Genomic DNA, 288,358 nt, shown 5'->3' with positions numbered 1-288,358 from the left:
AGTAGTAGGTAGCTTCTTCATGTGTCCTTGGGTTTTTGTTCACACTCCTGCCATCATTGTTACGTGAAAGCCAACACTGCATGTCCCATGTTATCCTTGAATTTATTTGTCCATTTGTCTTCAAGACATCTGAAAATTAAGCTATATTGCATGCCAGAAACATAGTATGATTGGTTGTTGTTCAGTAATTTCTATAGAAAGGAGGGTGAAGGATGCTTCTATTGGGTACTGATAACTCTTGAAGTTGAGGTCTTTAAATTATGGCCCATTATAATTCATTCCAATTGATTCTCGATATTACGGAGGGCATCAATGTTATTATTATAAATTATGTGTATTGTGAAATCAATAGCCCTTGGTGTTTGTATTCTTTTGGTATTGTTGTAGATTGGGGTTTCTCAATCATGGCACTACTGACACACCAACACAGATCTTCTGTGTGAAGGGCCTGCTTTGAGCACTGGAGGATGTTTAGCAATACCCCTGGCCTCTACCTACTAGCTGCCAATAGCACCCCATTACCCCAATTTTGACAACCAAAGATTTCTCCAGGCATGGTCAAATACTCCAAGGGCAGAGTCATTCTTAGTTGAGACCCAATGCTGTTGATGATATAAGCACCAAAAATATTTTATTCTCTTAAATTATTGAATCCTCTAAACCAAGGAAAAAAATTTAATTACTTAGAAGCATATTTATCTATTGATTCTTGTACAAGTCATCAGTAGAAATCAATTGAGAACGTATCCCAGGAAAGAGAAAAAACAAAATCTAGTTAATTCAAATATAACCCCTGGGACCAGGTAATTAGAGATGTTCTTAACTGGCTGTCTTACCAAAGTCAATAAAGACTAGAGTTTCATCCATCTTAACTACACAACATGTTTTCTTCTAGTAGTATTCCTTTTAGGGGTCTTGGAACTGGGCACTGAGAAAATAAACCAAGGTCAACATCTTTGATTACATTATAAATGTGTTTGGTACACATCAGCCTGATTACCCTGTACATTTGATTGTCCTACCAATTTTCCTTTGTATCATTTGAAAAGAATCATTTATGAAAGGGAAAAAAAAGGAGGTAAGGCTCTGGGTAGAGAGGTATAAACAGGAAAGGGATAAAGGGGTATGAACAGTTCAACACAAAATGCTTGTTACTTGTCAGTGCTGTCCAGCCCTCAGCTGTGGGGTCGGGGGGGACAGTGTGCCCTCCCTTTTGAGGGAAGTACCCAAGCAGGGTTGAAGTGTGGGAAGCAGGAACAGAACGGGCAAGGCAGATCCGGATTTGAAAGTTGAGTGGCTTGAACTTCAACTCCACTGAGCTTCATCCTATCTGTAAAATGAGAATGCTTAACATAAAAGTTGTTTTGAGAATCAGAGATACCATTTACAGAAACCCAAGACTTAGGCTAAATATCCGGTAAATGGCAGCTTTGTTTCTCACTTCTGTAGAGCCCTGTGTTTCTGCTGGAGAGCTGGGCTCCTTCGCTTGTAGATTCTGTGCATGACTCCATCCTGATAGATTCCCAGGAATTGTGGCTATTTAGAGTCTGCTTCAAAATGGCTTTACCCATTACCATAAAGCAAACATTTTGCAATACCCATCAGATGTGTATTCTTATTAACTTTTCCCTGAAACCATCCTTTGCTGTTTCATGGATTAAGAAAAAGAATGAACAAGAAGAATAATGGTCAGGGGCTCCCCTCACTGAATCCTGGTTTATGGCAGCAATAAAAGCAGTGTGTTAGTCGACCATAGGCACGTCTATTTTTAAGTAAGCTAAGCTTTCGCTTCCGTTGTGCAGACCTGCGTGGAAGTGTATCTTGGGGCTATGTTATGCTGGTTCAGCATCCCCGGCACAGTGGACTGGGTGGGAGAGAGTAAGGAACCACAGACAAGGGCACAATGCCCTTGCCCTCTTGGCTGGGGTGCTTCCCTTCTGTACAACCTTGCAGGGCTGGGAAGGGGTGCCAGATGCCAGAACACACCAACCCAGTGGTGCTGACCACAACCCAGGTCTTACTTAGTCATTCATCAAAAGATTTGCCACTCCAAACTATTTTCATTCCAAAGAGAATACTTCATCAGTAAGGCTCTCTAGCGTGCTGGAGGGGGACGTAGGCTAGTGGTTTTTGATTACTCTCACAGTTAGAGAGCTTTTTCTATACATAGAACTTCCTAGGGAACAATGACCTGTAAGACAAGGGAGAAGGAGGCCCTCATGGTGGAGATTGGGGTGAAGAACAGGAGCTTTGAAGTCTGTGCATCCCCTGCACCGCCTTGCACAGTTCTTCCTAGAGACCTGGAGGCGGGATCCCCTTGAACTTCTATGACTCCTGGAATCCTAGATGGACAACCAGTGGACACAGTACTCTCAAATCCCTTTCCTGTTTCAATAGCTTTTTTGGCACTCATTTGCATGCTGTACCCTTGCAAGCCCTACTGGCACCAGTAGATGATAAGAGATTGGAGGTACTTCCCTGCCAAGTTGAGAGCCACCTGCATACAACAGAGTCCCTGTTCTTAACTCAAAGAATCTTTTAATGACATTTAATAAGGCAGTTTTATCTTATTTTGCTCCTGATGCTCTTCCCTGACTTACCATTAATTTCAAACTAGAAGGCTGTGGAGGAGGTGGTCATATAGTAGTTACCAGCATTTATTGGAAGAACATCCAGAAATAATTGTTCATTGATGCTGCTGTGATTTTAACTGAGCAAGAGCCACCGGAAGTAAGAGTTCTGAGTATGAATAATGCTTCTGCCAACTTCAGGAAGCTGGGGGGCTGCTCTTGTGGACTGTCAGCTGATCCCGCTTAGATTCTGAAATATCTGAAACTGAGGCCTGCACATGGTGGGTGCTCAACATATGTTGGCTGCAAAAGAACAAACCCGGCACCCTAGAAGCACCCTGGCTTGCTCGTATTCTCCAGTGCACTGGCTGCTGAAATGTCATTCCAACTTGGCATCCCTGGATTTTGCTGATGAATTCTTTCCTCCTTCTGGCATCCATCTCCCCCAGAAAACAAGAAAGCATTTGTTTTTATATGTAAAGCAAGAGACATGCTTGGGGAAGAGAATGGACAAGTGTAGATTTAATAGCACCTCTTCTTCTAACCAGCTGTGATCTGCTGAGAGAGGATACATTTGTCTTTTTCATTTTCTTCTAACAGAGCAGCTTTTTTTTTCCCCACACACCGTAGTGGCAGCAACTGGCACAAGTGGATGCCGAAAGCAATTAATAAGATGACACGAAGCAAGACAACCCCCCCACCAAATGCAGATTTAATTAAAGCAAGTTGCAATATAAAATCAAGCTGGAAGGCTTTTAAAGTTGTAACGAACTCTAGGAGGAAGAGGAGGCTCATCCAATCCCTCTCCAGGCATCCTTGGTAGTGTTTGCTCAAGCACTTGTCTCCTTCAGCTCTTCCTTCCTCCAAGGTTCTCCTGGACATCTTCAGATCTGTGGCAAAGTCTCTTCTCTGGATGACAACTTTAGGACTCTGTGGCTGCAGAGAAGTTTTTCCCTCTGGAGGGCATTTTTAGCACTCTCGTTTTGAAGAATGCCACATCATAAATTCTGCCAAAAGACACGAAATGTGACGGGGGACATGATTGGGCTGGTAACTAGCATCCCAGGTCTCTGTGGGGTCAGAAACAATGGCTTTGTTGGAAACGGTGGAAAAACACACTGCCAGCTGGGGAGCCAATGATATCAAGCTTCCAGTCAGGGAAAGCATGAACCTTACCTGTTGATGGGATAGTTGGCATTCAACAGACTCACCACACCGTGAGGAAAATCTGGAGGGGATGGTAAAGATTTGAGCAGAGTCTCAAAATTCTCCCCACAGTCCCCCACATCTCTCCCAACCCAGCCTCCTTGGTGCCTGAAATCTCTCTATTATGCATTCCTACTGCAGCTGATTTCTCCAGGTATCTTTTTAAAAAGGTATAGACTCCAAGAAGGCACCTCTATATCCCAGTGTGAATTCATCAGATACCTTTTCTTGCTGGCAGCAGAGACAGAGGCAAATGGGAGTTTTGAGTGGTAAGACCTTGATCACGCCTTTGTTTGTCCTTTTCATTACGGGCTTCCAGCAAGTGCTAGGTTGTGTGACAATGTTACAGTGTGGCTCTGCTATCCTTTTGGGAAAGCCATTCTCTGGAGACTCTGTTCTTTCTGTACAAGCAGAGAAAGCAGAAACCCAATTTGTGAACTCCTTTCTCATGATCACTGCTCTCAAAAAGCTCTGCATAGTGAAGAATGTCATGTCATATAATCCTGACTATGAAAAGCAAAGAACCTGTATTAACAGGAAACAAAGGAGCTGGGGTGTGCACAAAGATGCCCCCTTGGGGCAATAAATGGATCTTAAGGTTGTGTGCAATTCTGCTTGAACATATTATGGGCATATTAATTTTCATTTCAGAAATGTTATTCCCATTTCTCACCCATCTTTAATGTGCAGTGGCTAATGATTTTAACTTTCATTGTTCTTGCCCTTGAGCTTGTCAATGAGGTAATGATCTTCCATGATCCATGTTCTGCTGCCTGAAGGATTCTTCTGCAATGTAAATTCTGATGCTCTAATTGATCGAGAGTGTAAGTTTTTACTTTAATACAGTGAAATATTTTACTCAGTGAGGAAATAAGGGTGCATAATTTAATGTCATTTTTCTTTTTTTTTTTAGATTTTATTTATTTATTTAGAGAGTGTACATGAGCAGGGGGGAGGGGCAGAGGGAACAAATCCTCAAGCCGACTCCTCACTGAGCATGGAGCCTGATATGGGGCTTGATCCCAGGACCCTGAGATCATGACCTGAGCCAAAACCAAAACTTAGATGCTTAACCACCTGAGCCACCCAGGTATCCCATGTTGTTACCTGCTTACAGGGTCACTTTATGGGTGGGGGCAGCAGCCGACCTGCAGATCCTCCAGCTTCTGCTGGATCTCTTTCAGCTTCTCAGAATCCTGGTCCGGGTGCCTATGCAGCTCCAGGGTAAGTGCGCCAGCGAGCCACTCAGGCATCGGAGTTGGATGCTTAGCAATGTTGAAAGACGAATGCAGTTGGTGTTTGCAGTTTTCCATTCCAGTGGGCCCTCTTTTTTGTCCTAGTTTCTCCCACTTTGTGTCTCCTTCTCATTCCGCACAGAAAGCCCTATGGGCTTCGGTTACTGATGCAATTGCTTTATGTAGACTTTAACCAGCTGCCCCAGGCATGTGAAGTCAAATTCCTATATCCCATTTTCTATGCCCCTCATTGGCTTAGATTCTCTGATTAACCCTCAACCGATAAATTCAGTCTTGCTAAGGGATTATCAATGTTACCAATTTCTTCGAAGAATCTACTACTATCCTTGCTTATTCTATTATTTACCTTCTATTTCTTCTATTTCTTCCATTTCTGCTCTTATCTTTATTTCGTCCTAGGTATTTTTGGCTTACTTCACCCACATTTTTCTAGTTTCATCATGTGGAGACTTACCTTCAAAAAGAAGAAAGATTTCAAATCAGTGATCTGAGTTTTAAAGCTATACATTTCTCTTAAGTCAGTGCTTTAGTGGCGTCTTTGAATTTTTGATGCGCTGTTTTTATTATCATTTTCGGTGCACCTGTTGTCTTATTGCTTAGAGTGCACCTATGACCTGTACATTCAGAAGTGTGCTGTCTAATCCCCAAGCATTTGGAGTTTTTCCAGATGTCCCACTATATTAATATCAAATTTGTTCCAGCTCTATGAAAAATGTCAATGGTATTTTGATAGGGGTTGCACCAAATGTGTAGATTGCTCTAGGTAGCATAGACATTTTAACAATATTTTTCTTCCAATCTGTGAGCATGGGATGTTTTCCAATCTCTTTGTGTCTTCCTCAATTTTTTTCTTATATAAGTGTTTTATAGTTTTTAGAGCACAGATTCTTTACCTCTTTGGTTAGGTTTATTCCCAGGTGTCTCATGGTTTTTGGTGGCAACTATAAATGGAATCGATTCCTTGATTTCTCTTTCTTCAGTCTCATTGTTATTATATAGAAATGCAACCGATTTCTGTGCATTGATTTTGTATCCTGCCTTGTTGTTGAATTCCTATGTGAGTTCTAGTAATTTTGGGGTGGACTCTTTCTGGTTTTCCATTTTTTTAAATAAAAAAATATCAAATTTAACATTGCTGTAATTCGGAATACACCTTTAAAGATTTCACTATTTTGAAATGTATTGAGACATACTTTATGGCATAACATATGGTCCCTATTTGTCAGTGGTCCATGTTTCTCAAAAAGGGAATGTGTCCCCTACCTTGTTCCATAAATTCCAATTAAGTTTGTGGATCATTTTACTCAAATCTTCCATATCCTAACTGATTTTTTTTGGCCCTATTTTTTTCTGTGAGTTATGAGAGAGGGGTGTTCAAATCTCCAACCACATCTTTCCCTCTTTTCAACAGTGATTTTTTTTTCTTTGTGGATCTTGAGTTTCTCTAGATATTCTGTGTTGATTTGGAAGACCAAATAGATCTTGTATTGTTATGTATCCTGGTGAGTTAACCCTCTATCACCATAAAATGCTCCTCTTTATCTCTCTGCTCATGGTTCTTGCCTTGAAATTTAATTTTAACAACTACTAATAAAGGCACTCCAGCTTTCTTATGCTCATGCTTTGCTTTTTATATCTTTCTCCATCCTTTTTCTTTCAACCTATTCAGGTCTTAAGATTTTTTTTTTTAAGATTTTATTTATTTATTTCAGAGAGAGAGCACAAGCAGGGGGAGCAGCAGGCAGGGGGAGAGGGAGAAGCAGGCTCCCCACTGAGCAGGGAGCTCATTGCAGGGCTCCATCCCAGGACCCAGAGATCATGACCTGAGCTGAAGGCAGATGCTTCACCCACTGAGCCACCCAGGTGCCCCCCTAGGTCTTTAGATTCAAAGTGCATCTTTCTTAGATATTTTTTTTTATCATAGTCTAAGAAGAAAAACCATGAAAATTACTAGATGTCTTGTGATGAAGGAGGAGCTTCTGAAAGGTATTATGGCTGGGTAACTATAACCCAAATATTAGCTTTCACGACTTCCGGCAAGTGATTGATTAAAAATATAATTTCCCTGTAATTTGTCGGTTGCTCAGCTCCCCCAGACCCTGTTGACAGCTGTTCCTTAAACAAGAGAAATATGAGACTGTCAGAGACAGTTTGGGTTGCTGGTGTTATATCTTGCAATAATAACACCATTTGAATGAAATGAGATTATAACTGTTTTGCTGCTAACTCTGAACAAACACCATCATCCTGCTGCATCTCGGAGGATCTGCCAAAAGCAGTTTGATGATGTTCACTGAAGCACTTCTCATGAGAACTGAGATGAAAAGACAAAGAATGAGGAGCAAAGCAAGTATTTAACTGTAAACAATAGGCGTCTTGAAATTAAACAATCATTAGCAGTTAAATGACCTTATATACCTACACTCTTTTCTCTTCTATCACCAATGTGTCCAACCTAATCTTTCATACTGAATTAATATTTTCCTGTAAAGGGTCAGAAAAATATGAAAATCCAAATAATAGGCATTATTATAAAGATTATTATACACTGTATTTACTATTATCTGAACTTCAACTTAGTGCTTAAGATTTACGCCTGTTTTTCACAGTGAGCATTGGGGTCAGATCAAAGCCTGGAAGTGTTTTCAAGACTTATTTCTCATATAATCTTCAAATATTTTGCCAAAGTCCTACAGGCTGATGGTATGAGTATCAGAGGTGTTTTGCCTATCTTCTCAAATAAAGGACCCAAAGTGGCCCTCAATCTAAGTTTAAAAACCAGCCAAGCAGAGATCCCTGGGTGGCTCAGCAGTTTAGCACCTACCTTCGGCCCAAGGCATGATTCTGGAGTTCTGGGATCAAATCCCACATCGGACTCCCTGCTTGGAGCCTGCTTCTCCCTCCGCCTGTGTCTCTGCTTCTCTCTCTCTCTCTCTCTGTGTCTCTCATGTATATTAAATAAAATGTTAATATTAATAAATAAAATATGTAAAAAAAAAAAACCAGCCAAGCAACCCAAATGGCCTCCAACTAATAGAATGGGTAGGTAAAATGTAGCTTATCCCTACAGTTATTCAGCTCTGAAAAGGAACAAAGTAAGTAATGATGCTACAACATGTATGAACCTTGAAAACATTGCAATAGGTGAAAGAAGCCATCACAAAAGGCCACAAATTGTACTTCGATTTGTATGAGGAAATCTCCAGAACAGGCCAACCCATTTAGAGACAAAAGACAGATTAGTGTTTGCCAGGGGTGAAAAAGGGGGGATGGGGCAATGACAGCTAATGGGCACCAGATTTCCTTTTGGGGTGATGAACATGTCCATCTAGTTCCGATCATAGTAATGGTTGCAGACCCCTGCAAATGTATCAAGACCCTCCACATGGTCCTTAAGATCATGAATTTTCTGGAATGTGAATTTTATCTCAGTAAAAACAACAACAACAACAACAACAACAACAAACAAGTAGAATTAGCCAGCTACGGGCACTTCGTTTCCCTGTAGGGCTTACTGGGAGGTGGCTTTTCAGCAATGCGCCCCTTCTCTCCAAGGCTTCCCAGAGAAGATGGGCTGCGGGAGACAGAGTATTTCCCTGCTCCTTGATTCTCCATGAAAAGGAGAAGGAGGCTCGCACTTGGCTTGTCTCTGCTCCCCCGAGTGGAAGCACCCTGAGGGAAACACGGGGGGAGCCTGTGGCTGCCCAGAGAAGTGGAAGCTAATGCCATCCCCAGTCGGCCCCTGGGCTGCTGCCCTCCTGCTCTCAGTCCACTGAGGGGTGAGGGGGTGAGGTGGTGCCCTGGGGAGAGATCACAGGATGGACAGCCTGGAGCGGGACCAAGGGCTACCCTCTTGATGTTCTGGTTCCTGAGCGATGGATGTGACTGGCCACCGGCTTGTCCAGGAAGCCCCACCCCCAACACCAGAGGAGAGTGGACATGAGGTCACTGCCTGCAGATCAAGTCATTTAAGGGGCCACCAGAGCCTTGGAGAGCTTCCAGGACCCAGCCCTTCTAGAGGGGCCTAGAAAATGAGGGAAATCAGCAGAGATGACAAGCAGAAGCAGAGAGCAACTACTCCAGGGAGAGTCACTCCAGGATACATTTTTCTCCAGCTGCCCCCTCCCCCTCACCTCCAGTCCAATCCTAGGACAAGGGCATTCCAAGGATTCTGGCCACCTGGAAGCTCCCAGATGTTCCCAGGATTGATGGAGATAAAAAGCTGATATTTCACTTCCCTCCTTCAGCTGAGTTCAATGCCCTTCTCCCAAATCTTCACTTCCTGGACTGGCCTCTTTTTAAAATGACAGCAGGGGCCCCAACCCCACCTGCAGGCACATGGATCAATCCTCTGGCCTCCCCAAGAGGTCCATACAATATTCCTATACTATATATGCTCTATTTTTAAGACACACTGCCTCAAATGATACCTCCAGTGGGACACCTGTTAAGCCAGGTGAGGCGAGCCAAGTTTAACACAATGTCTTTTCAGGCTCTTCTCATTAAGGGTCAAAAGGTCTTGACCTCGATTCTCCACTAAGGTCTCCTTTAAATCAGTAGGTATTGTCATGCCTGTTTTACAGATGAGCGCTTAACAGAGACTCTGAGAAGTTAAAGGACTTGGTCAAGGCCACACCTCAGTAAGTGCCAGAGATCTCTACTGTTTCTACAAATTCGGAATGCCTAAAATACAGTAGCCCCCCCTTACCAATGGAGGATATGTTCTAAGACTCCCCAGTGGATGCCTGAACCCACAGATAGTACTAAACCCCATACATACGCATTTTTTTCTTATACACACATACCTCTGAGAAGTTTAATTTGTAAATTATGCACAGAAAAATATTAATAATCACTAATAATAAAATAGAAGAGCTATAACAATATGCTATAATAAAAGTTATGGGAATATAGTCTCTTTCTCTCTCAAAATATCTTACTGTCCTGAACTCACCCTTCTTGTGATGATGTGAGATGGACGATGCCTACATGATGAGGTGAAGGGAAGTGATGACGTAGCGTGAGGCCACTACTGATCTTCTGATGGTTTCTCGGAAGGAGGCTCATCTGCTTCCAAACCTTGGTGGAGCCTGGGCAAGTGAAACTGGAAAGTGAAACCACAAACAAGGGACCTTCCAGTCAAAGCCATGCTGACCTCCAGCCAGATGGGAGCAGCTGGTGTCTGCCCTCGCCCTGTCTCAGCAGGCCTCTTGTCCCTCGGTGTCTCCGACAGGAGCCCTCACTCTTTCTTCCCAGGGCAGAGGGAAGCCTCAAATACATTTCTAGCCATTTCCTGGGTACCCAGCAGTACAAGTGAATTATATCTAATAGCATTCACCTGCTTTCTAGTGACGTTTCCAAAGCATGGAAATATCCAAGAGATTAATTCCATCCTAATTGGTTCTGAGAAAACACCGCTAAGTAAAAGAACATGCTTCAGAAACAGTTTAGACAGTGCACGAGAGAAAAAAAAAAAGATTAAAATGTTCCCCTGATGAAGGGGGTTGAGGAACAAGAATTAGAGATCGGAAGCACAAGCTGTGCATAATACTGATTTTACACCGCGATGGGATCCCAAATGCGACCATGTCAGAAAACATCCCCCAAACAAAACAGCCACGTCGACATAGCTGTGTTGCCAATGTCCTGCTTTGGATCAGGTGCTGATCAGAAAGTGAAGGGTCGGGGCGCCTAGGTGGCTTGATCAGCTGAGCGTCTGACTCAGTTTCAGCTCCGGTCATGAGATCGAGCCCCATATCAGGCTCCATTCTCTGCAGGGAGTCTGCTTGAGATTCTCTCCCTCTCTCTCTCTTCCTCTCCCCCTCTGCCCCTCCCCCTTTCCCTCTGCTCTCACGCTCTCAAATAAATAAAATCTTAAAAAAAAAAAAAAAGAAAGTGGAGGGTGAGATGGGTCAAGGGGTCTGATTCAGGACAGAAAGAGTGAATGAGATGAGCTCAGGATGGGTGGGGGAGGGGCAGTGTTGTTCAGGTTGTGCACTGGTTTATCCCTTGGCCTGGGGCCGCCTGCCAGGCCCTTGGCTAGCAGGACAAAAGCTCATGCCTATCTTTGATCTGTGTCCTTTATAGTACCGAGTCAGGGCACATAGCAGGGGCACAATGAGGGCTTATCACTTGATTACACTGCAAGCTACGTAAAAGGGTACTTATTTTTCCTTATCAACTGCAACTAATATTTCTACCCTCTTCATGATATAAGCTATAATCAATAAGAGTATTAATAGCAAGCAATGAGCACAGAGTAAATAAACATGAACATGATGGGTTGAGGATACATTAGATTTAATTTTCTTTCTTTAATTATATGTGCCTATGGGATATATAATTCATTCTTTAGAGGTAGAGAAGGGGGAGAAAGAAAGAATACAAATGAGAAACAAAGTGAATCGCTAGGACTGGCCTGTCTTGCAATTTCCCAGGGCATTTTTCAGCAAGGCGGAGCACTACAGAGCACCAGGAGTCGGGGTGTGAGCGGGAGCGGGATGACAGTCTCCACTCTCAGGAAGATCCCAAAACGGCCTTGCCAAACTCCCAGCCCTGTGGGTGGGACGGCGTTAGGCCCGGTTCCATCCACCCAGGGCCGAAAGCAAGTGTAGGTCATGGAGGTGGCACCTACCCAAGGTTAAGTGTGATCCCTGATCCATACCATCACTTCCTTCCCCAAGTGCAGAGACCCAGTCTTTCTTATACGCATCCTCATACTTGGAGCCTGGCACAAGGCAGAAGCCCATGAACATTTGTTGAATGAGCAGATGAGCAAGTGGATAAAAGAAAAAAGAAAGAATGAATAAATATATGAACTTATGGCTATGGTTGGAAGAAACTCCCCTTTTTACTTTGGGAATCACTTTCTTTGTGTTTCTTTGAATCACTTCTTCTGTGTTTTGTGACATTGCATTGCACAACCATCCTCATACCCTATATCCAAACCCAGCCTGAAATCTTTGTGCTATGCACAGACACAAACCCATTTTTAAAATCACACCAACCCTAAGCCAACCAGACACCATCCATCATGGTACGGCTGGAATGTATGTGGGAGGGGATGGGAGTTTATTTATGCTCCTGCGATGTAATATTTAGAACCTGATTTATCCTCAGGTGTTTCTGGCCAAATTCTATCTTTCAAGATATTCTAAGCCACAGAAATTCCCTCTTTGTGTGTGATAAAGTCTACTTTCTGGGTCACAAAACACTATTAATCCCCAAAGCAGGTTTTTTGAAATCCTGCCTTGATGAGCTTCATGAATTTGACAGCAACTACAGCAACTGTAGCTCACGCAGAGACAGCACTTCTAAGGGGTAACCAGAGGGACACAGAGGGTTTTGACCAACCTGGTGTGCAGAGAGAAGCCTGTGATGAAGCCAACCAGAGCCCATAAGGCACTGAGAGATGGCCTGAAGCCCTCTTCAGCCCCCCTCTTTCAAAAAAGATTTTACTTATTTGAAAGAGAGAGAGAGAGAGGCAGCAGCGGCAGAGGGAGAGGGAATCTCAAACAGACTCTGAGCTGAGTGTGGAGCTGACCCAGGGCTTGATTTCATGACCCCAAGATCATGACCTGAGCTGAAACCAAGAGTTGGACGCTCAGCAGACTGAGCCATCCAGGTGCCCTCAGCCCTCTTTTGATAATAACAACTGGTGAGCAGTGAGAAGGGCCACCAGCTAAGTTATGCACCATGAAGCAGCATAAAGGGTCGGCTGACCAGGTTAAACATCTTAAGTAACGAACCTGTCATGAACCATGTGCCAGAAGCTGTTCTAAATACTTTGCACATATTCATGCATTAGCTCATTTAATCCTCAGATCAAATGGACTTGTTCCTATCATCACTCTCATGTTCCTGGGATGAGGTTGGCATCGAGAGCACTTCAATCTGGGTCCCCACTCGATGGCTGGTAGGTGGCAGGGCTGGGAGGGGAACCAAGTGGGGTCATGGCCCGCTGGCAGTGGGTCTTGAGGTATCACCCTCTGATACCCATCACTTCTGCTCAATGGGGGATAATTCGATAATAATACCGACTTCATTAGGTTGTGAAGATAAAATTAATGACATTTAGTGATGCTCAGCCTATAGTATCCATTTGATATCCTTTTTATTAGGCTGGAGATTAGAAATAGGAGAACCATGAACCTCAGCTTACATTAGGTTTAATTAATTTCCTTTGTATATAAATATAGTTTTGACTAAAATGAAAATGTGCTTATATTGGTTTCCTTTAAAATCATTTTTATAAGGTGAAGGTCACAGAACTATTTCCTATGACACATAGTTCCCAGGGCAACTTTGGGCTTACATGGCTGTTAATCAAATGTATCAATGCACCTACCCAGTGGGCATGGAAGGTTAGTACTAAACTTGGTACTCGGGTATCTCTGGGGGGCTCTTTGGATTTTCTGTATGTTGAGGGAAGAAAATCAAATTTCCTTCGTCCTTCCCCAAAATAGGTGATGCCATTTCTTGGTTGTCTAATGTATCCCAGGCAAGCTCCCTCCCTATCCCGAGCAGTGGAGGTGCCCTGATTGGCAGCTTTGGGAGGAAGACATTATTAACCCCACTTCACAGAGGGGAAGCCTGAGTCTCTATTGCAGTTCTGTGACCTGCTGAAGGTCACAGCTAGTGAACGATGGCACCAGGGCCCCTGCTCTCCATCAGCTCCCAAGCCTGTGCTGCCTAAACATACTCTGTGCAGTAGGTCAGGCTTTCTGGATCTTTGGGCTTCAAAAAATTGTAAAATATTTCATGCTTAAACCACTTTTTGGAGGAAACATTAGGAAAATTAAAATTGCACACATTCCTATCTTCTAATAGTAAATAGTAGGGCCCACCTTGAACCATTTCTTCATGATCCAAGATGATCATTACAAACTATAATCATCATGTTTCACCATATAGATGTAGGGAGACGCTTCTTTTCTGTACAAAGCCTCAATTGCTAGGGCTTTGAATATTTTTGACTTTATATTTATTTTTTTTGATGAATTTTTATACAGTGAGTTACAGACAATATGATACATTACCCCTAAATATCTCAGTACGTTTCTGGGACATTTTGCTATACATCACCATGATTACACCTAACAAAATGATTGTCATCTGATTGTCTATATTCAAATCTCCCCTTTTATCCCAGAAATGCCTTCCTTAGCTGGTCAAATTCCGTTTTGAAATTCTTGCCTATAACAGAGGGGGCACTTGGTGGGATGAGCACTGGGTGTTATACTATATGTTGGCAAATTGAACTCCAATAAAAATAAATAAATAAAAAGAAAAGAAAATTCTTGCCCATTGTAGAAAACACCTGATCATGTCCCCAAACCAGCATTTAGGGGCATGTTTCCATGAAGGAAGGCAGAAGTTTAGGTGACCCCAATGAAAGCTCATTCCCAAAGCACAACATGGCCGTAATTGTGACACGCCAATAATCAAGCAGTGCCTTCTGCAGGTCATATGTCCAAGCTAAATATAATATTTAAGACCTAGTGCCAAGTTTTCCCTTGGGCTTGTAACCTACTGCAGCACTGCTGGCATGTCTAACTCCTTCCATGGCTAGGGGCATGGTTCATCTTCCCCATGGGTAGATGCTCAAGGTCACAGTGATCTGTCACTCAGGAGAGTGGACAGCCCCCTTTCCTCTGCCTGCAGGGAGTTCACAGGCTGCCAGTTTTGGACTCAGTGCTCTAGATAGGAGGTCCAGATGCTACAGAAATCTAACCTGTTTCCCAAGGAATGTGACCAACTACCCTGGTTTCCCTGGGGGTTGAAGGGACATGGGACTTTCAGTTTTAAAACCAGGACATGAAAGAGAGAGAGGCAGAGACACAGGCAGAGAGAGAAGCAGGAAAAAAAAAACAAAACAGGACATGTTGCTTATTCTTACTCCTCAGAGGCCTCCATGGGCCCCTCATGACAAGCTCTTCCCTCTTATTTGGCCTGACACATCCATCAACCAGCAGTGTTTACTGAGCCCTGCCTATGCTTCTAGCAGAATCTTAGGGGTCTGTACAAAGAAGGAGGATGGAGACAGAATTACTGACAACCCACTGTGTAGCCAGCTTCACAGAGCCAGCTAATTCACCCCTCAGTGTTCCCTCTCAGGGTGGGGTGGGAGGGGGCAGTGATTCTCTCCTGTTTTCCCACCTGACTCCTGTCTGTATGTTAGACTCAGTTGGGAAGCTTTTAAAGCATGGTGATTCCAATCTAATGCCCCTAGATTTTCTGATTCATTCTGGGGTGAGGATCTAAACACTTTTATTCTCAAAAATTTTCCTTCAATCAGGATACTCTTTTCCATGGATCCCTGACTAGACCTGTAAGCTTCTCGATGCAAAGTTCTAGGCAGCCAATCCCATTGGCCTGTGAGAAAATTGATTTGCCCCACTGACAGGCAAGGTGAGTCCTTTGTATAGAGCAAGTATGACAGAAACCTTGCCCATGAGGTACAAAGCCACTGGTTATGCCCCAGGCAGTCTGGGTTTACATGCCCACCCTTTGCAAACTACCCATCTCCCTTCCCACCACTGGAGAAACAAGGAGCATCTGGTCCAGCAACCCCAGGTGAGCTCTTAGGGTCATTTTCAGATAACCTGGTTTATTGCCCCCACATTGTCTTGTATGGAGAAGGGAGAGCCATAGAGTGTTACCATGTAACATGTACTTTTTTTTAATAAAAATTTTTATTTATTTATTTATTTATTTATTTATTTATTTATTTATTTATTTATGAGAGAGAGAACAAGCAGGGGGAGTGGAAGGCACAGAGAGAGAGAGAGAGAGAGAGAGAGAGAGAAGCAGGCTCCCCACAGAGCAGATAGCCCAACATGTGACTCAATCCCAGGACCCTGGGATCATGACCTGAGCTGAAGACAGATGCTTAGCCAACTGAGCCACCGAGGCACCCACAGTCATGTCTTTTCTTTTTCACTCGTGTCTTGAATAAAGTTGGTAAAATATGACAAATACTCATGACAATATAATCAATAATGTCAGAAAGTTGATACCAAATGCCAAGTGAAGCGTTTCATCAGGAAGTAATGCAGGAGTAAAGAAGCACAATTGAGCCCTTAGAGATGGAGTGGGCTTGGAAGGTTTCCTGGAGGAGGTGGAATGGAGAGGAGAGAGCAGGACCTGCTCAGAAGAGAATGGACTTCTCTGTCATCTTATTCATTTAGAGGAAAAGTAGGAGTGTCATTTCATTTTCATATGCTTGCTTCTTAAGGCATGAACACTATCAGTGGCTTGGAGGTTAAAAGTACAAGCTACTGAGGTGAGATACCTTTGTCCAAGCGTGGCTTCCCGGTTATGTAACCATAGGTAAAGTCCTTACCTGCAAAACTGGAATCATAATAAGATCTGCCTAACACAATTGTGGTGATGGTGATCATATAACACACACAGAGTGTGCAGTACTGAGCCGGGGACATAATGTGCTCCCAATAAATGCTGGTGATGATTGTTGCTTTCATTATTAATCAAAGGTCTGATCAGTAGCTATAGTTCCTGGGATCACATATCATCTCTCCAAATATTAAGGGAAGTTCTAAGGAAAGTGAAGACACTACTCACGGAGGATGGCTCTCCCATACTGGGATGGGAACATAGCTGACATTGATCTTCAAGTGCCTGGAGTCCTTTAAGCACACACAACATATGGAGCCATGGGCCCCAGCGAGGCCATCTAAAGCATACACAGGGGGCGCAAGCCATCAACAGTCTTCAGCATAAACAGAACCATCACTTCCAAAGTGTTTCTGAGAAGTGGAAATGAGTTTTTAAATACCAATCATTTGTTGAACACAGCCTCTAATATATGTGGCCAATATTTCTCACTAATGGATGGGCTAAAAACCAAATTTATAGCCAGTCTCAAGTTATGGGATATGTGTGGTCTTTATAATTACTAGTGATTTAGGGCAGATCATTTCCTCACTTAATAAATGGAGTTTTCACATCTTTTATCTGAGATTAAATAAAATGAAATCATGTGGATGATATTCAACCAAGAGGAAAGGCAAAGTAAGGTACTTTTTAAAAGAAGACTTTAGGGTGCACACATATGTTTTTACCAGACTTTCTCTACTTTTATATTGTGACAACATAGGAAATTTTATAATAAGTTATTGGCTTCTGTGCTGTTCAAATGCAGAAGGGATAGAAATTCTTAGTCAAAGTACTGAGTTACCAAGGTTTATTCTTGGAGGCTCTTTAGAGATTTTATGCTCTTCTTTTGGTAAGTTCTTGGATCTTCAGAATGTTTAATTGACATGGCTCTGTTCTTTGAGTCAGTATAAGAAGGAAATTACATTCATCTTAAAATTTTCTCCCCACTAATAGCCTGGAATATCCACTTTAGCTTCACACACACACACACATACACACACACAACCTCTATGAAGTCTGGAAAGCTAAGTTTGAGTCTAGGGTTATCTTGGAGATCCTCTCATGTTCTTCTGGTTTGAAAAGTCAGCACCCACAAAGACAAAGATGGTGCACGCTAGATCCCTGGTATTTCGTTTTGCTTATTTTTATTTTTCTTAAATATTTTATTTTATTTTATTTGGAGGTAGGGAGGGGGAGAGAGGGGGGGCAGGCACAGAGGGAGAGGGAGAGAGAGAATCTTAAGCAGACTCCCTGCTGAACACAGAGCCTGATGTGGGGCTCTATCCCACAACCCTGAAACCATGACCTGAGTTGACATGAGTCGGACTCTTAATTGACTGAGCCACCCAGGCATCTCTCATTCTACTTATGAAAAGTATTCATCATTGATTATTTTACTCTTGCATTCAATTATTTTTTTCTGGACTTGTATTTGAAGTGTTCTATTAACCACAATCCAATTTTGCTGTAATTTATGGCCAGCCATGAGGATTGGTGTCAGGAAAAAAAAACAGCTTTGTGATATAGACTTAATATACATGGCTTTATTGAATTATAAGCTATAGGTTAGACCTTAAAGCATAAATCTCCCCAATAAGGGGATATCCATAAATAATTGCTGTATTCATAAGAATAGTGATATGCCCTTTCTTCTCATTTATATTCTGTAACTCATTTTATGCTATAACATCACTGAATACACACAGAGTAAAATGTTGTTGGGGTATTTAATTAGGAATGCCCCAGTTTATTTGGCACACATAATTCCAGTCTGATTGTCACTAGAGAAGCAGGAAAGTGGTATGAGCAGCAGTGTGAGTTCTTGGCCTTAGGGCCAAGCCATGCTAGGAGGATGCTGTGACATTGTATCACTTCTGGTGATCTTGCAGGAGCTCCAGCTTCTATGAACTTGTTGAATTTTAATGGGTCTACAGTTGCCTTCACAAGATGCCTGGGAAATAATGGAGTTTATCAATCAGCCACCTTAAAATAAAGGTCACTTGTCAGGAGAAAGACTACACAGGGCCTTCCCTGTGGATGTAGAGGAAGCTAGAGTTTCCCAATGGTGATTCACTGGTAACAGAAAAAATAGGGGTCTCAAACCCAGGCCTTAGAGTCAGACAGATCATTTGTGAGTCCTGGCTTTGCCACTTAACACCGTGAATGGATTAAGAGACTAGTCCAAAGCCACACGGATAGTAGGTATCTACTATTTGGGTGTGAGGATAAATGACACCAATAATTAGTGTCTGGCACATTCAGTAATGTGGCTATTATCATCATTACTGTGATACTCACCTGGGCATAGCTCCGTGGAAATTTAGCTGTGGTTTGATATTAGCAACGTGGATAGACAAATTATTGAAATCAACTGATTCATGATCAGCTTGACCTCTGTTGTCAAACTTCCACTTTATTTTGTGCCGTGTAGATACAGTGAAGCACAAAGAACTGGAGAAACTGTAATTCTTTAAATGCTTGCAAGCTGTTCTGAGCCCTTCAGAAAACATGATTGCCAGTGTGCACAAATTAAGCATCCTGCGCTGATAGTCATGATCTGAAGAGCCTCACTTCTTGACAAAAGTAGCCAGTTGGTGATTTACCTTTACCTCATTGGTGGCCACCTGCTGATGAATGCAGGGGTAAACATCTTTTCTCTGCTGCTTTCCTTCTGAAGCCTAGATTGCATCTTGGTTTTTTACATTTGAGTCAGCTCCAGATTTGGGGCCTTCACTCTGTCTTGGTCTCCCAGTGAGAGAAAGCGATATTCTCTCCACCGTGAGGAATGAACAAAGCAGGGAAACAAGTTCCTTCTCTACTGCACAGATGTCAGGAAGAATCACAAGAGAGGAACGTAGAGAGCTGGGGACATTTGAGCTACAGGGTCCCACTCAGCAGGGCCTTCTCAGTTAGTCCTCCATGGAACCCACTCCAGTGCCTCAGTGGGGCCCTGCAGAGTAGCATTCATTGAGGCAAAGGCTGCAGGCCTGCTTATTTTTCCCTGCCACAGTGCTGGCCCCCTGCAGCCACTTCCACCATCCCTCGACAGCCATCATGAATAGCAATTGCCGATTATCTCTCAGGGTTCTTGCTGAGGTTCAAGGGGCAGCTCTGGTGCCCTACAGATCCTTCAAGGAACTAGGCATAACCTCCGAGGCAGCTTCATAGTGTCACCAGCCCATCTGTCCCTGCCATTTCTTCTTGCTTGCCTTGAAGCCTCACTGACTTGGTCAGGACACCCCTCCCAAACTCCTCCCCTTGGTGAGCTCCAAAGGGGATTTGATTTTGGGCCCTCCTGTACCTTGGCAGGTCACATGGGAGCATGGCATTTTGGGGGAATTGAGAAAAGATCAGCCTTTTATCATTTTTCTTGGCAGTATACTTGTGTGTTCCAGAGATCACATCAGGACAAGGATGAGAAGCAGGAAACCTCAGAGCAAGAGTAGGGAGGTGGCAGGACACCCTTGGAGGATGCTTCTGACTGCAAGGAGCAAAGTATCTGAAAGCAGATTAGAAGTGGTTTAGTGAGTAGGGGTTATATTTCCCCCACATAATAAAAAGTTCAAAAGGAGGTGATTTTTTTAAAGATTTATTTATTTATTTTAAAGAGGGAAAGCATGAGTGGGAGGGGCAGACAGAGAAGGAGAGAGAATCTCAAGCAGACTCCACGCTGAGCACAGAGCTCAATTCCACAACCCTGAGATCACAACCAGAGCCAAAACCAGGAGTTGGATGCCCAACCCACTCCACCACCCAGGCACCCCAAGGAGTTGATTTTTAGAGGCGGATCAACAGCTCAGTGATATCTGGTTGCTGACTTGGTGTCTCTGCTCTTTTATGAGTCTAAAAGACCAAAAGCAAGAGTGGGGCTTCATCTCAACCTCAAGGAGGGAGAGCTTTCCAAGAAGACCCTCAGCATATTTCCTCTGAAGTCTCTAGACCAGACTAGGTTCCACAGCTTCCAGTGGATCAAGAGCAGCTAGGAAGTAAATTTCTGGGGTTTCTAGACTGTATTTATCATTGATGCAGGCTCCACCAGTGGGGAGATATAGGAGGATGGCTGTTAGAGGTAGCAAAGAATGCTAGTGAGGAACACTCTCATTTATGAGGAGTTGAATGCCAGCACCATGCCTTTCTTATCCGCCAATAAACTCTAAAAATTTTTGAAAATGCATCTATTTCCTTTTCCCTATCCCCCTAAGAGAAACAGTATGTATTAAATCACTAAGCACAGCCTTGCATGTTCACATATGAAAATTCTGTGTCAAATGTGGGCTATATATGCATATAAGAATTAGCTTCACTTTCAAAGCAGCAAAAAGATAACAGCCTAAATAACTGGTAGAATAATATAAATGCTTTTATCCCTTTATTGAATCAAAGGATTAGGACCTGGGATCTGCTATTAATTTAAATGCCTTAGCAAATTAGTAATCACAGTGGTAGGAAACCCTAGTGTCTTTTCCTGATTCCTTTGATCCTCAGGCAAGAAGCCTAGCTTAAGATGGAGATTTGTTGCTATCACTTGTACCAGAAAATGTTTAAAAGGAAATATAGAAATATGTGAAATATAAAAAATATCTCAAATACTTTACAGGGCTTACCACCTAATTAAAGATACCTAGCATTGCCCAAAGGAAGAAAAAGAAGCCTATTTCATGCCCATTTTGTAGATGAACTAGCTGACTCTCAGAGGGGGAAAAGTACTTAGCTTAAGAGCTAGCAAGCTGGTCTGTCTGGCTCCAAATACCATATATTTTTTTAAGATTTTATCCATTTATTCATGAGAGACATAGAGAGAGAGGGGGGCAGAGACACAGGCAGAGGGAGAAGCAGGTTCTCTGTGGGGAGCCTGATGCAGGACTCGATCCTAGGACCCCAGGATCATGCCCTCAGCCAAAGATAGATGCTCAACCACTGAGCCACCCAAGCATCCCCCATATTTTCTATCACACCACCCAACAAAGTCTGACCAAGGACCTAACTCCAAGGCTTAATACAGATTTTCTTCAAATTCCTCAAGTATGTAGGGAATGTTCTATTTCATGTAAATTTTATTTTAAAATTAGATGCAGTAACACCTGCCGTTTGTGAATTTATTTTTTTTTAATTTTTCATGCGAGATGTACTTTGATATTTATGAACTATGCAAATTACAAAAGCATGTCAGTGCAAGGAAACTGAATCTTGGTCTACATCATGGCTGCTGGACCATTCACTCAGGCTCAGGCCTTTGCAACTACCTTGGAACAAATAAGCACTCCAGGGGTGTGTTTGATGAACATCAGTAAGCTTTACACATCAGAAAGGGGGTGGACTCCACGGAGACTAACTCATCTGAGAGGTGCAATTTTCACCTGGTAAGCCAGGCGTAAACATGCTGTGTAATAACACTCATCCCCTCATGGCCAGGCACAATTTGATAGCACTTCTATCAGTTAAAGATTTCCAAGACTCCAAACACCTATATAGCACCCTTTCGTTTATTATTTTTGAGGCAGGATGCACACAGTTATTAATGAAATGTGTGATTTTTCTATGGAAAATCATCTGGCTGTGCAGGTGAAAGTTTTTTTGAATGGGTGCCAATCTATTGCCTGTAAGTGAAATTTTCACCTCCCAGAATAAATAGGGTTGTTCTGAGAAAGGCCTTCCTGTAGCACCTGTTTGAATTGCTTGGCTTTGAAGATGAGACTCTGAGGCAGTACGAGGTGAAATAATTGACATCTGAGCCCACATGAAACCAGTAGTTAAATTGTTCTGACTGTGGTCATAACACAATTTTGGTTACTATTAACATGGGAACTTGATTGTAGACAATTTTGATATGAGGAGAGAAGAAAGATAATCTCACCTCTAATTTCCCCAGGCTTAAGTTATTATTTTTGCAATGTTTTTCTTGCAATCTTTTTTTTTTTTTTTTCTATTTTTACTGGTGAGTTTTCAAAGACTCAATTCCTAGGACAGATTCTTACTTCGATACCAAATGCATCAGATACAAGGATACCTAGAGTAGCTACTAAAAGGCACTATAAATGGAATGATTTTGACTCAACAGTGTCGGATGCCTAAACTTCTCTCCACGTGGCGTAGGTAGGCTTTAGAAAATGTTTTCTCCAAATCAATTAAACATAGTTGTGTATTAGCATGTCGGCAGAACTTACTTTCAAACCAGAGCTCTATTAGATCACTTATTTTCATTTTATGTTTCCACACTGGTCCCCTGCCCCATCCCTGAAATGACGGGGTATATGATCAACACACAGACCCCACCCCAGGGCGCTGGGTCATGAGGCAATACTCAGCATCTGCCTTGTCTCTCTGAGCACGTCCACATCCATTGTGTCATCGTAGTCCCTTTACAGACCCAAGGGAGGCATTGTGGTGGCCTTTTTCCCAATGCAGGACCTGAGACTTTGGGAGGAAGAGTTCAGTGATCATAGATGTCTAGGAGCCATGTCCTCTGACACGAGGCTTGAGCTTTAGGATAAGGAGGCTGGCTCTCAACTGGACCTGAGGTTTGCATTATTGAACCCCTCCCAGCAGGAGCTAGGCTAAAGGGCAGTGAAAGTTTCCTGAATTAAGTGGGAGGTTAGACTGGATCATCTCTAATGTGCCTCCATCCTCTGAAAGCCCATAATTCTATGTTCTCACCCCTCTGGTCAGCTCCAGGGCCAAGATGGTAGGTGGACACAGAGCAGTCAACAAACAAGACATTCAACTCATAAAACCAGGACTTGTGTGGTCTCATTCAGAGGAGTTCCACATTCGAAGAACTGCAATCCTTGTGAGGGATTTAATTTTAGTTAGGTGTCTCTCAACCATTCCTGGCGCTCCCAGGGCAAAGTCCACAACAACCCTTTATAAGTTCTTCTGTTTTCTCCCCTTCTCTGACCCCCCAGTGCTGAGGGAGTTCTCGCTCTCCTAAGCCATAGCACCCTTCCCCTCATCCACACTGTCTGTCCCTGCAACTGTCCTCGCTGTCTCCCATCATGACCCATTTGACCAGTTACATCTTCCCCTTCCCCATGAAGCTACCTGTCTGGTCTCTCTTCTCAGGAGGCTTTGCATGGGTTTTGCCATCTCTGCTCTCAGAAATCAGGTAGAGGGGGCGAGGACAGAAAAGCCAACTTGACAATTCTGACATTGTTATTTATACGCAGGAAAGGATGGAGTGTGAAAACGCGTACACGTTTCACAACTCCATATTCTGTGTCGTGCATAAACTGTCCCCATCCATGAGTGCCCATGGTGCCCGCAAGCAGCCAGCATCCACACAGAGGGTGTCCTCCAAATGGGCTGCCTCCGAATCCTACTGGGAGTGGAAAGCAGTGGGGGAAGGAGCCACAGGAGTGGAATGGAAGTAGCCTCATGCCCTTGGGCTGGTGCATGGCCTCCTAGATGGCAAGGGTCTGCCTGTTGTGAAGAAGACGAGGGTCTGCAGAGAAGCTGAGGCTGTGTCCACACCACATGAGGGAGGAGAGACTCTAGCCACTCAACTCCCTTTGGTGCAAGAGGGGCTCTCAAAAACCTTCATTAACCGAGGCATTCAGATAATGGGAAAATAATGACACACACAGGACAACTGCTTTCATTATAATGTAGGAATTAAATCAGAACATCTTTTCCCCACCCTCCTCTGTGTAGTTCAGAGAAGATTCTTTGGCTCTTTCTCTCTCTCTTTCCCAGATGGAGGAAGGTTTACATAAATCCCATGACTTCAGTTCATTATACCAATGCTTGGAACTTTATACACATGATGAGATGGGCTTGCTTTTCTCTCTGCACCTTTTCCATGGACCTCCATCACCCCTAGCAGAGCTCCTGGGAGCCTCTGGCAAGACAGATGAAAAGATGGGAAACTTTTTTGGGGCGAGGGTGGAACAGGTTGCAGGAAAGCTCATTAGCGCTAAATAGGTAGCTTCATTTGTCCTCTAAAAGCTTTAGTTTGAAAATCAAAATGAACCAAGGCTTCCTTCCACTAAGTGCCTGCCCACGTCCTCTGCAGGATGGAGCCTAGAGTAATGCTCAGGCTCTGGGACCCCACATCTGCTTCTGGGATGCAGCCAAGAGCTCCAGAGTAGCGCAGCCCTCAGAGGACTGCGCTATGAGACAAGGGAAGCAGGCTTCAAAGGATGGGATCCCTGGGTGGCGCGGCGATTTGGCGCCTGCCTTTGGCCCAGGGCGCGATCCTGGAGGCCCGGGATCGAATCCCACGTCGGGCTCCCGGTGCATGGAGCCTGCTTCTCCCTCTGCCTGTGTCTCTGCGCCTCTCTCTCTCTCTCTCTGTGACTATCATAAATAAAAAAAAAAAAAAAAAAAATCAAAGGAAAGGGGGGCTCAGGTGTGTAGCAGGGTTGGTGTAACTATCTTTTGAACTCTGAGATGATAGCCAACTCTAGGGCTGAGTTTCAGATAATGCATCATATCCTGTACCCTGAAGGGCATTAACTAAGCATTACCATGGTAACATGTGCTCGGTCATATAAAGTTTTACTCCAACAAAGTGTTAAACTAGAAGAGCAATGGTTTGCCTTAAAAGGGACAGTAGGGAATTTAATTAACATTTGAAAAGTCCCATTGCTGGTGGTGGTCCTTATTTGATTTTGTTGATTGAATCGTGAGTCTCTAATGGGAGCTGTGGCTCTGTTAGTTGACTGTATGCCCTGTCATGGATTGAATTGTATCCTCTCAAAAGATATGTTCATGTCTTGTCTGCTGGTGCCTGTGAATATGACCTTTTGGAAATAACGCCTTTAAGGATATAACCAAGCTAAAATGAAGTTATACTAGATTAGAGTGGGCTCTGAATCCAGTGACTGGTGTCCTTTTCAGGTGAGGGACATTTAGAGAGAGGGACACACACCAGGAAGAAGGCCCGCTGATGATGGAGGCAGAGACTGCGGTGGTAGAGACCCGCAAAGCTAGGAAGAGGCAAGGAAGGATCCTCCCCTGGGGACTTTCTAGGAAGGATGGCCCTACTGACACCTTAACTTCAGACTTCTGGCTTCCTCAACTGGGAAGGAATAAAATTCTGTTGGTTTAAGCCACCCAATGTGTGCCACTTTGTTACAGCCATCCCGACATGACCTTAAGCAAATCGCTTAGCCTTTCCCCCCGTGTGTCGCTTCCAGTGTAAGACCTCATAGTTCCTTGTATGAACTTCCCCTGGAATCACACCCCACAGTCTTGCTGCTCTCATGTGTCCAGTTTCCTTTCCAAAATCAGTCAACAAAGCTGGAATCAGCTTTCCAGCTTTGTGCTGATTTCATTCATTCTCTATCTCTGTATTCCCAATGCCAGGAACAGAGAAGGTGGTTGATAAATATTTGGGGGGGGGAATGAATAAATGTTAATAATGATAAATAAGAGCATGTTGTAATGAGAGTAGCAGAACACACCTGGCTAGGAATTGCTGTATAAGTAAGGCTAAACTAGGCTACTGGGCTCCAGGTGAAGGCTGACACAGGGAGGGGAAAAGGAGATTAGCTGGCAGTGAGTTGATGCGGTATATGCAAAGGCTTGAAGATTCAGGCAAAAGACTCTAGAGGCTGATCCAGAATGTCCACTGGGATCAAAAGGAGCCTGCCCAGTTTCACTTCCACAAGCCACACATTCCTTAAGGGTCTTGACAAAACCATTCACTTCCCCAGGCCTTTAGCTCATCAACCTACTCCCAGATCTTAGGAAAGTTCCCCATGGACATTGCTGATTAGAGGAACTTCTCTCCAAGCATAGATCTTTTCCAACTTGGTCACATGTCACTTTTAGTGAGAAAAGACTGATGAAAAGATACATTTGAGAGAAAATAGGAAGTCATGGGATGAACAGAGGGGTCTGGTCAGGACTCTTGGGTAGTATGAAAAATGTGAGAAGCTATGAAGTAGCTCCTCCTTGAATAGGTTATGCTATCTGTTCATTGCAGGAGGGTCAGAGAGAGAGAAAAGTGTAGACGAAGGTTTTAAGGTGAACATAACACCTACTGGAAATCAATTGTACACTCACTAGTACCATGTCCTAAACTTTCTCTTTCAACTATTGAATCGATAGAAAGAAGTTCCCCTATTTTATCTTACAACAATAGGGAGAGAATTCATGCGTGGACTCCATTCTCACAGCTACCATGTTCACTCAACCTGGTTTCTGACCACAAAGTCTGTTTCGGTTTCTGTGATAACAAGAATACATTTGTTTCTTTTCCATCATTTCTGGCACAGAATTTCTAGAACCCTTGGAATTCCTTGAGTGTTAGGGGTGAGAGGATCGTTTTTTGTTATTCATAAAAACCACGCCTGAGTTTATGTTAGTGAGGGGACTTTTGGTGGGCTCCTAGAAAGTTTTTTTGGGGGGGGGGGCTGCTTGCCAGAGGAACCAACCATGTGATTAGAGGGTGGGAACTTGTAGCCTCATGCCCCCTAATTATGGAGTGAGGAGAGGGGCTAGAGATTGAGTTAATCGCCATGGCCAATGATATAATGAATCATGCCCACACAATGGAACCTTCATGAAACCCTCTAAATGATAGGGTTTGGAGAGCTTTTGGATTGGTAAACACATGGAAATTCTGAGAGGGGGTATGGAAACTCCAAACCTGTCCCTACTTTGACTTATGCATCTCTTCCATTTGGCAGTTCCTATGTGGTTTCCTTTACAATAAACCAGTAATAGTAAGCAAACTATTTTCCTGAGTTCTGTGAGCCATACTAGCAAACTCTGAGCCTAGCAGGGGCCTGTAAGAACCCCTGATTTATAGCCAGTGAGTCAGAAGTACAAAAGACCTGGAGCTTGACACTGGCACATAAGCCAGAGGAGTCTTGTGGGACCAAACCCTTAACTTGTGGGTCATTAGTGCTGCAATTGAATTAGCCTGTAGGACACCCAGCAGGTGTCTGGAGAGTTGAAGAATTGGTTGGGGGGGGGGCGGAACCCACACATTTGGTGTCAGAAGGGTTGGAATAAAAATAGTTCAGGGTTTTATTTTTTTCCCCAATATTTATTTATTTATTTTAGAGAGAAAGTGCATGTACATGAGCAGAGGGGAGGGGCAGAGGGAGAGGGAGAGAGAATCCTCAAGCAGACACCCTGCTGAGCATGGAGCAGGACTCGGAGCTCAATCCAAGACCCTGAGATCATGACCTGAACCAAAATCAAGAATCATATGCTTAATTGACTGCACCACCCCGGTGCCCCGACAGTTCACCTTTTCTGACAACGAAGTGTTAATTTCATCATCATTACGTATCATCATTAATGAATGCACTTGTAGTTTTTATAACTTACAGAGGAGACCTGGGCAAACATTGGATGCTTACAACACTGTGGTTGTGTTATCAGTACCCATTTGTGTTACTGTTCTCATTTCCCTTGTAGAGGCTCAGGATTATAAAGCTAATAAGGGACCTCGTCCAGGGTTTGTGACTCCAAATCTATTATTCTCCTGCTAGTGCCTCTTGAACTACTACCCCAATATCTAACGGCAACCCTCCACCTCCACCGAACTGTGTTAGTTCAGTTCCACCAAAAGCAGCTGCAAGATGGGAGGAGCAGGGCGAGAGGTTTATTAGGGACACACCTGTGAAGAGGGGGAGGTGGGAGAGCCAGCAGCTCCGGAGGTAGGTCTGATACCTGTGAATGAGAGGGGAAAGCAAGAAAGATGGGTGGCAGTCTTTAGTGTAAGCCTGTTGTTCCAAGAGAGTTTCAGTAAGACCAGTGGGAGGTCTCCGGCTGCAGCCATGTGTCGCAGGAGACCTGCATCTTGCAGGAACCGACCTACCTCAGTGTCCCCAACATGCTCATCAGCATATAAAGTGTAGCATCGGGCAGCCCAGGTGGCTCAGAAGTTTAGTGCCACCTTCAGCCCAGGGTGTGATCCTAGAGCCCCAGGATCGAGTCCCACGTCGGGCTCCCTGCATGGAGCCTGCTTCTCCCTCTGCCTGTGTCTCTGCCTCTCTCTCTGTGTCTCTCATGAATAAATAAATAAAATCTTAAAAAAAAATAAAGTATAGCATCAGTAAACTCAAGGCCAGCTTCAGGACCAGCAAGTGGGCCATCAGTTGAGGTGTGTCCCCATAGGAGGAGATCAGAGAGGCCTTCTCTGGGCTGTGTTCTACTGGATATAGAATAAAAAGTGCCCTAATGGTGTTCATCCCCAGGAGAGGCCCTTGAGAAAAGGAACAGCACGAAGGGAAGAGGACCTTTTATGCGGTTCTCAGCCGCGGATACAGCAGGAGGGGAGGCCTCGCAGCTTCCCAGCCCTGCAAGTCTGGGGAGGACTTCAAGCGGCAGGACGGAAGCCTCATCCCCTCACCTGCCCGAGATCCAGGCGGGGCTCATTCCCGTGGCTGGACTCGAGGCTGCAGCGCTTGGAATAAAGTCAGCTGTTCTGCGGCTTTTCCCTCCTTGATGAAAATTTAAAAAGAAGATTCCAACTGAGCCGCCTCCTTTTTTCTCCCTGGTAATAGCCTTGAACAGTGGGAAGGAAGAGCCCGTGGGCTAAGTGAAAGCATCCAGGGCCGCTAATGACACTAATGGGGATGAAATGACTCTCAGAATTCTAAGAAGTTTGGCCACACTTTTGAAAAGAGGAGACCACACCCAGTGCATCTGCTTTTCCGCCACCCCTCACCTCTCCAGTCCCCTTATCCGGTCTTGGATTCCTGCTCCTCCGTGGACTCACCCCCTGGCAGGTCACAGGCTGCATCCTGCCTCTGGGATGCATCCCGCCTTTCCTGGGGTGCCGAGCGCCCACCTCCCTCCCGCCCACAGCCCCCGCATATGCATGCTTTCCTGTCTGCCTTCTGCTTCTGGAGAACCCCCTTCTGTCTCCTGCACCCTTCATCAGCCTCTTCTCCCTGAATTTGGGGGTGCTCAAGGCTGAGGACAGCACCTTGCTAAATGTCAGCTGCCGTGATCATGTGAGAAAGCCCAAGAGGGGGGAACCCTGGGTGGCTCAGCAGTTTGGCACCTGCATTCGGCTCAGGGCATGATCCTGGAGTCCTGGGATCGAGTCCCGCATCAGGCTCCCTGCATGGGGCCTGCTTCTCCCTCTGCCTGTGTCTCTGCCTCTCTCTCTCTCTCTCTCTCTCTCTCTCTCTGTCTCTCATGAATAAATAAATAAAATCTAAAAAAAAGGTCCAAGAGGTTTGGGCTCTTCTTCAAACCTGGGTCCTTGCACGTGGTGGGGTGGGAGGCACACCTGGCTGCCCCTGGCTGGGGCTGACAGGAGGGACAGTCCCTGCAGCGCCTGACATCCCCTTTTTTCCCCAATCCCACCAGCTGCTTTACTGGCCTGCGGTGCTGCCTGGTGCCTGGAGGCATTTCGCTTCTGACCGGCCTTGGGTCTAAGAATTGGGAAGACATCCTTTTCCCTTTTTTCTCTTGAGGTCTCCCGCTGTTGCCTGTTTTTGCAATAGCTGCCTCCACGGAATGACCTAGATGCCCCTTCCCAGCGCGCCTGAGCCACGGGCGGCCGTCGGGGAGCAGGCCGGAAGGGGGACCCATGTGTCCAGCAGGGGCGGGGGCCCTCGGAAGGCAGCCCCTCCTCTTCATCAAGGGCAGTCGCAATCGCCAGCTTCTCTGCTGAGGTTCAGCCTCTCCCTGAAGGTGAAGCTCACAGGCCCTTTTCCTCCGTGGGTCACCTGTGTCAGTGCCTTTCAGACACTTAGCAAGGGGCGCAAGGCTTCCTGGAGGAGGGGTGGGGTGGGATGGGGAAGAGATCTTAAGTGTTCAGTTGCCTTTCTGTGGGTTTAGTTTTAATTAACTAATTCAGGGCAGCCCGGGTGGCTCAGAGGTTTAGCGCCACCTTCAGCCCAGGGCCTGATCCTGGGGACCCGGGATCCAGTCCCACATCGGGTTCCCTGCATGGAGCCTGCTTCTCCCTCTGCCTCTGCCTCTGTCTCTGCCTCTCTCCCTCTCTCTCTCTCTCTGAGTGTGTCTCTCATGAATAAATAAATAAAAATCATCAATCAATCAATCAATCAATCACCCTGTTAGTGAAAAAGGAAAGGAGAGAACTGGGTTAGGATTTGTGATGTTCCCTCCGTGTGCCTTTTCCCCACATGCGATGGGGATCGTGTTGTGCCCCCTCGCAGGGCAGCTGTGCGGACGGGGTGAGTGAATGCCCCTGGATGTCAGAACAGTGCCTGGTGCCTTGCGAGCGCTATCAACAATAACTTACAGCTATTACTCGTACAACTATTATTGTCACTGTGATTTTCTTATGGTTCTTAAGAGGGGAAACAAGTCCTCCTCCTCCTCTTCATCCACCCCCCCCCCCCTCTTTCGCCTCTACAGCTAAAGCATCTTGGACTCCCAGGGTTTCCCCAACCCCCACCCAGAGCTTCCCACCCCTGACTGTTCTGTCTCCCATTTCATGCCCGGCCTCCAGGCCTATGTTATGAGCCTTCTCCCTGTGGACGGGCAAGAATGTTCCTCAGCCAGGAGAAAGCTGCTCCAGGCAGGAAAGAACAAGACCCCCACATCAAGGTACCAGAAACACCATCAGTGACCATCTGACACCCCAGGGTTAAAAGGCACAGTGTGAGCGCCCTGCCAGAGAGGGTGCTGGGGATAAAACCATCACACAGATCAGCAGTAAACAGAGGACCACAACTCAAGGTGGGGCCCCCTCAAGAGGACAAGAGGAGTCCCTGAAGGATATAAAGAATTATTATCATGCCCCTCCAGCCCTCTGGGAATGAGTCTCCTGCCCCAGATTTCAAAGGTCCAGTGGCCATAGGAGGGTGTCTCCGGCTCACCCCAGGCCTGGGCCTCATAGATAGCACCCATGAGCATCCTTCTCTGTCCTGAGCACATCTTTTTGCAAGAGGGAAGGGTGGGGCTGGCAGCCCTCCTCTGCAGGGTCCCCTCAGTTCTGCACCTGTGTCCTGAGACATCCTCCCCAGTGTCTTGCTCTTGGATGGCATGGGCTTTCCTTATCTTTCTTCTTTTGAAGCTTTGTTAGCTCAGTGTTAGAATTTCAGCCCCAGCAGTGGAGGACAGTGAGCATTAAGTACTCTCACACAAAGATTTAAAAAATAAAAAGAGCCAGCAAGGAAGAAAGCAGAGGAAAAGATTCTGGGGCCAACCAAGGAAGTGAATTCAACGAGGGCCTGTGATTCAAGATCAAAGAACCCAGGCTCTTGCTAGAGCCAAGGTTCTTCCCCAACTTCAGGGAAGCAGGGCTCTGGCAGCCAAGGTAAGGCACATAGAGCATTTCTCAGTGAGGAAATGCAGGCCTTCATGTATTGCATATTTTTTTGTGATTTTGCTGGGGATGGTCAGTGTGTGTTTAAATGCATTCAACTCCAAACTCTCTGAGAGGATTGAAAGAGCTCAGCAGGGAGTTGAGCAGACCCAGACTTGAGTTCCCGTCCCAGTCCCACCACTTCCTTCCGGTTGTGCCATCTTTGGACATTCAACTTTATAAATTAGTGTTTCTTTAGTTGCAAAATTGGGGATAATCCTCGCCTCTCAGGGTCTGAGGATGCCTTAATATTATATGATGACATCTGGTACAGTTCTGCAAACACGGGAGGCACCCAACAGCCAAGACCATCATGTCCAGCTGCGCTGGTTGTGTACTGTGCCGTGCTGAGGTGCCATTCACATAGTCTCTGCATAACCAGCCTCCAGATGTCAGTTCCCTTCATCCCCTTTCCTCTAAATGACAGTAAATAAAAAAATATAGAGAACAGCCAGGGCAACTTTGTAACTATATGATCAGCATGCTTCCTTTACCTGACAAAAGGGAGTCCATTCATCCACTCAACATGCAATGAACACTTAATACGTGCTAGGCATACCAGACCCATAATAGGTATTTCTGCCTCATTTCAGTAGAACACACTTCTTTAAACCCTTTTCCCCTGTATCCTCATCCCAAAATGCAGGCAAAAAACTGTTTCCATCCAGGAGCACGTTACTGGGTTCAAGGGTCCCTTCCTAAGCTCTTAGTCCTCTGTGCCTCTTCTCAAGACCTCACACCACTGTCCCTGCTGTGAGGTAGGGGGTTGCATTTTGCACACACTCTTTAAAATCAAATAGATACTGTTTTCCATCTTTGTCTCAAGGGCAGTGGTCTCTTAGGAGACCAACAATTCTTACCATTGATATCAGACATTCAGGTTTTCATTTCCACTTTTTTTTAATGTAACAATGTTTAATGCAATAAGTCACAACACTGATGTACAAAGGTGGTGCCCAAACCCAACTGGTGGTGGGCAAAGTAGTGCCATCATGCTTAGCTCCTAGCTGGTACTTTATCAGACACTGGTACTTTACATAGCCATTAAAAATGAAGAAATGTGTGTGTAGGAATACAGAAACATCTATACAATATGCTATTAACTAAAAAATTGGTTTTAAAACAGTATCTACTATAAAATCCCATTTTAAGCGTATACTATCTCTCTAGGACATATAAAATAACTTATATTTATCGAACATTTCCTAGGTACAGGCACTGATTTAAGACTTTATGCACATTTCCCTTGATCCTTCAAAAACGCTATAAGGAAGGTACTATGTTTATTCCAATTACACGGCAACAAATTGAATCAAGTAAAGTGTAAGGAATTTCTCCAGATCCCAGAGTCAGTAAGTGAAGGAGCTACAACATAAATCCAGTTACTCTGACTCTGGGCCCCTATGTCCTCAGCCACCAATTACACTCCACAAATCTCTGGAAAGTTTAAAGCAAGTAATTAGCAATGGCTATTTCTTAAAATGGGTCATTTTCTTTTTAAACTTATCTGTAATATATAAATTATAAAAATAATATACATGTACAATGTATTTATACAATAACTGCCTCCCATTGGAAAAATACCCATCAGCGGTAATTGGAAAATCTTTGTCTCTGCCAATTGACTTCTCCCATGCATTGCAGAGCCCCTTTGCCACCCTGTTCATCAGCTTGTAATCTTTTTAAATACTCCAAGGTCTAATTGTTTAGTTGCTGAATGAAACCGATCCCTTCAAGAATCACTAACAAGCTTAATAACGCCTTTCAAAAAGAGCTGAATAACCAGTTAAATGGAATTACATAGGCATGATTATTTGCTGCTGTAAGTCAATTTTGATATTCTCGGTCTTGAAAATTGGTTGTGCTTTTTCTGACTGTGGGGCAAATGAACACCTCATACTTCTCAGTCTGTCAGCACAAAAGAAAATCATTGGAAAGCCCTACTTCCTCATATGTATTTCATCGGGAGATGTTAGAAAACACACACTTTGAAATGCTGAACAGCCACTTTTCCAAAAGGCCATGCTGACCACTCGCAAATGAGCTGGGGTATATAACTCCATTCATCTCAGCAGTTCAATTAATCTCAGAGTTTTTGAGTATTTGAAAGGAGGTGGAGGGGAGCAAAATAAATATGATGCCTACAGCACCATCCACACAACAGAATGGGCTTCCTTAGGTTCGGAGGAAGACAGTGAGCTTTGCACGGTGGCTTGATAGAATGTTTTCACTCAGGAGGTCGCTCTGGGGTCGTTAACTAATAACCAGTCATCTCTTTTCATGTTTGAGGCTCATATCTAGGGGTCTGGGCACCATCTTTGGACAGGTTATGGTTGAAAACAGAGACTTCTCATTTCTTGGTCCATGGCTTTAGCTCACCTACCTCTAAAGTTTATTGCTAGAAATAAAGAACTCTTGCATTTCCTTAAACATGATGCTGGGGCACAAAATCTCCATCACAGCAATTACCCTTTTCATGCAGGAGGAGAGCCGGATACCAGTTGGGCTCCCGGAGGGAGAAGCCTGTCCAGGCCTAACACCTGCAACCATGCCTCCCCAGCAGAGCATCCACCACAGCCTGCCTGCTACTGGCCGGGGGTGGGTGGGACCCCAGGTCTAATGGCAGCAATAAGAGTGACCACAACCATTTCCTGCCACGTGCCAGAGGCCAATAAGCTCTTTGCATACGTTACTTCATTAAATCCATCCCATCACCCCACGAGGCAGATTTTTCCCTTATCACCCACATTTGTCCATGTGGATATGGAGGCTCCAAGAGGCAATGTCACGGTCACTTCGAAGCTGCCTATAAATTTTTATTGTCCATGACTCTATGCTACTTCCTGCCTGCCAAAGTAGCAAGTGGAGTGCAAGTGTATTAAAGGCCTCTCTCTGTCTTACTCATTTTTGCCAAAGATGATAGAAGTGCTTAGAATGTTTTTCATATTTATGTTGGCTGCAGAGCAGAAGTCTGAATAGATTCTCCAAAGTAAGTTTTCTTTTTCTGCGTGTTTGCTCCATATGACTGTATGTATTATGAATTGCTTTATAGTAACCATTCTGCTTTTCCATATTTTTTATGTTTGATCCATACACACTTTGGTTTACTGGTTTGAATACACACACACACACACACACACACACACACACACACACACCACTTAAAAGCATAGAGTATATTTTCTAAGACCTGCTCTTTAAAGGCTATCAAATTTTCCAAGAAATCACTTTTTTAGAAGTATTTCAATTTATGATAGTTGCTTGCATAAGTCATCATTTATTTTTTTAATTGCTTTCCTGGAATTTCAACCTGCATTTGTTTTAATTTAATACATCACAAATGAAGAAAAAGCATAAGGAGAGCGTGTTATCATGTTCCTAGGGCTCTCTCACAGTTTTGTTGAGATTCTTTGGGTTGCAAATCTCAGACACCCACTTCAAATTAGCTTAAGCCCAGAGTGGAATTTACCGGAAGACACTGAGGTTGTAGCTCAGTGAAGTTTAGGAAGAGGAGAAAGGTGGTAGGAGCCCATCCAGGCCAAGTCTGTGGTCTTTCCTTCCAGACAAAGCTTTGATGCCTACATCACTCAGCTCTCTTTTCTTATTGGCATCTTCTCTCGATTTCACTTCCAGGGAGAGAGGAGCTGAGTGGTCCAATTTGAGTCAAGTGTCCACATCTTTTCCCCATACCACGTATGGCTGGGAGAGCAGGGTATGATTATAGGACCATGACTGCTGGGGAGGACATGCTGTGTATGTGAATATGTATGTTTGTGTAGATGTTTATGTATGTGTGACAAGGAGTGCAGTGGTGGAAGGGATGACTCAGGTGTCTGTGACTAGACTGACATCCCCAGATGTTTTCTCCATACACACTTTTGTTCCAGAGGGATAGAGGCTTCTGTATTTCTTACATTTTAAAAATATCCTTGCTGATCACTTCCCCTCTTTGGATTTTGGTACCTTAACCAGAAGTTACATAGATGATACCTAAGTGCCCTTTAGAACATGCACAATGCATGCCAATAATACATCATCCAGTACTTGGGGAGTTTGTCTCAGTGGAAAATATAGCTGGCGGGGTGGATGACAGGTTCCACTTAGAAATACCTCCTGCCCTTTGTAATGAGACTGCCAAGAATGACTCATGTTCCAAATATGCTGCCCTCTGACACCAACTTAATGGGTTTTTAACTCTTTGGGAAGTACATTTTCTTTTTCTGCACAGTTTCATTAATGTTTGTGAGCCTAATGCATGTGCTATGATTGCCTGTATGCCTGTGTCATGCCACCTTTGCTAGAGTGAACTGCCTGCAATTAACTAATCGCTTATACACAGCGGGCTAGAAGGAGGTGAGGTTTAGCCTTTGGATGGGATCAGGGGCCAAGGTGTTGCCCTGGATCTTCCTTTAATGCTGATGGAGACTTGGTCGAATAATATTGACTATCAGGACTTTCATCCCCTGATCAGTAAGGTGGCATCAGAATGCCCATCTTACCCAAGAAGCTAGAAGAAAGCAGATGGGTTATAATGTATGTGAACATACCTTAGATGTTGTAGAGCTCTATGTAAATGTTAACTATGTTCTCCATTTTAAAATTTGCCAACCCATATCTCTTAGGTGTGTTAAACCACATGCATCCATGCTTCCAATCAACCAGAGACTGTACTTTCTCTGGGCCATGTGGCAGAGAAACAAAATCTGAATTATGGTGTTTGAACTGTTCTTTCATTTTAGAAACTATGAAGTCTTCAGAGAAAATAAATATTCTGTGATATTCACAGCTGTACCCCTATGGGAGTAATTAGGAGAATCTCAGGCAAAATTATATATAAAATATCTCCCAGGAGATTCATTTTTCTACTGAACCATTCCATAAAAAGGGAAACTGCTCCTTTCCACATCCCATCTCATTCCCTGAAGACATAAAATCCTTGTAGTATTATCAGGGTTACTTAGATTTTTGTGGCAAATATAAATATTACTTAGTTACGTAGGCCCTTAGGATTTATTACTTACACATGTAGCATCACCTCAAATGCTTAGGTACCATTCAAGAAAAGTAAATAATTTGTTTTTGTACAAAAATAGACCTAAACCTATAAAGGATCCTCCCCACTCTAAAGATAATTCATATCCCTTAATCCTCTAAGGAAATTAAAGTTTCTGGCTATGGGCTTGGCATGAATCCATTAGTGGTATGCCCCCCATCTGTTCAGGACTGCCCCATCTCATAGCACATCTGAATGACCACAGAAATCTGCTTCCTCAGCCACATTGGCTGGCATCTGAAATTTCAAAATACAAAATCATTGGCAGTGCCAACAGCTACGGAGAAGTCAAGGAGGAGAATGATAAAGGCCATTTGTTTAGAGAGAAGGTGGCCATTGGTAAAAATGACAGAATGGCAGTGCAGAAACCAGAAATGCAAGGACTTAAGGTAGGTTTGGATGAGCTAGAAAAATAGAAGTACAGACACTACCTGCTTGACAGATCCATTAGCAGTGAAAGAAAGGAAAGGGCTAGAACAATGCCTCAAAGGAGGTCATGCATTTATTTTCGGAGTTACTTACAGCCAAAGACCAAGGGGAAGGAGCTAATGAGATCTTGCTAGCTGTAAGCTGTGCCATCTTGTACAAGTTACTTGACTTTTCTGAGCCTGAAAAATTTTTTCTGTAAAATAGGGATAACATCATATATTTCATTGCTAATTAAGTAATTCATGAAATGCTTAGCTTTACATAGAGTGTGGCACCTACACTAAGTTACTAAGTGACGGATAAATAAAATGCTGATTAGTGAAAAGAAGGAGGGACAAAAAGAGGTGGCCAAAGCAGCAACAGAAGAAGGAAGAGGTGGGGAAGGAGATGATACTGGAAGAGCAAGAAAGGGACACTGCAACCAGATGAAAGAAGGCTGGATGGACCTGAACATAGAGAGAGATGCTTACTGGCAAAGAAGTAGGAGGGGAAGCTACTGAGGGACATTTCCAGTCTCCTCAGCAAAGGACACATGGTTTTCTTGGAAACAATAGCAAGGAGGGGCCATTAGAGAGAAGAGCATCCAGGATTGCCTTTGTGAAATGCTCATTAACAGAGGAACCACGGGGGCGGGGGGTGGGGGGGTGGGGGAGGTGTGGGAGGGGTTTGCACCTGAATGGTTCAGTCAATTGGGTGTCAGACTCTTGATTTCCACTCAGGTCATGATCTTATGGTCCTGGGATGGAGCCCTCTGTCAGGCTCCATGCTCAGCAGGGAGTCTGCTTGAGATTCTTTCTCTGCCTTTCCCCCTGCTTGTGTGTGCTCTCGCTCTCTCTAAATAAAATAAGTAAAATCTTAAAGAGAGAGAAAGAGAGAGATATGAGCAGGGAGATTACAGATAGCTCCAGAGCCCATGAAAAATAAGAGGAAAGTCCAGGCCAGAAGTGCACATTGGGACAGAGCAGAGGTTCAAGAGACAAAGGATAAAGGAGTAGAGGTAAGGACAGTCTTTCTGTTGTCTGTCTTTCCTTTCTCTTCCTCCCTCCCCCTTCCCTCCACCTTCTCTCTCTATTCCTTTCCCCTCGAAGGGGGACTGAACAGTAGATTTCCTAAGTGTTTCTTCTTCAGTATTTTCTACCTTCATGTGAGACTAAAACAATTGATGTTCATTCCAAAGGCTCTTATAAAATATCCTGAGCTCTTCTGAAGAAGTAGCTGTAGAAAGGGAAATAATAGCACTAATGAATGTTGAAAGCCTTATAGTATTAATGTAATGATATGCAGCCTAGAAACGGATCCCAGAACCCAAGAAGCTTGGGGTATGGGAGAGAAAAATGCAAATTTAATTGGAAATCTCTCCCAGCCTTGTATCTGCTATGCACTATTTACTCTGTTTGGGGTCTTTCCTTGTAATTAGGTTATTAAAATGCAATTACTCTCCCTTTTTTAGGCTACCTGAAGCAATATAATTTTTCTCAAGCAAAGCATAAAGATGAGAGTTAAAATAAAAACATGGCTTTGCATATCATGTAAAATACCTTTGAATGAATTTATCCATTTATTGAAGAAATGTTTAGTGAGAACCTACCATGTGCCAGGCATTTTGCATTTAATGGGGATATAAGCCTCATGGTTTCTACAATCATGGACATACATAATCTCGAGAGGAAATTTCAATTCTGGATGAAACGGTAAATTAACATAAGCCTGTTATCTTCCTTCCTCAAACACAACTTTGGAGATTTGAAGAAAAAATGTCAAGGACCTATGGATGTATCCCAGCACTTAACATCAAAACTGTGAATTATCCTTAAGAAGACAGAAGGTGGTTGGGTCTCTGTGTGGAAGGAAAACAACAGCCTGCATCAGGAGAAGCCAAGGGCCATGGGTGGGAGGTATGCTCAGCAGAGTACACTTTTCCTTTCTCCCACCTTGACCTCAGTAGATACTGACCCTTGCTGATTCAGTGGCAAATCACCTCCCCAGCCCAATGCTTACCAGGCAACATTGGGGCGGAGCTGGAGCTTCTCCAGGGTGATACATGGAGGGAGGCTGGTCAGCCCCTGAATATTTCCTCCTCACATTCCCCAATTCCAATAGCAAAGGGGAATCATTTTTGGAAAAGACGAGTTACTGAGTTCTCTGAGGCTAAGAGTCTGGGGAGGTAGGGAATAGGAGGTAGAAGGAAGGGGCAGGAAGCAAATTGGGAGTGGTTGATTTCGAAGTGCAATTTCAGAGGTGGTCCCACTTGAAGTCTGCTCCCCATCTCAGTGGCTAGGGCTTGCCACTCCCTCAGGTACACAGTACTGTCTACAGCAGCTGGAATTCCTGAGGGAGCATGCAGGGTCAAGGGGAAAGGGGCAAGGGAATAAGGAGGCCTCTGTTCCACACATGCATCCTGAAAGACAAGATACTGAGAAACCTCTAGTGGAGAAATTTAAAATAAGCTCAAAAAATATCTTTAAACTTGGAAGGGGGGCCCTTTTAAAACATGAAGTAAGAGTGAGCAGTTATAAATAAGAAACAATGGGAGATACTTGGCATGAAAACTCTAAGTTTAGAAATAAAAAACTCGATGGATGTGTTGATTACCACTTCCAAAGAAGAGAGATGACTTTAGGAAAGAGAGATGATGTGGAGGAAGTGTAGGTGAGTAAAGGAATTAACAAGTTTTATTTTTGTTTTAGATCTTCAATGACCTCCTATTACCTCTCTCTTATGAAAAGCAAAGCACCGCCATGACAACCAAAATGTATACCCTAGATGAGACCACCATGCCCGGGGTGAGGTAATGTGAGAAGGATGAGAATGTGGGAATGCTTTTCCAATGGGAAAAACACCGATGATAATAAAATAAGGAACAACTAAAGCCTAATAAATTATAAAATAAAAATAATGCTTTTTGGTAGGGGAAGGGGATATGGGGTAAAGAGTGTGTGTGGGGGTGTTGTCTTCGTAATCCTTGAAGTCAAAAAATATATCCTCATTCAAGTACATATAGAACATGTAATCACTCAGATTGTGTCCCTTTGGATCCAAGAGCCCCCACTGGGCCTCATTTCTAAAAATCCGTGTTCAATGTAAATCTTATTTCCAATGGCTCTCCCTCAAAATCTGACCATCCCATACTCAAGTCAGAACGTAGGGATAGTCATAACCAAAATATAAACACATTATTGGGATACCGTTTCTACCACTACCCCTCTCCTCCCCAAACCCTCTCCTGGGCCATTAGATTTTGGATTATAAACTATCCATACAAAATTCCACGCCTCCAATGTTTTCTGAGCCCGGCTCATTGAATAAGCAGATGATTCATTAACCAGAATGATAGAACTTCCACTCGGCAGTTACCTGCCTTTTCTCTGCAATGGCTTTTATAGCAGCTTTTCATCTGCATTCAATTCATTGGTCCTCCTCTAATTAGCTCAAGTATTTCATTATCAACCCAGGCCTGGTCAATTATCTGACTACCTGTGGTATCAATCAACGAGACAACTCCTCTGATTTAATCTGTAGGCTCACAGCCCTGGGAGGTCACATGGTCTCTTCTGTCAGAGATTCAGTAAGGGGGGCAGGATTTATTACCCGCTCAGCAGATACTTCTTTCATTGTTAGCAGCTTCTCCTTATGGTTGGTTAAACCGCCATTGTGATGCCTCCCACAGTGTGGACCTCCACGTGGAAAGGTATTTTGTAGTCCGGGGAGACACCCTGATGTCACTAGCCTCGGAGCAGTAACTTCAGAACTCATGTGGGAGGAAGCTTACCTACCAACTGGCCACCAACAGGTCAGCAAGGGCCATGGGAGGTGGGAAGCACCTCCTTTTGCTTTGGGTTAACTGAATTTAATGACAGCTCTTTAGAAGGATCATAGTTAGGCCTTGAAGTAATATTTATTTACAGAAGCGACTTGGTCAAATTCCTTGAGACTTACATTTTTGGTTGGGGCAGGCATGTAAAGGACTGAATCTTTAAGAACAGGGTTTTCCACAAATGGTGTTTCTTTGTTTCGGTCAATTTCTCCTTGGCTCAAGGCTATAAGAACTTCTTTAACTATTTATTCAACTTTTATTGAGCATACATTATATGCCAGGCCTATGCTGGGTCCTGGGGAGACGTGATAGAGTAGAGACAGCTAGTAGGGAAGTGTGGCTGGGCTTGTTTACCTGAGGAAAGAACAGTAATGGAATTCTCTGGAGCTCTCCAGCACATAAGGTCTTTAATTCTGACCATGTTCTGTAAAAAAGGGTCAACACAAAGCTGTAGCTTCTTTTGGAAAAATTCCCTGAACAGATGCAGTGCTGAATTTCTCAGGATATGCTTTTTGCTTCTCTTAACCTATTGCAACTAGAGAGTACCAATACGTATTTAATTCAGACCCTGAATGGAATGTATTATTTGCCCCCGCTTTTCCTCAGCAGAGGTACAGGGAGCAAATTAGCCGTGCCCAAGAAAGAAACTGTAGTACTCTTTTAGGCATTCAGTTTTCTATTTATCTTCTTGTTATGAACATATCTCTGTATTCAGCTTTAGAGGGAAACGTATCTATGTAACAGCTATTAAATTGCCTTTTTCTCTTTCCAAGTTAGACGAATGATATTTGACTAACAAATAATGTGTGAGGCCCTTACATCCTCTGGGGGTGGGGGTTAAGTTCTGATAGCAAGAAATCAAAGGCCACTTTCCAGGAGTTGAGGCAAGCTCCAAGGACTAGCTCCCTTGTTTGTAGGCAATGCAGGTTATCTTGGGGACCCTGCAGTTAGAATTTTAGGGTACCTTTAAATGTTCCAAACCCACCAATGGTGGGACTGAGAATAGATACATTCACTTTGGAAGAGAGTTTGGCGCTCCTACTTAATTTGAGGATACACATACTTGACGACCCGGAACTATACCACCAAGACAAATACCCTAGAAAAACTTCTGCGTAAGTATACCGGAGTATACGAGCAAGAATGAGCCAAGTAGCAAAATGTCAACAGCCTGAATATCCATCAACCCATGGATGGTAGAATGGGTCACTTACGTCGTAGGTACCTAATGTAGTAATACAGCACCATAAGAATAGATGACAACTATACACATCAGCATGGATGAATTTCACAAACAATATTGAGTGAAAGACACATCACAGGAAACCACATGTAGTAGGACTCCATTCATGTGAAATTCTGAAAGAAGAAAATTAAGCATATTGTCTATATATACATAGAGAGGTGTTAAAACTAGGAAGAAGGCCAGAGAAATGATTACTATGAAAATCAACATATTGGCTGTGATTAGAAAAGGCTACAAGAAAAAAAAAAAAAGAAAAGGCTACAAGTTTTTTGGGGTAAGTAGGCAACATTCTGTTTCTTGGTCTGGGTAGTAGTAGCAAAGGTAGCAAAACCATATTTATGAGTATTAAACTGAATTTGGGGGCACCTGGGTGACTCAGTCGGTTAAGCATCCAACTCTTGATTTTAGCTCAGGTAATGATCTCAGGGTCCTGGGATCGAGCCCTGCATCAGGCTCTGCACTTGGCATGGAGTCTGCTTCTCCCTCTCCTTCTGCCCCTCTCCCTGCTCTCTCTAAATAGATAAATAAATAAAATCTTAAAAACATTAAACTGTGCATGTTTGTATGCACTTTTCTGTGTGTCTGTTATATTTCAAATAAAGAAGAAGCGATCTCCCTTTCTCAGAAATATCTTCCAGTGGTTTTTGACTCATGCCTGTTGGGGTCTCTCGATGACAATGCGCTCCTCTCTGCTCCAGATGTTTGGGCATCTCTGCACTGTCTTTCAGGGTCTGACACTGTATTTATCCAAGCCCCAGAAAGTAGAACAATTAGCTGGTGATGCCCTCTCTGCTGTTAGCAGAGCACGTTCTGTCTCCCAGGGTTGGTGCCTGTCAGCTGTGCCTAAACCATCAGCATCTGCTAGTACAGACTGCAGCCACTGACAGGTTCCAGACACTGATGACAAGGGCTAGAGGGGCTTGGGACAGCACTTCTGGGTTGAGGATGGTGGCCATGTTCATATTAAACAATGGACTCTGATTTCAAGACCTTGAGCATAGAGATGCTGTGGTGGGGAGCGGGGGTAGTGAGGTCTGATTAAAGAAGAAGAGAGACTCTATGCCAGAGGAGATACTCTCCCTCAGATCAAGCCTTGCCCCATCTATACAACCCTTACATTCCTAAATACTCTAGGATGAAGAGACACATCAGAACTAACATATTGGTGTGGTTACATTAATTGAATTCCTTTCCTTCACTGAACAAGTATAACTGATTAACTACTGGTGCTCAGAATAGATCCAGCTCTACAGGTGGAGAGATTAAAAACAGACCATACCCTTGGGGAATCAAAGACAAAAATACAAGCCATTGAGTAGGTGCATCTTCTAAAGTGTGTGATGAGAGATACAGGCAGGAGACACCTATAGGGGTGCACAGAGGTGAGGTGCATGTACCATGAAGAAAGGGAACATGGAAGGAGCATGACTATTTGGTTGGCCCACAGACACTTTGAACTCATTGTGGCCAAACTTTGAATCATCATCCTCTCCCTCAAAACCCTCTCCTGCTTCTGTATTCCCATCCCAGGGTAATACCCCCACCCCATTGTTCCTCACAGAAACCCAGGAGTAGGGAAAACCCCCAAGCAGAAACTGGGAGCCATGTGCAGATGTGGCCTCTCACCATCTCCTTCAATCACTCCCCATGTTGGGCTATTCAAAGACTGCCATTCAGTGATAGCACTCTTCTGGACCAGAGGTCTGAACAAATAGAGGTATCAGACAAGGAATAGCAGATGGAACCAAAATGTTACCTTTTCTTCAGGAAGACACTCTCATTGGAAGCCATCGCTTTAGATCTGTGGGCCAAGTAGACTTGAAAATACTGAACCTTACAATTAGGGTCACCCATTTAGTCATAGAGCAGCGGTGCAGGGCATCATATGTCCAGGTGAGATTGAAAGCATGGAGAGAGAGAGGAGAACTGGTGTTCTCGGGGGACAGGCTCACTCCCAAGGGAGGAGGGCTGAGCTGAGCTGAACTGAGCATGCCTAGTTATTCTTTCTGAAGATGCCAATTAAATGTCACTAACTCCCTGAAGAGTTAGAGTAGAGGAGTAGAGTACAAGAGGTATCAAAGTCCTGGAGTGTGCTTCTTTCCAGAGTGTAGAAGAGCCTAGTCCTTCCATTTTGTGAACATCTCATGCTTTGCGGGCTCTTCCTTCTCCAAACCCATTGTTATAATGTTATATCATTGTTCTAGTCCAGACTTTCTCTAATCCCTTGCTTGAATTATCGCTTCCTGCCCAAGCTGATTCCTGAATCCATATTGCAGGCTGAATAATATTTATAAAAACTAATCCAGGCATATCATTTCTGCCTTAAAAATACTTCCATGGAGGTCTCTGTTTTCACACTCAAGCTCAAAGCCATTTGCTGGAGACATGAGGTTTTGTGTTAATTATATTTTGCCAATCTGCCCAGATTCATTCTTGGACTCTTTGCCTACATGTACCCTTCATTCCAGCCAGCCCAAACTACTGGTAGTTCCTTAGATAAACTGCCTTTCATGCCTCCATCCCTCCTCCATCCTTCCACCTGAAATGTCTCCTTTTCTCTTCTCTGCCTGGGTAACTCTTAGCCTCAGAACAGCATCACTCCCCCTGGCTGTCCTCTAGTTCCCTTTATCTGAATACACTTTGTCTACATTCCCACAACACCCTGTGTGTACCCTTAACACAGTACACATCCCTCTGGATTGCATTTTTTTCCTTGTTATTCTTTACTCTGGACTGTGAATTCATGGTGGATATCACTTATTTCTTGTATAAGCAGTGCTGAGTCCTAAGCCTGACAGATGAGATGTGCAGAAAATGAATGATCAGATCATCTCTACAGGTCACTCTTATTTTGATATTCCATGATTTAATGAAACTTTGCCATCCTAGTAAAGGAATAGAACAGCTCATAAAGGTGCCCAGCTGGGAAACAAGAATAGCATCTGTACATCCCTTTAGCGTTTACAGAGTCTTTTATATTTACTCCCTTACCTGTTCCCTCTGGAACAATCTTACTCTTAACCCTAGAGCCATAGAAAAGGCAGAGAGAGCAATGGAGACACAAATGCTAATCCCTTAAGCATGCTGACAAAGGCTCAAAGAGGCTGAGCTCCTTCAGTGCAGTGATGCCAACCAGTAGGAAGGGGGGCAGGTGGTTTCAGGACCATCTGGGTTATCTGTGCTGGATGTCACACAAAGGCAGGAGACTGGACCCTGCCTGAGACACTTCTCATTTGGTCTCAGGATGGCCCTTTAATTGACCATAAGACCCTTCCCCATGTGCTTCCTTTGACCCAAAGCCTGCCGAGTTTCACCCACCTTTTCCTCAACATGGAGCTCTTTCAATTACGTGATGGTCAGGCAATTGTATACCATGTACCTCACTTTCTTTGCGTCTTTTTCTTCTCATAATAACATCAGTAACATAAGAAGACACCTCTGTAAATGAGGGTAACCAGGAATGGGGGCTGGCAAGTCCAGCTTTATTGGAGTCTTCTCCACATGGTTGGCTTCTTCCACCTCTGGACCAATCCCCAATCTCTGTCTCCTCATCCTGTCTGTGTCTCCCCACCTCATGCTGAATGTTACATACACATTTTGTTTCTACCAATAAGACATAAAGTATAAAATATACCCAGCACATTTACCTATAGAAGATCTCCTACCAAACATATTACATATACTTTATTCTCAGCCTTTAAATTTTAGTATTTAATACAACAAAGTCTCTTCTCTTCAACATTAGTCATAATACTGAACACACATGATCACATTTAATCTGCTTCCTAACCCAACTTTGTTGGTCTTACTATTATCTCCATGTACAAATTTTAAAAAACTCAAGCTCTAACAGAGTGATGGCTTTGCTTAAAGTCTCCATGCTGGTAAGAGGTCAACATGAAACTAAAGCAGTAATAACCCAAACTACAATTTATTGAATGCCTCCTATGCACCAAGCCTTGTTCTAGGCATTTGGGTTATATCAGTAACCAAAACAATAATGTAGAATATTGGTAAGAAGAGAATTTATTGTATTAAAATATTAGAATCTATAGGTTAAGAATCAAATATACATAATGCATTTGGTAAGAGATCTTCTAGGTCCCACTCTAGAGGGAGAGATAGACAAGAAACAAAGATATTGGGAGAGATTGAGAAGACCAGAAGTAGAGCAGAATGAAAGGAGTCAGAACTATGGTTGGTGGAAGGCAGATTGCGATTTTAATTAGGGTGATCAGGGTGGGCCTCGTTGAGAAGGTGATACTGGAACAAGGTCTCAGATATCTGAAGGAAGAACATTCCAGGCAGAGGAGATGGTGCATGGAGATTAAGGCAGGAACATGGCCACCATGTTGAATAGAAAGAGGAAGCCATGGGCTGGAGCAGAGTGAGCAAGGGAGCACTACAGGAGATGAAGTTGGAGAGGTGATGTAGGGGTGATGATCACATAAGGCCTTCTTCTGACTCTAAGTCCAGAATTATTTTCACCTATCACTCAGAAGACATCAGAAAGACCTCTGTGTATCAAGAATTAGTTACTACAGTCAAATAAAAAATGGAGCCCACAGTTTATCCTGGGCCATTTATCCATCCACATGAGAAAGTTAGGATGCCATTTCAATTCTAATTTCCACATCCCATTGGGTCCAAGTGATCTATGCACTGTGGATAAAGCACTAGTCAACTTCTGAGTAACTTTTAATGAGCATGACTGAGAGTCAGCCTATATATTTTCCTTATAGTGAAAAATCCATTTAAATCTTAAGAGATGAGTGGGAAATATTTTGAAGTTTCCCCATCAGTCATTCAAACAGCATTATTGAGGACCTTCTGTTTTCTTCCCTGTGCATTACTGATCTGAACCAATTTCCCCCTCCGTTGCAGAAGACAGGGAAGCACAATTTAATGGCGCCAGAAATTACAATTATCTGTGACCTTTGTTTGAATTTCATTTCCCCCAGGGAAAGAGTTTGGAGGCACAAAACTTGCTTTATGATGGTGATAACAAACTGGCAGGAAGATTGTAACTCCTAAATGACAGTTGGAATGGAATGATGTGCATGGTATTTGGAGAGAAACGCCTTTCCGCCCAGGACCTGAAGGGAGAGACCAATGCAGATTCACTGGGAGCTGGTATCTGGGCCAAGAGGCTAGTTGTTTCTAGTTGTTTCACTCTGCTGTCTGGTGGCCCCCTCCCCGCCCCACGCAGGAAGTCTTTAGATAAGCATTTATACACTAGGTACACAGAGTGGTCACCTTCAGAATGGGCTTGGCAAGTTCAAGATGCTCCTAAATGCCAATCGCAGCACCCAGACTCCTAGTCACTCCATTGGAAGGTCAAGTTTATAGGACAGTATCCAGGCATATTTTTGCATGGCATTTGCCATGTGGCAGTGGACAGGTATATTTTTTAAAGCTTGCTCTCAGGTATAATTTACCAACTTTATTCTATGTAGAAGTTGTAATTGTTTCTTTTAGGGGCATGAGCTTTGAAGTTAGAAATCCCAGCTTTGCTTTGGGTACATTTCCTACCTTTTTAGTATATCCATTTCCTCATTTTTACTTTGCACGGCTGTTGTGGACTTAAATGGGATAAAGCATGAAATGTGCCTAGCCAAGCATTTGGTACAGAGAAGGGGATCAGTGGCTGCTATTATTTTAAAAGGCTATTTAAAATCAACCCTATTAAAATAGATATCTTGAATAATTTCTTGGCCCAGAGAGGCCAACTAAAGTATTGGTGATATTTCCCTTTTAAGCTTTCTTTCTCCTACCCATCAAAAGCTAGAAGATGGCATCACAAAGAGTGATAATGAGGTACAGTGTCTTATATCATATCAAAATCCTAATATAAGCTATGAGCCCTTACTGCCCTGAAAAAGAGCAAACTTCTCATTTATAATCCAACAAGAGAATTAAGTATTTGGCAGCAAGAAGCCACATTCAACTTCTGTGCATGCACACTTTATATTTGCAAACATTTTCTGATTTCCAAAAGGAAAGAGAACAAGACATTTCAGCAGCAATTCTTGCATTTCTAAACAATATTTCTGAGTCAATGGGATCTTTTGGTTTTTGTTTTTTACAATATGAAAAAGAATTCTTAGTAATTGATAAGAAAAAGACAAACAACCCAATTAAAAAATGGGCAAAAACTCTAAGCTCCTCCAAAAGATAGATGATAAATAAAAAGGTGCTCAATATCATTACTGTTAGGAAAAACAAAACTCTCAACAAGATAGAACTATACACCCACCAAAATGATTAAAATTAAAAAGACAATACCAGGTGTTGACAAGGACATAGAGCAATTGGAATATTTGCAGACATTGCTGGAGGATTTGGCCCAGGCTCTCTGGAAACTATTTGGCATTTTATGCTAAATCTAAACATAGCTCACCTTATATACTCAGCTACTCCACTTCTAGGTATGTGCCCTAGAGAATGGAGTACGTATGTTGTCAAAAAATACAAAAATATTTGTAATAGCCCCCAACTGGAAACAATTCAAAAGTATTTTGACAGGAGGATGGAAAAATAAATGATGGTACATCTTACTTGAGTAAAGAAGTCAGAATAGTGTTTACCTTTCAGAGGTGATAATGACTAAGAAGGAGCACAGAGCAGTTTTCCTGGGGGAGATGAGAATGTTCTATAACTTGAACCAGCTCATAGCCACATGGCTACATATTTTCAAAGTCATTGAGTTGTACAGGTCAAAATTGTGTGACTTGGGGAGCCTGGGTGGCTGAGTCGGTTAAGCATTCAACTCCTGATTTCAACTCAGGTCATGATCTCAGCATTGTGAGATGGAGCCCTGTGTGGGCTGTGCTGAGTGTGGAGTGTGCTTAAGATTGTCTCTCTCCCTCTCCCTCTGCCCCTCCCCACTCCTGTGCACATGCATATGCTCATGTATGTTCTCTCTCTCTCAAAGAAAATTGTGTAACTTACTTTATGTAAGTTATATCTCAATTAAAAGAAAAAGAGGAGGGTAGGATGTGGAAGTGAAAAGAAGTGCAGGAGCTTTCCAGAGCTGAAAGTGTGCAGAGTATGGATAACTATTGGAATATTCTAAAGATTTCTTTGCTTTAGGGCTTTACAATGAAAAGATCCCCATGCTCAGCTCCTCACCTTGGTACACATATAGAGGTCATTTGGATTACAGCAGTGCTTCCAAAGCCTGGTATAAGGCTGGACGTTCTTTGATGAAGAGCTTTAAAGAAAGACACTGAGCCAGAAAGTTCTATGATGGTCTAGTCTGGGGTATCTTAAATATTTCTTGAAGATAGCAGCTATTTTGAACCAGAAAATTCTTTGTTCTGTGGGGCTCTCTGTCCACTATAGGGTGTTTAACAGCATCCCTGGCCAGCATCACCCCTGCAGTCATAAGTAAATAATGCCTTTAGACATTGCCTGGTGTTACCTCCAACCAGGGCTGGGAGCAAAATTGCCCTTCATTGAGGCTGCTGGTCTAGAAGATCAATGACTACTAATTTACAGGATGCATTTACAGCACACCAGAATCACCAAGAGACCCCTTAAAACCTAAAGATGTGACCCCCTCTGTGCCAAATATAAGGTCAGCCAAAGTAATTCTCGATCCCCTTCTCTTATGGCTGCAGGTAGCATATGACACAGTTGTAATCAATTAGATGTAAATGGTAAGTTTTTTTGTAGTTGCTTTTCTTTTTCTCTGCTGAACTATAAATGTGATGGCTGGAGCCATAGCAACCACCTTGCAACCATGAAATCAAAGCTGAGAGAATTCTAAACACTCTGGCACGGATGTTGTTGAGTGACTGGAACCAGTACCTTCCACTGCCTAGCTTCAGACTTTTCAGTATGTGGAGCAATAAGGAAATTAATTCATGTTTGTTTACATCACCCTGGCCAGGATTTTTGTTACTTGCCATCCGTCAAAAGCACTTATGATCGATACACTTCCCATTGTCGCTTCTGTCCTTTACCACTTTTACCGTGAGGGTCACTGAAGTGAGCCACCATTGCAGATGGGAATGCATCTGATGTTTCAGCAAAAGGAGAAAAGATTGATCTAGTTTGGAAACTCCTAACCCTAGCTGCAATCAGAATCTCCCAGGAAATTTAATAATAATGATAACAACAACAACAATGCCTGGACCCCACCCCAGACAAATTAACTGGGTGGTGAGATTCCATGCTTTCTGTAAACAGCATCTATTAGCTACATCCCACTATCTGGATGTATGGAGGGTACAAGTGGTGCCCATTTCCCATTCCCCCAGCCCCACTAGTCTCACATGATGCTCCACTTTGTGCTTTTGCTGCACTGTTGCATCCTCCTTGGTGGCGGGGTAACTTGTGGACTCTTCCACACTCTGCTCCCTGGGGAGTGTGACTTTGGCCTCACTCACCAGCCCCTTCTGTCATTCAGAACATGGAGAGTTAGTAATCAGGAACCGGGTACCCCTGTCTGCCTCTACCTTCACAACCGCTGCCCTTATCCCCAGAGAAAGGTGCTCACAAAAGGAACCCCTTGGCACCAGTGATGGTCCCGTGAACCATTTCTGTATCCCAATTATGATGGCAGGAGAGTGTGATGTTTATGGCAGGTCATATGGTGATCACAACATGAGCAGGATGTAGTGGTTAAGAGAAGAAGCTGTGAGATTCCTTTTTGTCCTAAAGCAAGCCACTCCACACTTCTGAACCTCACATGACACATGGAAATGATGGTTGAGGTGAAGTACTATGAGTCAGTGCCGAGTATATAGAAAGAGCCGAGGGCACTAGTACTCTCGAGGCATAAAAAGGGGTTCTTGGAAGGCACAAATCTCAGAGATTCCAATGGCTTGTGGCCTTTCAAAGGGCCACAGTATATAAACAGCTCTACAGTACATCCATGGTATTAACATTTTGTGGTGAGAAGCAGGTAGGAAAATGCTATCTTAAAAGGCTTCTTAAGGGGTGGGAGGAATGTTGGGGAAAAGGCCAACCAAAGCTGGATCAGAGCCTTTTGATTAATGAGTGGTTTGGTTTCCCTGTCTTTCGGAGCCCCATGTCCCACTCCCCCTCCCACACAGGCAAGTTCTGGGCAGAGGGGAGGGTACTGAGCTCACTGTGTCTGGCTCCAGACTTCACTCTCGTTTTGTTTCTTGTTTCACAAACCAGTGACCCATGAACCAACAGAAAAGGCCCTCCCTTCAGTCTGATGAATCGTAGCATTTCTAGGATTTATTTCCAGTCCTTCACCCACATCTTTCACTTTGTCTTCTATCAAGTTTTTTAGCTTGCACACTTTTAATAGTTATTTTCTCCTGAACCTTCTTTTGATTGTTCTTAAAATGGCCTTAAAAAAAAAAAAAACCCACAAGTATTTATTCCGGTATTTGGGGAGTGGACCTGGTACTCTGCGACATTGAGATTCTTTAATTCTTACATCTCCAGGATGCTTTGGGAATTGAGGGGTGGGGGTGTGTGTGTGTGGTCTAGTGATTTTAGAGCTATGAGCTTTTTCCAAAGCATGGCCCCTAGAAAAACCACCTGAGTCTGAAAAGTACAAAGAAAACTGATGCCCAGAAGTCATAAAGGGTAGATATCATGTAGGACCACATCTGTGCCCTTTCTTTGGTAGGAATGTGTCGATTTCATACAGAGTTAGAAACTCTCTATCCCCAGCAGGGTCCCTGGAGTGCCTTGCACTTGTCATGCCGTGTGTGGTTTCATTTCTCTGTTTGTTGCCTTCCTTAGTGTTTTTTTTCTGTATACATAATAAATCACATTTATCCAAACAACTTATCATCTCCCACAGTCTGACTCACATCTTTTCAGGAGGATGTTAGCTATCTTCCTATGTTGCAGTTTTAAAATCCAGCATTCATTATAGTAATTCCTTGTCCCCGTGCAAACAGGCACATACAGAAAGAAGTGAAAGGTTTTTTTGTCCTCCACAAAGAGCCTAAAGAAGTTTGTTATTTAACTACCTGAGTAGCCAAGATCGAATATATTTTGGTTTAGTAGATTGCCTCAGTGCAAAAATACCTAGCTGCTGAGTAAAGAGAGTTGGTGAGATAAATGTAGCCTGTCTACATATTCAGAATGAGAGAGGTCTCGTTGTCATCGTTCAAGTCAAAAACCAGAAACAGAGGGGGCATGGTAGCACTATCACCCATGAACTCCATCCTAACCCAGGGGTCAAGCAGCAGAATAAATGTTAAATTCTGGAATGATGCTGTAAGTTCTTTATTCTTTATAGGCCATATATGGACTGTTCTGAGGGATGATCATTCCTCCAGCAAATAATAGCTACTATCAACTTAGCACCAGAAGTGCGCTAGGCTCTCTGCCAAGCTCCTTATGTAAAGGATCACACTGTATCACACGCTGTATGTGGCATAGATCCTGTCACCATCTCTGTCTTCCAGATGAGGAAACGAAGGTTGCAGAGTAAAGGACTGCCTTGCAGGTAGCCAAGGCAGGACTGACTTCTTAACACAAAGCTACCATGTCTCAGAGCCCTGACTGCAGTCAACAGTTATATTTCGACGGGCAGGGCTGATGGTAATGGGAATGTGTTTTCTCCCTCTCTGGTCTCCCACAAACCTTATCCTATTCCCAGCCCTGTGTAGCCAGGGAAAATGGCACAATCCCAATGGACAGACGCCAACATCACTGGGTAATGTTGACCACAAGCAAGACCTTCAGTCCTTGGCCAGGCTTTCACTTCTCAGGTCCCCCTTCTAAGCCACCCCCAAGCTGCACTGCACTCTACTCCCTTCCTCCTCCTCCTCCTTAACAGAATAGAGGTAACCAGGCAGGGCCTCCCAATCTGCTCCTCCCTACCTGCAACAAATTAGGGCGGCTGTCGTGTGCAAGGCACCAGGACATAATGGTAACAGCCCTGTTCTTAGCTCTGCCTCTGGGAGCCACGATCCATGACCCAGTGGTTGTCTCAATCTACAGATTCCATCCATCTCAAAAATCCCTCACTGCATTCCCCATTCCTCCTCATTGTATGTCTGTAATTCAGGCCCCCATCCACTCCTGGCTGGACCACTGTCACACAGAACACACAGGTGTCCTGCCCCCAGCCTCTCCTTGCATGACACCAAGCTGTCTCTCTGCAATTCAGCTCTTTTCCCACCACTTCACTGCTTACATCCACAGCTGGCTCCTCACTCACTGCCAGACCTCAGATCCTGTCAAAGTGACAGCAGTGTCTTTCAGGCACTGTCTTTTACCTCTGGCCAAGGTGTCATCTCTGAAATTCCCTCGGCAGCCCCAGGGGAACACTCCATGAACTAGGTATGGGAGGGTGGTTTCTTCTCTCTCTGGCCCTTGCCCATCCCTGCCCTTTTTGCCCTATCCTACTCTATCTTCTAGTTGGTAAAGTCTGACCCCTCCCTTGAGACCCAGTTTAATTAAATTGGCTTCAGCAAACAGGAATGACTGGCTGGGACAAATGAATTTCTAGAAGGGGATGAGCTTTACAGGGACCCATGGATTTCAAAACAACTTCAAACACATACCACCTGAAAAGGGGAATTGATTGTGTGGGAGAGGAAGTATTTAGGAAGCCAGCTAGGTGAAATAATCCCAGTGCCAAGGACCACGTTGATCATGGGAAAATCTCCACTCTCTCCACTAGATGGCGAAGCTAAATTTACAAGGCAAACATCAGAGTGCACTTCCCTTAATTCAAAGCATGTGTTGTGACTAATTTTCTTTGTAATGATTACAGTATTTGTCCACACACCACTCACTACAATGTAACCAGGCGGGAAAATTTCAGAGAATAAATCCATACATGCAGTCAGGTGCCAAGGATCCACATGGTCATTATAAGATCTGAGTCCAAAGTAGACCCCTCCTCACCTCCCTCACACCCACTCCCATCATCTTTGGTCCTTAGGGGACATATTTCATTGCTTAGTCACCTAAACAAATGGCTCTCAGCATGTGATGCCCAAAGTTCAACCCACTTTCCTAACCAGTTCTAAGCAAGCAAACTGGAATCAGAAATGGCTCTGCTTGACCCAACTGTAGAGGGTGTGACTATGACATCGCTTGGGGCTCCTCCCTGAGCCAGTCTTCCCACTCCCTCCGTCCTATTGAATAGTCCAAATGCTTTGCCTCTATGGAAGTCAGTAAACTCTCAAACTGATGCGAGCACAACTATGTTTACTGCATGGTAAATGACATTTATGGAACAGTATTCACATGTGTTCCAACTCTAAAATCCTTTCAAGCGATAATGAGACTATTTCTTCATAAGCAGAAATTCACACTCATGAATTTGAGTCTGATTTTATCTTATTCCCTTCATTTTGTTTTAGTGCCTATAAGACTTTCATTTGCATTCACTCTTATCTTTGGCTTTAGCATGGACATAAAGGTGAGTACTTATTTGTGGTCATTCTAAGAGGAAAAAAGTGTCCGGTTCCCTTTTGAAAGGCAAACTTGGTCCACTGTAGAAACTTCATGCATGTTAAATAAGCTAGGTTTGCAAATATCTGCTCTAAGACACTGGCAGCAGAAAAGCCCCATGCAAAAAAAAAAAAAAAAAGAAAGACAAGAAAGAAAAGAAAAACCCCATGCAGTCAGTAGGTTGTTGAAGGACGTTTTCCGCTGAGACATTGATTTTCTGCAATCATTTCTTCAACTCTAAGGTCAGGCCATCAAGCAAGTATAAGCCGTAGATTTAGCTACTAATAACTATTTTTTTCGTTAAGACTTAGCTTAGATGTCATTTCTTCCAGGAAGTCTTCTGTTCACTCCCTTCCTAGAAAAGGTTTCCTTAGCACAATTATATAGTACTCCACTTAACACAGTGGGTTCTAATGATCTGTTTATGAAGTTGATTAGCCCCCTGAGGGCAGAGATTGAGCAATATTCATCCTATTACCCAGCATAATGCCTGGAACATGGAAGGGAGTACAATAAGTGAATGGATGGATCATTCAATTATTGGGCTTAAAAAACTGTAGATTTTGTGGGGGAGAGGGATGGGGTACCCATTTTTATTGGTTGAGACATTTTCTAACCTTTGTTTTAAGCCTGATTTGTATGCTGCTAGGTTAAAGAAACCACTGGATTCCACCTACGAGGCCAGAAATAATCAGGTGATTTAGTCAGTTTAATCAAAAACATCAATCAGGGATGCCTGGGTGGCTCAGTGGTTGAGTGTCCACCTTGGGCTCAGGGTGTGATCCCAGGATCCTGGGATCAAGTCCCTCATCGGGCTCCCCACAGGGATCCTGCCTCTCTCTCTCTCTCTCTCTCTCTCTCAGAATAAATAAAATCTTTAAAAAACAAAACAAAAAAAACAAAAAAAACCCCAGCAATCAATAAATAAACTAAGAAATCATTCTGTAAGATCTTAAAAATTAATGATTTTTACATGACATTTGAATTTACAAAATGCTTTCAAATATGAAACTTCTTCCCTTCTCAGAACAATCCTATAAAATGGGTTAGATCAAGGTCATTATACAGAAAGGGAAACTCAAAGAAGTTAAATGACTTGAGTTAGTGAGAACTGGAGTAGGACAAGCTCTAATTCCAAATCCAATGTCCATTCTGTGACACTTCTGAGCTCATTGACTTCCTTCCCTTTCAGGTCATTGGCCTCAGGCTATTTAGATAATTTGGCTAGAGGACTGGCTGATTTGACCAGTTAATGTGATAGTTCTGGGCGAATAAATCAGTTCTCTTGGCTCAGCCATTTACTCACTGCTATACCTTGATCAAGTCATAGGAATTTTGTCTAAGACGTCAGTTTTCTGAACTTGGGAAAAAGGCATAAAGTCACTGTAAATATGTTTCTCAACACTCAGGTGGTTCAAGGGACCAGCATCATTTCTCTCATCGTTACAATGACAACTGCTACCATTCGCTCTGTTCCGACCACGTGCCCTCACTGTTCTCAGCTCTTGACATATGACAACTCATTTTACCCCCCCAACAACAGAGAGTAAAAGAGGAGTATATTGTTCCCAGTTTACAGATGCATAAACTGAGGCATAATAAGGTGATGTAACTCAACCACAGTTTCATATCTAGTCGGTGGAGGAGGAAGGATTAAAACTCAGGTAGTTTAGCTTCAGAGCCTGTGTCCTATCATACGGCAAGCAGTTAGCCCAATGTCTGACACAGCAGTGCTCACTAAATATGGCCATGATCATCATCATTATTGCTAAATGCAAATCTTACCAATTTATTGGGGAAGGGCCTATACTGCTCTCATATTTTATGCAAAGGGGACATAGAGCTCATTTCTTTGGAAAGGTAAAAACTCTGAGGGCTCTCTTGGGGGTTGAGCCCCATCCAAGTATGCCCAAGCCCAAAGCCAAAGTGCACAGTCAATGTAATAATTCCTGCCACTGCTTGTAAAGCTATGCAAGTAATTAGTTCATATCAAGTTGTTATTAAGAAGTTATTTTTGTAACAAAAATACTGTCTTCCTTTAATTTCTATGCAAATGCAAGGAAGCCAACACAAATATAGTGTAAAGATGTTCTTGTAAGAATTTAATTTGTCCTTTTGAAAAAGCTGCTGAGGAAAGGCACAGAGCTGATGAAGACCACTTGGAGGTGGTCTGAGCTCCTGATAAAGAATGGGCAGCTTCTTTCTCTCTTTGAATTCAATACCAAATCCTCCTTTCCCCTTGACCAAGGGCATGCAAGTGGTGGCCAGTGACACACTTAAATAATTTTCCAGGCATTCATCTGCATGATGCAGTTACCATAAAGTAAATCCCAACACATGACTGGTGGCCTCAAAACATTAGAATAGTGGCTGCAAATGACAGTGTGTGCTGGTGTTTTTAGAGTGCCCAGGAGTAGAGTTTCTTAAAACTAACGGGTAAAGAAATACTGAAGCACAATATTTTGAGAAGCAACATAGTATAGAAGAAAGAACATTGTCCTCCAGGGGCAGAAAACCTGAGCCTGAGCCCCACTCTTAGATTGTGTCCCTTGGACGAGTCATTAGCTTTCTCAAGCATCAGTGTCTCTCAGAAAACAGAAATTGCCTTACTATTTCTTCAACTTACTATTCACTTTGGAAAACATGAGACAGAGGTCATGAAAGCACTTGGCAAACTATAAAATGTTATTTGAATTTTAAGACTTTTTTTTTCTCACTCTTCATAGAAAAGGAGAGCTTCCCAGTAAGAAATGTCAAAACACCTGGAGGGACCAGCACATTAATGTTTGTATGAATTCTGCTCTCTTTTGCAAATATCATCTATTTCTTGTTATATTGATTGTACCGTATACTTGAAATTACATTCAGTTTATGTCGGGCAAATTATAGTCAGTGACAAATACGTTGAGCAGAAAATTAAGTGATTTAATATTTACTCTGTAACAGATCTAAATTGGCAGCAAAGACCTGAGGAGCTGATTTGGGCTATCACGAGCTAGTAATGAAAAATGTTTCAATCTCATTGTAGTTCTGGGGGGAAAAATGAACTACAAGCTTCTTAGGGGGGAAGTGGGGGAGTTTCTTAATGGCTTTTAAGGGCAGATCACTGTTGACTAATGCATTAAAAGTCAAGCTATATCATGCGCATCAAATTTACAATAATTTGTTATATGGCATGCTATGCAGAATCAGGATCTCCTTGGCTTCTCCTATGAAAATGCAAGGAGTCCGAATCTATCAAGAGCAGGTGGGCACTGGATATTGTGGATTCCTTCTTGCTCACCAGCACAGTTTTTTGTGGGAGATCAGCTGTGCCCTGGCTGAAATACACATAGATTCTGAAAATAAACACGCATATGGGAAAACATGATCCGTTGTGGATGAAAGATTTATCAGCTTGCCTCTTGTGACCCATCTGGTAGCAAAATTAATGGTTGTTTAGAAGCTATAAATTTAGAAAAACTCTTTGTAGATGGGAATTCGTGTTTACTCATGCTGTATGTTAAGTGGCTTATGAAACAGCTGAGCCATTGAGAAGCATCCTTTCCTGCACTAATTTGTACACAGCAGCACTATTTAGTTGGAAAGCCTCTTTATTTTCTAAAGAACAAACCCATTTCAAATACTCTAATAAACAAACAAACAAAAAATACTACTTAGGTCCTGGAGGATGAACCAATCCCCATAGTACTAGTTCCTGGGAAAAGTTTAGAGAAATGGGATTTATTTCCTATGTAATAGATCAGAAAGGGGAGCCTCAGACTTGTCTCCCTCCTCAAATAAATTCAGAGTGATGGAATTTTTAAAAATCTTAGGCAAAGAGCAAGAAGTTCCAGGACCTTTGTGGAAAGCATTGTCAAACAGGCCAGTCGGGGCATTTCTTGCATTTATCCTCTGCAATAGGGCAAGAGGTTCCTTAAACTCGGGTTCCTTCCACTTCTGACATCCCATAATCCTATGATTCCATAAGATTTAAGCCCACTTGTCCTCAAGTGCACAGCCTCCTAAACCCGTGGGATTTAGGACAAGTTTTGCAAATTTAAACGCCTTAATGGGCCAGGTGAAGAACAGAAATGAATACTTGATCAGATAGCAGTCGTGGGGAACAGAGGAAGGCATGGCCCCTCTAAGGTGGGTGTCAGAGGTTGAATTCTGTCTCCCCAAATACGTATATTGAAGTCTTAACCTTCAGTATCTGAGAATGTGATCTATTTGGAAACAAAGTCAGCTAAGATGGGGTCATACTAGGGTAGGGTGGGCCTCTAGTCCACGTCTTTATGAAAAGAGGACATTTGGACACAGATAAGCACACAGGTAGAATGCCAGGGGAAGATGAAAGTGGAGATCAAGGTGATGGATCCATGTGCCAAGGAATGCCAAAGATTTGTAGCAAACCCCTGGAAATTAGGAGAGGTTGGAACAGATTCTCCCTCCAGCCAAGAGAAGAAACAAGTCCTGCTGATATCTTGATCTCAGACTTCCAGCCTCTAAGAACAGAGACAATAAATTTCTGATCTTTCAGCCAGCCAGTTTGTGGAACTGTGTGATGGCCATCCTAGGAAACAAATACAGGTGACAACATCTATTAAGCTCCGACTCAATATTGTCATGTGTAAAGTGCCAGTACATTTCTCCCAATTGTCTAAGAGAAGTCAGAAATAAGAATTTTGTTCTATATAAAATCTTCCAATTTAAAAATGCTGGCAGCAAATGCAGAAGACTTAAAAATACAACATAAAGGCAAACTATATCTGGTTCACAAGTTACAAGCTGAAAACCTCTGCTTTAAGGGTTGCTGAATCTACTCCAGATTATCTTTTTTTCAACATAATTCCAAGAATCATCTTGACATGCTCATCCCTCTCTACTTTGAATTAAGGCCCAGGAAGGCTCCTAAGAGAGTACTTGTGGGCTATTTGGTGGGCTAACACATAGAACCAAAATAATTTTTCCATTTGGCTCAAGTTAGTTGTTTAGATTTGTTATTTATTTTCAGATTTCTGAGCATAGAAATCTTATTTTCAAAATTAATCTCATGAAACTCAAAACCAAACTGGAGTCCTATTGGTATATAGGATTTCATGTATTCAAACTTATAACATTATTTATTACAAAAGCGTCAATGAGAATAAAAAGACCCTTTGATTAATAAAGTAATCTGAAGTGAGGATTTGTGTCATCCTATAGGAATTTCATCATCCAACTATTTATATTCTGTTTTGGGTTGCAAATCTTTGGTTTGTACAAATGAAATAGTTACAAAAGATAACAAAAGTTTAAATGCTTCCCTTGAAATCTTTGGATTGTCTTCAGTTTAACTGATTAAAAAGCTTAAAGGAAGAATAATAGGAGATTTTACTTGCTCATACAATATCTCATACACAGGAATCAAAAGAGAAGCATCAAACTTCTGCTTCCAGTAATAATAGCTAAAGTAAGCAAGACCAACTCTCTCACTGAGAACAATTTAAAAAGTTGGACAAAATATTTTTTAAATCTACTTGAAGGCTGGGGCACCTGGGTGGCTCAGATGATTAAACATCTACCATCGGCTCAGGCCATGATCTCTGGGTCCTGGGATCTAGCCCCTCATTGGGCTCTCTGCGGGAGCCTGCTTCTCCCTCCCACACTGCTCCTTCCCTCACTCGTGCTCTCTCTTTCTCAAGTGAATAAATAAAATCTTTAAAAATAAATAAGTAATAAATAAATAAATCTACTTGAAGACACTGAGAGCTGACAAGATGGTGAAGTCAAGATCCTCTGGTAAAAAGAAGTTCAGGAAAATAAGTTCAGTGTCAGGGGTAGCTTTTCCTCCTGGGGTCATATGCCAATTCTTGAGGGGGGGCACTCAGATGCTAAGAACATTAGCAGCTCTCTGACAGTCTCACAGAGCCTGAATTGGGAACCAAAGGGCTGCTATACTTTAGGAGCAGAATAGACTGGAAGTAGGCACTTAAAGGACATCTCACTTTTATATCACCTCAATCCATGAAATTGAATTAAGATTACTTGGGAATGATGATACTTTCAGACATACAACTACAACTACAAAAACAATAATGATCCTGGTCCTCAAATTATTTCTACAAACAATTCTGCAAATATAATGACTGGTATACAACTAAAAATAATCAGACACCTAACAAGTGAGACATCCTGAATGACAACTAACAATCAACCATACAAACAGGCCTAGGAAGGCACAGACTTAAATCACTGTAACTGTTTTATACACATAGATAAAGGCTAAGGTTGAGTTTTAGTGGAGGACTGTCAATTATAAAAAATGGAAATTCTAAGCTTGAAAAATATAGTAAACAAAATTCAGTAGGTGAATTTCCAGCAAACTAAACATAGATGAAAAGATAGTAAGAAACTGGATATAGATCAGGAGAAAATATCCATCTGGAAGCACAGAGACACAGGAGGATGGGAAATAAAGATTGGAGTCAAGAAAGATACAGTAAAAATTCTGTCATACATACAATTTTACATTCCTGATGTAGAGGAGAGCAGAGGAGGAGCAGAAGCAATATTTGAAGAAGCAATGGCTGAGAATCTTCCAAAACTAAGGAAAAAAATCAATATGCAAATTTAACAAGCTCTATGAATCCGAAGTAGAATAAATACAAAGAAAATGGCACCCAAGCACATCATAGTAAAATTTCCAGGAGAGATAAAGAGAAAATCATACAAGCAAACAGGGGAAGGGGGGGAAAGGAGTTACCCTCCAATGAAATATTGTTAGAATATAGATGTCAAAATAACAGAAGCCAGATGTATTAGTTTTCTGTTGCTGCATAACAATTTGTCACCAACTTAGTAGCTAAGCAACACCCATTTATTAATTCACATTTCCATAGGCCAGAAGTCCAGGCATGAGTTAGGGGGACTCTCCACTCATCACAACCCAGAAACAAGTTATCCAGCGTTCTAATCTGGAGGCTCTTGGAAAGAATCCACTTCCAAGCTCATTCTGATCATTAGCAGGATTTAATTCCTTGTGGTTGTAGAACTGAAATCCCTGCTTTTTGCTGACTGTCAGCCAGGAGCCATTCTGATATCCTACAGGCCACCCACATTCATTACTATGCAGCCCCCTCCACCTCCAAATCTAGCAACAAAGAATCTTCCTCACATCAAATCCTTCTCACACTTGGGTTTCTTTTTTCAGAAAGAGCCCCAACCTTTTTAATGTTCACCTGAGTATGCCAAGCCCACTGAGGATAATCCCCCTACTTAAGGTCAACTGATCTGGGATCTTAATTAATTAATTACATTTGCAAGATCTCTTCACAAACTATCCAGTATTTTTTTTTTATGGTGAAAAAATTTATATTTAGATTTATAGCAGGCTGGACTCAGTTTAGATGATCCCAATTTTGTTGGCAACATCCAAAGCATCATAGTCAGGAGCCAGTCAAACATATGCTTTCTTCTCTCCATCAGGCCTGATCAAGGTGTTGACCTTGGCCACATCAATGTCATAGAGCTTCTTCACAGCCTGTTTGATCTGGTGCTTGTTGGCCTTGACATCCATAATGAACACAAGTGTGTTGTCTTCTATTTTCTTCATGGCTGACTCAGTAGTTAGGGGGAACTTGATGATGGCATAGTGAGCAAGCTTGTTTCTCCTGGGGGCGCTCTTTCGAGGATATTTGGGCTGCCTTTGGAGACGCAGGGTCTTGGGTGGTCAGAATGTAGGTGACGTGCGGATCTTCTTTTTCTGTGACCGTGCACGCCTTTCAGCACCGCTTTCTTAGCTTTCAAAGCCTTTGCTTTGGCTTCGGCTTTGGGAGGGGCAGGGGCTTCCTTTTTCGCCTTCGGCACCATCTTCGTGAAAAGGCAACTATCCAGTCTTTGACTAACTGGAAGAAGATATGTGTGCACTAGCTGGTGGAATCTTGGGGCCCACCTTAGAATTTTGCATAGGACATTAAAGTATTCAAGAAATATATATTTTTAAAATATATATATATTTATTTAATGCACTGAAAAAATTTTCATCTTAGAATTCTATATGTAGGGAAATTGTATTTCAAGAGTAAAAGTAATATAAAGACATTTTTAGACAAGCAAAACCTGAAAGAATTTGTCAGCAGACCTACACCAAAAAGGACAGTGATCACCAATTGGAAGGTCAAAGAAGCCTAAAGGAAAGAAGTACAAAGGAAGAGGTAAACACATAGGCAAATTTAAATAAATATTAAATGTATAAAGCAAGATAATGGTTTGAAGGATTTGAAGTAAAATTAAAATATGTAACAATGATACAAAAAAACTAAGCAAATCAAAGATTTTAAGTCAAAGGTGTTTGTTGAAATCTCTCAGGCAAGTTTTGACCAAGTTTTTCTATATATAAGCAGCCAGATCGTAAATACTTTATAGACATTGTGAAAGAAACTGTGAGAGCCCAACACATGGCCTCTGTTGCAACTACTCATCTCTACTACTGCAATTGGAAAGAAGGCATAGAAAATACATATATGGGTGAGTATCCCAATACAATTTTATTTATAGACACTAAATGTGAATTTCATTTAATTTTCACATGTCATGTAATATTCTTCTTACTCACAGGCTGTACAAAAACAGGCGATGGGCTGGATTTTGCCCATAGCCTGTAGTTTGAAGCCTGCTTCTCTAGAGAATCCATTAAGAGAATTATTTAAAAGTATATAATTTGCAAGCTTACAGAGGAGAAAATGGAATGGTAAAAAATCCTTATTCAATCCAAAAGGAAGAAAAGAGAATATGAAATAGATGGAACAAATACACTGAATAAGATGGTAGTCTTAAACCCAAAATATTTGTAAGTAATATTAAATAGAAAGGAACTAAATGCCTGATTAAAAAAGAAAGACTGCCAGACTAGAAAAGAAGAAAAGCCCAATGATGAGGAACATGCATAAATTACTAGTTTCCAAAAAGGATGAAAGTAAAAGATGTACCGTTCAAACATTACAGAAAGAAAGCTGTATTCGTTTCAGATAAGGCATACTTGAAAGCAAAAAACATCACAAGGGAGACATTTCATAATCTTCTTCTTTAAGTAATCAGGAAGATATAACTATTAATAATTTGCATTAGTAGGATAAACTCATAAAATATAAAGCAAAATTTGACAGGGCCCAGAGCAAAATACAAATCCACAATTTCTGGGGGAAAAATTAATATACTTCTTTTGGTTACTGATAGAACAAGCAGATAAAAATTCAGTAAAGATTCGCAAGACTTTGTAACATTGTCAGAAAACAAGATGAATATACACATATAGAATATCACATGGAAGAACCTCAGAATGCATATTCTTTGAAGCACACACAAAACATTTACAAAAATTGGTATTAAGCTATGCCATTAATCAAGTATTCACCAATTTCAAATAATTATGATCATATACTATGTTCTCTGGTCATAGTAGGATTAAGATATAAATCTACAAAAAAAATAATAAAAAAATAAGATATAAATCTACAAATCAATTATAAAATAACCATAAAATTGTCATATTTGAGAATTTAAAAATACCCTTCGAAATAATCCATAAGGAAGAAATCCCAATAAAAATGTCAAAATATTTTTTAACTGTATCATAATTAAAAAAGCATATAAGGGATCCCTGGGTGGCGCAGCGGTTTAGCGCCTGCCTTTGGCCCAGGGCGCGATCCTGGAGACCCGGGATCGAATCCCACATCGGGCTCCCGGTGCATGGAGCCTGCTTCTCCCTCTGCCTGTGTCTCTGCCTCTCTCTCTCTCTCTGTGTGACTGTCATAAATAAATTAAAAATATATATATAAAAAAAAAATAAATAAATAAAAAAGCATATAAAATTTGTAAGAGAAGCAAAAGCTATACTCAGGGAATTTTATAGTCCTGAGTGGAGATATTATCAAAAACCAAGAAAATTTGAAAATCAATCATTTATTTTTAAAAAACAAAAATTGAAACTGTGGAAGCATTACATATAGAAGTATTTATAAGTAAGTGTCCATGCATGTGTTACACAAACATGCTTATTTCCTTGCTCTGTCAGCTAAAAGACCTCAGAGGCAACTGCACCCCAGGAGCAGCAAGCACACCTAAATTCCCAGATCTTGGTTTCTAATACCATTGTCTAATAAAAAGAACCAGAACTCCTTAAAGAAATGCTGATTCTAGTGCTGAGGCAAATATACAAGATGAGCCTGGAACATCCTGTAATGCCAAAATGTAAGGAAAGGCAAAAAAAAAAAAAAAAAAAAAAAACAAACCAACCTAAAACCACAGTGATGTCAAAGGGACACAGGAGCCACCTGAAAGAGCCAGGGCTGAACAATTTAAGCAATAAAATAAAGGAATAATTGATTGCAAAAAAGCATAAAATAAATGTCCATCAGTCCATACTGATATAAATGAATAAATAAACAAATGGGAGGGAACAGACACAGTTCCCACGTAGACAAATTTTTGATAATTTATATAGTTACTTGAGGAACATAATTCCTCATAGGGTGTAGAAAGCAAGGAGAGTAACCTCCTGTGGAAGGACCTGATAAACATTTCCTCAGCCAGGCGATCAAGGTCATTGTGAACAGTGATAAGTCACGTTGATAGTTTGTCACTTAACATCGTGTAATGAAAGTGGCCCTTCACCTCTGTGGACTTCATTTTGTGATGCGTCCATCCCTCTGTAGAACCTGTAGAGTGCCCAAAGGAGAGAGGAGTACATGGAGACTTATCCCTGCTCTTCAATGCCTCACATTGGAATGACACCCATTTCCTCCCAGGGCCTATTGGTCAAAACTAGTCACATGATCCTAACCTAACTACATAGGACTTGGGAAATGCCAGGGAGCTCATGGAGAATCTGAAGCTCATGGGGAACCCTGGGGTTCCAGAGCAGAAGTGAATCTTGTATGTGACCATCTTCTAAAACTGGCACATTCAAGCCAAATACAACAAGCTTAAATATTTAGGCCTTCTAGTGTCTCTTGGGCACAGTACTAAATCAGCCTGATAGATTTCTTTAATCCACCAGGCCGCAAAATTTTTGCCTCTTCTTCAGTTCATCGCCTCCTGGCAGTGATAGATTTCTTGCCACCAAGTAATGCTTGCCTGCAGGGGTATATTACTAATGATGTAATTTGAAGCTTAAATTTTTATTCAAATTCTTACATAGCTATGTTCTGACATTTTTCAGAGAGATCCTGAGAATTTTGAAATAGGTTTGGTTTTCTTTAGAACAAAAATCCAATTTTAAAACTGACTAAAGTCCCATCCTAAGATAATGTGTATTGTTAACCAGCAAATAGCAAACATCACTATCATATTTCTGTAAGTTGACTTTTTAAAAATGTTCGAGGGCCACAGATAGCTGAAATTTTAATGTTACAGCCCTTTTAGAAAAATGACTGACCTTCTTCCTTTCCTCCCTGTCTTCATATCTTTCTTCCAGGATAATTTAGTCCAAATGCCATGGGGTTGAGGGCTCACAAAAGGAAGATGTGCCCAGAGCACACAGTGGCTTTCCAGAGAGGTTCTGGGGAGCATGTGAGGAAGGTGAAGTGGCAGGAAGGAGGTGGTCCAGGTAAAGAAGACATATGGCCGAGAACCTCAGCTCTCTTTAATCAGCCGCATGGTCATGAATGAGCAAGACACTTTTTCTGAGCCTCACCTTCTCAGCCAATGAAATGAATGACCAGCCAACCTGAAACTAATACAACATTGCATGTTAACTAACTAGAATTAAAGTTAAAACTTCAAAAAATAAAATAATAACAGCTAAAAAAACACATAAGAGTAATTTGATGACTGTCTGTTGAAGGAAAAAAAAATAAGTGGCCTAGATCTGTAACTTCCACACTTTTTGGCAGCCCTTCAAGAACCACAGAGGGCCTGAGAGGGAAGACCAGGGCAGGTTTTCAGCTCCCTACAAACCGTGTTGCTGCAGAGAAGCTCCATTGCTTTGGGTTCTGTAATTCAGATGGATCTCAACATATGATTTTGTTTGACAGAAGTTTCCTTTGCTAAAAAATAAATAACATAAATAAAATTTGAAAGCCTACACTAAAAAAAAAAAAAAAAAAAAAGCTAGTTGGCAGAGTCATTTTCTCTGGGGCTTTTGCTGCGACCTTTCACTGAAATGTGTCAACAGTAAATGAACACTGCTGAGACCAAGTAGAGTGTTTCTGTCCACACACTGGGAAAATCATAGGTAAGTTCACTATGGGTTTCTGTCCACGCAGGGGGAAAATCATAGATAAATTCACTACAGATCTGCATCAAGAGCATTTACTTCCACACCCACATAAGAAAACACTATTGGCCACCATACAGGAAGGTGCCGAAGAAGAGTAAACCAATTTAGCTGAGGCCAGTGACCAGAAGAAAGAAAATCACACGAGTTGTCCAGAACATCATAGACGCAGCCTGCCTCCTAAGAACATCACGTGGATACCTAGGGGCGCACCTACGCACATGCTCACTACTGCACGCAGAATAGTTAAAAACAGCAATTATTGATATGAGCCTAGTTGAAAGCTTTGGATCAAAAAACACTGTTAGAATTCAAGATTGTAATGGTTGGAAGTCCAGTCAATCACAAAGTTGCAGCCATTAGAACTGAAATAAAAAGGGCGCCTGGTGGCTCAGTTGGTTACACTACTGGCTCTTGATTGTGGCTCAGGTGATGGTCTCAGATAAAGGACAGGCACAGTCAGGTTGCAGAGCCATGGGGGACACTGCCATGGCAGGTAGAGACTGCGGTCAGCATCTGCAAGCCCAAGACCACCAAGGATGGCTGATGGCCACCAGAGGTTAGCAGGGAACTGTGAAACAGCCAGCCCTATAGACCCCTTGCTCCCCGACTTCTCTCCTCCAGAACTATGAGAGAATAAATGTCAAGGCACCCAGTTTGTGGTCTTTTGTTACAGTAGCCACAGGAAACCAAGACCCCTGGTGAAACCTGGGGTTTAGTTGTGTGTCGTCATCGGTTTTCTTTCCCCTGGGTGATATTGATCTCCATTCTCCACATCACTCCTGAGCTGGTGCAAGCACTGGGGTCTCCTGTAAGTGTGCCAGGCTTGTCCCAGACTCTCCTGCCCGACTGGACCACTAGCCTTCTCTCCTAGAGCCCCTTCCACTTTCCGACACTTGTACTTTGTTCCTCCTCTTTCTCCTTGGCTCTTGGATTACATCTCTCCATCTGCTTCTGTGTTCTCTACCAGCCAGCTCTCCCCTTCCCTCATTTCTGTGTGGGTCTGGATCTGCCCCAGCCTGCACTTTTTCTACTTTAGCTACCCTGGGTTGTTATTGTTGCTCTAAGAACTTCGTTCACTGCTTTTAGGGATTAGAGTGTTTATCAGTCTTCCAGAGGGTCTTACCAATTAGGCTGGAAAATACTGGATCTGGGGCAATACGTTGGAATACATTCTCCTTCTATTCTCACCTCCTACGTGCAGGTCTGAGAAAAGGGATCCTTTCTCTCTAGCACTTTCTGCTCTTTGAAGCAGGACTTCAGGAAACACACACTCACACAGAGTAATTCCAAAGTCTTCCTTCCAAGGTGAGCAGCGATTCATTTATTTGAATTCTTTACTTCTCTGCCATATGGGTCATATTTAGAGTTGAGTCAGCTACGACCAGTTTTTAGCTCATTTGTATTCTTTTGTTGGAAGTCAGTTTCTTGTTACCAAGACAACATGTTGTCTGGTCATATGAGAATTGCAGACAGGGCAAATTCACTCTTAAGATTAAGCAACTGAATACGGATTTATCCTAGTGTCTTGTGCTTAAAAATGCTCTTTGATTTGGAGTTTATTGAAAGGTTCACTCCGTCATCTTGCTTCACTGAAAAGTTCCATTTGATCTTGATGAATTGATCCTCTTATCAGAGCAAAATGTCCCTTTATATCTGCTAATACTCTTTTTCTCAAAGTCTGTTTAATCAATATTAACAACCACCCCAGCTTCCTTAGGCTTAATGTTTGCATAGTATATTTTTCCAAAATTTTTTTTATTATTAATTTTTATTTTTCCAAATTTTAAAAGGAATTGAAATGTCTCTTGTAAACAACATATAATTAAGTCTTTTATTTTTTAATCCATTTGGCAATTTCTGTTCTTTAACTAGTGTGTTTAGTCCATTTGCATTTGATGTAATTATTGATACTGTTGGGTTTAAGCCTGCTATCTCAGTATTTGTTTTAATATGTATAATTTATTTGTAGATGAAATTTTTAAAGTATTCAATTTCATTAAGCATCACTGTCAACTTCGTCTTAATCATCAGGCCTTGAGGAACCATAACATCCAAGTTATAAAAGATCTTTAAGGTCATTCAGTGTTATTCTAGTTGGGAGAAGAGATATATGTGGATATATCGAAGCTGACAATTGAAATAAATCATCTCCTGACCAATAGTTCCCAAAAATCATGACAATTCCCCCTCAATCTTTTTATTTTAGGTCTTTTCTGCAAACTTGGAGCCCTCCAAATATAAAAACATACCTTCTCCCATGACCTTTTACTATGGTCCTAATTTGGATGAGATGATTACTTTCTTCACATGCTTCCATCCCTTTCTCTATCATTTCCTATTACTTTAAAAAAACAAAAAACAAAAAACAACAACAACAAAAAAAAACAAAAAACCTCAATGCATTCTGCATCTTCTATGAGATGGGACAAAGGGGAGGAGACTCAAGGATGTTAAAACCCTCACCCTGGCCTTTGGAAATTCCAGACTAAAGAAATTCTTAATTTAATATATCAGACACTTGACAAACTTCTTTCTCTGGGTTGAATTTCCTTTTGAACCAAGTAAAGAGAAGGAAATTCCATGATGTCAGGACACCTAGAGAATTGCCAAAGGATTATTCTGCTGTCCCTTTTCTTTTTCTCAATAAGAACAACATAATACAACCTCTAGAGATATTCACACAGGCTTCAGCCTTCTGATAGGCAAATTTCTTCACGTGTCCCAGCAGAACTAGCCTCACTCATTCTTTTAGGCGACAGACAGAAGGTCATATGGGTGCTACTGGACAGCATAGCACAAATGATAGCTCTATTACTGCATCTGAGACAGTTAAAGGACAGGTCCTGCTCCTTCTTTTCCGGCATAACTTTAGGGTAATTTCTCCTAGGGGCTTTGCAAGCACCATGTGTTCCATTCAGTGTTATGATGAGTAATTCATATTTCAGAGCAAGGTGCATGCAAGTCCTAGGGAGGCTTACTTGAGAACTATACGATAGCCATGGTTTACTATTTTAATTTGTCTCCCGTTGGAACAGAAAACCCATCAGCTTGACGATGAGCATTAGGAGGCCCATAAAGTGCAGTGGCCACAGGTGTCCTGGACCACCTGTGATTCACTTTCATCTTCCCAGAAATGGGAAATTCCAGCCTTGTCCATTGTTCTCTTCTAGCAGACAGTCCTTTCCCTGTTCACTGACTTTGGCTTCCAGAATTTGGAGGCAGTTGGAGGGTACTGGGGCTTTACAGTTCAGAGGTCGCCCTCAAAGTTACAAGTAAGTGCTTTTACTTTGACAGATGAGTGCAGTTGTGGACTGATCACCTGATGCCACGTGGCAATTGCACAGACCTGGTAACTTACGGGAACATTTCACTGATGAGCTCCTGGCGCCGAGACCAGTCTGCAGAGTCCCGGCACATCACTCATACAGCAAGACAGGCCTGTTTATTTGCTTTCTCTTCTCTTAGAGGGATCCTTTCATGCATCCCTGTGCAATTAGAGGCTTCTCCTCTGCTTTTATATACACCATACACTTTAATTAGCATTCATGTGACACAGTGTGTTTCTTATATGAAGAAACGAGATTTATCTGGACCCAAAAAATGTTTTCATGACATGGGTCATTTCACATTCTATTACTGTTGGATTTGGATTGCCATTTCTTGCTCCCTTTTTGAAATCCCAGATTTCCAGTTTCTTAAGGCTTAAAGATCTGGCCAGATGAATGCTAAATTGCCTAGAGTGTTTCCACCATAGAATCATAACTGGAGGGCAGCCCCGGTGGTGCAGCGGTTTAGCGCCTCCTGCAGCCCGGGGTGTGATCCTGGAGATCCTGGTGTGATCCTGGAGACCCGGGATCGAGTCCCACATCAGGCTTCCTGCATGGAGTCTGCTTCTGCCTCTGCCTGTCTCTGCCTCTCTCTCTCTCTGAATAAATAAACAAATCTTTTAAAAAAGAAAAAGAATCATAACTGGAGTTTTACTTCTCTGAGGACTTGTAAGAATGAGAACCTTCTAGATCATGTAGTCTTGAGTCTCATACATGCAGGGATGGGGTCCCGCTTGCTTATGCATCCTTCATGATCTCCTGGAATAAAGTCAATGCTCACAACAAGTGACAATCTCCACCTGATAAGTGAGGATATTGAGGTTCAAAAGATCAACAGGCTCTGTAGATCGGTGATGGGGGAGACACGTCCTCCCTGCTAAGTTCAACTTTTACTCAAGACTCAGTTGCAATTCTGCAGCCCTGGAGAAGTCTCTACAGCTACCCCAAGTCTGCTGCTTTCTCCCTGAGATGAACTTTTCAGCTTCTCCTGAAAGAAATGTTTTCAGCTTCCAAATGCAACATGTACTAACCTACAAGTGGATTTCTTGTCCTTTGAAATCCTTTACTGCTTCCTACCAATTCCGTAAATACTCCATTAAAAGGGAATACCAACTCTTTGTCCCGTTTTGATTTTTTTTTTTTGACCTCTTATCACCTACCTTTTTGTGTCACATACTAATGATCATACTCCCAGGCCAATGAATCCTGTCCCTTCTGGAAGAAAGGGCGGTCTGCCTTCTTGTCAGCAACAGGCCTCTTGTTCAGAAGTGTTCCTCTAGAGCCGACATCTCTCCTAAGCAGTCTTTGTGTCTCCTCATTTCCTGCAGGCTGGCTTGTCACATCTGTCCAGCTAAAGGTTTCTATTCATCTTTATGCTTATTTCCCCGCAACATGGTTCTGTGCCCTGGCTCTGTCACAGCACAACAAGCAGCTGCTCCAAGGGCTTCAATCTCCCTGCCCTGATGCTCTGGAGGCCAGGACTGTTTGGGAAGAAAGGTTCATGTCATTAAGGCAGGAATTCTCCACCATGCCAACTGACGTGTTGGGCCAGATATTCTTGGTTGTGGAGAGCTGTCCTATGCATTGCAGGATGTTGACACACTAGATTCCAGGAGCACCAGTCCCCTCAAGCTGTGACCACCCAAAAAATGTCCCCAGACATTGCCCAATATCTCCTGGGGGCAAATGTGTTCCCAGTTGAAGACTCCTACTTTAAGGGGCCATGTGAGCCCATGAAACCGAACTACAGAAGGCAGTGCTCTGTGATTTTCTACCTGTGGGACAGCCGCTGGGAAGGATTCGCTGGAGTCTGTCAGAAGAATAAGGTTCTGTGTTCAGGATCCCCAAATATAAGCTGGCACTGTGGAAACACCAGTGTGTTTTCTTGATTAAAAAAAAAACCTTCTTGTTAGTTTCTTAGTAGACACAGAAGCACAGTGAAGAAGGCAGCATGATTCTGGAATAATGATCACCTTTTGCATTTATATGCTATTATAGAGTTTAATAAAGCTTTCCACATTTATCAGCTCATTTTGGCATTGATGGTACAAAAGGGAAAGTGAGGATGATGATTATACTGCTTTGTTAAAATCGTCCTTTGGAAACTGAATTCAGCCAGTTTTAAAGACTTCTCCACAGAAATATTTCCTTGCTGGACAAATTAAGGCCAAATACGTATTTTCTTTGGTCATAACCTAAATGCAAAATAGAAATAATTTCATGAAACATTTGCAAACTCTGGTAGTTTATATCCGGGTTGTTTCTCACCCCTCTCCTTTTTCCTAACCCAAATGAAAAAGTTAATTCAATTATCTTTTATAGGAGGAGAAAATCTCCTTAGCAGAGGATGGGCGAGAAACCCCGTCCAGTACTCTCTTATCATTTTCCTAGTTTTCCTGACCTTACAAGTTCATCACTGATGCCTAGGACTGGTTCCATGTTTTCTCTCCCCACTGCCTTAATCGGACTAAGTGATAGGCTTGATTTAATGCTTCTCACCCAGGAGGGGACGGTTACCACCATCATCTGTATTCCCAAATGGCCTTATCTTGGCCTAACAGGCCCATCAGCAAAGTGGAAATGATTGACAAGCCCTTCTCAGATAGCTGTGTGTCATCAAGTTTCCTCTAGTTATAGGGGTATGCGTCTGGGGAAATGGCTTGGTCTGTAGTATGAGTTGGTATGGCCACAAGTAGAATCATAATAGGGCCTGACTAGGCTTAAAACTGTACCTGAACGTATTGTTTTAATTGCCCACGTAATTTTGATGGGCACAGATTGAACGTCTGTAATTTGGAACCTGGCCAGCCAAGTTGGGCTGGCTGGTACTGATTCAAGGACACTCAAGAGAAGATGCTAAATGTATGGTGGTTGGGGAGGGGAGGAATTATATGAAAGATGTGGGAACCGGGAACTGGGAATCTGACACGAATTTGCTCAGGATGGGGAGGGATCACCACAGCCCAAAGCAATAGGACTATAGTGAAAATATGGTTTGTTGACTCTCAATTCATTCCCACAGATTCTAGCTGCCCCCCTCAGAGTCCTGTCAGCAACTTGTGTTGGCAAAACGACACATCCCAACCATCCGATGGAAACACAAACCAAACTGTGGGACAGCCTTGATCATCTAGAGTGAGCTCAGGGTGGCAAGTACAGTGGAGCCCACGACATAACTGTTAGAATTAACTTTTGGAATTTGCAAAAAGTTCTAGCCTTAGGCATTCCAGAAATAATTTTTAAATTCCTTGTCTGACAGGAATCAGTTATGAACCCTCTTCTTTCTTTTTAACGAAACTGAATTCGCAGACACCAGCTGTCCTAACATGGGGTTAATTTTCAGTTCCTTTACTGTATTCTCAACAAAGTGGCTGTTGGGGGACTTGGGATGACTGACAATTCAGGCTGTTGTTGCTGGAGGTGGTTTTAAACTTAGAGTGACACCCAGGCTCCAAGCCATTGCTGATGGATGGTGGCCAATCATCGCACACCTTGTACAGACAGAAATCTACTTGAAATAGACTCATCAGTGTGGCAACAGGGTTTCCAGTGAAAGGAAATCAATACAGAGAGATCACAGAGATGCTAAACTAGGAACACACAGTAAGTGAGCCACTGCTTTCTTTGCACTTCAGTTCAAGACAGAGGGAGGCGGGTTCTGGTGCTTCTGGAGGAAAGGACTTCTCATCAGAGCTTCCCATTAATCATGCTGCCTGCAGTCAGAGGCCTGGCTGCCCCGGAGGAGCATGACGTCCACTCGCTTGGGACCCAGAGAACCTGACAACTTAGGAATGCACTCTCTGAGCTGTGATGCCGGCCACAATCACGTCTCCCATTTACAAAGCCCGGTTTGATTTGCAGAGAGCATTCTGGAACACTCCATCATTTGAAATGTAATCTGGGGAGCTGGGTTTGATGGTGCTGTAGGTAAATGAATGGGCATCCCAAACAGGGACCGTGTGGTGTCTCTCTCTCTCTCTCTCTCTGTCTTTCTCTCTCGGGCGGAGTCACCAAGAGCTAAAGCATCTGGAAGGTAGATGGATTAGACTTATTAGTGGCTTCTGCTCCAAGGCATGGCATAACAATGATTTGCCTATGATTTCCATCACTCTCTTCTGGAGGCCACTTTGTTTTTAGCTGACAAAGAGTTCACAGGACAGGAGCTGGTGCTTCGCTGCCTGGCTTTTCAAGGTCACCAGGTGAGGTTGGGAGCAGCTGCACAGCAGGCCTCCTGATGTAAGCCCCAGCAATCTCACCGCCCGGGCAGTACAGCTGCCCACAGGTGGATATGAAACACTCGTCGAGCCCGATGCCAGCTGCCACATGTGTGTTTACAATCCGGCTGACTCACTGTGAATCCTCACCACTGAAGGAGGCAGGGCCCATTTTCTGCCCACACTCCATCTGGCCGGCACTCTGTGGTGGGCATGAGTCCTTCCTAAAGCAGAACAGGAAGGAGAGTTGGGTATTTTAGACTTAGGTGGCAAGCCAGGCCTGCTGTGGCTGCCTGTGACTCAGTGGGTCCCTTTTTCCACCACCAGAGATGCAGAGTCCTCAAAGCACAGGACACCGATCCACTGGGGATGGCCACCCTGCAGGACCTTTAGCTTAACCTCCTGCATCCTCTCCTAAAAAGATGTGTGGGGGGCACAGAAAAAAAATGAAAGTAGGTATCAAAAGGCTATTTTTCTTTTTCTCTAATATATATGTCCAGCTGTTCTCATCCATTCTGCTCGCTCACACAAAGCAAGTTCACCATGGAAAAGTTTTTAAAAGAACAAGCAGATAAGTCAAAGAGAAAAAGAAGGTGGGCAGCCTGGGTGGCTCAGTGGTTTAGTGCTGCCTTTGGCCCAAGGTGTGATCCTGGAGTCCCAGGATCGAGTCCCATGTCGGGCTCCCTGCATGGAGCCTGCTTCTCCCTCTGCCTGTGTCTCTGCCTCTCTCTATCATGAATAAATAAATAAAATCTTAAAAAAAAAAAAAAAGAAAAAGAAGGTGCTATCCTACTGCCTATAGAAAATACAAGTGGATTTCCTTCCTGTCTTTGGTTTATGCATATATTTATATATTTCAGGAATGCTCTCCTGGACACATGCTCATCTGACCCTGCTCTTTACAGTTTATAAATCTTGACCACTTTCCCATGTCATTAACTTTAGCGACTGGCATTTCATGAGCATAATGTACACAGCTGGGTGATATTTTGAGAGATTAGTTTACATTTCTCCTCCCCCAATTCCCCTCCCTGTTCTTTCTACCCTTATCTTCTCCCCTTTAAAGCAAAGAGTAAGCTCTGTGTTCTCTCGTCCCAGTGAGAGTCTACAGCCAGATAGACACTGCCCACAAAATGTTTCCTGTCCTGGATTTTGTTTCTAAATGTCTGAGCCTGGGGCACCTGGGTGGCTCAGTGGTTGAGCATCTGCCTTCGGCTCAGGTTGTGATCCCGGGATCGAGTCCCACATCAGGATCCCCCACAGGGAGCCTGCTTCTCCCTCTGCCTGTGTCTCTGCCTCTGTGTCTCTCATGAATAAATGAATAAATCTTTAAAAAAAATAAAAGTCTAATTCCAGTGAAGAGGTTGGTTCAGGTAAGTCTGGAAAACATCAGCTGAAAGGGTGGTGTTGGACAGAACCAAGGAGAACAGAAGGGGTGGCTATTAGAGATCTCTGGTAACTGTGGGAGAGGCCCAAGGAAGTGGCTGATGCCAAGAGGGGAATGGACTAATGATGTGTCCAGAAAGACAGACAATGAAAGACAGGGCTTCCAGCTTTAGCAAAGAGGGCTGATTCTGGGGTGGCCCTGGGTCAGCAGAAAGCCGCCCACCTGAAGGAGCCCTGTGATCAGGACGGAGGACACCCACTGGTCACTGCTATGAGAGACAGTTTTAATTACTACACCCCACCCTCCACCCTCTCCCCTAGCCCCATGACAGTGAAAATAGTGTGGGAGTCTCGTCATGACCAGGCGGCATGGTGGGTGGTACCATCCAAAGAACTGAGACCACTTTTCACACCAGCCCAGAAGTTTGGGAGATTAAAATCCAAAATTAGGTGGAGCTAGATTCAATAAAGGAAATGAGAATTCTGGGGGACCTGGGCTTGTGAATGAAGTCAGGCTCATTCCCTGTTTAACCCATCCCATGGTGTCCAATATAAAAAGTGTTTCTAGTTTTTCCACCATTTGATCTTCTCAGTTGTAACTGTTATTTTGTCATTGCATTAATTTCTTTATAAAATTTATCTTTCTGATTTTTTTTGGGGGGGGGTCTAATTTTATGTGTTTACTCTTACCATTTTATATTTGTATCCAGGCTTCCTATGTGACAAGTGGGAAGCCCAGGCATCTGGCAGCAATGGGGAGGTTTGGTGCCCTAAGCAAGTGAGCCGGCTCTTGTTTTCCCTCCAGCTGGTCCTGCAGTGACCATCCCGACCTCCCAGCATCAACTATGCCCTCTGTGGGGAGGAACAGAATGGAAAGCTACCTGAGTCACTACTGAATCTGGCTGGCCCCAGCAGAGCTGAGATCAAAGTTCTCTCCAAAATTAACAAGTCTGGACTTCTCAGAACACACAGAAACTGCCAGAACTGTGGGGTTTTCTCACATTTCGAACTATCTAGGCCACGAACCAGGAACTATATGATCCCAGGTAGCCCTGTCTATTCTCTGAACTTGCACTCGCCCAGACTAGAGGGCTGCAGTCCACTAGCAGCTGGTCTCTGGAAGTCTCAAACAGGGACAAGTGCCCCTCCAGGTCGGGTGGTCACAAGAGCCCACTTTTATTTTATTTTATTTTTTTTATTGGTGTTCAATTTACTAACATACAGAATAACACCCAGTGCCCGTCACCCATTCACTCCCACCCCCCGCCCTCCTCCCCTTCTACCACCCCTAGTTCGTTTCCCAGAGTTAACAGGCCCCTCCCCCAGAACACCAGCAAGAGCCCACTTTTATTGAGAGATGTCCTGATGGGGGTAGAAGTCAGATTGCAGTGAGCTGGGGAGCCCATGGAGACTTAGGAAGCAAAGACTTCTCTTTGGGGAAAATGAAGAGATGGAACAGAACCTCAGCATCCATGGTTCAAGAGAGGGTTTATGTGGCATGTGACAGCCTGATTCTAGGCTGGGAGCAAGCAACACAGAGAGAGAGAGGCTGAAGTTTCAAACAAATGAGACTTCAGAGCAGCAGGGAACACGGGTTGGGAGAGAGTGGGATCCAGAAACTCACTTGTCAGATTCACTCTTACGTCTTCATCTTGGTGGCTGCTGGCCACTCGTGTTGCTTTCTCATACCTACCACATCTTAAGAGCATCATAGTGAAGAGGACAAAATAATACTTAAAGGTTAAAACAGAATTAAGAGCCTACCTCTTCTCTTGTTTTGGATCGTGGCTACACTGATTTGTACAACCATCCAAACTTGTTGAACTGAATACTTACGATTGGTGCATTTTATTGTATCTTGACACAAAAATCAAAAAGAAACCTATAATTCCTAAAAACTCCAAAAAGATTTATGATGGGTTCCATTGCTAAAGACATATGCCGTATTTTAGGGGCAGTCAGAATTACAAGGTTTGAAAGCAAGAGTGAAAAAAGTGCATTTATTTACTTCTTATTTAAGAAGTAGGATTCTGAAAATGCATTTGGAAGCTGGAAAAATCACCATTCATACTGCCCTTATTGGTGCAAATTAGATGGGATCTCTCAGTTCATGCATCAGGCTGGATCAGTAATGATGATTATAATGGGAGCTAACATTATTCACCATTTTCATAAGGGGGTCATTTTAGGAGTATTATCTCCTTTCTTCCCCACTGTGAGCCTCTGAGGTAATCAGGCATCTGACCCACTCTCCTATTTTCCTAATAAGGACCTTGAACCTTGAAACAGCTGTATTATTGGTCTGAGGAAAAGAGCAGACTTGGGGTTCAAGTATATCTTCGGCTGTGTCCAGAGCCTGAGTCTTTTTTTTTTTTCTTAAGATTTTATTTATTTATTCATGGGAGACACAGAGAGAGAGAGAGAGAGAGAGAGAGAGAGAGAGGGAGGGAGGCAGAGACACAGGCAGAGGGAGAAGCAGGCTCCATGCAGGGAGCCCAATGTGGGACTCGATCCCAGGACTCCAGGATCACACCCTGGGCTGAAGGCAGGCACAAAACTGCTGAGCCATCCAGGGATCCCCCAGAGCCTGAGTCTTAAACCACTATATAGCACTAAAATAAAAAGTTTCTGAAATTTTATTTTAAATGTAACTAAGTTAGAAAGGGATCCAGATATTTAAAGAAACCAAGTAAGCAGTATCTGGGCTAATGTGAAACATTCTATGTTGAGATGAATCGGATCTGTTGCCTAAATTAGTATTTTTGCATCTGTCCATTTTCTCATGATGAGGCATGCCTACGTGGCTAGGGCTGGGGATGGTGGAGGGGATCCGTGGTATCTGTCCTTACCTAGAAGACTTTCCTTAAGGAGGTGGGGATACAAATGCTCGAGAGGCAGGCCACTTCTTTTAAGAAATTTTACTAGAAAATCTACCCAACTTCTATGTACATCCCATTGGTTAGAACTCTGGCACTTGATCTGGGAAGTGGGAAATGTCACGTTAGGGGAGGGTATATTGTCACTCTCAATTCAACCAGTTGCTATTGAGGGAGAGGGACACAGAGAACCTAGCTGGAAGTTCCTGCCAGAGAGAAAGAGGCAGCTCGTATGGGAAACTAGACATGGGACTTCGTAGGAATCATCATGACAAGATGGGAGGCAGGAAGTTCTGGGGTGTGAGAAAAGGAGGAAAAATTGCCTCCTGGACCTTCTGCCCTGGGTTCCAGGGCTGGAATGGAGGTCCTTGGCTAGCTCGGACTTTCCTAGCATCATTCACTTGAGATGTAACCTGGAAAGGAATCCAAGTGGCCATATCCAGATGAGGAGGCTGCTCCAGCTTTGATGGACAGCACCTCAATGGGACCACCAAGTAGGACCAGAGAAGGGTGGAAAGGAAACCATCCTTTCTTCAGAAAACACTCCATGGTGCTCTTAGTGAGGAAAAATGATGCTAAGGAGCCAGAAATCACAGTCACACCTGTTGGATACGTATTTCTGCTGGTGTGTCCGGGTTGGAGTGGGTGTGCTTGCCCTCTTGCATGGGTGAGTCTTTTAGGGCAGAATAGAAGGGGCCAGGACCCTATTTTTTTTTTTTTTAAGAGAATAAAAGGGTTGTAGCCCTTGCCCTGTGGAGCTGCTCAAAATGTGAGTTGAGTTGGAGGGTATCAAATTGAATTTAATTGAGGACTGTTGCTTTCAGAAGAGGGCAAGCAAATACTCCGTAGTGTTTATCAAAATGTGGTCAGTGGACAATAACATCAGAATCACATAAATGGCTTGTTTAAAAACATGTCTTCATTCATCGAAATATGTATTGATTCCAAAGACGTGACCGGCATAAAGTAGGAGCCGAGAACAAAACAGTAAATAAGGAACACATCATTCCTGACTCTTAGAACATTGTTGGATGAGGAAAACAGTGAGAATTTGAGAACTATAATAATACAAAAAGTAAATAGAGCAATTACACATGGTGCTGTTGTGAAAGAAGCAAATCCTGGCCAGACCATGAAGAACAGAAGTCTTATGGCTGTTTTCTGGTTTCCAGGCACCCAGCGAAGCCCTTGAGTCCTGGTTAAGTCCCAGGGCCAGAACAAGGCCTCCACACAAACTGACATTAGCTCTCTCTCCTCCGTGGATACCTCAGAGTCAGTGTTCATTTGATTTACAAAACTAGAGGGACTTTCACTTTAACGTGACACGAGCTTTGTTTCTCTCCTCTCGCTCCCTAAATCCCACTAAATTTACTAAAATTGGAGATATGAAGTCACAAGTTCTGAAAGATTGGGAGAGGAGAAAAAATAGCTCTTGCAAAATGTCAGAGTGTTTTCTGGAAGGTAGAACACAGATGAAATCATAAGACCAGAGGGCAAGAAGTTGCGACCTTTGTGTGTATTGCAGGAAAGATGCCCGAGGAGGGCAGGGGAGGAGGAAAGGGGAGGTTGTTGACCATACGAAAGCCAGACCATCCTATAGAACCCTCCAGGAGTGGGGGCTTGATACTGGAGACTGTGGATAGCAGAGGTAAGACTTGGAACCAAACAAGGATGTCAGTGGCCTATGCAGAGTGGTTGTCCCCTTCCCCCCCACCAGCTCCTTCCATCATCCCACACCACCACAGCTATACCTGCTTTCCCCCTACAGAACATAGATTGCCTAGTATTTAAAGAAATGTATCCAGAAATTTCTAAGCTAAGGGACACCAGGAAGGAAGGAGTGAGACACAGGGACAAAAAAAAGATAGAGAGAGTTAAGTCAGAAACAGCATTTCAGCACTAGAATGCCCAGCCCCCTTCCCAAGGTCTGTTCTCATGGACTTAAAACAAGTTACACACTTCCCTAGGCAGAAGATTGGCATATTCACTGAGGAAAACATTTCATGGTCCCAGAGAAAACACTTTAATATACCAACATTCTGCATTCCCTGCATTGCACCTGGCCTATTAACCAGCCCTCCACACTCTGACAGTAAGGCAAACAGAGATCCAAACCAGTTTTTAGAGCTTATCCCTTTAAAAAAGGTGGACAAATGGAAATTTGAGAAAAGCCTCCAATAAGAAAGAAAACAATCTAAGGAAAATAAAGGTGGAAGGAAATAGACAAAGCAGAAGCAAAATAAAGTTTTTAAAAAATAGTTATCATTCTTGATTTTAAAAAACAGTTATTACCATCCCCAAGCAGATGAAGAAGATATTCTATCCATAAAACAAGAACAAAATGCTTTTCAAAAAGAACAAATAGAATGTGAAATAAACCTACTAAAAATAGCAAATACATTAACCTAAAGTATAAAAAAATCTGAGAAGGGTTGGAAGGTAATTTTAAAGAAACCAACCTGAAGTCACCTAGGAAAATAAAACAGAATGTGAATAGCAGAAGGGATGGAAATGCAATTGGAGAATATATCTGTGAGAGTCCAAGCACTAGAACTTCTAAAATGAGAGGTCAGAGAAAGCAGAAAGGAATTATTGAGGAAATAACATGAGAAAATTTCTTAGGACTCAACTTATGTCTTCAGCTTGCAAAGGCCTCGTGAGTATGCAGCCCAATGAATGGCAGGACACAGTACCAAGGTTCATCATGATATGCTAGATACTGAACACTAAAATAAAAGGAAAAAAACCCTAAAAACTTCCAGGAAGGAAAAAATAACAGTTTGCATGCAAAAAGGCTGGAATTAGAATGTTTTCAAACCTTTCAGTAGCAGACAGGATAGTAGACAACTGCAGGAAATTCCTTTTTGAAGCATGAGAGATGATGTTTGGAGATGATTGGAAGATGAATGGACAATAATCAATGGACATTGGATTAAGAACATAGAGAGCTGCGGGAAGATCACCAGGGAAAACTGGGACTGATCATTATTATGGACTGAATGTGTCCCCTAAAAATTTCATAAAAGCTTTCCTAACATTTCTTGAAATCTTAATCCCCAGTGTGAGGTCATTAGGAAGGAGGTGGGGCCTTCGTAAAGTGGTTAGGTCATGAGGGTGGAGCTTTCATGAATGGGATTAGTGCCCCTAAAAAGGGGACCCCAGGAAGTGCTCCCATGGTCTTTCCACCATGTGAAGACATAACAAGAAATCAGCAGTCTATAATCTAGGATATGGGTCTCACCAGCACCTGACCTTGCTGGCACGCTGATCCCAGGCTCCTAGCCTCTAGCTGTGGCTTATAAGCCACCCTGTCTTTGACACCTTGTGAGACCGGCCCAAACTGACTAAGACAATTATCCAGTATTTTCAAAAATTATGACAAATCCTAAGATAAGCTGACAAGAAAATCGACAATAGAACTATAGAAAACCATAGAAATTATCTACTCCCAGAAAGACAAAACTCTACAAGAGAGAAGATGGTCATAGTATTTCACTTGGTGAGGTAAGCACTGTTTATGGTCACAATATAGACATTTTAAATATATGATTATATCAGGAATTATAAATAATTCTTTTGGGGTAACTGGAGGTGGTAAATGGGTAATGATGGTAAAAGAGCTAAATATTCTCAACCACCACACCAAAAAGTAGATATTGCCTAAAACTAGCAAGTGAAGATATAGCACTAGAAACGTTAGAAAAATGCAGATAAATATAAAAGAATATAGCTAGTAGTGTTGACAGTGGTTGCCTCTAGGAGGAGAGCTTTGGAGATGGACAGTAGTAGGGGAGGTGGTGAGATACATCACACATAAATTCTGTGATTTTTAAACTACTATTTAAAAAATTAACAGTAACTTTCAAAAAAAAAAAAAGCAATGTGAAAATTTTTAATGTCTAAGGGCGTAAAAAAATTCCCAAATGTCATCGAAAGGCCTTGTAGGCTTCACAATTTGAGAAGTGACATCACTTGATGAAGACCACAGATAAGTTTGAATTCATTATTTTTAAGTGGTAATTGTAAAACATCAAATTGTACTTCATTATGATCCCAACTTGTAAGAGCCAGAGAATATTGACCACCGCTGACTTCCTGAGTTGAAGTGGCGAAATTTCATTTCGCTAGTGTCACGGACCACTTTACTAAGTGCACGATAACTATGAAATGGTGATTTGATCATGTCCCCTCAAACCAATTTTATTTTGTCCTATTCATACTTCTGGGTACAACGTAAAGATCTTATAAACGGAATCACCCCGTCCTATTTTCAGTCCCTATAATGTTAAGAAACAGGAATATAAACTTGACTTCTTTGATTATTTGTCGTGAGAATGCCACACAATCAGGATGAGGATAGATTGAACATTGAGATTCAGGAGAATCATTTTCATGAGAAAAGGTTATAATAGGCAGAGGAAATAAAATAAAATTTACCCTGAGATGGTGAATGATAGGATGCTAACTCCTTTCTCTGGCTGCTTTGCTTTGGCATCTCGATGCCCTGGCTTGAAGGATCTTTTATGTAATTTAAACACATCCTCTGTTCTCAGAGCTGAGATAACCAATTTCGTATCTTCCATTCGCCAGCAAAGTAGAAGAGGCTCTGGATGGAAATGAGGTGAATGTTTAGGCTGGACAAACACATAATTGCTCTGTTAGAAACACCTTCATCCGGAAAGATAAATTAATGTAACTTATTTTGACAGCATCTTCTTGAGCCGAATATATTTCAAAGTAGGGACAGGATAGGATACAAGCTCCAAAATTAAAATGCAGAGATATATTTGTATCAACATTACTTTTTTTTTTTCGCCCTCCCTCAGAAATAGGAAGCTGGTGCTGAGAACAAACCAGGAAGCCCTAACCCACAGAGGTGATACAAACAGAAAAATTCACCATCCCACATTGGTATTTGCTGCAGACTTCTACACGGGGAGAAAAATCTACATGGCACCCTAGACTCACCTGTCAGAGGCCCCTCCAGGTATCAGTTCACTGTTAGATCTTCTGGACCTTAATTACCTTTTTAAAACCTTTTCTACCACTGGGGTAGAAAGCCACCATTCATTAACTAAATGTCCTAATGAAATAAACTAAAAGTTTTAGCGACACTAAAATAAAACAATTTTTATAGAAGACTATTTATTTAATGCAACTAAAGTAGAACTGAAGACAAACTAAGTCTTCATGAAAACAGCAACTGGAAAACATTTATGGGGGAATACTTCTTAAAAGCAGGTGAAACCCACCAAGAAAAAAATAAATAAATACACCTTTTGGCAAAGTTTGAATGCCTTCCTATGAACTCAGTGAAGAGGGAAATGATAATTTTTTAATTGCCATGATTGTATTCTTAGTTGGGAAAAATGAACCGCTGAATTTGTTTCAGTCAAAAGCTGTTCTCCACCTGACAGGTATTAAGTCTGTAGGCAGAAATCTCCATTTGGCTAAATTTTATTTTGATATTTACTGCTGAAAATATTGACTATAAATTATACTACATCAAAGTTGATTAAAAACATCCATCAGTATTTCAGACAGGCATGTTGTTCATAGCTTTTTTTTTTTTTTTTTTTTTCCCCTTCTGGAAGGAGCTCGCCCCTGAGCTCCAGGAGCAGTGCCGTCTCCCTTCAGTGGTCAAATGGGGGGGGCTGACACCACACTGCTTGTGGTGTCCCACAGACCCCGGTGCCTGAGCACAAAATACCACGTGGCTGTGTCTGCCTGGACTTATAGGGAAAGACGTGCAGCCCAGGCACTGGAGTGCCAGGGTAAGGAGAAGAGTTTCCAAAGGGGTGCCAGGAGGCAAGCCAAGGACCAAGATTCCAGCATATGCCTGATGAGAGGAACTTCCCTCCTGTCTACTGTGTTCCCACTGCTGAACTTGGACTTGAACTGGGGTTAAGGAAGAGATTTCCCCTTCCCACCCAATCCTATGTCCCAGATATTTCCTCTCCACCTTCACTCTCTACAGCCTGCAATCAAGAGCTCTCACTTTGTGCTTCGGGACCTAGGCTCTGCCATCTACAGCTGCTGAGGCCCCAGCAGGTGACTTTGGCTCTCTTGTCCCCTCTTTACCTGTTTGACAGGGAAGATGATTCTAATGCCTACTGCCCAGGGATGATAGGAGAATCCAATGACGGTATGCTTAGCACCAAGCCTAGCAAGCAGTGTGAAAAGTGGTAGTTATTAACTGTTTATATTGTTTCATAGTTGTTGACCTACTAAGTGGTGATGCCACGGGATAGAGATGAATCCGACGTCCCTTCACGGAGTCCACAGTTACCAGGTGGGAGCTACAGCTAATAAGGCCTCTCACTGTCTAGTGCCAAGACTCCAGATGCCATTTTTAGGACATGCAGGGGATTTCTTCCCTCAGGGCTCTGTCCACCCATGTCTTGCACCCATGACACTACAGCTGCTGGTTGTCTCTATAATCGCCAGCCCTTCCAGCTTCAGAGAATCTTTGACCCAAAGGCTTTCTCTCCTCTCAGCATCCTATGGGACAAGGATAGGTAGCCTTTGAAATTGTAGAAACTGAGAAGAAGACAGTCTTACAAAGGGGAGGGATGAGAACGAACCAAGATAGTACAGATAGTTGGTGAAATCCACTTCACCAACTGCTTGGCCAGGGCTAGCTGATTGGACCTAGCAAATGGCTCTCATGGAAGAAGTTTTGTTTCTGACTAAAGACATTCATCTCATGCCAAAAGTGATCAGAAACCAGGGACACAATCAGCAATCAAAGAGCCAGTAGGTACCCAGCCCCATTTACCATCACCTCTACCCTGTGCTGAAGGTATAGGAGATCACTTCCCGAGTATGCCTTTGGCTGAATAGACATGGAAAGCATCCATACCACTTGGGAGTTTTCCTGCCTGGTGACAAATTTACTGAATCAACCACAGCTTTTAGAGCTGGAAGTCCTCAGGGTCCTTATTATTTCATGCTACAAAAATGTAAGTGCCCATGAAGCAAGAAATGAGCAAGGGACAAGATTGGGAGTGAGGAAGACATGGGCTTAGCGGTAAATATGGCTAAGTTGTTAATACCATTGGACTGATGGGAGCCAAATACACTGAGAAACTGGGACACCTGTGTGTCCAGATCTCTTTTCAGGATGCAGGGAGCAGATGTGCATACAGAATGATAGAAGCTTCCTTTAGCCTGTGAGAGGCATTTGGGTCCAAGAGACAACGGAGTGGCTTACCCTACTAATCTTCATCCTCAGTAGCCCCAGTAAGAGCTATCTTACCAAAGGGCATCTTCAAGAGCTCTCAACAAGCCTGCAGGAAGTCAGCTGTCCCTCCTCTCATGCTGAGATTTGCCTGATTGCAATCTCCTTCCTTTCTTTTTTAAAGAAGTATATCCAGCACATTAGTAAGGATATTCTCTCCCAGAGAGAAAATGAGCATATTACGGGCTACAAAAAGTGCAGTAATAAAGAAATCTCCTAACTTTATTAAGTGTTTTCAAACTTATTTGAACATAGAATCGTGTATATGCTGTGTGTGCAAAATACCCATTAAAACCCCATCTCTAGAGCACTAGGATGTTCTGCATAGAATCAACAGCCAGGAGAGGGAGCCATCCATCTTGGTACAAAAGCAGGGCTGGGCTCACTTACTGGTCACTATGAGGCCACCTTTGCCTACTCTCCAGGTATCATCCTGAGCATCACTGAAGCACAGCATCCCATACGATGTACAATTCTAGTCCTAAACTGGTGCTTAGAATCCATCTAACACAACCCAGGATTGTATAGATGAGAAAACATCCATAATGGGAAAGCAAGTTGGTGGCTAAGGTGGACATCAAATCTGGATCTCCTGAATCCTACTCAAGTCTTAATCTGACTGTTCTATTCTTTCTCTGACTTATCACCCACCTCTTGTCCACCTTGTGTGGGAAACCAGAAGTCTTGGTAACACAGCCCACATTTTCTGACCTCACCTGACTCAATCTAATGCATTGCCTGCGATGCACTTCATCATTTCTCCTCCCAAACAGCTCTACTTCCCATTCCACTCTAGGTTCTTCTTCCCAGAGGACAGTTCCACAATTCTGTATCACATTTGGAACCAGGAGTCATCTGAAACCTGCACCACACCTAATTGCCACAAGATCACTTATTTACTGAGAAATATGTATTGAATGTCCCTTATGTAGTAGACCTGTGCCAGGTACTAAGCATGGAAAGGTCACTAGAACAGACGTGGTCCCCACCCTCATGGAGCCATCAGCCTGGTGCAGAGCATGGGCTACTCCTCTGTCCCTCAGCTCCACAAGGCCAACCAATTACTAAGATGTGCCTCTCATGTGGCACATCTCTCCTCTAGACCCTTCATCCCATCACATCAATTAGGGCAGGGCCCTAATTACATGAAGTCAACGGTGGTGGAAGGGACTTCGGTCCTTCCACCTCAGCCCTTCTGCTTCCCCAGCCACCCTGCACACTCTTACTAGAAGAAGCTTCTTAAGCAACATTCTCCCTCCCTGCTTCCTAAATGGAATCCATACTTGTGCCCAGTGAATCTAGTCTTCACTCCCTGGCAAAACCTCCCATTTTCCACGTGTGGAGATGGCTCTGCAAAAGAAGGACCTTGCCTTGATCAAGTCGGAATGACCCAGAATTAGTAGAGAATCTCCCAAAGAGGGGGAGAGGCAGTTCACAATCTGCCAAATACATTATTTGAGTTTTCAAAATCTCTGCTACGAGCATTTAATGTAAATATAGGATGTGGCCAGCAGTCCCTGATGGAGCCTCTCCCAACCTCTTGCTAAAAGACCATTGAAAGCACAGGTGAAAAATGAAAACTTACAAGACACATTAAACAACAACAACAACAACAAAAACTGACAGTCAATCTACCACAAGGATTTGAGAGAATTTCCTGCTATTTACAGGACACAGAGATGAATGGATACCCACAATCTGAGCCAACATGTGCTTTGTGTTGCATTAAATGGAGAAAACTTATCAACCTTAAGAAAAAGTAGAGAGATATTTTCTTCTCTGCTGCAAGTGTAGAATTTTCTGTGAGGATAGGAATGTTCTACAGTCTGTGCTGTCTAGCACATTAGCCACTTGGGACGACTAAGCACTGGAAATGTGCCTAGCACAGGGAGGAATGGAATTCTTCATTTAATTTGAATGTAATTAATTTACATTTGAATTGTATCACCATATGTGGCCACTAGTTGGGCAGCGTAGACCTAGACCCATCAGACATCCCCTTTCTGCCCTCAGCCTCAGCACTCCTTATTTATGATCAAAACATTAATGGAAACAACCATAAGTAAGTAAGTAAATAAATAAATAACAGGGCACAAAGTGGTGGGGGGAGGAAGGGATAGAAAGTGGTGTTTGTGTGCTGCAAATTATTCTTCTCTCTTGAATAAAGCACCAGTTGGCCAGAGACTGGAGCCCCAGTAGCAAGGTGTAATGGGAAAGTCTAGTTTTTCATGCCATCTTGGCAAAGGGAGAGAAAGCCAATTATCAGAAAGGGAGGGATGAATAGCGGAAGCAGAGAGTATTGTTTTTAGGGTAGTGAAACTGTTCTGTAGGATTCTCTCATGGTGGATATACATGTCATGATGCATTTGTCCCAACCCACAGAATGCACACCACCAGGAGTGGACCCCTAAGGTAAACTGTGGCCTTTGGACAAAGATGGTATCAATGTAAGTCCATCAGTGGTAATATATGTACCATCCCGTGGGGGAATGTTGATCATAAGGAAGGCTGTGCATGTGTGCTGGCGGAAAGTATGTAGGAAATCTCTGTATGTTCCTCCCAATTTTTCTGTGAACATAAAACTGCCTAAAAATTAAGGTTGTTGCTGTTAATTCCACAGGAATATAAAACAGGAAAACAGGTAAACAAACCAAACTGTAGATTATCAAGAAAGGATTAAAAACTACACTGGCGTGAGTTTTGTCCTAATGCTCAAAAGTGAAGTAATGACAAAAAAAAGTCTGTTTCCAAGGATTTTCCACACAGGTTGCTGCTGACATGCAAAGCTAAGAGAAAGACCTATCACAAAGTCAAGAGCTGAGAGAAAATACATCTTGGGACACCTGGCTGGCTAGTTGGTAGAGTATGTGGCTCTTGATCTTGGGGTTGTGTAGGTTCGAGCCCCATGTGAGGTGTAGGGATTACTTAAAAGAGAATGAGAGAATGAGAGAGAGAGAGAGAGAGAGCACAAGTGGGGCCAGGGGGAATGGCAGAGGGAGAGGGAGAAGCAGGCTCCTTGCTGAGCAGGGAACCCGACTTGGGGCTCCATCCCAGGACTCTGGGATCATGACCTGAGCTGAATGCAGAACTTAACCGACTGAACTACCCAGGCACCCCCAAAATAAAATCTTTAAAAAGAGAGAGAGAGAAAAAATACATCTTTACTTTTTTGAGAAAAAAAGCACTTAAAGATGGGCCCCAACTTCAAGCAAGAATGAAAGATACTTAAAATCCTTAAAATCCTGGAATAGTACTGTATGCAATGAGTCCTAAAATTGAAAAGTTGAGTCCAACTGCAAATCTGATAACAAATCAAATTTTCAAATGTAATTACTGAAAGGAAAGGTAAAAATTGTATGGAATATAGGTCTACAATCACAACATACATGAATAGAGAACAGGAAGTAAAGAGGAGGGGATGGTGAAAACATGCCAACTTCTCCATCTTATATAGGAGGGAACAAAAAGACAGATTTTAAAAGATTTTTACTTAATCAGAGAGAGAGCGTGCGCATGTGCACCTGCGTGCCTGTGTTCAGAGAGAGGGGGCCGGGCAGAGGAAGAGAGGATCTCATGCAGACTCCCCACTGAGTGCAGAGCCTGAAGTGGGCTTGATCTCATGACCCTGAGATCATGACCTGAGCTGAGATCAAGTTGGACAATTAACCGACTAAGCCACCCAGGTATCCCCAAAAGGCTATTTCATTCTTATCTTTGATGATTAGAGAACCACAACTTAAAAAGGTCTTTTTCAAATATGATGGTAGCTACCAATACAATTAAAATCAAAGGACATACCTTGCAGATGACTACAGCTGAGAAGATCAAGGAAGCATGTCCATTCTCTTTCCCCTACGCTGCTTTCTTTTGTCTGAACTTCTTCATTTTTGCCTGTCTTCCTCTAATAGAATGCAAGATCCTTGAAAAGACTGCACTTATTTTATTCACTGCTTATCCGTGGTACCTATAGAACTAAACAAATACCTATTTGTTTATGTCTTAAGTTGTATGTTTTTATGGAGGCAAATGTATTGTTTTCCTTCTTGATCTCTTCCATTGCTTTCATTCTAAGTCTTTCTAAACCCTGAGAAGTCAGTAAGATTTTATTCCAGTGTTTTTATGATTTCAATTTTTAATGATGTTGTTCGTTAACCTACCAGGAATGTATCTGCTGCTACAGTACGAGGTTAACGTTTTTCAACACCACTTGTGAAATAATCACTCTTTCCCCACTGCTTTGAAATGCATTTTTGTTTTTTTTGTTTTGTTTTTGTTTTTGGTCCTACCACACATTATATATATTAGGGCCTTTTCCTTGGTTGTCCTTTCTATTTCATTGCTCTGTTGGTTGATTTTTATAGCCCAGCCACAGTCTTAATTTTTACATGTTTAAGTATATGTTACTTGTAGGAGGGACAAGACCTAATCTGTCTCATTTTTATTTATAGTGTTAAATAAAACATAGCAATGTTTATTTGCAGTAAAAAATCTGAGGGCATATAAATAACCGATAATAGAGGAATGGTTAACAAAGATGCATTCATACAGCAATGGCTGTGTGTTCAGTCAATCAAGCTGATGACTACAGCTGCATTAACACCCAGGCCTAGAATACACTTAATGTGAATGCCACTTCCCTGATTTGGAAATAACACAGCCTGCTGAGCAACATTCTCATTCCCCATGCCAGCTGCCACCATGGGAGGGTCCTAGGATACATTTAAAAATCATATTTCTGAAGAATTTTTAGTAACTTTGAAGAATGTTCAAGACATGATTAAGAAAAAAAAAGAAAACTGGAAGTGCAATAAGAATCTAGTTTTTTTTTTTTAAAGATTTATTTATTTATTTAATCATGATAGAGAGAGAGAGAGAGAGAGAGAGAGGCAGAGACACAGGCAGAGGGAGAAGCAGGCTCCGTGCCAGGAGCCCGACGTGGGACTCGATTCGGGGACTCCAGGATCACGCCCTGGGCCAAAGGCAGGCACTAAACCGCTGAGCCACCCAGGGATCCCTGAATCTAGTTTTGTTTTAAAATCTCTGAGTATCGGGCAGCCTGGGTGGCTCAGCGGTTTAGCACCTGCCTTCAGCCCAGGCCATGATCCTGGAGACCCAGGATCGAGTCCCACGCCAGGTTCCCTGCATGGAGCCTGCTTCTCCCTCTGCCTGTGTCTCTGCCTCTCTCTCTGTGTGTCTCTCATGAATAAATAAAAATATTTAAAAATAAATAAGTAAATAAAATAAAATAAAATCTCCAAGTATCAATATATTTTAGAGAGGGGGAAGGAAGGAGCAGAGGGAGAGAGAGAGAATCTTAAGCAGACTCCACACCCAACACAGAGCTCAATATGGGGCTCCATCTCACGACCCCAAGATCATGCCCTGAGCCATTAAGGTCATTCAAAAATCAAGAATCAGACCAACCAAGCTACCCAGGTATCCCTCCACATATTTTAAAAGCTAAATGCAGAATAGAACCAAATGGTAAAAGGTTTATGTGGTAATACAAATGACTTTACTTTTGACTTTTCTATAGTTTCCAAATTTTCTTCCATAAAAACTATTTTCATATGAATAATTTTAAAACCACCTTGTTAGTATACTGCATGGAGAAGAGGTCAGAGCTCACTTAATGATATAGGACAAGCTACGCCAGAGCCCAAAAGGCGCAAAAACACTCAGTACGAGACATGGCCACGTTAGCCTGGCTCCAGGTCAGCCCCAGACCAAGTCCTCAGCCCCCGGACTGCACGCACTCTGGCTTGCCAGGTGCTGCCGTCATGGTCCTCTGCAGACAGGCACTCAGCCACACTTACCTCCCAGCCTCATGGTCTTCTGCTTCAGCCCATCATGGGACAGGATGTGCCATGTGGAACTACCCATTGGTGCTCCCGTGAACAGACTCTGAGGACAAGCTTGTGTTGGTGCTCTCATTTGTTGGCCATCCCTGCCTCGGTTGTAAAATGGACCCACAGCTTGCCCGCAATGACTTGATCATGTGCCTTCGCTTACTCAGCCTTCTGATCCATAAATCTCACCATAGATGGGAGAGAGATGGGAAGATGGAGGATACTTCAGATCTTAGGATTTTTTTGAATTGTTTTCTGTGATTTGGGAAAACAGCTTGTGTGAATCATCCCAAACTCATACCTTTTTAGTTCTTGTTTGCCCTAGTATTTCTCTTCATGGATAATTGTTGAAATAATTCTTCTTTTTATTTTAATAGGCATTTGGCTTACCAGTTTCTATCATCTTCACAGAGGCCATACATCACATCTCTGATGTAGTCTATGGGCTCGGTGCTAGATAGAAGAGTGCCACAACTACCTAGGAATCCTCCCATCTCTGAAGATGTGAAGAAAGCAAGGAATTGGTGATATGTGAGAACTGGTCACTCTGTCCCAGGGTTAAGACACCCCCTAGCACATCTAAGGACATAATTTCATCCAACCCTCATACAGACCTTCTGAAGCATCATTCTTTCCATTTTGAAGACATGAAAATCAAGAATTCAAGAATTTCAAATTTGTTGACCATTACAGGACAGGTAAATGGCACAGCCAGGTCTTCCAATTCCCCTTTCCATGATTAAACTGTAATCCAGGCAGTGTGTAGCTATCTCTGGATTAAATTTGTTAGAGGCCATAAGCTTCTAGAATGCATGTTTCCTCAAAGAAATCGGTCCATATTTTTGAGACCCTGGTATCTGAGTTGGCTGTAGAGAAGTTAGAAGCACTGCTCATCAGTGCCTAGGCAGGAAGAAAGGAAATTCCCAATTGGCACTTTGCAAAAAAATCTAAGTCTAAATTCTGAGTTCTTTCCAAAGGTCATTCGCTACAATCAAACATAATTATGGGTCAATTTGATCTACAGAACTGTAAAGATCATTAAGATGAGAGACCACTAAAGATCAAAGCCAAAACAAATAAGAACATGAGACACAATCTGTTATAAAGAATCTTAGAAGAGGAAAGGAAAATAGGTACCTAGCCTATCTCAGGGGCAGATGATAGGGTGATGTTGGCAGGGAAAGGAAAAAAAAATTTTTTTTCATCAAAACAAATTACCTTGCCAGCAGACCTGTAATAGAATACCTTATGCAATTCAAAGTAATATTTTACATTTCTGCCAATCCTGACGTATACATATAAATACATATAAATACAAATAATGCATCCCAGTCCTTTTGAGTTAGTATCCACCGCTACTCATGAACAGTAAAGGCTCTGAGGAATCAAACAGGACTTAATATTACACTGTGTCATGTTATTCAGGCTTATTTAACATCAAACAAATCAAAGCTAATGGCTATAGCAAAATTAACTTGCGTGCACATGAATGTATTTAAAATAAACACCACTTCCCTGGCTTGTAAACAGCACTGCCCACAGAATAATGTGCTCATGCATACCCGGCTGCCATCCCATGGGGCACACAGAGCACAGCTCCGAGGTCAGGTCAGCGAATGGCCAGCCTTGGCTGTGCCCCTCAGTCCCTGTGTTCTCATCAGTAGGAGTGGACCATACGGATCTCACCTTTTGCCTGGGCAAAGGCCCTGTGGGGCCAGGGGCCAAGCCTGTGTGTTCTCCACTGTGCAGCCTTACTGCCTGCACATCAGAATTCAGTAAACAGATGTCAGTGATTTCAGGAGATTGAGTCTGGGAATTATATTGGGGAACAGTAAAGCATGTATTCAGATATTTGGTACAACACTAACTGCTACCATGTATGTGAATGGGACTGCAAGCTGGAAATTAGGTTAAGGGATTTAAGGCTATTATTTCATTTAAGACAACCATCCTCCAAGCTGGGTGTTACATTTTTACAGATGAGGAGACTGCTGATGCCCAGAGCAGGAGGCAGGCAAGCAGCACAGATCCAGCTGGAGCCCAGAAGCGGGCAGCACTCGGGTCTGTGCACCCAGGCCTCCTCCTCTCTGCACCCAGCTTGCCAGGGATTTTTCCAAGGTTTGTATAGCATGTTTTCCAGAACTGGCTGTTCATTCATTCACTTACTCATTTATTCGAGTAACAGTGATGGTCTCTCGCACGGAGAGAGAAAGGTGCTAGGCACTACAGAAAAGCAGAGACTCCTAATATACAGTCTTTCCCCCAAGAAACTTACAGTCCAGATAGAGAAAATAAACAGCAGAGACATAAGGAAGAAACAATAACTCGATGGTTAAAAACTGTGCATGATGATGGATGTCATAGGCTCCATTATAATCACCTCCTCAGGTACAGACAGGTGAAAGACACAGAGGCTAGGAGTGTCCTGTTATGCTGGAAAGACAGATGACCAGGGCGCTAGGGGCAAGTGTGATCTTGGGCAACCTCTAACTCCTCCATCTTCGTCTATAGAATGGAGAAAGTAATTATGCTTCTCTCTTGAGTTGTGGTAGAGATTAAATGAGACAACTAACATGAAAACTCCATAAATGGTAGTGATGCCATTTCCCCCCACACACTTAGAAAGACAGAGAAAGAAAGATTGTTTTTGTGCTGAGCCAAATTTTCCAATGGATAAAGCTTTCAATCTGGGGTTGGAGGGTGGGAGGTTAGGAAATGAAGGGAAAAACCTCCATGTAGCTTCCACTTTCTTGCTAAAAATAAATTATGTTAATTAAGCATGCAAAACAAAAAGGAAAGTTAGAATTTAAAATGCTGACTTTAACTCTTCCCAAGGCCAAGAGTAAAACTTGAAGTGCTTTTTACATCATTTTAAATATCATTTGTTGTAGAAAACAAATGGGGAACTTTTCTTAAATCCAAGCTTTGCTCTTGGCACAGTCTTTTCTCTTAGCATTTTTCCTTACCAATTGAAATGGCTTATCAAAATAGAGAAAGAAACCATTGGGTAATAAAAGAGTAGTCATTTTTAAGAGAATATGTGTAAGTGACAACCTAGACCATATTTAGTGAAGGGATCTAGAACCCATGGCATGCAAAACCGTTCAAGCATCTAGTGTAAAAGAGGTCGCTTTAAGGGACCATAATAATCATTTTCTGTTACTGAAAAGCTATCTCATAGAAGGGGAAGGGGGTTTGTTTTGCCTTGTTCCAATGAGCAGAAATCAGACCAGTTTTTTACGTTCAAAAGAGACAGATTGTCTCTTAATATATATATATATATTTTTTTTAAATAAAAGGAACAAAATGAAAAAAGACAGAGGGAAAAGTACCCCTCCCAACTATCTAACAATTTCAGACAAATTAGCTCCCCTCCTCTGCCCTGCCCATCCATTCTCTAAGAACAGCCAGACTGACCTCTCAAAATGGAAATCAGATGATATATATGCACTTAAAACATTTTAATGCAGTGTTTTGCAGGCTTATCTTCACATTAGAATTACCAGACCACCTTTTAAAATCCCAATTCCGAAGCAGTACCTCAGACCAATTAAAATCAATCTCAGGAGGCAGCATTCAGAACTCAGTATTTTTAGAAGGTGCCAGGTTCCACCAATGTGTACCAAGGTTGAGACTCCGTGGTTTACTCCAAAGGCCCAGATCTTTCCATGGGTCAAGGCCTTCGGAGCATCCCCTACCTGCCTTCCAGCTTCCTCTTCCATCCTACTCTCCTTGCTCCCTACTAGCTTGCTTTCTGTCTCTCAATTACATCTCCCTTCTCCCCACAGGATACTGGCACATGCAGCTCCATCTGCGAGGAGCATCCTCCCTCCCCATTTGGCCAACTCTCAGCCACTGCTCACTCTTCAGACCTCATCTTCAGAAGATATTCCTAGGTCGTCCCCCTCTAGACTGGACCCCCCACCACCACCTTCCCACCTGTTACATGGTCTCAAAGCTCTAAAAGGCTTGACATCAGAGCACAAGTCATGATTTTAATATAAAACTTATTCGTGTGAGTAGGTAATTAATGATTGAATCTCCCATTACCATGGAAGCTTTTGGGAGCAGTGGGGGCAGCCAGACGTGGTTTGTTCACTCTGAGTCTCCAGGACTTTGTGCAGTGCCCGGCATATGGTAGAATGAATGAATTCCTTGGATGCGTACAATGAATGAGTGCTGTCATGTGATTTTTGCATAGTTTAGAAGGACATAACTTTTATTGCACGATTCTACATTTCAGGCATCTTTAGTTCTGAAGGCTCCGCATGGTGCCCAGCGCAATAATTCTCCCGACTGGCTAGTTTGGGCGCTTCCATGGACCCCAAACTGCCAAAGGGTTTACGGGCTCAGGCCTTGGAGTCAGACCAAGCTGATTCTCAGTCAGGACTTCACCACTTCTTAGTAAATAGTGATTATAGACCAGCCACTTTATTTTGTCTGAATTTATTTCCTCATACATAGAAGGAAATGAATATTCATTTCCTAAAGTGGTTGTAAGGTTTAACTGAATTGCTTCGTACAGTGCTTAGCACATGACAGGCGTAAATGTTAATAATGCTGCTGGGAATTACTATTATTCCCATGTTCTCCCTTGCTCAGGACCCTTCAAAGACTCCTCCCTTGAATGTTGGATGATAACTCAGCTGCAGGAGCTTCTCATCCTCGGTCTTTGCTGCACCTCACCTTGCAATTTACATCCAAATATACTGGACCAGCGGAGTAGATGCTGCCCCGCACCTCCAAGCCTTTGTCACCACTGATCCTTCCATCCAGAGCATCTGCCCTCTCACTGCCTTCCTGCCCCCTCAGACTCCTCAGCTCAGAGTCAGCGTCTTAGCAAAGCCTCCTGTTTTCTCCTAGGAGGGACTCTTCTCCTACATTCTTTCTGAACTAAGGCACTAGCCACCCTTAGCAATGATCACATTGTATTGTTCTCATTTGTTTTGTTTTTTTTTAGGGGGGGGGAGTTTCAAAAGATGTATTTATTTTGGGGGGAGGGGAGAGAGAGAGAAAGAGAGAGTGGGGTAAGAGGCAGAGGAGAAACAGACTCCTGCTGAGCAGGGAACCTGACTAGGGGCTTGATCTCCAGACCAAGAGATCATGACCTGAGCAGAACCAAGAGTCAGATGCTTAACCGACTCAGCCACCCAAGCACCCCTGTATTATTGTCATTTTAGTGACCCTGTTTGGGGTCTGGAATGCAAGATCCCTGAGGCCATGGATCATCTCTATCCATCTTTGTATCCATAAGCCTTTGTGAAATCTTATCCTCTAGACACTTGATAAGTATGTGTGGATGTGATGAACGCTCCTGATCTCAGGAACCAGAAAACAAAGACAGTTCTAGAGTGTCATTTTTTTTCCCTGATATGTTTCATGATCCTTTCTGAAATGGCCATCCCAGCACCTGTAGGTGATATGAAGAAGTCACTGGTAGCAGCTGGAACTGAGGAGCCCTGCAGCACAGGTGTGCCCCTGGCTCAGGCTAGGATTAGAACACCTGTGCCTCAGAAAAGTTCTGGAGTTGTGATGGATCAGTACAAATCTCCCAGTCCTTGAGAAATAGCACAAAGCCTGTGCCTTTCTAGTGCATGGTCAACAGAGCATATCCAATCCTTGCTAGTGAATCACAACAGAGAGCCAAGGCAAACCCAAAGGGAATAATTATATTCCTTCCCTGACATGGCTTTTAAAAGATCTCCTGTTGCAAATAATCAAGTGGAATGAAGGTGCTTGGTTTTAGAGCCAGGCCTTCTAAAAGGCATTTTGTGAGAAAAACAACGATTTTCAGACTTTTTCACTGTACATTGCCCAGAGGAAGGTTGCATAAAACCTACCCCAGCATTTACAAATGAGAAAGAAATGGCTATTTGGCCAAGACCCTAAGTCTGCGGGGTGAAGCTTCTACTGTGCTCACCTCCTGATGGGCTCCGAGAAGCCGTGTTCTAGGAACTCGAATGAACACAGGTTCATGGTTTGTTATTGTGTAGTTGTTCTAAGAGGATAATTCCCACATATTAAATCTATGCACAGATTTCAGTGGTGTTACCATTAAGAGTCATTAAAGTTCAGTAATGGAACCAGCTTAGAGACGAAAATATGCCAGCTCTAAAACAATAATCATCATCTCCATGTATTATATTATGAGAGCAGTGAGGACCTATCAGATTGCCATAATTTGAAAAAATAGCCCAAACATGCATTTGTATTCCCTCTGGTACTCACTGTCCTGGAAGGCAGGTCAGAGGGCCTCCCTGGGTCGATGAATTCCATCTAACATCATGGCCACCCACGCACTTTCTGAAACCTCGGCCTTTTCATCCCTGCGCAGCCATGGGTCTTTCACAAATCCAAGAAGGCTCTGTTTGGTGTAGCCCAGAGGTTTCTAAGCTAGCTGACCTCCGAATCACCAGAAAGACTTGTTCAAACAAGCCGGTTACAACCACCACCGGAGTTTCTGATTTAGTGGGTAGGGTCTGAGATTTTGCCTTTCTAGCAAGTTCTTAGGTAAGGACCACACATTCCTCACAATCTTTCCAGGGGATCCTGAAGCTGCTGCTCTAATATTCAGAGAACCAAGGTGTGGCTAGTACTGCTCAACTCCAACTTAGCATTAGAATCACCTGTGGGTCTTTAAGACTAGTAAGTCTGAGCTCCATCCCCATGTCTAATTTAATTGGGACTGAAGTAGAATAAATCTAAATTTAAATAGATACAGGAACTGGTGACCACCATATTTCTCAAGGTCATTCTAAGGAAATCTGAGCATATTTACTTACTGGTCTTTTCTCATTGGGCTCAGTTGCACTTAGGAGAGGTGATATGCATCAAGTAAAATGCCCTGTTCTCTAGAAGCTTATAGTTTTTAGTAGAAATCTGTTGAGTGATAGTAAATCTCTGCATTTCACAAACCAGAGAATAGTTTGGATTTCTTCGAGATGCTGAAGATGCCAGCAACTTCAAGTCAAACCTCAGGTTTTCGTGATATTCAGAGTAACTCTAGAGAAAGGCTTATGGTAACACTTTCAGAGATATTGCTTGGCACATGATTAGTTGTAGCTATCATTTCCCCTAAACTTGAAGATGTCCTTGTTTTCAAGTTTTCCAAATAATTTTCTCTTCCCTAAGTAACATAAGGCAGGTGAGGCATCTATTTGTTCTCCATACACATTTAGATGCTCAAAAAACACTTATTGGCTCAATGAATTAGTCAGAGTCATCAAATCTGTCTTGCTGCCTGTTTTTCACATAGTCCAATGGCAAAGAATGGTTCTTGCATTTTTTAAACTATTGAGGAAAAGCAAAATAGTAATAGTATTTTATGACTTGCAAAAATTACATGAATTTAAATGTTAATATTCATAAATAAAATTTTATTGGAACACAGTCATCCTTAATTGGTTAGGATTGCCTAAGGCTGCCTCCACGCTACCTGGGTAAATTTGATACATTAAAGCAAAACCTGAAATATTTATTATCTAGTCTTTTACAGAAAAAAAGGTCTGCAGACTTCTGAATTAGTCAATACGTACTTATTACTTTCCGAGAAAAAAACTTGTGTTTCACATTTTCAAAGAAATTAAACATTTTAAGAAGCTGCTTCTGAGCTGTGGCCGGAGAAAATTGCAATCCACACCCAAATATACACAGCTGGGTATTGGGGGCGTAGCAAAAGCTTTAATGGAGTTATTAAAGTTGCAGCATAAGAAATAAAATTCTCCACAGAAATTCTTTTAAGCTCATGAAACTTGAGGGAAACAAAGAATTTAAGACCCTGTTTATTATTTGATTTCATAAAAATGCCTGGCGTGAAAGCAATTACCCATTCTAAATGCTTCAGCAGAGAAAATATTCACTTACTCCTCCCAGATTTGGGGAAAGGCAGAAATTAGCTAGTAGTGTCATAAATCTTTGAGAGATCTGAACAAGCATCTTCTCAACATTTTCAGACTTAACGAGAGCTTAACTTCAACCCTGAAGAAATGACTCAGGGAGCAATTTCATCTTTTGTAAATCTCAGTTTCCAGCTGGAGTCTTTCTTGCGGGGGGGAAGTAAACAACATCCTTTTTAAGAGCAGACAAGATCTTAATTGCCTGTTTGACCCTTCACAGCTTTTCCCCAGAAGCAGAATTTAACGTATCCTGTTTGGATATTGCTAGTATATGCATGAATATTCCTTGTAACATAAAATGAGGGGAGATACATTAACACAGCTGAGTATTTGTAGTCTCTCTTTGGAGACAGAGAGGGCGTTGTATTGTCAATCCATGTTCCCAAAATGATACTATAACTTTTAAAGCTATTATCAATAAAGATGATGGCAAATAATCAAATAAAGCCCACTTATCATACAAATCAAAAGAGAAATGGAACCTTTGTCATTTTATTTTATTTTTTTGAAGATGGCAGGGGTGTCTGGGTGGCTCAGTCGGCTAAGGATCCATGTCTGATCTCAGCTCAGATCTTGATCTCAAGGTCATGAGGTCAAGCCCCGCAACTCCCCACCCAGTGTGGAGCCTACTTTTAAAAAAAAAAAGTAAAAGTAGGGATGCCTGAGTGGCTTAGTGGTTGAGCATCTGCCTTTGGCTCAGGTCATGATCCTGGAGTTCCAGAATCGAGTGCCGCATCAGGCTCTCCACGGAGAGCCTGCTTCTCCCTCTGCCTGTGTCTCTGCCTCTCTCTCGAATGAATAAATAAAATATTTTTTAAAAAGTAAAAATAGATTAATTAATTTAAAAAAGATTGCAGCATAGTGAGGACAACATAATCTATTATTCTGAGTTGGTTTGAGATGGAGTCCGCTTGGAATCCATGTGTCTTACCCCAGGTTATTGACAGTGTGTTGGAGAAGAGCTCTGGGTATGTTCTTTTGTTTCTGTTTCTTTGGGGAGGGACTATCATACCATATGCAAAATCTTCCTAGGAGCAGAATGGTGGTCCAGAGATAAACAATGCTTCAGGCAAAGAAGCAAGAACTAGAGAAGTCAGTTGAAGTCATACGTGATACATTTGCTGGGAATCATCATCACAGCCAGGTGGAGAAAGACATTGGGCTTATTTGGATGTCATAGAACCAAATAGGAGTCATCAAAAACTGATGAGAGGTGCCACAGCATGGTGCTTCAAAGCTGGTGCTTTGGAGCTAGATGGACTTGGGGTAGAATTTTTGTTCTGCCTCTTACCCATTGTATAATCTTGGGCAAGCAACTTAGCCTCACTCACAATATTGAGACAATGATGGTAACTATCCCTGAGGGCAAGTGCGAATTACAAAAGATGATGTTTAGCACCGGGCTGATTTCCGATAATTTTTACACGTGACTCCACAAACATGTATGACAACCAGGATAATGTTGGCGACACAGTTGCTACGCTAGGCTAGCTTTGGATGCTGTTTGGTAGTTGAGGTAGTCCTATTTGGAAAGTAGAGATCACTTCAAACCTCTAAAACATTACAAATGAAGAATTGGGGAAGAAATTGAGGAAAGGATTTCCAAATAAAATTAATTTAGGGATCCTTGGGTGGCTCAGCGGTTGAGCGCCTGCCTTTGACCCAGGGTGTGGTCCTGGAGTCCCAGGATCGAGTCCCGCATCGGGCTCCCTGCATGGAGCCTGCTTCTTTCTCTGCCTGTGTCTCTGCCTCTCTCTGTGTGTCTCTCATGAATAAATAAATAAAATCTTTAAAAAATAAATAAATAAATAAAATTAAATTAATTTAGATTTGTAACTTTAAAAGTAAATACTTGCAGTAGACTATTCTCAAAGGCGAGAAAGAGGTCACAACATTAGATCAGGGATAAAGGGTTCTAATTCTAGAAAGCCAATAAACATAGTGCTGTCATAGGCATCCTGGGGGTACAAGAGCTAGAAGAGCATAGCTGGGGAGAGCAGAGGAGCACAAAGCAATATATTGTCAAGAGCTAAACTTCTCGGTACAGAGAAGAGCTGAAGAACGGAAGCTCTCCAGAGAAGTGTTGTAACTGCCCTGCTGCGGAGGCTCGGGGTTTGTTGTGATGAGCCATTTCCAGAATGGCTCTTGGAAACACCCACCATCTTCATCCTTCCTGCAAACATCCCCAACAGACATTCACTTATTTTTATTTTTGGTTCTCTTTTTTTAAGTTTCCATTTGACCACAAGTAGGAAAACATTTTAAAATAATTGTAAAAGAGAGAAATGAAATTTCTGTTTTGACCAAGGAATAACCAACTGTAGCGATTAAAAAGGAAACTATAAAAACCAGCAAAAAGTCAGCTTTCTGCTATATTGCCTTTTCCATTTTTCCTTCCTCTTAGGGAGCTACAGCAAACTCACTTCAGGAGCAAGGTAAGACTGCTTAGATGTTAAGCAGTGTGGGTCCTTTTCTTTCCAACACACAGCACCAACCCATTGTATCCTGCTCCCTTTTATCAGGTCCTACACCATGGGGTGGGGGGAGTAGAACCACTCTGCGGTATAGTAATAGGGGCCTGAGGACAGCTGGCAGGATAAGCCATCTCTGTGTCCCCTCTTTTCCTGAGTTATGACTCAAGTGTTAATTCCTCACTTGTTTTCAACTATCTCTTTGGGCCAGTGATCTTGTCATGTTGTCAATACGACACAATGGCAAGATTTCACCCTGGCCCTTTGTGCTAGCTTTAAAAAAAAGATTCTGCAGGGTGCCTGAGTGGCTTAGTCAGTTGAGTGTCTGACTCTTGATTTCGGCTCAGGCTCATGGGATTGAGCCCCATTTCAGGCTTCGGACTTAGCTCAGAATCTGCTTGTCCTCTCCCCCTCTCTTTCTCTCAAATAAATAAAACCTTTTTAAAAAAAGAAAAAGACTCTGAGCATCCCTTCCTTCAGAAAATTTGACACAAGTAGAGTATAAGGGGCAGGATCGGGGCCAGGAAAGCTCAGTCATTTACTAAACACCCACAAACTTGCTGAGGTGGAAATGGCCCAGGTCAGAGAAATAGGCTTATCCATATCCAGATGGAAATCACTAGACTATATAAGACACATTGAGAGTAGACAAATGTCAACATATTTCTGATTGCCAAGTTCGTCTGAAGACTAAATGCACTGGAAAGATATGAGGGTCGGGGGTATTTTGGGAACTGTATGATAATGAGTGTTACAGAGACAAAGCACCCACATAGCTGAGGTTTGTTCTTCACTGATACAACCTCACCATTCTTTCAGTTTCATCTCAGGGCTCTCACAACCACAATTAAATAATGATTGTGTTTATTAGTCAGCAGGGAAATGCATATTAAAACCACAATGAGCAACCACGATGCACCTATTAGAATAGCTATGATTTTAAAGCTGACTATACCAAGTATGGATAAAAATATAGAGGAACTAATACTCTCACACAGTGCTGGTGGGGTGTAAAACAGTACAACTACTTTGGAAAACAGTTATAAGATTTCTTCAAAAGGTAGCCATATACCTATCATATGATTAAGCCGTTCTACTCCCAGGTGTTAACCCAAGAAAACCGAAAGCATATCTCTATACAAAGATTTGTGTATGAGTGTTCATAGCAGCTTTATTTGGGATGGCCAAAAACTAGGAACAATCTCAATGCCCATCCAAGGGGAAAGAATAAACAAATTGTGGTATATCCATATGATGAAATACTCCTCAGCAACAAAAATAAATTATCGATATATTTAACAGTATTGATGGCATTCGAAACAATCATGCTGAATGAAAGAAGCAAGACAAAAAAAAATAGAGTACACGCTGTCTGATTCCACTGATATAAAGTCCATAAAAGTGCAAACTAATTTATAGTGGCAAAAAAACAAAAACAAAAACAAAAAAACCAAGGTTAGTGGTTGCTTGGGGGTGGGGAGTGGAAGAGGGATTACCAAGGAAGAAGAGGAAGCCTTTGGAGCTGATGGATACATTCAATATCTTGATTGAGGTGATGGTGTCACAAGTGTATACATGTGTAAAATTTTACCAAATTGAACACTTTAAATATGTGCAATTTACTGCATGTCAATTATATGTCAATGATTTCTAAATTTTCTTCATTAAAAATAATTATTATGTAATTATGTTCAGTGTCTGTCTCTCTCAGAAACAAAAGCTTGTGCGTGGGACCTGGGGTGATCTAGCTTACTGCTGTACCTTCAGCATGCTGTACCTCGATCATAGTAGGCATGCAAGAATTATTTGTTGAATAAATTAATGGATGAACTAGTGCCAGCAAGGATTTGATCTTATTACTTTTTTTAAAAAGATTTTATTATTTATTCATGAGAGACAGAGAGAGAGGCAGAGACAGAAGCAGGCTCCATGCAGGGATCCGGGTCTCCAGGATCATGCCCTGGGCTGAAGGCAGCGCTAAACTGCTGAGCCACCCGGGCTGCCCCTCATTACACCTTCTATTGTCAAGTCAAAGTGATTGGTTCTAGTAATCTCTTTTAAGGTTTATGTATTTAATAGAGAGTAAGAGAGAGAGAGTAGGAAGAGAGGGGCAGAGGAGATGGAGAGAGAGAATCTCAAGCAGACTCCCTGCTGAGCTTGGGGCCCAACATGGGGCTCCATCCCACAACCTTGCAATCATGACCCTAGTTGAACAAGAGACAGATGCTTAATTGACTGAACCACCCAGACACCATGATCCTAATGATGTTTAAAGAACCCAGTTGGTTATTCTCACTTGGGCGCTAGAAGATGAGCATTTTTACAGCTCATGGAAAATATCTTATAGGTTTGAAATCAAGGATGTTGATTTAAAAATAATGCTTGTTTCTGATTCTGATTATAACATACCATAAAAAATTTATGAATACAGAATAATAGAGGAGCAGTTTTTGAACTGCCAAGGTACTAAAGAATTTGATGAGGAGAAAAACTGTCTGTTTTTGTTTTACAGTGTCTGAACTTTCACAAAACAAAAACTACACCCTGATATGAGGTTGCACACTTAGAAAAAGCATCCGATTGATGATTGTGTCGATATGAACCCATAAGTCCCCAACACCCCAGACATATTTCACCCTGAGAGGCCAGGGAAATCTGGCCATAGAGTGTGGTTGACTAGTGTCTTACAGAGAGTCAAAGGTTACCTACTTTTGGTTCCTAGAGCTTAGAGGATAGTGGCCTTTGATTAGTCATTAGATAATGCCACTATGTGGGGAATATTTATATTTTACTTTTTCCTTAATTTGATAGCTATTTATTGAACACCTATTTTCAAGGGCTTAACTAGAGAATGTATAGACAACCAGAATATTTATGTGCTCTCAAAGAGCTCACCATTGAGAAAGACACAAAATAAGCAAAAGGTACTATTTGCTAGTGAATAATGGAGTAGAAATTCTCAACCAGGAGGCTTCAGACTTACCTAAGTCTCTTAAAATACACAGATACCTATCCTAGATCTACTAGATCCAAATCTTTGGTTAAAGTCACTGATGGCCTCAGTGAAAAAAATAAATCTAACACAAATTTAATAAGTATTACTACTGAGTATTTGACATCATAAATTCTTTTTTAAAAAATATTTTATTTATTTATTCATGAGAGACACACAAAGAGAGACAGATACATAGGGAGAGGGAGAAGCAGACTCCCTGTGGGGAGCCCAAAGCAGAACTCAATCCCAGTATCCCAGGATCACACCCTGAGCTGAAGGCAGCCACTCAACCACTGAGCCACCCAGGCATCCCTGATGTCAAAAATTTTAATTGGAATAAAACACATACACATAAAATTTACCATCTTAAGCATTTTTAAGTGTGTAGTTGGTAAGATTAAATACATTCACTTTGTTTGTGCCAGCACCACCACCATCCATCTACAGGATTCTTCATCTTGCGAAACTGACTCAGTCCCATTAAATAATAACACCCTATATCCCCCTCTCCCACACCCCTGGTAGCCACCATTCTACTTTCTGTAACTACTCTAGGCACATCACACATCTTGGTAATTTCAGATTGCTATAACAAAATACCATACACTGCGTGGCTTATCAACAATAGAAATTTATTTCTCAAATTTCTAGAGGTAAAAAGTCTGAGATTGGTCAGGTTCTGGTGAGGGCCCTCTTCCTGGTTGCTGGCTGACTTCTCATGTATCCCTGCATGGTGGAAAGAGAGCTTGCTAGCTCTCTGGCCTCTTTTTATAAGGGCACTGATCCCATTTCATGAGGGGTCCACCATCATGACCTAATTAACTCCCAAGGGCCCACCTCCAGATACCATCAGACTAGGATCAAGGTTTCAAGATATGAATTTTGAATGAACACAGACATATACCAATAACATTGTATAAGTTGAGTCACATTGTTTTAAGTGCCACATTTATTGTGATTTAGATTTTTTAAAGTTCCTTTATTTTTTATTTTTTAATAGTCTCCATGTCTAGTGTGGAGCCCAATGTGGTGCTTTCAACTATGACCCTGAGATCAAGACCCAAGCTGAGATCAGGAGTCAGACAATTAACTGACTAAAGCACCCAGGCACCCCTAAATAATCCCCTTAAAAAGCAGGAATTCCCTTTAAAAATTTCCTTAAAAATACCTATCACCCTGAAGGAGATCAAAAACGTACAGCTATAAGATGAACGAGGAAAACAACTATCCAAACATTATGTTACTGAGTTCTTGGGGCTGAGGAATATATTTCTAGGGAAAGCATGGCACCTTGATTCCAAAAGTTCTTAACCTCAAAGACCCTAAATAGAGGCAAAGACAAGTAGCTCAAGTAATTACCAAGACAACCTTTCTCAAAGAACGAAGTGAAGAAATTGAATACAAATATTTTTTTTAAGTAACAGGTCTCATCTCTAAGTTACATAACTAAAACTTGGATGGAGTAAGTAAAATTATACTTAATTTTTCATTTTATATTAGATCAGATCAGAAGGTACAGTTCCACTCTTGACTTTTATAATTACAGAAATTGTAGTTTAAATATTCTTTAAAAGACTAAAAACCAAGAAGGATGACTTTCATTCATACTAAAAAAATAAAGGCAAACCACAGTAAAGATGCTCAAAAACATAAAACCACGGTAATAGCAAGAAGTAGAACTACATAGAACTCCCCATCCAAAAATATCCCCAAAAGTACAGAACTTTTGGCAGAGATAATTTAACTCTAGGCAGAGATCACAGAATTAAGACCAAACATACAAGAATTATATCAGTAATTGTAAATACTTTAACTTCACCATCACCTAAGAAAACAAGAACAAATGATGAGAAAGCTACCTGAGCCCACCTGCAATACCTTCCTCCCTCACTTCTTCCTTCCCAAATGAATTAAGGAAGGACCGTACACTTCCAGTCTGGGGCAGGCTTGCAATGTAGGCAAATGGAGAAGGTTGGAAATTCCCAGAGTCCTCCGTGCTGCTGGGGACCCTGCCTAGGAGCCTTGAGGTTGCAGAGGCATTCTAAATCCTGCAGGGCAATCTTCCCCATGAAGGGCAAAGTCCTTCCAGCGCCCCCTACCTCCTGGAGATCGGAAATGAAGTTTTTGTAAAAAGCCAATAAAAGGATGTGTGGTTTGAAAAAGCAGAAACAGAGGATGCATTTGACTTATCCAGAGGTCTGTGAATTCAGGATGGTGAAGAGGCCTATCTGTAAATTTAAAATCAACTGGAAAATTATAGGTGAACGTGAGCAAGTATGTTTTTTGTGGGTGCGTGTGAGTGACTGCGGCCCATCGTGGTGTAGGAAAGCCCTGGTATCAAGAGCATGTACTTTGTGCTCAGATTCCCTAGATTCCAGGCACATACAAGTTTTGTGGGGCCTGAAACTCACACAGTGTTTAAGAAAAATAGGACCAAAAATACGATCCCAAAGTTTGCTTGGAACGGGAAAAGGAATTACAGCATATTTCAAACTTGACAAATAGCACCGTATCAATATCCAGAAAAATAGCATGAGAGTTTTATTAATGAACTTCTCGTCCTTATTTAACGTACAGTGCTTTTTTTTTTTTTTTTTTTTTGGCTACTTACTCTCTAATATCCTCTTCATGTGATGATGATTTCATAACATTTCTTTTTTTTTATTTTAAAGATTGTATTTATTTATTCATGAGAGACATAAGAGAGGCAGAGACATAGGCAGAGGGAGAAGCAGGCTTCCTGCAGGGAACCCGATGTGAAACTCGATCCCAGGACCCCGGGATCATGACCTGAGCCGAAGGCAGATGCTCAACCACTGAGCCACCAGATGCCCCAATTTCATAACATTTCTATACAGTAAATAGAAAGAAAACTAGACTTTTGGTCTAGCCCAGTTTGTTAACATTTGTTTTTTATTTGCTGATAATAGAAACATTTCTTGTAGCTTTATGACTTAGTGGTAATATCATGCAATTTTAAGGACTGTTGTTAAATTTGAACAAACTCTATCATGGCTTGTTTGTTTGTTCTTTATTTGAGATGTTCCATTTGGAAGAATTTTCCTTCAAACTTTGTTTCTCCACTTCTTACATAATTCTGGTGTGAAATACCAGGTCATGCTTGCAGGTGAATTAACACAATCAATAAGAGCATTCCTAGAAGCATTCTTACATCCAGAAGGCAAACAATAATTTAACTGTAGGCAGAGATGATGGCAAACCACATACACACACACACACACACACACACACAATCCTACTAACTATACCAAACCAAACATTACCTAATTCACCATCCTCATAGCCAGATCCCAACCATGCCCAGAGCTGTTCCAACATCAAACCAATAAGGTGCATGGGAAGTTGGAGTGGAAAGAGACAGCGTTCTTAACTGATTGCAAACAGCGTATTTTACTTTTGCAGATTTTATAAAAAAATTATGAACGCATGCACACATTCCAGGGCTTCAGAAGCAGTGTATGCAAGAGGGGGACCCTGAAGCATAAGCTTCATTAGCTTCATAGTAAATCTACTTCTGTCTACATTTAAGTCCTGTCTTTGCTGTTTACCAGGGCCTTAGACAAATTGCTTACCCACCTGGTCACCTCAACCGTAAAATGGGGGAGAAAACATGGCTGCTTTCACTACAAGCCTGAGCTGAGTGGCTTGCCAGGGATGATGCAGTCTGCAAAGCCTAAAATGTTTACTGTCCAGCCCTTGACAGAAAAAGTTTGCTGACCCCTGCTATTAAATGTCAATAAGAGGTGCTGATTGATTAGCAAGCTTGGACTCTGTGCCTGAGAATATCCTTCATCTCATTTCCTCCCAGGCAAGGCTACCAAGTTCCTACTTGATTGAAAAGCAAACTAAGATCCAGGGAGAGTCAGTGACTTGCCCCAGGTTCCATAGAGAGTGAGTAGGTTCGCCTCAAGTCTACAGGACTCCAGATTCCAGCAACTTCTCCATCAGGCCACTCAGCCACTGGAGTGAGCCATGTAATGCCCAGGGCCATGGTCAGCAGGGGTGGGAAGAAGAAAACCTCTCCCTAGTGGGCAGTAATGGAAACCTCCCCTGGAAATGTTGCCTGCCTCCCCATTAGCAGCCTTGATCGTTGTAAACAAATTGTTTTATTTAAAGTGAGGTTTCAAACTGTGTGCTGGTAGGAATTGAATATTCAAGTATGAAGAGTTTGATTACAAGTGTTTCTCAGATGATTTAAGTATTTAAGCAGTTGTATCGGTTGTAAAAGTTTACATTTTATAAAAAACCCAAGTAATTGGTTTCTTCTGTAAGCCTGGCCTCCTTCGCAGGAGAAGGGGAGGAAAGACCCTATAAAAAAGGGGACACATTCTGATGACCAGATGGCCAGTCACTATGAGCAGCCCTGGAAGGTTGGCTATCAGGATCTGTTCCAGGGAGAAATTCTCAGCTGCCCCTAAGGCAGCAGGACAATCGGAGTTCTTCAGATCTCCAACACCTTCACTGGTTAAGGAATCCCATACCCAGGGAGCACTGTCATTTCCCCTCATTCCCCTTCCTCCAAACTTCTGTGGCCAGTTTAGAATCCAGGATGACCAAAGTAAATTGTGGACTGCATGGCCATGCTCTCATCTCATCTCATCATCTCATCTCATCTCATCTCGTCTCGTCTCATCTCATCATCTCATCAAAGGCCAAGCACCCTTTGCAGTAATCACATCTATTTTTAAGGGGAGTCACTGGGAGGAAGGTCAACCATTGGCAGAAGGCAGGTAGACAGATTCCAAATTGTTTTACTACAGATTTGTCCTGGAACCCACCCATCAGGTGACCCAAGGACAGCAGCCCAGAAGGGCCTTCTCTGGGTCATGAGAGAGGTGGGTGACATTTCATTTTTTTTCTATTGGTGGAGACATTTAAGGCACCATCTGAGGGGCATGGGTGTTGGCTACAGACAGATGATGTCTCTGGGTAAAAATGAACCCATCTGGTCTGGGTATCAGTGTGTGTTCTTTATGGACTCAAAACCTTTAAAGTTTCACGTCGATCGTATTGATTTTTGTGCCGTAAGAAAATGCCTGGTAACCAGTGGTGACAAGTTCCATTCCAGGTGCTCAGGATCTCTAAACTGTCCCCCAGAAGTCTGGTGGCTTGGGGCAGAATGGGCACCTGATTTTACCTGGATGGCGAAATTCCTCCTGCAAGGAAGGTACTGGATCCCCATCAGGCCCCTTGCAAGGTGCAAAGGCCCCTGATTCTTGAGCACAGAAGGACTTGGCCGGGTTTTCTACCCTTGCTCCCTATGTCAAAAAGAGTCCCGGCTGAGCTGGAGCCCTCAGGTGGGACTGGTAGATTCAGGCCAGCCCTGCATCCTCTCCCTCCCTTCCTTAAAGGGCCAGAACAGAGTGGCTGCAGAGACCACACCAGCCCAGGAGAGAAAGAACACATCTCTATTGGGACGGTCAGGGTCACGGTGTGCATGAAGCAACTCTCAGCCTACTGCCTCGCTGACTAGCTTTAAACACAGGTGCCCAGAAAGGCAGTGCTGGGATTCGCGGAAGCAGATGGAAAATGCATTGCAGGAATTTAAGAAAGCTGTGGCTGAAATCATCTTCATTGCCCACTGCTGTTTTGGATGAGGGTTTTACAAAGCCAGCTTCATGACACAGTATTTCACAGTCCGTACTATAATTTGCAACCTGCGTAGGATTCTATAATGCTATGCTCCCCCCTACCCCTTCCCCCCACCGTTTCTTTTTTTCCCTCTCTGGCTCTTTGTCACTATTTGTTCATGAAATGACACTCGACGTAATGAAAGAACCTTCTTGCAATCTTCCATCTGGGCAGACCTGTGAAGTGTAAAGGGCCCTGGATGAGTATCAGGAAACCTGAATTTTAAGCCCTGTGACCTTGCATAATTCAATTAACCTTTCAGGAATCCAGTTAACTTGTGTTAATACAGGAGCAGATTATCTCTAAGATGGCTTGCGGCCCCCAAACTTCTGGTCTTAAGTAGGGGGACAGGAAATATCCACAAACACTAATGGTAGGGAAAAATCACAATGTACTCACGTGCAACACTGAACGGAGAATTGGGCATCCAGGATCACTTAGCAGGAACTATGTGCCCACCAAAGCAGCCATGAGCTAAGTGAATTATTATCTTTTTTTTTTTTTGAAAATTTTTTTGAATTATTATCTTGATAGCCTCCAGGGACAAAGTCACACTGCCATTCACCACCAATACCATTAAACCAACTTAGGAATGTGCAAAACTACAAGGGTAAACTTAATTTTGATAGAGAACAGGAAATTAGATACTACACACCCTCCACCCCGAAAAATGCAACAGATCTGGTTGTGAATTAGCCTATTCTTGCTTATGATGAGGGGGGAAGCCAGAGTCTTGCTTCTCAGATATTACAATGGTGCCTCATTTCCTGACGAGGGTATGCATGGGAAGCTAATTGGTTCAGACTGATTTCTCCAGGGCTGTGTCGTGCTTGGCTTCCTCCTGCCTGGGCTACTTTTCTGGGAGATTGAGATGAGGTTGTCATGTCTGCAGGTTTATGGAGAAGAATGGCCTTAACCCATATGCCCACGGACCATTGGAACAGCAAGACACGCGCTGTTCTCACTGATAAATGGTGGCTGCAGAGGTTTATATAAAGTTTGTGCAATGATTGAGTGTTACACTTGAAGAAGCAAATGTCAAAGAGCTTTTCATCCTGAATTGTAGCATAGAGATGTTAGTCTTTACTTGGGGCCGTCCGGTTCAAACTCCTCATGGGCTCAAAGCCCTTCTCACAGATGAAGAAGCTAAAGGCCAGGGCGGGGACGAGGTAGCTGGAGTCACTAGGAAGAGAGTGGCAGGTCACACCTGGAAGCCGAGGTGGGAGGGGGGTGGCCAGACTCAGCTCTTCCTCTGTGTGAATCATGCGAGGACCAGGACCGTAGAGGGCAATTTGTCTTTTCATCAGCTTAAACATGTTGACGTCAAAGGATCTTAAAGTGCTTTATTTGTGATCCTGGGTGTGTTTTGGGAGAATTAAATTCTAACAATTCAAACAAGTTAGGAAAGTAAAGTACTAATTTGCCAGAAATCCCACGGAATGAGGAGTTCAGTCTAACTGAAGTGTGTGGCAATTTTTATCTTATGCTGAAAAGCTACCACTTTGGAGCATCTCTTTCGTGCCAGAAGCCTTAACTGACACGGCAGACGCAATGCCTTCCCGTGACCCTCGCACAGCAACTCTGGGTGGTTAACAGTCCCATCCCGGCCCTTCAGGATGGCAGCCTCCCTCTGTCCCCCTCCCTCTGTCCCCCAGCTCCCCAGGACGGCCCTGATGTGTGCCCACCACTGCAGCCTCTTCTCTGGATGACCTCAGTGACCAAAGGAGGGACACTTCATTTGAGCCAAGCCACTGGCCCTCTGCCCCAGCTTTGAGGCAAAATGACACAAACAGGAAGCCAGCTGGGGCTGAGTCCTTCTGAGGGCAGGACCCCCAAGACAGCTCCTGACTTCCTGCTCCCAGACCCCCAGAGCTGGGTCAAGGGCTTTGTTCTTCTGGGAGCTGTCTCCCTCTTCCTCCCAATGAATATGGACCCCTACCCCATTCCTGCCTTTCTGTTACTTGTTTTCATTGGTTTCTTTTACTTGTAAGCAAAGAATCCGACCTGTATCTCATGGCTATGTTACACGGGAAGCCTTTGTTTTGCTTTTAAATGCCCACCTTTATAAACATTTTTTTAAAGATTTTATTTATTTATTTATTTATTTATTTAATTTATTTATTTATTTATTCATGAGAGACACACACACACACACAGAGGCAGAGACACAGGCAGAGGGAGAAGCAGGCCCCATGCAGGGAGCCTGACGCGGGACTCGATCCCGGGACTCCAGGATCACACCCTGGGCCAAAGGTAGATGCTTAACCGCTGAGCCACCCGGGTGTCTCTAAATCTATCTTTTTTTTTTTTTTTTTTTTTAATTTTTTATTTATTTATGATAGTCACAGAGAGAGAGAGAGAGAGAGAGAGAGAGAGGCAGAGGGAGAAGCAGGCTCCATGCACCGGGAGCCTGACATGGGATTCGATCCCGGGTCTCCAGGATCGCGCCCTGGGCCAAAGGCAGGCGCTAAACCGCTGCGCCACCCAGGGATCCCTAAATCTATCTTTATAACAACCTTCTGTAATCCATGCCATCCACATCGCTGCCTTCTTATGCATGATAATGAATACATCAAGATAGCGTGTTATTTAATGAGGGCATTTGGGATGCCTCAAAATGAATGCAGAGGGCACAGGAGGTTAGGACGATTCTTTGCTGAGCCCAAGACGCAGCGTGTAGAAGATATTCTGGGAGAGGGGGCCTTTGATTCTGCTTTTCTTTCCTGCTAAATTTCTAACATGAACTTTTCTGCTTTGCCTCAATCCCTTGGATCTCCTGGGGAACCCCCGGACTCCCTACTATGAAGTCCTAGGCAGACCTTCCCTAGTCCCCCGTCCCTCTCCCCCGTCACCCTCTTAGTATTCTCCAGCTAGTGCCCAGAATGATCTGCTTCCTTCCATCCACGTGGCCTCCATGCTATTAGCTTCTCTTCAGGGTCTGTAGCCTCATTTATCTGCAAGTCAGGAGCCTGGCCTGGGGCCGGAGGGGAAAGAAGCCTCCAGCTTAGGCAAGACTATTCTAGTGTTGTGGAGGGTGGCAGGGAGTTTGAGGAATGGATAAGAGGAAAGTTATGGAGGGTCCTTGAGTCTCCTGTACCAACCCTGGTGTCACTGGCCCATGCATGGAGCTCGGTCCTGGTTTACCCAGAGGTCTCTACGGACAGTTAAATCCATTCACTACCCTTGTCCCAGCAGGACTTTAGAAGCTGAGCTAACCCAGAGCTGCGCAGCATCTGATATCCTGCACATGGGTGTACCTTCTCTCTCACGAGTTCCTCCAGGTGGGCTGGAATATAGCTTCTGAATCTGAAAAGAACTGGTTCCTTACTCTCCAGAATTCCTCTGGTGGGTTGGATTGCTTTGTGGTGACTGTGGCTGCCTGCGCACATACCCCTTCCCCATGTGGGGCACCCAAGGGGGCTTGCACCTGCTCCAGACCTTTGGAGAGCCCCTGTGCCTGTGCCAGAGACTGGAGTAAGCAGTGAAGATGCGGGGCTTGATAAATCACAGTCCTCGACCTCAAGAACTCCAGGATCAGGACAGAAGCTTGGCAAGTGAAGAGATCATCGCTTCACTGTGGACCCAGTGTCATCCGAGAGGGTCATGGAGGGATCCCGTCACACAGGCTTCGGAGAGGTAGAGGGGACTCTGGGAGTCACAGACAATCCCTCCTTTTCTACTGCACCTGCCTGGGGCCACCTGTGCTGAAGGGAGAGCTTTAACCCACCATCGATTTCTAGCACTGTTCGGGGTTCATGCAAAATCCGGCCCAGATCTCAGCTCTCTGCCATTATGATTAATTGGTCGATACATATGTATCAGTCACATCAACATCAACATCACTGGCTCTCCCTCCGAGAACCATGTGATGAGAGGCCTCATTTAGCTGATGGGAACATGAGTCTGGCTTTCATTATGAAGCATCCCGGGCTGCTCTGAAGGAATCGTTGGACCCAGTAAGGAATTGATGTGATGAACACCATTAATTGATTCATTTTCCAACTGCTTCGTTGGTTCCCTTTAAGTGCCTGAGGTGAATATTGAGTGCCTGCCATGCGGTGGTATTTTCTGGTCCCTCGTAGGCAGCTCACATAGAGACATTGGTTGCACGGCTTCCTCAGTTAATCCACGGTCTCAAGTTGGAAGAGATTGTATGGCCTCTGCCTAAAAACACAAGCACAACCAGGCAGGGCCTCCCAATGGTCCTGGGCAGATGATACCCAGTTTCACCTTTCTCTGACTCCTCTTCTCTGTGTTTAAGTTCAAGAAGAGTCCTGGTTTCCACAATGCTCTGCTTTATTTATTTATTTATTTATTTATTTATTTATGCCCCTAAAAACTGGAACACTCTGCTTGCTTTCTCTGTCTTTGAGCTTTCCTCCCCCAGATCTTTGTAAAACTGCTGGTATAAGATGAACTCCCCACAGTGAAATGCAAGTCCCTCAAGGAAGGGGTCCTCTCTGCTCTCCCCCTACTCCCAACCCCCCTTGTGTCCCCAGCACTGCAGAGGTGCATGGCCCAGGATAGGTACAGATCAGATTGTTTCATGAAAGAACCTTCTCCACCTTTCTATTTGAGCTGCAGTCTCAAGCTCTCTCCTACACCAACCTCCACATCTCAGCTGCTGGTCTGCATTTTGCTCTGTTGCCTGCTCACACTCAACATGATTGCAATGAAAATCCTTTTCTTTTTCTCCATACCAGCATCCCTGCTGGACCTTCCTATTTCTGGCAGGCATGCCACCATTTGCCCGACCACTCGAGAACAAAACCTCAATGCGGGGCTGCCTCTTCCCCTCTTTCTGTGGACCTATTCTTTCTTTTTGTCACTGAGCCGACTTCCTTGTTCACTGCAGGGTAGCCAGTCACCTTCCTTTACTGGTCCATCCAGATGCCATGGTCTAACTCAGAATCCCATCCCCTTAGCCTCCTACCTGGCTCATCACTTTCCTAATCCACTGGACACTCTTCCTCCAGATTGCATTCCCAAGTACCATGTCCATCTGCTGCTTCTCTAACCTAATCAAAGCTCATCAGCTGCTCCCTACTGCCTACTGCTTTGAACCTCGGCATTCAGGGGCCTTCATGATCACCCCTTAAACATCCTGTCCAGTCTCGTCTCCAGTGATCCTCAAGTAAGCACCTTCCTTCAGTCTAACGTCTCCTGAATGTGTCTTACATTTTCCATTTGGACTCATGTTCTCTCTACTCCTTGCCTTGGGTCTCTCTGCTCAACTCTGTTCAGTGAAATCTCACCCAGACTTCGAGGTCAGCCCAGATCATACTTTCTCCAAGGAGCCTTCCCCTCCCTGACCACAGGTCTCCCCCTCATCTGAGTTCCTATAGTCGTGTCCTCTTTACCTTTGACTTGACCTTAGTGTATAGTGCCTTGGATCATCAGTGATTTTGTCATGTGTCTTATCTCCACAGCCAGCTTGTAAATTTGAACAGATCTCATGGCTCACGTTTTCTTATATTCCCTACAGCAGTTAAGTTCGTTGCTTCCCAAATCTGGGCCTTGCACAGAATAGGAACTCAGTGGATATTGGTTGATTTTAAAGGAAGATAAGACTGAAATAAATGAACATCAGGATAGGAATCAAACTGCATATCTAGGGAATAGCATTTCCTTAGGGTGTTTTTAATGCGTCTTTCCCCAATAAAATTGGAAACTTTAAATAGCACCAACATCTCATATTAGATATGAAATATGCAAGCTTACCTTAGGATGTATTTCACTGTTACTAATTTCTAGAAGAAGAAAATTAGAGAGCCCATTATATTCCAGTAATGAAAGTAGGTTATCTGAAAATTGATCTTAATTTTCCATATTTAAATCACCTCATTTCAGCAATAACATGGTAGATTTAGTAATAACGAAGGGCTCACAACCTAGCTCTTTTGTAGCATTCATGTCTTAAATCAACACAAAGGGGTTATTCATTTTGTTCTGATTCAAGTAGGTTAAACTACATCAGTTTGGCTTTTAGGAATGGGTTCCAATGTGGTTCTTGGTTCTAAAGCCCAGATTTGGTCCTCCCCCACTTCCTCCCTCCTCTTGGCTGAACTTGTGTGTCCCCCCACCTCCACCCCCCCCGCCCAAATTCATATACAGAAGCCTAATCTCCAAGGTTATTGTTTTAGGAGATGGGATTTTGGAGGGGGTTAGGTCATGAGGGTGGAGCCCTCCCCAATGGGATTAGCATCCTTACAAGAAGAGGGATGAGAGAACATGCTTCCTCTCTCCACTCTCCACCACAGGGGGACACGAGCAGACAGCCATCTGCAAACCAGAAAGCAGACTATCATCAGGCACCAGGTCTGCCAGCACCTTGATATCCCAAACTTGGACTTCCCAGCCTCCAGAACTGTGAGAAATAAATATTTGTTTAAAAAAAATAATAAAGCCACTCAATCTCTAGTGTATTTGTTATAGCAGCCTGAACTCACTCTCTCTGTCCCAAGCCTGTCCCCCAGCCTGGCTCATCCTGTGCATCTGTCTTCTGACAAATATAGTTTTCTGAGTCCTATCCCAGACTATGGCTAATAATCTTTTGGAGTAAGGCCCGGGAAAATGTTTGTCAAAAATGTTCCTGTGTTTTATCTTGTTTTTAAAGATTTTATTTATTTATTCATGACAGACACAGAGAAAGATACAGAGACATAGGCAGAGGGAGAAGCAGGCTCCCTGCAGGGAACCTGGTGTGGGACTTCATCCCGGGATTCTGGGACTGAAGTCTCACATCTTGCCCCTGCCTCTTCCCTGAGTAGAAGGCAGACGCTCTACCACTGAGCCACCCAGGTGCCCCAAAAATGTTCCTGTGTTGATTCTGATGAGAAATCAGTGTTGGGACTCTCTGATCTTTAGTCATAAGAAGGCTAGTGGCCTCTAAGAGCCATGAAGTAGCCTACAAGGCTTTGCTGACCTCTGCCTACCAATACAACCTGACTGGACCACTCCTCTTTCTGTCTCTCTCTCTCTCTCTCTCTCTCTCTCTCTCTCTCTCTCTCTCTCACACACACACACACACACACACATCTATGTCTTCTCACATCCCCTGGGCTTCTGCACAGCTGTTTCACCTGCCTGCGTCACCCCTGTCCATTTTGCCCATTCACCTCATCCCTCTTTAGACACTTGATAAACACCACTTCCTCTGTAAAGCCTTCTGGAAAACTCTCTAGCAGACTGGAACCATTGTCCTTCTGCATCACTGCTTCCTTGTGCACTATTCTAGTTGAACATTCTTCATTTATGAGTGTGTTCAATGAACATCAGTGTAGCAGTAGGCTGGGGCACCATCTCTTGGACCAAGGAGCTTGGAGTCTAACTGGAGAGACGAACCAGAAAACCCCAGATGAGATTTACAGCCTTTTTTTTTTAATTTTATTTATGATAGTCACAGAGAGAGAGAGAGAGGCAGAGACACAGGCAGAGGGAGAAGCAGGCTCCATGCACCGGGAGCCCGACGTGGGATTCGATCTCGGGTCTCCAGGATCGCGCCCTGGGCCAAAGGCAGGCACCAAACCGCTGCGCCACCCAGGGATCCCCTTTGTTTTTTTGTTTTTTTTTTTTTGTTTTTTTGTTTTTTTTTTTTTTTTAGATTTACAGCTTTCGATGTTCCTCCCATGAGAGAGCAGCTCTTCAATGTTGGAGTCAGAATTTCCTTTTTGAAAAGCTGACTGACTCTTCAACTGAGGTTTTGTACTATATTGTATTAAATTTTTTGTTTGTTTTCCTCAAGGCAAACACAGTCATACAATGTAAAGGGTCTGTTTTCAATATGTGTTGTGGAAAGCCTTAGATTCCTCTCTTTCTCCACCATTTCTCACTCATCTGAAGGCAGCCACATCTACCCCCTTCAGCTGAGTATTTTCATTTTTACCTCCATGTCTTTAAGTACCATGCTTGAATTGCTATCTTTTGATTTTTCAGCTTCAGGCATTTTTTATTGACTTTGCTCTAGGGAAGATAAGACTTTACAGTTCCACTTCCCAAGTATGCTCCTTACATTCCCCAAGCTCCTAAAGCAGTTTTATTGTACTTTTGATTGGATCATTAAACATTATGATCTTATAACATAGCTAACTCATAACTTTGTGTTTTTCCTGGAGTTGAGTTATCCTTTTCTTTTTATTTTTTTTATTTTTTTATTTTTTTATCCTTTTCTTTTTAAAAAATCTGTATAGCGTGCTCTGTTCTTATCGCTAATTTACAACCAAATTGACAATTGTCTAAACATCCTTCCCAAGAAGTCCAAATGCACTCAGTACATTTTCAAGTTTATTTGCCTAAAGAAGCTCTCTCCCAGAGCCTTCAGCCCTGTTCCAGGCTGACCTGGTGGCCCTGTGTGTCAAGCACCCAGCTATCACCCAGCTATATACATTAGCACCCTCAGGGCTCCCTTCACCTCCCTCCTGCATTGAGCACTGCTTTCTGTATCAAAGGCCTTCCTCTTTTATTGATGTGTGGCCCCATCTTGGTAGAGCACATTCTCCAGTAACTTCCTTAAAAAGGTTCCTAGAGACTTTGCAAATCTGGAAATGCCTTTCTTCTAATGTGACACTTGATTGATTGTTTAGCAGGTGTCTTCATTTGAGTTTCCCTGGAAGCAAATCCGGAGATAAGTTAGTGAGTGAAAGTAATTTATTTGGGAGATGATCCCAGGAGGTGCCACTAGGGAACGGACAACTAAGAAAAGGGAAGGAGGGGTGGCTATACAGGTATTAATGATCAGGTTACCACTGTGGGCAACTGGGCCTCTGTCCTGCGCCTCTGTCCTGCTGGGACCCCAGGAGACTACACAGAACATGCCTAAGAGATGTCCCACCTCAGGAATAAGAAAGCCCATCACCAGTGGAGGGCTGCTACTGGGGTAGAGTAAGTACTGGCCAAGGTCATGGAGACAGTCAACAAGGCATTTTGGGAATGCCAACATTGCTACCCCCACCCCCAGACTCCTCTTTCCTGGTTTGTCTCAGTGTCTGAATGTAACTCACGAAAACTATTTCTTGACCATCACATCTCCAGAAGTCCCCTGTGAGTCTGCAAAGATGTCATCTCCTCCAGGATGACCCACTCAGAAATTGGCCTGTCCCAACATAGCAACACAGCCTCCACCTTGCCAGTACACCAGACCTGCAGGTATATGTGTCTCCTACTAGCCTGTGTTCTCAAAATGTGGTCTCTGGACTAGCAGCAGCAGTGCCATCTGGGGAATGTTAGGAAAGCAAATGAACAGACCCATGCCACATCTACTGAATCAAAAGCTCTGGAAGTGGAGTCCAGCAATCTGTATTTATACCATTCTTCCAGGGGTTTCTGTTGCTCACTTAAGTGTGAGCACCACTAGTCTGGAGTGTCAGTCCCTGGAAGGCACAGTGTGCATGTTATATTTCCTTATGTCCTTCCGCGTGCCTATTGTAGCACGTGTCCTATCATAGCACGATACGTGTTCATATGTTTGTACAATTAAATTTCAAGTGACTTGAAGAGATTAAGTATTAATCAGAGAACTCTGAGAGAGCTCTGAGCCATACATCCCATATGCCTGTAAGCAAAGTAGGGAGGTGAGGCACATCTGTGGGGATGAGGATCTAGAGAGCCAGAGAAGAGGCAAAAATGAGGAGAGGGTGACAATGCTAAGAACAAACTTGGCCTGTTAACAAGCTTGCCCATGATGCCCATGAACTCCTGTATGATTTTGCTTTGACCTTGTTAATAAAGTATGACACAGATGGTGAGAAGAGCAAAAAGGAATTTTGCAAAATGCATTTTCCATTTCCTCTCTGCTATTTGAGGAAGAAAGAACAAGAATATGCCCACATCTGTGCTATAACAAGCCCACAAAGATGAGGCAGCTATGTGCACAACTGGTGTCTGTGGACTTTTCCCCCATACCCCTCCCCAGCGGGAAGCTGACCCTAGTGGCCTGCAGACCCAGCCTTCCACACAGTCCACATGCAGAGGGTGACCAGCACTCTGATCCATCACCATGTGTCCTTAACATCTTCCAGCTGCCTGTGGGGACATATATTATTGATGGCTCTGGGCAGGCAGCAGATGGAGTCAGACGGGAAGGCATGAGAACAGGGCAAAGTTCCCATAAAGGGAAGCAGACTTGCAAAAGGCATACAGAAAATATCAGAACTGACTAATCTGCTGTAGTAGTGGAAGGAACATTTATAACTCGGCCCTTCCCAGTGCATCTCAGCTCCCCCCTAGCAGACACCCCATCTGAAGCTGAGAACACACAACCCATCACTCCTTCACTGTGATACTGCAAAGAGAAAGGAATAATAGTGATAATCACGTTAGCTACAATTCCGTGAGCATATACTAAACACCAGGCATGGTGCTGGGCATTTTACATACCCTGCCTCATTTCACCTTTACAAAGTCACAAGTTTGTTTTTAGCTGAAGACCCTTGTCAAAGTCACAGGAACAGAAAGTGAGAAAATCCCATGGATGTAATGAAAGCACAGCAAGCATTTCCCAAGCACGTGCTATGTGGGGAAGAACATAGGGTGCAGCTAAGGACCTCGGGCTCTGGAGCTTTGCTTCAGATTCTGGCTCTGCCTCTCAGCCCCTCTGCTCCTTGGTTTTCTTATCAGCAGAGCTGGATGCTTCATATGGAAATTGTGAGGATGAAGTGAGTAATATAAGGCACATAGAAAGCCCTCAGTGAAGAGCAACTACAGTTATATGCACTTAAAATCTTGTATTCACGTATATCCTCTTAATCTTAAGGCAACTCTATGAAGTAGGTGACTTATCATCCCCATTTTGCTGATAAAGAAACAGTTTTAGCTAGAGAGCAAGGCCAAATACCTTGTTCAAGACCATAGAGATGGAAGGAGCCAGGGAGGAGCAGTGAGCTCAAGCCTTCAGACCCACAAGCGCATGTTCCTACTTTAAAAAAAAAAAAATGGCAGAGAGAGAGCACTAGTAGGAGCTGCTGCAGGGAGAGGGAGAAACAGTCTCCCCATTGAGCAGAGAGCCTGATGCAGGAGATCCCAGGACCCTGGGATCATGCCCCGAGCTAAAGGCAGATGCTTAACTGATTAAGCCACCCAGGTGCCCCTAAGTCCACAGTCCTAATTAAGTTCTTCCTACCTCACCTTACTATATCCCATATAAAGAGATTTAGGAACAACCAAATACCAAAAAAATAAAAAAGCAAGCAAACAAACAAAAAAACTCTTTCAGAATATATATTACCATGTTAATTCAGATCCCTTGAGAAGCAGATACCACAAAGCGATTAGCTGTGTAGGAGATTTTGTGGGGGGAATTGCCTAGAGAGGAAACAGGCATGGACCCAGAGGAGGCTGGGAGAGCCGTCAGGTCACTATGTGGGTGGGGGGTGTGGAAGAAAAAGGCCCAAGGAAGTAGTGAGGGGAGGGGGAGTCTTAGACCACAGGGCTGTTGGAGGAAAGGTTTGCCAAGGTCCACAGGGAGCCCAAGCCTCCTGCCAGGGAACTCCATATGTCCCAGGAACGGCCTCCCTTACGCCTCCCACCAACCTCAGCCAGTGGCCAAGAGTGCTGTGTGGGAAGCGTAAGGACTACAGGTGAGGATCTTCAGCTGGGACCAAGGCCCATGAAGCTCCCTACAGTTGGTGATCTGAGAGGTGCATTTTCATGGCCAGCATAATTATCGTTTGAAAGCGAGTCTATCTGGCGAAAGATTCCGTGGAAAGGCCTTGAGCTCTGCCCAGGCAATGTTTTGATGCCACACTTTATAAATTAAGAACTCAGTTCCCTCGGAAGAGGAAAGCTCTACACTTCAAATGTCTCTTCCTCCAGGCAGCCTTCCCAGGAAACACAGGCCAAGGCAGGTGCCTCTGAGTCTCCCCGTCCCCCAATGGCCATCAGCTCTGCTCTGTAGCTCACTTCTTCCTGTGTCAACCTTACCTCCTTCTCTGACTTCAAAAACCTGCATATTCCCCCTTCTCTGAATTTCTTTTGTCCTTTATGACTATGCCAGATTTGTTTTAGCTTTTAAGAAAAATATCCTCGTTCTCGAGGTAGCCTATCGAGAAGGAGTGGATAGATTCCTGGGGGTGTGGGGGTGTGAAGTCACTGAAGATTTTATTTCCCAATGTGCAAGCACATTATTTCTATTGGGTCTCTCCGTCCTCCCCTTTCTCATGCCCTCAGGCACTGCGGCTCCTCTCAAGTGTAGTCAGGGAGGGAAGGATGGAAGGCAAATGGATGCATCTGGGTGGGGGATTGATTCTGTTTGTTTTAGCCAATGCTGCTTCCAAAAAACTGTAAAACAGAAGCATAAATTGGTTTCCAGTGCCACAGTCTCTAATAACTCAAGCTCGTTACTTTAAGTTTTACCTAGTGCAGTAAGTTGTTATTTTACGTAGACTTGAACCTGGACCAGGTCTGCACAACAGTATAAAGAGCACTCTATTACCTACTATTTGTCACTCAGGTCATTAAAATTTCTCTTCTCAATCCAGTTCTTGTGTGTTTTGGAATACAAGTTTCATGATTTCATAGAACAAGCCTCTGTTGTCAATCACTTGATGGATATTTGACCTAAGACCCGGTTTCTGCCTCCTAACTTGTAATGACTGCAAGAGGTCTCCTCATTTAGACTGTGCTCCCTTAGGGAAAGATTGTTCCATTTGTGTGGCTTCCAACTTTTAGCATAGTCACTGGCGTATGTTAAGTGTGTTCATCAGTTTTTGTTGGAATGAAACAATACACCTCATCTAGGCACTGAAGCCCACACGGGCTTGCTGTGAGTCACAAACCTGGTCTTCATGGAGGTCAACTGTTTAGATGGAAAAGAGAGACCCATAACCCAATAATTTCAGGTAGGGGTGGTGTGTACAACCAGAGAATTAGCCATGGGTGTTAACAGCATGAAGGGTGGCGGGTGTTGCACAGGGGCTTCCTGGAGTGGACCACCCTCAAACACAAAGGACAAGTGGAAGGAGTGATTGTCCTCTGTCTCAGTAGCCTTGCCTGGGCTTTTTGACACCATCTGGGGCTCCACAAATAATGCTCCTCCCTTCTCATCCACTTTTCCTCATTAATCCATTTAATAAGCCTAGACAGCAATGGTCCGAAATACTCTAGCCCTTGGCAAAATGTGTGTAGGGAGTAGTTCATAGTAACATAGTCACAGAATCTTGGGAAAACCCAATTATCCTCTTAGGACTGTTAAAAAATAATGATAATTATTAAAAAAATAATGATAGATTTCAGGGATGCCTGGGTGGCTCAGTGGTTGAGTGTCTGCCTTTAGCTCAGGTCATGATCCCAGTATCCCAGGATCGAGTCCAGCATCAGGCTCCCCACAGGGAGCCTGCTTCTCCCTCTGCCTATGTCTTTGCCTCTCTTTGTATGTCTCTCATGAATAAATAGAATCTTAAAAATGATAGATTCCTTAATTGATCCATTTAGTCATTCTTCCAGTGGGACACTGAACACCTACCATATGTCAAACCAGGTGCTGAGCACTAGATATACAGCACTGAATGAAACAAGGGTCGTGCTGGCAGGTTGCTTATACTCTCTGGCTTTTTCTCGTTGTGAGGTGTATCTGTCTACATCCTAAGTACGATATGATTCATGAATCTCTTTCAAGTCAAGACCAGTTGGAACAAAACGAGTGAAGAGTGAACTTGGTTTCCATTTTACAATTGAAAGTGGAACTTTCAACATTTTCATTTATGTGGACATGTAATTGCAATAATAAAACACCAACTACTGCTGTTCTTCAGTATCTTTTCAGGGTGGATAACCCTTCAATTACTACGCAAGCTAAAGAATTATTGAAGATTTTTTTAAAAAACCTTTTCCCCTCGTGTTTTTGCACAGAATGAATATGCAAATTGTAGACTCGATTTTAGGTTAACTTATAGTTGAGTTCACAGCAGAAAATCTAAGTATTAACTTTAAAAAGCTTTTGTGATTTTAACCTGCAATTTAGCGAGAGGTTTCTAGAAGTTTAGAAAGATATACAAAGGAAAGAACTGAACAAAATATCCTTGGAGACCTTAAGTCTCCGTCTTTTCTTTGGTTTCCCAAATGAAATGGTAACCTTCTTACCAAAGGTAAAAGCACTGCAGTAGACAGGCATAAAGTTCAAAGACGTACAGAAAGAGACAGCAGTTCAAACACATTGTTCAGAAATACCTATTAAAGTTACTTCTGATTTGAACTTTTGCTGCCACTTCCTGAGTATTCATTTAGTTTATACAATGTCTAATTATTATTAAGGCTAATCTCTTAACCAGGGTTTCTCAACCTCAGCACGATGGATATCCCAGGCCAGATAATTCCTGTCCTGTCCACTGGATGCCAGTAGCACCCCCACCACTCTCTCACCCCACCTTTCCATTGTGACATCAAAAATGTCTCCAGATACTGCCAAGTGTCCCCTGGGAGAGGAGGACCAAATTGCTCCTGATTGAGAACCAATGTTCTGGACAAAGATTATGACTCTTGTCTACTTGTTCTTTGCCACTGCATATCCTGCTGGTATTTGGAAAACATGACCATGTAAGGTTGGACAGGTCATCCCCTACATGAGAGCACCCAGCCAGAGGTGTAGGGAAGAGCTGAAATCCAGTTCTTGCTCTGCTTGCCAAGCCAAAAGCCCTGGAATGAGGCTCTGTCCTGAAGAGAAATGCCTTTAGAACTCCCGTGAAGGTGCCTTGTGGGCTAGCTTCTATTAGCAAAATTTAAAAAATAATAAGCGGACAGTATCATAAAAGATGACAATGTCAGATGCTAAATTCATCTAGTTCAACTCCTTCAGTCATACAGATTGGAGAACTGAGGCCCATGGAATATTCTGGAAGGATCACTGAGAGAAAATCCATCAGCTTCTAATTTAGAATACTTGAGAAAGGAGAAGTTAATGCTCTTCAGGGAGCTTGACCATCAAATGGAAATATATAGCACATATTTAGAGAAGGGCTCTTCCACGGGCGGAGGAAGGAAACACAATCTAAGTTGTAGGTAGGCATAAGACAAAAAAGTGGGATCCTACATATGAAAGGTAGGGACTGGGCAGGAGGAATGGCATGTACTGACCCTGCAGGAAATGTCCCTGGAGAAGATGCTGACATTGGCTGCTAGGCTCAGTTCGAAACCAAAACCAGCGTCTCATTCATCTCTGTGGCCTTTGGGCTGATGCCTGGTCCATGTTGGTACAGGGCACAAGCACAGCAAAGCCCAATTCTGGTCTCTGGGCAGAGACCTCTGGGGCAGAGACAGGAAGCCCTAGTGGAAGGAAGCCTTCCTAGTGGAAGTCCAGGAGATCAGAGAATATTCCAAGAAGCTGCTGTTTCAATCTTCCTGACCTTCAGAGAGTTTTTTTTTTTTTCTCTCTACAAGAAAGCATGGCTAAACATGACCCTCTTCCTCCTCCAGATGATCCACACACCCAGGGTAGCAAGGCAAGTTGTGTTTTGCCACTGTCAGCCCTGGTGGGCCCAGATGCACCTCTCTGGCCACTGGACTCACCAGCTGGAATGCATCCCCTCCCCAGACAAGTGGGGCTCTGGGTCTCTGAGCCCACGGACATCCTGGAGCCTCAGCACCTGGGTATCTGTCCCAAGTACGTGCTGTTCTTCTTGCCTTTGCAAGTCAGCTTGGCTTCGTTCAAGGCTCAGCCCCTCTCACATCCACCACCAAGAATCCTGACCAAGCCCACGATAGGTTTAACAGAAGCTGTAACAAAGCTCAGAAACACAAGCTCAGAAAGCGCCACTGACACATTGCTCCTCCCCGGGCTTTCCGCTGCAACCCCATGGCCCTTTCCCTCCTATCCTCCTGCCTAGGGAACTCAGTTTCCCTGATGCATCTTTCCTGTTCCTCCTGGGCAACATTTAAATATTGAGGAAACAAATACAATGCACCAACTATCACAGCAGGTGCCTGGAGGCCTCCTGCTGGGTCAGGCATTAATTCGCTAGTGGCTGAATTACATGGAGGTGCTGGGTCCTGGGGACTGTCCTCAGGGGTACAGGATATATGTCAGGTTCATAGGCCTAGTGGGGTCTTACCAGTGGATATCAGTCCCAAATCTCCCCCTCCTTCTGGGGAGTGCAGTTTGTCTCTGCCTGTCTCCTGCAAACTCATAGAGGCATCTATAGCTTTCCAAAGGGCCCTTAGGGCACTTTGAGCCCTAGACATCCACCCTCTTTGGGAGGTGATGGGGTCTAGCAATAACCCACAACACGATTCCCTTGCAGTTTTCACTTCCACAGAGCACCAGCTGCGGCACATTTTCGGGAAGAGCCTCATAACATAACCGGAGCTGCTGACTCCCCTGTTCTGCTGCCAAACTTCACAGACGTTTCTGCGGGGTCTGACTCTATAACAATCCATAAGGCACTAACTACAGCTATAATTAAAGGGTAAAAATCAATCCAGCAGTAGCACACAGCTGGGGAGGGATTTATCTCCTGCGCTGCCCCCAGTGGGCCATAACCCTCCCCTGGCTGCCGTGGCATGTGGCAGAAGGCATTATGTCAGCAGCATGAAGCCTAGAGTGCACCTCTGGCTGTGACTTCCACGGCAGGGGTTTGGGACTGCAGTGATACTGCAGTTGTAGGCACTACAGTGACAACGACAGGGAAAAACAGCCCACAGGGTAAGCACTGTGAGGTGAGAGACTCTGAGGCTGGAACTCTGGGAACTCTGTAGTGAGGGTGTAAGATTTGGTGCCAGGAAGGGACCAGCCAGGGGGTAGGGGTGTGATTGAGCAGAACAGGTGGGAGATCTGGGACCAGGAGAATTAAGGAAGGAAGTGATCCAGGCCAAAGGGGAGGTGGAACCCCCAGCTCTTCAGACTAGGGTTTTCATTGGTAGAGACTGCCAACCAGATACATTAATTAAATCTTCTTGGTGTTTAAAAGTGACTACGTTACCTACTGAACGTGTGTGTGTGTGTGTGTATGTGTGTAGATTATTGTACAATGTGAATTTCATCTTCAATGACCCCTGTTATTCTCATAAAATTCTGGAATTAAAAGGAATCTTGGATATCGATAAGGTGAAGTGACACACTGAATCTGCATTGGGCAGAAGTCTCTGCAGCCTGGACTGGAAACAGCTACCACATGCCCTAAGAAGATTTCTCTTTTACGTGGGTTCAATGGTGTCTCACCCAAGGGTATGGAACCTATGATGTGGTCTTATTTGGGAAAAATGTCTTCTCAAGATGACTTCTCAAGATGACTTCTCAGGATGAGACCATCTTGGATAAGGGTGAATCCTAAATCCAATGACAAGTATCCCCATAAGAGAAGAAAGAAAGAGAAAACACACAGAGGAGAAGATGATGTGAAGACAGAAGCAGAGATTAAAGCGTTAAGTCTACAAACCAAGGAGAGCCACAGATTGCAGCAGCCACCAGAAGCCAGGAGAAGGTGTGGAATTAATTCTTCCCCAGACCCAACCTTGCTAACACCTTGATTTCCGACTTCTGGTCTCCAGAATGTGAAAGAAAAACTTTCTGTTGTTTTAAGCCACCCAGCATATGGGACTAGATTTGCCAACAACAGGAAACTACTACACATTTTAACATGGTTGGGGAATGGCATCTGATGCTAGTTTGGGGGTCAGAATAACCTGGATTGGGATTTGAGTCATGGCTCTGCCATTTTCTACTTCCATGAATTTAGACAAATGATTTATTAATGTTCCCTTCTGTGCAACTAGGATAATAAATACTATTTATTTCACAATGTTATAAAAATGAAATGAGATGTACTGTAAGTACTGGATAAATTTTAGGCTATTATCATGACCTATTATTAGAAGTTAGTTGAACACTTAAACTTATGACTAGTTAAGGGAAAGATGGGAAAGGACACGAGTAACTTTGAAGTAGGTATTCCAGAAAGAGACAATGGCTCCTCTTCCGAAAAAAAAGTATGGATAGAGTATTCGGAAGAAGTACTAAAAAGAGTCCATTGGCTTCATTTGAAAAGAGGAGAGGGAAGAAGAGAGGATTAGGCTGGGAAAGACTTGAGGGGAGGACTAGTTTTAAAATAAAATGAGGATTGCTATTTTGGAAGCTGAATGGGGGGTGTTGGGAGGAGAATGGGAAATGGAGAGATGATTATTCTAGAAATAGGGAGAGAGGCTGTAATTATAAAGGGGATGGTACATGTCCTACATGCTGGGTGATTTAATGAACAGGGTTTAGGGAGGCAATGTAAAAGAGAAGCCCAGGAAAGGATAAATTTCCTAATCAGAATGCCTCCAGGTAACAGAATGGGTACCTGCCCATCTCCTGGGCTGGAAGAGATGACAGGTCACAGATTTTTCAGCAATAGACCAGAATAAGCGAAAGAGCATTGACTGGGAGTCATGTTGGACAGTTTAAAATACTCTTTGGGGGTATTTTAAATTAGTCCATGGGGTCTCATTAAGACTGAGCTAGTCTAGGGATGTGGTTTTGACAGCAGAGAGGATGGAGTTTGTTCTGGGAGAAAGGATAGGTTGAGCAAGGTTAATGGGTGCATCATCAATGAAAGTGGTACAGGAAGAGGGGACAGGCATGCAGAGTGTGTACAGGGGAGCAATAGGAGAGAAAGGGAAGGAGAACCGGGCACCTATCACTCCTGAGCAAGGGGTGCTATGAGTAGTGTTCGGGAAGGCTGATTAGGCAACTCTGTGTACAATGACTGGAATCAGTATGTTTATTTAATATTTAATATTTAAGAATCAATATATTTTACATAAAAGCTGGATTACTGGCATCTCTTGACAAATCAGAAGGTCTGGCAGTTCTGGATCCATATTCCGGTGTGTTCACAGCAAGTTTGAGGCAAGGGGTTGGTTATGTTTTAGAAACTCATAGTCTCTTTGCCATGGCCCTACCTTAACTACCACTTCACTCATTTCCATGACCTGCTTGGGCCCTGCAAGCCAAACATAACTAATGTAGATGGTACCAAGCAAAGGGTGAGGTGATATATTCCTGCCCTCTCTCTCTGCAACAGATAGTGCTAAGATTGCATCAGTGATTGAGACAGTTGATTGATAATGTCATTTAAACCTTCTTTATCCTGAAAAAAATTTTTTTTGGTTTTGTCTACTAGTTCTGTTACTTACGGAGACAGGGGTGCTAAAATCTCCATCTACAACTATTGATCAGTCTATTTTTTTATTCAGTTCTATGAGTTTTTGCTTAATGCATTCTTGAAATTTTGTATACATATTAAGATTAAAATATCTTTCAGGAAAATCAACACTTTCATCATTAGTCTAATATGAACACTCCAGGTTTCTTTTAACCATTGTTTATTCTTTACTTTTAACCCATCTGCTTTTATATGTAAAGATAATTTCTTGTAGACAGCATATAACTCTTACTTTTTAAATCCACTCTGACAATCTTTACTTTTTAATTGGGGTATTTATAACATTTACATTTAATGTAAGGATAGGTATGGTTGGGTTTAAATCTGCGTCTTGTTTTGTCTTCTACTTGTCCAGTATGGTCTTTGGTCCTTATTTCTGGTTTTCCTGCCTACTTTTCTATTTGAGCATTTTTAGCATTCATTTTTAAAATCTCTTCTATTAGCTTATCAGCTTTTTTATGTGGTTGCTCAAGGATTTAAAATATTTATTTTTAATTAACCATGGGCTACTCACCCACATAGCATTATAAAACTTCAGATATAACCTAGGAGCTATGTATTTCCATCCCTCTAACCCCTCTTTGTTATATGTGCTATTATTATATCTTATTTTTCTCCTACTTATGTTATAAAGCCCATAATAAATAATAGCTTCGTTTTAAACAAAAGTAATTCAAAGTGGGTCACAGATTTAAATATAAAAATTAAACCCAAAACTTTTAGGAGAAAACATGGGAGAAATAGTCTGCCACCTTAGAGAAGGCAAAGGTTTCTTAGAATACAACAGGTACCTATTATAAAAGACAATAAATGATAAATTTGCTTTACTAAAATTAAAAACATTTATTCTTTGATAGGCACTGTTAAGAAAATGAAAAAGCAAACCACAGACTGGGAGAGAGAAATTGCAACATGTTGATATGAAAAAGGACACATAACCAAAATATATAAAGAACCCCTACAACCTAAGACAAAAAAACATAATTAAAATGGGCAAAATATTGACAACACAAACACATTTCACACATACAAATACATGCACGCACACATAAACACACATACAAGAATGCCCAATAAATACTCAAGAAAGTGTTCAGTGTCATTAGCCATGATACTGAAATACAAATTAACACCGCAACCATATACAAATACAACTGCCACTCACTAGAAAGGCTAAAGTTTTAAAAAGACTGACAATACTAAATGCTGCTGAGGATGTGAATTAGCCCGTAGAACCAGAGAGCAAGAAACTAAATCTTTGAGTGCACTTTTGTCTTTTATCAAAATTTTTCTTCTCATAATTAGCAATTGCTTTTATCCCTGTCAGACTCTTTGAATATGAAACTGCTCCTGTTTATCTACCATCTGATGTGCTTGACATCTAATTAACTAAACATTTACAAAAAAATTTCAGAGGCCAGCTGACAGCCTCTGCCTAGGAAGAGCCAAAGGCTGGGCTTGCTTGAATGAGATAAAGAAAAGCTGCTTAACCACGGCACAGGAGAATAATGAACACTAGATAAATTCCTTCCAGGGAGGTGATGTGCCCATTTCCTTTTCAGTTTCTCTGGCCTTTGTAATATCATCTCCATCCCAACCCCTACAGTGACTTCAAAGCCAGTGAATGAGAATTCATTGCATAAATATTGGCTGCCTCCAGAAGAAGAAAATTGGGAATTGTAGAAATGACTCTCTGTCAGGATGGTATCTTGGTTTCTCTATCATTCCTGGGGAACTATGCCAGGTCTCTTTCCTTTAATGGGCACATTAAAAAGCAACCCAACATTTAATAATGATGATTTACAAATAGCCACTCAGCATAGCCTGCAGAAAGTGGCAGCCATCAGGTCCATAGAATACAGTGAGCCAAGAACAGGTGGGAGAAGGAAATTTTTTCCATCTGGACTTGTAAGTAGTGATCTAGGAACTTAGATTTTGCTTAGCTTCATAGAAAATGGATGAATTGCAGGGCCATGCAATAGCTCCAAATGCTATTATGTCATATGTCCCGGAGCATAAGTGGCTTCTTTCGTGCCTCTTACTCATGTCATTATGTGGGTGGCAGTGTTCTGGCCAACAATGACCATGCACAGTTTGGGACTGAGCGACTTTTATAACCATCTCACTAGGTTCTGAGAGCTCTCCAGAGCGGACGGCACAGGGCTAATTGGGAAGGCAACTCAAGTTACTTGCCAGATAACAAGGGGAAATGCCTGTGATTTAACTTTTACCTACTATTGTTCCCCGTGGAGTTTTTGAAGGGAAGTAATCACCTCCTCATTATTGCAAAGCGTGACTTGGTGTGTGTTTTGTTGTTGCTGCCATAGTTTTCCTCCTCTGAGCTCTCCATGAGCCCAGGAGTTATTGTTCCTGAATGGTTCGAGCTTCTTTTGGGTGTTCCATTAAGATCACCATTAAGATTTCCAAGAGTCAAATGTGAAAACACAGCTCTCAGCAGTTAGCCAGTCTAACGTTTTCCCTAAAGTATGAATTTCCTCGTCAACACACCCTCTATGTGTCTGGTCTCTGCTGTGCACATCTTCAGATACAGAGCTCACTACCTCACTTGGAAGCCCATTTCTCCATGAAGAAAGTTCTCAGAACTGAAATCCCTTGCCTACTTTACCGGTTCTAATTCTTCCTCTGCCATTCAAGAAAACCAGTCTATTCTGATTTCTAGATGATGGCTTCTGTGTCATACTCTGCTCACATCCCTTCAACCACTCCCCAAGCCCCATCAACTGCCAAGTGTCTTCCCTTCCAGGCAAGGATACAATAGAATTGTGACTCTACTTTTCTTTTTCCTTCTTTTTCTGCATTTTGGTTTTTTCTTCATTCTCCCTTCCTTCCTCTCCTCTTTTTCCCTTTCTTCCTTCCTTTGTTTCTTGTTGTCAAAAAACATATGTAATTGAAACAGTGTTCAGAAATGCAGGGACGCCTGGGTGGCTCAGCAGTTAAAGCATCTGCCTTCAGCTCAGGGTATGATCTTGAAGTCCTAGGATCAAGTCCCATATCAGACTTCCTGCATGGAGCCTGCTTCTCCTTCTGCCTGTGTCTCTGCCTCTCTCTCTGTGTGTGTCTCTCGTGAATAAATAAATAAATAAATAAATAAATAAATAAATAAATAAAATCTAAGAAAGAAAGAAAGAAAGAAAGAAAGAAAGAAAGAAAGAAAGAAAGAAAGAAAGAAATGCAATGACATGCCTCCCCCTTCCCCACAGTCCCTGTAGAAGTACTAGACTCAAATCTGCTCGAACAAGGGCAGCTCTCTTATTCCATAGAAACAGAATTTTAGATCCTATTTGCTCACTGAATCATGGTGAAAATTTTTCTTTGACATCTTATTTTTTCCAGAATGTCAATATCTATCAGACTCAGACCTCAACTTAGTACGCTACACATCATCTGAGCACAAATGGGCTGGAGAGTCAATACACTTATTTGGCTCAATTCAGACAACAAACTTTTGGGTCTACAGTAGCAACTGATAGAAGAAAAATATATTTCATGAACATGAGGCTCTCCAGTAAGTGTCCTAAGCCTCCACACGACCATGCAATGTGAAGACACTGCCTCTGCACGCACATCAAGCTCAGGGACTCCCTTGCCCACTACATCGAGGTGCTTCTCCTTTCATAAACATCAGCTGAGATTCTAGAAGCTCCCCGCCTGCCTGCAGAGGGTTATGTCATTCACAAAATGTGGCAATTGTCACAACACTTGTGAAACACAAACACTATTGTAGTAATTGTAAAAGTAATTTACAAATGGTGTTTGTGTTTCACTATTACTTGTGACATTGACTGTGTGTTCTCTGACTTTCTTCTTGTTTCTATGGGAAATAAACCACAAAGACTGCATTTTCTCCTCAGATCACATCAAAGTAAGGGCAGATTTAAATATGTATTTATCTATTTACATCCACATATTTGGAGACACTGGACAGCCAGATCCCTACATTTTCCAAAATGACATAATGGGTATTAGTAACGTGGCGAAATTGTGGCTCTGAGCCATCAGACAGAAATGGCAGTTGCAGCCCAGCTGCATGTACACACTCAGGCTGATGAATGCAGGCGGTGGAATTCAACCCAGCATGCTGCGGGGCTTTGCATTCTGGCTGCATAACCCAAGACAGAAAAACAGTGTGCTAGTGATGGAGAAAGTTGAATAACACAGCGTCCCACTGCACAGGTTCCAAGCATCAGCTGGACAGTGGGGTGCCACGGCCAGCTTCAGGGCTGGAGGAGAGCAAGCCAAGGGAAGCAAATGAAACTCAAAAAAACAAAAAACAAAAAACAAAAAACTCAAGACTCAGACAGACCCCCACTCCAGAGAAGGGACACCAGGAGCACTGCTGGTCTTGTAGGGCTTGGACTTAGTCATTGGCACCTGCTGAAAGTAGTGTCCCCTTTGTTTAGACACATGAAATGCAAAATGAAACTCAACCTGGCTACAGAGGAAAAAGGAATTCACTGGTTCAAGTTCCTGAAAGCCAGGGGCAGGGCTGGTCTTCTGCATAGCTGGTTTCGGTGGCCCAGGTGACATCAGCCATTTCGGTCCCTCCATCTTTTGGCTCTGATTTCCTCTGTGTGGGCTCCACCTACAGGCACATACCCCCCTTTTCTGCTGGTAACATGGCTGCAGCCATTCAAGCTTCCCATCTCATTCTCTCAGCGACCCCAGCAATAGGCAGCTTCCTTTTCCAGGGTTCCCTCCAAAAGTCCTGGATTTGAGGCTCAGCAGCTCTGATTGGTCCATCCTCTTAACCAGTCACTTGGGTCAGAGGGATGTGATATTCTGATTGGCCAGACTAGGTCACATGCTTCACCTCTGCCACTGAGATGGGGGCCCGACCTACTTTTACTGGGAAGAATGGATAGTTCCCCCTCAAAAGTTAAATACTATCCGAAGGAAAGTGTGCAGGACAGAAAACAAAAGTAGATAACCACACCGAGCTAACAAAATTGATTGAAGGGGCTGGAGCAGAGTTTATGGCTGGCAAGGCACTGCTTATATAATACTACATGGTGGCTTCTTTTGTTGTCATCCCAAACAAACCCACACATTTTGGGGATTCTGTACCCTGTTAATGTTCTGCTCCTTCCAGCCATCGTTTTGATCATTGCCATTGTCGATCTCGTAGCTCCCAATCTGGTCTTGTCGGAGGATAAAAGCATGAGATTGTCCAAGACAGAAATGAATTTGTCCTCATCAGTAGTCAGATGTTTTGAGGACTGATGATGTTTAAAACATATAGTGATTGGGGCACCTGGGTGGCTCAGTCCATTAAGCGTCTTTCTCTCTCTCTCTCTCTCAAATAAATAAAATCTTAAAAAAATAAAAATATACAGTGGTTGACTTTATTCTTGGCAGCTTAAGTTTCCATGTTTTCTTTACTTGACTGTTTAATAGTGAAATCACTGTTAATGGCTTATTATTTATGAAGTAAGTTTCCAATGTGAACTTGTAGGTGTTAGATGCTTTACTGTTATTTTCTGTTCTATTAGAAGTGCCAGGGATTATTATTTCTAGGTTTGTTGATTATGTTGATGCATCTCCCAAATGTTCTATTACTCTTAATATTACACAACTGGGAGAGATTGTTCTGAAAGTCACAGAGAGCAGACAGGAGGCTTCTGGCTGGAGAATTCATTTAAGAGGCCAAGAGGCAATGTCTTCTCTCTAGAGTCTGTTAGTCAGTCCTATTGACTCATCGTAGTTCCCACTCTGGGCAGAAGTTCCCTGGAGGCAAGTCCTCACCATATGGCTGTTTCAACTGATGGAAGAATTTAGTGATGTTTATACAGCAAAGAGGTCTTGTGACTCCCAGGCAGCAGATCAGAGGCAAGTAGAAGAGATCAGTCTTGGCTACTGGGCACAGCCCTGGCTGGCACTGCCAAAGGTGTCACGTTAACCTCTGTACTCTTCTTCCTGACAACCCACTCCACTCCTAATCTAGCCATTCATTCCACAAATGCCTGACTACAGATATCAGGGCATGAGTGAGAGAGAGAGCATGCAATCTTCTCTGATCACATTCCTATGCTTTCACTCACTGTCTCACGGGAGCCTGAAGGAAATCAAAATGTCACCCCCAAATGTGACACATGGGCGTAAAAACTATTTGGGGCCGAAGACTATTAAGAAATGAAATTTAACTGAGTAAATGTGAAGATCTAATTGGTTTTATTAATTGAGCCATGATTCAGGCAGCATGCCATCTAGCAAGTAGGGCAGGGTTCTGAGGAGTTGTACAAAATGGAAGGTTTTTATAGGAAGGAGGGTGGGACAAGGAGTTAATAGCAAAAGAGTAGAAAGGATTGTTTCAGGCAAAGTCACCTTCCCTTAGGAAGAGCAAGGGGTCATTAAGTGCATTACCTCACCTTCCTTTGAGAGATAGAGTTTCTGTGACAGATTACCTCATTGGTGCTGACTAGAAAATTCCAGATTGACTGGCTTAAAATTCTACTGATGGAGAGGTTAAAACTGCAAGAAGTCTTGGTTTGCTGTCCTGGGGGCCAAGTGACAAAACCTTGGGCCTGTGGTTTTCTTTTTAGCAAGGCAGTTAAGGCAAAGCAGTTAAAAAAAAAAATCTCTACCCTTCCCTATTTGCCTAAAAGCAGGATATAAATTTACAGTATCCTTCCCCCTTTCTCTGTCGGGAAGAGAGACAACTCTAGACCCTTATCAATGTGGCAATAGCACCAGCGAGAGGAATCTACATTAAAAAACTTGACTAGGGGCGCCTGAGTGGCTCAGTCAGTTATGTGTCTGACTCTTGATTTTGGCTCGGGTCATGACTTTGGGGTTGTGGGATCAAGACCCCCAATTGGGCATTGAGCCTGCTTAAGATTCTCTCTCTCTCTCTCTCTCTCTCTCAAAAAGAAAAAAAGAACTTTACTAGCAAAGTTTTATCTAACCTTAGTTTTCAATATATTGAACTTGCCACAGTTTGCTGCCCTTGGAAGCCTAAAATTGCTTTCCTTCATCCTGTCATCCTGTCATTTCTCTGTAAATTTATGTTCTGTTGAAGGTGCTATGTGTGCTCGGATTCTAAGCCATTTCTTTGAGCTCATCCCTGGGTACTCCCACCTGCTACGTGCACAATACACATATTAATAAACTGGTTTTTCCCTTCTTAGTCTGTGTTCTATTAACAGACTTCAGCTGAGAACCTGGAAGGGTTGAAGGGAAAGATTTCCCCCCCGCCTTACAAGCCTGATAATCACCTTGAGAGTTAAACAGGGCCAGTATCAACGGCATTTTACAGTAAGAAGACAAGGCTCATCCAGTTCACGTCACCGTCTTGGATCCTCTAGTGCCCGAGGACTCCATCTCAGAGAGATTGAAGAGACTGAAGGTCTGCTCTGCAGATACCTGTCAGTCAAAATTGTTTGTATATTAAGGACAGCTTCCACCCCTGCCCTGCTCAGTCTCACACTCTAAGCCTATCTGAAGCCATTGCTCCTCATCCCTCTCAAGGAACCAAACTGTAAGGTAGCCCATGCCAACAGAGAGCTAGAGTTTATGCAGTTGCCCGTGAGTTTATGAGCCATTTTCTTTGTTTCAATGTCTTCCCTTCTCTCTTCTTCTTCTTTTTCATTTCTTTGTCACTCATTCTTGGGGGCAATTGTCATTACTTACTGGAGAGCTCAGTGTTCCAAAGGAGGAAAGACGTGTTTATGAACTGTGTGGAGCAGTGCACACAACCCAACCCTGCCCTATCTTCTCCTGACATGATCGGATTGTTGGTTGGTTGTCTGTGAACCCCAGATCGTTCTCTTTAAGAGTTAAGCCACTGCATTGTTAGTTCAGTTTGCAATCATGGCTTTTACCCACTGTGAATTAAAGGTGGAGAAGAGACTACACCCTACATCCACTGGATTCGGAGAAGGACAGAACGTTGGAAATCATCTGGTTCAAAGCTTCACAGTTGGGGATTCCTGGGTGGCTCAGTGGTTTAGCGCCTGCCTTCGGCCCAGGGCATGATCCTGGAGTCCTGGGATCGAGTCCCACGTCGGGCTCCCTGCATGGAGCCTGCTTCTCCCTCTACCTGTGTCTCTGCCTCTCTCTCTCTCTGTGTGTGTCTCTCATGAATAAATAAATAAAATCTTAAAAAAAAAAAAAACAAAGCTTCACAGTTGATGGTCACCAATAGTTCCTTTCTCGAAGATTAATCGGTAAGAAATAGAAAAAAGAAGAGCCAGTATTTCTCAAGTACTTGTCAGGTGCTAAGCACCTTTTCAACACGCTTTACATGCATTGTTTACTTGCTTCTCAGAGTAACCCTGTCTGGTGAATACTGTCATCACCACCATTTTACAGATGGATTGACTGAGGGGAGGAGAATCTAGTAACTTGCCCAAGGCCACATGGTAGGGCTGGGAAAGAAATCTGTGAGTATCAGTCTGTGTTTGGGCAAAGATCACAATCAATTCTAGAGCTGTCACTCTTACCCACCCACTCAGCTATACTTTCCAAGCAAATGAGGACTGAGCTAGCAAATATGCAGGGAGTAAGGAACAATACTACCTGTACAGTGCCACTGAGCACACCTCTTCCATCGTAGTCTGGGTGAGATTTGGAAATTACAAATTTAAATGGGCAAGACATGCCAACTTACTTTATTTTCTTTAAATCTTTAATTAATTTTGACTCTGAGTGCCCATCCTAATCCCACTGGCATGGCTCAGTGCACTAGGGACCTACACCCATCCAGCATTCTGGAAAGGCTCTGGGGTCTCCCATGGAGAACATTTGAGGGGGTCTCATAGTTGCTCCAGTATCTGCTGATCCACTCACAGCCCAAACCCACTTGATTACTCAGATGCAGAAATTCTGCTGCTTTCTTGCCACTCTTATATGCATCAATCTTTGTTGAGGTTGAGGGCTCCAAGGCATAGGGGTTCCTCCTCTCTAGGAAAACCATCCACTAAGCCTCTACTTCTCTCCCATATTACCCAGAAGGTCCTCCTCCCCTCACTGAGCCCATCACGGTTTGTAGTCACCTACCCAGTATGAGCTCCATGAGCAGAAGAATGTTTTGCACACTGGATGTCTCCTCAATGCCTAAGTCAGAGCGTGGCACACAAACTTGTGCTCCTTCTGCCCCTCCCAGAAGGCCCTTCCTGCCTCTCTAACCCCTAGACTATGTAGCACCATCCCCACAATGACCTCAGGCCATCAAGAAAAGCAGGTTCTCAGGGCCTGTGGGACAGAGGAACCCAGAAAATTGGATAGTAAAGATTCAATCTTTCTAGCTCTTCAGCAGCAAAGACAGAACCTAAACTAATATCTCAATAAATCACCCTACCCCTCCACGGACCAACCAATGAGCATTCAGCACTATTTACCCATCTTCTAGCTATTGGGAAAGAAGATACAAATGTGAAAGTCACTCTACAGATTTCAAAGGTCATTCTTACTGAAACGACAAAGTTTGAGAGGTTCCTCTCTCCCATCCTAGGGTAATGAGAGCATTTGCACACTGAAAGGGATTTTTACTCTCTGCAGTGCTCTTTCGTTCCACACAAGAGCACAGCTTTCAGAGTGGGGGAGGCTGGTGGAGTTCTCCGCAGCCTGCCAGGCTCAGCACCCATCCACACAGGCCGCCAGATAAAGAGAGACACATCAAGAGGCAGAGAGACGCTGGCAGAAGTGGGGGGAGAGATGAGAGAGTGTAGAAGTCACAGACACACAGCGATACAGAGTCCCAGAAAAGCCACTTCTGAAGGACTGAGAGACAGAGAAGGAAGCACTAGAAAGAAAACAGCAAGAGTTAGAACACACCAGTGCTGAACTGCAAATTAGCTCTCTGTCATTCCCCAAAGTTAACTAATTTTGCATTAAAGCAATAGCTTTGCCACTGATGCAGCTTGGAAAAAAATGATTTCATTTAATGGACTGTCTCACTGCAAACCTGCTTCAAGGCTCAGCCACTTAAGGAAGTAACATATTTGCTATCCTCTGCTTACCCTCACTGTCCAGACGCTCAGCCACTCTGCGTAGGACTCGCCTGCTTGCAGCTCTTCAGGCGCCGGACCAAAGCCGGGCTTGGCCTCTCTTGCCTGACCTGTCTAGCCAATGCCTCTTGGTGTGCAGATATGTTTTAATCAACAGGCCTGCAGCTCCGAGTGGGAAAAAGACAGCCTCTTGAAAGGTCTCTGTAAATCAAATTCTAATAAATTAGATGAGGATGGATTGGGGTGTTTGCTTTAAAAATTAGTGTGATGGTCAGTACTTAAAATTAAGAAAAGAAGGCTTTTTGTCATGTGGGCTGGTTTGCTTTGTTTAAGGTAAATAATCTCTTTCTGGGTGTCAGTATTTGGTTTGATATATTGTTGGTGTGGGCACAGCCCAAAAGAGATGGCTTTGAACCCTCTGAAGCACATTCAGAGACTAAGCATTCCAGGGCCTGTAAGAAGAGGCTATTTCATTATTTTATTTTATTTTATTTTATTTTATTTTATTTTATTTTACTTATTTTATATTTATTTTATTTTATTTTTATCTTATTTTATTTTACTTTATTTTATTTATTTTATTTTATTTTATTTTATTTTATTTTATTTTATTTTATTTTACTTATTTTATATTTATTTTATTTTATTTTTATCTTATTTTATTTTACTTTATTTTATTTATTTATTTTATTTTATTTTATTTTATTTTATTTTATTTTATTTTATTTTATTATTATTCAGGAAGGCCCTTAGGGAACTATGGAGTCATTGAAATGACATGGGACCGTGAATCAGGAATTCTCTTGCTTTTAGTTGTGTCACCTTGAGTAGGTAACCAAACCCTGATGAACCAACCTTATAGAGATTACGGTGAGAAAACAAGAAGAAGAGGTGCCCACTCATTAATTCAGCCACATATCAAGTATCCCTTGTGTGCCAGTCTATGCCAGGCCGCAGGGACAGAACTGAGGAGACAGAGGCGATCCCTGCTCTCAGGAGAGCCACACTCTGGTGAGGCAGAAAAGGGGGACACAGTATTAGTTGGCTAGGGCTGTGGTAACCCAGACTAGAATGTGGGGGCCCCAATAACAGATGTGCATTGTCTCACACACAGTTCTGAAGCTAGAAGTCTGAGGTCAGGGTGTCAGCAGAGTTGGTTCCTTCCGAGGGCCGGGAGGGAAGGATGTGTACTAGGCCTCTCTCCTTGGCCTGTAGATGGGCCCTCTCCACCTGGCCTCCCTCCTCTGTAGGTCTGTCTCCAAACTTGTCCTTCTTATAAGGAAGGACACCAGTCCTACCGGATTAGGGCCCACCCTAATGACTCATTTTAACTCAGTTACCTCTGTAAAGACTCTGTCTCCAAACAAGGTCACATTCTAAGGTACTGGGGTTAGAACTTCAAAAAATGCATTTTTGAGAGGCAAAGTTCAACTTATAAGAATATATGAAGAATATAGTTGTGACGTGAAGGAACCAAGTGAGAAAATATGGGAGAAAAATAAGTGTGTGTGTGGTAGAGTGGGGGGACAGCTCGGCGAGGGAGCTCTAAGGAGGGGGCATCTGAGTGGAGCCCTGAAGAGAGAACCGGGCCAGAAGGAGCTGTGGAGCCAAGGGCACATGGGGCAGAGGCAAGAAACTGCCCTGCTGGTCACTGAGCAGAGAGGAAGCACCATCTCAGGCAACGGGCCCGGAGACAGACAACGAGGTGGGTGAGTCTCAAAACTGGAGTCAGAAACAAAAGGCGACATCCTGTGTGATGGGATTTACCTGACATTCTATAAAAGATAAAAGTTTAATGGAACACAGATCTGTGGTCACCTGGCACGAGAGACAGCAGGAGGGCATGGGGAGCAGAGGGGACAAGAAGAAACTTCTGGGATGAGGAAGCTGTTCTAATTTTTTTTTTTTAAGATTTCCTTTAATTATTCATGAGAGACACAGAGAGAGAGGCAGAGACACAGGCAGAGGGAGAAGCAGGCTCCGTGCAGGGAGCCCGTTGTGGGACTCGATCCTGACACTCCAGGATCACGCCCTCGGCCGAAGACAGGTGCTAAACCGTTGAGCTACCCAGGGATCCCCAGCTGTTTTAAATCTTGATTGGGTCAGTCACACAAGTGTCTATGATGATCAAAATTCAACAAGCTGCACACTTAATATGGGTGAAGTTTATTCTATGTAAATAATACCTTAATAAAAAGGAATATCGTGCACACACATGCATGTGGACATGCAGATGCGCGTGCACACATACATGGCAGGTGCACACACACGGGCATGCACACACAGTGTGTGCACGTGGCTCCTGAGTGGAACATGGATTGGGGACAGAAGGGAGCGTGACAATGGGGCATCACAGTTTAGGAGAGCTCAGCTTGTACTCAGGGGACGGCCACACAGGCGGGAGGAGTGGATGTGGGGTGTATTTTGAAGGTAGGTCCAGGAGGAGTGGCTAAGGGATCTGACGAAGGGAATGGGAGAAAAGAAGCCAGTAGGGGCGATGTCTAGGAGTCCGGCTTAGGCAGATGAGCTGAGAGGGGTCCCACAGCACGAGTACACAGCACTGACTGCGAATTATCAACCCCAAATCAAACATCATCGTTTCTGAGACCCCTCCCTCCTGGGGTGGAGGACACCCCAAGAACAGCCCCATACACTAGTCTCCTCTCCACTCTCCCCATCACGGGGAAAGGACACAGAAGCAGGGGCTTCGGCCAGAGGCGCCTGAGGATCCCTCATGGGTGAGTGTCCCCTGCAGGGTGTAATTCAGGAGCTCGGGGGTAACACCTCACCATCGGTCATCAGATGAACAGAGAAGCCAGCCCCACAGCCCCACCCACCTGCACCCCATGTACAGGTAGCCTGAGGGCCTGGAGAAGGGGAACCGCAGCCCCTGTCCCTCTACACCCTACACCACCATCTACAGGTGAACCAGAGATCAGACTCCGGTTCTGCATTCACCCAAAGCTGGGCAAGCTTTGCACCCCCAGTGCCTCTCTGAGTCATTTCCCCAGGCCAGGTGCTAGGCCACCTGCCGAGAGCACACAGGCTACCTGTGGGGGTCACTGCTTCTTCAGGAGATGGGTTTCTCCCCCGAGGGACATCAGCCAGGAGCCCTGAGTGCGAGGCTACAGGGCAGCACCCCAGCCCGAGCCTGTGAGTTAGGCCCCAGGAAATCCAGATGTAAGGCTGGGAGGAAGCAGAGGCTGGAAATGGGGGAACAGAGCCCAGAGAGTGAGGGGCTCCTCAGGGCATCCAAGACAGGATTTCGGCCTCTTCCCTGGATGGAGAACTGGGATGGTCACCCAGGGATTCCTGTTCCCTCCATCAGGGTCTGGAGCCCCGGGCCACCAAGCGGGGAGGCCCGCCGTGCCCAGCTGTGCTCAAGGGGAGAGGTGGTGCCCGCTGGGCTGGGAGGCCCTGGGAAAGCAGCCTGGAAAGCTCTCTCCTGCCCCCCACCCCCACCCCGATCCCAGCTTGGATCCCCAGCTTGGCTGTTTGTCCTCCCAGCCCCCACCTGCTCCCCAAATCTCCATCCCCTAGTGATCCCGCAGCTTCCTCTCCCTCTTGTGTATCTCCGTCCTAGGAGCATGTTCTTCTGCTTCTGGAACAAAAGTCTATTGAGGAGGTTCCAATGGACTGCAGAACACGTAGGAGAGGCAGCGGAGGGAGGCAGCTCGGTTCTGTTTGGCGCTGCTCATTCATTCAGCCACCACCACCTAGGCCTCCGCTCCGTGCCGGGCACGTTCCAGGGCTGGGGACACAGGGAGGGCAGAGGCCGTCGCCCTGGGGGCACACGGTACATGGTGCAGGGACCCCTAATAAAGCTGTTGAAGAAATAAAGCGGCAGTGGCCTGACACCCAGCAGCTGAGCATCCGTGTCCCCCTACCTGCTCCCCCTGAAGCTCCGTGACCGTGACAGCCACGTCCCAGACCAGCCAGCACTGGAAGAAGGTGGGAGAGGAAGAGACAGCGGAAGGGAGGTGGGGCTCAGCGGTGCTTTGGAAGCTACACATTCGGCTGGACCACGTCACCCCCCTCTGCTCGGACAAGCGCCCGCAGGAGAGTAGCTGACAAGGACGCTGGGAGCTCGTGTTGCTGCTACTCCTTACTCCTGCTCAGAGGGTTTGCCAGCAACCTGTTGTCACAAGCCACTCCGGCCGCACCCCTCATCACGTGGCCCCCGGTCACCCGCACGGAGCCCTCCAGGACCACCCCACCCCACCCCACCCGGAGTCGGCTTCCCCCCGGGCCCGGACCGCTGTCCTGCATTGAAGGCTACAAGGAAAGCAGGTGAGGCTTGTCTGAGGAGCAGTAATCACACAAAGGACCATCTCGAGGAGGAAAGCAGGACACCCCAGTCACAGTGGTGCCCAGATGTCAGCAGCTGGATGGCCTTTCCTGAGTACAGATTTTTTTAGCTGGACAAGGCCCCCTACTTCTGTGCTGAGGAATCCTGGCTCAGCTCTTTGGGTAGTGAGACCCCCCCTTCCCCTGAGAACCTGCTTCCCCACCTCTCTCTGGGCATCTGCCCCCGGCCGGCCCCTCTGGAAGCCCATTTGGCAGCCTGGAGGCTCCTGGAGAGGGAAAGCACTTGCTAGCCCAGCCCTCAGGGCCTCCTGCGGCCTCCAGGCCACCTCTGCTTTCTCTGTTCCTCCTGCAATCTGAGGGGTCCCCAGGAGCCTGGTCCTTCCTTCTGACCTTGAGGTGGGAGATGAAAAACCCACACCACGGATGCAACACGGTTCGTGCCTCGGCAGAGCCATAAGACGGGCAGGCTCTGCTGTCACACAGGCCTGGGTGCCAATGTCTTCCTCCTGGAAGCTGTGTGACCTCGGGCAGTTGGTTTGCCTTCTCTGATCCCCACTTTGTTCATCGATAAAGTTGTAGAAAATTGCATGACATACCCAGGGTTACCCACTGTGCAGCACTCAAGTGCTCTTCAAAATCATGGCACTGGGTTCTTCAAGCAAAGGTAACATTCTAGGGAGCAGTGTCTGGGTGAGGAGAGCTCGGGGTGTAGAATTAATTCATCTAAGATTTTAAACAAAAATGGTCACCATGAGAGAAAGACATCAGATGCTATCTTTCAGGAAAATCCACTCGTGTGGAACATCCCATGCTTCGCACCACAGGGCCAGACCACACTGGACAATAGCAACCAACACTTATTGAGCACCTACTATGTACCAGGCCCTGCACTTAGTAAGCACTTTCTGAACATGCTTTCCTCACTTAATCCTCCCCCAAACCCAATCTGGCACATGAGGACTGTGTCTTCCAAGGGGTTTGTGACCTGTTACGGAGGTGTGCGGGCCACACTGGAGCCCAAGCACAGCCCAGAGCCGACTCTTACCTTTCACGTGTGAGGAACTTAACGCAGCGCTCTGCTGGCGCCTGTCCATCGATCAGCTTCAGAAGCAGCCCCCGCTTGGGTTTGAATTTCCCCACTGAGGCATCAGCAGTGAGCCATGAGTTCAGGGTCCTTCTGGGGTTCGGGGTGCAGATGTAGGGAAACATGGCAGGCCGGGGTGACCAGCTGAAGATCAGAATGTTCTGTAAACTCGGCTTCAGGTAGTGGCAGGCCCAGGTGAGGTGTATGAGGAGAGCACATCTTTCAACAATCTCCCGGGGAGAGGGGGGTGCTGGGGGTAGCAGGGGATGGGGGGTATACAAATGCCAGTAACAGTAATGGGGGTCCAACTCTCCTCTTAAAATGAGGCTGGGCTGCCCACTTCACGGAACTCCTCCTCTCTGCAGACACATCGCCCTCGCTGGCTCAGGGTAATCCTTTGCACCTGGCACACAGGTAGGGGCCCTATTTTGCTAGAGTTTTTCCCACATGAACCAGAACATTCGGCCATCCTTAAGAACCTCCAGAACCTTTGAGCCTTTCTGTGGCCTTTTCTAATTCCACCAGCCCCGGGGTCCTGCTGCTTCCTGCTGCTTCCTCTCCCTTGGGTAGAAGGGGGTCCTCCCCACCCCTTGCTGACTCCTCTCCCCTCCCGGGGTGGGGGCCCCACAAGTTCTCCCTCCCCACCACCCACCACCCCATGCTGCCTTTGCTGCGGGTGGGCCCTCCTCTCCCACCGCAATACAGGCCTTAGGGCGAGCACCTCTCTAAGATATGCATTCTATAAAAACCAACAGTGAAAGGTACTGGAATATTGGTCCGGGCTCCCTAAAGGGATCAACCCTACCTCTGGCTCCTGGTGGGTGGGGGGCGGAATCAATGGAGGATCACAGGTCAGGGCTTTACTACCAGAGTGTTTCAGGGCAGCTCGATTAGCATTAGAATGGTCTAGAGTCTTCAGGGAGTTCCAGAACCCCAGAGCTCTTGCTCAGACACCCCAGGATTTCTTTCTTTTTTTACATTTGTTTTTATTGAAGTTCGATTTGCCAACATCTAGTATAACACCCAGTGCTCATCCCATCACGTGCCCCCCCTGAGAGCCCATCACCCAGTCACCCCATCCCCCCCACCCACCTCCCCTTCCGCAACCCTTTGTTCGTTTCCCAGAGTCAGGAGTCTCTCGTGGTTTGTCTCCCTCTCTGATTTTTCCCAATCAGTTCCCGTCCTTGCCTTATAATCCCTTTCACTGTTTCTCATATTCCCCATGTGAGTGAGGCCATATGATGATTGTCCTTCTCCGATTTCACTCAGCATCATACCCTCCAGTTCCACCCCAGAATTTCTGCAGTGGCTACAGCTGTCTTGGCCCCGGGCAACTTACCTTCCTGATTCCCAAGCCACCCTACAAGGTCCTATAAGGTTGCTGTAGTTCCTATAAGGTTGCCCTCGTTCCCACTTTGCAGATGCAGACGGTGAGGCTCACGGGAATGAAGCCCTTTGCTCAAGGGCTGCCTGGCCCCACTCTGAGTGCTTCCTACTCTCCCTGAAGCACCCCGAGGAGCGAGCATCTGTTGACCAGGCACGAGGATGTGGGCAAAAGCAGGTGTCCAGCATCACAGTGTGCAAGGCGCCCAAGGGCATCCACGCCTGTGGTCTGTTGCCCTCTGGGGAACTTTCTAGGGCAGATCAAGCTAAGACACTGTACCAGAGTCGCAGGGCCACCCCTCCTCAGGGGGTCCCCCACCACACCCCGCTCATGGTAAGAAGGCGTCACTCGCGGTGTCCCTGGGAGCACTATTATTGCTGATAATCTGCAGAAATCCACTCGCAGACAGTCATGACCCTATTGCAGCCAGAGTGGGGACCAAAAGGTGTCGCTGAGAGTGAAAATGGTCGGTTTCTTCAGTGCAGGACTTTAAGATGCTATGGACATCTTGGATCTCTAAAGGGGAGTTCAGAACATGTAAACCACCTGTATTGTACTATTTTATACCTCAGGGTATTGTACGGGACTGTACCGTATTATATCCCACTGTCCCATATCATGCTGTAGACTTGGCCATATGACATTATCCTGTATCACACCCTATGAAGCATGTGCCATATTACACCGTCTAGATCGCATGTGCATCACATCGTATTGTATTTTCACGAAACCGGACCAGTTCTGTGAAAGTCCCTTTGGGAAATAATAGTTCTCCCTCTTTCTTCCATCACAAAAGAATTTCCCCTGGAATCCTGGGGCGGCTTGGCCACCGTGCCCCCTGCCTTACCAGCAAGCCCGCCTTAATAACTAACCCCTCCCATCCAGAAGAGTTGGGGGCAGAAAGCAGTGCCTCCATCCACGCCCACTTCGTTAGCACATTATAGTGTTACTTTGCCCTCACGTTACTAGAGCACGAAATTAAAATACATAGATCTACAAAAGCACCTGCCTTCTGTGACCTGACACAGGTAATTACGGCTCCTGGGAATCCTGCCCTAGCTTTCCTGTTACCACGGCCTTTGTAACTTTATAATCTAACGAAACCTTCTATGTGGCGCGTGGTAGGACTTCCCATTCAATTATCAGTATTAATGAACGCTCCGTTCTGTGTTACTTTTCCAAATCCTCCCATTTATCTGTAAATGTATTTATACAAAATTTACATTTCATGCATTTAAGTCCTCAGTAATGAAGAGTAACTCTCGCTTTCACCCTGCTTGCCCAGCAGAGCTCTGGTAAGTACAGAATCAAAGAAGTACATGAACTTCATGGGGATCCCCGGATGGCCCAGCGGTTGACCGCCTGCCTTCAGCCCAGGGTGTGATCCTGGAGCCCCGGGATCGAGTCCCACGTTGGGCTCCCTGCATGGAGCCTGCTTCTCCCTCTGCCTGTGTCTCTGCCTCTCTCATGAATAAATATTTTTTTAAAAAGTACATGCACTTCATCGGGTGTTTGTTTTTTAAACAGCAGCATTTTTATGTCTGCATTTTTATGTCTATTTTTGAAAATTACAAACTTTTAATTGAATCAGAATATTAAACTTTCCGATTTTATAAGAAGGTAAGGTCTTTAAATTGTGTCTAATAAGTGGCTACGATTTAGCTTTGTAAATACATCACATCTGTTTTCGAAGTTGCTTAGCAGTGTAACTGCTGGAATTTTTAGAAATCAGGAGTCTGACTCTGGATGAAAGGCACCACAAGCCTTCTCTTCCCCCACCCCACAGCAGGAGGGTTGCCCCCATGGCTGGGTCAACGCTGACCCGGGTTTGGAAGGACTGCAGCTGGACAGGGCAGTACAGGGGCTTGTTTGTCAAAGGCCTCCCCAAGGTGGTGTGTGCCCTGCAGGGCTGAGCTCACAGTGTAGACAGCTGATCAAAAATATCCTGGCGGTTCTAACTGGCACGCCCAGCCCGGAGCTGCTCAGGTGACAATTTGTACAGCCATTTGACTCCAGAGGCAGTCTGTTACAGCAACAGCTGCGAGGTGACAGTCTTAAGTCATCAAAGACGCAGCCCTTCGCTGCAGGCCCAGGGACCTAGAGAACCGCATGGTGGGACGCTCACTGCCTTGAAAAGAACAAACTGGCCAAGGAGCGGTGTGCTCTGCCCTCCGACCAGCAAGGGTTCTCGACGGGCTGAGCTAAAACAGGGCATTCCGGATTCCGTCCCTGTGATTTGTACAGGAGCCCTGCCATGCTGAAATGCCACCTGCCACACAGGAATGGGAAGGCGCCACTATTTGAAGAAGACTTCTAGCAGAGTCCCGCAAAACTCAGGTCCCAGAGGGGAAAACCCCTCCAGGGGAGCTGCTTCTTCCTGCCAGAGGTCCCCCAGCCATTCCCTGGAGAGATACGGTGCTCCCCCACCACCACCCCCAACCCTTAGACAAAGGGTTGTCTGCAAGGACTGCTCTCCATTCCTGGCCCTCGGGCATCTCTGTTTCCACTGGATTTGGTGAAAGCCTAAGTCATCCATCTCACTTCCTTCTAAATTCAGTGATCCCCAAATCCTGGAAATACTAAGGCAGTAACCTCAAACTTCAGCTCCATTTCAGGGGCATACGCCATGGAGGGCTGACCCTGCAGAAGGCCTCCAAAGCTCCACCAGCTCCAGAATGGTCTATGGCCAGAGCTGGCTTGGGACCCAGCTCCCCACCCCGGCCTCGGCCGTGAAACACACCGCACCTCTGAATGACTCTTGCTGCCCCGCACAGCCAACACCGTGTCTTCCAGGTGGGAGCTTTTATTATGTTTTACAACCATGACAACACAGGACGGTGGCTGTGACAGCAAACATTTCAGATAAAGGAATGGACCAAGTTACACCCGCCCCGTCCTTGCGGCCTCCTTCCGTACGTCTCTCCGAGACAGTTTCTGTGTCCTTCCTTTGCAAATTCGAGAAAGTTGAAAAGACACACTTAAAGTAGCAGGAACACCATCAGCAAAATGAAGCAGAAGGGTAACTCTGAGAAACAACTGATGAGACACACACGACAGAAAGCCTCTTCTACTGTGTTATGATGCCAGGGGGGTGGAAGAGCAGGCCCTGGGCTCAGCGTCCATCGTCCTGAGACCCTCGTCATACGGGGCCTTCGGTGATGCCTTCCAGAGGCATGCTGGGTGCGCTGTCAGCTGTGGGCCGCTCGTCTTTCTTCAGCGACGTCGGGACCCGGAGGCTGACGTAGGGTTTGTGACAAGCTGTGTTGGCCAGAGGGGGGTAGTGCTGTCTGTAGCAAATGTATGCAAAAATGAGGCCAATGACTCCACCAACAAAAGAATCTAGGCAGAAAGAGCACAAAAAGGAGAAATGTGTTATGATTCACTCAAATGCGGCCAGTTACGTTTTCTAGAAAGTACTCTCCTCACCTGCTGCGGTGAGTGGGTTGCTTGCCCGATCTCCTGAGAGACTAAAGGAAAGAGAAATCACGCTGGAGGAACAGATCCTGATGGCCTCTGCAGACCTTTTCGTTTCTAGGACTTAAAGATGCCCTGAAAATGTTTATTTGATTCCCTCTTGTGTCCTTAATATGCCCCTGAGCATTGCATGAACTCAGATTTGCATTCTTGGATATGAAAATCAATTCTAGAATCTGGAAGGAGTCCAACTATCTCCATAGAATCTAGATCCCCTGGATGGGAGGGGGGCTGTGATCTCTTACTCTTTAGCAAGTTCCCCCTGGACTCCTGCAGTATTGCTGGTGAGCTACAGAAACCCATCAAACATGTGGTCTCTGCCTCGCGGTTAAATGATTTCCCAGGGAAGAAATAAACTTCTGAGTCAAAAAGTAAAGAAAACATTTTATGATACACCAGGATTGGCAACTCAACAGATCCGTGCTGTGAGAATCCTGATCCTTCCAACATCTCATCAAGTTGAGGGGCCAAGGGGGGCAGAGGAGGCAGGAGAGGGCATCTGGAGGCAGAACAGACCCTCCACTGGGTGGGAGGGGTCTTGCCCAAGAAGACATTCAGCTGGTTCCCAGTAGATACCCCATGAAAGCAGCCCAACCCTACAGCCCTCATTTTGTGTGTGCGTACTTTGGCACTTTAAACCGTCTATGGATTATTCTTGCCCAAAAGATCCTAACAGAATGGAAAACCTCCCCTAACAAAAGAAATTTTGGACTCTTTTGAAGGTTGCTGCCATGTGAACTGTCATTCTCCATTCGGGGCTTCCTCTTCCACATTTGCTATCTTGTAGGCCTCCTCTTAGAGGCAAACAGCAACCTGAATTCCTGAGTGGGGTCACAAGGTATAATTTTTTTCTTTTATTTAAATTCAATTAATTAACACGGATTTTATTATTACTTTCAGAGGAGGGGTTTTGTGATTCATCAGTTGTATATGACACCCAGCGCTCATTCCATCAAGCGCCCTCCCTCATGCCCATCACCCGGTTACCCCATCCCCCACCTCCTTCCCCTCTAGTGACCCTCAGTTGTTTCCTAGAGTTAAGAGTCTCCCATGGTTTGTCTCCCTCTATGATTTCATAGGATTTCACTCACAGCTGGAAGTTAAGAAACAAACCAGAGGATCATAGGGGAAGGGAGGGAAAGATAAAATAAGGCATAATTAACAGGATTAAATCCAATTCCTCAAAAAGAGAAACCCCTTACATTGCCTATGGCCAGCGGCCTATAAAAATGTGCCAGGACTCAAGGGTTCAAGGTCATAGAATTGCACTGTTGTTCTGTTCTTTCTCTAACCCCAGGGCACAGCTCCCTGGGGCATTATTTTTATAAGAGTCTGAAATGATCCATGACATCTGCATTTGAGCCATTGACTACTGAACAGGGCAAAGAGCAAAACCTACAAATAATGTCATTTGGCATTCAATTTTCTGGGGTACGGCATCTCATTAGGTGCACCACTGACCACAGGACATCGAATCGTTCTGAGCAAATGTTCTCCGGGCTCACTGATGGAGCAGCGTGCGAGGGAGTGGTGCGTCCTGCCCATGCTCTTTTCCCATTTAATGGAGAGAGGGGAAAGTGGTATCGCAGGTCCGCCAGAGTCATCAGAAATATCAAGGGCACCAAAAGGACCAGGCAAGCCGCCTTCTCAGCAAAGTCATGTGGGGCTGGGTTTATTACAAAGGTGGAGAACAGGAATCAAAAAATGCCTTACTTTATGAGGGAGACTGTCATCAAGGGCCTCAAGTGGGCTATTGTCATTTTGATGAAATCACACTCACATCCTGTACAAGTGCTGACAGAAAAGCAGGCAAGCGGACAAGCAGGGTTTTATTAAGAGAAAAACCACTTGGGATTGACTTTACCCTAACTATGGGGGCCTGGGATTAAGGGTTCAGAAGGGGAATGCATGGATCTTGGTGTCCCCACAGCACAAAATACCAGTGTCCCGACTCAGCATCAATGCCATCCCACTGCACACCTGTATGTGCTCCACATGGGTGTAGGTGTCAGGCGTGATGTCTGGCCCTGGGACATGAGGCTGAACAAAAGAGACATGCTCACAGTCCTAAGGGGCCAGAGGGACATGAAATAGTGACAGCTTTATCACTGAGCTGCAGCTGTGATACACACCACGAAGAAGTATGGGACTGTGAGACCGCCCTGCAGAGTAGCCTGGGCTGGGCCGGTCTGTCCAGGCGACTTTCACGGAGGACATACCCCACAGGCCAGCCGTGCAGGATAAGCAGGTGTGAACCAGGGCAAGTAAAGGGAGACAGGGTATGCCTGCAATCTTCCAGGTGGAGCAAAAAAGGAAGGGGCTTGGCAAATTTGGGGAAATGGAAGGAAGGACCATCTTTTACCAGAGGGGTGGTGTCCTTATAATTCTGCAGGACATTAATTGACCATAAGGTCTTCCATGTACTCTCAAGCTGTGTGGAACCCTCAGCACGGACCAGGGTCCCCACTGGCTTTCTGGGAGACTGCGCACACATCTTAACCCAAACCCACCACTCAGTGCTGACTTCCCCTTGATGGCCTTCCTCATCTTCGTTTCCCAGAGCCCCACAGTTATTACTCGGTAAATGTTTGATGACCTGAAATGTGAACAGCAGTGACAAGACACACTAAAGAATCGACATCACCAGCCACCAAGTGCCACACATTGTGTGATCCCGTGTATGTGCAATGCCCAGAATAAGGAAATCCGTGGAGAAAGAAAGAAGATTAGCGGTTGCCCGGGACTGGGATCGGGGGTTTTTGGGGAGGTGAAGAAAAGTTCCTGGAATTAGAGAGTGGTGATGGTTGCACAACTCTGACTATACTAAAAACCACTGGATTATATGCTTTTAAAGGGACGAATTCTAAGTTACAAAACTCTAGAAAGCAGGGCGAGAGAAATACTACTAGATGGGTTCCCATAGTGGTAGAAAGAGGGATAGACTTTGAATCAGGCAATCTAGATTTGAATCTTATAAAATGGGCATGGTCCCCACTCTCTTCTCATGAGGTCAAAGGACAGGAGAGGCTTTCTCCCAGTCTAGCATTCAGAAGTGCCAGTACATACTGGCCATGCTCACCTGCTCTGGCACAGACAGTCAGAAAGGCTTCTGAAGATGTGCTGACAAGTCCCCCAGGGGAACACATCTCTCTCTGTCACCATGGCAACATCCAATATCACTGAGACAGCTTGACTTGGGAACTTGTATGCTTTGGGCTCTATGACCCAGGATACTAGGGTAAAAATCATCTCTGACAAACTCAACAACCACCCCCTCCCCATGACGGTTTCTGTTCCTTTCATTCTACTACTAGTGAAGCTTTCTGGTTTTGTGACTTTGAGTTTCTATAAAAGAACTTTCATGGCACAGAGGATGCACAATCTATTTGGTATAGTGGAAGCTGGAAGGGCAGCCGCCATGCCCATCTTCCTCACCACTATGTATCCAAAGGAGACTATGCCTGGGACACGGGCACAAGAGACATAGTGAGCGAATGGAAAGTTTAAAGTCTAATTTTTCTGTTCATCTTTATTTTTATTTTTTAAAAAGATTTATTTATTTATTTATGATAGAGAGAGAGAGAGAGAGAGAGAGAGGCAGAGACAGGCAGAGGGAGAAGCAGGCTCCATGCACCGGGAGCCCGACGTGGGATTCGATCCCGGGTCTCCAAGATCACTCCCTGGGCCAAAGGCAGGCGCTAAACTGCTGAGCCACCCAGGGATCCCCTTTCTGTTCATTTTTAAAGGAAAAGAACTTGCAGAGGAAAGGTTAATTTTAATAAGTCCCCTCCCCCAAATTTCAATAAAACCAGTGTGAAGGAAAAGATGATGTTAGTATCAAAGGAACATGATTTAGTTAAATTCATTCATTCGTTCAACACATTGCTTGGGCACTGTTATGAGTTGAATTGTGTCCCCTGCCCCACAAAAAAGATAAGTTGAAGTCCTAACCCCAGTACTTCAGAATGTGACCTCATTTGGATGTAGAGTCTAGAGAGGTCATCAAATTCAAATGAGATCATGAGGGTGGGCTCTCATCTAATATGACTGGTGTTCTTATAAAAGTGTGACTTTGGCCACAGAGAAAGACACCCACAGAGGGAAGATGATGTGAAGAAACACAAGGAAAACACTTGTGTAGTAGAGATTGGAATTATGCTGCCATGAGCGAAGGACCATTTGGGGTTACTAGAAGCTGGAAGAGGCACTTGAGGATCTTTCCCCTACAGGTGTCAGAGGAAGGGCGGCCCCACGCACTTGATTTTGGACTTCTGGCCTCCAGAACCGGGAGACAATTACTATTGTTCTAAGCCACTGGGTTTGTGGAACTTTTGTCACAGCAGCCCAAGGAAACTAACACACGTACCTACCATGTGCCATGACAACAAGAGACAAAAATCCCTGCCCACATGGAGATCAGACTCTAGGGCAGGGTTCCATATTGCCCATAGCTGCTTCCACACGACTACAGCCAAATCCAGGAGTTGCAATAGAGACTGTATGGACCACACGAAGCCAAGGATGTTTATTCACTATCTGACCCTTTACAGAAGCAGTCTGCAGACCTCTGTTCCAGCGGATAAGGACAGACAATAATCAATACACAATAAACTACTCAGTTCCTCAGACAGTGATAAATGAGCAAGAGGAGAGAAATAAGGAGTGCAGAAGAAGGGCTGCGGTTTCAAGACTGGTCATCACGAGACGTCCTCATCCAGAGGGTAACACCTGAACCAAGGCTGGAGGGTGAGGGAATAAGGCCCACCTGCAGAGGGTGTCAGATTCTGGAAATATTTTGAACAAAGAGCCCACAAGAGAAACGTGAGAAAATGAGGGAAGGAACAGAGTAGAGTGAAGCAAGGTGGTCAGTGAGCCCTGTGAGCAGCCAACATCCATCTTCCCTGGGAAGTGGGCAACAGGGGAAGGCCAGCTAACCTGGGGGCAGAGAGGGCAGAGGGCCTGACCCACGCTCCCTTTGGCCTGGCCCAAAGCACTGTCCAGTGGCTCTGATGGGAGGGACGGTGACCAGGGGCTGCAGATGGCTCCAGCCCCTCCTGCGGGGACACCTTGGGAAGGAAGGTAGAGGTGGGCAGACTCCTAAGACGTCAAGGCTGAGAGGCTCCCAGACCCCGAGCATCGTTCAGCTTCTGATGCTGAATGAATACAGACCCTGCTATGGAGGGCACTGACAGAGGAGGGAAAGGAGTTGAGATCAGTTCACTCCAGACCGAGAATATCCATGTTTCTGTTCTACACAAGGCTGGTGGGGTTCTGGTAGGAGCAGTAACACAGTTCCAAGGGCTCCTTTTCAATTCACTTTGTTCAGAGAATCTAGAAACTTCTTCTGAAAGCCCAAGGAAACACCTGGTTACCAGTGTGTTCCTCAACTGTGTGTGTGTGTGTGTGTGTGTGTGTGTGAGAGGCAGGGGCAGCAGCCTCTTCCTGGCTTTTCAATGTGGCACATGAACCACCCAGCAAAATGTCCCCCGACCCCCAATCACCTCATCTGGAGGGCTGAAAAGCTCCTGAAGTCCAGTAACTACATGAAAATTCATTTCAAGTCACAGACGCTTCACAGCCCAGTGAGGGAAACACGGCGAAGGCAGCGGCAGCCACCGTGAACAACTCAGCCCAGTCAAACATGGCGTCTGTGACTGCCATGGGTGCCTTCTAACCTCAGGCTGGGTGGGAATGAAGGACCGTTTCCCCCCTTGAGACCCATTTTTCTGTCTTACATTCAGAAGGAGACGCTCTTTCTTAGAGTGAAACACCACACAAGCACCCAGGGCTGCTTAAAATGACATTATGATTACAGAAACCAGTGTTGGTTGAAAGATTACCCCCAAAGATGGAGTCACATGAGGAAAGCCTGGACCCAGATACAGGAATTTGAGAGGCAGAGGGGGCTTGCTATTATGTCCACTCATACAGCAAATAGTACGTTCCTGCCACTCCTGTAATTCTTCACTGACTAGAAATCACAAACGCACAAGCCTATGCGTGGAGATAGAAGCAAGTTCAGTAAGAAGCTCTGCTCCTCCACATTTTTCTCCACATGTTTTTCCTAGCAGGGGAATGCCACAAGTTTTAACTCTTGAAAACGCATGGCTAATCACAAAGGTAAACCTCTTTATGGGGTGCTGGCCTTGGCAGTTAGCATCACCCACGAAACTTCGTTGCTTCCAGTTGACCTGAAAGCGGTCACGTCACAAAGACATGGAGACTCTCAGCCACGTACAGACTCAGTACCCATCCAGCTGGTTTTATTTTGGCAGAAGTCCTGCTAAGTGTTTCGCATGGCCTGTGCCCTCCATTTTCTTCACTTAATAAAACAACGGGCTTGTACATTTGGAGTGGAGCTGGGAAGGCAAGAAAGTCAAGGAGGGTGTTGATAACAGAAAACAACCATGACAATGGAAAGAGTGAGGCATTTGGGATTATGGGCTATTTACTGGATAAGAATATATAATTGAGGGATTGGATGTACTTCTCTATTAGACACAGTTGTGTAAGTCAAAATTGAAACGGAGTCATAAAAATCTCCTAATATTAATGTTGTTAACTAAAGTCTATAATGAGAGGGATTTGCGTTTTGCTGATGCCTCCGGGACTCCACATGGATTCTCATCATGATGGACGGTGCCTGCCCACGGTCACTGGGTAGCTCAGTCTGCAAAGAAAACCAACTTATCTATCTCCATCAGGCATCCTGCCTCAAACACCTGCCACACTGTCCATCCCTTCTCCAAGCTGGAAACCTTGGAGGACTCCCTGACTACTCCCTTAATGAGTGAGTGTTCAATGAATAAAATTTCCCACTCCTGCTTCTTAACATGTAATAAGGGGGGGCGGGGAGATGGCGCTGAGGTTAGCACCATCTACACCTTAGATCAGGGTTCTTCTACCTCAGCAGTAGCCATCTGGGGCTGGATAGGTCTTTGTTGTGGGCGAGGCGCTATCCTGTACATTGTAAGATGTTTACCAGCATCCCTGACCTCTACCCGCTAGGTGCCAGTAGCAACCATCACCCCCAGTTGTACAAACCAAAAAGATATCTGCAGACATTGCCAAATGTCCCCTGGGAGGCAGTCGCCCCCTGTTGAGATGGCTGGTGGAGACAGTGACAGATGGCCTCATAAAAGGGAATTCAAGTACAATGAGCCAGACTCATTTCAGAGCCCATTAAAGAATCCAAGGCACACCCCTCTCCTGGCTGATTCTGGAGGCATAAATTGAACAGATGATGGTACAGGTGAACTGGTACCTGGGCCACATCAATGACCTGTACCAATCCACGCACGTTCAGTTTTGCCTGTGGAAGTCTACCGCAGCTCACATATGGCCCTAAACATCGCTGAACATGAATTCTCTTGCTTTGCCTTCCCATTAATATTCTCCCTCTAATCCTCCAGTTCCTTTCTGTGCCAGCTGGATAAGATGGGTCTGAAGCCCCGTCGCCAGCAGGCTTTCAACACACCAGCTGCATGATGAGTCCACCACTTCCAGAAAGCCTCGGACTGTGATTCTTCATCCTTTCGCGACGTACCAGCCACAGCAAGGTAAGGAGGAAAAGACCAGCCAGGACCAAAGCAATTTAAAAGAGGCCAATCTCATGTCTTAGGGTTTCAGGACAAGATCACTACGCAAAGGCTCTTACTGCCTTCTGAGATGAAGCAACAGTCAATTCAAATATGAAACCCTTCGTCATTTCACAAATCCAACGTGACTGAATAAAAGTGCAAACCGGGGATTCACAGCTTCAAAACAGACCATGTTCCAAAAACATATCTGCCCCTAAATCAGTTTGGGAAACACAACCCATCCTTCTTCAGAAACAATGCACGATGCAACAACAATACCAATTTGCATTTGTGCAATATGTTTTCATGTGCAAAGTACATCCGGATCCATTATTTCATTCAGTCTACAAAATAGCATGTGAAATATTTGGAGGTTATTGTTCTCAAGTTCAGAAAAAGACGCTGCAGTTCACAAGGGATCCATGAAAAGCAGTCCGTAAAACACCAGCCAGCCCATAACATTCTTCACAGGGAAATGCCCTCATCATCCAGGCAACAATGATTCTGTTGGAAAATGATTCTGTCAGTCTCCATCTGACTCACTGATAAAAGTAGACCCCAAGGGTGGGCACAGGGCTCAGCATTATGGCTTCTAGTGACCGCCCCCATCAGCAGGGCCCCTAGATCTTGATCAGCACTTGGTGCATCCACCTGCCCAGACCATGCATCAGTCTCTCTTTCCCCTGCACCCTTTATTCTTGGCTCCAAGCTGCTGCTAGAAGCTTGTGAAGCCCGCAGCATGACCTCCAGGAGGGTGGCAGGTGGAGCTGAGGCCAGGGAAGGAGCAGGAGAAGCCGGGGAAGTAGTGGGAGGAGCAGAAGGCCCCGGAAAAGATGGGAAGAAGATATCCCCAGCCAGGAGCACCCCTCACCTCTGGCCTTATCTGCTGCCTCACCACCCCTGGATTAAACACCTGGGAAGAGGTGAGAAGTGTGCAGGATCACAAGGCACCTGGCTGCAGAGATAGAAAAGGGGGAGAATGGGAATTGCCTGGTGGCAGCCAGAAAGCAGGCAAGGAAGAGGAGGGGCAAGCAATAGAGAGATCGGGGGAAGCCATACGGATGGGGAGCTGGATCTGGGCACATATAATTCAGTCTGTGACTGACGCTGACACACTGGAGCTCTTGCCCGAAGCTAGCTTCTCAGACTTCATTGGAAATAACCAATTTGAAGAAAAAAAAAAAAAGGAAATAACCAATTTGCAGGTTAATGCAGACTCCTGGCCACCACTCCAGAACCACCCCCCACCCGCACCCCAGAGTTGGTTTCCTGTCTCAGGGTGTCCTGATCAAGGGAATCTGAGGATTGCCCCATGGGGAATACGGCCCTTATACCCGGTGCTCCTGGGAGGCCCCCTGTCCTATGGACATCACCTCAGCCTCTGCTCCCTGTTTGCTGTGGCAGGTGCCGCTTGACGTTCAGGCAGGCCGTGAGCTGCAGCTTATCTGCAGGAGGATATGGCACGGTATAGTCTTATTCCAGTCCCTCATTTGTTTTGTGTTATTTTCACTTTGCTCAGATACTCCAGGATTCATACATATAGGTCAGCCTCACCACAGCCTTGCAGCAGCTGCTCGGAACATTGCTGGCATTGATGCCTGGGCCGGACACATCCTCTGGAAGTGCATCTGTGGCGAGAAGTATGTCCTTGTGCGATGGATGTGAGATGCGAAAGGAGCCAAAAACCACTTGGCACCAAGTCTGAAGACTGAGGCAAGTGATCTAGCAAGGAAATCACAGTTGCATCCGAGGCCAAGGGTCTGCCATCCTGCTGGGACTTGAGCACAGAGGAGGAGGAGGGGCTCCAATTCTACACCCAGGAAGGGCAGCATGAAGGTCAGAGCTCACAAGAACAGGCATGTTTTCTTTAAAACTGTATCTGCTGTTATTTCAGCCAACCCTGGCCTGACAGTAGGCACTCGGTTCTCCCTGAATAGGTACCTTTCTGGACCCATCCCTGCAGGAGAGTGTCAGACTCCCATGAGGACTGGGCAGGCCCTGGGCAGGGACTCACCTTGCCAGTGATGCTTGTAGTCACACATACGGGACAGGGCAATCATCATGGCGCAGTAGAGGGGCAAGATGGCAGCACACAGCCGCCAGCTCTTCCCCCGCCCACTCTCGGTGAAGCAGTGCAGCTTGCCAGCCAAGTAGAACGTCGTGAAGCCAAGGCCAGAAAAGGCAACTGCCAAAGAGAAACAGCAGGTGTTACTCTAGCAGGTGGTAAGTGGCAGGGACACAGCACGTCCTGGGCATCCTGTCAGCCATCTTGCACACCCCAGGGCCAACGCACGTTGGCACCAGGCTCCATCTAGGCAATCTGTGCTCTTGCTAGAACCATGCCGGTACGAAACTTTTAACAATGAGAATGACCTTCCAGGCTTGTGTGTGATCAAAATCTATTCTAATTTCTTTCTTTCTCTCTTTCTCTCTTTCTCTCTTTTCTTTCCTTCCTTCCTTCCTTCCTTCCTTCCTTCCTTCCTTCCTTCCTTCCTTCCTTCCTTCTTTCTGTCAGTCAGTCATACATGCATTCATTCAACAGTGATTTAAAGGGTATCTTCTGTGTGCTAGACAGGCACTGCTCTAGGTTGGAGAATAACAAAGTGCTTCAGGTGCTGTCCCTGTGTCAAGGGGCTCAAGGTCTGGTTGAAAGACACAGCCATGTGAAGAGAGGATTTTATTATAATCTGTTGAGTTCTATATGAAAAAGTGTGTAGAGAATGCAAGACTGTGGTGACTGCTTAGATTTGAAGAGTGAGGGAAAGGAAGGGATTCGGGGCTTGCTGGTGTTCAGTAAGGGGGGTCCAGCACAACTATGGAGGAATGAGTTTGATGGAGAGATTGACAGTGATAACTATGGTCTTTAGGAGAAAACAAGGCCGTTATCACTGTCAATCTCTCCATCAAACTCATTCCTCCATAGTTGTGCTGGACCCCCCTTACTGAACACCAGCAAGCCCCGAATCCCTTCCTTTCCCTCACTCTTCAGTTAGTAAATTGAACACCAATAAAAAAAATAATAATAAAAAAAAAAAAAAAAAAAAAAAAAGACTATGGATATTGATTTTTAGAATTGCAAAGACAAGTCATGACTATTCTAGGTCCATTGTCAAAAGTGTGGAAGTTGGGTGTATGTAATCCCTAAAGTTTTCACCCAGTAAGGTTTAAAACACAGGTGGAACTCAGTGAGATTTAAAGTAGGCTTTAAATCTTTCGTGGGCTTAGAAAGGCCCTGCAACCCTGGCTATGCATGGAGTAGGAAGGTGAAAACCTGAAAAACCTAGGAAGCTCTATGAAATCCTGGCAGCCACTGCCAGACATTCTATTGATGCTGGTCTACTGGTCTGGAGCATGTGTGTGAGTGTGAGTGTACGAGAGTGTATGTATGTGGGAGTGGGAGTGAGTGTGTGCATAAATGTATATGAGTATGTGTATGTATGTACAAGTGTGTGTGCATATGTGAATGTGGGTACACGTGTGAGTGTAGGTGTACATGTATGAGTATGTGAGTGTGCATATGTATAAGTGTGTGTGCAAATGAGTATATGTGTGTATGAATGTGTATGTGTGCAAGTGTATGTGATTATAAGCATGTATGTGTGTGAGTATATGTGAGTAGTATGTGTGAGCATGTTATGTGTGAAGTGTGTATATATGAGGGTATGTGAGAGCATGCGAGTGTGCGCATACGTCCATGTGAGCATGTGAGCGTGTGAGTGTGCACGCGCACACTACCTGAATGATTCTAACGCCAATGGGGACTGACCTTTGGACACTTCCACTGAGCCGCAGCCCTTGCCTTTTCAGGACACCAGCCTAATCAAAGCTTTCCTCTTGGTGAGAACATACTGCTGAGGGGCAGACTCCTTGGACTGCACACCAGGACCTGGTAAAACAGTTCTCGCAAACACTCTGGATGCCAGGGACTTTGAGAGACTGCCCGAGCCTGAGCAGCGGCCTCAGCATCCCCTTAGTCACAGATGCAGAACGTCAGGCTTGCCTGGACCTGCTGAGTTAGACTCTGCCTTTCGCAAGGTCCACGTGAGACCTGTGGGCACTCTCCAGTGTGAGAGGGCCTGCCCCAAAATACAATAATACAAAAATATGGAGGGCTCTAGAAGATATTCTGGTCGAATTATTTATAATTATACAACAATAGAAGGTGATGAATGCAGAGGCACAGATAAGCAAACTGCTTTTTCCATTCAGTGGACTATGACGCACTGGCAAAAATCACTGTGCTCATACAGTACTTCGGATGATACTCATGGTGCCACATTAAGTGAAAAGAGCCGTACCTTAAATTGTAGGTTCAAGATAATCATGTCTATAGCACATAAAAATGAATAACCTGCAGCTTTCCCAAATTATTGCTGATAATGTTTTTTTTGTTTTGTTTTTTTTAAGAGAGAGAGAGAGCTCAATTGGGGGTAGAGGCAGAGGGGGGAGAGAGAGAAACTTAAGCAGGCTCCATGCCCAGCTGGAAGCCCAATGCAGGGTTGGATCCCATGCCCCTGAGATCATGACCTGAGCCTAAATCAAGAGTCAGATGCTTAACCAACTAAGCCAGCCAGGCGCCCCAATAATGTGTCTTCTTAAAAGAGATCCCTGAGGTACAAACATAAGTTTATGCCAAAATAGAATGTTTTCAACAACCAAATTAAACAAGGTAAGAGGGTATTTTTTTTCCTTTTTTTCCCTTTTCTGTCCTTTTTGAACAGAATATTAAAACAGGTTTATCTCAGGGATGCCTGGGTGGCTCCCAGTTGAACGTCTGCCTTTGGCTTAGGGTGTGATCCCAGGGTCCCAGGATTGAGTCCCACATCAGGCTCCCTGCATGGAGCCTGCTTCTCCCTCTGCCTATGTCTCTGCCTCTCTCTCTCTCTCTCTCTATCTCTCATGAATAAATACATAAAATCTTAAAAAATAAATAAATAAAACAGGTTTATCTCAGGAATAAAAATGAAGCACTTAAACATTTTTTGAATAATGATTAGCACTTAAGTAAACAGCAAAGCAGTGCCAATATGTATTGAATATTCTGTTTAAAATAAGAATATGTAAGCAGCCTCATTGTCCAGGCCTGTTCTGCATTTTTGCTATGATGGAAGGTTTTTACGTGATTTATGGGCATTCCAAAGTGGCCCCATTTGGCCACCACCCTAGCAAGCACAATGGGTTCTTAATTTCCCGTCCTTACCCACGTTGCTCTGCTTCTCCTATTCATTTACATCCTCCTCTGAGATGGCAGCATGGGAGGGGGAGGCTGGACAGTTGGCTCTGGTGGGTACCGGCCGCCTCCTGAATTCTTACGGGGGAGTAATGGAATTCATTCAAACCAGACAGCTTAGCAGGTCTATCTGGCTAATTATACTGAATGTGGGAGCATACAAGAACTGTCCTGGGGCTGTGTAGGGTTATGGATGAAAGTCTCCATGATTTCAATCAGAGAGGCAGCCCTAAGTGTTGCCAAGTTGACATCTCTTGGGAAAAGAAACAGAAAAAAAGAAGTCAATGAGTACAGGGTGGACAATGAGCAGGAATTTGTATGTGTCCCCCTAAATTGGTTTGGAGACTTTAGGACAATGCCACCTGAGCCTGGAGGCACAAGATGGGTAAGCGAAGAGGCTGCTGAAAACCCCCCATGATTGAGACCTGGGGTGAGCAGCTCACGGCCAGACCCCACACTGCACCAGATCACCTCCTCGTGCCCCCCGGGAACTTGCATTTGGCCGGTTTTGGCAGCAGCAGGCTGGCACTTATATTTTGGAGACTGCAGATAAAAAGTACTCTCCCTCATGCTCTGGGACCCACGCTGCAGCCCTCCAAAGTGTGGGAGCATCTGCTCCTTTGAAAAAGGGAGCAGGGAATCTAAGGCGTTTTTAAAGGGTGGGGTCAACAGCCTGGATCCTGTGGGCATCCGAAGGCAGCTGCACTTCTTTCTCACGTTCTATTGGGCCTTTGGGCAATTTTTAAAGCACACCGTGCATTTACTTTTCTAGGCTCCACGCTAAACCTTATGCTTGTCACTTTCTCAGTGACATTTATACAGCTGTTGAACCAGCAGAACGTCCTTTGGCAAAGGGCTTCTGAGGCTCTGCCTCGTGGCCTGGGAGGCACATCTGAGCCCTGGTGTGACTCCACGGGCATTTTGCATTCCTGCTTTTCCAAAGACTCTCTGAATAAGAACCAGGCTCTGCCAAACAGCACTGAATTCCTATGGTCCCACACTTTGTCCTGCCACCTCCTCCTGTGAGGCTGGGGGCCTGGGACCAGGATGCGACCTCCTGGGAGCCCCTCTGGCTCTCAGATCCAGGGGCTCGCCGAGGCTCAGGTTCTATTTAACTGGGAGAAAAAGAAAACAGAGAAGTTTTTTTAAAAGAAATGCTTTCCGGGATCCCTGGGTGGCGCGGCGGTTTGGCGCCTGCCTTTGGCCCAGGGCGCGATCCTGGAGACCCGGGATCGAGTCCCACGTCGGGCTCCCAGTGCATGGAGCCTGCTTCTCCCTCTGCCTGTGTCTCTGCCTCTCTCTCTCTCTCTCTCTCTCTCTCTCTCTGTGACTATCATAAATAAGTAAAAATTAAAAAAAAAAAAAAAAAAAGAAATGCTTTCCAAGGCTAGCCGAGCCACACCTGATTCTCTTCTTTAAGAAACGTGCTCTTAGGACACTACGGGGCTGTAAAACCTTTTCGGCTCATACAGAACAGGTGAGATCCTGTTCATTCTGCTTGCCTTTCCCCTTTTTTTTTTTTTTTTTAATTTTTTTTATTTTTTTTATGATAGTCACAGAGAGAGAGAGAGGCAGAGACACAGGCAGAGGGAGAAGCAGGCTCCATGCACCGGGAGCCCGATGTGGGACTCGATCCCGGGTCTCCAGGATCGTGCCCTGGGCCAAAGGCAGGCGCTAAACCGCTGTGCCACCCAGGGATCCCTGCTTGCCTTTCCCCTTAAACACAGCCCCGACTTCCAGCATAATTAAGAAATGGAACTGAGAGCAGAGCAGTCGAGGCACTGGACCTCGAGATGGAGATCATAAAGTAGGGGAAATGTGTTCCTATTTTGCTAACGTTAGGAACAATAGACACGTGCTCAGAACACTCCCAAGCCAGTAGGCAAGAGAATGCTGAGACTCTACCTACCTTTCCCTGGGGCTCAGAGCTTGTTTATTTGCTCTCCAAAGTTTGAAACACACACACACACACACACACACACACACACACACACACACACACACGCTCTCACAGCCATCTATGGGGAAGAGCATATGCCCCTTGCTTTCAGAGCCTGTAGCAGGTTTTCAGAGCTAGAAACAGCTGATTGTAAATATTTATGTGTTGATCTGGCTGTGAAAAGCAAAGATGTTCTTGGAGCCTCTAAACTCAGAAGCAGATGAAGGAGAATGATTTCCCCACCCTGTTTCTGGCACTCGCAGTGCTCACTTCTGGCATTGTCACCAATGAGAGGAGAAAAGCAAAGCATCACAATGCAAGTTGCTGGCCCAGGACGGGACATGAGGCACATCCCCTTGCACAGGGCTCTCTGCCTGCCTGGTGACTCAGCAAGGGAATCACTGCTTCTTCTCCCAGGCTACCCAGACGAAATACTATAGATTTACAGCTCTGTCTTTGCAAAGAAAGTTCTATTTATTGAGCTAGCTTAGATGAAACAACGTGGTTAGCCTCCCTACCACCCCCACATACACACCCAGTTGATTTTTAAACCAAATGGAAGACATCTGGACCCCAATGATTGCAATAAATAAAACTGGCGCACACAAATCTTGCAAAATAAACGGGATAAGAATCAGGGGGACAGATCCTGCTTTGCATGTTGTGTTTTTCACTTTCGCTAGTTTAATAAATTTCCCCAGACAAACCAATCATTCCTGGCACCAAAAATGAAATTGTGCCCTGATGAAGTAATCTGTACAAATTTTCCATTGTATGATGCTCACAGAGCGAATATTTTCTTCTCCAAGAGGGAGAAAAGCAATACCAGATGGCTGAATTAATCTTAAACTGAAGGGTGTTTCGAGGGGAGTGTCAGTGCATCATCCCTGCAAGACCATCCAAAACCAGGACGTGGGAACAACAACCCTTGTCTGGTCAGGACAAGCAGGACAGTGCTGCTGGCAGTCGGAGATGCGGGTTCTCACCGTGGCTCTGTCATTAACTGAACACATGACCTGGGGCAAGCCACCTTCCCTCTCTGGGCCTCAGTGTGCTCTGTAAAACGAGACGCTGAACCACAGGGGTCACCACGTCATGCCCTTGGGGGCCAGGCAGATAGGGGCAGGAATAAAATAATTGGGTATTCGAGGCAGCTTCTTGCAGTGAAAACCCTCCTGGTCTATCTTCTATTACCCTACTGTTGCTAGACCTCAGATGGGAAGTATTTCACTTTCTGGAAAAAAAAAAAAAAGGCTACTTTGTGCTGGTAAATGACAACTAACACCCGGGCTTCACTGATGGGCCAAACTGGGAGTGGTGAGGACTGGGGAGCCTCTGCCTGTTTAGAGATGCAGCCATGCCATTGAAGATGCACCTGCCATTTAAAGATGCGGCTGCTTTCCTCCTTTATCGAATATTAGTTGCCCATAAAGTTCAGGGTCCACTTCTGGATTCTCTATTCTGTTCCACTGATCTATGTGTCTGTTTTTGTGCCAGTACCACACTGTCTTGATGACCACAGCTTTGTAGTACAACCTGAAATCTGGCATTGTGATGCCCCCAGATATGGTTTTCTTTTTTAAAATTCCCCTGGCTATTTGGGGTCTTTTCTGATTCCACACAAATCTTAAAATAATTTGTTCTAACTCTCTGAAGAAAGTCCATGGTATTTTGATAGGGATTGCATTAAACGTGTATATTGCCCTGGGTAACATTCACATTTTCACAATATTAATTCTGCCAATCCATGAGCATGGAATATTTTTCCATCTCTTTGTGTCTTCCTCAATTTCTTTCAGAAGTGTTCTATAGTTTTGAGGGTATAGATCCTTTACCTCTTTGGTTAGGTTTATTCCTAGGTATCTTATGCTTTTGGGTGCAATTGTAAATGGGATTGACTCCTTAATTTCTCTTTCTTCAGTCTCATTGTTAGTGTATAGAAATGCCACTGACTTCTGGGCATTGATTTTGTATCCTGCCACACTACCGAATTGCTGTATGAGTTCTAGCAATCTTGGGGTGGAGACTTTTGGGTTTTCTATGTAGAGTATCATGTCATCGGCGAAGAGGGAGAGTTTGACTTCTTCTTTGCCAATTTGAATGCCTTTAATGTCTTTTTGTTGTCTGATTGCTGAGGCTAGGACTTCCAGTACTATGTTGAACAGCAGTGGTGAGAGTGGACATCCCTGTCTTGTTCCTGATCTTAGGGGAAAGGCTCCTAGTGCTTCCCCATTGAGAATGATATTTGCTGTGGGCTTTTCATAGATGGCTTTTAAGATGTCGAGGAATGTTCCCTCTATCCCTACACTCTGAAGAGTTTTGATCAGGAATGGATGCTGTATTTTGTCAAATGCTTTCTCTGCATCCAATGAGAGGATCATATGGTTCTTGGTTTTTCTAATATTCGATAAAGGAGGAAAGACTATCCATTGGAAGAAAGACAGTCTCTTCAATAAATGGTGCTGGGAAAATTGGACATCCACATGCAGAAGAATGAAACTAGACCACTCTCTTGCACCAGACACAAAGATAAACTCAAAATGGATGAAAGATCTAAATGTGAGACAAGATTCCATCAAAATCCTAGAGAAGAACACAGGCAACACCCTTTTTGAACTCGGCCATGGTAACTTCTTGCAAGATACATCCACGAAGGCAAAAGAAACAAAAGCAAAAATGAACTATTGGGACTTCATCAAGATAAGAAGCTTTTGCACAGCAAAGGATACAGTCAACAAAACTCAAAGACAACCTACAGAATGGGAGAAGATATTTGCAAATGACGTATCAGATAAAGGGCTAGTTTCCAATATCTATAAAGAACTTATTAAACTCAACACCAAAGAAACAAACAATCCAATCATGAAATGGGCAAAAGACATGAACAGAAATCTCACAGAGGAAGACATAGACATGGCCAACATGCATATGAGAAAATGCTCTGCATCACTTGCCATCAGGGAAATACAAATCAAAACTACAATGAGATACCACCTCACACCAGTGAGAATGGGGAAAATTAACAAGGCAGGAAACAACAAATGTTGGAGAGGATGTGGAGAAAAGGGAACCCTCTTACACTGTTGGTGGGAATGTGAACTGGTGCAGCCACTCCGGAAAACTGTGTGGAGGTTCCTCAAACAGTTAAAAATATACCTGCCCTACGACCCAGCAATTGCACTGTTGGGGATTTACCCCAAAGATACAAATGCAATGAAACGCCGGGACACCTGCACCCCGATGTTTCTAGCAGCAATGGCCACGATAGCCAAACTGTGGAAGGAGCCTCGGTGTCCAACGAAAGATGAATGGATAAAGAAGATGTGGTTTATGTATACAATGGAATATTACTCAGCTATTAGAAATGACAAATACCCACCATTTGCTTCAACGTGGATGGAACTGGAGGGTATTATGCTGAGTGAAGTAAGTCAGTTGGAGAAGGACAAACATTATATGTTCTCATTCATTTGGGGAATATAAATAATAGTGAAAGGGAATATAAGGGAAGGGAGAAGAAATGTGTGGGAAATATCAGAAAGGGAGACAGAATGTAAAGACTGCTAACTCTGGGAAACGAACTAGGGGTGGTAGAAGGGGAGGAGGGCGGGGGGTGGGAGTGATTGGGTGACGGGCACTGGGTGTTATTCTGTATGTTAGTAAATTGAACACCAATAAAAAATAAATTAAAAAAAATAAAAAATAAAAAATAAAGATGCAGCTGCTGTGTGCTGTGTTAGAAACGTGGGCTCCGTGTTCCTAGAAGTTCGGATCTTCTGGCAAAGGAGGGAAATCCCAATGTTTGTGGTAAATGTCTTCATTTTAAAATATTGACAACTAATCAAAAGTTATTACAGTGCGGACCAAACAAACCTCACCTGTGGGCCAACAGGGCTGGACCCGAGGACTGCCGATTTGACAGCTCACCTGACCCCCACCTTCCAGGGCACACGGTCTCCTGTTAAATCAGCCTCCTCGCCTGAGCTGAAAATTACACACGTCAATTTGTCCCTGCTCTCCACGCTAGAGCAAAGAAGCACTTGAGCTTGGGGTAATTTTGCTTAAACCAACAGCAACAGCAAATTACTTGATGCAGGGGATTTGCAAACTAAGTAATCCTTTCAACAGCAGGGACTACTGACTGTCCCTGACTTACAAGGGTGTGGCTTACTTTTTTTTTTTTTTTTTTTTTACTTTATAATGGTGTGAAAGAAACATGCATTCGGTAGAAAGTGTACTTTGATTTCTGAATTTTGTCCTTTCCCCGTGTATGTGACATGCGATATGATCCTCTCTTGTGATGCTCAGCAGTGCCAGCCACGGCCCCTGGTCAGTCCCAGGATCTCCAGGGCAAACAATGGGCACCGCTTACAGCCATTCTGTTCTTCTCTTCAGTGTTCAATAAGTCACAGGAGATGTTCGATACTTGATTTTAAAATAAGCTTTGTGTTAGATGATTTTGCCCAGCTGTAGGCTAATGTAGGTGTTCTGAACACATTCAAGGGGGGGGGTAGGCAAAGCCATGAGGTGCAGTAGGTTAGGTGTATTACAATTGCAATTTCAACTTATGATATTTTCAACCTACTATGGGTTCATCAGGATGTAACCCCATCATAAGTTGAAGAGAATCTGTATTTTGCATTGTTGGGGAGTGTGGGCTTTTGAGGCAAACCCGTGTGGTCTCAGTTCTGCCGCTTAATTCCCTTATAGGCTTGCCTCTTGGGGTCTCAGTTTCCTTATTTACACAATAGGGATAGTGCACTTGCCTTTCAAAGTTATCTTGCAAATTAGTCAACAAGGAATTGTAAAATGCTTAGCGTAGTGCTTGCCTAATCCATGGCCTTGGTTCTGTAAAGTTTCATTCTGCAAGAAAAGCCTTCACAAAGTCTACTCATGCAATCTGCAGCTCTTTAGTTACATAACTGCATGCTCACTAAGAGAGAATTCCAGAGCTAGGCACTCGGGCTGTAATAATTCTGTGGCCCCCAAGGCTCTCAGTGGATATAAAGTGATCTTAGTAAAATGAACAAACTTGAAGACTCAGTGAGATGAGTCAGTGGATATATCTTTCTGACCCCACTTTGCAGGATGTCTGAAGCTCTCAGATGAGAGGGTCAGAGAGCCCGGAGGCTGTGCCTGTGCTAAGTGACCCATCACATATAGCTTTTCTCCTAGGATTCCCCAGAAATAAGCTTCATTGTGTTAGAACCTACTTTAATGGCCTTGTGACTCCAAATGCCTTAATGTGACTCATTTCTCCTTCAAAGTTTCTCAGTTCACAGTTCAGCCCAGTAAGATGCTTGCTCTGTTTTCTTTTATATGACAGGATAGATTCATTAATATTCTAAGATATTGGTTAAGAGATTTTCCTTAAAAAAAAAAAAAAAGAATGTAGATCACTACAAATCCTAGTGAGAATGTGGATCCACAGTGCACCTCTAGCCTAAAACCCTCAACAGAATTTAAGAAATGACAGCTATTTATTCTGCACAAAACTATCAACGGAAGATCATTAACATCTGATTTAACTATCCAATCTGAGTTACAATTTTAAAGGCCAATTTTGATGAAAACTACAGAACAAACTCAGTACCCACAGTGATTTTTAAAACAGCCTGCCTTCTCCCCAGTTCAGGAGCAGTGAGATTGTTTTGCTCAGAGGTAGGAGGCAAAAAGTCTATCTTTGCTGGAAAAAAAGAGAATTCTCAAAATCCTTGAAATCTTTTGAATCTTACATCAATCAATGATTCTTCTAAAATCTCTTTTAATGACAAGAGTTCATCACAATCAACAACCTCAAAAAGTATCAATTAATTCAACTAGATAATTTAGGGGAAAGGATTTAGGTCCTGATTTATCTTGATAAGCAGCTGTACATAATTCCTTTTCTTTGCTTGTATAATCGAGTCTCTTTTTCCTCCCTCTGCCTTCCTACTCACGCAGGTAGACATAGATCCCACTAGACTATAACCTCCATGAGGGCAGGACTTAAGCTAACTTCTTCACCCTTGAATCTGTACAGTTCTACACACTGATTGACTCCAATAAATATGTGCTGAATGAAGACTTAGCCCAAAGGTGTATTATCATCATACATTCCTTCTCTCACTCTCTCAACACCTATTTATTAATGGCCTCAAAGAACCAGAGACTTTGCTGGACCACAGTGATAGGAAGATACATAAGACCCAGCTCTTGCCCTGGAGGAGTTTTGTTTGGGATAGAAAAACTGGGAAAAACAAGAAAAGCTCCATGGAGGAAATAAAATTGGAGCCTGGAGGACAGACAGAAGGAAGAGGTTGTAAAACCACCTTAGTTATCTGGAATCCAGGGGTTAAAGCCATTCAATCCTGCCGTAGAACTGTCTATGATTCCAGGCATGATCACAGTGGCTATCAGCCTCAGAAAGAATGACTTACTCCAGTACCATTAACCTTAAGATTTAACAAGAATTGGGTGTGCTGGCAAGAAACTGAAAGCCATCTGTTAGACCAAAGGAGATTAGGTAAGCAGCGTGGGGAACGCTGGCTGAGCCAGGGATTGTTGAAGCCAGTACCACCTGACTGCTCCAGAGGGACAGAGAGAACCATCTTGACCCACTGTAGGAGGCCAGGTGGCCAAGCAGACCTGCTGGATACAACTCCGGAGATGTGCCATGAATTGAGAACCTACAGCTAGTCAGAGATAGAGTGAGGATCTAAGTAAAGGTGAGAAGTGCTCTGTAGCACAGCTGGGTGGACCTAGGTATGCATCCTGACCCCACCACCTCCCATCCATGTGACCTAGGGCAAGGTGCTTAACTTCAAAAACTCAGGCTCACCATCTGTAAACCAGACAAGCCAGCAGCTGTCCAACAGCCCAACTGGGAGAACCAATCACAAAGTGTCCATGATATGCTGGACAAAGCGCCTGGCCCGTATTAGGCTCTCGGGGATGGTCTAACCTCTTTTCCCCTCCCTCTGCCTTCCTACTCACGCTCTTTCTCAAAATGACACTGCCTCCCCAAAGGGAATCAAAGTGTGGACGAGGAAATGAAGCAGACACAGGTACCAAGATAACAAGGATGAGAATTTCATGGCACCAGGATGGCTCCATGACCAAGATGGTGTCTGTATCCTCTGCCATTGTAAGTCCCACACCAAGAATAGTGCCCACTCAAGTCACAGGTGCTCAATAAATACAAATGAATGAACAAATTAATGAAAGGAAGGAATGGTAGGATAATACGGAAGCTGAACCAGATGATGTATACTCCTGAGTGCTCTATGGGGGCACAGTGATAAGCATCCCTTCTCTGCCTAACTAACTCCTACTCATTCTTTAGGTCTGTTTGAACATTACCTCAAGGCCTACCCTAGCCACCCCCAGCAGGTATAACGGGCTCTTACTATACCTTATACCTGTCCTTCATAATACTTAACACCACTCTTCTTATTTATGTGATTGCCCAGTATCAACTACTTTTCTACCGGATTCTCAGCTTTACAGACGCAGAGGCTGTGTTCCCCATGCCTGCACTCACTAGGTGCTCAATAAATGTGTATAGTGAATAAATAGCTGTAGATCTGACAAGCAGGGAAGATTTCACAAAAGGAGGAGGAGGCAGGGATGCACCCAATGATGGAGTAGGGGTAGTCAGGCACGGGCTCAGAATAACATATGGGAGGGAGATGAGCTGGAGTGTTCATTCAATTCTTCCCTTACCACAATCCCATCCTCCAGACATATACACAGTCAGCCAATCTCTCTCTCTCTCTCTCTCTCTCTCTCTCTCTCTCTCTCTCACACACACACACACACACACACACACACAACTTCTTCCTACAAGGATGACCCCAGAATCTTCCCAGAGACTTCCAAACAGAAGTCCCTCTGTTCCCTAGGGACTGACAACCCGCTCCCATCCCCCAGATATCTGGGCTAGATTCCAGGGAAGAATGAGAGATGCTCTCAGAGTTCTCAGATGAGGTGAAGCTAAAGAAAGGGAAGGAACTAAAGATTCCAAGGATCTGAAGGACAGGTGCAGTGGCACTTCAATAAAGCAGAAAAGAAGAAAAGAGAAGACTAGACTGACTTAAGCAGGCTGTAGGAATGTAGGAATGACAGCAAGACCGTCAGGTATGGAGTACCTCCAGCTGCCAGGCACTGTACTAGAAGATCTCATTACCTGGTCTTACTTCATCCCCCAGAACAACACAATGACATAGGTATTAGGTACATTTTATGTATGACAAATGGAGGCTCAGATAGGTCAAATTAGTGACCAAAGGTTAATACAGCCCTCTCTCTCTCTCTCTCTCTCATTAATGAATAGATAAAATCTTTTTTAAAATTGGTGAATTTTTTCCTTTTGTAATGGGGGGGTAGGGCAGAGAGAGAGAGAGAGAGAGAGAATCTTGAGCAGGCTCCATGTCTAGTACAGAGCCCGACACAGGGCTTGATTCCACAACCCTTAGGTCATGACCTGAGCCAAAATCAAAAGCTGGATGCTTAACCAATAGACCCACCCAGGTGCCCTATTGGTGAATTATTTCTAAAAAGAGCAAGAAATCACAGATTTTCTTAGCACAGTTGCAGTTATACAACTAACCGCCTATTTGTTTTTATACCCCAGTAGGCATGTGCCTTTCAGGATCACCACTGAAGCCCTAGGATCTCAGCACACTGCCTGGCAAGAAAAGTAACCAATACACAGCAACCAAATGAATATATAAATGGTAGAGTCTATTTATTCATTTCACAAACATAACTGGACTCTATTAAGTACTCTGGGAATAGCCCAAGGTCCTTGGGGACCAGAAAACAGTATGGCTATGAAAGGTCATGTCCTTCATCCCCTGTTTCTAGGCAGGGTGATACTTAAGCTTCCTAAGCCAGACGAGATTTCCATCTCATGATAGAAACGAGAGTACAGCCTTTATTTGAGGATGAGCAATGGGGAAAAGGAAAAGGAACCAAAAAGCTCATAATTAGTCTGAAAGCAAATATCAGAGGCAGGAAACGCAAACAGAAGAGGCAGACTGTAAGCTCCTTGTGTAACCCCAGTCCTGCATCTTCAAATAGGATTCTGTTCTGGAAAAAAAAAAAAAATGAACCAACAACCAACAACCAACTCAGGCACAATGCACAAAAAAGTGCAGGGGGAGTTCCAGTGGCCACGAAGAAATTGACTTTGGGGGAAGAAGAGGTCCTTTTGTCGGTTCCTGGAGGCACGACCTTGGATCGTGGATCTTGGATCCTTGCAGATGCAGAGGAGGATCAAGGATGGTTAAAAGACAGAAGCCACTCTGGCTCACCCCACACATCCGATGCTGCTTGATGGCAAAGTCTTGTTAGGAATCATAAATGTTGCTCCTCACCCTGGAGAGAGCTATGAACAGTCACCATGATGGGAAGTGGTTTTGCATACCAGAGCATTCTGATCTATGGAAGGTCTAAGTCACCAAGATAGCTTTTGCTTTTTTCCCTTGTGATCATATGCCACAATGATCTGCAATATAAATATAAAAAATGCCCTCAAAATGGAGAAATGGCCTTTCACGTCACACCATTCAGGAAGCTGATAAAAGCATGGGCCAGATTCAGGAAAAGATAACATGTTAATGAAAAATAATTTTATTTGTACCTCCCAATGCCTTAGCAGAATATAAATGAGATGGTGAAATTTCAGTAGTAATGTCCATGTTGGAGAAACAACCAAAAAGGCAGTAGCCACTAACACACCCAGCATGTTCATCTGATCAGCCTCTACATGGGGTGCATGAACTTCAGGAGAAACCTTGAAGTCTTAATGAAGGATAGTGCCCAGCTATCTGCCAAGGAAGTGAACTTTTATGAGTTGTTATACTACCTAGAATATGATTTGTTAGGGAAAAACTGCCCTTCTAACCTGCCCCCAGCCTTAGTCCTGATTGGGGATCTCAGCCCACCCGGAAGAACAACATGTGAGATGATAGACAACATATAAATTGGTCTCTGCCCCTGGTTCCTGGCACAAAGCTCCGAAAGCACTTGTAAATTCCTAAGTGATATAGGCACTAGGTGCATCTGTTGTTCTAATGTGGTGACTCCGGGTGGGCCCCTGAATAGGGGCTGGTCACAAGAAAGGCCAAGCCATGACCAGAAGCTTGGGAATTTCTGCCCCACCTGCCATTCTCCAGAGAAGAGAGAGGGGCTGGAAAGAGAGTCCATGATGGATTATGCTTATAAGATAAAGCCTCCAAAAAATTCCCAAACTACAGGGTTCAGAGAACTTCTACAGTGGAGAACGTACCAAGAGGATGGCCCCAACTCCATGGAGATAGTCCCGTGCCTTATCTCTTATCTCAGAAGACCTTACCTTATCTCTTCATCTGGCTGTTCATCTGTATCCTTTATCATATCCTTTAATAAACTGGTAAAAGTAAGTGTTTCCTTGAGTTCTGTGAGATGCTCTAGCAGATTAATCAAAGCTGAGGAGGGGGGTCATGGGAATGTCAGATTTGTAGCCAATCAGCTAGAAGCACAAGTGACAACCTGGATTTGTAATTGTCATCTGAGGTTGGGTAGGGACAGTCTTGTGGGACAATGAGCACAGTATAAGATCCAGAAGAGTGGGGAACACAGGAGGAAAGACCAGGTTTTTGTACACAGAATGGACATTAATGAGCTGTGCATTAAGATCTGCTGTCCCGGAGGTGTTTGGCTCAACTGCTGACCAAGAGGGTGGCCATGATGGGTGCTGACCATGGCCAATCAAATCTTCTCAGCCCTGCAAGAGTGGTGAAGAGAAGGCACACAGACCTCACATGACATCCTGAGCCTGTGAGGCTGTTGTTCTGATTACTGCAGCCCCTCCAGACTCGGGACTGAAGAAGTGACCAGATACCTAAGGAGGTGGCTTCCCAAACTTTCCTCATGTCCTCCTGGTTTCCCTGACAACAAACCTCTATCACCAAAGACCATCCGAGCTCATCTCTCACTTAACACTCCTAAGGAAACCAACCATAGAGAAGGCAAGAGTCACATGTATTTGATGCAAACAAGGGCTGTCTCCCCATTACTTACACCATCCACATTCAGAAAGGATTTGTTTTATGTTCATATAAGAATTGTGGGGTTTTTTTGTTTTGTTTTTGTATTTTTTTTAGAGAGAAAGAGAGTGTGAGCCAGCAGGGAAGGGCAGAGGCACAGGGAGAGAGAGAATCTTAAGCAGGCTCTATGCTCAGGGCAGAACCCAATGTTGGGCCCAACCTCATGACCTTGAGATCACAACCTGAGCCAAAATCAAGAGTCAGACACAACCAACTATGCCATCTAGGCACCCCACAATGGATTTTTTTAAAGTTAAGAGAGCCATTCAAATTTGAGAAAGCAAAAATGCCAATTTTTCATCTCCTGTGACCTTGGCAGACATCACTTTGATCAAGGGCCTCTATCAAGCAGCCAGCCTTAGGCTCAGGATCTTCCTTAAGACAACATCCAAGTAGCAACTTGCCCCAAACAACAAACTGAAATGTACCTGCTGGGCTCTTTCAAATCCTTTAATCCAAGATAGCACAAAACAGAACAAAAATAGAACTCTTCAGGTGTTACAAGATTTGGGTTCCAGGTCAGAGTGTGTCCCCCACCAGTGCTCTTATCTATTGGCCGAATTGGGACAACATCTGCCTCACCTGACTCTCAGAAACACATTTTTTTTTGTGAAAGTACTTTGTAAACAGAAATTCAACGAACAAATGACAGATGGTGTTAGAAACCAATGAGCAAAATTGCAGCCGACCTTAGACCCAGATCCATCTGCTGCTCAGCCCGACTTCAGTCTCCTTTTCTAACACAGCAGACACTTGTCCAACTCAGGATTTCATTTCCAGGGGTGTGGGAGACAGAATATCCTGACCAAAAGAACTAAATATCGAGTGAAACACAAAAGCAAGCAAACAATCTTTTCAACTTATCACTGAGTTGACACAAAGAGAAGAATTAATGAAAGCAAGGTTTCTCAAAATGAAAGGAAAGCACGGGTCTCAGATATAAGGAAACAGCAAAGCCAGACTGTGCCCTGAGTGTGTTCAGAGAAACCCACAGACCTTGAGCCCCTGCTTTGATGTCACCATGAGGCCCAGGGGCAAAGACATGGTCTCAGGTTTATCCGAGGTGGAGAATCTAACAGGAGACCCCTGAATAAACCATAGGTCCCAAAATCTTCAGAATAAATAAGGAGGAGACAATAAGGAGCCTTGCCTATCTCCATCTTTGTGCTGTACGGAGAGACCTCACAACTATCACACGCCTCTCACAGGTTTTTGCTGTCCAATTCCTGCTTCTCCTCTGGTCTCCACAAAACCTTATGTGGAGAATTAATACTGGATGGCCGTGGAGCAAGTAGTGCTCTCTGGAAAAATTCACCTTCAACCCAGACATCAAAATATTCCCCCAAAACAAAGTTCTAGGAAAAAATTAAAAGCCCAGAGTTAATGGAGTTGCCTGGACAGTTAAGCATCCAACTCTTGGTTATTTTGCCCAGGTCCTGATCTTACGGCCATGAGAGTGAGCCCAGCATGGGGCTCCCTGCTCAGTGGAGAGTCGGCTTGAGATTCTCTCTCTCCCCTCCCCATTCTGCTCTCTCTCTCTCTCTCTCTCTCTCTCTCTCTCAAATAAATTTAAAAAAATAAAATCTTCAAAAAAAAAAAACAGAGTAAGAAAGCTCAAAACACAAAAGATTTCAGGGCATAAATAGGAAAAGCTGACTCATAACTTTATATAATATAAGGCACAGAATATAAAATAATTATTTGCAATGCATTTAAGGAAATTACAGGGAAGCATGAAAATAAGGACAAAGAACATGCATTATAAAAAATAATGCAGATTTTTTTAAAGGGCCAAACAGAATTCTATTTATTTTTTAAAAAGTGTAATTGAACTTAAAAACTCAATAGATTAAATAAGCATGTGAGACAATACTGAATAGAGAATGAATAAATTGGAAGACAGATTCAAAATTCTTCCAGAATGCAGTTAGAAGCAGAGGTGCAAAATATACAGGAGAGGTTGTGTGATGTGGCTAAGATGGTGGGAGAGTCTTACTGGAGTTCCAGAGTAGAGGAGATAATAAAGAACCTTGAGGGACAGTGTTTAAACAGATAATGCCTGGAGCATCTCAGAATGTTGACAGACACAAACCTGAGACTTAGGGAGCCCAGTGAATCTCACGCAAGATATGTGAAAGGAAACCCACACCAAGACATGTAATAATAAAACTTCATGACACACAAGAAAAGCAAGATGCTAAGAGCACCAGAAAGGAAAAAACACAGTATTAACAAAGGAGCAGCAGTAAGACTTAACATCTGACTTCAAAAAAGCCAAAAACATTGGAGCAATAAATGTGAAATAGTATCTTCCATGTTTAGAGACAGTCACTGTCAAATTAGGACTCCATAGTTAGTAAAGCTGTCTTCTAAGAATGAGGTCAAACAAAGGAAATTTAGAAAAATAAAAACAGGGCATTCGCCAAAAAAAGAGTATCAAGGAAGGAAATTTAAAGGCTCTATTTGAGGTAGGAGGTGGACGGCCTGAGGCGGCAAAGGGATGGTAAGCAGACGTATCAGGACGCACACAGGTCGCACATGGGTTATATATGGGTCACACACACATTGGCTGGTGCTTCTGTCGAGGGAGAGAGAGAAAGAATCCTAGATTGAAAACACCAGAGATCTACCAGATAAATGAGAATGCATTTATCAGAGGGAAAGCATTCAGTGTCTTCATGTTAAATGTTCAGAAGGGAATAACAAAGATATTAAATAACTTGAGACTTTGTTAACTATGTGTGTTAAACTACAGGATTGATAGAACTTCTAAAAGAAAGGAGGAAAATATGAAATTATAACAGGATTGTACAGGAAGGAAGGGGAAAACATTACGTAATGAATGATATAAATAAACCCCAACATAAATAAAGTTGAGTAATGACAAGAACTGTAATTAAAATTAGCTCCCCAGCTAAAAGTTCAAAAAAATTCATACACAAAACACAGAGCACAGTCATAGCATGGAAAAAGATAAAAGAAGCAAATATTAAGCAAGAAAAGCTGGTTTCAATAGTAAAGCCAGATATTCATTATTGTAATGACAGCATTAGAAATAAAGATGGTCATGACTTAATTATAAAGGTAGAAGGTAGATAGAACAGGAGGTATGACAATTCTAAACTATGTTTACACACCACTTCAAAATATATGAATCAAAAATGAACAAAATTACAAGACCACAGAACTATCACGTCTACTACAAAGGCAGAAGATTTTAAAGCACATTTTTATAATTGATGAATTAAGCATCAACAGAAAAATTAGACACATAAGATTTGGACAGCACAACAAGCTTGGTCTAGTGGACATATGTACATAGGTCCTGCAATTTTAAAATTTACATTCTTTTTTAAGCCATATGAAATGTTTATGGAAATGGACCATATGTTGAGCCACAAAGCTAACCTCAAGATCAAAGGATTGGTAATTTTCAGATCACATAATCTGATTACAACGTAGTTAAACTATAAATCATTTTAAAATTATAATAAGAAAAAATCATATATTTAGGATTTTTTAAAAGCTCTTTTAATTGACTTAGGAGTTGCAGAAAAAATATGAAAATTGGAAAATTTTCAAAAGTAAATTTAAGGAAAACCATGTATCAAAACTTACAGAATGTAGCTCAAGCAACATTTATGGGAAAACTTACAGCCTAAATTGCTCATGTTAGAAAATGAAGAAAGAACAGAATTATTGAGCAACACACTTAGGTTAACTCAATAAGTTAAAAAAGAGAGAGAGAGCAGAATAAATTGAAAGTTGAAAGTGGGAAATACTAAAGATAGCAACAGGGATAATGAAAAGTAAAGCAAACACATAGCTTAGAGGTTCATAGTAAAAGAGGGCATATTGAAAAGAGTAACAGATTAAGCTCTGGCAAGATAAACAAGAAAAAATTCAGGATAGAGGGTGAGAAAAGGCATATATAAGTAATACAAAGATGAGTAATGTAGATACTAATTTGAGAACAAATGGATATCATGAAATTCCTTGTATCAGTACATTTGGAAGTTTATGGGAAGAACTAAGCTCTAAAAATCCTTACAAATTACCAAAAATATCTTAAGAAAAAACAAAACACAAGAGCTTTGTAACTTTAAATTGAATCAGTATTTTAAATTCTAGGACAAAATATTTTAAGGGCCTACTTGCCAGATATCCCAAAAGGAAATAAATCATCTTACACAGACTCTTTGGGTTAATTGCAGGAATTAACACTTGTTTTATATTTTAATAATTAATGACTATAAATCACCACAATAACACAGTAAAAGGAAAAAAACACCAACTTATAGATGGATAAAATTCAAAACTTGTTCTTACAAATTAGAAATAAAAGAAACCTGATTAAAAAAAAATAGTCTACCAAAAAGTCACATTTAATGGTAAGATGTTTAAAACAACCCCTTTATATCAGCAATAGGACAAGGATGCTTGCTATCCCCATTTCTAGAACACTATAGGGAGGTCCTAGCTAGTGAATATAAGAGAATGAAATTAAAAGGCTTAAGAATTGAGGGCAGCTCAGGTGGCTCAGTGGTTTAGTGGCACCTTCAGTCCAGGGCCTGATCCTGGAGACCTGGGATCAAGTCCCACGTCAGGCTCCCTGCATGGAGCCTGCTTCTCCCTCTGCCTGTCTCTCTCTCTCTCTCTCTCTGTCTCTCTCTCTCTCTGATGAATAAATAAATAAAATCTTTTTTAAAAAAAGGCTTAAGAACTGGAAATGAAAAAATAAAACGGTTATTATTTGTAGGTAAATAGATTTTCTTTGTAGAAAACCCCAGATAATTTACATATAAGTAATTAGAATTACTAGGGGAGTTTAGCAAAATTTCTGCATTAAAAAATCAATATACCAAAGTCAATTATATTCCTGGATACCAGAAATCACATAGAAAACATAATTTAAAAAATAAGATTTACAGTAGTAATATGAATATAAAGTATCTAAAATGGATGTGCTAACTATGTGGAAATTCTTTAAATAGAGGAGTATAAAGCTACTAACAGACATTAAGACCTAAATAGAGAACTATACCATCACTTGGATAGGAGGATATCACATCTCCCCAAATTGAACCATAGACTCAATAAAATGTCACCAAAATCTCAATTAGGATTTTCATGGAACTTGACCAGCTGATTCTAAAATGCATAGAGAAGAACAAAGGGCTGAGAATTGCCAAAACACTGAAGAAGAAGACTGGAGATGTGGTAGGCAACCCTCTAGTTCTAGTGATAAAAGAATTATATTCCCCAACACCTTTGAAATTAGATGTGGTCACGTGACTAGTTCTGCCAATGAATACAAGCAGGGCTGATATGAGTCACTTCTAAGAATTTAGACATGATGTGCAATTCTCCATGCTCTCTTCTCTCTCATGAAACACATGTTTAGATGACAAAAGAGCCTGTGTCTGGGCCCCTGAGGTCTACAGTTATACATGTCACATAAGCAAGACATAGAATTTTTTTTTTTGAGAGAGTGAGTGAGTGCAAGTGGAGGTGGCAGAGGGAGAGGGATAGAGAGAGAATCTTAAGCAAACTCCACAGCCAGCACAGAACCCCACATGGGGCTCAATAATCTCATGACCCTGAGATCATGACCAGAGCTGAAATCAAGAGTCAGATGCTTAGCCAACTGAGCCACCCAGGTGCCCCAAGAAAAATTTTAAGCCACTGACATTTACACCCAAAGACAGCCCAATCTAGCCTAATATAAGGATTTTATCTAGTAAATCTCAAGTTTCTATTATTTTAAAGTGATTAGAACACTGTAGCATTGCTGTAGGACGAAGCAAATAGATCCATGGATCAGAAAGGAAAAGACCCATCCTTGTGTGAACAGGAAATATGGCAGAGAGTGTGTTATAGATCAGTGTAAGTCAATAACTAGTCCTGGGAAAGATGGGTACCCATATGGAAAAAATAAAATCCGACCTCTTCTGTATAGCATACACCATACCCAGAAATCAACCTTGGATGGATTATAGACCTAAAAGAGACAACAAAACTGAAGAGCAATTAGAAGATAACACAGCCTTGAGGTTGGAAGACATATTTTTATAAAGATACCAAGAGTACTAACCATAAAGAAAGGACTGATAAAACTGACTGCATTTATTATTGAGGATCTTGTTTATCCAAATATATAAAAAAAAATCCTACATTAGATACTGGCTTGACCACCACTGTAAAGAATCCTGAGAAAACCTGAAGATGGCTTGCATATATCATGAGATGAAAATTCACTCAAAAGGAAAGGTGGACATTATTGGCTGAATTTTCATTTTGACCACACACACACACACACACACACACACACACACACACACATTGTCCAACCCAGAAGAATATGCACTAAGGTGTTAATACTAGTGACTTCTGGGCAGTAGTAACTTTCTAATAGTACACATGTGCTACTTCTGTAATAATAAAACAATTATTAAAATGAATGAATAAATAAAAGAGTGAATACACAAATTAAATGTGGAAGGCAAAACCTACCAAATATAAAGGTAATGAAAAAGACAGACACAGAAAAAGAAGATGTTTGCCGCACAAATAGCCAACAAAGAACTAATATCCAGAATTTTTTTTTCAAAAAACCTGTAAGTCAGTGAAATAAAAACAGGTAACCTAATTGAAAAAATAGGTAAAGACAGGAGTAGTAATGTCCTATAAAGTGGAAACCTAAATTCCATTAAACTTAGAGGATAATGGTCCAGCTCCAAAAGATACATATCATACTCCAGGGCTGCCATCACACCCCCCAGACCAGCAAAACCTAAACTCTGATGGCACCAAGTGTTAAAAAGGCTGGGGCAGGAGGAACCCTCATAATCTGCCAGTGAGATTGTAAGAACGGTTTGGCATTGTTTCTGAAAGTTGAAGATGAGCAAATGCCCAGAAATCCTCCTGCCAGGAACACATCTGAGAATTATTTTTGCAATAAGTACACCATGAGTTCATATCAATACAGTTCATAATTGGTACAAGTTGCAGATAACCCAAGTGTCCACTAACAGAATTTTTTTTTTCAAAAACTGGGATAATTGTGCCCTAGAATATTATACAGCAATGAAAATGAATGAACTTCTACCATATGCATTAATAAATAGAAGGACCTCAAAAACAATGGTAAGCAAAAGGAACAAATCATACAAGTATATTCTATATGACTTTATATATGTAAAGTTCAAAGATAGGCAAAACTAAGCAGTATTTTGTTTAGTAATGTGTATGTGTGTGTGTGTGTGTGTGTGTGTAAGACTACCTAGAAAAGCAAATAACTTATTTTTAAAAATTCAAGATAATAGCAACAGTGAGAGAGAGAACAATAAGCCACCATGAAGGGTCATATTGGATTTCTAAGAACATGTTTAAATCCTATTTGTCTTAATCCAGGTAGCAAGTACATGAGGATCTGTTTTTTTGTTATGATTTAATATTTATTAATACTATTATTTAACTTATTACTATTACTGTTATAACTATTATTACTATGTTAATATTATATAAACCATACAGATATATTTTATATGTGACTTTGTACATATATCTCACTGTTAACTAATTATCCCTATAAAACAACAGCAGGGTACTAAGAAAATAATACAGTCCAAGAACAAGTGCAGGTTAGATATAGCCAGCCACCAAACCATTCACCCTGTATCTGGGGACTCTTCAGCCATTCATTTGGCCTTTAAGCAAGTCCCTTAAAAAAGGGAACACCAGTTCAAGTCTCCCAGCCCTGGTCTCCTTTTGTTGTGAAGCCTACCTGTAAAAGCTCCATGATCACAGGGCAGGCACTGTGCATGCCAGGGCTACAGGTACCAGGCTGAGCCACATACTAGTGAACCCAAAGTACTAGACATGGGTTTTAGGAAATGCTAAATATCATAATTATGGAGACTTTAAATTGCATTTTTATGACGGCAGTGATTTGTTTAACCAGAAAACAGAAGCAGTGCTCCTGAAAAAAAAGCAACAAAGGAAGCCTACCCAAACATCACCTCATTATTCAAGTGCAACGAACTCCAACTAATACTTAATTACAAGAGGCATTTGGAGGCTGCAAGTAGAATAAGACATGGCATTCTCTCGAGGCACTTGATTGATTTCTCAGATTATAAAATTCAAGCCACCGAGAATTCTAAAAACATTGATTTAGCAAGAGAGAGCCCAGGGAGCACTCAAGGCTTGTAATGAGAATAAATACAGAATAAATGAAACTGGCCAGGTTGCCTGTTACAGATTTACACTAGGACCTTTTTCAAGCTTCATTGCTACTTTTTTTTTCCTAGCGTAACTATTTCTTAAGGGTGAAAAGACAGACCTCATTGCTTTATCTCCTATACACTGCAAAACACACAACTGCAACTCTGTGACATTTGTTATGATGTTTTTGCATGATCTGTACAGGCTCAGAATATGCTAAATCAGGAGTTGGATTGTTTATATTCTTTGGAAATTATTAGCAATGACGCATGCCCCAGAAAGGTGAACATTAAATACATTTGTTAAAAAGTTTTTTTGAGGGAGAAAACAACTACATTGTGCTTACATGATCAATTGTAGATCTCTTCAACTAACATCTCACACTAAATATAAGGTAGGTAGATACTGATGCAAAGTAACATCTAAGGGCCTGGGTTTGAATACTAGCTTTGCTATTTATTGCCTATGGGACCTTGGACAAGATACTTAACCCTCTGTGTCGTACCTGCAAAATGGGGTTTAGAATAATATCTACCTCACAGGGTTTTCCTGAGAGTTGAACAAGAAAATACATTCAGAACAATTTGGTAGATGCCCAGAATATAGTAAATGCTCCATAAATGTCAGCTGTATTCAGTCAGAAAGCTTCTATGCTTACTTAGTTCACTATTGTTCACAGGAAACTGAACTTCCCTTGTGTCCCTTCTATTGCAAATGGCAAGCTTATATTTTATACCCGTGTCCACACCATCTGACGTCCTACCCATGAAATTTGAACATAACCTGTGCCCACAAACAGATGCTTGGGCCAGAACTAATTTAACCGTTCTTTTCCCACTGTGATTTCCAAGATGAGAAAGAGAACAATTACTCACTATAGGACACTAAGAGCCCTTCCCTATGAGATCAAAATTACTTCCAGGAATCTGTGCAAAAAACAGAAAACAGGAAAGGTGTCAGAAGCCTGATGACAAAGAAATATATTAATTTTTAAAAAGATTTATTTATTTGAGAGAGAGAGGAAGGGAGGGAGGGAGTGAATGTGCATGAACAAGGGGAGGGGCAGAGGGAGAGAGAGAATCTCAAGCAGACTCCACACTGAGGGCAGAGTCCAATGTGGGGCTCCATCCCAGGTCCCTGAGATCATGACCTGAGCTGAAACCAAGAATTAGACACTTAACCCACTGCACCACCCAGGCGGAAATATCTTAATTTTTTTAAAAAGACTTAAAGAGGAAATTGGAATTCTGGAAATTAAAGACCCAAACATCTGCCACCATTGGTCCTGACAAGATTCACAGAATGGAGCATGATCTCCTGAGAGTGCTCACCATTTTCCTACAGCGGGGAAGAGAGGAGTTAGTCACACAGCCACTGGTCTGCAGACACAATATCAGGGTGATACCCACGCCTACAGTTTGGTCTCAGAGTACACAGAGCCAGTTAGTGTCCTGGATGAACCCCTCCTACACTGTCTTGACTTCTTTACCGGATTGAGTTCCTTGATGATAGATGCCACCTTATTCACCTTTGTAGCCTCAACACAAAATTTAGTGCCTGGAACTCAGGAAGCAATCAATAAATGTCAGCTGGGTGAATGGATGTCACTCTCCTCAAGGTCACCACTGGAAGTGATGGACGTGAGACTCAAAGCATGTACATTCATTCATTCATTCACTCAAACATGCATGAAGCTACTCAGACCTCCCAAGTGCCATGCTCTCTGCCTTGCACAATGACACCTTCAGCGAGTCTAAATTTTAATAAGGCATATTTGCCAAAACCTCACCAAGAATTTTAACAGACTGAGCAAGAGGCTGTGGGTGGGGGTGGGGATGAGGTGCTATTCTGGTAACTGATTAAAACCAACAACAACAACAAAAAGCTAGGTTTTCCCTTTTTTCCCCCCTAGAAGCAAAAATAAGGGCTTTGCTATAAAATAAAATAAAATAATAAAATAAAATAATAAAATAAAATAAAATAAAATAAAATAAAATAAAATAAAATAATAAATAAAATAAAATAAAATAAAATAAAATAAAATAAAATAAAATAAAATAAAATAAAAGTCTTTGCTGTTTGGGTTCTGCTTCCTTTGGTGTTCTGGGTTTACTTCTCTCTTACTGGTACTATTCACCATTCCCTTCCACTCCTATTTCCCAAATTTGGCATTCAGTTTAAAGAACAGCCTCATGGGAGCTCATTAGCATTCTCAAACCTTCCTAGAGGCTGGGGTGGGGGCTGTCAAGGAGTCATATACTGCCCAGGATAGGTGGGCAGAGCCAGCCACCGTGGATCCAGGGGGAACAGGTGGGGACATGGAGGGGAAGAGCCAAATCTAGAGAGCGGCCCAAGCCACAGCACTGGTCCTGCCAGATCTGTCCCTCTACCTCTCTGTGATTTTCTCAGAGTTCCAGACCTCCATGGGCATCAAGGGGTATGAAACTTATTCTCAGGGACTAGCAATTTCACTGACAGCAGAAAGTTACTTAAAGTGGATCTACTCACAACAGAAAGCAACCTTTCCTATGAAATAGCACAAAAGAGCCTTTACTGAGGTTACAACTAAAAAAAAATGAACTACAACTTATGAAAACTTTATTTTATCTTATATTTAACACAACATGGGTTACAATTGCAACTAAGCCAGTTTCTAGCACAAGGAGTAAATCAAGTTTTGATTTTATATGCCTTTGATTTTCAAATCCGTCTCATCCTGCTGGATTTACTTCTTTTCAATTATTAAACAGGTCTTTGGGTCCAGCAGTTCTGCAACATCACTTTCAGTGACTTCATGAAATCCTCAATCTTTCTCAGGATGTGCACTTTTCCTTGACCACCAACTCACAACGTGCTAGCACCGCCCTGTCAAATTAAAAGATCCAATAGCCACTGAGAACTGAGCACAGGTGGCAGGTTCCCACCAGGAGGAGGAATAGATGTTTGAGAGCAGATTAATTTTAGAGGTAGGTGATTCATTTCTATATATTTCCTTTCACAGCATGTTGACTGTAGCTTCCCCATGAAATCTCTCAGCTCCAAAGAATCAGATAATGATAATTTGGACATTGAGTACCCTGATGTCCACAACCCTCTCATTTGCAGCAGGCTCAGTCTATTACTGTACCAATCACCAGAAAAAGAGACTTTGGAGGCCAGGGTCCCAGTTTTTTTTTATTGCAGTTTTCAAAGGCTTTTTCCTGCATCGATTGCATCAGCTGCCATCCTTATCACTCAGCTCCTTGGAAGAGGAGAAACCAGCATAGCTGAGGTACTTTTCCAATCACCAACACAAGCCTACAGCTTTGGGGAAATGAGGCCCAGAGGTGAAAGCTCATTTGCGTTCTACAGTGCCAAAGTAGGTCATGGATTCAGTCAGTTCAGTGAAAAGAAAAAAAAAAAAAAAAAAGGCAGCAGCAGCAATGGCTACTTGTCAATTCAATCAAATGGTTCATCTGGTCCACAAGCCAGACTGCTTTCCTGGGAATGAGTATAAAGCTACGTGCATGTAAATACAGGGAATGATAAAGCTCCTAAGTCTTCCCAAGACACTCTTTGATGGCCAGTGATGATAGAACAAGGATGCCAAAAGTCAAAACCCTGCAATCCAATCAGATTCCAAATTTCTACCCAGGGGAGGGATGATGATGTAGTTTCCTGATTTTAGCTTGTGTTTCATCCATTAGAGATGCTGTGATTCAATGAAAGGTCATCTAACTGTACGTAGCTAAATATCTGAATCTAAAGAAAAATGACTTTATTCCCTATGATATGACAACATACGTTTTTGTCAATGAGTAAGAATCTGGCCTGCAGGATTTTGAAAAATATGTGGACTCCACACAACATACATGCACACACACATACACTTACTGGAAGTAACGATCACCATCACCACCTGAGGTTATAGGGTTGAGAGTTTTATCATGAAGCTATTCAACAGTTATTTAGCTCCTGCTCCATGCTTAACCAGGTGTTATGCTCAGCTTTGGGGAACAATGAGACAGACTTGATTCCTGGTCTTAATGGAATCTAGAGATAAAAATAATTATTAAAAAAAAACCATGGGGGTGTTAGGAAAGGAACAAATAGGCTTTTGAAAGAGAGGATGATGGATGGGGTCAGAGAGGCATGAGCTTGCATAAATCAGGAAGATGAGATGGAGCTAGATACGCAGAGAACATGAGAGAGAGTGTCTACAGTAGGAGACAGCAGTGGAGCCCTGAAAGGCAGAGAGCCTGATACAACCCTGCAGGAACTGTCAGGTCCGTGTGGCTGGAGTGGATCATGGTTTGAGATGAAGCTAGAGGGTTAGGCAGGAGCTAGATTTTTTTTGTTTTTGTTTTTGTTTTTTTAAGAGATGGGTAGAGAGAGAGCCCACGGCAGGGAGGAGGGAGAGAGAGAGAGAATCCCAAGCAGGCTCCATACTCAGCACAGAGCCCAACATGGGGCTTGATCTCACAACCTGAGATAACGACCTGACCCGAAATCAAGAGTAGGATGCTTAACAACTGAGCCACCCAGGAGCCCCAGGGGCTAATTATACGGTTTTGTGGCACGTGGTTATACTAAGACTTTTAAAGAAAACAGTAATCACAAATCAACTGGTTGCTGTGCAAATGGTCGGGAGATGAGCAAAAGTAGAAGAGCCCAGGAGTATACAAATACTTTGTAAGATATATGAATGGTAAGTATTTTCTTCCTTTGATTTTTTTTTTTCAAATTCCAAGTAGTTTCTATCAGTCTGTAATTGTCTTTTTCTTTTCATAATGATGTCTTCTGAAGAGCAAAACTTTTACATTTTGGTGAAGTTCAATTTGTCGTTGTTTTGATCATTGGTGCTTTTGTGTTCCTTCTATGAAATTTTTTACTATCCCCAAGTACAAAGATATTCTTCTACATTATCTGCTAGATGATTTATAGATTTAACTTTTAGTAGATGTTTCACTTAGAGTTCATTTTTACATATTGTACGAGGTAGAAGTCAAGGTTAATTTATTTTTCATACTTTATTCAGATTTTCTAGTACCACTGATTTTAATCTTTCCTTTTACCACTAAATTACCTTGGCAGCTTTATCAAAAATAAACTGACCATATATGTATGGATCTATTTCTTGGCTCTATTCTGCTCTATTAATCTATCTATCTTTAAGCCATAGTACCTTGGTTACTGCAGAGTTATAAGAAGTCTTAAAATCAAGTTCTATCAGTACTTCAAATTTTTACCTACTTTCTCAAAATTGAGTATTTCAGGGTCCTTTGAATTTTTCCATAAATTTTATAAGCTGTTGTCAATTTCTACAAAAAGCATTTTGAATAGTATTGTTATGAATCTATGGTTCAATTCAGGAAATATCAACATACAGGTCTTTCAATTATTAAGTTTTCTCACATATTCATAAGTTGATGCAATTGTAAATGGTACTTTTACAATCTGTACTTCCTGTTTCTTGCTATTACATAGAAATAAAATTGATTTTTATATTGGCCATGTACCTGTAATTTTTCAAATTGCTTATTAATTCTAATGTGTTTTATAGATTTCCTAAGATTTTCTAAATAATCACATCATCTGCAAATAAAAATAACTACTTCTTCCTTATTTTTTTCTTGTTTAATTGCACTGACTAGAACCCCCAAACTACTTTTAACAGATACAGCAATAATGGACAACCCTTTATGATATTTACAATCCAAAGCGGAAAGTATTTGGTCTTTCCACCATTAGGTATAAAATTAGCAGGTTTTTCACAGATGTCTTTTATCAAACTACAGTTCCATTTTATTTATAGTTCAATAAGAGCTTTTATCATGAATGTTTTTTTCTACATCTACTGACATGATAATATGGTTTTCTCCAGCATTTTGTCAATTTGGTGAATTGTAACAATTGATTTTTAACTTTTAAATCAATTTTGCACTCCTAGGGTAAACTCCAATTCTTTTGTATATATTTCTGGACTTACCTTGCTAATTTATTAAAGGCTTTTGTGTCTATATTCATGAGAACAATTGCCCTATGATACCTCTGTCAAATGTTGTTTTCAGGATTATTCTGTAACCTTATTTGTATAGTCTCAAATAGAATTAGTTGAGAAGTGTTCTATCTTTTTGAAACTTTTATGTAAGATTGATATTACTTCTTAAATGTTTGAAGATACCAGTGAAACCATCTGAGCCTAGAGATTTCTTTCTCCAAAGGTTTTTAATTATAAATTGTACTTCTATTTCATCTTTATCAGTTCAGGTCAGCAATGGTTTGCAAGGAATTTGACCATTCTGTATAGCATTGTTGAATTGTTGGCATGAGACTGTTCACAAATGCCCTTACTGTCTTTGTAATGTACTCTGTCTATTTAAGAGGAGCGCTGCTTTCTTCCCTGAAATTGTAATTTGTGTCTTCTTTTATCCCTTCATCAGTCTTGCTAGGAGTTTATTAATTCTATAAATCTTAAGAAATAATGAGAAGGGCAAATCCAGTGGAATTGGAAGTCCTTTACCTCAAAGTTTTGGTATTCCAAATAATTGTGGCCATGAAAATCAATCCCCGAAATCTTTTTTTTCCCCTCAAAATCTAACATCGATCATCTTGGTCCACATGCAGTCATTATCCCTAAGAAATCCAACAGCATGTGATGAAACCACATGAAAAAAAATTGTACATTTTGTAAGTTCAATGATATAACAATCCTCACAATAATATGAGATATTATTATGTCTATTTTTAAGATAAGAACACCAAAGCTGAGAGAAATTAGCAGTTGCCAAAGTCACAAAAGCTATTTTGGATTCACACTCCTGTCCTTCTGATTCCAACACCTGTGTACTTCCCACTTGAACCATCAAGTTTCCATGAGTAAATGATTCAGAATCGTATTACCAGCACTTAGGTAACCTGCCTTTGGAAAGGTATTGTACCCATGGAACTAGGATAAATGCAGCTAGAAAAAGGAACATAAGAGATGACCCTCAGTCTTTTCACATAGCCAGGAAGGGTCACACCATACTGAACAAAATGCTATTGTTGGTGGAAATTACCGAAAGTAACACTTTGGCCAAGTCTAAATGATTGCAGTTCTTTTTTTTGACTTTTTGATAATCAATCATTCCCCTACTAGGTTTTTCCTTCAAATTTTTTAAAATATAATTTTCAATTTTCACTTCAAAAGTTATGACTGATGAAGATGGGAAACGTCACTTGCAAGCTTATGACATGCCATGTTTGATCAAAATAATGCCATTTCTGTTGTTTTAATAATAGGTCCTCAGAGAGTTAATGCTTTGCCTTCTCATTTCTAGACATTTCTTTGAAAGGCACTTATCTTCTCTTAGTTAAAAAATAGTAGGGATTAACTAAACACTAATTTTGGGACTTGTTCTTATTTTGTTTTAGAAAATAGAGAAAAAATGATTTTCTTTTCCATTCTCTTTGCTCATCACTCCTAAAGATTTTTTTAAAGGCAATTATTTAAGGGACACTCATTTTAGGAAAAAACATACTGTCTAGCATCCCTGAACTCTACTAAAGAACTGGATATACAGGGATCCCTGGGTGGCGCAGCGGTTTAGCGCCTGCCTTTGGCCCAGGGCGCGATCCTGGAGACCCGGGATCGAATCCCACGTCGGGCTCCCGGTGCATGGAGCCTGCTTCTCCCTCTGCCTATGTCTCTGCCTCTCTCTCTCTGTGTGACTATCATAAATAAATAAAAAAATTTAAAAAAAGAACTGGATATACAAATTAGACCTATTTCTGTGAACTTTTGCTATTTGTTTCACCTGTTATTCGATGCACAGAATAAATCATTCTATGCTAAAAACAATCATTCGATGGTGTTCTTATATTCTTTACATCCAAACTTATAATGGGCAACAGTTTTCTTGAAAACACTTTCACATTATCTATGTACAAATCACTGTACAAGAGAAATAAGGTAGGTGAGATGGAGAAGTGAATGAGAGACTTTATCATCACAGGGGACTTGCAGGAAGAGTTGGAAAAACAAGTCCAGCCTTGAAAGATGGGTTGGTACAGTGCATAGTCGCTTTCTCAATACTACTCCGTGACAGGCAGAGGGGACTATAGGGAAGAGTCAGGAAGGCATTTCCTGGAGGGAAAGACAGTAAGCCATAGGCTAGGGTAGTGACTGTGGGGGCTTGAGGCTGCTTGACTGGAAGGCTATGTGCTGGAGAGGAGAGGACCATGTTTTCCCTAAAGTGGGCAGGAAAGCATGGTAGTTAATTGTATGAACCAATTTGACCGAATCACAGGATACCTAGCTATTTGGCTAGACGTTATTTATATGTCTGTGAGGCTGCTTCTGAATTAGCATTTGGATTGGCAGGCTGCCCTCCCCAGTGTGGCTGGGCACCATCCAATCTGAGGGCCTGAATAGAACAAAAGGTAGAGGAAGAGAGGATTCACCTCAAGCCTGACAGCTTGAGCAGTTCCCTTGGACTAGGCCATACATCATCAGTATTCCTGGTTCCGAGGCCTTCCACCTCGGATCAGATTTCACATTGCCAGCTCTCCTGGGTGTGCAGCTTGTACATGGCAGGTCATGGGACTTCTCAGACCCCATAATCATGTAAGCCAATCATGTATATACACACTATTGGTTCTGTTTCTCTGGAAAACCCTAATACAGAGGGGAAACTCAAATTGGTTCAAGCATGGTTTGGGAAAATCCCCCAATTAGAATTCCCCAAGGAATGATTACAGAAACTGGTGAGTGACCTGCAAGCGATACAGGTCCCCACAGTCTGGAGGTGGTGCCACAAGGAGCATTTAGGGGTGCTGGTGCCACCATGGGTGAGGGAACAGAAAAGGAAGGCGGTACAGTGCATTGGGGGCCCGGGGGAGGGACAGCATCCAGGCTGACTTTTTGTTCTTGGGAAGGAGTTATAAATGAGACCCTGGAGGACAGCCAAGCCTTCATCCAGCCTGCCTTTATGCCACTTCTAGGGCACAGGAGAGAAGACACAACATCTAGGGATGTACTTCTGGATCTCAGGGCTCTTGCCCACTCCAGCCCTGCCCACCATGTGAACTGATAAGGACCTCAGGCCGACCGCACAGGCAGGGCACCCTGTGGCAGGCAGCTGCGAGGGTGCCAGGGTCACCTACGCTCTGCCTCGCCATCTACAGGCGAGAACAGTGCTCCTGAACAGGAAGGATCTAAAAGCTGATGGTGCTGAAGACACGAATTCCAGTCCCCTGGGTGTCCCTGGGGCCTCCAGGCCTCTGCGAGTCTGTGACATCACTCACTCGGCTTGCGGCAGGCAGTCCTTGGTGCTTGTGCCTCCCACTGGTTCCTCCTCACACCTGTCCCATGATGGGGGCCCAGCCCCACCGCCCACACCACCCTTGCCCAGCGTCCTGGAAATGCTGGAAGCCGTGGAGAGGCGCAAGATCCTCATCATCCTCGTCCATCGTTCATAGACTCCCTGCGACACAATCCCTGTAGCAGCCTCGCTTAAGATAATGTGTACAAACTGCCTCTAGAAGAAAAACCCCATCCAGGTGAGCACGGCAAATGTCTGGGAGAATTTTTGACGACTTTGGAAAATGAGGTCATCACTTGCCAACAGCCAGGTGCCAAATGTCCGGAACAAGGAGGAAGAGGCATCGGAGGTCACGGGACAGTGGGTTTTGCAGTGGTCATTACTGCATGGAAAGCTTTTACCAGTCACCTTCTCGGGAGCAACTGAGGAATGAGTGCCCATGCCGGATGCATGAAAGGAAGGGAGCATACTTGGACAAAATCCAAGCAAATCCAAATTTTTGCTGAGGTTCACAAGGCTGCCCACGTTGGCCAAAGCCCTTCAGTGGCACCTTCTTTTCTGGAATGGGCAGCCAGCTCCTTTGCAATGGGCACACGCCACCGTGCCCGTGCTGCTCCAAATCCCACCTCACAGAGGGAGTCTCAGTAGCCAGTGGTTCTCATGCTGCCTTTAGGTTTTGAGACAACCAGCCTACCTGTACCCAGAGGCTTCCTTTGCATCTTCAGCAACTACCTCGATAAATTATGTTATGCACTTAAAGAACTGACTGTTCTCCTCTTCTTGGGCTTTCACCACATCAAGTGAGCAATATGATGGAGGAAACAGTGGGTAATGACTTTAAAATCCACTGCCTGAGGTCAGGCTGTGACCCTGGCAGCTTGTGTCTGGGCTCGTGCCAGCAGACACACAGACAGACCTCACTCTGGGTATCCCCACCTCTGTGACCTTTCTATGTGTGGGTACAACCATTAACTGTTATTCTTGGAAACGAACCCCCAGCAGAACCTCCAAGCCTGAGGCTGGCAGGCACGGGCCCATGCTGTGCCACATCCAAAAGCCCAGCTCCAGAGAGGCTCTCTGAAGCACACACTGGTTTTCAAGAATAATCCAAAAGTGGCACACCACAATTCTTAAATGCAGTCTGTGATCAGGGAACTATGTTTTGGATGTTTTACTTTTCCTTTGAAAAATTGTAAGACACTGAGTTTCTGAAGCATGTAGATCTACACTTAGGATCAAATTAATACCGTAGGTGTAAACATAAGAACCAGCACAAAAGGAATACGTTGACTGAATTTATCACACAGCTCTCACAGCAAAAACATGCCATGATAGAAATCACTCATAATGTAATAATCAAGCACATACCTTTTGATGGGGACATCAATCTGGGGGATGCATTCACAGCCTGCTGTCTTGCTGCCTTAGGAACAAACACATTCAAATAGATACCTGTCGTAGGGACAGGAGATTTTGTTTCTTTCTTGTTCTCTCGTCTACCAAAGGGGACAGAGACCAGACTTTTCTGTTCTTCCCTGCAATCAGAGGTCAAGGGGGAATGGCAATAAATGACCTCATTTCATTGCCCCCCATACCTCGAAAAGTGCGGACTGGGACTCTTGTCTACAGACAAGTAAACTGAGACACACAGTCACACAGTCATGAAGAGACTTGTCCAAGACTGTGTCACGGTGGTGATTGGAGCCAGGCCAAACTCAGGTCTTTTGAGTCTGAAAAATAATTCTTCTGCCTCTACCACAGTCAATATAGAAACGCTAGACACAAAAGTTTTTGTTTATGTAGAGCAATCTAATGATTACAAAAACAAACATGCTGTTCTCAGCACCAGGCTAGGTCTTAAAATGGCATTATTTGATATCCAACAATATGTAGCTACGAACGTATGAAGAAAGAAGAAACAAATGAATGCTTATTGTATTTAGAGTAGAAATCCAACAATCATAAAATGATCTATGTGCCCTGGCCCTCTTCTCCATCACCAGCTGCCTCTGGCCCTCCTCTCCACCGGCAACATGATGAGGGACGGGTAGATGTAGGTACTTCTGGTAAGAAATGTTCTCACCCCCTCTTCTCTGATCTTGTTCCACCCTCCCTTAAGAATTAACTGTCCCAGATGCCTCGGATTATGTAAGAGACACCACTTTAATTACCAGGTTATATATTTTTCCTACTAGCATATGTCAGGATTGTAATTAAATGACTATTTGTTTAATGTCCATTGTTGCCCATCAGGGCGACCAAGAACGGCTGTTCAGGATACTCATGGCCCCAGAATGCCTGGCAGACTAGGGCAGGCTGCTCTCTGCTCACTATGCCTTGCACCTGGTGTTGCACCTGCTGGAAAAGACAGCTTCTCCTAACTGGCACAAATACTCTGTGGGCCCTGTCCCCATGAGCTCTGCTGCAACAGGGACTGTGTCTGTCTTAGCCACCACCATCTCTCCCCACACCACACACAGGCCTGGCATGTAGTAGATATCTGATCAAAGCATGTGGAATAAATGATTCACTAAAGAGATGAATGGGGTGCCTGGGTGGCTCAGTCAGTTAGCATCTGCCTTCGGCTCAGGTCATGATCCCAGGGTCCTGGGATCAAGGCCCGCATCGGGCTCTCTGCTCAGCGGGGAGTCTGCTTGTCCCCCTCACTCTCCCTCTGCATGTGCGACCACACACTCATGCCCATGCTCTCTCTCTCTCGAATAAATTAATTTAAAAAATCAATAAATAAACGAGTGAACACTTTTGAGAGCTTTTAGAGAGTATTGGAAATTTTACCTGAGATGTAGTAACAAAGTCCCAATTGCGAATTATATGGCAACACCTCACTTGTCATAGCAGCTACAACAGCAGGTACAACAGCAGGAGGAGATAAACCTCGGGGTCACAGCACCAAGCCGCAGGAAGAAATGGGGAGAAACGAGCAGCTGCTCGTTAGGCTTCCCTGCTCTACAGCAAATGCCTCTCACTTTTCTTTTCCAGAAGGAAATATTTTTGAAAGAAAATATATGGAAGCTTGTTTTATTTGTAAGGTGTGGTAAATAATACCCAGGGCAAATATTCTAACATTTGACCAAAAGGCCATATTAGTAAAGGACAAATATATCCATATGTTTTACAAGGTTACTAATCACCACGGGATGTGGAGAGGCTCAAGTGGAGGTTCTCAAGAATATTCCCTTTGGGGAAACCTGGGTGGCTCAGTGGCTGAGCATCTGCCTTGAGCTCAGGGTGTGATCCTGGAGTCTAGGATTGAGTCCCACATTGGGCTCCCAGCAGGGAGCCTGCTTCTCCCTCTGCCTACATCTCTGCCTCTCTCTGTGTCTCTCTCATGAATAAATAAAATCTTAAAAAAAGAATATTCTCCTCTTTCCTTCCCTCCTTCTTGAAGAAATATTACAGAGATCCTCATAACTTAAAAAACTGAGGGAGATAACCCTATGGAAGAGAACAACCTGTAGCCTGAAACCAAATCCATTTACTGGTGGAAATAAGCACAGAAGCTCCCAAAAAATTTTTAACCTCTGAATGTCTCCTTGTTTAAAAAAAAAATACTTGGGAGTGTCAAAGCTCTGGAGTAAAGAAGTTAGTTTGTCTCCCTCCACAACACACACACAAGTCCCCAGGTCCCACTTAGGCTTCCAGACATAAGGGGCTCTAACTTAGAGTGTCATCTTGGTCTTTCCAGTCATAAGCAAGATTTCCCAGCTCTGCGGCGGAGGCAGAAAGGGGTCCAACATTCACAAAGCACTGATTATGAGCTTCACATCATGCAAGGTGCTTCCCCACTTTTATCCCTTTCAACTCTCACAAGAAATTCTCTGGTAGGGATCTTAAACCCTCTTATAAAGCTGCTGACACCGAGGCAGAGTCAAGAGCTTCATAAGTCAAAGTAAGCTATAAGACCTTATCCCAACCATATCCCTTTCATGTTCTAAGAAGAAAGGGGAAAACTGAGCGGTCAAAGGTTTGCTGCTAGATTTCACTGCTAGGGAGCAGGACAGCTGAGCACATTAACAGCTCAGGTATCTCTAACAAAGGAAAGTGTAGGGTATTCTGGGAACTCAGCATCACTGGTGAATTTGGGGTCCTGATCACACATTTATAGCATAAATATAGTTAAGACAACAAATCAATTAGTTCAATAAATATTTGGGGCACCTATATGGAACCATTCACTGTGCTGGGCCCTGGGAACACATCAGTGCTGAAGATTATCAAGGTCCCCACCCTCATGGAGCAGAGGCAGATGAAAACAAGCAAACCACCAGGGTGATCACAGAGACAAATATGTGCTACAACAACAACAACAAAAAATGGCAGGAGCAAATGGGGTGTTCAGGATGGCTGCTTTCCTAAGGCCACATAGAGGCTGAAACTCAAGGAATACATAGGAGTTAGGCAAGGTAACATCTTAGTTTGGGTTCCTTCAGGATGAGACTGAGGTAGATTCAAGTGCAAATAGTCTGTTAGGAAGATGATTCAAGAAAACACCAGTGGAGAAGGAAGACACAGATGAGAAGGAAGCCAGTTATCATGTTACCACTATGGGAGGCAAGAGTCCAACCCCGCTGGGGCTCTAGGAGACAGTGTGAAATACACCCTTCAGACCCATTCTACCTAAGGTGCAAGCGAGCTGGGATATTTATATACCAGTTGTTAGTCAGCAGCTGAGGGCTGCTCCAGGGGATGAGAATGCCTTCATTCTCTGCACACCCAGTCTTCTATGGTCAGAGAGAAGTAGGGGCCGGTAGTTGGAAACTGGATTGGTATGCATGATACAATGAGTGCTGGAGGAATGTGGGCAGGCTTCTGACAGCATTTGAGAAGTGAGAGCAGGGCAAGTACAAATGTCAAAAAAGGAAAGAATGTCTCATGTTGAGGGAGCTATCAAAAGTTGGGCTCTGGGGGTGTCTCAGTGGCTCAGTTGGTTGAGTATTCAACTCTTGATTTTGGATCGGGTCACGATCTCAGAGTCATGAGATCAAGCCCTGTGTAAGGCTCGCAGCTCAGTGGGGAGTCTGCTTGAGATTCTCTTTCCATTTGTTCCTCCCTCCATTCTCACATGTGCACCCACTCTCTCTCAAATAAATAAATAAATCTTTAAAAAATATGTCAGGCTCTGAAGTCAGATACTCTGGGTATAAATGTCACCTCTGTGACATGCTGGCTGTGTGGTGTGGGGGCTAATCATTATCCTCCTCTGCCTCGGTTTCCTCATTTGGACAAGAGGACTAATAAGAATACTGACCTCACAGGTATGTTGTGGGGATTCAATGGGATAAGTCCTTTAAAGCTGTTAACGTAGACTCTGACACATTTTCCATGTTCAATAAATGGTAACTGTTTGCTTGTCATCAAAAGGACAGAGTGCCTGGAACGCAGGAAGTAAGGTTTGGTGGGGGTGCAGGACATGAGGTTGAAGAGGCATAGGGGCCAGAGCAACATCTGGGACTGGATTATCCTTTCCGCAGGAAGCCACTGAAAAGTTTTAAGCTGTGGAGTGTCCTGACATCACCATTCTAGAATGTCCTACTCTTCAAAAACTTGAGATGCTTTTTCTGCTTCTAGATCCCCAGAGCTGAATCCACTATTACTGTCATAGAAGGAAGGTGCTATTTCGCACTAATTAGCAGACTCCAGAGACTGATGGGAGCAAGAAATTGCTGGTTTGAATCATCCAGTGACTGAACAGACTTGGCTGTAAAATGATCTGTTTCATTTTCCTTCGGCAGACTTAACTTCCTAATTAAGTTGACTCCAGCTAACATCCAAATGACTGCATTTCCCTAGTAGATGCCAACAGAGATAGGAGAGGCAGCCCCCAGACCCACCAGGAGACATAGGAAGCAAGTCTGGAATGAAAAGTTTGTTGTGGAGAATCTCATGGGAATAAGTTATGTGCTTTTATGAGTTCTACCCAAAAGGGAAAAGAAAACACACTGGTGTTAAGGATATGTATGCTAGATATGAATCTGAGAAGACACAAAAGTAAAAGGCCGGTGGTTCTGAACACAAAATGTATTGTTTCTATGGCAGGGCCCCCTCTGAGGATGGGTACCCACACAGGACTGGGACAATTTCCAGAGAAGGAGATTGCAGAACAGTGTTGGCTCATGATTGATTGGTTGATTGATTTCTTTCCTTTTTTGTTTCTTTCTCTTTCTCTTTGTCTCTTTCCATCCATACACACATATCCCAAAAGATGTCCATTACAGAGGACACATGATCATTTCAATTTCTATTTTTGGAACACATCTACCATCTTTAATGATCTCTGGGCCCATATTTGGAAGACTGTGTTAAGAGTCAATGGTTTGATATAAAGATAAAAGGAGCCCACACAAATAGGTGCCTATTGAACAATTCCTTTCTAATTCAACTCCATTCCATCACTGATGGCTAAGAATAAGATCTCTATTATAAAAATTTTTCACAATTGATGGATCCAAGTACTCACAAGAAGTCATTGCATGATACGAGAAGCGGTTAGATGAGGAACAGAGGACATTTACTAATGGTAAAAAAATCAAAACAGTAAGAATATACAACAATCATAAATATATATATATATATGCCTATAAAACAGCTCTAAAATATATGAAGCAAAACCCAGTAAAACTAAAAGGAGAAACAGCTGAGTCTACAGTTCTAGTTGAAGACCATCAAAGCCTACTCTTAGTAATTAACCGAACACTGAGACAAACAGAATAAAAGCAAGGATCAGAAATTTCCGAATGACACCATGGTAACTTAATGGACACTTACAGAATGCCACACTCAACAAGTGTATAAATATATTTTCAGGTGGTCTTGGAGAGTCCACTGAGAGAAAATATTCAGTAAGGAATAAAACAAATATCAATAAATTTCAAAATACTGAACATAACTTTTTTCTGTTCATAAAAAAACAAAGTTAAAGATTTGAAACAAGATAGCTAGAAAAGCCACTGGAAAGTGAAAAACTCACTTCTAAATGAGAAAATCAAAGACAGAATCAAAGATCAAAGAAGAAACAATAAGGGAAGTTAGAAAACTATTTTGAACATAATAGCAATAAAAACTACAATACGACAAATTTTGTGGGGGTACTGCTAATGCAGGGCTTAAGGGAAATCTGTATCTCTAAATGCTTACATTAGAAAGGAAGAGGTCTTAAAAAAAAAAAAACTCTGATTTAAATTTCCAACTTAGGAAACTAGAAAATTATGAGCAAATTAAACAAAAATCGAAAATAAGGAAATAATGCAAACAAGAGCCAAAATCAATGATGTAGAAAAGAGACAAAACTAGAGAAAATAAACAAACACAAAAGTCGGTTTTTAGGAAAGATCAGTAAAATTAATAAACCCTAAGTACAATTAATCAAGAAAAAAGTAGAGAAAATAAAAATTACAATAACAGAAAAGGAAGAGGGTTGTCAGCACTGCTCTTACAGACACTAAAAATGTCAAGAGCAGAGTATTTTTTTTTCAAGAGCAGAATATTACAAACAACTTTATCCTAACACATCAAACAACCTAGAAGAAAAGTATAAATTCCTTAAAAATACAATCTATCGGATGCCTGGGTGGTTCAGTGGTTGAGTGTCTGCCTTTGGCTCAGGTTGTGATCCCAGGGTCCAAGGATCGGGTCCCGCATCGGGCTCCCCACAGGGATCCTGCTTCTCCCTCTGCCTATGTTTCTGCCTCTGTCTCTGTGTCTCTCATAGATAAATAAGTAAAATCTTTTTAAAAATACTAAAATAATTTTGTATAAAGTATCATCAGTACTGCACATGGTAAGAGATGGGCAGAAAAAAAAACAGGAAGCAGGAAGGGCAGGATGTTATAGCCAGTCATGGGTATTTAGTAGATTTGTTTTCAGTTCTATGTCTGAAAATTTGTATAATAAAAAGTTAAAAAAGAAAGCAAAAGGCATTAGGCTCCTTTACTCTTACCTCGGTCTTTTTTTTTTTTCCCCACAGAAATCAAATAGTGGGTTGAATTTTTGAGGGAGAGTATTTTGAATTAATTAAACAGTGCCCATATTTCCAACCTCTCCTACTCTGTCGGGCCAGGAACATGGAGAGTGGATGAATTTAACATGTGAGTGATTGACTTCCTCCACATATTTACCTAATCGCCCTAGACTAGGGTTTCCCAGGCTGGACACCACTGACATTTGGGGCGAGCTAACTCCGTTGTGGGGCTGTCCTGTGAGCTGCAGGACATTTAGCAGCAACGGTGGCCTCTGTGTCCTTGATGCTAGTAGTCCACCCACCAACTTGTGACAGCTACGACTTTCTACAGACATTGCTAAACGTCCCCCGGTGGGCAGAACTGTCCAGTTGAGAACTACCACCCCGAAAGTGCATCCTCAACCGGGACACCACTCCCTCCCAAGGGGATGAAAACTGGTTCAGGTGTTAGCATTCCTTGAGGCCCTGCAAAGAGCCATGGTGCATACACAGATATATAGTATATTCGGTGGAATTAAAATTTCACAGCAGAAAGGAGAAATTAGGGAGGGAAAGGTCTAAAACAAGGAGGGGGGAGCAGGGGTGATAATGAAAGAGACTAAGAAATACCCTCCTACAAAGAGGCCTAGGATTTTACTTGATAGAATCATGCCCTCTCTCCGTTTGGCATCCCCAGAGAAAGGCTTTCCGGTGTGCTGGGGAGTCTTCCTTTGCTTGAAAAAGATGTGGCAAAAGCAGCAAAGCTGCTTCCCAGAACCTCTGAAATTGTCTTTGAAGCCTGAAATGTAGGATGATACAAATTTAAGGGAAAAAAAAAAACAAAAAACAAAACAAAACTATGAGGGGTTCTTGCTGAATCTGATGCTGTCCCTCGACAGGGTGGGGAGACTAGAAGCTTCCCTTTAAGTTCTAACAGAACCCACACAAACTGAGCTGACCTCAGACAAATGGCCACCTGTTTGTCCTGGCCCAACCAATGACCAAGGGGCAGCCATGCCACTTTATAGCAGTTTTAAATGAAGAAGAAGGTGGCATTTTTCAAGTTTCTCATTTACCAAAACCCATCCGGCAAAGCCCCTGGATAGCAATCTCACTTAACTCAATGATGCAGAAGAGATGAATCTTACAATTTCCTGTTTTCTTTTTCCTGTTTCTTTATGCAAAAGCTGGCCTAACACTAGAAGAACCAGCTGGTTTATGATCCTGAATATTCATGCTTGATGGAGTCACACCTGGCCAGTTAGCATACATGCTATCCTTTGATCATTTCTCAATCCACAGTTAAAATGCATTTAGATTTGTTCAGTGAAAGCACAGTCCCAGACGTGCAGCCTACAGAGACGCTTTAGTGGGTGCACTCCACATTCGAGGACTCTGTATCAGAGTGAACACCGAGGCTGACCGAGAACCTTCTGGCATGTGGCATCTCTGTAACTAAGGGATGAGAGCATTTCGATGGTGCTGTTGATTTTAAAATGATAGCAGAAGGAAAGAACAACAGGGTGGCAGCTAATTTTATGTGTCATCGTGGATAGGCCATGGTGCCCAGCTGTTCTGTCAACTTCAGTCTTGATGTTGCTGCGAAAGTGTTTTTTTTTTTTTTAAGATTTTATTTATGTATTCATGAGAGTAAGAGAGAGAGAGAGAGAGGCAGAGACACAGGCAGAGGGAGAAGCAGGCTCCATGCAGGGAGCCTGATGCGGGACCCGATCCCGGGACTCCAGGATCATGCCCTGGGCCAAAGGCAGGCGCCAAACCGCCGAGCCACCCAGGGATCCCCCGAAACTGTCTTTAAATGTGGTGAACATTTACAATCAGTTGGCTTTAAGGAGCTCACCCTCCCCAGCGTGCCTGGGCCTTGCTCAACCAGCAGAAGCCTTTAAGAGCAAAGACTGAGGTTTCCCAAATAAAATTCTACCTCAAGACTGCAACGTGGAAATCCTACCTGACTCTCCAGCCTGCCCGCTTGCTCTGCCCATTGCAAACTCAAGACAACAACATCATTTGTTACCTGAGCTTCCAGCCTGTGGGCTGACCCTACAAATTGCAGACTTGTCAGCCCCACAGCCATGAGAACACATTTCTTCAAATAACTGCTCCCTCTTCCTTCCTGTCCTTCTCTGCCCCTCTACACACATACACCACAAACACACATGGGTGCGTGCGTACACACACACACACACACACACACACACACAGCTGTTTCCATTTTCTCTGGAGAACCGTGACTGATGCAAACGGGAACACATATCCTATCTTAAATGGGGCTAGAAGCACAAGTCCACACTGCAACATATGCCAAAGAAAGCAGGCGGTAGAGCAGACACTTCCCAGAGCCAGGAAAGGCAAGTCTACACCTGCAGAGGGTGGTGCTGATGAGAAGTCACTTATCTACCAGCAACAGCCTGCAAAGCTCTGAGCTGGAGGGGGGGCCCACGTACCATGAGAGGCAAGGGGAAGGCAGGGATGGGAAATGAGGAACAGGTGGAAAGTCCTTATGACTGAGCGGTTAAACACTCCACCCCATCCTGCAAACCAGGAAGGAAACTGCCACCTACCTCCCTGACTCTTGAAGAAGGTGGAAGGCTGAACTATTTGGGCCTCTGCATTTAGGAACAGCAGGCAAGTAGAGAGCAGAGCTGAACAACCAGACTGAGAAGTAAGGGTCGAGGGTAAGTCCGTCTGGTGCCCTGTAAGAAGCCCGGCCCCTCAGCCTGGGGCGCCTCCTCTGGGGAGCAGAGTAACCTCAAAAAGTAAGGGCCAGATGCTTACACTTGGGGTCATCCAGTGAAACCCCAGCTCCCTCCCCATTCATCCTTCAGTGAAGCTTAATTAAGGAGCTCTGTCTGGTTAGCTTTAGTGCTTTCACCTAAAATAAGAATCCCAGTGAGGCACATCATTGTGAAACTTCAGATGGCCAGAGCTGGAGAAAGGATTCTAAGAGGTTCCAGAAAGAGAAGGAAAAAGAAAACCAAGGAAAGGAATGCTATAAGGCTTCTCTAGTATCTTGCACAGAAGTGATGTTTCTACCTACAATTCTGAACCCGGCTAAAGAGGCGAAAAAAGACACTTCAAGCATAAATATCTTAAAATGTGTAGCTCATACGTCCTCTCCTGGGAAATGATAGGAGAAAGTGCTTTTCCTCCCAGAGCTTTTCCTGTTCCCTGCTTGGAATCCCTAGTCCCCAATTCCAGAGCACTGTGGTAATGCACCTGGGACTCATCCTTGCTCTAAAGAGGCCATGGCCATGTCTGACCATCCTGTACTCACCCGAGTATCAACCCAGTACCTACAAAACAGTAAATACTCAAGAAAAATCTGTGAAATCATCATTAGCCAGATACACCTTTTAAAATCATGTCTGCCATTTAAAGAATGTATCCCACAAGCATTGATCATCCTATAAGTGCCCCCTTTTTAAAATATAAGAGTCATTTGGGTGGCTCAATCAGTTAAGCATTTGCTTTTGGCTCAGGTCAGCCCTGTGTCGACTCCCTGCTCAGTTGGGAATCTGCTTGTCCCTCCCCTGTTCTTGCTCTCTAATAAATAAATAAAATATTGAAAAAAATAAAAATATAATATAATGGGGTTGTTTAAAAATGAAGCATTTGTGTGCACTGATCTTGCTTTAGTAATGCTTTTTTCCCCTCAGACTTAAATGTTTTAGAGCAGTTTAGGTTCACAGCAAAATTAAGAAGGTCCAAGTATTGTTAAAATGTCTTTGCTACCCAAAGCAATCAGCACATTCAATGCAATCCCTATCAAAATATCAACAACAGGCCAGCCCGGGTGGCTCGGTGGTTTAGCCCAGGGCATGATCCTTCAGCCCAGGGCATGATCCTGGAGACCCGGGATCGAGTCCCACATCAGGTTCCCTGCATGGAGCCTGCTTCTCCCTCTGCTTGTGTCTCTGCCTCTCTGCCTCTCATGAAAAATCAATCAATCAATCAATCAATCAATCAACATTTTTTTCACAGAGCTGGAACAATGAATCCTAAAATTTGTATGGAACCAGAAAAAACACCAAATAGCCAAAGGAATGTTGAAAAAGGAAACCAAAGCTGGATGCATCATAATTTTGGACTTCAAGCTGTATCGCAAAACTATAATCATAAGACAGTATGGTACTGGCACAAAAACAGACAAATAGACCAATGGAAAAGAATACAGAACCCAGAAATAGACCCTCAACTCCATGATCAACTAATCTTTGACAAAACAGGAAAGAATATCCAATGGAAAAAAAAGACAGTCGCTTCAACAAATGGTGTTGGGAAAATTGGACAGCCACATGCAGAAGAATGAAACTGGACCACTTTCTTATATCACACACAAAAATAAACTCAAAATGGATGAAAGACCTAAATGTGAGACAGGACTCCATCAAAATGCTAGAGAAGAACACAGGCAGCAACCTCTTTGACCTCAGCTGCAGCAACTTCTTGCTAGACACGTCTCCAAAGGCAAGGGAAACAAAAGCAAAAATGAACTATTGGGACTTCATCAGGATAGAAAAAACTTTTGCACAGCAAAGGAAATAGTCAACAAAACTAAAAGGCAACCTACGGAATGGGAGAAGATATTTACAAATGTCTTATCAGATAAAAGGCTATATCTGAAATCTATAAAGAATTCATCAAATTCAACACCCCCAAAATAAAAATCCAATCAAGAAATGGGCAGAAGACATGAACAGACATTTCTTCAAAGAAGAAATACAAATAGCTAAAAGACAAATGAAAAATGCTCAACATTACTGGGCATCAGAGAAATATAAAGACCATAATGAGATACTACCTCACACTGGCCGAAATGGCTAAAATGAACAACTCAGGAAACAAGAACTGTCGGCAAGGATGCAGAGAAAGGGGAACCCTTTTACACTGTTAGTGGAAATGCAAACTGGTACAGTCACTGGAAAACAGTATGGAGGTTTCTCAAAAAGTTAAAAATAGAACTACCCTACAATCCAGCAACTATATACTAGGTATTTATCCAAAGGACACAAAAAAAGTGATTCAAAGGGGGCACATGCACCCTAATGTTTATAGTAGCAATGTCCATAATAGCCAAACTATGGAAAGAGCTCAGATGTCCTGTCCATTGACAGATGAATGGATAAAGCAGATGTGAGAATTTGTTTGTTTATTTATTTATATATCACACATATACACACACGATGGTATATTACTAGGCCATCAAAAAGAATGAAATCGGGATGCCTGGGTGGCTCAGTGGTTAAGCGTCTGCCTTCAGCTCAGGGCGTCCTGGGATCAAGTCCCACATCGGGCTCCCTGCATGGAGTGTGCTTCTCCCTCTGCCTATGTTTCTGCCTCTCTCTCTCTGTGTCTCTCATGAATAAATAAATAAAATCTTTAAAAAAAAAAAAGAATGAAATCTTGCCATTTGCAATGATGTGGATGGAACCAGAGGGTATTATGCTAAGCAAAATAAGTCAGAGGAAAACAATTACCATATGATTTCACTCATATGTGGAATTTAAGAAACAAAACAGATAAACATAGGGGAAGGGAAGGAAAAATAAAATAAGATAAAAAAAAAACAGAGAAGGAGGCAAACCATAAGAAACTCTTAACTACAGGAAACAAACTTAGAGTTGCTGGAGGGGAAGTAGGTGGGGGCATGGGCATTAGGAGGACACTTGATATAATGAGCACTGGGTGTTATATGCAACTGATGAATCACTAAATTCTACCCCTGAAACTAATAATACACTACCTGTTAACTAAATTGAATTTAAATAAAAATGTTTTTGAAAATAAAAAATTAGAAAGGAAGGAAGGTAGAGAGGTACAGAGACTTCCCACAAGCCTCCTGCCCCCACACATGCACAGCCTCCCTCATTATCAACATCCTCCATTATCTGTTGGAATTGATTGACTTACACTGACACATCATCATCACTCAAAGTCCATAGGTTATGTTAGGGGTCACTCTCGCTGCTGTGCATTCATAGGTTCCAACAAATATATAATAACATATCCACCATTCTAGTATCATACAGAGTAGTTTCACTGCCCTAAAAATCCTCTGTGCTCTGCTTATTTATCCCTTCCCAACCCCAACCGTCATGGTAACACTTTTCAATACTATTTACTTGGAGCATAAGGAACATGTTTTCAGTTTTGTGGGTCATGTCTCCCTTGGAACTACACAACTCTGCCATTAGAATGCAAAGCCTCCATAGGCAATACATAAACAAATGGGCATCTCAGTGTTCCAATAAAACTTTATTTACAAAAACAAGTAGGCATCGATTTAGCCCACGGGCTGTTGTTTGGTGATCCCTGAACAACAATATCACTTTATGCATTCTCATCATTTTCACAAGAAAGAAGTTCCTTAATAGCTTGACTTGGCATTAATAATTTGGTTTTTTTTTTTTTCCTATTTTTCTCTCTGAAAGCTATTCTTTTTCTAGAATGTGAAAAAGTACCCAACCGAAGCCGAGACTACAATGAAAGACAATTCCTTTTCAGAATATCCCTGCTTTAAAGCTATATTGCCTTCCTTTGCTTTAGATATCAAGTTTCTGGGGGCGCCTGGGTGGCAGGCAGTTAAGCAGCTGTTGGTTTCAGCTCATGTCATGATCTCAGGGTCATGGGATTGAGCCCTGCGTTGGGCTCCACACTCAGTGGGGACGTCTGCACTTCTATTTGCACACATGTGTATACGTGTGTGCACTCTCTCTAAAATAAATGGATAAATCTTTAAAAAAAAAAATTCAAGTTTCTGGTAACTCTGGAGGAAACTACTCGCTCTTTGAAAATGTAATCTCTGTTTTTCCCACAAGGGAGGTTTGGGCCGCCTTACCAAGCAAGTCCCATAAGATGGCTGCTGTGGGACATGCCCTTGGCCAACCATATGCCACGTGAGCACTTCAGTTAAGTCCTGTTTGACTGCTTACCAAGCACTGGATCTTTTGTTTCCAAAATAAACCAATGTTTGTTCTTATGTTCAAAGAAAACCAACCTTCCAGTCACTGATTATAAACAGAGCAGAAGCAAAGCCGTGATTGCCTAGCGTGAGGAATTCATCTTAGGAGATCTCGTGGTCCAGAACACCTGTGTCCACTCACTCCATTGCAACCTACAAAGTTGATTTCACTGAAGGGAGGAGGAGTGTGTGTACCACACTGGGGTTCCACTAAGATCATCCCTCTGAGGTCCAGTACCTCCTCCGAGAGCCAGGAGTCATGCCAACTACTTCCTGTTAGCCACAGTAAGAAATCCAAAGCACAGCACTGATGGTTTTTCTAAGTGGATATGGCGGCTCCCTGTAAGGCAATCACTGACCTGTCACAGCAAAGAAAGAGAACAGATAAAAATACTATCATCAAAGCCTAGGGGCTGGGTAGGCTTCTGTGTCTGCCAAGTAGTAGAAATCTGTAACATTTTAAGTAGTGTCTTAAGCAAAAGATAGTAATAGCCTCTGTCAAAAAAGCTCATCTAGCACAGATGGGACATCAGCCATGCACTTGACAGGGCAGCTGGTGGCAGCCCTGTCAGAAAATGCGTCTGATAGGGAATGTGTACTTCTCAAAGAAATACTTCTGTGGGGCCTGGCCTCTACTCTCTAGGGCCAAGCAGGCTTCTGGGCTCAGTTACTCACACGACAGCTATGTCCTTCCCCAGGTCAAATGCAACACTGGATACTAAGTGGTGTGGACACACTTCAGTGAACTACCTGAAAGCCAAGGTTAAGGGCTTCATTCTTTCTGCTTTTAGCTTTGGAAGCCCCTTAAGCCCAGCACCGAGTCTTTGGGAGGACAGAGCATTCCTGAAAACAACGGAGCACTTGAGGGACCCTAGGAGGACAGAGGTGGAGAGCATGTGGGAGCCAACCCCAGGTGCATGCCTTTCCGGGGACCTCAAAACAGTGGTGGCAAGGGAACACTGGACCACGAGGAGATAGAACTCAGGGCGGCAGGTGTTCCTCCAGCTGGCACCTACGACTCCCCTAAAACAGACGCTCGCCCAAAATGAGACTTCCAAGAGCACAAACGACCTCAGAGGAGAAGAGCTTCCAGGCGGATGTTTGGCCTCAAGTGGCCTCCGGGAACTCTAGGTCCTCCACCTTCATGCACCGCCGGGCCCCTTGCCGTATCAACCTCAATGGACATCCTGATGAAGCATAGTCAGTAAGCATCTTCTCTCAATCTCCCCCAAGACTCTAAAGTCAAAGCCTTTCCACTAGCAAGTGGATGTGTTTGGTTTAAGCCTCTGTATCCTTTTCCCAGGGTGGCTGTGACCAAAGACCACCAGCCGGGGGAGGCTGAAAACAACAGCCCCCTATTCGGGAGCCCAGAAGTCTGAAATCAAGGTGTGGGCAGGACCCTTCCTTGCCCCTTCCAGCATCTGGGAGCTCCAGGTATTCCTTGGCTTGTGGCGACACCACTCTGATCTCTATCCTCATCTTTGCATGGCCTTCTCACCTGTGTCTCCGCGTCTCACATATTCCTATGTCTTTCTCTACTGGGGACATCTGTCATTGGATTTAGGGCCACCCTACATCCAGGATGATCTCCTCTCAAGATCCTTAATTTAATGACATCTGCAAAGATGATTTTCCAAATAAGATCATGTTCACAGATTCCATAGGCTAGGACTTGGACATATCTTGTGGGGGAACATGATTCAACGAGCTATAGTCTCCAACAAGCCAAACAAGAATAGGAGTTACTTATTTAAATACACATGGGATACTTCACCGAATTTAATCACTGCAAGGCCTGAGACGCTATCGAGTTAGAGGCTGGCATGAAGGTCAACTAAGTGTCCTTGGATGAGATACTGAGTTTGTCTGAGCTTCACTGTCCTCATGTGCAAAATGGGGATAACCCAACCTGGCGAGGCCATTGTGCAGATTAAAGGTAATTCACTTAGAGTGACTGGCACCCCAATATCTTGTTGACAGGGCTCCAGTCTCTAAGGACTCTGAGCAAATATCCAACAAACACTGCAGGAAAAGGCATCCAGTTACTCCTTGATCTAGCGGCTATCAGGAAATGTCTTACATACTTAGAAAAAAACAGAAAAGATCAAGGAAACAGGCTCACCAATGGCCAATAACATCAGACCTGTGAGAAATCAAGGACTTTGTGTCGTAAGAGCAGCCCCTCCCAAGTGGTCACCTGTGGCCACGGTTTCCCAATGATCCCAGTGTCACCAACCTAAATCTACAGTGTACAACTGTCTCTAGGCTTCCCAGGACACAAGCTGTGTTTTATTTATCTTTGTGTCCCCAACACCTAGCTTGGTGCTTGGCACCTTGGTCATTCAATAAACATTGCCGGAATGATCCAGGACACTCTGGAACCTCAACTCTGGTTACAGACAATAATATGGATGAGTATTATTGATTTAAAGCACCATACTAAGTACTTCACATCTACATTGAGGGGATTAAATAAAATAATGTCCCTACCCATGTTGTCATGGCAGTGCTCCACAAATGTCAGCGATCATCATTATTTATTTTAACCCTCACTCCACCTAATAACGGAGGTGCCATCATTCCCATTTTACACAGCAGGGATTGAGGCAAGAGCAGGTAAGTCGCAGAGCTAATACCTGGCAGAACTAGGGTTTGTCATGCTACAAAGACTTGTGTCCTCTCCACTACACCACCTTGCACTAATTCATATTACTTAGTCTTGACTTTAAGGCTGGTCCCAGCCTGCATATCTATAACCAGACTATATATTGAGGCACTTCTGCGCGTGCGTGTGTGTACATATATAGCCATATATTGGTACACACACGATGCCTCCACTAAAGAAATAAACTAGAGAGAACACAGAGCTGAAAGCATATGGTCCCAGGGAACATGGTAAATTCCCTTGCACAGTCAAGCTCCTGAATCGTACTGAATCCTGAATCCGAAGGGTAAAGTGTCACATGTCATGCTCCGCTGAGCTCACAGAAGCAACATATACAATGTCTTGTAAACTCTAGAGCCTTGTCCGCAGGTTTATTACTTCCTGTCAAATTCTTGTTTCTAAGTGTACAGGGAAGCAGAATGAACTGTGCTCAACATTCACGTGCCAGCACTTTCTTCTCCACTGAAACTCCCAAGGAAAATGGTCAGGAAACATGACCGGGAATTAAAGAGAGTCCCAGCCACCGGACTTACAGGAGGAATGGATGCTGGGGAAGCTTTTGCGGCCCTCGGACACCAGATCGGGGTCACCCGTGCAGTGCATTTCTGAGTTCATCACTCCATCTGGAAAGCAGCGGTAAAAGAAATCGGGGCGAGGTCTACAAAAGACACCATGGACATTTTCAATATAAAATGCTGCCATCACAAATGGACCCCAAGCTGACCCCCACCATTCCCTGCTGCCCCCAACTCTTCCTCCTGCCAGTAACACTGATGCCCCCCAGTGACCACTCCAGACACATTGGTCTTGGGCACTTGCCACTTACTGGTTTTCTGACCTGGGGAAGGTCATGTAGCTTCCCCCCCAGCCTCAGTTTCCACATCTGTAAAAGGGGGAGATAAATACCCGCCCAAAGGGGAGGCCATGAGGGCTAGATGAGATGCTGATAGGAAACAGCTAAGCACAGGGCCAGCAGAGTAGATGGCAGTTCCTGCCTCCACTGACAGCTCCCATTCAGAGGCTGCTTCCAGAACCCCAGACTCCAGGCTTCTCCTGGACATGTTATGTTCTACATGTTCTTCCCTGCATCTTGAATTTGGATGGCAAACCACCCCTCCTCCAATAGCAGGTCTCTCCTAGCCTCACCTAACCTCACTGGAGGACCTGACAGCTTAGCTCTATGATGCAGAGGGCACGGCCACCCAGGCTGGCCTCTCTGACCTCACAGGAAGTGGGCAGAAGCTGACCCTGAGGTCAAGCCCCCTGCTCCAGGCACAGCTAGCACTTACCGAGCCCTTACTGGTACCATGCACAGTGCCAAGCACTGCACGTGCATCATGTTATGTGATTCTTATGCCAACCCTGGGACTGCCTTCATCTTGCAGGTGCAAAAATGAAGGTCTAGAAAGATGGCACTCCAGCCCAAGGTCACACACAACCAGTAAGTGGCAAAGGCAAGCCTAAGCCCCAGTAATTAGATTCCTGAACCAACACACTTCACCCCATGGTTTTCTGCCTCTCTCAGGGGAGGAGTCTCATATAGATGGGTGATGGCCAATCACTTCCTATTAACTCAACTAATATTTGTCGAAGGCCAGCCATGGGCAAGGCTTTGCTAGTGCTGTTAACACAGGGCCTCCTTTCTGCACATACTGGGTCACGGTGACTCCCTGGTCTTCCCAGCTCTGGGATCTAGGCCCAATCATAATCTGTCAATATCTATGTCAATAATCAGTACCAGTAATATATCAGAACTTCTGGTGTATTCTCTCTCTCCCCTACTCGGCTAGTGTTTCTCTACATGTGGTTATTCACTTACTGAACCAGCATTTTATTAGGGCCCCACAGCAACTCTTAATGCAGAAAGTTGGGAGAAGAGCACAGCCCCAGGTCATGCACTACCCAATTTGTATCCACCTTCTACCCCCGTGGTGCCCGGCCAGCATCCTCCACCAGGTAGATGATCAGTAAATGCTGAGCTTCTGAGAGGGGAGCTAACCTGTCCGAGGCCAACAGCCAAAGTTAGGCCTCAATTTCAGGTCTTTTGACTGTTCATCTCTGTGGAAACTAGCTCACTTTTGGAGTAGTCGGGGGGAGAAGCCAAGATAAATGGAGAACAGAAATTGTTTTCCAGGGGGGCAACAGAAATGTGCCATAAGCCAAAGCTCAAATGCTAATCCACAGAGGACCTTGAGAGTCTAAGCCACCATTTGTTTTTTTCCAAAACTTACCTTCCCACTATTAACTTAATAGTGTTTGTGCAGACTCCATTCAGAGCAAGAGCCAAGGACACTGCTACAAAACAAAACCAACAGATAGAAAAATAACCAGATGGTTCTAAAATCACCATCATCATTATCATCATCATCATCATCACGTTACATCATCGTACTATTCAATTATGGCCACAGAAATATGAGCCAACAGTTTAAAAGAACAGAGGGAAGTCTGAGTGGCTAGAGTAAAATATAATTAAGGCATGACATTGGAGAGTGATTCATAAAATCCCAAGACCCTGTGACATGAAATTTATCTCCCTTCCTTGACTAAAATTTTTTACATTGGAAAGGAACCCATCCATTATGTTTTGGCCTGATATGAACAGATTTAATACTATAGCATGTAGAGTTTCTTTTACTGGTAGCAAGAAACATAGCTTTTTTATTTGTTTCTGGCAACCTTCTCAGACATAATTCTAATCAGAGCAGCTGTTGGACTCCTTCCTCAGAGTAGGACATTCCCACTCGGTGATTATCTCCATGTTGACCCATAACCCGCTGACAGCTGTCCCTCTGTTATCAGACAAATCACTTTCTGAGAGGCAAACAGTCCCAACACCTCATGGGATTTTCAGAAGGTTTGACCAAGTGGTGTTTTCTGCCACCTAAAGCAGCAGTAACTTCTGGAATCCATTATTTAAAAATATACAGCATGGGGACTTTCTCTAAGAAGCTTGGAAGGACTTTGCTGGAGGAAGTACAGCTCATTCAAAGGGTACCTCACAGGTCCCTTCTATGGTTATCAAGACTGCACAAAAGGCAAGTCAATGTGATAGAAGGTCAAATGTCTTGCATAAGCAATAAAAAACTACTGATGCCCCATTCCAACGCTTTGTTGAATAACAAAGCATATGAGCTATCATTTCCCTTTGGTAAATAGTAACTGTTCAATAGTAGTTGAATTTATGTAAGAAAACAGCAGTGGAGGGACATTTCCAGGAAGGAGCTGCCTAGAGCAATTCCTCATCATCAAGGGAGACAAATGTGTTCTTGAGCAGAAAGTACCGTGCAATGGCCAACACAGTCGTCAAGGGCACTGGCCACAGAGACTGATACAAAACCTCTCTGCTTTTAACAAGTCATGGGAAGCAGAGAGAACAGAAGGGACCAGTTCAAATGAATACCTTTGTCAAAGGGAAACTAATCACCTAAGTGTGAGATGGGCAACAATGGGCCATGTTGGAGTGTGGCAACAAAGGATAGATGGGGCACTAGGGTGTACAGCAGAGTGGGAGTCACAGCACAGCACCGCCAATAACATACCAAGCAGGCAACTGGGATGCATAAATAGGAGCCAGGCGTGCAGGAATTCAGAAAGATCTTCCGATTACATTCTGCACGCACAGACCCGTCCTTCCAAAATGCAGGCTTCCCTTCTCTCTTGCCAGCTCAGAGCACTGCTGAGAGGTCTCCTTTGCAGAGAGGAGAGAAAATGCCCTGGGCTGTCTTCACTGCTGTACTCTCCCTAGAGCCATGACAATTAACAGGCCCTGAGATCACCCTGTGTGACTGGGGTCTCTTCCTGTTAGAGCTGCTTTGCAGGCTCATGCTGTGTTTTCCCAGCTGGGCCACGCTTCTTCTGATCCTGGTCCTAGCATGGCCTTGGCACAGAGGAGGTCTCTGGAACAAGCATCACCAGCTGATCTCCCAATGCTCTTGGGGAACTTCACAGACCACTACATCAATCTGGAACACCATACACGTCCCCAACCTCAGTACCAGCTTGGCTTATTGTAGCAAAGAGCAGTTCTTTGAAAAGTTTCAAGTAGCTGAGCTAGAAAATGTGTCGATGGGATGTAACCACCAACAGCTGGCAACTTCACTCTCTGACCCAAAAGCCTGAAGGAGACAGAAAACAATGGGGCTCTGGAGTGACAATATTTTAGAGTGAAAGTCATCTCAGTATTCTGGAAGTAAACTAAACTGATTATTTTCATCTGAATAGTACAACCCCTAGGGGACCAATAGGGGGGCCTCTCACTGATACCAGAGGGTAGACTGGGCCCAGATCAGATGCATGAAAGACTGGCTGAGCAGGAAATGAATGGCCCCAATCAGGATTGCTTGTTGATTAACAATAACCCAGTGGGTCTGTTTCATAAAAGCTGTGTTTACAACATCCCACAGCACTGCAGGTTTGAGAGAACAGACAAAAAGACAAGCCAGACTGTCCAATAAAGAAATTCAAAGTAATGTGTACTGTGAGTTAGCCCACAAGTGGCCTGTATTGAGAACACTACTGCTTATAAGCATCCCAGAGGATTAGAGGGCTTTTGTTGTTACTTTGGTTGTTGTTGTAAATTCAGCACTGCAGCATTTCCATAACTGGGGCCTCTATTATTGGCTGTTCTGCAGCCGAAATCCCTAAAAGCTGGATGCTGCATAGGGGCAAGCCTCACCCCTCTGTACCACAGCAGATGCACAAAGGTGGCCATGGTGGACATGCAGGTAAGAGGTCTTGGGATTCAGGTCTGCTAAAGGGACCTCAGCACTAAACCACTCTCACTGAGAAAGTCCTGAACTCTAGATAACATTGAAAATGCTACACCTGGTTTTCTGTCCTTGGTTTTTAAAGATCAGTCCCCAACCTCCTACTTCCAGGGCTTCCTAAAAGAAGTGATTTAAAAAACAAACAAACAAAGCTGTGTACAACAGGTGGCTCTTTTTCATTTCTATAAGGACAAGCTCTCATCTACTTAGGCAAACAGAACATCCAATAACTATACCTTCTCTGTTAACATACAGAAGGCAGGGTATGGTGTGCAATTTTCAAATGTCACTCTAAGGGAGACTTAGCAGAAAATGAAAAGGTCTAGAGAAGTAACTTACTGCCACAACAACACACAACTCCGGAAGCTGGCAGTAAGTTATAACCATAACCATGAAAGACAGCTCTTATCCACAGTCATATTATCTTGGGACTCCATACCAGGGGAGCAACTAGAATAAAAAGTGAGGTAAAGATATTTCCAGGTCAGCTGAGAGAGCTGCCAGCACATTTCAGGGACCACAGGGATACTCATCCAAACACCGCTGCTTAAGCCACATGTGGAGGCATCTATGCCCTCCTCCTTGGAAAAACTGACCTCTCTGCCACTTCAGCTGAGGGGACTGAGACCATGTGATCACAAATCCCCAAACCACAGATAAGCAGCCTGGGGACACACCTGACCTGAGGCAGGGCACCAGTAGGCTGACCAGAGACTCATGACTTTTGTGTCCAAGTGTGAAAAATGAGTTGAGCCAGAGGGTCTGATCCACAAGATGCAGAGCAGCTTGGAGGTGGGCACTAGTGCTGATGGTCCTACAGGTATGGGGCAGGAGCACCCACCACTGCAAGCCCAAACCTCATAGAAACCAAAGGTATGGGGCAACAGAAATGATGGCCACACTGTAGGATTAGGCAGGACACATGAGGAGAAGAGGGAAGGCACATTACAGAGAGGAGTGTATCTCCACTCCCAATGGCCTGGCTCCCTATTTCAGTCTCCACAGTGCACCTCTCTCCTTTTTCCCCCCTATTCTTGGATATCTGTGAGATTTCTGACTAAACCCCTAATTTATATGAGCTAATTGGAGACAGACTCTGTTCTCTTTGGTTAGAGCCCAACCAAAACGGTTATGTAAGAGTGCAAAGCCCCTTAACTGCTCGAATACCCCAGATTTTGCCCTTAGCCTCGCTCCTGTACCAACAAAAGAGAAGACCATATTTTGCTACATTTCCATTTCCTCAAAGCCCAATAATTTACAAACATACTTTGGGGGCAGGGGATCTCATTTTTCCAGATATGACATTTAACTGAATGAATGTAAGTCCATACAACATACCAAAAACAGTTCGTGTGAGGGTTTGGATCGTTTTTATTGAGGTGTCAAAAAAAATCAACATAATTCAGTTTTCCTAATGATCTAAAAGCTGAAAATCTGGCTATTGGGTAGTTTATTTGGGTTGCTAAACAAGTCAATTAGCTTTGTTTTCTCTTACTACTGTCACATACTCAGTCATTTAACAGGAAGATCTAAAAATGGATTTAATCTTAATGTCAAACTCCTGTCACATGCAGCTATGGCTTAGCTTGGGGAGAATTTATAACAATGGTGTTATAGTCAGGGGCAAAGATTGTGGCACTCTTCACACTATAACAATTGCTTAGCTGCCAAAATGCCCCCCACCATGCCAAAAACAATGAGTTATGGAGTTTATTTCCAATTTCAATTACATTGTACATCTGCTTTTGACCTTGGTGCCTCTAGGTGATTGGTCAAGAAGTCTGTGGCTGATTTCTGAACTGCCCGCAATATGGGCTTATTAGCCACAGATGTGGGCTTGGACAGTCAATGGTGACCGTTTCAGATTCGCTTTGCCTCATGGCCAAGAGCTACCCTGCAGCTTGCTGTGCCTGAACAGCACAGAGCTCTGATTGTACATTACGTAGGGCCATAGGGCCGTTCGCATTCAGCACAATGGACAGCAACAAGGCTGCGTGGAAGGTGAGGTGCTCGCCATCTCTGCACCCCCTCTTCATCGGGTTAAAAGTTTACCTTTCTTTGTTTCTCCCAAGCTTCGCTTGACCAAGAGAAAAATCAGTTGGGTGCAACAGAGATTTTTAAAACTCTACTGATCTAATTAAGTTCAGCCCCATCCCCTAGAGCAGGAACTGTGAATACTCTACCTAAGAAGGCTTCCTTAATTTCAGTCTTGTCTGTTCGCCGGATAATTTTCACCACACAAATAACAGCCAGGGGTGTGAGGAAAGAAATTGCCTGGAAAAAAATAACAAATAATCCCTTATGAGGACAGCAGTTTGCTATCAGAGGGCTGATTGATAATTAGTTCAAGTTTGTTTCATTTAGACTCACTAGTTGAATGATCTTACTGAACTCCTGACCTCAAACAAAGGAGGAGGATTTATATCTATACTTAGAGATGCTAAAGATTTAAAAAAAAATTGGAGGTCTGACTGTGGGTTATAACTGATTTGTAATTGCTGGGAGCCACGTTTAAAGTGGTGGCTTTTTAAACAGAAAAGAATAACCTACAATCAGGATGACTCATCTTTGCCAGCAGCCCCCTCACACCCTCCCCTGCAGAAGGGTGAAAGAAATCTTGGCCTCCCATCCCCAGCTCTCTTTTTTGGGGGGAGCATGTTGGACTTGCTTAGAGTCAATCGATTCATTTTCTTTGGTGTTCTTTTGTTGAATTTCATTTCCTCTGCAAAGCAGAGTTTAATCCTTTTGCTTGCCACCTCTCTTCCTTTCCTCCATGGCCTCTTCTCCTCTGGCCCAAAGCACACAAATGTGCAATAAATGTTTAATGAATCAAGCTGGTGGGATTCAGATGCAAGCAACACTCATTATAGAACCCACTATGAGGGACACCTGGGTGGCTCAGCAGTTAAGTGCTGCCTTCAGCCCAGGGCATGATTCCGGGGTTCTGGGATCAAGTCCTGCATCGGGCTCCCTGTGAGAAGCCTGCTTCTCCCTCTGTCTGTGTCTCTACCTCTCTGTGTGTCTCTCATGAATAAATAAATAAAATATTTAAAAAAAATAAAAAGAACCCACTATGAGGCAGGAACTACGTTTGGGTAGCATCAGGTACCAGCATCTCTTAAATCCTCATGATGGCTCTGTGACTATCTTTGCCAGGCTTAGGGACTAAAGGATGTGCCCAAAGATATAAAGCTGGTGAGTAGCAAGGCCAAGTTTTAGAGACCAGGTTTCCTGCCTGCCATATCTAGTCTTGATTTAGCATTCTACAATTAATAAGTTATTTTCAACATTCCAACAACCAAGAAAAAAAGTATTTCAGTTACTTCCTTATAACATCTCAGGCTAACAATATCAGAAGGGGCTAACTATCTTACAAATCCACAGCTGGCCTAATAGACAGTGGTGGGAAGGATGGGATGTGGAAACTATTGCTCACACTTTTGGAAACAGTGTTCACATTTTTGGAAATCTCCACCTGTACTCTAATGCAATGCTACTTTTTTTGGAAGGGGACTTTCTAATCGGGCTAAGGCATAGCTGGAAGACACTTTTCTTTTATATAAAGAGAAATCACCCAAATGACCAGAGTCTTTCAAAATGACTGGAGACACTCTACATACTTGCTACAACCAGACTTCAAGAGCTGAGCACATCTTGGGGTATCCCTTTTGGGAACTGTTTTTAGAAGCAGTTCATGAGACATGAGAAAACCCCTCTCCTTACTGGCCAGTATCTTTCCCACCATAATGGTAAACCAGGTTGACGAGCCTCCTTATCAGCTGTGGCCCTGAATGAATTAGCTGTTTAAACACCAAATTAGCAAGTCCTATCACCATGGAAGGTATTTGGAAGAATGTGGCACAAGTCTAAGGGCAGCTGTAGGAGAGGAGATTCAGAAGAATCTCATACAGAGAAACGGAGGATTTCCCCAAGGGTGACTGGAAAAGGCAAGACTCACTTGTGAGTTAATAGTTCCAGCAAATTGTGAAAGTTCCCATGAGAGCCTGGGTGGCTCTCACACTTCAAAAACAGTCGGGCTCACTACAATGCTGAGTTCCTCAAATATCCTCACAGGACATGTACATTTTGTAACAAGCATCTCAAATGATACTGATGCTGGTGCCTGCGTTAGGGTTTTGACTCACACACTCAGTGTTGAAAGAGTGATGACTGAAGCCCTTGCTTACTTAAGTCCAAAGTTATAGCTAAGGTCAAAAAAGTCCCTGGCAACTTGTGTCCTCTCACTTCAGACATGCAGACCAGGCCACACACCCTCCAACAGGGGAAAGCGGCTCACTGAACAGTGAACTGCACTGCAGTGACCCCACTGACAGTCACATATGAGAACAATGTGGGACTGAAGGAAACATTACAAGACAATCCCAGATGACATACTCTAAGGTTAGACTGAATAAAACCCCAGAAAAGATATGCGTTGGCAAGACTTTCCCTACTTCAGAGGCCGTCTACAGGAGATCCTGAGCAGGAGCGTACCAACCAAGAGGAGACACTGCAGGGGAGGTTGACAGCTCTAGGACTGTGAGTAGGGGTTAGAGAAGGCACTGGGGTGGAAGTGGCTCCAGGCTCACCCCTTGATGGCTAAGGGCATCTCCCTGAGCACTGCTCCCCAACCCAGCTCTTTTAACAGATCCTCACTCTGACAGCCCAACCAGACTGTACTTAATTTCACCTATTCTAGGACTTTCCCAGGTAGATGCACGTGGGTCTCTTTTCTAGAACCACTGACAAATCACTTCCAATGCTGGGCCAATCACAGCCAATGCTGGGCACCCTTGAGGGCCAGGGCTCCCCAGTTCATGAGCCTCACATGAGGGAATGCATCAGACCAAGCACCACAGCACCCACCCAGGCGGCCATAGAAATGTCTGCAAAAGACTGTGTAGCCGTCTTTCTCTCCTCCCCTCATCCTAATGACATTTGGGCTCTGGTCCCATTTCTTCTTCCTGAAAACATATTTGGCACATCTTTGGACAGCACAGGCTTCAAATCAGCATAGATAGAGATATATTGATCGTGTGCTCCCTTTTTCATAAATATTTTCCAACTAGAAGATGGAGTTAAGAGATTAGCCCCAGAGGCCAACACATTAGGAAAACAACTATCTTCTGGGCCAAAGCACTTCTGAATTGAGTAAAAGAGAAATGAATCCCCCTTTCACCAAATGGAATTAAACCCCATGTACGCCCTTCCCACAACTCTGACACAAGCCTTTAGAGGCTGCCCTTCTGCTGCCTGAGCCCATGGAAATGAAAATGGACACAGACACGAAGGTGGGGAGTGATTACTTCTACTTCCAAACAGATGTAGAGACGGAGGACAAAATGGGCAGGCAAAATTTCTCCAGTACTGTTTTCCCCTCAGGTTAATTTTGCCATGGCTTAAAAATTTCTTTGAAAATCCTGGGAATGAGCCCAGTGGAAAGACAGGGAATGGTTATAAATGCTTATTAAATGGGACCCGAGAGAGACCAGAACAGTGCGTTCCAGCCAATCACTGCTGTGGGATGCAGGGAACAGACTGAACTCTCTTTAGACTTGCATTTCCCTCCTGTTATGAGAACAGGGCTGCTCAGTATATATACATAAGTTAGCTAACCAGGGCTAACATGTTCTGGAAACTTACTGAGGGCCATGGTCTGTTGTAGGAACGTGAGGCAAATTAACACACTAACGTGTCCTTACTTTATGGATGGGAAACTAAGGCACTGAGGGATGAAGCAACCTGCTGAAAGTCGCACAGCTAGTAAGTGGTAAATTGGAAATTTGTAACCGAACTGTTTAAATCAAGCTTTGTGCTTTTAACCACGGTGTTTTAGCAATTCTGACCTTAGAAGTAAGAAGCATTAATAAAACATGGTAAATGCTTTTTCTCTGGAGATGAAGGAGGAAGTTAAGGGAGCTCACATCCAGGAACATGGATAAGTCACAGAAATGTTAGTGGCAGCTGTCATGGGTTAAGCACCTACTACGTATAAGGGACTTTCCTCACAGTTCTCTAATCTCCTAACCACTCTGTTGGGGGAAACATTATCCTCCTTGCACTACAAAATGAGAACTCAGAGCAGTAATGTGAATTCCCAAAGGCATGCACCTGGTGGGCCCAGGACACCCCCTAACTGGGCTGCCCTCCTAGCTGGGCTGGAGTCTTGAATCACAGCAATCCTCTAAGCCCAAATGTTTCATCTTCCAGTTGAAGGAAACTGAGCTGAGATCATTTTTGCATTAAAGAACATTTTGTAAGCTACTGATTAAGTGTACTCCACAGAAACCAAATATCCAGATAATATATATAAACCATTAGGCAGGATCTGGTCCACAGCTGGTTTTGCATGATGCTAGGCTCCAGGCTGAGAAGCCAGAGCTCTGAAGAGGGAAATGTAGGGAACAGACTCAGATTAAGGAAAGCCAGATGCAAGCTCCAGCTCTAACACTTACCAGCTCTGTGACCATGAGCAAAGCACTCCACCTCTTCCCCTTGGGGCTCGGTCTCCTCACCCATAAGATAGGAATAATAATACCATCCATAACAAATATTGTTGCTAGGATGCAAATGCAGTAGCAGTTACTGAATGTTTCTTATGTCCCAAACGCTAAGCGAAGCGCTGTAAATCTATCACCTCATTTGATGCTCTCAGCACCGTGGCAAGGGGAGGGAAGTGTTATTAAAGACCCCTTTTTACAGACAAGGACACTGGGGCACTGAGAGAGGAGGTGATTCTCCTGTCACATAGCTAGAAAGTCGATCACAGGTTGTCCACTCTGGAGCCTGCACCACAGACCCATCCAGAGAGGCCAGCAGAGTTGGCATCCAGTGAATGCCTATTGTTGGCTACAATGTCGTTATTTCCCAGGGAAAATGGAACAAATGACCCAAACCAGTAAAGGAGTACCAGGGTCCTGAGACCACAGGTTTGGGAATAAAGCACTCTAAGTTCCAGCCCACTATGCCCTGAGGTCTGAGCAGTCAGGGACGAGGTCAGGGACAGGGAAGAGCCTACTTTGCCCAGGCTCCTTGCCACTCCCTACAGAACGGACATCTCCACCAAGGACCTGCCTTGTGCACTGACCAATGAAATCAACACAGGAAGTGCCTTTCTGTCCCCAGCCACTGCTGCACCCAGAAGGTGGGTCACCCAGAGTGATGATGCAAGGCACAGTGCTGTCAGGATGCTTCTGGAAAATAACAGACTAGCCAGACTAGCATGTGTGAAGTGGGAGGGGCAGAAGTACACCAAGAACTCTGAATAAGCAAAGAGGCCAAAGCCAGAGCGCCCTGATGTTAGGATGTTAGCTAGAGAAGAGCTTGTCACTGAGGTTCATTCATATCAGACAAACAATGGGTGCAAAGTACCTTAATTTCTGGCATTTGACAGAAAGGTGTGCTGAAAAGTGCTTATAGAGACAACTCAGGACATGCAACGCAGACAGCTGAAAAAGCCATGCTGCGAGTAAACAATTACAGCCCATCATAGAGAAAAGAGCTGTCGAAGACTTTACCAAAAAGTCTAAAAATTAAACTGTCTATCACGAGCCAGCTTTGTCTCTTTTCCTCCCCTCCTTCTCCCAAAATTGACTTTCTGTCTTCCTTAGAAACATCCTACCCTAAAATAGGAAACCCTGTTATCGAATCAACACCATATGAAGAATATTCTACAGAAGTAATCTTCTGGACTCGTTGTGGCCAGGGCAAAGGACAGGTCTTGGGTAGATTTGTTTTTTAAGCCAAGGAAAGCAATTGGGGAACACCAATCATTCCTTCAGCTCATTACCTGAGTTACCTGTGACCATCCAATTCCTGTTCATGTCTGTGTCCCCCATGAGACAGGAAACCATATCTTGTTCAGCTGTGTACCTCCATCCCCCAGCACCATGTTGGGCTCAGGCAGGTGCTTTGTAACTGTCAGCTGAATTAAGTAATAATCAGCTAACCTGAAGCTTCTCCACAGTCTGCTTCCTTCTTCTGCCCCCCTCACACACGGATACCCTAAACACACTCCTGTTCACTGGGCCCACATGGCCCCTGCTCTCCGGTGTCTGTGCTTTTACACACCAGGTCTTCTGCGTGCGATCTGCTACTCACCACCTCTCCATATACCCCGAGCCCCCATGGAGACATCACAGTTGAAAGGAGCTGGCATTCAGATCTGGGTCCAGCAACTGGTGGTATATAACCTTGCACAAGCTGCTAAATCCCACTGGGGTTTCATTTTGTCATTGAAATAATGGGTTCACAAAAGTGCTGACCTCAACAGATGTGAGAGGGACTATCTGACATGCTGCTGTAAAGTGGAAAGCACAATTCCTGTATTCAAGAGATGTTGGTGGTTGTTGTTACTGCCATGGTGATGATGATGATGGTGATGATGATGATAGTGGTGGTAATGGTGCTGCTGCTGATGATGATAATGGAGGTGGTGATGGTGGTAATGGTGTTGATGATGATGATGGTGGTGGCGGTGATGATTATGATCATGGTGGTGATGGTGATGATGATAATGGTGGTGATGATGACAATGATGGTGGTGGTGATGAAGCTCACTAAAAGTGTACTCAAGCCTCTAGTATTTTCTAGATTCTGTTTTGTTTAGAGTACCATCTCCCCCAGTCACCTACAAGACCCTTAAGGATAGACCTTCCACATCTGATTTGACTTCCAATCACCTGAAGCTCCTATGGATTTCCTTACCCACAGCAGGCTCCTGGAAGTGTTCCCTGAATGTACAAAGACACAACTACTAAGACAGCAAGCAAAGAATATACTAAGAAGCAAAAACCAACACAAACTAAGTCTTCCTACACCAAAAAGCAGATTTTCAAAAATGCTATGATAAATCCCACACTCAGGAACAAACCATGACCATATCTTTTGAATAGGGAGCAGCCTTCCATAAAGGCAGGTAATGGTTTGTGAACATCTAGGACATGTTAATTCAAGATTCAGTATATGTGAAAAGAATTCTCAGTCTCTCTGCTCAACAGGAACCCAGAATCATCAAGGGAAATAAACTCTTAGAACTAAACAATCCAACCATATTCAACTTCCAGGTTGACAGACATAGTCATCTTAGCTGACAGTGCCAAAGACAGAACAAATGAGGGGGGCTCCCTGGTGTCGTTATCACCATTCACTCTGCTTAACTTAATTCCGTACCATTCTGATACTATTTTTGTGACATCTGAACAAGTGGCTCATCTAAAATACACATGTGCATGCACACACACACACACACACACACACTTCCAGAGGCCTAATTTCCCAATCAAAAGACATCTGGGTTTTTACCAGCTGCCTTTCAACAATGCTTTGGTTAGAAAATTAAATAAAAGTTTGCCTTTGGATTAAAACATTCCAACCAAAAGTAAAACAGACCCCAGGATTTTATGTATTAAACAGCAAAACTTGAGCTTTCTAAGGAAATCAACATAGTTTTAAAGAACAATATAAAAGCATGTTTTATTAGAGTCTTCCATAAACATTTGAAGGTTTTAAAGAATCAGAGCGAACAAATGTTATTTTATATTAAACTCAATAAAATCCAAGTGACAAAGCAGTTTTCCTCTTTATGTTACATGTATTATAAATGTATCTACCACTTTCCTTGTGTTATTATGGAATTGTATTAAATCTTGTGAGAAAATGAATGAAACGTATCCACTACTATTAACAAAACAGAAGGTTGAACTTATCTCATTTGGGGATTCAAGGGTAGGAATCAGGATTTGAGGCTGAATACACTTCTATTCTCTGAGAATCACAGAACTGAATAACTCCTTTACTGCCTCCTAACCATCCCTGCCAACATGCAAATGTGCCCCCTCCTATCTGTGTCTGCAGCCAGAATATTTGTGGCATTTGTATCTAGACTTCAAAACATTCCATTGTTCATAAATCTAGGACACAGCCACAAATTTCCCACAATATCCCATATGAACACTCATCTCCAAATTGTGTTTTATAGCACATAAAATGTGAAATCTGTGAGGAATGGGGGTAAGTGGTAAGTAGGAGCTTCCCCTTCTCAAAACCATGGAGTAAACTAGTGAGACACATACCAGTTCCTTTATTTCTAGGATTTATAGAAGATTTGAGTAAGAGCAGAAATGGAAAAAGTCTAATTTTCATACTCAAGTGTTAGATAATGCCTGAACTCTTCAAGTCCCCTGAAATTTACAAAAATCCAGTTTCATTTCCAGTGGAAAAGCAATTATTAAAGAGCAATTAAAGTAACACTTCAAAGCTCATGTGATGTTCGGGGCATTTCGGGATGTTTTCAGACACAAAGATCTTTCCAATCATCACTAATTAACAAGATCTCCTTCATAAAATCAGAGGGATTTCTTTCAAAACACAAAAAATATTCGCTTGTGCTCTATGAAATCTCAGGACCAACCACTGAAGGTCCCAGAGGCACAAGACATTAACGGCTGGCCAACAGGAATAAACTTCAAGCTGGCCCACCAAGTCACATTACTGTTCTGTAATGAGGAGGAGCTCAAATATTCCCTCTGCTACAGAAAGGCCTGATGGCAATTCCCCAGGAGGCAATTAGCATCAGCAAGGAATCCTGAACACTGGGTTCCTGACCTACAGGGCAGCCTCATGGCTGAGACTGGGCTCAGAGCTTCCTGCTTGGATCTGAATCCTGGCTCTGCCACTCACTGGCTGTGTGGATTTGGGCAGGTTCCTTCTTTCTCTGGGATGCAATTCTGCACCTGCAAATATGGACAAGACTGACAGCTTTCTCACTGGAATGCTGGTGAGATAATCCTTTCTCAAGCTCTCAGCAAAGGGCTTGGCACATAGGAAGTGAGGTGTAAGAGGGGACAGCTGCCATGGGGCGGGGTGAAGAGGTGAAAGTAATGCCACTATATCTACCAGCTATTTGGATCCTGGCCCATTTATTCTAGAAGTAGAAAGACACAAAAGACTATCCAGGGATTGAGTCATACAAGGTGGGGGTCATCAGTGGTGTCACATGACCACCTAGAAACCAAAAAGAGCAGTTAACAGAGCTGTCTATGGGGCCTGAGTTTGGCAAAAATCGAGGTTTATCCCAGAAGGAAATGGAACAGGGAAATCTGTTTCTAGTCTTATTTTACTGTAAATATTTGGAAAGAACTCAGGTAAGCAAGTCCCTTCTCTTTCCAAAGTGGCAGGCGATTACTAGTTCTCACATGACCAAGCAAGCACCCGTCATGACCTGGAATTGAGTTTAATGTGATGGGCTGCTCACCTCCTCTTTCTTCCAGACTCCTCACTGTCTTCAGCAGGGGTTAGAAAAGCAGAAATGAAAACCCATTGGTTCATACTTGGGAGACTGGTCAAATCAGCCATAAAATAATGGTACTTACAAACATGAGGCGGGTAGGTATGTTGTCTGATTGCACCAAAGGATTTTTATAGAGCCAGATCTCTTCTGGCTGGATGACTCTCTGGAATGGATCCAAAAACTCTGTAAAACTGAAACAAAACAAAGACAGACTTGTGAGGGCTTGAGCACTCATCTGTAGCCTGTAGTTCCCTGAGAAGGCCACTCCCACACGCCCTGGGTGGAGAATCCAGCCTCTGGGGAAGGGGAAGGAATAACAGGCTGCCTCAGGAGGGAAGAATGGATGGAAAGAATTACTGAGACTCTGTAGAACCTTCTGGCAGCACGTGCCAGCAAAGACCCATTCGGAGCATAAAAGAACAGCTGCAAAGCTGACATACAAAGACCCTCGAAGTCGGATCTCTGATGTGAACTAGGAGCCGAGGAGCAGAAGGGGGGTGGCAGGGAGGTGGGGGGCTCGGGGTGGGGCAAGGCCAGGCCAGCAGCGCAGCTCTGGGAAGGAAATGGGCCCCCGTGGAGCAAAGGTGAGGGAGCAGCCTGCACCACCTGGGCCAGGAACCCCCCCCACCTGGGGCCCTGTCCCCCCTCCCTCCCCCCCACCACGGCGCACTGACATGTCGCCACCAGTTGGGGGCAGAGTGAGCAAGAAAAGCCTCCCAGAGAAGACAGGAGGTCTGGCAGGAGGAACACAGGGGGAAGGGAAGGGAGGGAAGGAAAAGGGGAATGAGGGGCATTCTGGGGCTGCTGCCAAGAACGCAGGCAGCATGAAGCATCCACGTCCTCCTCTCGCCACCCTCCCAAGCCCCCCGCACCCCGGGAGCCCACAACAGGTGCATGCAGAGCAGTCACCACCAAGAGGAAAAACGGGGTGGGCAGGGGCGAGGGGGTCAGAGCCTGCCAGGACGTGCTTGGCTTTGTCAGATGACCCTCCGGCCCAGGCGTCCTCCCTGCGGGCTCGGTTCAGTACGTGGGTCTGACAGGGTGGTGTCACCCATCAGCCCAGACTCAAGAGAGGGGAATGGACTCCACCCCTCAGCAGGGGTGTAGCAAGGTCCCATCCCACGGGCTGTCAGCGTTGCGAGGGGCCCAGGCCCCGCCCTCACAGACCCCAGAACCTCGATCCCCATCCCTTCCCCACGCAGCAGGCCCCGCCGCCGAGCACGTCCCTCCTCGCTCCGCTTGTCCCCCAGGTGTTACTATCCTTGTGGCTATTTTTTAAAGCCTCGTGCACCCCACCTTTTGCACAATTCCACATCCCACCCTGGGGAGCTGCTGCCAGAACGCATCTATCAAGCAAATTATATCCTCTGGGAGCAGCGGAGCCAAGAAAGACAGACGTGCTTTCTCCAGCCACGCTCCAGCCACCGGTGTCTGCCTCTGAGAATCCAGACGGCGAGGCAGCCACGCAGAGGACTTGGGTCTCCCAAAGCAAACAGGGGCAGAGGTGGGCATGTGGTGGAATGGAAAGGTCTGGAGACGGTACAGGGTGGTTGCCAAGAAAGGACATCCTGGGCCTGGAAACTGCCTTCCACAAGCTCTCTGTGGGTGCTCTGGAAGCTAGGAAATGGGAAGCCAGCTTCCAGCGAGGGGGTCGGGCATGGCCTCCGATGACCTGTTCACCAGGGCTCACTACGCACTAGGACGTCCCAGAGCTGTGAGGTCAGCACGTCCCACACATGAATGTGCCCAGGAGCCACGTGGGAGTCTTGTGCGTACAGGAACCAGACAGTTGGCACCTCCAGCCGCTGCCCTGTGGCTCAAACCGCTTGGAGGCCTAGCCCAGATCTATGGCATCAGACAGGATCTTCATTTTTAACAAGCCCCCCAGGGGATTCATGTTGAGCCTTGACAGTTGGACACACACAGCTCTCAGGCGGGAAAGCCAGTGCTCCCCAGCTTTGACCTTTTAAGAATCAAGTGGGCCAGTGTTGCCTTATTCCCCCTCCTCCCGTACAGAGACTTTCCTTTGAGACTTTGTAAACGAAAAGCCTAGAAGAAACTTGTCATGTTCCTGCTTAATGATGAAATCAGCATTCCCTCCATAAATAACCGGTAAACAGCCAAAGAAATACAGTAAAAACCGAAGACTGCTACGAAATCCGACTTTGGTGCTGCTGCCTTAGAGCCTCACCTGGCCTCTCTCTGAGGTCCCCCAGAGCCTCCCCGGCAAGGTGTGGGGGAGACGGAAGGAGAAGCGAGAAGGCGCGAACGTGTCCTCCCCAGGACTGTGGAGGCAGGGGCTCCCCCCTGCGTATCCTCACCCTGCAAAGCCCGGAAAATCATCTCCAACACCACAGTGGACGTGGAAGCAGTTCAAAAGGTTTTGATGGGAAAAGGAAGGAGTTACTACCAAATAAACATAAATTTTTCTTTTGCGAAAATTGTAATCCAAAGGCAAGTAACTTGCTGTTGGATTTGGATCCAAGATAACGCTTTTTTAATTTCTTTGCTGTTTGAGTTTGACAATTATCTTAATCTAACTGTATGTCAATTTCTTCTTGGCAAAGGAGGACCGTTGTCCTCTGAAGACTATTGTCTTCTCCCAGTTTTCCGATGATGGGGTTTGAAGAACTGGGAAAACCTACACTATCAAAATTCAAAGATGTTATTCCAGTTTTTACGCTGGGCAATTCTCTCTTTAATTCATGTGCAAATCATCCTTAGGCTGGGTTCCTATTTTCTTTCTCTCTCCCTCTCTCTCTCTCTCTCTCCTCTTTCCTTCTCTTGGTGGCCGGTCCTGTTTTCGCAGCTCAGCCTGACTTTAAGCAGCCTGCAATACCTGCTTACATAGGAAGGAGTACAGTAGGGGACAGATGGTGGATCACGTTTGCCGACCATTTATTCACTCAACAAATACTGAGTGCCTACGATGTGCCTGGTATTGCCCTATGAGCCCTGGGGAGTAAAACACACACAGTCCCCACTCTTGCAGAGATTATAGGCAAGGAACCCTAAATGCCAACTAGCTGGGGAATGAGATGTCGAGGTCTTCAGTCACAAGTATCAGAGTGCTGTCTACCCAGATCGCCAGCCCACTCTGTTTTAGGAGATGTCAGGTTAGGAGTGTTCCAGTAGCTGGACCCATGAGATGGCCCCTAGTCTAGAGCAGCTTACGAGGACTCTGACTCCCTAGAAATGTTATGGGATGTATTTCTATCACCGTTCACATGTGGAATGCACCAACAGATTCAGCCCACAGTTAGGAACCCAGAAGAATGGCCCTTGACATCTTGACATCACACCAGCAAGGAGCAGGGATGCCTCTGTCCCCCATGCCTCCTCTAACTCAAAGTCAAGTTCTCAAAGCCCCAGAATCTCTCCATCATCTTCTAAAAACTCCACAGATTTGTCAATGATCTTTAAGTCATGGACCTTGATGACATACCTTTTTCAAGATAAGGTTAACGCTTCAGTCACATACTAGACACAGCTTTCTACCTCCTTTTCTCCCAACCAGAAATAACACAAGATTGTACTAAAAGATGAACCTAACCACACCATTAAACTTGGTGCAAATCCTTGCTTTGGCATTTGCCAGATGGGTGGCTCAAGAAAAGTCACTTAACCTCTCTGAGACTCCGTATCTTACCCCCATCCCCAAGGATGGCCATACCTTCCTGGGCTATAATAATACTGCTAACATTAACAGTAAGAAAAGTTGGGGTCTGGCACAGTGTCTGGGCACTGAAGGCCTCAATCAAACGTGGCTGCTCTTCCTGCAGCATGGACATGAACAGTGCTGAGGACATGATGTGGGTCTGAGAAGGACTCCCCACCCCCTTATGCCCAACCTGTGGGCAGTGAGTTGCAGGCGGGGGGAAGAGTGTCAGACAGGATGTCAACAACTGCCACTCATCCCTCGGCCATTCTGTGAGCGAACAATGGCCCAGGCAGTCACTTCTGAACCTTGTAATGTGAAGGAGGGAAAAACAAGACTCGTGATAAAGAAGTTTTCCAGGCAAGAGCATAAAGTAAAGCCTGTTTCTTAATTGAACTATTGACTTGTCCTCCCTAGTGGGCCTCTCCTGTACAAGAGGGGAAACGCTTACAAATGGACCCTGGAGGCAGTCAGTAGACAGGCAGCTGCTCCACTCCTGGCAGGGAGGAGGTGGATCAGATTTACCGTTAGCCCTGGGGCAAGGGGTAAGATGAGGCTACAGAGAGAGCATGACGATGAATGATCTCTGTGACCCAGAAGTCAGGGACCTGCCCCTGCACAGCCTTCTCCTGAGATGGGTCATTGGCCACCCCCAAAGACAAGAGGAACAATTTTCATAGAAATAATGAGTTATGACATTTGGAGCCATCTTGTGCCATGCCCTTGACTTAAGTGCTTTCGAACATTGCTCGCTTACTCTTCATAAGAGCACTGGGAGATAGAAATTGCTATTATTCCCATTTTAGAGATGGGGACACTGAGACTACAAGGCAAAGATGTCTCTTGCCTACGTCATCACAACTCTAGGTGCCAGGGAATGTCTACCATCCCACGTGCTCCTCAGCAGGTACTCGGGAACTTTAAGGAAAAATCATGCAGATACTCGCACGCACACGCAGCGCCCACCAGTGTAATGGCATCTGCAATTATTTTAATAAGAGATATCATTTCCCACAATTAGAAATACAGCCTTACTCTTGGGAAAGGCAACATGGTGAAGCCTGAGATCGATTCTTGCAGAGAGCAGTTTGATGTTTGCTGTGAAGGAGCGAAGCGAAGATACGAGAGCAGTGAAGCCCCCAGGAGTTGCTCCCGCCTACCCCCTCCTCCCTGACCCCTCAGAGAAGCAGGTACCCCCCGCAGCAAAGCCACCTGCCACTCACCTGCTTGGGGAGAACCGCAGCCAGGTGGCCAGCCCCGGACCAGGTGAGGAACGGCTCGCAGAGCCCCTGCCCCATTCTGGGGACCCTCTCTCTTCTGTGCAGCTTCTCATCACAAAGGATGAGAAGGCGGGTTTAGTGGGGGTGACTGCCACCTGGGGCCGAGACACAGGCAGAGCCTGGCTCTGGTCCTCACACCCTTCCAACTCTGTGGGCACAGATTCTGGAGGGGCAGCCAGGGCTGGATTTCCTCTCTCCCTTACTGGCACAGTGACCTCGGGCAAGGCACTTCCCTTCCTGGGCCTTGGTTTCCTTACCCTGCCAAGGAATGCCGACAAGACCCCCTCCCTGTTGTACTGGGCTGGTACGGATACTGAACAGGGTCCTGATGTGAAGCACCCGCCTGGGAGGGCACAGGCCTATGTTGTTGCCCTGCGGGGGAAAGCCTAAAATTACAGCCCAATATTGTGTCCTGCCCTGACACCTGAAACTGCACTGACTTCAAACAGCCTGACCACAAGCTCCCTGCCCCACTCCACTCCCACAGGAAACGTCCCCCCACCAAACAACCCTCCTTATCAAGGGACCAGGTGTGATTTCTGTTTATCCTTCCTTGAGCATTGGGTTTCAGTCCCCTCCCAGCCCAGGAACAGGCCAGTCACATCCTTCCACAGGAACCAAGGACACCCCAGCCTCTTACTACACAGCCGACCTCCCACAGGCCCTGTCGATTCACTCTGCCCTGCTCCTAGCTCTGCACAGCAGGCAATGTCCTCCTCCCCTGCTGTGAGCCTCTGTGACTAATAAACTGCATCCATCTCTTTGTCTCATCTTAGGTGTCATATATGGCCACCCCTATAACCCCAGGGTAGGAATCCCTCCTCTCCAAAGGGGTGAAGACGGGGTATCAGAGCATTTACCTCTTGGCTAAGCCCTCCTGAACACAATGGGATGGGACCGTGGTGGAAATATGTGGGCCAAGCCTGGAGATGTCATCAATCTACCCAGCTCCAGGAAGGAAGAAATAGGACCAAGAGGAGGCAGCATGGATCAAATGTAGCCACCGACCCAAAGACTACCAGCTCTCCTTTAGCTTCTAGAAACATGGCCCTATCCTGCCTCCCCTACCTGTGGGCCCCAGTACTGGGACCACAGACACCTGTGTGCCTCTGACACATGCTACAAGAAATACACGGCACCTCCACGGAGCATCCTTCCCAAACATGTATATTCTGAACCTAATCAAGTCTTTGGCTCCAAGTTCCAGCTTATAGGAAACACAGGGGCAGAGAAACAAGTCAAATGCCCTCAAGCAAATAATTAGACAAGTCCAGGAATAAAACCAGAGAGAACGTTCCAGATTACAAGAATCTGAAGAGACAAAACAACCAAATGTAACACACATTTGAATGGATCTTGGGTCAAAAAAATTTAAAAAGCTGTTAAAAAGAAACTGAGGATGACTAGGGCAACACAGGGACTGTAACAAACCAGGTATCCGGTGATCGTAAGGAAATGTTCCCAATTTCCTTTATTTTACTGTGGTAAGGACATAGGTAGATGAATGCCTTATTTTTAGATGTATTTCGGGAGCTCAGGATAATCATCTGTCTTCTCAAATAGTTCAGAAAATCATACATAAACCACATAAACACAGAAATAAAGCAAATAGGGTAAAATGGTCATTGCTACATCTAAGTGGAGTGGATGGGGGATCATTTCACGGTTTCAGCTTTTCTGTATATTTGAAATTGTCCAGGATGAGAGGCTGGCATAGAGAGGTCCAGGAGCAGGAACCCCCAACGTGGAGGGAAATAGGGGAGAAGGTAACATAGCAATGAAAATACAGTGTCGGCAGAGCTGTGGAGTTGAGAAGCCTGGGTCCTACCTTTGCCGCTTACAACCTGTGTGACCCTGGGCAACTTACACCTCCTCTCTGAGCCCTGGGTGCCTCCTCTGGAAGCAGAGAGGACCACACCACCCGCCTTCAGGGCCGCGGAGATGCCCTCTGCCCCAGATCATCTCCTGCCACAACAGCATGTTCACACCACCACACAGAACAGGCAGGACACACCCAAACCCGCCGGCAACGGGGCACGGGCACATGGAAGTACACTCTGCAGAAGCACAACGCTCAAAACTGCGTGCACCACCCCAGAGGTCCAAACATTTCATCCAAGTTTCTGAACATTCCTGCTGAGGATGCCTTCCCTCTGGAAGTCAACAGAAGTCAGAAAACATCTCAATTGTCTGAACTCAAACAGAAAATCCTGGTCTGCATAAACGCAGCCTGCGAAAGCCAATACCTGAGGTCCAGCTGGGGCTTCATGACCTGGGACAAGCGGCTGAAGCCCCCTCCCCATCCATAAAATGGGCAGAAGTGTAGTGAGAATTTGGGATCACAGCTGGGGTTCATGAGAAGCTCTCAGCTGGCATTAACATTATTAATCATTGAAAAACTCCAGATTTTAAAAAAAAAACAAACCCAGGCCTAAAAATGTGCATACCACAGAAGAATGTGTGAACCTTCCCTGGATCCTGATTCAAAGACATCAGGTGTTAATTTGATCAGAGTTTACAAATGGTATCGTGCTCTTGGGGGGCTGGTTCAGGGTTTTTTTGTTTTGTTGTTGGTGGTGTTTTTTTAAGTTCTCATTGGTTAAGGTTTTTGAAGTGTTGGCATACGAAATGATGTCATGTCTGGGCTTTGCTTTGGAATACCCCACCAACAAAGGGAAAGGAGGAACAGGTGAAATCAGAGTGGGGTAACTGGTGGGGGGTATTTGACAATTTCCACCACAAAAAGAGTTTTTTAAAAATTATTTTGCTAAAAAAATAAAATAATAATAAATAAAATAAAATAATAAAATGATTTTGCTCATTGAATCAAAAGATACTTACAAAATTAAGTGTTTTATCAGCCAAAGCAACTGATGCTCTTGGAAAGTATCATTTCAGTCAAGTGCAACAATGGAAAGAATAATGAAAAGTCAGCAAGAAGAGAGATGAGGGAAAAGGTCAGGTCCTTCACAAAAGGAGTTTCCTTCCAAAACCTAGGCATCTAGACCTACCTGAAAACCTCAGGTTAAGGTGTCCCAGAGCCCGAGGCAGTGAGGAGTCCTCTCCCTGGCTCAGAGGCTGCCCAGACTGGATGCCTCGAAAGCAGGAGCTTAATAACTAGGGTGGTGACTGGCTAGTGACAGTGAGTCATGGGTGATGGGTGACTATGGGTAGAGCCAGGTCGCTGAGCTTGCGACTCCAGGAAACATGTGGAATCTGCCTCCCTCTGGCTGCAGGGCTTCGTGGAGCTCAGAACCCAGCCCACCTCGCCCTCCCCTGGCAAAGCTCTCCCCTTGGGCCAGACACATCTCCTAGCAGAAAATGTTGCTGCAGGGACCCCCACACTGCGTCTGAGCCACAAGCAAACAAGAGCCACTCCAAAGAAAAAGAAAAAACTAAAAAAAAAAAAAAAAAACTAGTAAAAGAAGAGGGAGGAAAGTATGTATTTCTTTGCTCAGAGACCTCAGTCTCCAATTAAGCTTTGACTCTAGAATGCCCAGTGAAGCATTCACTCCTGGATTAAGTAAGTCTTTAGGAATTGAGCCAGAGCTTAAAGCACTCTGGAGCACTCTCCATACCCACGCCCGCACCAGGCCACATAAGGATCCCAGTACACACTGAGCAGAGTTCTGGGGCAGAACAGAATGCCACTCAACACTCAGGACAAAACACGGTGAAGACAGAACTTAATTTCAAGGAGCTTCTGAGCTGTAATTTTAATTAAAACGCATCAGCCAGAGAGCACTTGGTCCAAACAGGGGTCCTCGAAGTGCCTTTGAGATCTTCCTCCCTTACCACCTCATCTGAATTCCCCTCGTGTCAGCAGCGGTGCAGGGTGGCAGGAAACCTTTCTTACCCCAGTGCTCGGCAGATATCAGCAAAGCTCTGACCTGCACAAAGCCCCTTACCATTTTCTCCATGACCTGTTTTTCCATGTTCTAGAATGTTCTTCAGTTGGGCTGGTAGGTGAGAGGAGGCAGATTCGTGAGCTGGAACAGCCACAAACTGGAAGGCTAAGGGCTGAGGACAGCCATGATCTGATGGGAGGTTGACGGCCTGGGGCCAGGTCAGGGTGGAGAACATGTGGGTGTGAGACAAGCTGCTGGGGTACACGTGCCCTTGGCATGACAACCTGCTCATGCAGGTTGAGATCTGGGGAAGGCACACAATCCCCCTCCACCCTGAGGAATGGCCAGGCCTGTGGTTTTTAAGCAGATAAAGAACCTTCATGTTTGCCCCTAGTCTTTTGCTCTCTGTATTGTCACTGTTTCCCTGGCCACCTGCGCTGCAAACCCTCAAATCCTTAATGCAGAGTCACACTGACACATGGGCCTGCGGACCTGGGCTTGACCTAGCACATATCTATGCTGGTTTCTGTGGCCCCAACGATGGCCAGCTCCTAAGCCAAGGACCAAGCAATCGCTGCCTGTTGGTATGACTGGGCTCCATGGTCAGATCAATCTGCTCACTCGAAATCTTCCTGACAGGAGGACCAACAATAGCTGGATCATCATCACTGCTGCAAAGATTCAGTGGCTTCGGGCTGAAAGTAAGGGTCACAGCACAACACCGGCTCCAAGAGGACACTAAGGATTCTAGTCAGCTTTTGATCAGAGCCTGGCACATGGTAAGTGTTCGCTACACACCTGTTGCATCAAGACAAAACAAATCCGCGGCAGCTGTTTCAATAAAGACCCAATCTTCTGCCTCATGGAATCTTCAAAGAGAGGCTGGCAGCTGGCTGCCCTTGGACAAAACTTGCGGCTACATTTGGTTTAGGCTTCTCAGTGTTTTTTTAAAAAATGTATAATTCATTGGGACACCTGGGTTGCTCAGTGGTTGAGCGTCTGCGTTTGGCTCAGGTCATGATCCCGGGGTCCTGGGATCAAGTCTCTCATTGGGCTCCCCGCAGGGAGCCTGCTTCTCCCTCTGCCTAGGTCTCTACCTCTCTCTGTGTGTCTCTCATGAATAAATAAATAAAATGTTTTAAAAAAATGTATGATCCATGCCCAATGTTTAAAAAACCAGGAGCTCTTATAACAAAATCTGAATTTCCGGCTTCTGAAGAATTTGGTCTGGCAATCTCAGGCCTACATCCCTTCAGGGCAATGCACTGATGAAGGAGCTAAGAAGGAGCTGCTCCCTTGGGAGCACAAAGTCCCACCCAGGGTCCAGCCACCCCCACTGTGTCTGTGAGTCCCCCAGCTCGACTATGCAATGTGACACCTGTGCTCGTCTCTGTGGCTGCTGTAGGCTGACTGCTGGCTAGCTCCGGACTGGGGGCACTTAATCTCCAGGAACCCCCTAGTCTCTAGGACCCCCCACTCTATGAGGCCAGCACTCCCAGTGGACAAGTGCACCTCCCTCTTCTCAAGGAGCCTGGCTTTGTGGGGTGCTCCTCTGCCAAGTGGTTTGTTAGGACTAATTGGTCCACAGCAGGTGTGCATTTAGCTATTCCCCACCCCCAACACGACCATCAGCACCACTCTCCTGCTGAAAGACCGATTTCCAAACCTTGCTCTCTCTGTCCCAAGCGACAGCATGACCCCAGCCCCCTGCACTGCTGAGAATGGGGTTTGATACGTCACAGACTGTCTGAATGGCTCCTTGGTAACACAGTAAATGGGATGCTGGCTTCAGAGACACCCAGAGGGAAAGAAGGGGAGAGAGGAAGCAGATTGAGGAAGGATGAGTCAGCCAGTCACTTTCTGAGTGCTTCCTACTAGCCAGGAGCCTGCTGGACACGTGTTTCACCTTCCCTCAGTCACTTCTTATAATGAAAAAGTAGGCACTACCATCCCCATTGCCCAGAGAGGGAAACTGAGGCTCAGAGAGGCTCCTTGACCTGCCCAAGTGCATTAGGCAGGACAAGCAACCAAACTAAACTGAAGCTCAAGCTCAGGTCTTCTGATCATAATCTGAGCTACTTCCACTGCCCCTGTTTCTGGAAGTGTGGGCTAAAGCATCCTGAGGTAGAAGCAAAACCACGAGTGGGCTGCAGACAACTCCACTAAGTGCAGGGAGCACCAGGAGGACCCCAGTTGGCACTAGTTAGCAGCAGCCAAGACCAAGAATCAAAAGACCTGATTAGATTGTCATTGTAGGAAAATCTCTCCCTCAATGGCATTTCTTCTTTATCAGTAAAATGGAAATCTATTTATCTATTCATCCATTTGTCTGCAGTAGAGCAGAGCAGTCAAATGAAAAACACAGATTCTGAGACACATCTGTGGGCTTGACCTTGGCCAAATCACTTTACTTCTGTGAGCCTCAGTTTCTCATTTGTAAAAGGATTATCATCAATGAGATGACTGACACAGAGTAAGCGAAGCCAATAAATGCTAGGCTTTACTCCTCATTCATTCATTCATGCAGCCACACATTCAACAAGTATCGATATCCTGCCTACTGAGGAGGTTTTGTGACCCATTCAAAAGGGGCTAGTGTTGGCCCTGGGCTCCTGGGCACCATCCTCCTGTTCTCTGATTCCTCCCCATGCTCAGTTTCTCTTGCTCAAGCTTCTCTCCTTCCCTCCAGCCCCTTCATGAATAATGTTGGTCCCAGGAGGGTGTCCCAGGACTTGGGATCTTCTGGAGTGGGGACCAAATATGTTCACAGGACCATGCCAGCCCAACTCTGGTCTTTCCAAATTAACATCTCCATCCCTAACACCTGCACTCCCATGTTCACTGCAGCGTTCTCTACAATAGCCAAAATATGGGAACAACCCTAGGTGTCTAATAATGGATGGATGGATAAAGAAGATGTGAGATATATATATGTATACACACACACACACACACACAATGGAATACTATTCAGCCATAAGAAAGAAGGACATCTGTTACTTATGACAATATGGGCGGACCTTGAGGGCATTATGCTAAGTGAAATAAGTCAGACACAGAAAGACAAATACTGTATGATTTCACTCATGTGGAATCTAAACAAGTCACATTCATAGAAATGGAGACTAGAATGGTGGTTACCAAGGGCTGGAGGTGGGGGGTGGGAGAAATGGGGAGATGGTCATCAAGGGGTAGCAACTTCCAGCTATCAGATGAGTAAGTTCGAGAGATCTAATGTACAGCATGGTGATTATAGTTAATAATACTGTATTACACACTTGAAATTTACTAATTTACTAAGATAGATCTTCAATGTTCTTACCACAAAAAAGATACACTAATTATGTGATGATGCAGGTGTTAGCTAATGCTATAGAATCATTTCTCAACATACAAGTGTATCAGATCAACATACTATGTACCTTAAATTTCTACACTGTTTTATGTCAATTATATGTCAATAAAGCTAGAAAAAAACTGAGTATAAAGATCAAGTAATACCAGGAAAGGAGGCTAACAGTATGCTGCTAAGGAAACCAACTGTTGCTTATCTGCCTTAAATGATTCCCCAAGTCCTTTAACTGGTTATTTTATAAGTGGTATCATGCATCTTTAAATGAATCAGTACCCGTGCAACTGGGTAATATTACCAAATCAGACTGAGGGGTGTGGGAGGGGAGGTACGTGAGGGGATGGCATGATGGGGGGATGGGGTGACTGGGTGATGGGCATTAAGGAGGGCATTCAATGTAATGAGCACTAGGTTCTTGCAATTGATGAATCACTAAATTCTACCTCTGAAACTAATAATACCTTACATGTTCAGTAAATGAATTTAAATAAATTTTTTAAAAAGAAATGCAATACACAGAAAAAAAAATATCCCCTTGTAAAATACCCAAGGTGTATCTAAATCACCATATACATAATCAGCAGCAGAGATGGTACCTACTTTTCACCAGTATCCATAATTGCTTTGTTTAAAAACATAACAATAGAACTCCCTGGCTGTCTCTAAAACATAGCAAATCAAAAGCAGAAGGGTTGTTCTTGCCATTCTCAACCTGTTGGGCAGCCAGCTGGACTCGTCGGAGAGGCTTCCCCAGAATCTGCAGTCATTACTGGAAGGCCTTAATTGGCTTTCAGGATTTTGCACAGCACTGCAAACTTGGGTAATCGAGTTTGGGGAAAAGTGTAATCATGCTGATTTATCCACAATTATCTCCCCCTATTATCCTCCTTGTTACCCCATTCTGCAATTACTTGCATGGAAAATTTTTATGTAATATAGACATGCAGAGGAAAGCAGCAGATCCCCTGAATCCTACAGCAAACAAGAGGCTCGGCTCTTCCCAAAGAGCCTGGGCTCCTACAGGAGATGGCCCCCTGCAGGCTCATCTCAAGACAGGTAGTGTAAAGGAGGTGCAAATGCCCAATGAGACTCTGCTCCAAAGCTAGTGCTCCTCGAATGCTACACTCACTTGGAAACTCACAATTATCACACTGCAGGTGAGGATTCACTCCCTGTCAGGTCAACGAGTAGACACGGCTGACCACCAGCAAGTGAGTGCATTCCAAAGCAAGACAAAAAGCAACAGCAAAAAACTTATCCACTGATGGTTGTTACTGGCACTGACACTTGAATTCCCATGCCCGTGCCTATATCAATAGTAATTTAAAATATCATAATACCTGGCATTCTTGCGTCACACATTGCTACATGTACTACGTATCTCTTCAACCTCACAAAACTAATATTGCCTCCATTTTACAGATGGTCCAACTGAGGCTCTCAGAGGACACACAGTATCCAGGCAGCCAGATCTCAGAGCCACGTCTTCATGCCTTCAGAGCCTGTGCTCATACTCAGTAGGTGGTCCTGCCTCATCAAGAGGAAGGTAGAGACAGAGGGATCTATGTTCACATTGAAGGATCCCCTGATCTTTTTAAAGGAGGATTTGGGAATCAGGGAGAGAACTTTAAAGCAATTGAAAGATAGCCACTCGCTTTTGGAAGCTGGGACCATCTTGATTGGAGGCTGTTGGCAGTGCCTATAGGGAAGTTTGCACATGGAGGCCCTGCCCTCAGCTGAGCACCAGAATGCCTCCTGACCTTTCGGGTGGCACCTGTGTCTGTAAGCCTCAGTTTCTCCATTTGTGAAATGCTTGGGTGGCTTCTAAGCAATACCATTTAATGACTCCTAGGGTTTGAAGGGCTTATTTATTTTTTTTAAGATTATTTATTTATTCAAGAGACACACAGAGAGAGGCAGAGACATAGGCAGAGGGAAAAGCAGGCTCCCTGCAGGGAGTCTGATGTGGGACTCAATCCTGGACCTGCAGGGAGCCCAATGTGGGACTCGATCCTGGACCCCGAGATCACATCCTGAGCCAAAGGTAGACGCTAATCTGCTGAGCCACCCAGGCGTCCCAGGGAGAAGCAGACTCCCCTCTAAGCAGGAAGCCTGATGTGGGGTTCAATCCCAGGACTCTGAAATCCTGACCTGAGCCGAAGGTAGATGCTTAACTGACTGAGCCACCCAGGCGCTCCTTGAAGGGTTTCTAATGCGAGAACAGAGCAGAGCAACAAGGTCCTGGGGCATCACTTCTCAACCGCCAGCCGCACATCACATTCACTTGAGAAGCTTTTTTAAAATATCGGTGCCCTGCCCCTGCCCCAGGCCAATCAAACTCGAATCTCTGGGCATCCAGGGTGGGACACCCCTGCTCTGGAGCTGCTCTGCAAGGAAGAGAAAGGCAGGAGGCACCCAGAGGTCAACGGGACACTTCTCCTTTCACATCTTTTCTCTTTATGTGGATTTTCCCTTTGGTTTTGATCTTCCCTGTTGTTGCTTCCCTGCGAATGAATCAATATGGTCCTTTTTAAAATGTGACAGGGAGCGCAGTTTCCGATACTAAAAAACGTGCTTGTTTAGTGTTCCACCCACGAATCCTTCTATTTTATGGGGAGTCCCCTCTGAAGGCCTCGTTAGTTGTGAGCTAAGCCAGCAGAGCTCTCGCAGCGTCCTGGGCTGAGATCAGCCTGGGCCAGCAGCAGGTCCCTAAGCCTTGGGGCCCACTCCCAACGGGCAGCATCAAGAAGGGTCTGGATTTGAAAAGAGAGACTAAGAGAGACACCACTCCAGCCCTGAACTCAGAGGCACAACTCGCGAGCAGGTGCAAAGAGTTTAATATCCATTGAGCTTAAAGTGGTGCCGGGCACAAGGATCCAGAGTGCACAAGGTGCAGCCCATGTCCTGAAATCCAGCTGTATTAGTTTCCTATTGCTGTTGTAACAGACTGTCACAAACTTAGTGGCTTTATACAACAACTAGCTCTAGAGGCCAAAAGTCTGATGTAGGGGGAGCCTGGGTGGCTCAGTTGGTTCAGCCTCTGACTCTGTTTCGGCTCAGGTCATGATCTCAGGGTTATGAGACGGAGTCCTGGGTCCAGCTCTGGGCTCAGTGCAGAATCTGCTTTAGATTCTTTCTCCCTCACCACCACCCCACCCCCCGCCCCGCAACACCACCACTTGCATGCACTCTTTCTCTCTAAAGTAAATAAATAAAATCTTAAAAAAAAAAAAAAAAAAAAAAAAAACCTGATGCAACGTCTCACTGGGCTCAGATCAAAGTGCCAGCAGGGCTGCATGTCTTTCTGGAAGCTCCAGGGGAGAATCCACTTCTTACCTTTCCCAGCTTCTAGAGGTCTCCCTCATTCTTTGACTCATGACCCCCTTCCAACTTCACAGGCAGCAACAACAGGTCTGGAACTGTCTGCCCTACATCTCTCTAGCCCCGGCTTCCACCTCCTCCTCTTCCACTTTCAAAGACCCATGTGATTAGACTGATCACACCTGGTTATCCAGGATAACCTCCCCATCTCCAGGTGAGCTGATGAGCAACCTTAGTTACTTCTGCAACCTGAAATCCCCTTGCCACATAAGGTAACACATCCGCAGATGCCAGGGGCTAGGAGGTGGATGTCCCTGCGGGATACTCCTCTGCCACACGCTGGCCACTTACGGTGACCAGCTGTGATGACATACTGCTAGGGGAAGGGAAAATCCTCGGCTCTCCTATTTTGTTGTTGTTGTTGTTGTTTACATTATGTGCAAACATTCATAGGAAAAGAAGAGAGATGGGGAGACAATCCCCAAAGTGTCAACACTGGTTCCATCTGTTCAGTCACCATGGCGTCACACTTGTACACTTTCCTGCGCGACACTTACTACCATACAGATACCAGCCGACTCTGGGGAGCCCGCCAGGCTGGAAGCTGTGTGAGCACAGAGCCCATGTCTGTCTTTCTCCCTCCACCCCAGACAGACAGTGATGACCACAGCGGACACTGATGGAGGACTCGGTGCGCCAGCACATCCCGAGTATTTTACGTGTATTAACCTGGTCAGTCCTCACAAGGCCCCACACAGGTCGGCCTTATTTTAAGGTCCACTGTTTGCACCTGAGCCAACTCCTGCAGCCCTCCTCGCTCAGAGCCACCCCAGGACCTTAGAAAAGTTGCTGGCACTTTCACCTGCTTCTGCCGATGGAGGCCAGCACCGACTCCGTGTCCTGAGCTCAAATGAGAATTTCTGATTTATCCCATTTCGAACCTGGATGAAGATGAGGCCGAGTCCTGGCAGGAAGCACCCCGCTCCCCTGAGGGAAGGGGGGAGCAAGGCTCTGTTCCCAGTCAGTGCCACCGGACCGCTCTGCAGGCTGGAGTCCCCTTGGCAGGGAGCAAGGGTGCAGGGAACCAGGACAGCCAGGACACGGATGGGGACATGGACAGTGATGGGGAACAGCGGCACCTGCCTCACTGTCCTTCAGCAGTGAGGACTTCGGAGCCATGTGGCTCTACACTGGAATGTAACCTGCAACTTGGGAGCTGTGATCCTGGGGGTGCCGCTCGCCCAGTCTGAGCCTTGCTTGGGGAGCACGGTGTCTAAGCAGTGGGGACCAGATGATGTGAGGATGGTCACTGGCCCCACAGCCTGGAATCCACGGCCTGGCCAATCCACATCGCTACCGTTCCTGTGATTTTCTCACTTGGTTCCAGCCACATGGGCTTCCCCGAGGGTCCCTGAACTAGCCAAGCACATTCCCATATCGGGATGTTGTCCCTGCCATTCCTTCTACCTGGAATGTTCCTCTCAGACACCTGCAAGGCTCACTCTTCACATGCTTCAAGTCTCCACTCACATAGCACCTTGTCAGACAGGTGTTCTCGACCATTTCCACAGAAGACATAGCAACATCCCATTGTAAACCAAGTCCTCTTTCTTCTCTTCAGCTGCATCTTTTTGGATTGTTCATCACCATCCAACAGACTATATTTTTATTTGTACGCTTATTTACTTTCCCACCCAGACTGACATACAAGCTTGATGGAGGCAAAGACTTTACCAGTCTTGTCGCTGCTATGTCTCCAGGGTCCAGAGTCCTGCCTGAAGTCTAACAGAGGTTCAAAAGAATTTGCTGAGGAATGACGTTCCCTTTCCATAATTCCAGAGAAAAAAAAGATATATTTACTGATATCCCTTCCAACAAATGGTCTGTAATCATATTTCTGGCTACAAGAGAGTTGTGGGAAATGAGTTAGGGGTCATTCACTCATACTCACACACACACACACACACACACACCAGACAACCAGGTTGTATAAGCACAGCTAGGATGACCAAGGGCAAAGAGGCCTGGATACGGCCCCCACCCAGGCTGCGTGAGGCCAGGAGAGTTTGACGATTTGATTCTGTCCCTTCCCTCACTCTGACATCTATAAGGCAGAAAAGCTCCCCAAGCTCCATGGGTGTGGGCATTTGAAGTCAGTTGGTTTTCGTGGAAATGCTCAGCTCATCCAGACAACAGATTTCTAACAACCGTGACCACAGGCAACACAGCTGAGAACCTGAGAGCAGATGGAACATTAGCTGCCTTTTGTCAAGTGGGCCTCTGCGTCAAGTGCTCTACAGAACTGGAGACTAAGTCCACATTTCACAGCTGAGGTGCAGAGAGCTTAAGTGATTGGATGTGGGTCCTATAGCCAGTTAAGCAGCAGCAGGAACTCAAACCCATGGCTGTCTGACTTCCAGCCTGTGAGCTCTTCCCCTCAACCCCACACCACCTCAAGGCCTGCAGAGGACCAGTGTCTGCGTGTTAATGCAGATGAGCTGGGCCACTTGCCAACCAGGGAGAAGAAGGGACCCCACCACCAGAGTCCCAGGTACACTGAGGGATTGATCGGTCAGCTCCCTCCCCAAAAACAGACATAGGAGGCAGACAGGGCCTCTACAACGCAGGCACAAAGTCCCCAGCCACTGACTTCCTATACTTACAGACACCACAATAGCTGCTGCTAAACACCAAGACAGCAGAGTATAACCTTGGTGGCCCCTAGAGTAGGAATAGACTTTAGTTATCAGATGCTTACTGGCTAGCTTGGAAGAAGTCTGTGTCGTCTGTCCCACACAGATAGCAGGAACACTAAACCCCACTGGGAGGCGGGGGTGGGGGGTGGTACTGGTACACAAAGTGCCTGGCAGCCAGGGAAAGCCCAGCAGGGTTTGCAGTTGATGCCCTGGCTGTTATGATCACTAACTTCCAACTCCTCCCCATCCAGCATTCACCCTTTCCAGTTAATCGGTGACTCCCACCAAGATAGCAGTCGAATATGGTTGAAGAGCTCCACTTGTGGAATGACTGGGTGGTTCAGTGGTTGAGCATCTGTCTTCAGTTCAGGGCATGATCCCGGGGTCCTGGGATCGAGTTTTGCATTGGGCTTCCCACGAGGTACCTGCTTCTCCCTCTGCTTGTGTTTCTGCCTCTCTCTGTGTCTCTCATGAACAAATAAATAAAATCTTAAAAAAAAAAAAAAAGATCTCCACTTGTTTTAAAGCTCTTTCATTCAAGGAACTGCATCATCCTTTCCTCCTGACATCCCCTATGCTGCCTTGGAACCCCCAGGACAGTCTATGCCCTCCTTCCTTGGTGGTCCATACCTGGGCATGGCCCAGCTAAGCATCCACAATTCCATCACCTGTTCCCGACAGCTCAGGGTCAGCAAACCTGTCTGGCTGGCAGCAAGAGGGGTACAAGATCCAATGGTGTGGGCCCAGAATCTTACCCGGTACTCTGAGAGTGGTCATACTGCTGATCAAGGTATCCACTGGGCATTTATTGTGGGTCAGTCACAGGGTAACTGCTCAGAGAGGAGCATCTAATAAGGCAGACACAGGCCGTGTGAGTCCTTGGTCCAAAGCAGAAGATGGACAATCAGATAGACAACAGTCCCATGGTTTGGTGAGCACTGTAATGGGAGAGAAGGGGTGCTGTCCATCTTGCAGGCTTGGGGGAAGCCTCCCAGAGAAAGTAAGAGCTCAGTTGTGGCGTGGAAACTAGTACAGGTTGAGAGAGAGTGTGGGACAGGGACGCTGGGAGAAATGCTCCAGGAAGGAAGTGCTGTGGGGCCATTTACCATCCTCTAGTTCTGGAGGTCCTACTGCTACCAATAGCATAAGGAATAATTAATTTTAAGAAACATATAAGGCATAATTTATTTTTAAAAGTAGTATCTAGGAAGCCCACAGGCCTTACTTGGTCCTTTGCACACAAACTGCCTTTGAGCCAGGCCTCTCCCGTCACTGGCAGCTGCTGCTGGCTCTGCCGAAGTGAGCTGCAAGACTTCACATGTAATCCTGTTAGGGTTTACCTTGTTAGTTTCAGACTCATCGTTCCTGCCAAGATTTTTATGAATCTTGATTCTATTATCCTACATATTAGACTTCCATCCCAGTTTTGTGTCATCCGCAAATTTGATAAGCCTGCTGTCTAGGTCTTTATCCAAGTTGCTGATAAAACCTTGGACAGAGGAGGTCAGATTCAGAGTCCTGAGGCATGGGCCTTGACAGCATCCTCCAGCTGTGCCCCGGATGCAGAGCCAGTGCCAGCACTCTCTGGATGAGCTACTTGTTCAACCTCTAACTACTATAGTAGCCAGATGATGTAGTCTCCAGCTGTACCCAAGGGAGACACAAACTCAGTAACAAGAATTGTAATACCTCACTCATCCAAAACTTATCAACATCATCCCTCTATAAGAACCAGTGAGCAATTTTAAAAACCCTAGCATGCCCCATACTCAAGCATTTAAACACAGGAGACCTATTTAGACCCTCAAGCTAAATCTATTCACTTTTCTTTTACACACAGTTCTAATAAGACAGCTATCTCCTTTCAAGGCCCCTTGCAGAATAGCAGCTACAAATTATAGAAACACACCTTGCTTTAAGTAAACATACTGTCTATAGACAGTAAACTATAAGAAACAAACCACATTAGTTAAAAACCCCAGTTAGTGCATGAGAAAGGTGCCCCACACCTTAGCTCAACAAAAGAAATCACAGGACCACTTGAGGGCCATTGGTTACCAACAATAAATTAAGTTACGTTTGTCATCTTTTGTTTTAGGATAAAGGTAACGACTTTTTTTTTTTACAAAAATGCATAATTTGAGTTATTAGCAAACACGATTTCATTCAGCAAACGTGTCCTGCACACCAAGATGCACAGACTGGAAATGGAGGAAGGATGGAAAGGCCCTGCCGTAGAGCAGTGACCCCAACAGGCAAGATTCCTGCATTTACGGGGCTTAACATGCTAAGTAGAGACCGATAATAAACAAGGATGCCAATAAAGAATGGACCACATTATTTCAGATTAAAATAAGTACATTCAAAAACTAAAGCAGGGGATATGATAATGCAACAGAATGGAGAGTGGGACATTGAACAAAATGTTCAGTAAAGGTTTCTCCAGCAAGGGACATTTGGGCAGGGAGGTTGAAAAGAACCAGCCAGATCAGGCACTGCAAGGAGGAACATAAACTGGCACAAACCCTCTGCCCTTTGGCAGAATTAGTGGGGGAAAACCCTTGGGCCCAGGAATTCTTCATCCAGGAATTAAGTCGAAGAAAAAAATCAGAGATGTGCACAGCAACACATGAGCCAGAATCTTCAACATAGTGTTGTTTCCAACAACCCAAACCCAGAGACAGCCTAGTAATGTCCAACACCAGCAAGCTGACTGTATCAAACTATTTGCCTTAATTTAATGGACTGTGTTGCAGCTGTAGGGGATCTGAGATCTTCCCTGGGATTCCTCTGACAAAAGACGGGTCAACAAGAGAAAGACAAACAGGAAGTTATTAACATGTATCCTACATGTTTACATATGAGAGATACCCAAGGAAAAATGAGTAACTCTAAGCAGTGGCTTAGAACTCCAGCTTGTACAGCATCCTCAGTAAAGAACAATAAATTTGTGGAGAAACCAAAGGACAAAGGAAAAGAGTTCTAGCACTTCCAAGGGTGGCAAACTGTGCGAGGGTCAATATAAGAGAGGAAACTAATGATACATAAAAGCAAATTGGTGAAGTTTGTAATATGGATTCCTCCAGTGCTATATCCAGACTGAGAAGGTCCGAAGTTATCTCCAGTGACCAATTTCTGTCCTTCCTGGTACAGAGGAGATGGGGGACGCTCTTGAAAATTTAGGCAAAGCAGGGGAAGGCAGAGAGCTTTCCTCTGCCTCCTCTCAACTGTCTTCAACTCAAAATAATCCTTATGCCAAAGTGGCATATTTTGCAGAGTCTATTCTGCCAACCTTCACAGCTTTTACAAAAGCAAGTTGGGGATGAATATTTATTGGCATAGGGAGATACTGAGGGTGTAATGCTAAATGGAAAAGGCAGGCTACAAAGCTGCATTTCAGATAAGGCATAACTTTTGTGCATGTTATGGCAGAAGAGGAGAAAAAAAACTTAAAGAATACAAACAAAAATGTTAACTGTGGTTTTCTTTGGCTAGTAGGATCATAAATAATTTCACTTTCTTCCCATGTTTCTCTCTGTATTGTAGAAGTTTCCTGCCCTGAGCCTACATTTGTTTTATAATCTTAAAACATAAGTAAACATTAAAAAAAGAAAAAATTCTAGCAGAGATAGCTTTCTCAAAAGCTATGGTTCTGGAAGAGGTAAACTTTGGCTCAGAGGTCACATAGCCATGCAAAACAGCCCATGCCTTAGGAAGAGGTGGGAAGCGACTAAGTGTGGGGTCTATGCTTGGGGAAATGAGCCTGACCCCACAGAAGACCCCCCCACAAGAAGGTCGTGGATAGTCCACTCTGGACATGGGCCCTGAAGGGAGTGGAGATCTAGGAGACCACTGTGTGTGCCGAGATATTTAATCAAACACACACATGACCACACTAACACACTGTCACCTTTGCCACTTCCCTGCTTAGTGCTAGCCTGCACAGCCTCTAAATGACAGAGCCCAATGGAAATGGTCAGGAGTCACCTTTCCCGGGTACCTGACAGAGCCACGAATCCAAAGGGCATCTCAATGCAGCACCTGGACTTTTCCTCATTGCATTTCTTCCTGGGAAGGAAAAGTTGTCCAACTTGAGTGACCCATGGCCTCCTATGACTTCTCTGAGATTCTCTGTACTTCTAAAGGGCAAGCCTTGACCTCTGTCTTCCTGTATGCAGGCCCAAGTGATCCCAACTGGAAGAGTTCCTTCCTACCATAGACGCAGTGTCAGCTGTAGTGAGGTGACTTCAGCAAAAGCTCAATATTTCCCAAGTATCTACTATGTGCCAGACATACCAGGGATGTGAGGGACAGTGGTGAACACAAAAGTGAAAGCCCTCCTCTCAAGAAGCTCACAGTGGAGGCAGTAAATGCTTCCATAAGCCAAAGCCACACAGAGAAATTAGACCTGGACTCATTTATGTCTGATAGTGGTTTGTACTTAGGACTTGACTCCATTCGGTGTGAACCTGGCTCACTCCAGAATGAGACTTGCTTTCTGATTTCCCACTGTAGGTAGGGGCTCATGTTTTCCAACACAGCCATCAGGAAAACCCAACCAGAGTGGTTTTTTAAAACACCTCAGAAACAAACAAACTGACAATGGGAACACTTCCTTCTGGAATACAACCTTCACAAAGTTCTGTTCTCTTCTTTTTTTCAAACTTGAAATAATTAAACTTAATCCAAAAAGTAGTCAGCCTACCTTTAGATTCTCTGAAAGGGAAAAAGAAAGCCCTCAGGCAGTAATTCTAGGTGCTGACAAAGCAGCAGCGAAATTTCTTAAAACACTGTTCTCCTGGATTAATTCAAAGCAGGCAGTTCACGTTCTTGAGAGGAAAATGAAAACCATGATTCACATTTTAGGCATAAAGTACACAGATAATTAATCAAGCTTCATCCAAGGCTCTTGATGCTTTTTATGTTGGCTATTCTAATGCAGCACTGTTTTCCAACATTGCCTGCTGACATCCAGAGAGACGTTTTACTGGTTCAAGAAAGAAACAATTATGGCAAACTAAAACAAGTTTACCTTATAAACATGTGGATCTCACAGGCAAGATGAGGTCAAGGTAACAAGAAAACCATTGGGATGAAATGTGCCAAGAAAAATACTTTTTGCTCTGAAAATGGGACAAGAAGGGTAGAGAAATTTCTAGATGAAGACCAGCCATTATGACGATGATGGCTTACACTGACAGCATGCTCCCTGCCTGCCAGGCACCACCCTGCCAGAATTTATTCCCTGACAGTTTCCAGTAGGTACTGTTTTTATCCCCACTTTGCAGATTTGTAAACTGAGAAAGGAGAGGTTGAAGTAATCCAGAGGTAGAGGCAGCATCTGATGCCAGGCAGTCTGGATCCAGATCCTGAGATCCCTGGCATGAGGCTCAACTGCTTTTGACCATGGGTTTGTTATGACCAAGATCCATGACAGGTGCAGCACACAGGAGGCCAGTGTGCAAGTGGCTGCAGACAAAGCTATCGTCTTACCCAGACCCAGCAAGAGAGCAATGGAAACAAAGAGCTACCAGAACTGGGAAAGCCTGAACGCCCATTTCACCTGTGCCACCTATAGGCAAATGACCACAGACAGATCACAGACCCTGCCCTGTAGTTCCCCACCCAAAAAGTGAGAGTTAGTAGCATTCATTTCATGCTGGTGTTGTAAGGACTAGATGAACTAATTCCAGGCAAAGCATAATAAGAACCTCACCTGGATGCACTATGAGAATTTAGGATTGTTAGTATTGTATTTCCACAAAGTAATAAAACCGCACTTCTTTTAAATATCCTAAATTTTGACTCTTCTGCTAATTTACATAGAGAACTCTCCAGGTCATCCAAAACAGTGATGTGGAACAATAATAGGTAGACTATATTTTGCAAAACCAATTTGACAATGAAAAATGTAGTCAGTGAAATTATTAGACTGTGCTGTTCTCAGGTTAGCTCTGTTGAATTTTTTTTTTTTTGCAAAAGTAAATATACTTTCTGATGTTGAATAATATATTTTGTAATACCTTCATTAATGAGGTCACTCTGATTTTAGGCATGAATTTTTCACTTTTTACATTTTCTTAAAATGAATTAAATGTGCTTATGAAAAAAAAGAACCTCACCTGGTACAGAGTAAGCATCCAAAAAGAAAGAAGCTATTACTCCTGGAAAAGCATTTCTAAGGGTAGACCCCAAGGCTAGAGAGCCAGCAGCAAAGTGTGCACAGAGGAGGGCACAGCTGGCCTGAGGCAAAGCTGCTCCCAGAGGTCCTCACTCCATTTTGTGTCACATCTCTGAGCACTGCCACTCTATTGTACCCTCGTAACTCCTGGCAAGTCATCCTGCACTGCCAATTCTCCATGCCAGAAAGACTGGCCCTGCTGCACCCTGCTCTCCAAAGACCCTGCCATCCACTGGTGACATGACCTGGGCTAGTGAGGCAGGCATGTGCCCTTCTTCATCTCATGTTTCTGGGCCTGGCTCAGTATGGGACACAATCAATTAGGACACAATCAATCAAAACATATCTATGGCTGCAGAAGTGAAGAAATGGGGGTGATTTCTACACCATCTTAAGTAAGGGGACTAGAGTCTCCATCCCTATGTAATCCACTTCTGCTCCCAAGACAAAGGAACAGGACCAAGAAAGTGATGTGTCACCATCTGCAGACACTATATCCAGATTGTAGGTATTCTCAGTGTGATGAGTGGTGCCCTCCAGCTTTTAAAACTGGACTTTATTAAAAAAAAAAAAAAAAAAAACTTCAGAAACAGCCACCCCTGAACTTTAGGTTCACCCCTTTTTCTAATACTTAAAATAAAGTCATAGGAGATTTCAGGTCAGAGAGACCATGGGGAAAGGACAGACTTGAAGGCACGAGCCCATCACCATGGGCTCTGGGCCCGTGGACACATCTCCCCCATAAGTACCACAGAAGTGTGATAAATTCATGAAGGGGAACTGTCAGGACTTCCTTTCTTCCAGCTTTACTGAGATCTAATTGACACTGTGTATGCTTAAGGTACACGATGTGTTGGTTTGATACACTTATATTCTGCAAAATGATTACTGCTATAGCATTAATTAACACCTCCATCATGGCACTGAACCATCATTTCTTTTTTGTGATGAGAAGATTTAAGATTTACTCTCTTAGCTACTTTCAAATACATAATACAGTATTGTTAATTATAACCACTGTGCCGTACGTTGGATTTCTAGAACTCATTCATCTGATACCTGGACTTGGTAGAGAAAATGAGGAGACATTGGCCAAAGGACTTCCTTTTGAGCAAGAATTTGTCTGGATAAAAAGCAGCTCTCCTCACCAGCTGCCCTACAGAGGCTGTTTAGAAAAACACCTGCATTCAAATGATCCCAACAGGATGGGGAACAGACAAGCCCAAATGTGCAAAACCGATGCCTCCGGAGGAGCAAAGGAAGTCACCTGCCACAGAGCCTGTGGGGCCAGGAGTCAAGAGACTGAGGTTCTAGGCTCAGTTCTGCCCCTGAACAATAAGGAAGATCTGAGTAAGGCCCTCTGGGAGACAACACAGAGAAAGATAGATGAGACAATGCCTAGAGCCAGGTCAGGTCAGATACTGGGCATAATATAATTCACTCAGTGTGCCTTCTGGTAAAATGTCAATGTTCCATTTGCTCAGTATGTATCAATCCCCTTCATGACCATGATTTCACTGGGGTTGTCAGGGTCATTCCATTATCAGAAAGCCACACTACCAATCCCTTCCCTTCCCATCCACACCCAAATCTGCTACGAATAATTCCAACTCATAAAATACTCAATTTAAATTTTTCACAGAAAGCACTTTCATCTCACTTATTAACAGTGTGACACTGGACATGTTCTTTAACATCTCTAAGCCTTGGTTTTCTCACCTAAAAATATGAGGAATTATAAATTTCTATCTCACAGGGCTGTGTGAAGGCTTAAGGAATAAAGTGCCACACCACACTGCCTGGCATACACTAAGTGCTCAATAAACATTAGCTGTCATCATCATCATCATCATCATCATCATCATACCCATATCCAAACCACCCCAGTTTGCTACTTTCATCAAACAGTAAGAGGACGTTTTGTGTTAGGGAAAAAAAATCAAAGCAAGGCATCTATGTTTCGTGTTATTTTTCACGACTAAGTGTTCATATTTTTAAAGTCCAGTTTAAAGAGGTGGTAGAGAGGGAGGTGGGCAGGGGGTGGGGGTGACTGGGTGACAGGCACTGAGAGGGGCACTTGATGGGATGAGCACTGGGTGTTATTCCATATGTTGGCAAAGTGAACACCAATAAAAAATAAATAAATAAAAATAAAGTCCAGTTTAATACATTCTCATTACATGACTAAAAATTTTTTCATTGGTCCACAAAACTAAATTAAAGGACAACACATTAAGGAACCAAGTATTTCCATCATTAAATCAAAAGATAAATGTGGGTCTTCCAAAGAACTCTATCATCAGTATTATATATATTCATTCAGGGCTGATATGTTCAGGCAAGATAACCCAGAAAAGTAAATTCTGAGCCAAGTCTTGGAAAATAGGTAGGATTTTAGATAGGCAAAAAAGAAGCCACCTGAATGATGATTCGGAAAACCACAAAAATATTCATGGGTAAAAGTGAGAGTCAATGGAATTTTTAAAATATAATTCTACATATTAAAAAACATAAACATTGTGTCTAAGAAAAATTTGCAAAAATTTTTTAGAGACATCTGGTTCAAGATGGCTGATTGAACCCATTCATTTTGTATCTCTTCCCTCTCAAAAAAATCACCATTGAAAAGAAAGAAAACATAAGAAATCTATAGCCAGGCTGATAAGCCTTAAAGGGTACCAATTAGAAAGTAGAAGGTTGGGGGGTAACTATGAAAAATAGAAAGCAGATAGAAATAAAATACTAAATAATGCAACAAAGGTGAAACATCCCTGAAAAGGAGTTTAGTCAAGGAAGAGACCCAAAATTCTGTGTACAAATTCCTTTCAAATTATTGGCTACCTCAGACATTGCAATGTGCAGGACAAGACTCCAAGGACCCCACTGGAAAGCAACAGCTATAGTCTAAAAGTGAAGCAGAAATTTCAGCAGCTAGCCACTGCCAGGAGACAGAGTTTGGACTTGAAGTTTTTCCAAGTTAGACTTTCTACTGAAACCTCAGAAGACTCAAACCACGGTAATAAAAAGCACATCCCAGAACTAAAAGATGCACCCTAGGAGCAAAGGCAAAATTAAGACAAACTTACACAAACATAGCCTAGAACCAAGTTTGTAAGGATGAAGGTGACCCAACAGTAAATTAACTTCCTGCAAGAACAAAATTCAACATTCTTTAGCGGACAATAGTGTTCTAGCTTCTGTAAAATGTATGATTCATAATGTCCAATGTGCAATAAAAACATACTACACATGCAAAGGAAGCACTAAAATATGGCCCACATTCAACAGAAAAAAAATCAGAACCATAGATCATCCTGATATTGGAATTAGCAGAAAAGGACTTTGTATTATAAATACATTAAAAGATTATAGGGTAAAAGAAACAGAATGGATGCATAAGTAGAAAACATCAACCAAAAAACTAACACTCTAAAAAAAGAACCAAATGGAAATTCTGGAACTGAAAAAAAAATGAACATCTGAAATAAAACATTTACTGCCTGGGTGTGGCAGCAGAATAGACATAGTAGAAAATGAATAGGTGAATCTGAAGATAAGCCAATAGAAATCATCTTAAACTAAGCCACAGGGAGGAGATAACAATAACGACAAAATAGAACACAGCATTCAAGACTTGTGGAATAATATGAAACTGTCTAACATCTGTGTAATTGAACGAGAAGGAAAGGAGAGAGTGAAAAGGGCAGAAGAAATATTTGAAAAAAAAATGTCTTATAAATATTTAACTGATGAAAGGCATCAAACCATTGCTCTGAGAAACTTCATGAACCCAAGCAGGAGATATACGATAAGACCAATATGGACACATCAGAGTTGACTTGCTAAAAACCAAAGGTGAAAAGAAACTCTTAAAAGCAGCCAATGGGAAAAACATGTGATATTCAGGAAAGCAACAATGACCATGACAGTCGACTTCTCATCAGAAATAATGGAATCTATAAGACAATTCCAAAGCCATCTCTAAATTGCTGAAAGAAAAGTGTCAATCTAGAATTCTACATCTAACAAAAATATCTTTCAAAAGTAAAGTAAAATAAAGGCAATTCCAACAGAACAAAAGCCAAGAGAATTTATTTCTAGCAAATATGCCCTACAAGAAAAGCTGAAGGAAGTTCTTCAGGTTGAAGGGATATAATCCTAAATGGAAAACCAAATCTGAAAGAAGTAATAAAGATTACTGGAAATGGTAAGTATGTGGGTATTTTTTTATGTAATTTCTATAAAGGCATAGCGATTGAGACAAAAATCAATGTTTTATGTGACTTACACATAGAAGTGAATTCTATGTCAATGTATCAAAAACATAAGGAAAGAAATGAAAGAATGCTGTCATAAGATTTTCTTTTTACACTGAATTTGAAATGATGTAATATTAACTTAATTGTAATAGGTAAAAAATGCATATTCTAATCTCTAGAGAAACTGCTTACATTTTTGAAGAAGTGTATCTAAAAATACAATAAAGGAGTTAAGTGGAATATTAACAAATACTAAGCTAAAAGAAAAGAGAAAAAAGAACAAAAAAAGATAGTACAAATAAAAAACAAGTAACAAGGTGGTAGACTTAAACTCAACCATGTCAATAATTGCATTAAATGTAAGTGGCTTAACCACTCCAATTAAATGTCAGAGATGGACCATACTGGATAAAATTAAAAGGCACAACCAAATGCTGCTTGTAAGAGACATACATTAAACATAAAAATGCAGATAGGTTGGAAATAAAAGGATAGTAAATATATTCTGTGCAGACATTAATCTCAAGAAATATAATGTAGCTATATATTGTATTAGATAAAGTATACTCCAAGATAAGGAATATTAACACAAAGATGAAAATTTTGTTAATGATAAAAGGTTCATCAGAAAGAGATAAAATTTAAGGACACTAACCTGAAATGTAGACATAGGAATTCTGACCTCCAAATCACTCAAGGAAAAAAAGGAGGGCAGCAAAGAAAACTTGAACTATTCAGCAAAAAGCAAGAAATTAGTGGACAAAATAAAAATGAAGCACCACAAAAAGAAAGCACAGAATAAGCTGGCAGCAATATGACAAAACATTAGTTATTTCCCCCCAAAATGTAAATGCTCTAGTTACCCTAGTTGAGAGGTAGCATATCTTCACATTAAAAACAGCAAATTAGGGGCACCTGGTTGGCTCAGGGGGTAGAGCATGTCACTCGATATTAGGATCATGAGTTCAAACCCCATGTTGTATGTAGAGATTACTTTAACAAGGAAAAGACCAAATTAAGAATGATTTTTTTTAAAGTGAGACTACAGAGGATTTGAATAGTACAGTTAACTTGCTTTAATATATTTAGAGCTTTGTACCCACCAAACACAAACTATTCATTATGTTCAAGCTATATAAATTTGTGAAAAATTGACCATGTATATGGCCACACAGGAATTCATAACAAATTATAAAACACAGAAATCACACAAGCCACTTTCTCTGATCTCAGTACAATGAAATTACTGCATCATTATCCCTGTATTTAAGACCAGGGAACTGAAGCACAAAGATAAAGCCATTTCCAAGTTTTTAGACAGTAAATAGAAGATTAGTGCTTTGAACCCAGGCATCCTGGCTCTGGAGCTCACAGTCTTAACCTCTGTGCTATGTTTGCTCCCAGAAATAAGGAGCCATATACTTCAGAATTGAACTTGTAATAGAATTCACTTGAAAATCCATGGCAGATGGAAATTTGCATCTGAGAATGGTATCACTGAGAAAACAATGTTTATTTCACAATTGAAAATCAATATACAAGCAAAAATTTAAATCCTCTACCTCACTCCATAAAAATTAATTTCCAATATATTAAAGAATTACAATTAAACAACAAAGTAAAAAAATACTAGACAATATAGAAGAATGTTTCTATTTTCAATGAAAAAGACCTTCTAAATAGGACAGAAACTGAAACCATAAAGGGAGAAACTGGTAGATTAACTACAAAAAAATTAAAATGTGCACAATAATAGAAATTGCAGGGGCACCTGGATGACTCAATCAGTCACCTGTCTGAGTCTTGATTTCAGCTCAGGTCATGATCTCAGGGTTGTGAGACTGAACCCCATGTCAGGTTCATGGGCATGGAGCCTGCTTGGGATTCTCTCTCTCTCTCTCTCTCTCTTTCTCTCCCTCTGTCCCTTCCCCCATGCAAGCACTTTCTGAAAAAAAATTAAATAATAGAAATTGCAAAGAAATTTCAAAGTCAACCATAATGGCACCTGGGTGGCTCAGTCGATTAAGCATCTGGCTCTTGATCTTGACTCAAGTCTCAGTCTCAGGGTTGTGAGTTCAAGCCCTGAATAGGGCTGAGTGTGGAGTGTATTTAATAAAATTAGTTAATTAATTAATGTAAAATAAAATAAAAGTCAACCATAGACACAGAAATATTTGCAACCTATGAAAAGAGATTCATATCTTTGAGGTATAAAGCACTCCTACACATCAGTAAGATAAATTTAAAGATTCAGTAAAAGCATGGATTAAGGGAAATGATATTTCACTAAAGAAATACAAATTGGCCAACAGACACATGAAAAGATTCTCAATATCACCCATTGTCAGGGAAATGCAAATCAAAACCACAATGAGATATCACCTCACACCTGTCAGAATGGCTAAAATTAACACAAGAAACAAGTGCTGGCAAGGATGTGGAGAACTTCGAACCTGCTGGTGAGAATGCAAACTGGTGTGGCCATTGTGGAAAACAGTATGGAGTTTCCTCAAAAAAGTTAAAAACAGATCCAATAATTGCACTACTGCCTATCTACTAAAAAAATATAAAGACATTCATTTAAAGGGATACATGCACCCCCTATGTTTATAGCAACATTAGATACAATAGCCAAATTATAGAAGCAGCCTAGGTGTCCATCCATAGGTAAATGGATAAAGCAGATGTGGTATCTATCTATCTATCCATACACACACACACACACACACACACCATGGAATATTATTCAGCCATAAAAAGAATGAAATCTTGCCATTTGCAATGACATGAATAGAAATAGAGAGTACTATGCTAAGTGAAATAAGTCAGAGAAAGACAAATTCCATATTTCACTCACATGTGCAAGTAAAGAAACAAAACAAATAAACAAAGGAAAAAGAGAAACAAACCAAGAAATAGATTTTTGAACCACAGAGAACAAACTGATGGTCACCAGAGGGAAGAGGAGTGGGGGATGAGTGAAATAAATGATGGGGATTAAAGGATGCACTTGTCGTGATGAGCACTGGGTGATGTATGGAATTGCTGAATCACTATATTGTACACCTGAAACTAATAGAACACTGCTAACTATACTGGAATTAAACTTAATTAAAAAAAAAAAAAAGAAACACCAATTGCCAATACACAAGTGAAAAGACGCAAATGTTATACTCTGTCCTGTGGTATAAATATAAAACATTACCAACATCCAGCTTTGGCAAGGATGTCAAAAATACAGAATGTAAGCATGTCTAGCCCTTTGGATGGACAATTTGGCAGCGTCCGTCAGAATTTAAAATACACATGGCCTTTGACCAAAAAAATTCACCTGCAAAAGTCTATCATAGCAATATTTTTATAGGTGTGCTAGGATCTAAGCATAATTGCGACATTGTTTGTTGTAGCAAAAAATGAAAACACCTGAACATTCCATGAATAGGTTAACATGATGAAACACCACAGGGCCAGTCAAAAGATTCAAGCTGATCTAAAGTAAGTAAAAAAAAATTCAACTCTAGATAAAATGTGCTCTCAGTTTTTTTTGTTCTCAGTTTTTTATTAAACTTTATATTTACTTGCATTTTTGTTACATGCAAATATATAATATATATAAAATATGTTATATACACATGCATATATATGAACTACAGTTAAGCACAACATGGATGAATCTCAGAAATGTGCCAAGCAAAATACTCACACAAGAGTACACACTGCTTAAAAATTTGACTTTAAAAAGTGAAAGGAGGGGTGCTGGGCTCAGTCAGCAAAGCATGCAACTCTTGGTCATTGAGTTTGAGCCCCATATTGGTCAGGAAGCCTACTTAAAAATTATTTTAAAAAATAAAATAAATAAAATAAAAAGTGAAGGGAATGGAGCTGGCAACAGGAGTGAAAGCTTACACTTTTTGTATTGCTTTAATTTTCACAATGATTTGGGGCAGCCTGGGTGGCTCAGCGGTTGAGCACCGCCTTTAGCCCAGGGCCTGATCCTGGAGTCCCTGGATCGAGTCCCACATCAGGCTCCCTGCGAGGAGCCTGCTTCTCCCTCTGCCTGTGTCTCTGCCTCTCTCTCTCTCTCTCTCTCTCTGTGTGTGTCTCTCATGAATAAGTAAATAAATCTTAAAAAAAAAAATTCACAATGATTTTATAACTTAAAGAAAATGTTTCAGTGAGGAGAAACATCCATTTCCACCACATATAGACACTTTTGTGTAATCCTTTCTAATATGTGTCCAAATCAAACATATTTCCCATAGTTTTGATTCTGAGATCTATTTTCCTTTCTCCCCTCAACTATTACACCATAAAATGTTACCATGTTTCCTCCTGATTCTCCAAATGATTTTTAGTAGACATATAGTACTCTTGCCTGTCCATAATTTATCAAACTATTCAAGTGTTCACCATGTGAGTTTTAATTTATTTTCTTTTTTTGACAAATATATTTGCTTTGTATGGAAAACAGCAATGGATATCTTCATACATGAGGATGCGTCATACATGAGGCACATTAGTGCCTCAACATATTTTTCTAACAGTTCTTAAGTCAAAAGGCAGGAATAATTTCAGGCTGTGCACTGCAATACCTGGGGTTATGTCTGTTTACAATCCCACCTGCAGCCTCAGATCACAGCTGCTTCACTACAATCTTGCACATCTGAGTGCTAATCTCCTCTTTCTGGTTTTCCTTCCAATATTTCAGTTGATATTAAATATAGAAAGGTTGAGGAGTGCCTGGGTAGCTCACTCAGTTAAGTGTCTGACTCTTGGTTTTGGCTCAGGTCATGATCTCAGGGTTGTGGGATCAAGTCCCAGCTCTGGCTCTGTGTTCAGCAGACAGTGGCTGAATATTCTCTCTCCCTGCCCCTCCCCTCACCACACCCGCCCTGTGCTCATGCTCATGGACTCTCTCTCTCTCTCTCTCAAATAAATAAATGAATCTTTTAAAAAATACATTAAAAGGTTGATTTTTCAACACTTTCCCACTTCAGATATTTCTAAAGCAATCACAAAAGAATCACCCAGTGCCCTATCTAAGGCTGTTTCATTAGCTTCTTTCTCCCCCATAAAAGGAAACTTCTATACTGATTTTTTAAATTTTTTAATTTGAATTCCATTTGCCAACATATAGTATAATACCCAGTGCTCATCCCATCACATGCCCTCCTTAATGCCGGTCATCCAGTTACCCCATCTCCCCACCCACCTCCTCCCCTTCTGCAAACCCCCCACCCCCGCCCGTTCATTTTGCAGAGTTAGAAGTCTCTCATCGTTTGTCTTTTTCTCTAATTTTTCCCCACTCAATTCCCCCCCTTTCCTTTATGGTTCCTTTCACGATATTGATTTTTGTGATTATGTACGAAAGTAATAAATGTTTACTGTAAAATAATGTGGACCATAAACAGTATGAAGAAAAAAGCAAATGTTATATAATCCCATTACCCCAAAATAACCACCGTTAAGATTTTGTTGTATATCTTTATAGCTCTTTTTTCTTACAGATACAAACACAAATTGATTTTATTACATTACCACATTAAAGTAGCATTATGCACACTTATGTAACCTACTTTTTATCACTTAACAACAGTAATGGATATCTTCCCAAGTCAACAAATAGTTGTCTACATTACTAGCTTCAACGGCTGCGCATTCTTTTGTCCTGGAACAATAAAAAGCATATGCAATGTTATTCTGCTGTTTTCAGATGCACAGTTTGCATTTCTATGGAAATCACAGTTTTCAAGGTGTATTCGTTATTTGTACACTTGTTAGTTCTCTGTTAGTTCTGCTGTCATTTTTCTTTTAAAGAGTTCTCTTATTGATTGGTAAGAGCTTTCTGTATAGGAGGAGCATTAACTCTTAACTCTGTAAATCAGGACAACAATATCACCTTCTGGGAGGCTGCAAAGAGTAAATCATCTAAGGTGTGACAAGTGCCTAAAACAAAGCTGATTCATACTAAGTGTTAAAGCTCCTCTCCTTTCTGCCCTCTACAACCAAAGGGGAGGTATAGGTCAATTAAAAGATAATCTACACATATATATGTATCAGCCATTTCTTCCTCTCCATGACTTCCTGAAAGATTATTCAGAATACTTCCCCAAACTTTCTAAATCCTAATTCAAAGGTCAGCTTTCCTGTGGTACTGAGAGCTGTATTCTTATTATTATTATTATTATTATTATTATTATTATTATTATTACATTGTGATATTAGGGGTTTTTTTCATTGACCTCCATCTCCATCTCCCCCCAGGAAGGAAAAAAGATGAAGCAAGGGAGGGAGATTGGCTTTAATTCCTACTATGTGCCAGTTTTGTAGCAAGCCCCTGTGGCCATTATATTACTTCATCTTTACAGCCTCCTGGTAGGTGATTGTTTGGTCCCCACTTTGCAGATGAGAAAGCTAGGGCATATCTTTACAATCAGCAGTCAGGAAATAATTCCAAAATCCTTACACTGACTAGGGTGCCATGCTGCCCACCCACCTGTTGAGTAAGGACCCAGATCTTGGTTTCCTCATGTCATTCACCAGGACTACCAGGGGCTCTCACAGAATAGTTGCTCAACAGATGGAGAGTAGAGAAGAATACAAACTACATCTCCATTTCAAAAGCACAACTCGACAAAGAAAGGCCAAATCCTTCCTTAAAAACCTCAAATGAATAACCTAGCATTTCCACACCTAGGTATGCATCCAACAGAAATTACAAATATGTTCACCAAAAAAACAATTGCAGCATTATGCATAATAGCCCAAACCAACCATAACCTAAATATCCATAATCAGTAAAATCAGTAGAGAAAGGGGTACAGTCATGCCATGAAATGCTCTACAGCAATAAGAATTAACAAACTACAACTAAGTACAGTACAGATAAATCTCCAAAATATGCTGAGCACAACAGTCACACAAAAGAGTACACGCCATATGATTTCATTCACCTGGACTTCAAAAATGATGTTAGAAGTCAGGGTGGTGGGGCCGGGGGAGCGGGGGCAGTGGGATGGGGTTTGATGGGTAGAGGGTATTCTGGCAAGCCATGCAATTATAAATCATGCATTTTTTTTCCTTGTGTATATTATTTTTAGGTTGAACTAAATGCAATTCCTGTTTTTGTAGGTCAAAACAGTCAAATATCAGCAACTGCATATGGTTCAAACTAATACTTTAATAAAAAAAAAAATGTGTTTTTTTTAAAACCCTCCGGTAAAGGAGAAAAGAAATGTCTGGCATTGATTGGCAGACTGCTACCTTTCTGAAAACCAACCTAGATGCTCCTGCAGCTTCTGACCCTGTTTCTTGATCCTTTGTCTTCAGTGGAGACAGAATAACAACCAGTCCCTCACCTCTGCAGGACAGTTTTTCACAGTCACATACTGAAAGGCGGTGATGCGGCCATCCCTGGGCTCAGAGTCCCAGATTCTCTTTGCTTCCTGCTTGCCCATCCCAGACATCCCCAAGCTCCTCTATACCTCTGTGCCTTTAGCCGAATGATGAGAACACACTGGTAGGTATGGTTCTATGTGAATCCACCTCCTCACCGTGAACCAGGGCTTCTAATTCATTCACAGAGCACCAAGATTATCTTTTTGAAGGAAATCACTATGACTAAGATAATTTTCATATTTAAAAACGCTATTATAGGAACATAGAGGCGGGGAACTTTTATGAGCCTTGTGTGGTTCATAAAAGGCACAATCTTTATAACTAATTGAGATAACTTTACCTACAGGTTTTGAAACTCATCATCTCCTTTTGGCTGTGTTACAAGCATTTATCTCCCTGTGGCAAAACATCATCAATTCTCAGAATTCTGGGTTCAGCAGACTCACTGTACAGTGGCAAATAATATTTCAAACAGAAGGCAGCTTCATTTATCAGATGACAAAGCAGAAGCCTCCCCAGGGAGGGAAGAGGTGCTCAGCGCACTCAGCCCAGCACCCGCTGGGGATGGAGAGGGTGTCTGATGGGAAACTCCCCGCACCGGGCTTCTGACCGAGCCCTGGTGATGAGCATAGACTTGGAAGTAAATGATAGGAATGCAGCATTTTCCTTCCACATGGTCCAAGGCAATTATGTTAATACCACTTCTGATTCAATGTCCTAAAATCACTCTTGTAAGTAGCCAGCAATTTAAGTGACCCATGAGAAAGTACAGTGCTGAGCCCACCCCTTCATTAGACAGCGAGCCACCCACCCTGCTCTATGGGGTACGACTCAGTGCATGAGCTCATGGCAAGTTACACACTTCACAGACGGGGACTGAAAGGAATCTTTGGCAATATGTTTAAACAAGTTGATTATTTTATGGAAATCCTATAGTGAATCATTTGTAATCAGAGTGTCATTACCCATAGCACTTCTCTTGAGTGTATATTATGGATTTATCTTAATAAAAGGACAGTGGCCATAACATTACCATTTGCTGAGCACCCGTGATGAGCTGAATATGCTCTCACTTCATACTCTCACTCATGGGGCCTGCTAATATTCCTGTCGAGCAGATGGGGAACTGAGGATCTAAGCTGGATAAATACTTTCCTGAAAGGCTCACCCAACTGAGAAATGTCAAAAGCAGGATTCAGGCCTCAGAAACCGATGCCAAAGGCCACGGACGTGACCATGATGCTACAATGCTGTTCTGAGACTGTAAGGAACAGAGGGGTGGGGAGAAGGCATCTAATTTTTGTTCTGCGTACTGTGGGCACTTAAAGCATCTTATCTCCTAATGTCCAGTGAAGGTGAGTATTGTTCCCATTTCCCACACGAAGAAATATGAGATTCAGGGATTTGAGGCAACTTGCTAGTCAGTGGCAGAGCCAAAATCCACACATAGACCTGCCTGGCCCCAACGTCCATGGGCTTTCGTTATGCCACTTTGCCCCGGATGATTCTGCTTCTAGAGAGCAAGCAGACCTATTCCAGGTGTATCATCAGATGGAACAGACTTGTTTCCCAATAGCTAATGAATCCCCCAGATTGTCGTTAACACAGAAAGTTTCCTTCTGTCCCACAAAGTCAGCTGCCAATGGCTCGACTCTCCAGGGCAGCTGTCCCGCTGCTTGCGTGCTGCAGCTCTGTCATCCTAACACATAGCTCCATGCTCGCCACCAACAGAGAAGGACAATGACAGGCCGCTAAGGGGACTCACACTGCCTCAAGGTCCTCACGGCCCCACCTAATGGCAGGGCTTTAGGAAGGGTAGTCTCCTGCGCGGCCAGAAGGAGAAAAGACCCAGAGGAGACCCTCCTACCATGAGATGGTCTAGACTGCACGTCAGTAGGTCCCAAATGTGGTGGAAAGAAGGAGCCCCTCTTAAAAATGCAGATTCCCAGGACTCCGTCCTACATGTTGATTCAGTTAAGTGTGAACCAAGCCCCGGGCAAACCTGATGCAGACGTGCAGCAAACCGGCCTTGGGGAAGCCGTGTCCAGCACTGAGGCAGATGGCTCCAAGGGACCACCAGAAATTGAGTGCAATCTGGTGAGCACTCGTGAGGCACCGACCACATTCGTGCCAAGGCCTGGCTGGGAATATAAAGAAAGCGACACAGATAACGAGACGGCCCCCACCCGCACAGCCCAAGAGTAAGCAGTCTGGAGCCAGACTTGGAGCCAGCTGACCGCAACACAAGGTGGAATAAAACACAGGCCCCCGGAGAGCACACTGGAACACAGCGGCACCTGCAGGGCTGGGTACTATCACCTGTCACAAAAGCAAACAGGTCCTGTGGACCGAGCCATCGCTTTCCACCACTGGGCAAGTGTCTAGATATGATGTTTTTCTGTTGCAAACCTCCCCAGGCCCCCCCAGTTACTGCTTTGAAGGGATGTCTGTGCTTCCTTGTAGGGCATGGAGATCATCCACATTTTTGTCCCAGACCCATCTCCTGCCGCCTCCAAACCCACACCTGGTGACTTGATCCCCACCCAAAATCTGCCTCTAAACCTCCCAGCCTTTGCTCCAGACACTTGTCCATAGGGACGTCCTTGGTCCGGGCCCTTCATACCTGCCACTGGATGCTCAAGACTCAGGTGAGATGCCAGCTCTGGGCAGCCTTCCCTGGCACCTGTCTCCTCCTCACCCCTCCCAGGACTAATTAATCCCTCCGTCTCAATAAACTGAGCACTTTGCTCCAACTACCACAACTGTCTCTGGCCTACAGCCCTAGACAGGACTCTTAGGGGTAATAATGAAAGATATGGTGGTTTCTGTCAATATTCCAAAAACCTACCTGACAGCCAGTGCCCTCAAGCAAATCACCTGGACCAGCTAATGTGCCAAGTTCCCCTGTGTCTGTTTGGAATTATTCCAACCACAGTGTAGCAATGAAGGGGAAGGAAAGTAAATAGGACAAGTGCTTGCGCCTAGAAGATGCCAAAGAAGCATCTATCTGTCAACGGGATGAAAGATACAAATGTTTGAAGGCCAAACTTTCAAAGCCTGTGATTACACTGGGGAAGATAACAAATAGTGGTCCACTGTGTGCTCACTTGGCCAATCTGTGAGCTCCCGGGAGGCCCCCTCGCCTTCCTTTTTCAAACATCCCCGGCACCCGACACACGCCCCCTACATAGGAAGTGCTCCAAGAAGGATGCAGGATTGATCTGAGTTGAGGGAAACACCATTCATTACCTGAGCAACCTGGTCTCCCAAGCAGAACCACAGCTCCTAGGGAGACATCCCAGACAGGGGGCTACCTGGAGTCACAGAGGGGAGAGAGAGGAGGAGGGAGGGCCTGAGGACCCCAGGAAACCCACGTTCACAGGTGAAATAGGCTGATCACCTTCCCCCTCCATCAGCATTTCTGATTGTCATCATATTTCCAGGGCCCTATCTGCAGTGCTAAAAATAAAGGGTTTTCCGGACAAACTGATGTCCTAAGGCAAGGGCCGATAGGGGCAGAAGTGTATAGGCCAACAGTTCTTTAATACTACCACTTAGGTTCTGACCTGGAACTTTCCATATCTCACCCTCTGGGCTCCAGAGATCTAAAGAAGACCCTTCAAAATCTGTAACATGCCCTAATTCCATCTCGTAGGGAATGGGAACCACAATCACCACCCAAAGAGCCCGATGTGAGAACCAGTGACAGCTCTTTCCACACATCGTTCCATTTGCTCCTCCAGAGACAACAGGTCACATAAGGGGATGGCTTCTAGGATGCGGTCACTTTCGCTCTAGTTCCAGAGGCCTGGTGCTGGACACATTCTATCTCAGCAGCTGGGAGCCTCGGGACATGGAGTCAACTGCCTGTTCAGATCCAGACTATACCTCCTGCTACCTGAGTGTCTTCAGACAAGCCATTTATCCTTTCTTGGTTTCTTTATTTGTAAAGTGGGGAGAGTGAAGTGTCCACCTCAAGTGAGACAAGAGCAGTCCCACAGAATGCCTTTTGCACAGTACACCCCTGAGAGCCCCACACCAGCTGTTACTTCTTCTGAAGAAGTACAGCAAGGTTATTGAGAGTCCAGATGACGCAGAAGGAGCATCTAGATTTAGATTCGGAGCTGCCCTTCTTAACTCTGTGATTTGGGCGGCTTCTTAATCTGTCTGTGTGTCAGCCTCTTCATGCATGAGCACAACGCCCAATATACCCCCTCCATCAGGTGTGTATGAGGCGTAAGTGGTCCGTGTGACTGTCTTCGTTACCGCCTGGAACATAATAAACCTTCAATAAATGGCACTCACCGTACTGGCGATCGTAGTAAAACAGGAGCTAATATACTACCGGTCTTACAGCGCTGCCTGCGGGGCTGCTGACTGACCACCTTGTATCCACACTGCGCTTGCTCGCTGAGGTCTGGGGCTGGCTTCGCATGTACGTAAAAGCTCACAGGTTGTCTGCTGGAGTCTTAGGTGGCAACAGGATGGAGGAAGCCCACCGGAGCTCCTTCTCTCTGCTCTGCCCACAGTCCTCAAGTAAGAGCAAAGAGTCCTCCAAGCCAGCTTCCAAGCACTAAATGCAGCCCCAAAGCTCCACATAATACTTTGATTTTTCCTAAACACTGGGGTCCTCTAACCAATTTTTTTTCCTTTTAGATTCAGCTTTATGTGCCAGCCCTGACTTGGCATCACCTGTTACTAATTTTCTTCCCACTGGTTTGAACTTCTTAGGAGGGCTGCCCAAAAGGCGCTGCTCACTTCTTGGATGACCTACAGGGGGTTTCCTGGAGAGCATTCTCTTGGGATCCTGAATCACCAAACCTTACCACTAAACCTGGCCTAGAGACAGAGAACCGGTTCCCTAAGAGAAAGGAAACGCATATAACCCTACAGCCTAAAGGTCCCAAACTGCATTTCATTAGTGCTACCTTCAAATCCACAGGGGCATGTGGGCATCAGGTGGTGGGATCCTGCTGTCACACTGAGCAAATGCAATCCGGGAATAAGCCTGCATACAGGTGATACTCCCCGAGAGGCACAAGCTTGCAAAGAAGCAAGGTATCTTCCCCCAGAAAAAAATTATTCTGTTATCCTGAGAAATAGGGTACATACACCAAACAGAAGCAGATGATGAATTTTACAGCAGCAGCAAAAGTGGATTCAGTTTGCCCGGAGGGACTTTCTCAACCTACTCAGGTGAGGCCCTGCTACCGAGACCACCATCTTTATGAGCAGGTGAGTACAAACCACTGAATCTTGCCATCAGACAAGCGATGGCAAAAGGAAAAATAAAACTCACACAAGTCATCTCACCAGAAGCTTATCTAGAAAAACAAAGGGTCATCTGTATCTGTGTGCGCCCAGCCTGTCCTTCCGGAAGTCGTTATCTGCCAATGATAACAGCATCTGAACATCCAAGAGTCCCACCCCGGGAGTCTCCCAGTGATACCAAAGCTGGTCTTTGCTGGTAAAAGAGCCACACATTGGACACACTGTTAATATTTCCAATTGATATGAAATCAGGGAACCATCCAGAAACACCATCAACGCCCAAATGTTTCCCTTTGGGTGAGGGCCGATTCCCCCCATTACTTAATACAAAGGGGAAGTTGAGAGCAAAGAATACAAACTGCCTGTCTGATTTTTACATAACATTCTTTGAGGAAGCAAAAAGCACGTAAAACAATAATTATCACATTTTCAAATCCACTGCACAGACCATCACATATTTGTAAACATCTCAAGAATGTTTTGGGAGATATGTGAAGGGAAATCTGAAAACACTATAAATACTTGCCTACCGTCGGACCCTTTTTTCATCTGACAATTCCCAGCAGCAATCAAACCAAGCAGCCTGCGAGCCTACCTCACTTTATTTCAGCATCACTCTCACACACATTCACCAAACAAATGTTAAATCCTACTGTGCACTGAACACTATTTTATCATTTCCATCACATGATAATTTAACGGGATTTGGCCTATCTGCCAATTGGAAACTGTCCCCATGTGATCACACGGCAATCACTAGTTTTAATGTATGGTCCAAAGGTAGAAACACTGAGAAAGAGGAGGGAAAAGTGATGTTTGTTTTCCCAAATGCATCAAAACCCAACTGAAGTTCTCGTTCCTTTTTCCGAACTGAATAACAGCAGTGTTTAGTCAGAAGCTGGGAGAGGGGGCTTGCCTGCATCTGGGGGAACTCACCGCCCTTTATGATGATGTGAATAAACACTCTGGATGAATTTAATCCCTAGTGAAGAAAAACATGCAAGAAAGGGTCTTTCTTTCCATGTGTATACCCTGGGCTGCAGGAACAGAAGTCAACTCACAGCCTCCCACCTGCCATCAATGACTCCGGATTGGGGCAAGAGGCCAGAGAGGGGCCTCCTGTTTGGAAGGGCTGCATGGGCTTTTTAAAAGAACCCGGCAAGTCCAGAAAGTTCATGCAACTTTAATATTTAAATCGGGTCAGAAAACAGCCACGGGCCGAGGAGCAAAAGGGAAACTGACCAGCTAACGTAGGGTCAAGTGCAGGTGCGGGTACCCGGGGGGACAAGAGACTCCGGGGGCTGCGGCGTGGGTCTGAGCGGGTGGTGCGTTCGGGGCTTGCATCCGGGAGGCGGAGACGCGACAGCTCCCTGCCGCTGGGCCCGGGAGGGGAGGCCCCTGGGCAGCGGGTTCCCGGGGCGCCCTGGGGTTCAGGCATCTCAGAAAGGGCCTGTGCGGGAGACCCCCCCTCTTCCCAAGATCGCCGCTTCCAGGTGCAGGCGCTCGGAGGCACCGGGGGCATTTCGCGGCTGTCCCCGGGGGCCCCCGCGCGCACCCCCGGCGGCCACGGGCTCCGCACCTCGGGCCGAGGCCCCCGACTTCCCGAGCCGCCCCCCGCAACAGTTTTCCAGCCGGAGAAGTACCGCAAACGTCTCCTGGGGGAAAAGGCTCATCCGAACCGCGGGCGCCCAAGCCAGGGACACGGATGGAGACGGAGCCGGGCCCCCGCGAGAAGGGCCGGAGGAGGCAGGGCTGCCGACGGCGGGCTCGCAGGTCGCTCCCGGGGCGAAACTTCCCGCCTCCCGGAGCAGCCGCGACTCCCCGGGCCGCTGTGCGCAGCGAGGGGGTGGGGGGCGAGGGTCAGGCCGGCTCCCGCGGTCCCTCGGCGCCCGGGTCCCCGGGAGGGAACCAGGAGGGCCCCGGAGGACACGTCCCGGGCACCGGCGGGAGGGAGCCCTCGAATCCAGGCCCCGAAGGGACGCGGTGGCGCAAACAAAGTTGGGGCGCCGAGGCGCTCGGTGCGCGGGTCCCCCCTGCCGCGCCCCCGCCCCCGCCCCCGCGCAGCGCTACTCACACGAAGACCCCGAAGAGCAGGGCGCGGACCCCGATCTCGATGGCCAGCTCCCGCATGGCGCGGCCGGAGCAGCTCCCGGGGCGGCGGCGGGTGCTCGCGGCGGCTCTCGCGGCTCGACCGGCGCCGGCTCGCCAGACCCGGGGCGGCGAGGGAGGCGCGCTCCAGGCCGCGGGCGGGGGCGGGGGCGGGGGCGGGAGGCGGGCGGGAGCGGGCGGCGGGGGCGGGGGGGCGCCGGGGCTCGCCGACGCCGAGCTGGGGGCGCCCGGGGGAGTCCCCGCGCCCTGGCGCCGAGCGCCGCCTCCGCCCCCGGTCCGCGCCGTGCGCCCGCGGCCCCGGGAGGGGAGCGGACGGGAGGGGAGGGGAAGCCCGGGGAAGCCCCGCCGCCGCCGCAGCCGCCGCCGCCTCCCGGGCGCGCTCCCCGGCTCTCCGGCTCCCCGCGGGTGGGCGGCCCCTGCGCCCGGCCCCTGCGCCCCGGGTCCCCGCCTGCGGCTGCTCTGCGGCTCCCGCCTCGGGCTCCGCTCGCGGCTCACGCGCACGTGGGCAGGTGGCAGAGGCGCGCGGGGGGCTCCCCAGCCCAGGCCGCCCCGGCACCCTCTGCTCCTGCTGGAAAGAGCTTGCTCCCTCCCGCTTTGGGCTCTCCCCACCCCTTTCCGACCTGAAATTCTTCACCCCCACCCCTTTTTTTTTTTTTTTTTTTTTTTTTTTTTAATTTTTCTAGGAAGTTCCCCTGAGAACACTCTCCCAGGCTTCGCTTTGGCCTCAGGACTGCCAGCCAGGCTCCGGCGCCCTGGCACACAGACTGAGGGCGAAGGTGAGCCCGGCTCTTGGCCAAGACCACGCAGCCCCTGGGACGGGGTGCCTGCGACCCCCACCCTCAGCATCTTTGGGCAGCTGCGCTGTGAAACGAGAAACAAGAGACTGGAACAATCCCTGCCCACGACAGGCCATCCCGGCCGCTCAGCGCTGACACAGCATTCAGTCCGAGCACCTGGGGCAGCTGGGGCTGCAGGTTAGACCAAGAGCCTCGTCCTTAGGGGTCATTGTCAAAGGCCTGACCATCACCCCCTGGCGGGTGGCTCAGAGTCCAGAAGAAATTTAGCGTTGTTTTCCCATCATCTGTCATGATTACTTCCTTTAGCTTTACTGATTTAAACCAAATGGAGGTTCAAGATGCAAAGTTCACATTAATCATTAATTTGTCCTTGGGGAGACCAGACCTCTTGGTTTTAGGGGAGATCCAGCCAGGACTTTGTGAGCAGGAGAAATGGATTAGATGGTTGTCCCTGGGAATGAGGAGCCATATCTCAGGCTTGGACAAAAGGGGGAGTAGGTAGGAAGAAGACGACCGTTGGAAGTGGGCTTTGGCATCAGCAAAGTACACAGACCCTACTTCCAAGGGGACACATGGCACACCCAAGATACCTAAGCCCAGACAGCTCAGGCTCTAGGGACAGAGAGGGAGAGGAAGAACCATCCTAGTGGAAGGGACTTCCTATCAAGACCACAGGCAGGAACTGCATCTGACTTGCCCATTGCTGCACATCCAATGCCTGGCACAATGTGCTTAGTGAGTCTTTGGTGAATAAGTGGACCATATGCCCCATCTGGCATGTGGGGTGTCAGGTGTGGGTGGAATGGGAAGAACCTGGACGGAGGAGGTATGGTTCTGTCTCCTCTGTGTCTTGGGCCCTGCAACATCCTGGACACAACTGAATTCTGATAGGCTGGCAAAGTGGTGAAGGAGATCCCATAGTCAACCCAGTAACCTCTAATGACCCAGATCTGAGACCGTCAGGTGGCTGTATTCCAGGAGGGAATACTAACAAGAGCCCACATTATCAAAATATCACTTTCCTATAATCATCAACCTAGTAGAGCCCATCCATGCAACACTGTGTACTAGGTGCTACAATTCATAATCTGTATCTTCCCTCAAGAAGATGGGGAGCAAGAGCGCCATGAAGAAATGCCGAGGGACTATGCAAATCAGTATTAATAAATGCAAAGGATCACTCAGAGGTCAAAAGTTAAGAGTCATTCCTTTGGTCTGAGATGGCCAGGGACCTAGCCTTGTAGAGGACAGTCGATCCTTATAGGGCAGAGTAGGAAAACACAAAGGGAGGAGATCCGGGTGAGGGCAAGAGTGTAGGTACAGAAGTTGGAAGGGGTTTGGAGGGCATAGTCAGTCCCCCTCCCTGGCAGAGGAGAGAGGCAACCAAAGGTAGGCTCATGGTGCAGACCTAGTTGTAGTATCCCTCCCCACCAGAGTCTGTCACCAAGACCACAGAATTAGAATCTTTGTACCACACTAATTTTGTCATGTTTGTTTGTATTAGAGACACCTAGAGAGGGAGTTTGAAAGAGCAGGCGATCTCATTGCTGTAGTCATTAAAAAGTGCTTTTGAAACACATACATCTAAAGAGCTGCCCAGTTAACCTCCCATCTGATGCCTGAATCTTTTCCATTGGTTCTTCCCACCTCTCTGCTCCATCTACACTGTATTGGCTTCAGTCTCAGGTTTCTGGTAGTTGGAAGTTGGCTGCAAGAATCCCAGCTTTGCATGCTCTCAGGGTCCAATCTGGTGGGAACGACTTTGACCCCGATCCCAGCCCTCTCAGCAAAAGGGTCATTGAGGGCCATTATCACTGCCCTACATGAACCAATCACTGTGGCCGGGGGACTCGTGATGGATTGATTATCTCAAGCTGGGTCACAGACTTGATCCCTAAGCTGGGAGTGGAACCTCCATCCTAAACCCCTGAGCTGAGAATGGAGACAAGGTGGACCCACAACAGGGACTGATAACTTTGGAGTAGGAAAGTTGTTTGATGTGGAGCAAACGAACGACGGCCAGCACACCCTCGTCCATGCCACACCCAGGCGGAATGAAGACAGCTCACATGCCCCCATGAGCTCCTGGCTAAGCCCAAGATCTTTCAGCGGTGAGTGAGTTATCCTGGGAGCTCCATGGTGAGATAACATCACTTCTGCCTTTGTCAGTACAGATTTGCAGCACTGCCTTCACACAAAGCCGTGATGTCACCCGAGGCTTGTCCTCCGATGCCCAGTGTCTTCCTCTCCTCTTTAGTCCTGTCGGCAACTCTGGCAGCTGCCCTAATGATCTCCTTTTTCATTTACCAGAGCTGCCTTCGAGGGGAAGCTCTAGCCTTATTCATTATATAAGCCTGGATCAGGATATTTTGTGGGCTCTGGTTTTATAATATAAGGGAGGTCACCCTTGAAAGGCGGACAGATTCTCTCTCCATTGAAAGGGGATTGAAGATGACATTCTTGGTATCTCAAATCCCACAGTGCAGGCAGCCAGTTCCATGGGTTTGGAGATGGTGGGCTCCAGCAGCTGTGCAGCTGTGGATGTGTGCCAAATAATAGAGCTCTCCAGAAGTGCCATGCATGCATCCCAGCAGATAAATGAATTGACAAGGGAGCGAAGAAATGAAAGCAAGTTAGATAAAGCAATCCAGCCGAAGCCCCCAGGTCCAGCTTGGCAACTCCTACTGGGTCTTCATAAGACTCCCATATGGAATGTAATGTGTTCTCCAGGGAAAGAATCATGGATCAGAGCTTCTCAGACGCTTGAGCACTCTGTCTTTAGAGTCTCAATCATCAGAAATAACATAAACACGTCCATCCCTTGCCTCGACATAGCACCATAGCTGTAATGCATGAGACTGATCTTTTAAAAATCACATCAGAATGTAAACACTCAAATGACCACAGTTTCCCCTAATGCTTTTATGGCTACCCACGTTTTCAAAGTGCCACTCTGGGAAAACCTCCCATATCTTATATTGAGCTTCTGAGCATGCCAAGAAAGTCCCCCTCATCCCTCCATAAACTTGCTTCTGCTGTTGGATATATATATATATTTTTAATCCCCAAACAGTATCACGCAGTACAATGACCTCATGTTGACCAGACTTTTAGCTATTTCCAAAAACCAAAGCCATCTTTGGAGAGCACAGCTTTGCAACAGTTTCTTATAATCTCATTTTCAGAAGTTACACTGTCTCTCAATGACACCTACCTAGCTGTTCTAATAAAAGTGCAACATGGCGGGATCCCTGAGTGGCGCAGCGGTTTGGCGCCTGCCTTTGGCCCAGGGCGCGATCCTGGAGACCCGGGATCGAATCCCACGTCGGGCTCCCGGTGCATGGAGCCTGCTTCTCCCTCTGCCTGTGTCTCTGCCTCTCTCTCTCTCTGTGTGACTATCATAAATAAATAAAGATTTAAAAAAAAAAAAAAAGTGCAACATGGCAACAGGCAGGCAGCATGGTGACCCTGAACTTCAGAGACCCACACATCCAGTCTTTCCACTCTGGTTGCTTGGTACAAACTTGTTGATGTGGCCAAAACACCAAGGATCCAAGAGGAATTCGAGGAGAAGTCCTCAAGTTCAACCTGGTCCATGAATGTCTTCTGTAATGGTTAATAAATATCTGTCTTCTTGAACACCTCCAGGGATGTGGAACTCACTCACTGCTCATTCCATTTCTGGAGAGATCTGTTGTTGTTTGAGGAGAAACAGTCTATATCCGTGGCTTCAAATTGTGCTTTGTGGATCACACAGACTGAGTCTAATGCCTCTTCCTCTATATCACAACAGCCTTTAAAAAAAAATGATTTTATTTATTCATGAGAGACACACAGAGAGAAGCAGAGACACAGGCAGAGGGAGAAGCAGACTCCCCACAGTGAGCCTGATGTGGGACCCAATCCCAGGACCCTGGGATCACTCCCTGGGCCGAAGGCAGACGCTCAACCACTGAGCCACCCAGGTTCCCACAACAGCCTTTATTCTACAACTCAAAAGACAGAGGCATGGAGATGGGTGGGGTGAGGGAGGGAAGGAGAAATAAAGAGAGACAGAAAGAGAAGCTTCTCTTTTCCAAACTAAATATTCTCAGTTCTTTCACCTTTTCAAGTCATAATATTTATAAGACCTTTGAGGATATAGCACTATAGATTCAACACTGAAGTGCATTAAGTCAAATTCTACCTAATAAAAGATAACTTTCTTGCTTCCGGGAAAGATATAAAGCACACTGAAAATGATTTAACCCCTTCATATCTTTAGACTAGTTGCTATTCTGTCCAAGGAGAAAAAAATGTATGAATTCATGACGCTTTCAGGAAAAATAAAAAGTATTCCTTTACTTCTTAGAAGGCTTGAAGTTAGAAACTTTCTTTCCTAGCACAATGTTGTCTATTATTTTCAAATTCATCATGTGAAAACCCAGAATATCACTGCCTTTACTTCATCCAAAGCTAAATCTTTGTGTGGGAGCCACCAGCAGGAGTCTCACTGACATAGATGCTGTGGCACAATTAGAATCCTGCACTATTAGTGAAAGAAAACAAATTAAAGACTAAGAAGCCTGTGCACTTAGTGCCCAGCTAGTTCTGCTCCCTTGCTTAGATCCTGGGAGTCAGGGACAGGGCCAGGGGCAGGACCAGAACTCAAGCCCCTCATTCACAGTCCAGGGCCCTTTGGATGACATCTGACTATATATATCTTGGTTGAAATCGCATTGTGGTTTTGATGTGTGTTTCTTTGATGGCTGGTGATGTTGAGCATCTCCTCATGCATGCTTGGGCCATCCTGCCATCTGCTTTTTGAAGGACCTATGCATGTCTTTTGCCTATTTTTAAAAATGGGTTTTCACTTTTGGTTATTGATTTGAAGTAATTTTTAATATATTCTGAATACTAGTCTCATGTTAGTTATGCCTGTTACAAATATATTCTCTCCATCTGCGCCCTAACTTTGCATTTTCTTGACGGTACCTTCGGAAAAAGCACATATTAGTAATCTCGATGGAGCCCAATTTATCGATTTCTTCTTTTATGGTTGTTCCATTGGTGTCCTAAGAAATCTCTGCCTACTCCACATCTGTGAAGATTTTCTCCTACGTTGTCTTCTAGAAGCTTCGTAATATTAGCTTTTGTATTTAGGTCTGTATTCTATCTTGAATTAATTTTTGCACCTGCCATGAAGTAGGTGCTGTGGTTCTTTCCTCCCCTTAGGATATCCAGTCGCTTCAACATCACTTGCACAGAACACTATCTCTGCATGTTGAATTGCCTTGGCAGCTTTGTCCAGAACTGACAATTTGCATGGGCTCCCTCCATTCTTTTCATTTTCTCCACCCATCTCTTCGGGGTCCCGCTCTGTGCTACCCAAGCCCAGGGGATGTGTACAAATGATCACAGCAGATTGATTCATTATGACCAAACACTGAGAACAATGCACATGTTCATTAGCAAGAGAATGGATAAATCATGGTGTGTTCATGCAATGGAATACTCATTATTCAATAATAAAAACGAAGGAGCTACTGATACATGCAAATAAATGAATAAATCTCAAAAGTGTAATTTTGAGCAAAAGAAACCAGACATAAAAGAGAGCATACCATATGATTCCATTATATGAGCTTCTAGAACAGGCCAAACAGGGCTGTGGGTAACAGAAGCAAACTGGTGATTACCTCTAGGTGGAGACAAAAAAAGTGGTACAAGGGAACTTTTTGAGGAATTAGAAATATTCTATACTTATCTGAGATGCTGAATACATGGGTGCATCCATTCTTCAGCATTCACCCAACTGTGTCCTTTAAATCCGTGTATTTATTTAATCGTGTTTATGTTATGGCTCAGTTTTTTTTTTTTTTAAGAGGAAGAACAAAAGAAAAGTAATAGGTCACCAGATGTGGATATTCTCAGCAGGATCCCTCAAGCAAACCGTGCCAACTCAATTCATCCAAGTGTGCTGCCTGCCACGGGGTCAGGTGCACTCAGCAAAATCCGCTTTGGTTGTTTCTTAAAGACCCAAACTGAAACGTTGCTTCTAGGAAATATTTGAAATCTGTTCAAATGCTCCTTGCAAGGAGGCACTCAGATACCACTAAAAGCTGTTGTCTCACCGCTGATCTGATCAGACCGGTGAGCTCAAGACTTCCTGGCCATTCTTTTGGGGAAACTCTTTCATTTGTTTCCAAGCTCTTAGCCCCATAGCCAGAAATCATCCTCCTGGCATCATGTGCTGGCTGCCTTTCTACCTTCAGAGAAAGGCACGGCCAGCTCCACACAGCGTCACCTATGTCTTCTTGTGTCAAGGGAAACCAGCCTACTCACCCAGTCCATCCTCTTCCCTCAACACCACCTCTGCTTTGTGAGTGCTATGAAACTATGCACCAATGGAAAGCAAAATGTTCTTATCAACTAGGTGCTACAGAGCACAACTGCTCTCCTGGGAATGGCGTCAGCTGTGGGGCCCCTTCAGCAGGGGCTAGGGGAGGAGGTGCCTGCCCAGGATAACTGGAGAGGTAGGTAGGCAGGGTTTCTGAACTTTATTAGCCTTTGCTGATGGCTGTCATTTCCAGCTTCGTTCATGTTGCAATGAAGGTTTTCCTCTTCAAAGATCCCCTTTGGAAGAGCAAATTCTCCCAGGTGAACTCACACCTTAGGCTGTCTGTGAACAAAGTGCCTTTTTCTCCACATCGGTCTGCTAGTTCCAGCACACAATGCTCAGGCAGTTGCATGGCTCACCCAGACCACTAAGACGGTGAGGCACAGAGAAGCAAAGGGCAAGTCTTCAGTAAGAGGTCAGTGCCCGTCCTGGCCCAACCTGCCCAACCGTCCTGGCCCAACCTGTTCTCTGAGAACAGATATGCCAACCTGCGGGGCAGGTGAAGGTGGACTTGGCTGCCCTTTCCTTCCTGTCATCAACCCCTGCTACTCAAGCTCCATACCCCGTCCCATGCACCCTTCCTCCCTTCCTCAGGCACTGGCCCTGGGTTCCATATCCACTCTCCTAGCAGGCAATTGCCTGCAGGTTGGTATATCTGTTCTCAGAGAACCTCGCATATGCCAGATACGCAGAACATCCTTGTGGCTGAAACTACTTCTAATCTTCAAGGCCAAGAGGTGAATCAATGATCATTTCTCTAAGAGTGATTGATTGAAAACCCCACTCAAGGTGACCCAGATGACAGGATCCAGAGGGGAACTCTGGGATCAGGCTCAGCTTGATCCAGAACTTAAACAATGAATGAAGCCTCAGCGTCTTTGGCACCATCACTCAGTGCTACTTTTCTGTTGTCTCCAACATCAGATTCTTCTTTCCTTGTGTGGCAAGTGGATTCTTGTTGTTCCAGCTTATGGCCTCTCAGTCTCAATTTCAGTAGATATAAAAGTGTGTGTGTGTGTGTCAATAGCTCCTGCAAAAATCCTGACATTTGCTCTGATTAGACCAGTGTGGGTCATGTGACTATTGTAGCTGACGAATGGGGTGTAACTATGCTGATTGGGATAACGCTGGATCATAGACCCATCTCTCAAACCAAGAGGATTGAGAGTGAAACAGGAGTAAAGCTTTAAGCTAAAGTCTGTTACTTTGAGTGAACAGATATCGGGAAGGCAAAGTTCAAATGCCCATCACACAAGATGCCCACCACATAGACCTCACTGGAAGATAATCATCACAAGTACGGGACTGGTTTTTACATTCCCTGCTAGGTCCCCTTGAAAAATACCTGGCGCCAGAGTAGCTACTCCGTAAATATTAGTTTTTGTCATATGGGCAAATAAGTGAATGAAGCTGCAAACACTGGCTGAATCTGCTAACTATGGTATTACATGATTTTGTCTTGCTCATCTCTTCCTTGAGCCAGACAAGATTTTAGGGGAGAGTTGAGTCGACAACTACATCCAGCAGCTATACCTATCTCACCTGAGAGTCCATTTGCCACTTGAGCTTAAGGGAGACAACACATTATTTTCTGTCATGGTATAGATGACATTTGATATATACACACACATATATAATATAACCTTCATATATATCTAATATATATGAAATATATAGGTGATGTTCATATATATGAATATATATGAAATATATATAGATGATATACATGACATATGAAATATATAATATATATGAAACATACAATATATAGATGATATTCAAATATATATGAAAATATATATATATATTTATTTAGAGAGAGAGACTGCATTTTGGAACCCAGCTTCTAAAAAAGTCTTTCCACTCTTTATTCTCCCACAAAGAGATTAAGGAGAGTCTACTGCAGGGCCAATGTGTTTAGAACGGCAATGGATGGATACATATATACACACACACCTGACACGGTGGCCCCAAACAGCACTGCCAATGATCACAGTACAGGCTTTGGGATTTCCAGAGCTACTCCCTTGTATACATTCAGCCTTTGCAGACATAGAACATTAAACTACCTCCTTCCTGAGAATAAAGTTTGCCTTATCTGACTTTCTACCAGCTTCTCCAGGTGTGACTCCCAAAGCCAGGAATTTCCCTGGTCATGATGTATGTGTAATGCTGGGATTTTAGTGGGTACATAAACCCCCATGAATTGTTTTAAAGCTTGGGGTATGTGTTTCTTTTTCTATGAGGGTCTATAATTTTTATGTGACTCTCAGAAAGCTGGCATCTCGCCATCACACAGATCTTGAGAATGAAGCTAACAGGGAGAAAAGCAGAGGTAAGATTTGGAAGAATCAGGCACCATGACCATTGTATGAGGCCTGGAGACAAGCTCTGCTGAAAAACGCTAACACTTGGACTTCCCAGTGACGTGAGCCACCACCTTCCTGGTTTTGTTTATGATGGCTTTACAGGGATTTTTTTTTTTCTGTCACTAAGACCTGACTGAATCTTAATATCTTTTTTTTTAAGATTTTATTTAGTTATTCATGAGAGACACAGAGAAAGAGGTAGAGACATAGGCAGAGGGAGAAGCAGGCTCCCTGCAGGGAGCCCGATGTGGGACTCGATCCTGGGTCTCCAGGATCACGCCCTGAGCCAAAGGCAGACACTCAACTGCTGAGCCACCCAGAGGTCCCAAATCTTTACGTCTATTATATCAATCACCGGCGAGGGATATGGGGGGACACAGAAGGTAGAGGCCACAGGGTTCAGTTAGACAAGCAAGATCAACACCCACAAAGCAAAAAGCTAATGACTAAGTGCTACATAGATGGTACACGCTGGGAAAATAGTTGGAAGTGGCTGTTCTGTCCACCACCAGCCGTAGAACAAAATTCAAGTCCAGAGTGACTCCGTCCCTCCCTGGCCTCTCGGGGTCATGTCTGTGACCAGGAATGGTCAGGGCAGGACAGGGGGAGAGAACAGTGTCTCCAGCACAAAGCTGGCCCCTTCTGTTTTACTGAGCCTCATCTCCTTACTCAATTCACAGGTCTGTTTTATAACTTTCCAGGACACAAGATGTTCTGACACTTGAGTAATAAGTGATATTCGCAGGACGCTTTCCCCTTCTCCATGCAAAGGATGCTAATGAAACTGGGTGCCGCCTCTCCCCTCTTTCTGACCTTTGTCCAAGTAGTAAGGTGACAGCCCTCCCTCCCATTCAAGTGCTTCTTCATTAGATCTAAACACGGACAACATCTCTCATCCACACAGGGAAAAGTGACATGGAGAGGCCCGCCACCCAGAAGACTTCCTTTGGTTTTGTCCCGGCCAGCTGATGCAGGTCTATAATGGGCCAAGGTCCCAGCTGTGTCCCCAGGTAGGGCAGCCAGACATGTGTGCAATCACTGAGTTATCTCCAAAGCAGGGGAGGGGGTGGCCAGGTGAGTGGCCCAGCCACTGGCCACTAACAGAAACACCCCGCAGGGAGTGGGCCTTCACCAGCAACAACCACACTGCGGTTTTTATTGCAAACACAGCGTCAAAGAATTATTGGCAACAGATAAAAATTGGGGGAAGTTGGAGGAGACAGCTGCTGGATATACTACACACTGAATAGCTTAAAAAAATCAAAAACAAAAACCAGAAGCATGATTGTATGTGATTCTTCACCGATTTTTACCATGTGAACTGGTGTAGCCACGGGAGTTCATTTTCACGCAAACTTTAGGAAAAACCCCGTCTTCCATGTGACCTCCCCGTGACCGTGGCAGTGATTAGGAGTCCTGTGCTCCGCGCTGGTCGTTTTACAAATTCTGGCTTCTGCACATTCCTTTGCACTAAATACACAAACAAGGACACCACTGTCTGCCCAGTGCACACCCCTGTCGCTTCGCAACAGCCAGCTGGGCAGCGACAGGTGACTGCACCGACATTCACATCATGCAAACTGGGCAGCCGGCCCGTCGAGGGAACCCTGGATGCCAGAGCCATGTTGCTCTTTTTCCAAAAGGTTCCACTACTTCTTGCTTGACGATGGCTTCTGGAATGCAAGTGGTGCTGGTACCAACCCTGGGGAGCTTCCCCAGGGAAACCTGAAAACGGCCCCCCTCCTTAGAGGGCAGGGCAAGTGGGGAGGAAGAGGCAGGCCACTCCAGGTGGGTAGGCAGCCCCTTTAAGAAGCAGAGGAACTGGGGCACCTGGGTGGCTCAGGTGATCAAGGGTCTGCCTTTGGCTTGGGTCGTGATCTCATGATCTCGGGGTCCTGGAATCCCCTGCGTCAGCCTCCTGGCTCATTGCAGAGTCTGCTTCTTCTCCTCCTCTTCCCCTGGTCATCTCTCTCTCTCTCACTCTGTCTCTCTGTCTCTCTGTCTCTCTCTCTCCCTGTATCCCTCTGTCTCAAATGGATAAATAAAATCTTTAAAAAAGAAGAAGCAGCAAAGGACCTTATATACAAGGCTGTCTCAGGTGCTGGGAGATAAGTAGATCTCCAGACGTGCCTGCCAAATCTTAAAAACTCATATAAAGGCCCAAATTGGGTTCAGTCACATGTGCTGTTTGTCTCAAGGCTGTGCTCTTGAAAGTGGATCCCACTGTGAGGACAGCAGCCAGGGCTCACATTCCAACCACAGGAGAGCGGGTGAGGAGCCTTCTCCGTGTCCTGCTGGCAGGTGAACCTGAGTTCACATCCTCTCCGTGACCTTCCCCAACAAGTGGTTATTGGATCTTGTCAATGATTCAGCTCTGAAAACAAGTACTACCCATTTCTCGTGCTTCTGGAAGTTTAACTCAGGAATATATACCATGATTGCACAGTGAGATCTTCAAGATTGATTTACTGATTTAAAAGAGAGAGGGCAGGGGATGGGGAACAGAAGGAAAGGGAGAAGCAGGCTCTGAGCTGAGCCCAGAGTCTGACACAGGCAGGGTTCCATCCCACGATCCTGAGATCAAGGCCTGAGCCGAAATCAAGAGTCGGGTGCCTAACTGACTGAGCCACCCAGTGGCTCTTAAGTGAGATCTTAAAAATCCCTAGTTAACAGGCACCTGGGTGGCTCAGTGGTTGAACGTCTGCCTTTGGCTCAGGTCATGGTCCCAGGGTCCTGGGATGGAGCCCTACATCAGAGTCCCCATCGGGAGCCTGCTTCTCCCTCTTCTATGTCTCTGTCTCTGTGTGTGTGTGTGTCTCATTAACAAATAAATAAAACCTTTTAAAAAAATCCCTTGGGGATCCCTGGGTGGCGCAGCGGTTTAGCGCCTGCCTTTAGCCCAGGGCGCGATCCTGGAGACCCGGGATCGAGTCCCACGTCAGGCTTCGGTGCATGGAGCCTGCTTCTCCCTCTGCCTATGTCTCTGCCTCTCTCTCTGTGTGTGTGTGTGACTATCATAAATTAAAAAAAATAAAATAAAAAATAAAAAAATAAAAAAATCCCTTGTTGGCATTTGTAACTATGTACCTGCGTGAAAACAGAGTTGTGTCTTTTCTGTGCAATCTGGACAACACACAGCATGAGTGGCATGTTAAGGGGAAACTGAGGCAGCATCTACTAGTCATAAAAATGCTTAGTTTGGGTCCCTCTAGAAGCCTACCCTGAGACAAGGGTCTTAATACTTGTAGCTTATTTAGGAAGTGATCCCAGGAGGCCCTGCAGGAAAGTATGCCCACGGGTTGGAATAGAGAGGACAGCAGGTGACACTGTGGGCAGTCCTGCTGGGGGACTCCAGGAAAGCGTGTCTCAAAGTCACCCCCACCCCCACCCCACCCAGGAGCTGGGGTTCTACTGTTTGTCTCTAGGTCAGTGTCACCCCTGGGGCACCAAGGAGGTCCATCTGGGCACTTCTGGCCTTCTCAGAGCTCCAGCCAAGCAGGTGACGATGACCAGAGAGATGTCAGCACACAGTTGCAGGTGTTTGCAGCTGGAAGCTAAGAGATCGTTATACAAAAGATGGTGAGTATGGAGGGGTGGGGGTGGGCTGGGATAGCACCCTACTCCCCCACCACATGGATTTTAATAACGGTGCCAGACACCGTGCCCACGACACCTCATGTGGTCCTCACACCAACTTCATCCCTGTTCTACAGCTGAGAAGACTGAGGCACGGAGAGATTGAATGACCAGCCCCGTGAGACCGTCCAATAAACTGTAGACCCAGCACTCGAACCCAGAGCCATCAGACTTCAAAATTTCTGTCCTTATCGAGCCACCAAATGTCAGTCTTATTCCTTCTCGTGCACAGCGTTAACTAACTGGCCGCTCTGTTTTCTATCCCATGCAGATGAGACACAGGCCGCAGCCGCGTGTCCGCGCACAGGGATGGCAGGTGCAAAGGACAAGGACTGACCCAGACCCAGCCAGAGTAATCACATAAAACTTTATAAGCTCCTCTTTTAAAAGCAACACAAACATGCAATGTGGTTTCTGAAAAACTTCCAACAAGCATCCTGAGCACTGTCCAAGTTTGCGCTCTGGAAGAGTCTATTTCAATGACCTGGATTGTCCAGGCCCTAGCAGAGCCGGGAAAGTGAGGTTCTGGAAGCTCTAAACCAGCTGGATGAGCTCAGGACCCAGGAAGGGAAATGGCTGAAGGGCCGAGGGGATCGTTTTGGGAGGAAGGCTGTTTGACCTCTTGGATTAGCCAACCCACACACAGCGCAGAGGGCAGCAGGGCAGGCCCACAGCATCCCCACTACAGGGGCTGAGGGTGGCTTTAGGGAGAGGCCTTGGGACCAGATTGAATCAAGAGGGGAGCAGCATGAAGAGAAGGCACCTCCTTTTATCTTCAAAGCCCTTTTAAATTTTTTTAGATTTTATTTATTTATTGAGAGAGAAAGAGCACAGCAGGGGGCAAGGGCAGAGGGAGAGGGAGAAGCAGACCCCCTGCTAAGCGGGGAGCCCGATGAGAGGCTCGATCCCAGGACCCAGGGATCATGACCTGAGCTGAAGGCAGATGCTTAACGGACTGAACCACCCAGGAGCCCCTTCAAAGCCTTTTCTAAAACCTGAATTCAAAAACAGCCCAGCCTCCTGGGAAGTGCTGCCTTGGGGAGGGGGGAGGCTTCTGTAGGCCAATTTAAAGGGAGGAATGAGGCCAAGGCACCCTGAAGGCACCAAAACCAGAAGGAAAATCATCCTTTAAAGCAGGTGCTCTGTCTGACCACCCACCACTGCTCCAGAGAGTTCTACAACTTTGAAAACCTGCCCTTCAAAAAAAAAAAAAGAAAAGAAAACCTGCCCTTCAAATGGAATAGGTTGACTGCCATGCCCTCCCATCACAGCCTTGGAAACAGGACCATGGAGTAGAGGATCCTCATCTGATTTCTTGCTCCTACAGATTCATTAGCATGTGGGAGGGAAAATCCCTACAAGTTGCTCAGAGACAAGCCCTCCCTCTTTGATGCAGGTCACTGCAACCTAGCGACTGTCTCCCATCTAACAACATCATAAATCTGTCAGACAGTTAGCAAGCAGCACAGGCCTCCCACTTGCAAGTCAAATAAAATTCACCAGGAATTCTCTTCCGCTCCACCATGGTTTAGCTGACTGCGACCACACACTTTGAGCAAAGCAAAGACAACACACACACACACAAGGAGCGACATTTAACGCAAAAGGTTGAAGTCAACAATAATATTAGTGTCTCCATCCCCGTGATTATTATTTTCTGCAGTTTCAAATCATGTCATGGAACTATTTTTTTCATGTAATGAAATTTTTAGATCTCATTCAATTGAAAAAAAGTACCACCGACAGAACTTGTTAAGTGCCTCCTTGTGGGGGAAAAGGTGAAAACTTCTGACCTGATGGACTTCAGAAGAAAACTTGGCCCCCAGAGAAATTATGAAGAACTTGGCCCGTGAAGAGTTTAGCCAAGTGTCCTGCTGAGCATTTCTCGAGCAACGGACAGTCCCTTGCCAGCTCTGGAATATCAGATCAGACTCGGCAGAGGGAGGTTGGAGGAGGTCATTGCTTCTTTTTATTAAAATCCCCTGCTGGGGGCACCTGGATGGCTCAGCAGTTGAGGCTCTGCCTTTGGCTCAGGTCATGATCCCAGGGTCCTGGGATTGAGTCCTGCATCGAGCTCCCGGCATGGAGCCTGCTTCTCCATCTACCTGTGTCTCTGCCTCTCTCTCTATAACTCTCATGAATAAATAAATAAAATCTTAAAATAAATAAATGAATAAAATAAAATCCCCTGCTGTATGGGAATAGCCCTGTGCTTAACTCATTGAAACTACATTGTGTATAATCCTTATTTCAAGTAACATCGTCTTTCATTAAGATACAAGTGTCTGTAAACTAAGGTGCAGAAGCATATGGAAATTGCTGATGCTCAACTCAATGAAACGACACTGTGTATGATCCATCTTTCAAGTAAAATCTTCTTTCATTAAAATATACGTGTTTGTAAATATATGTGTATAAGGACATAGGATAGCCTGTGCTTCACTCATTAACACTATAGCTAAGTATGAAAATTAAAAATAAAAAAATAAAATCCACTGCTGGAGAACTGGTACCCCAAGCTTGGAGCAGCAGTACTCATAATAGCCAAAAGGTGAAAGGAACCAAGTGTCCACCCAGGGATGAATGGGTAGACAAAATGGGGTGTATCCACACCAGGGTGTATTATTCCCCCTTAAAAAGAAGGAAACACACACATCATGACATGGATGAACCCAGAGGACATGAGGCTAACTTAAATAAGCCAACACAAAAGGGCAAAGTATTGTGTGACTCCATTCAGATGAGGTCCCTACCCTAGTCAAATTGGTGGCATCGGAGGGAAGTTAGTGTTTAATGGGCACAGAGTTTCAGTTTGAGGAGATGAAAGGTTCTGGAGTGGATGCTCTGATGATTGTACAACAGTGTGAATGTACTTAATGCCACAAAACTGTGCACTTAAAAAGAATCTAAGTAGTAAATTTTGTGTTATTTATATTTACCACAATAAAAAGAAAATCCCCTGTGGGAACAATTGTTTTAAAAGATTGTATTTATTTATTCATGAGAGAGACAGAAAGAGGCAGAGACACAGGCAGAGGGAGAAGCAGGCTCCCTGTGGGGAGCCGAATGCGGGACTGGATCCCAGGACCCCGGGATCACGATCTGAGCCGAAGGCAGAAACTCAACCACTGAACCACCCAGGTGCACCCCACCCCCATAGGAACAATTTAATGTCTTTACATCAACCCAAGAACCAAGTATAGGAATGACTCCCAGCATCCCCCCAAACTCATCTTGTTTGCCATTCTAATTCTCATTTGCATACATCTGCACTCTCATTTGCATGCTCACCTCCTCTTTTCTGTGGCTGACAGGTGTTCTGCCTTGGCAACTGACTTTTCCTAAGTTGAAAGCACCAATGGAGCAGGCTTTCCACTGGATGTAAGACATTAGGGGAAAAAATTAAAACAAAAACAGTTATAATATTCCAACACTTGGCTTTCTATTTTAAAAATTTGGCATAGAAACTCAAATTGGGTTGAACTTTTTAATATAGAATAATAAAAGCTCTGATTTTTTTTTAGTTAAAGAATTTAGGCACACACGACTTTCTGCTAATAATTAAAGAGCAATTTATATAATGTCTCATAAGACACAAGAAATTGAAAAGGTCAATCAGAGAAAAGGACGTTTTCAAGTGCTCTACACATTATACATTCATTCTTTTTTTCTTAATGCCCTCACTCATATCTATCTGCAGCACTTTTTTTTTCACTTTCTTCCTTTCAAAAGGGACTTCTGTGCCAGCAAAGAATTACACAGAAGATTCTAAAACAATAAAGGCAAAAGAATATCATCTCCCTTTAGAAAGAGACAGAAGCAAGATTTTCGAAAGTGTGCTCCATGAAGTACCTACATCAGAATTACTAACGTTGATCAATAGGGTCACATGTCAAAGGGCTGTCTAATGAGGAACAGACACGCCCCAACTCCCCATTTGCAGAGCTCTGAGATGCCTGTTGGTTGGCTTTGAGGAGGACAGCACATCACTGCTCCCTCGGGACCCTTAGTTAATGAAGACAAAAAAATAATGGCCAACCTGGCACTAGAGTATCTGTTGGGGGAGATGAAAAGGTCCTGGAGTAGATGCTACAGCCAACTGCCCTCTTCCAGCTTCTCTGACCTCACCTCTGTGGGGGTTGTGCTGACCAAAGCTACTTGCCAGTTCACACCTCATTCAGCCAGAGTCCCCATTCTGTGTCCACTGGAGTGTCTGGACTAGGTTGGGCAAAAGGATCTCCATCCTGAGTGCTAATTATCCAGCATTGTTCATGGATACTTGAAGGCTGTGGCCAAGGAGAAAGTTGAATCAGGGACCGGCCTCCGTGGATTTGCAATGTCTGCCATGGGCTGAGAGGGGCAGGACAGCCTCAGGATTCTAGTACCCCCTGTCTGCCTTTGACTTGCTTTAAGACAATGCTTTTCACGCCTCTGCGAGTTATTTACTGATTTATGTAATTACAAGTACTTATACAGCACTTCTATGGTCAAGACAATCTCCTAAGTGCTTTAGAAATATTAACTGATTTTACCCTTATAACAACATTGAAGCTGAGGCTATTTTTATCCTCATTTAAAACTGAAGCACTCAAAGCACAGAGAGGGTCAAACTTTGCCCACAGTCACACAGCGGCTAAATGGCAGCTCCAATTCAAGCCAAGGCTGTCCAGCCTCATAATTTGCGCGAAGCTTATTTCAATAGGGTA

General features: G+C 44.1%; 1 protein-coding gene across 4 annotated transcripts; it reads right to left on the bottom strand.

Annotated features, from left to right (window-relative positions):
- Positions 1–149,420: 149,420 nt before the first annotated feature.
- Positions 149,421–270,588, bottom strand: PLPP4 (phospholipid phosphatase 4). 4 transcript variants are annotated; one of them, XM_025467436.3, is made up of 7 exons: positions 270,437–270,588; positions 227,181–227,289; positions 217,992–218,082; positions 213,271–213,334; positions 211,573–211,697; positions 159,702–159,872; positions 149,421–149,972 (listed from the first exon to the last, which is right to left on the bottom strand). In XM_025467436.3, exons 1-7 carry the CDS (start codon positions 270,490–270,492, stop codon positions 149,773–149,775), a joined length of 816 nt encoding a protein of 271 aa, XP_025323221.1. In that variant the 5' UTR covers positions 270,493–270,588; the 3' UTR covers positions 149,421–149,772. The 4 variants fall into 4 exon arrangements, with proteins under 4 accessions (XP_025323221.1, XP_025323222.1, XP_035563829.1 ...); XM_025467437.3 differs by lacking the exon at positions 270,437–270,588 and adding an exon at positions 235,048–235,183; XM_035707936.2 differs by lacking the exon at positions 270,437–270,588 and adding an exon at positions 231,980–232,464.
- Positions 270,589–288,358: the final 17,770 nt, after the last annotated feature.

This window comes from Canis lupus, chromosome 28 (genome assembly GCF_003254725.2).
Source record: "Canis lupus dingo isolate Sandy chromosome 28, ASM325472v2, whole genome shotgun sequence".
In the NCBI taxonomy this organism is placed as follows: Eukaryota; Metazoa; Chordata; class Mammalia; order Carnivora; family Canidae; genus Canis; species Canis lupus.
Note: the sequence above shows the minus strand (reverse complement) of the source record. Positions and strands in the feature narration are given on the sequence as shown.

Bases quoted from the DNA above. Each gene is read 5' to 3' on its own strand.
- PLPP4 (XM_035707936.2), bottom strand. From the start codon at position 232,089: ATGAGAAGCTGCACAGAAGAGAGAGGGTCCCCAGAATGGGGCAGGGGC. The intron at 227,290-231,979 runs GTGAGTGGCAGG...GTTTTGTTTCAG, and splicing joins CTGCGGTTCTCCCCAAGCAG to TTTTACAGAGTTTTTGGATC. The intron at 218,083-227,180 runs GTAAGTACCATT...ATTTTTTTCCAG, and splicing joins TACCTACCCGCCTCATGTTT to GCAATTTCTTTCCTCACACC.